Here is a 258,215-nt window from a genome sequence, read left to right as displayed (position 1 = left end):
ACTCACATAGAAACATCACAGCTGCCTTGTATTGTAGTCATTTATTTTATGTACTTAAAAAAATATCTTTCCTTTAATAAACACCTTAATGACTGAGTCTGTAACTTATCTTGTGTCTCCCCACAGTGCCCAGGACATAGTTTGCATAATTATTTAGAATTAGAATGTGTTTCACTGGCTTGGTTTCTATAAAGATTGAAATGGACCTTAATAATAATAAAAGGGGGGCAGTCCTTTTAAACCATTTGGCATTTTTCCTCAGTCCTGCCTCTGAACACATACTTTTTGGCAGCATGCAGAAGGATTTGGTGCTTCGTGATATATGAACGTAAGAGAGTCTTACTGGGCCTTCTCAGTGGTGATCACTTGCTGTCTCAACAACTTTTAATTCCGTTTTCTCACTCAGTATCAAAGTGTGATTTAAACGGAAAATATCTACTCTCCCTTCCTGCAGGTAGAATACACATCACCTTTATTATCGAAAAGCACATATTAAGCATCTATATTTGAGTGTAATGTTAGACACAAGAAATAGCAAGTTAAATCAATCAACGCTCTAGTCTTCTATAATTTTTCAAAGAAAATCCTGATGCAGAAAGTTTCTCAACTAACTCTATAAGCATCCAGAATTTAATTCAGACCTTAGAAACAGTCAGAACCAAAAAAACACTTTCAAAAACAACTTCCTTTCTCCCCTTCATCATGTGAGTGTCATTTGTTCTCACAGAGTCATTTGCTCCACATGACTCGACACATGACCACTAACAGTTGCTGAATTTGATTTAAGATGCCTGTCATTAGAGAATAATGGATTCTGCTTCTCAATTCCAGTTCTGAAAATCCCAGGAAGGGCTCTGGACCAACTAGGTTAGGGGCCCATCCTGGACCAGTGAAGTATGGCCACAGAGGCAGGGTCATATAAGAATATGAGAGCGCCTTCATTTGGAGGGATGAGGAAGCAGGGGGTAGGGAGCTCACAGGAGAAGGGAGAAAGCTCGAAGTACCACGAAGAAGTGAAACAGGGCAATGAATGGAAAGTGGGTCCGTGAGGAGATTCCTTAAATTGGGTGGATGGCCAAAGACGCTCTGAGATGAGGCTTCAGCTGAGATCTGAGTGATGAGAAGCAAAACCTGCTAAGGGGAGGGAGCAAAGTGGTCCAGGTGGATGGAGCAGAGGGACAGCAGGTGCAAAGGCCTTGAGCTGGGAGCCAGGGAGCAGAAAGAAGGCCTTGTGTGATAGGAGTGTCATGAGTGAGGGGGGAGGTTGTGTGACGTAAGGACAAAGAGGTGGGCAGGCGCAGGTTATAGAGCCTTCTAACCCACTTCCCCTCTCAGCAGTCAATCTCACCCTTCCTTACATTGCCTGGGAGGGCTCTCAAAGGGCAAAGGTAAAGCGTAAGGTCTCTTGAAGCCTGAGCTCTACAACTGACACAACGTCACTTCTGCCACATTCTGTTGGTGAAAGCAAGACTCAAGACCAGCCCAGATTCAAAGCGTGGGCAAGTAGACTCCACCTCTTGTTAGTAGGAAATGCAGAATATCACCCATGCCTTTCCGTCTCCCCAGGTGCAGATACACATGAATCTGTAGATGTGGTGCAATTAGTTCCCTTGCAGATGGCTTTGGTTTTCTCTCGAAGGTAAAAGAAAAGTTCACCTGCTGTGAATGAGCAGACGGGGTGGAAGGAGAGAAAGCAATGGTTTCATATCTGAAAAGGCTGTGGGTTGAAAACAATCTTTCGGCAGAATCAGAGAGATAGCTGGCAGATCATCGTAGGACTTTCTAGCCAATGTCAAGGGCCCGTTTGCAGGTGCAGCTATGCATTGTATCAATATCCATCTGCCTTGTTGTGAGATTTTCATCACCAGCACTCAACAGCCCAGGTGGAGACCGGGTAAAGACAGATGTGGGATTCATCCGGGGTTAAGGCCCTGCCAGCTGGGTATGATGAAAAGAAGATGAGGGGCGGGGAGTGAGGATTATTGGCAGCAGAGTAGTTAGAATAACAGACCATGACATTAAGCTGGGTAAGGAGGAAAATGAAGACAGGATTTCCCCTCTTACATCCTAATACTAGCTTGAAGTTTTTCATTTAATTTTTTGCAAAGTAATTTTAAAAATAAATACCTACCCTCATTCCTTGCTTCATTAATATCTGTATATGAGGCCAAAATCCTTCCATCAAATACATACTAAATAAAACAGTCAGCTGAAAATGTAATATAACAGGTTAAAAATGATTTCTCCTTTTCTTAGCTGAGGGATTCCCATTCCAGTGACCGGTAAGACCATCCCAAACTGAAAACCTCTCCCATTTGTTGATGATGAATTCTGCTCTCACATTCTATAAGTATCAAAGAAAGTTTACCTCTTTAAATTGATATTCAGTACTATAATCTTGTCCTTTTCTCCTTGAATAAGCATATGACTTTAATTTTCAGTTCAAAATATACTTTGCCACACAACAGCGTAGCAAGTCATCTCTAGAACACCATTTAGGTTTGTGTTCAGTTTTTCAAGGTGTAACATTACTCTGGATTCTCCTCTCATTCCAATATGTTTCACCTTCCAGGTAGCTGGACTATGTTACTCAGACCCAATCACGAGAAAAGCTGAGTCTTTTCTGGCTGGTTTCTGTGCAAAACTGGATCTCCTGTGAGCCACAGAGGTCTCTTTCTACCGAACATAAACACGCTTAGGTCATTTCTGCAACCACCTGATACTTGATACCTGGGGTTATTTGTTTCCGTGCAACTCCATGCCCAGAACCTCTGGGACTTTTTCACCCTTCGTAGCCTTTGCCCCTTACCAGCCAAGGTCAAGTTCCATCAGGTATTGTCCTTTGCTCTGAAACCATACATCCTGTTTAAATTTTAAAATGCTGTTTTATTTACATCATTACTCTGCTCAGAAATCTTCAAGGACCCTGTGTGACCTTTCATCACCTACAGCATAAAGTTCAAACCCCTTCCTCTAATATTCCAGCCTCTGTATTTACTTTAGCCTGACTTATGAAAATACCTTAAGGCAGCTTGCAATAGAAACGTTAGAATTAGATTAATCAGCTCCACATAGCTAAGTTTCCCACAATCTGAGCTCTTCTGTTATCTCTAGTAGGGTTCTAGCCAGTTTCCCCTGTGCTGCTTCCCATCAAATAAAACAGTGGTTCTTGACCTTGGGTGTCCACTGGAAACACCTGGTGAATCACCTTAGCAATTCTGGTGTAATTGACCTGGGCTACAGCTGGGTGTTGGTTTTTTTTTTTTTTTGCGGTACGCGGGCCTCTCACTGTTGTGGCCTCTCCCGTTGCGGAGCACAGGCTCCGGACGCGCAGGCTCAGCGGCCATGGCTCACGGGCCCAGCCGCTCCGCGGCATGTGGGATCTTCCCGGACCGGGGCACGAACCCGTGTTTCCTGCATCGGCAGGCGGACTCTCAACCACTGCACCACCAGGGAAGCCCCTAGTATTGGGATTTTTAAAGCTCCCTGGTGATCCTAATGAGCGTTCAAGGTTGAGAACCGCTACATTAGGACAAGTTTATTGATTCTCCCGGAAACATTCGTCATTCCCCTCCTTCCCTATCCACACTCTCCCTTTCTTCTTTACTTCTCTAAACCCTACCCCCTCTTTGATATCCAACTCAGGTACTGCTGGGATCTTAACTTATCACCCAATGCCAATACATTCCCATAGCAATACCATTTACACTTATTTGGCACTTTGCATATACTTCTTTTTGTGTGTTTATCCTGTCTCTTCAATGGGATTCTAAGGTGTAGAAGGACAGGGCCTGCATTTTATAGCTCTTTTTGTCCCCAGAACCTAACACAATGCCTTTCCAACTAGGTACCATTGTGTGATTTATGGGAGATGGTGATGGTGATGACGATAATGATGATGATGGTGATGATGGTGGTGGTGGTGATGATGATGATGGTGATGATGACAGTGATGGTGATGATGATGGTGATGATGGTGGTGGTGATGATGATGACAGTGATGGTGATGATGATGGAGATGGTGATGATGGTGGTGGTGATGATGATGATGGTGATGGTGGTGGTGACAATGATAATGGAGATGGAGATGGTGATGTTGGTGATGGTGATGATGATGGTGACGGTGGTGGTGACAATGATGATGGAGATGGAGATGGTGATGTTGGTGATGGTGATGGTGATGATGATGAGAGTGTTGATGGTGTAGCAGATGCCAAGTCAATGCTCTGACCATATCCGTTCAGATTTCTTTCTCTCTTTGTAGAGCTACCACCCTTAGGCTACTGGAACGCCTTTTCACACACAAAACTGAAGTTCTGGGAATTAAGCTCACCCCCACCTTAGTGACTGTGAGTGCAAGTATGAATACTCCAGCTCTCATGACCTCTGAGAGGTCACTGGGGTAACCTGCACTGTCTCCTGTGTCCCGCTGAATTTAGGTCCGAACTGGTATTAAAACCCTGACTTAGGCTTCTTTTTTCCCAATTCTACTCCCTCACTCCCTTACTGGTGTTTCCTGGGAACACTTCCTAAATCATTTTCACATGAATCCTTGTCTAAGGTTCTGCTTTTCTGGGGGTAGGAGGGAGCCAACCTAGGACAGATGATAATATAATAGTAATAGCAGCTAATATTTATAGAATATTTTCTACGTGCAAGGCATTAACTCATTTCATCCTCAGAATCAGGTAGGTGCTATGGTTATAGTCATTTTACGGATTAGGAAATTGAGGCATGCAGAGATTAAGTAATTTGCAAAAGGTCACACAGATAACCAAAGAAGGAACTGAAAAAAGAAAAGGATAAACCTACAGGTCAGGCACAGTAGGGGATCAAATAAAATGAAAAATGAATTTCAATCAATTACCACTTAAGCTTTATGGGCAACTTAGAAACTAAACCATCATGTATAATAGTATCAGTTATGGCCTTGGGACCAGCTGCAGCAGCAGGGACTGTAGGTTGGCCCATCACCCTCCTCTTATAAAATTTCCCAGATGTTGTGGCTAATAAGAATTCTGGAGAAACTGTGCTTAGATGGAGTACCTTTATGCAAAAAGCAAGCGATCTGAACATTGCAAAGGTGGAAGACAGCGCCCTGCCCAAACCCACTTATAAGCTAGTGCATCTGTACCCCAGCTGCTGTGAGCATTGGATAACCATTCCAGATGCCACCTTCTCTTGTCCTCCTGCATCGAAGACCTCATCCAGGGGTAATGGGGGTACAAAAAGCTGGCCTTCTTGGATAACACTTGCTGGTGAATTGTGTGGGATCAGCTGAGGCTCATTCTTATTTCCTTGCCTTCCTGGCCAATCCTGCTTCCTTCACTCGCCTTTTCCAGAGAGCACTCCCCTCAGAAAACCACTTGAACAAGAATCCTTGTTTCAGGCTCTGTTTCTAGAGAACCTGACCCATGACAGTCTCTGGCTGAACTGGATAGGTGAGATTGATGAGAATGACATTGGGTACTTTCAACCTCCTTGCTCAACCTCCATTCTTCCCTTCTTCTGGTATGCCATCTTGTATAAAGCCTGGAACACTAAAAATGACGTTACCCAGGCTTTCTTGCAACCACAGCTCTGGATGCAGATTAGGTTCTGCCAGTTAAAAGGGTTCAACAAGATGTGGAAAACTGAGCTGAAGGAGAAGCTGTATTTCTACCCGCTTTGGGCTGTTTTCCTGTTGGTAAGCAAGGCTCTGGAGTGTGAGGATTTTCTGCAGTAGTGATTCAGCGTGGTTACCAGCTTTGACGGTGTTAAGAGATAACCCATGGCTCTGGGAACAGGATTTCTGCTGTTGGCTTCCAGATCGCTGTATTACAGCAGCTGATGCCGGACATTCCTGAAGCCAGGACTCCAGTGGCAACCTCAGAGGTGGTAGCTCTCCTCTGAGGTCGGTCCTGAACGTATGTGGGAGTTGGTCTGAGGCTCAACCCACAGCCCACACTCCTCTGTCCATTGCAATGATTTTGTAGGTACCTAATTCCCTGTAATAAATACCTTTCTGCTTTAAAAATGTAAAGTGATTTTTGCATCCTGCCTTGAATCCTGGCTGATTCAGAGGAAGAATTTTTAGCTGCAAGAATCCCAGTAAAATAACCTAATTAAAGACAGAGAATGGGGCTTCCCTGGTGGCGCAGTGGTTGGGAGTCCGCATGCCGATGCAGGGGATGAGGGTTCGTGCCCCAGTCCAGGAGGATCCCACATGACGCGGAGCGGCTGGGCCCGTGAGCCATGGCCACTGAGCCTGTGCGTCCGGAGCCTGTGCTCCGCAGCGGGAGAGGCCACAGCAGTGAGAGGCCCGCGTACCGCAGAAAAAAAAAAAAAAAACAGAGGATGATGTAAAGGAATAGGAGAATCACACAGACCCATTTGTTGACAAAGTAACAGAGCCCCTAGGGAACTGGCAAGCTCTCTGTTCCTTTTCTAATTACTGTTTACATGCTCATGGCCGCCATCTGAGCGGTCTTAGCCTTTTCGTCTCTATGACCTTTCAGTTCTTTCACTCACAGTTAACCGACAAAATCTCCATGACAGAATTCCAAATTCCCAGAAAATCTGGAACATGTACCTTATCTCAAATAGCCATGGCCAGAGAGGTGGGGTCACATGGTCTAGAGTGGCTCCTTGCAAGCAGCTGGCAGGTTCTCTGAAAGGAAATGATGGACTTCTCTAGAACACAGGTTTAGGAGTTCGACTGCTCCATTTCCCTGGGCACATGCTTCTATCTGGAGGAGTTTCCGATAGAGTAAAACTCTAAGCTGTTGATGTAGGGGGTGCATTAGTTTGCTAGGGCTGCCATAACAAAACACCAAAGACTGAGCGGCTTAAACAACAGAAATTTATTTCTCACTGTTCCGGAGGTTGGAAGTCCAAGATCAAGCTGTCAGCAGGTTTCGTTTCTTCTGAGGCCTCTCTCCTAAGCTTACATATGGCTGCCTCCTTGCTGTGCCTGTACATGTCCTTTCCTCTGTGTACACACATCCCTGGTATCTTTTCACGTATCCAGATTTCCTCTTCGTATAAGGACACTGGTCAGATAGGATTAGAACTCACCCTAATAGCCTCATTTTAACTTAATTAACACTTTAAGGCCCTTTCTCCAAATGAAGTCACATTCTGAGATGGGGGCGGGGTGGGGGGGAGATTAGGGTTTCAGAATATGAGTGGAGGGGCACATTCAACCCATAACAGGGGGTGTCCTTGGAGGTGGTTTTCATATGCAGGAAAAGGCTATTAAGAAATTTCTCTTTAGGAATGGAGCACTGACCCAGGCTGCAATATGGATGGCCCTTTAAAACAGGGCTAAGTGAAAGAAGCCAGGTGTAAAAGGCTGCTCTCGGGCTTCCCTGGTGGCACAGTGGTTGAGAGTCCGCCTGCCGATGCAGGGGCACGGGTTCGTGCCCCGGTCCGGGAAGATCTCATATGCCGTGGAGTGGCTGGGCCCGTGAGCCGTGGCCACTGGGCCTGCGCGTCCAGAGCCTGTGCTCCGCAACGGGAGAGGCCACAACAGTGAGAGGCCCGCGTACCGCAAAAAAAAAAAAAAAAAAGGCTGCTCTTGCATGATTCCATCTATAGGAAATGTCCTATAAGCAAATGCACAGAGACAGAAAGTGTCTTAGTGATTACCAGGGGCTGGGAGTGGGGTGGGAAGGAATGGGATGACTGCTAATGGGTGTGAGATTTCTTTTAGGGGTGATGAAAATATTCCAAAATTAGACTGTGGTGATGACTGCACAACTCTGTGCATATAGTAAAAATCACTGAATTGTACACTTTAAATGGGTGAATTTTATGGTATGTAAATTATAGCTCAATAAAGCTCTTTTAAAAAAATATTTTAAGAGGAAATTAATAAAATACTCTTTGAAAAAATCTTTGCTTTAAACAGTTAATATTCAACTTATCAAATTCCAATTCAATGCCCTACTTAAACCTTAGGCTTTTAAATCTAGTTTATAGCTCTCATTATTCTAGTAATAAGTAAACTTTAACAGTCATTTGGAATTAGATTCTGACAAAATTTAGATCTCATTCACATACTTATTTAATTAATACTTATTTAATTAATCATCTTCAAACAAACATTTTAAACTGTTTATAAATGTAATATTTTTTCATTCATAAGTACTTCAAATGTTGGATTTAATGTCTTCCTGAATCCTTAAATAATAATCTTAAAATTAATCAGAAAACAATATGATGAGCCTAAATTTCTCTTAGCTGTTCTTATACTGTCCACAAACTTATTAAGATTTCAACTTAAGGGAATTCCCTGGTGGTCCAGTGGTTAGAACTCGTGGCTTTCACTGCCGTGGGCCAGGGTTCAATCCCTGGTGGGGGAATTAAGATCCTGCAAGCCAGGCGGCACGGCCAAAAAAAAAAAAAAAAAAAAGATTTAAACATAAAAGTCTAAATCAACATCTCAGTTTGGATTTTAAATTTTAATTACAGCTGTCATTCTAAGAAGCCAAAATCACTTAAACACTATAAGTACATAAAATAGCAAATATACAGAAAATCCTTTTAATGTTATGGTTTTCTTTTATACCTTTTTATTCTTCACTGTAAAAAGTCCTGGAGTTAAAGACGCCTACACACTAAAAAGGCCAGGTAGCATCCCAGTAAACGAGGTTAATTAGACCAAAGATTTTGGCAGGTTATGAGAGCTGGAAATACAGATATCCAGAATGATCCACCTCTCTGTCCCAATTATCATATGTAGAACCCTTTTATAGTCACTTTGTCTTGGGCTACAAAATTGAAGCAAGGTATTGGATTAAAGTTCCATACATTACCTGACTATCTATCCACAGAAATCTGCAGCCTGCCACCAGGTAAATCACTTGATGAGACTTTGTATATTTTGACTCTTAGGATATATACATGTCTTTTCGGTTTAACGTTTTAAAGTATTTGCACTTGATGGCGTATTACACTCATTACAACCCGTACAGGTATTTAAAATGATTTCTGCTTGAATTTTGGATATCTCACGTGTGATTTTCTCAGACGTGTACTCGGAATTCCTGAGGTCATTGTACTAACATGCATTAATCCTGTTTGTAACAAGTTTGCATGTTTCTCTGCTCATCCTTGCAGTTGGCTGAGGGGCATTTTGTGCCAGGTGCCATGCTGAGCTCTGGGACTCTAAAAATGAATAAATCCATTTGTTTGAACTGAAGGAGTTTGGACTCTTAGATGGGAGAGGACTATAATTGAACAGAAAATCATTGTAGGTACTCGTTCAGTGGCTGTCTTTTTCCATTCAAAAGGAGGGCACGGGCCTGGTTTGTCTTATCTTCTGCTGTTAGCATGAGCACCTAATTCCTAGTGGCACCCAGTAAATATTTGTTAAATGAGTAAGTGCTAAAATAATTATACAGAGGAAGCTAAGAGAGCCACCGTACTAGGGACATGGGCCTAGTTTTATGCGTGGCTGGACGATGGGGTTAGAGTGCCACTTCAGAGGTATCAGAAAAAAAATCCCTTGACCATGAGATATGAAATGAGTCCTGGGAGATAAAGGAAATTAGGTAAAAGTGGGGTTGGGGGTTGCTTAATTGAACTTCAAGTAGTTCCAGAATGCCAAGAAGCACCCAGTCTGTAGTGGTATACAGCAGAGATATCGTGATGGGCCTTGAAGACTGCATCGTTTATATATTTCCATTTTCGTATCTATAACAATATGCCGATTTAAAAAAAATCTTGTCCCTTCTACTCGTACTACACTGGTAGCTCATGGATGCTAAAGTTTGTTACCCAGGCGCTAAGCATGAGAGCCGGGATAGATTAGCTCCTCCAAAGTTAAGGCAGGAATGAATGAACGAATGAATGAATGAACGAACGAACGAATGAAGAATCACAGCACGGTGAGCACGGTGCAATGATTAAATCTTCTAGAGGGTAGGGAAGTCGGGGAGCCTATACCAGGCTGGGCAGGGACTCAGTCAAGGTCGTAACTAGTGGTGAGGCGAGTTTGGTAAGCGTCACATCTCAGAAATAAAACCAGAGACACGACTGTGGGGAGGGGTTGTGGGTTCAAAGTGCATTCCTAGCGGGAATTCACTTTTTTCACTGAAACCCGAGTAGAGGCACTCGAGAATTGATTAGGGTTTGTAACTTCCGATTGGCAATAAGGGAAAGCGCCTGGGTGGTGAGCTACGTGGTACCCAGGCAGTCAAGGGACAAGAACAGACCGCTGGGTTGCACTCCAGCCCAAGTCGTCCTTGGGCCGCCGCACTCCGGCTGGAGAGGCGTCCACGTGACATCAGCGCTGGCGCGAGCGCCGAAACCCGGAACGCGGCACGCGGCATCCGGGATCCCGCCGGACGCAGTTTCCACTCGTACAGGCTAGCGCCCGGCGGCGGCTGAGCGTCTCCTGTCGCGCAGGGGGCGGCCCGGCCGTAGGGAGAGACGGGTGGGGCCTGCCGTCCCTCTCCAGAGCCTCCGCTCCGGCTGGACCGTCCCGCTGCAGCAGGCTCCTCTTCAGCAGACGAGCAGAGGGCGCAGCGGCCTCCGGAGGCGCGGATGCGAGCTCCGCCCGCCGCCCGGTCACAGCCTCCGGGGCCGCACGCTTCTCTCCAGGTAGCGGGAAGACGGCCAGGTCCCCGGCGTAGTGAGCTCGGGGGAAGCTCCGGGCCCTCCGCGGCTTCCGGGAGACGCGGGGACCGCAGGCCCTCCCTGGGCCCCGCCTCTCCTGATTGGCTACCTGCGGTCTAGATGCCCTGCCCTGGCCGGTGATTGGCTCCGAGGCCCCGCTGTCACTGGCTTCCTTGTGGGAATCTAGGTCGCTAAGGGACGCGTTACTCCAGGACCGGTTGGGGAGAGGTTGGTTGGGCACGAGTCCAGTTTGTTTATTGTACTGGGGGCCCTACCCCGGCGCGAGCTTCTGTCGCAACTTCCAGGAAGAGAACCAGTATCGGGACGGAGGGCAGGGGTGGCGAGCGAGTGAAGGTTTAGAAGTAAGCTGGAGGCCCCTAAGCCTGGCAACCCCCGAGTGGGAGCGGGGTGGGAAGGAAGGCCTTGAGAGAGGAGTTGTCATCCCAAGAGGGGTGACGGTGGAGGAAAGAAAGGCCTAGTTTCTGTTGTGGCAGAAACGGGCCGTGCGGGAGATTTCCATGACCTAATTGTTTGGGGATCTCATTTTTTAGGTGAGTTTCTAACAGAATCCACTGGAGATTTTGCTTTAACTTTACAGTAGAGTTGGGAGACGACTAGCCGTTCCTAGCCTTCAAAGAGGCAACTTATTGAATAATTCGACTCTCTTTTATCGCTTCAGATGGGCAGCTGTCAAAAAAAGCACAAACAGTGGAAGGATGGATACCATTGCATATATTAGAAGTATGTGGAAAGGCAAGTAAGGTATTCACGTGGATTTAATTGTGGTTAATTGCACGAGAAAATTACCACTTAAGGAGAAGCTCTTAAAGTTTTGAATAATATTAAAGTAGCTTGACTTTATGATAGGTTTCAGATATTTAAACTGTTTAATACAAAAAGCTTATTACTGCTGTACCTACCAAATATGCTCTTTGCTAATGATGGTCTAGTCCTAATTATTCTGAAAATGGAAAGAAATCTGTAGTTTTTGATAATGTTAATTTGCATGTGACTGGATAGTGCTACTAGATCTTTCCTTAAAAAAATGACATAGGGATCACTGTGAAAAAATCCTTTGAAGTTGTAATTTAATGTCAGAATGTGCATGAGAGTGGTTAGTTGCTAACTCATACAATAATTTAGACTTGTAGGCTAATTTCACTCTGTTTTTAAAGTAGTTTGCTTATTAAACACTGAGTCCTAGTTACCGAAGTTGCTTCCCTGGTCACCTAGTCATTCGATCCTGCAGCCTTTATTAAGTCATGTGCTGTATTACACATACCCTTTAGTGACATACCAGAAATTGTCAAGGAATGGTTTATTTCAGCCACAGAACACCCAGATTAGCTCTTGAAGGTAGACCTGGGCCCTACCCTGGAAAATTCTGACCTAGGATTGGGGGTGAGCTCTGGGCATCTGTAGTTTAAAACATTTCCTCAAGGGTGTTTGATGTGCATTCCCAGTTGAGAACTGTAGCTTTAACGACTTAGTAAATAGATGTGTTTAAGAAATTCTAAGATATTTATGAAACAATTACTTTCCTCCCTTGATTTCCTTATGGTTTAAAAGTAAACTTCTCAGGAATGACATTTCAGTATAATCCAAAAGCAGTGTTTGCCTAGCGAGGTCAGGAAGTTTCACTGGCACTCAGAGACCTCCGGGACTAACCATTCCAGGCTTAGGAACAAGGTTTCCTGTGGGGAAACCCAAAAGCTCTTACGTGCTTTTACAATCCCCAGAGCTGTGCACAGAGTGTTGTTTCCTGTTGGCTGTAAGAGAAATCAACTCCAGGTCTGTTCAGCTAAGTTATTTTTACCTCAGCAAAGTGCAGGGGGGGTAATATTACATTTATGAACTTTTTGGGGGAAGAATACCCTTACTGGAAATAAATGTAAATGATACCCTCTTGATACCCAATAGTCCTTTGCTTATGAAGTAAAGAACGTGCATAATGCAAGCTTAGAATTTGTATGGTAATGTGAAATACCCGGATATTTGGAACATCAGTGGGGGCTTTTGGGCCAACAGGAGAGTCAAAGACATAGAAAATGAGATAATCACTTTGATTTTCAGCTATGAGAAATGTGTGGTGAAACCAAATCCAATCTGACTTAGAGGATGGCTTTAGGCAAAGAAGTAGGTCCAATTGTGTTCTATCACCTAGGAGCTGCTATTCATTTTATATGTAAGTTCTTCACTGCAAGATTTGGCATATGAAGTATTTGAGTAGCGGACAGAATTTTAAAATGAAAATGAAAAAACGAAGTTAAAATATGAAGCCATGTGTAGTCCACGGCTAATACCTTGAATTTTGTATATACTGTTTGAACAGAAAGCCAGGAATCTCAGCATGAATTGGTCTAGATCTAGACCAGATGGTGGTGGTGAAGAAACCTCATCTCAAGACCAGAATCATCATGAAAACGAGAGAAGGTGGCAACAAGAGCGTCTCCACAGAGAAGAAGCCTATTATCAGTTTATTAATGATCTCAATGATGAAGATTACCGGCTAATGAGAGACCATAATCTTTTAGGCACCCCTGGTAAGAGATGGGTAAAAGAGGAAGTACCTTTTTCAGCATTATTAGAAGTTTCAAAATAAGGAGGGGTTTTTACCCCATCTTCGCTCTCTCAAAATATAGTGTACTGTTTTTGTGACCTTAAGAGCACTGTAACATAACAACATAGAAAGTCACTGGCTTACTTCTGTATTTTATAGGTAGGTAAGAACATTGAACATATAGCACTGTTACACAAGTGTCAAACCAACAGGTTAACATACATGATAGTGTCAGATACTTATGAAGTCCTATGTCTCTTAAGTAATATTTGTACAAATAAAATATTATTCATTTAAAACCTAATTCTAACTCATTTGAGGTCTTATCATTTACTTATTTATTTAGCTGAATTAATGACTCCCAAAAAGTTCAATGTGCTCCATTAATTTTTTACAAATTAATTTCACAGATGAACTAATTGAAACTGTACGCTTGTATATATTTGTGTGTTGCATATTTGCATTCTGTATACATATATAATGAAGGGCATTCATTACCCATATAATGAACTAGGTAGAATTCAAGTAAATACAGATTTGAAATTTTCTCTAGAAGTACTCCCTTCTTAATTTCTTTTTAACTCTGACGAAAATCCACAGAATTATAGCTTATAGGTTCTAAGTATATCAACTAGGAGCACTTCATTAATGATTCAAATTAAATCTTAATTTAAATAAAACATTAATAAATGAAACAACGAAAATGATGTGTATTTGCATGAATAAACGTTTTTTGTTGTCTTCAATTTATAGAACATGAAAACAATAGAATGTCTTCTACAGATTGCTAAAGATTAGTCTTACCCTTCATGAGTTTTCATAAAACTTAGTAATTTAAAGATTTTAACTTTAGTGGGCACTTTTCCATTGTTTTAGGAGAAATAACATCAGAAGAATTACAGCAACGTTTAGACGGAGTCAAGGAACAGCTAGCATCTCAGCCTGACTTGAGAAATGGGACAAACACCAGAGGTATTGTAGATTCCTTTCCATAAGGAACAGGTTTGATTGGAGTAATTGCAGAAATGAACTTACAGGACCTTGTACAATGTTTGTTTTTAGTGTTTTCCAGATTAAATGTGATAATCATTCAGGTAGTATTTACATATTATATGCTGAGCAGTATAGTTAGGTAATACAGGACAGGGGTTGCATATAAAGATGTCTTACACACTCATTGCCTTCAGGGAGCTCATGTGTATGAAATAGTATACAATTAATTACCAGCAGAGTTCTTTTTAATCTTAGACTTTACACACTACTGTTTTTTTTTAAGTAATATAACTAAACTTACCTTCTAAAAATTTATACAGAACAATACAGAAAGACTGAGTCAGGAAAACCTATTTTTGTTGCTTTGTTTTATTGGTTTTGTGTTGTGTCATTTTACTGAACAGACACTAAGTCATAATATAAGAAATTCTTATAAAAAAACAAATCGGGGCTTCCCTGGTGGCGCAGTGGTTTGGAGTCCGTCTGCCGATGCAGGGGACACGGGTTCGTGCCCCAGTCCGGGAAGATCCCACATGCCGCGGAGCAGCTGGGCCTGTGATCCATGGCCGCTGAGCCTGCACGTCCGGAGCCTGTGCTCCGCGACGGGAGAGGCCACAGCGGTGAGAGGCCCGTGGACCGCAAAACAACAAAACAAAACAAAAAAAAACAAATTACTTGTAAAAAAACAAAATTCAAACTAAACAGAAGTGTATAGAGTTAAAAGTAAAGCCAACTTTAAGGTCCCTCTTACCAGTTCTACTTCCTTCTCCAGAGGTGTTCGTTAGTAGTGGTTTCACATATTACATCAGGATCATGGTATTGGTTAGGGTGAAGACTATTAAACACCCCAAACGCATCGGCTGATGAGATGGAAGTTTACTTCCGTTTTGTGCTCAGTCCAGGGCAGACACACGTCAATCCATAAAGCCTTCTGGGACCCACGCAGCCAGCACAGTGCTTCTACAACTGTGCTGTCCAGTGCGGTAGCTACCGGCCACATGGGCCTATTTAAATTTAATAAAATTGAAAATTCAGTTCCTCAGGCACATTAGCCACATTCAAGTGTTTAATAGTCCCCTGTGGCTAGTGGCTTCTGTACTGGACGGCACAGGTACAGAACATCTCCACTGTTGCAGAAAGGTTCACTGGGCACTGACTGCTGCTCCAGGTATGGTTTGCATGATCAAGCTAAGTCACAGCCACTTCTAGGTTCCAGCTGGCAGTTCCAGGTTCCAGGAGAAGGCCCAGGCCCCTGCCCGGAAATGAGCTCTCTCACTTCTACTCCCGTTCCATTGATGAGAACTTAGTCCCGTGGCCACACCCAGATGCCAGGTTGTTCACAGGACACTGCAGTGCATTTCCAGTGGAAGAATGGGGTGACGGATTTTGTGAGACATGAGTGACCTCTTTCACACACTGCCATCACTATATTCTAGTAATTAAAGAAAGAAGTGGCATCTGGAATGACTTCATGTTTACCTGCCCTTTACTTATATCTTTTTGCAAATTAAAATGGAAAGTGGATGTTAACCTTTTTCTTCTTTGTGTTTAGATATGCAAATTGTACTATATTGGTATAGCTGGTAATACTGGCCCTTTGAATATGTTTTGATGGAGAATGTACTCGTCACGTGTGCAGTAGCTTATACCTTTAGAATGTGGCTGCGGTTGCTGTCTTTATTGATGCCAGCAGCTGATTAACAGGTTTAACTTTAATATTTAAAAAAGTTTTTTATGAGAGATTGCAGTAATGAAATAAAATCAAAGCAGACTCATTTAACAACTGTTTTTGAGAAGAGCGAACTTGGTAAAGTCTGTGTAGTTAATGTGCATTAGAATGCTTTTCACTGAGTTTTGTACTTTATATAATCCACTGGTTAAAATGGAAAACTTAAAGCTTCCCACAGTAGCACTATCATACTCAAAGAAGTTTATTAGGGGCACATTTCTTTCTTTCTTTCTTTTTTTAAATGTGTATATGTTTTAAATTTTATTTTATTTTTGGCTGCGTTGGGTCTTCGTTGCTGTGTGTGGGCTTTCTCTGGTTGCAGTGAGCGGAGGCTGCTCTTCGTTGTGGTGCGCAGGCTTCTCATTGCGGTGGCTTCTCTTGTTGCGGAGCACGGGCTCTAGGTGCACGGGCTTCAGTAGTTGTGGCTCACAGGCTCAGTAGTTGTGGCTCGCGGGCTCTAGAGCGCAGGCTCAGTAGTTGTGGTGCACAGGCTTAACTGCTCCGCGGCATGTGGGATCTTCCTGGACCAGGGATCAGATCCGTGTCCCCTGCATTAGCAGGTGGATTCTTAACCAGTGCGCCACCAGGGAAGTCCCAGGGCACATTTATTTCTAAATCGATTCATTCAACAATATTAATTGAGAGTCTGATTTGTCCCAAATACTGTTGTAGAGGTTGGGGATTTAACAGTGAGTAAAATAAGGCAAAACTCATTGTCTTCATGCAGCTCATGTTCTAAATGAACAGAAAATGTATTTTATTGTATTATATATAATGGCTAACATTTATTGAGTGCCTCCTATGTGCCAGATATTATACTAATCATTTTATATACAGTGTCTTATTTTATCCTCATGATAATCCTTTGACATCTGTACTATTATTATCAAGTTTACAGATAAGGATTTAGCCAGAGAACTTAAGTAACATGCCTGAAGTCTCCTATCCTCACATGAAGATATGATGTGGTTCTAACATTTTACTCATGAAGCCATATTTCTTGACTTATACATTTTGGGCAGTTTCTGAGAAATAGGATAAAATTCTTAAGGTTGCCAAAAATACCTAATTGCAAAAAAGATTGAGTTACCTTTACCAAAGAATTCTAAAAATTCAAGATAAATTATACATAAGTTTTGCCACTGTATTTTATTGATACTGCCATATGAATAACGCAATTTTTAAAATTTTTATTTAGTTGCAGCGGGTCTTAGTTGTGGCAGGTGGGCTCCATAGTTGTGGCATGCGAACTCTTAGTTGCAGCATGCATGTGGGATCTAGTTCCCTGACCAGGGATCAAACCCAGGCCCCCAGCGTTGGGAGCGTGGAGTCTTATCCACTGTGCCACCAGGGAAGTCCCAATAAAGCAATTTAAATGTACAGTTTTGATACTGGATATATTTTTCATTTGCCTTAATATTTTGCCAATAACAGGCATATAGAAAGCAAGAGTGAGGATTTCTTCACACCTTTGCACAAATAGTATTTAAAATTTTATAATTTTGATACAGTGTGTATTATAGTATGCTTATAGTATACACCTTTCTTTTAGAAAGTTCAGCTTTTTGGCCATTTTTCATTCATTAAAATGCACAGATGTTCTTAATTATATTTTTAATTTAATAAAAACGTAGTTTATCTTACAAGCTTTCAATAAAGATCTAAAGATAGATTTTAGGAATTGATGTTAAGTTGATTTGGTTTGCTTTCCAGACTCAGGGGTCCCTCGAGAAAGTTCAAATGAAGAGTCTCTGCTGGAATGGCTCAACACCTTTCGTCGCACGGGAAACGCAACTCGAAGTGGACAGAATGGGAACCAGACTTGGAGAGCTGTGAGTCGAACAAACCCACACAGTGGAGAGTTCCAATTTTGTCTGGAAATCCACATAAATCACGAGAATAGAGGATTTGAAATGGACGGCGAAGATTATGTGGGCGTTCCACTTTCAGATGTTAGCCAAGGTCACACCACAGATGGGCCACAGAGATCAAGTAGCCCTGTGGCCAGGCGAACCAGGAGCCAAGCCGCAGGGGCTCTCAGTGGTAGTAGTGCCAGCGTTCCGAGAACTAGGCTTGGATCGAGGGGGCGGAGTTCAGTAGAAGGATCTTTGTCAGCATTGGGTAGATTAAGAAATGGAATTGGGGGGGCAGTTGGCACCCCTAGAACTGGTGCTGCACGCACTAATCCATCAGGTGGTAGTGAACTCAGGCAAAGGGAGGGGCAGCGATTTGGAGCAGCCCATGTTTGGGAAAATGGGGCTAGAACTAATGTCACAGTGAGGAATACAAACCAAAGATTAGAGCCAATAAGATTACGGTCTACTTTCAATAGCCGAAGCCGGTCACCGATTCAGAGGCAAAGTGGCACTGTTTATCACAGTTCACAAAGGGAAAGTAGACCTTTTCAGCAAACTAGTAGGCGGTCTGTTAGGAGGAGAGGTATAACTCGTGTCTTTCTAGAGCAAGGCCGAGAAGGCAGAGGTACCGCATATACTCCATTCTCTAACTCAAGACTTGTGTCAAGAATCACAGTAGAAGAAGAAGAGTCCAGCAGGTCCTCCACTGCTGCACGACGACACCCAACAATCACACTGGACCTTCAAGTGAGAAGGGTTCGTCCTGGAGAAAGCAGAGACTGGGACAGTATTGCAAATAGAACTCGATCCAGGGTGGGGCTGGCAGCAAACACAGTCACTATCGAAAGCAGTAGTGGGGGCTTTCGGCGCACCATCTCTCGTTTAGAGCGCTCAGGTATGCGAACCTACGTTAGTACCATAACTGTTCCTCTTCGTAGGATTTCTGAGAATGAGCTCGCTGAACAATCATCAGTGGCTCTTCGATCAGTTTTAAGGCAGATCATGACTGGATTTGGAGAACTGAGTTCTCTAATGGAGGCCGAATCGGAGTCAGAGGCGCAGAGAAGTGGTCAGCGTCGGCCAGAGACACACTCAGAAGTGAGTCTCCTCGGTGAGGCCGTCAGCCAGCACAGGGGAGGGTCCCCCCAAGGCAGGTGGACCCGAGAAGACAGCCCTGACACCCCGCCTCGTGCCCCACACAGAGGTGGCAGGCGGTCGCAAAATTCAAGTAACTTGGTGGAAACTGGCACCCTACCTATCCTTCGCCTCGCTCACTTCTTGCTTAATGAAGGGGAGGATGATGACCGCATGCGTGGTTTAACCAAAGAGCAGATTGACAATCTTTCCACCCGGAGCTATGAGCACAGCAGTATCGATAGCGAACGAGGGAAAATCTGTAGCGTTTGCATCAGCGACTACGTAACTGGAAACAAGCTCAGGCAGTTACCTTGCATGCATGAATTTCACATCCACTGTATCGACCGGTGGCTCTCAGAGAATTGCACGTGTCCTATCTGTCGGCAGCCTGTCTTAGGGTCCAGTACAGCAAACAACGGGTGACATGCTGGATCCAGTCAAATGTTGCATCTTAGTAGAGCTGAGTATTCAGGCGTTCTTTTGTTGAATTATTTGTGATGAGCTAACCAGGATGAAAAATAACAGATGATTATAGTTTGAACTATTTTTTTGTGTGCTTTTTTAACTTGTTAAAAAGAGAAAATTTATAGAAAATTTAAAATGCAAATGTTAAATTATCCTAAAGTACAGAATAGTTAATATTGCTAGAACCAAATAACTTTTAAAATGTTTTTATTTTGGTAATTTTGTCATGCTAAGCACTTTTGTATCTGCACAACTCAGTAGGTTACAAATCAATATTCTTTTTCTGAGAAGTCCAGCAGATTTTGCTTGGACTTTCAGGCTTCGTACCATGTCCAGACATTGGTGTCTAAATAAGCCTTTCTTTAACTTTTTATTCTAAGGACAGTATCTTTTCATGAAAGAATATTTGGCTGAATGTTTGCTAAATGCATTAAAGTTACTTGAAATATTAAATTTAATATGCAGCATATCACATGTGTATATATAGGTATATAATTTTAAGGTTAACGTATTCAGTCTAAAAACTACCAGTTTGGTTCTTATTTTAAACTGTTGGGCTATTACTGCATATGGCACAATGTTTAATACTTACAGGATCATCTCTGGGAGGAAGTAGATTAAGATATTTAAAAATAGACATAATTTATGAAGCGTCTCTGACAATCTGACTTATTAGACAGCAAGCAATATATGACACTGAACAAGTATTTCTTTTTTCAGAAATGGAACGTGGACATTTTAGAACATACAGGTTATTTAACTTGAGTTCTACCTTTTTGTGACCTTTTTGAAAGTGCAAACAATTTTTTGGATTACATTAAGTAAGATATACAATATGCATGGTTTTCAAATTTAGTTTAAAATCTAAAAACAAGGGTCTATAAAGAATCAAATGCATAGATAATATGTTAAGTTCAATTGGAGACCAAAAAACTCCAAATGAAACAATAACAACAACAGCAAAAAAAGTTAAGAGAATGTAGACTTTAAAACACAAAGTATGCATTGAAGATCTGTTTCTACCAATAAATATTAAAATGTGTCAACTGTTCTTCTCTATTGGTCCACCGTGGTTTATTCACTGAAAGAAGTAGTTATTTCGCACTAACTCGATGCCAGGCAGTGTTACTGGTGTAGAGGATTCAGTAGAGGACAAAGTCCCTGTCTTCATGGGAAAGACATACTTGCTCTTAGAAAATTGGAAATCAAGCAATACAATGAGTTATTGTTCTGACTTTGATGTTTGCTTATGAATAAATGACATAGTTTGCTATGGTGATACCACTTGGACAAAATCGCAAGAACAAATACCTCAAGGCCGATTCTGTGAAATTTAGGTATATCTCAAGGTTTAGTTTTTGTTTCCAATTAGTGATTATATGTAGTTCGTTCAGTAAGATGCATGCACAGGACTTGTTAGGGGGTGCATTTAGCCCGTGGAGTGAGAGGTTTTAGTAAAGGTGGTGACTTTGTTTGGAGTAAACGGTTTCTGTAGGTCACATATGGGACATAGGACTGGGGAGTTTGATTTGAAGGCTTAGATACCAGACTTACGGGAATTTTGCTCTACAGAGTCTAGATGGCTCTTGATAAATCGTATTGGCGAAGGGTAAGATCACTTTTCATGTTTCAGGAAGATTGGTGCGGTGCAGTGTGCAGAACGCGGTGGAGTGGAGAGAGATGGGAAGCAAGAAACCAATAAAGGAAATATTATGATCAATTTTTACTATCAATTATCATCATCATCAGTTATTATCTAACCTAGGTTGATGGAAGTGAAACTGGAAAGAAAGAAAAGGGCATAAAAATGTTGAAAAAAAGAAGACATTGTTTGGTTTCTAGTTCACTGTGAGGAGGTGGGAGAGTCATGTGTTCACAGGTGGAGAATCTCTGAGTGGAGGAGGGCGGACAAGTTACAAGCTCGGCCAGTGTAGACATTGACCTGAAATGGAGCCGTATTCATGTATCCATCACACTCACTTTTGTGGCACCATTTGTCCCCAATAGGACAAGAGACTAAATCCAGCAGTTACTGCTCATATGGAACCTTCCTCAGGAAGTTCTACCTCCCCTGGTTTGAGCAGTTCGGAAAATCAAGAGGAAAACAAAAGGGGAAATGAACAAAGTAAGGATAAAGAAGAGAAAAAAGCACGTTGATCCTCAGTCGTTTGCAAGACATGGGAGGACCAGCACGTGAAGGGATTCCCGAGTAGTCACTGGAAGTAGAATTGGATTGTGCACTGTATGGAAACGTCCCTGAAAGCAGCAGGAAAGCCTAATGAATTTGGTAGATGGGTACCCTAGTTGGGAACAAAGAAGTGTTTTCTTTAATATTTTCATTCATCTCCCAGTAAACAAGGCTGATGACAAACACAAAGGCTCATTGTCTATTTATAGCATCTACTCAGCAAGGATTGTACCCTTTGAGCTTCCAATAAAGAAAGGAACAAATCATTTAAATTCTTCATTTGGGGGCTTCCCTGGTGGCGCAGTGGTTAAGAATCTGCCTGCCATTGCAGAGCCCTGGTCCGGGAAGATCGCACATGCCACGGAGCAACTAAGCCCGTGCGCCACAACTACTGAGCCTGCGCTCTAGAGCCTGTGAGCCACAACCACTGAGCCCATGTGCCACAAGTACTGAAGCCCACACGCCTAGAGCCCATGCTCTGCAGCAAGAGAAGCCACTTTAATGAGAAGCCCACGCACCGCAACGAAGAGTAGCCCCCGTTCTCCACAGCTAGAGAAAGCCCGCGTGCAGTAACGGAGACCCAACGCAGCCAAAAATAAAATAAATTTATAAAAAAAAATTCTTCATTTGACTCTTTTCCATGACATGTCCTTAGAGCTTGTTCTATATAGTGTGGCTGTCTTGTGAACTTCTGTTTCTAAACTGTCAGCTTCCTAGCTGCCTTCCTACGTATTACATCCTTTTACCCTCTTTTTCTTGTATCTCAGAGTTTTATAATTTCGACTAGCATTGTTACGACTTGATTATCTTTCACTCTTAGGTTGTGTTTCTTTCAGTCTTTAACATGAATTCCTAGTTTAAATCTCCCATGCTCTCCTTGAAATATTATTGCCACTTAACATGGTAGGAGGCAGAGTTAGAGAGTCAGTCACAGGACCATTTGCCTCCAAAGCCTGTGCTCTTTCCACTACCCTGCATCCTGGAGAAGCTGAAATGCTTTGGGAAGTTTTCAGCCTAACTCCTTCCCAAAGATACTTGTCTAATTTTGTAACTTTGTTATATCATGTGTTTGTTTCCATGTGCAAATACACCTTTTCTTTCCCAAGAATGAAAAGAGAAGGACCACTCCTGAAAGATATCAAACAGAATCTATACTATGAGGATGAATCCAGCAAAGAGATGAATGAGGCATCTGAAGATGCTGTGTTAAGGTCAGAGTTAAGAAGCTGTCTGAGGCCTTTCCGTGAATATTTCTCCCAGACAAGAACTTACAGTGAACTTCTCATCTTCCTACATGTCTCCATTTGAATAACCTCTGGCCAGAGGAGGAAGAAATGGTGTAGAAATAGGAGCCCATGTGAAGTGGGTGGTTGTTACCTTTGCAGTGGCAGCCGACTCCTGTAGGGTCTCTCCCTCAACCTTGTATGACTCTGGCAATCAGAGACCTGGGATATCTCTCAGCACAGATGCACAGATTTCCCAGGAAGCCAGAGCCATCTCTCATCGAGGGGGCCAAATGTTCCATGTTCCAGAGGACATGACTGAGTGGCAGTGGTGCTCGTTTCCTTGATGTCGTCAGACAGGTTGGGGGTGCTTTTCAGTGACTGAGTGTATTAGGCCCCGATGTATCTGCCCTTGTGATAACTGGGGATCCATAAATACTTACAGCAAGTATGTTTGTTGTTTTATTTTGAGCATTACATCTCTGAAGACTCTTGAGTTGGCCCCTATAGTTTTCTTTCTCTTTTTTCATTTTTAAAAAAACAACAGTCACACTTCTGGAAACTCAACACTTTCAGACGTATTTTTCCTCTATTAATGTCTCATTTGAAGACAATTACATATTTAATCACAAAATGTTCCTACTTGACTATAATCCAACTGTCTTCTGTGCAGCTTCAGACATGTTCACATTCTTCCCGGTGGGAGACGGTCCAAGGTCACGTGTAGCTTCTGTAGTGTGAAGTGACACAATTTTGAGTTCAGGTTCTCTGGATGGTGTCCGTTCTTCCGTTAGCTTGGATTTGATAATAAGCGCTTTTTTTTAAATTTATTTATTTATTGTTGGCTGCGTTGGGTCTTCGTTGCTGCGCGCGGGCTTTCTCTAGTGCATTAGCTTGGATTTGATCAGGTTTAATTTCAACTCCTCACCATCCAGCTTATGGGATAAATGATCCATGTAGCTTGTATCTACCTGCTAGAGTGAAGTGGAATCAAGGTCAAACTAGAAAGGGGGAAGGACGTGTCCCTGAGCACATCGATTGCTGGTGCAGAATATACACCAGGCCTTGCTGAGCAAGCTTAGTAGGATGAATGACAGAAATGGTCTCATGGCATCTCTTTGCTGCCTCACTTAGCTGGACGTGTTTGGTCAGCCAATACGGCTGGTTCAGGTCCTGAGTCGGGGCCCCTTCAGAGAGGCCCCGAGGGAGGAGTTCCCTGTTGGCGCTGGTGGCGGCACCAGTGAAGGCAGGGGCGGGAGGGTTTGAGGGGTGCTGGTGAGCACGTTTGATATGCGTGCTTGGTTCGGGAACTGCTGCAATATTGAACAGTCATAACTCTGTGGAAGGGGCTGAGGCTTTTGTGACAGTGCAGCTTCCTTAAAACTTTAATTAGATCCTTAACAACTTCATTTGGGGTCTTGCATCCAATGCCAGAAATCTTGTCTTATCCTTGATTTGCTTGGGGGAATAGCCATGGCCGGAACACCTTAGGTTTTTGTTTGTTTGTTTTTCGAATTTTGTTAGGAGTATCCTTCTATGGCTCTAAATCTTAGTTAAATAAGGTATTGTTTCTGGCATAGCCGGGAGCCTTTCGTTAATCTTCCCTTGACCCTTTGCTGCATTTCAGACCAGTGTGCCTTACAATCGGAGGGCACCATCTTCATTTTCGTCTGCAGGATGAGGCAACGGGACCATTGCACTCTGACCAGCTGGGGTCAGGTCATGTGGCCGGTCCACTGCAACCATGTAGATTGTGAGGGGATCAATTCCATTCTAATTCCCAGCACTGAATTACCTGGTGTTCCTGACAACTCCCTGTGTTGGAGTTTCCTGAGACCACTTCCAGGTTAGTGGTTGGCTAGGACTCAGGACTCAGCATACGGTCGTGCTTACAGCTCAGATATATTACAGGGGAAGAAGGCAAAGCACAGTCAGCAAAGGGAAAAGGCACATAGGACAAAGTCTGGAGGAAGCCAGGCCAGCTTCCAAGACTCCTGTCCCCGTGGAGTCACACAGACGTACTTAGTTACTCCAGCATCGAATGTGACCATGTGGGAGAAATGTTGTCTCCCACAGAAGCTCATCACTGACTCAGTGGCCGAGATTTATTGAGGGCTGGGCGTGTAGGCATCCTCTGCCTGGCGCGTACTAAAATTCCAAGTTCCTGGAAGGGAAGCAGGTGTTCAGCATAAACCAGATGATTTGCACAGATAGTTCAGGACCATCGAGACATGCCTGTCAGGGAACAGTGGGGACACCCCCAAGTCAAGTTCCTGGATGCTAGCCAAGGGCCAACCTTGCACACAGGGCTTTCCGAGGACGTCTGAGGCTTCTACGTGAATTCTTCTCTGCACACTCCTGCATCACATCTCCATCTCTAGCTCAGAACATTCTCCTGTACTCCAGGACCGCATTTTGACAGCCTTGGTTAACGTCTGCTAGGCTGGCCCTTTGGAACCTGAGGGTTAGTATATTCAGAACTGAAATAATCTTCATCCAGAGTGTTACTCACTTTCTTTTTCTGAGCTCAATGCCTCTGCCATTCACCAGTTCAATGAAGGCAGGAACGTCTGATCCCCTTCCCCTGTGGGGAGGTCAGGTGGCACTGGCTTGCTGAGGATGGTTCCAAGGGGTCAGAATGAACCTCCGCCTCATGGCTGTGAGTGCAGAGTCAAAGTTCAAGTACAAAATTGTGATCAATACACTGATAAGCCTGATAAGAGGTGGAGAACTGGGTTTAAATAGGGTGTCAGAACAGGAGGGATTGGAGAGACGGTCAAAAACCAGGAGGAATTAGTCCAATCCGATGAATGGGAGAGTGATCAGGAAAAATCCCTCCGATGGTGGCTGTTCCCGTAGCTGGTTGGTTGCTTGCCTTGAGTTGGTGTATGTTTGACGGGGAGTCAAGCACTAAAGAAAGGGCTGAGAAGGGGATAAGAGGATTTATCCCCTCTTATGAGAGGGGATAAAGAGATTCCTGAGAAAGAGGATTCCTGCCTCTTTCCTCACATCCAGTTGAGCAGCCTGCGTCCTTTGGAATCCTCATCGTCTCCTTCCCATTGTGTCAGGTCAACGAGGGCCGTGCTCGTGTCCCACGTCACCCCGTACGTGGCGGCAACCCCCCTGCAGTCTCTCAGGGCAGTCCTTCCACAGGCTCATTCGGGTGCGTCCCATGTCCACGTCCCCAGCTGTCTCCCTTACGTCCTCACTGTTCTCACAATAACATATAAGATCTTTATATTTTTGGCCTCTGCCTACCTTTCGCAACTTCATTTTCTACCATTTAGGGTGCCTCTTGGGGTCCTCACCTTGCCCTTCGCACTTCCAAGTTTGTGGCCGTGCTGTTCTCTCTTCCTGTGATGGCCTTTCTGGTTAACTCCTGTTTATCCTTCGACTCTCACCTCCAGCATCGCTTCTGCAAATGCTCCTCTTGTCCTGTCTCCAGGGCACAGCAGACACGAGGTCTGGGACCCGCACTACTTCTTAGGGGCCCATGAAAATGTTTTAATTTCTTTTAAAATCATCAAAATATATACGTATATGTAACTATGATGTAACCTGTATCACATTTATCATTATACCAACACAGCAGTAGAATATAATTTTGACATTTTTTATGGAGGAAGGGGCCAAGGTAAAAGCGCCGAGAATCATGTCATCCCCCACGTAGGAGCTTCGGCTACACTCTGTCTTCCCCTGAGAACCGTGAGCTTCTTGAAGTCATCCTCAGCCCCTAGCATGAGGCCAGGTACACAACAGGTCACTCTATGTATTTAATAAGTAATGGATAAAAGTTTGGGTATGTAGGTAGACGCTGGCTTACAAATAGCTTGTATCAGTACATTAAAAGTTGTTGGTAAGATTTTCTTTTGGAAATTCAGAATACATTTACCATGGAAATAATACCACACGTTTGTACTTTGAGGCAAGAGGAAAAGGCTTCTGTTCCAGGCCAGCCCACAAAAATTTACATTACTCAGAGAAGTGTCTATTTAGGTCAAGAAAAATCTCAAATAAACCATCTAACCCTACACCGAGATCAACTAGAGAAAGAAGAACAAAGAAAACCCAAAGTCAGTAAAAGGGAAGAAATCATAAAGATCAAAGCAGAAATAAATGAAATAGAAACAAAGAAAACAATAGCAAAGATCAATAAAACTAAAAGCTGGTTCTCTGAGAAGATAAACAAAATTGATAAACACTTAGCCAGACTCATCAAGAATAAAAAGGGAGAGAACACAAATCAATAAACTTAGGAATGAAAAACGAGAAATCACAACTGACACCACAGAAATACAAAGGATTATAAGAGACTACTACAAACACTTATATGCCAGTAAAATGGACAACCACGAAGAAATGGACAAATTCTTGGAAAGGTACAATTTTCCAAGACTGAACCAGGAAGAATTAGGAAATATAAACAGATCTTTCACAAGTAATGAAATTGAAACCGTAATTAAAAATCTTGCAACAAACAAAAGTCCAGGACCAGACGGCTTCACAAGCGAATTCTATCAAACATTTAGAGAAGAGCTAACACCGATCCTTCTCAAACTCTTCCAAAACACTGCAGAGGGAGGAACACTCCCAAATTCATTCTACGAAACCACCATCACCCTGATACCAAAACCAGAAAAAGATATCACAAAAAAAGAAGAGCATTGACCAATATCACTGATGAACATAGAGGCAAAAATCCTGAACAAAATACTAGCAAACAGAATCCAACAACACATTAAAAGGGTCATACACCATGACCAAAGGGGATTTATCCCAGGGATGCAAGGATTCTTCAATATATGCAAATCAATCAATGGGATACACCACATTAACAAATTAAGGAATCAAAACCATATGATCATCTCAATTGATGCAGAAAATGCTTTTGACAATATCAACACCCATTTATGATAAAAACTTTCCAGAAAATGGGCATAGAGGGAAACTACCTCAACATAATATAGGCCATATGTGACAAACCTACAGCAAACATCATACTCAATGGTGAAAAACTGAAAGCATTTCCACTAAGATCAGGAAAAAGACAAGGATGTCTACTCTCGCCACTCTTATTCAACATAGTTTTGGAAGTCCTAGCCACAGCAATCAGAGAAGAAAAAGAAATAAAAGGAATACAAATTGGAAAAGAAGAAGTAAAACTATCACTGTTTGCAGATGACATGATACTATAAATAGAAAATGCTAAAGATGCCACATGAAAACTACTAGAACTAATCAATGAATTTGGTAAGGTTGCAGGATACAAAATTAATGCACAGGAATCTCTGGCATTCCTATACACCACCAACGAAAAATCAGAAAGAGAAATTAAGGAAACACTCCCACTTACCATTGCAACAAAAAGAATAAAATACCTAGGAATAAACCTGCCTTAGGAGGCTAAAGACTTGTACTCAGAAAGCTATAAAACACTGATGAGAGAAATCAAAGATGACATAAACAGATGGAGAAATACACCATCTGTTGGAAGAATCAATATTGTGAAAATGACTATACTACCCAAAGTAATCTACAGATTCAGTGCAATCCCTATCAAACTACCAATGGCATTCTTAACAGAATTAGAACAAAAAATTTTACAATTCGTATGGAAACACGAAAGACCCCAAATAGCCAAAGCAATCTTGAGAAAGAAAAACAGAGTTGGAGGAATCAGGCTCCCTGACTTCAAACTATATCACAAAGCTACAGTAGTCAAGACAGTATGGTACTGTCACAAAAACAGAAATATAGATCAATGGTACAGGATAGAATGCCCAGAGATAAACCCATGCACATATGGTCACCTAATTTATGACAAAGGAGGAAAGAGCATACAATGGAGAAAAGACAGCCTCTTCAATAAGTGGTGCTGGGAAAACTGGACAGCTACATGTAAAAGAATGAAATTAGAACACTACCTAACACCATACATAAAAATAAACTCCAGGTGGAATAAAGACCTAAATGTAAGACCAGACATTATAAAACTCTTAGAGGAAAACAGGAAAATCACTCTTTGACATAAACCACAGCAAGATCTTTTTTGACCCACCTCCTAGAGTAATGGAAATAAACACAAAAATAAACAAATGGGACCTAATTAAACGTCAAAGCTTTTGCACAGCAAAGGAACCATAAACAAGACAAAAAGACAATCCTCAGAATGGGAGAAAATATTTTCAAATGAAACAACAGACAAAGGATTCATCTCCAAAATATACAAACAGGGCTTCCCTGGTGGCGCAGTGGTTGAGAGTCCGCCTGCCGATGCAGGGAACATGGGTCCGGTCAGGAAGATCCCACGTGCCGCGGAGCGGCTGGGCCCGTGAGCCATGGCCGCGTCCGGAGCCTGTGCTCCGCAATGGGAGAGGCCACAGCAGTGAGAGGCCCACGTACCGCAAAAAAAAATAAATAAAATAAAATTGGGAGAAGACCTAAATAGACATTTCACCAAAGAAGACATACAGATGGCCAAGAGGCACATGAAAAGATGCTCAACATCACTAATTATTAGAGAAATGCAAGTCAAAACTACAATGAGGTATCACCTCACACCTGTCAGAATGGCCATTATCAAAAACATCTAGAAACAATAAATGCTGGAAAGGGTGTGGTGAAAGTGAACCCTCCTGCACTGTTGTTGGGAATGTAAATTGATACAAGCATGTGAAAACAGTATGGCGTTTCCTTAAAAAACTAAAAATAGATCTACCATATGACCCAGCAATCCCACTACTGGGCATATACCCTGAGAAAACCATAATTCAAATAGAGACAGGTACCACAGTGTTCATTGCAGCACTGTTTACAATAGCTAGGACATGGAACCAACCTAAATGTCCATCGACAGATGAATGGATAAAAAAGATGTGGCACATATATACAATGGAATATTACTCAGCCATAGAAAGAAACGAAATTGAGTTATTTGTAGTGAGGTGGATGGACCTAGAGTCTGTCATACAGAGTGAAGACAGAAAGAGAAAAACAAATACCATATGCTAACGCATATGTATGGAATCTTAAAAAAAAAAAAAAGGTACTGATGAACCTAGTGGCAGGGCAGGAATAAAGACGTAGACATAGAGAATGGACTTGAGGACATGGGGGGTGTGGGGGAAGCTGGGGCGAAGTGATAGTAGCATGGACATATATACACTACCGAATGTAAAATAGCTAGTGGGAAGCAGCAGCGTAGCACAGGGAGATCAGCTTGGTGCTTTGCGATGACCTAGAGGGGTGGGATAGGGAGGGTCGGAGGGAGGCTCAAGACGGAGGGGATATGGGGACATATGCATGCCTATGGCTGATTCACTTTGTTGTAAAGCAGAAGCTAACACAGTATTGTGAAGCAATTATACTCCAATAAAGATCTATTAAAAAAATATGTAGGGCTTGGTTTGCTCAAATTGTCTCAATCATGTTGTATCTTTTATGATCCAAACTCATGTACAAATAAGGAAATAAAGCAAGTTGTGGTCACCTGCCCCAGAAGGATTACACTTTGCCCTATGGGAATGGGAACCACTGATCTTTGCTAGTAGTCGTGCCCAAGTTCCCTGAGTTGATACAGGTAGTAAAAGAAGAGAGCCATCAGAGTTCTCCAGAACCTTATAGAGAACTGAAAGGATGATATCATTATCATTCCACTGTTTACACAGACAGCATTGTACCACCTTTTAGTTCTCATTTTAGACCCTGCCCCCTCTTATAATACAATTTCAAGTTTCAACTCAGCACACCCCCTTAGGGACCAAACAAAATTTAAAAATAAGAATCACTGAGAATGAAGTATCATCAAAGGATACAAATTTGTATCCAACCAAAACAATGCCAGAAACACTTCCAGCAGTCATTAAGAAGGTCTTGGGAAATATGGCTGAAGTTGATCTGCAGCCAAAGAAGTCAGAATTTGAGTCTTATTCTGAGTCTTAAAGGCAAACACGCCTAAAAGAAAATACACAAACTTCAAAGATCATTTTGCAACAAAGTATCCAAATAAGAAAGCCAAAGGGAAGGAGAGACCTCAAATGTTAATTACAAAATGTATCCATTTCCAAACAATGGAGAGGTGGAGTCAAGATAATTCACTCCACCAATGAACTTTCAACTTTACAGTAACAGCCGCAGAACCTCTAGAAGCTGGATTGAAAAAAGCAGATTTCCATTTTCTGTCAGAAATTTGAGTGAAAATTAGTTAGCTTTATTTACAGTATTTCAGTTCATCTATCTTTTGGAAGCAGCAGTACAGAACGTGAATGCGAATTACACAATCTCTTCCCAGCTCCCAGCATGCATACGGCAGGGCTGAATTTAGACCGTGGGAAAAGGGGGAGAATTTAAGTTAAGTGACTAAGAACAAACACCTCGATGATCTTCACCCACCGGAGCGTCCTCCTGATTTTATAGGTTGCCACCCCCTGGAGCTCTGCGGGAGACGCAGGTAAACTCAGTCACAGGAAGCTAGAGGCTGTTTAGCTCCAAGTTTTGTAGCCTGTAGAGATGCAGCCTCTTGTTTTACAGGAGCTTTACAGGTAGTGTGGGGAGATGCCAGAGCAGTGCTACCCCATTGCCACTGAATTCCTAGTCTTCTCAGTGCCTTTGAGAAGACCTCTATTTAAAACTAGAGTAAAACACCCAAAATATGCCCTACCCACAGCCGGACGCCCAAACTAAAAGGCTTATCTGCCCCAGTTCTCCTCTTATCTGGCTGCTGTCTCCCCTCTAGCCTTTATTTATCTAACTCTACTCATCTTGGAAGGATCGACTTTTTTCAGGAAGTCATCTTTGTTTACTCTAATTGAAACTTCTCTCTCACTCAAATTTTCTCTCCCCCAGGCCTAGAGTAAGATTTTCAGAGGACTGTGGGTGTGAGGTTTTGATGCTCACCCATTATACTTCAAAGCAAAAACAACCCTAAAATATACAATATGTGTACAAAGTTTCTAACTTCTTCCTATAATTGTTACTGTTTTTATAAAGTTTTTCATTTAAAAATAATAAATTTGTTTTTGGCTGCATTGGGTCTTCGTTGCTGTGCGCGGGCTTTCTCTAGTTGCGGCAAGCGGGGCTCTTCCTTGCGGTGCGCGGGCTTCTCATTGCGGTGGCTTCTCTTGTTGTGGAGCACGGGCTCTAGGCACGTGGGCTTTAGTAGTTGTGGCATACGGGCTCAGTCGTTGTGGCTCATGGGCTCTAGAGCACAGGCTCAGTAGTTGTGGCGCACGGCCTTAGTTGCTCTGCAGCATGTGGGATCGTCCTGGACCAGGGCTCGAACCCGTGTCCCCTGCATTGGCAGGCGGATTCTTAACCACTGCGCCACCAGGGAAGCCCTGTAATTGTTATTTAGATGATTTTTTTTTTAAAAAATCCAATTCTTTCAAACGCTGTTTTGGTACCCTTGATTTGATGGTACTCAGGGCAGTGCTAATGCTGTTTGTTGGATTAACCACCTGTTTCCTTCACCAGAAGGAATGCATTATAAGATTAGGGACTTTGGCTGGTTAATTACTGTATCTCTGAAGCCTAGAATAGCACGCACATATAATAGGTTCTCAGTATGTTCAACTCATGAGTAAAAGGGAAATCTTCTAGCTGTGTTCAAATATTTTAAGAACTTCATGTGGCAGGTGTGTAAGTGGGGATACCGGGTTGGGTTTTCTTCTGTGCTTCTGAAGGCAAAGAACTACGTATGGGAACTATTGGGACTGAACATACAAATTTTCTGATATTTAGAGCTGGTCTTTATTACCTCTAGATTAGAGTTAGAGTTGAACATTACCCTTGGCATCCTCATAAGGCAGTGACCTCTCCCCATCGGTGGAAGTACTCAGAGTCAGAGCAGCATCTGTCAGGGGATTCCTTCTTGCAGAAAGGAGTAGGCGAAATAATCCCCCCGCCCCTCCAGCTATCCATGTCCTAATTCCTAGAACCTGTGACTGTGACCTTACATGGCAAAAGGGACTTCCTGGATGTGATTAAGATAAGGACCTTAACATGGTGAGATGATCCTGGATTACTGGCAGGGGGTTAGAGGTGCTCAATCCAATCACATGTGTCCTTCAAATCAGAAAACCTTTCCCGGCTGAGGTCAGAGTCAGAGGATGATGTGAAGAAGGGTCAGAGAGATGCAACGTTGCTGGCTTTAAAGAAGGAGAAAGGGGGCCACAAAACAGGTAATGCAGTTAGCCTCTAAAAGGTCAGAAAGGCCAGTAAAGATCTCCCCAGCAGGAGCCTCCAGAAATGAACATAGCCCTGCCCTCACTCTGATTTTTTTGTGACATGTGTTGAAGTTTGGAATTCCATTGGAATTCTAAAGGTAAAGAACCGTAAGAAAATAAAGTCATGAGTTTTCATCCATCAGGTTTGTTGGAAAACGAATACAATGACCTTTAAGATTATTTTCCAGATCTGAGACTCCATAAGGCTAACCTGTCGGAGGAGGGATTGGATTAGAACCAGGAAAACAATTCCCAAAGTGAGAGTTATTAAACATGGCGGTGATTTATTAAGCAGACTGTGAAATCCCCATCTCTAAAGAGCTTAAAGATGAGAATGGATGAATGTGACCTTCTAGAACTCAGTCTACAGTTCCATCATCCAAGAGTCCAGGGGATGAGCGAGATGAATTCCTACTCTCTGGAGTCTATGAAAGGAGCCCAGTCTATGAAAAGAGGCAGGATTTCTGTAAGACTGGTGCAAATTGCCTTTAAATGGAAACAATTTCCCTTCTGAAAGCATTGGGGTATTAGGTGAAAATGTCCAAATTGAAGCAATTTAAAACCTCCATTTCCTATTTGGCATGAGTTATGAAATTTCATATGAACATATAGATACATAAACAATGTAGCCATTGATATTATGCCCAAACTGAGCCTGTCATTTGCTTTTGAGTGATGGAGCAAGACCGCATATTTCCATCCAGGGATCTGTTACAATAGGAACCGTTTTGATTATATCTTAAATTTTTTAAAAAACTCCCTCTTACCTTGGGGGAGTGCAGGCCTCTGAGTCTGCAAATCAGTTTGCATACAGCCAACACCCTCTTCGGGAATCTGTTCTGTCTTGCCCAACTAAGGTCCCCACAGAGAGGGAGAGAAGAGCTGCAGATTTCACTTAAAAGTTCCCCCAGTCTGCTCTTCTGGGTGCCTTAAGCAGTGACTGGAAGGTCCTGATCTCTTTTCTTTTTTTTTCTGATAGGAGGGAATTTTTCTTTTTCTTTTTTAAAAATTAATTAATATTTATTTTTGGCTGCGTTGGGTCTTCGTTGCTGCGCGCGCTTCCTCTAGTTGCGGCTAGCGGGGGCTGCTCTTCGTTGCGGTGCACGGGCTTCTTATTGCGGTGGCTTCTCTTGTTGCAGAGCGCCAGCTCTAGGCGCGCTTCCGTAGTTGCGGCTCGCGGGCTCAGTAGTTGTGGCTCAGTGGGACTGCTGATAATTCCAGGAATAGGTCCTCAGCTCTCTCTGAAAGTGATCAGTAGCGCTTTGACCATAGATTCGCTCCTCTAAGGAGTCCGCTTCTCTTCCCTAATTGTGCCGCACGACTAAGTTCTTGTCTATGTCTGTTTGAAGGGAGGGTGGGAGGGTGGCTGGGCTGCGGGGGGGCGGACTGATGTCATAACTGCCTCCCTTGCACCGTCAGCATTTCTCATCTGTCCTTGTCTACCGACCATTTATTCTTGTAGAATCTAGTTTCCCATCAGCAATGATGAGGACACCTCACCTTGGAGCTGCTGCGTCACCGTTAGTATGGGCTGGATGGTGGCCTGCAAACGACCTTACACTCCCTAGCATTTGTAGACCTTGGACATTAACCCCACTTCTCCCAGGGGAAACTGCAGTCTTGTTTTAGGTCACCTGGTGACTTCTAGTCCAGTGTGCTAATACTTCAGGGCACTGTGGTCCAAGCCAGCTTCAAATAGGGCTCAAGCTAAACATTTCAGAGAGGGATCTAGCATGACTCAACCAAGACTCTCTGGAGTCTAAGTAGTCTGGGTTTGAATCCTGAGGGCCACTTTTGGCAACGTGACCTTGGGTAAGTTACTTAACCATGAGTTTACCCACAAAGTCACTGCTTCCAGACTTTGGCTTAACCCCTGGGAAAGGGAACCCCAAGAATAAATGCGGTAATTTTAATTTTTTACGCAATCCATCAGATGGGGCAGGGAAGGGTGGGCTGCATGTAGCTCAGAGTGGTCAGAAATTAACTGAGATCCAGAAAGTTAAGAGGCGTGATATTTCCTGCACACCTGAGCGGACATTCGTACCGATACACCAGACACCTCGAGAACTTCCGTATCCCGCCATCCCCACGGCTATCAGCCTCGCCCGCCCACCAAACGGTCACCCCTTCTGGAGCCGGCTCAGTTTTCCAGGCCTTTCCCCTTCCTAGGCGTCTCCTGCGGGTTCCCAGTCAGAAGGCTGAACCCCCACGTCGCAGCCGTGGCCGGAGGCGCCCACGGCGGCGAGACTAGCGGTCCTCCGGCTCGTGGCCCGAGCACGGTCCGGCAGCGAACCTCGGACCACTAGAGGCCCTCGGGAAGCCCCCGCGCCAGGGTCGCGGATCGGCGCGTGGAAGGGCAAGGGGCCGGGGCGTGGGGGGTCAGTCCCGGCCACACCCCTCCCCGCCTCGCGCCGGCGCTCTGGCAACTGGGGCGGGGCTCGGGGGGGCAAAGGCGGGCCAGCACCGCCCTCGCACCGCCCCCGCACCGCCCCCGCACCGCCTACGTTGGGGGAGAGGGCGGTGCCGCGACAGGCGGGACGGCCGAGGGCGGACGGCGGCCGAGGAGTCCCAACCTCAAGCCCGGTGCGTGCGCGAGTGTGTGCGGGCGGGGCGGGGGCGCGCGCGCGTCCTGACAGGCTGGTGTCAGCGGCGGCGCGCCCCTCGGCGCGGCCGGAGCTCCAGCTCCAAGCCAGAGTCCGCGCTCCTCGTCTGGGGGGGTTTTAACTGTTCAAAGCTGCACACGCTCCGGCCGTTCAAATTTCCAGAAGTGTCTTGATTGCTTGCTTTCTTTTTTTCACTTTGTTTTGAAATCTTGACCTGCAGCGTGTTATGTCCTGGCTCTCGGACACGCTTTAGGCAACCAGGGCATGAAAAATGGAAATGGAAGCTTCCGTAAGTGAACTTGAATTTCTACCCCTGATGAAAACCTGTGACTGGCTCCCCCGTTGCATTTTTAGGTACAGTCTAAAACGCTTCCACGGTCTCCGGGTCCCCAGGGGCCCGGTCCAGCCCCACCCGGCGGGCCTCACTCCCTCCCCGCAAGCTCCGGGCACATGGACCTTGTACAGTTCTTCAGCGAAAAGAGATCTCCGCTCAGCTGACACTTTTGCCTTGTTTCCCACGACTGAGATTCCTCCTCTTCCTCTCTGCCTACCTCATTCTCGTCCTTTAGATTTCAGATCAAATACCACTCCCTCGGAAGGATTTCGCTGACCTCTCGAAACTTTATTTTCCTTGGCACTTAACAGTATATCATTAAAAAAAATGTTATCTTGTGTTTATTTGTTCAATGCTTATGTTTAGTAGACTGTAAAGTTCAGGAAGGGACGACCATGGCTCTTTTGCCTTTTACTGTACTTTCAGAACCTCGCAGGAGGTGGGACATAGTGGATATTCCCCAAATATGTATTGAAGGTACAAAAGAACTTTCCAAGCATGTGATTACAGACCTTTGATTCTGGGAACGTGCAAGGTTTGCAGTTTGCCCCGAGGAGACAAGTTTCGAATCATGGCCTCTAAACTTTTTCCACGGTACCTTACTTTCATTAACAATTTTTTTTTTCTTGCACTCCAAATATATGTATATTTATTTATTTACAAATTATAAAAGTGTAGTGCATGCTCATATATATTTATATATTATTATAAAGCACACACAACCAAACAGAAGCTTTTTAAAGCTAAGATAAAAATAATAGCTATAAATAAAAGTTCTACAATTTTTTTCCTGCACTATGCTTTGGAGCCCACTATGCAGATAATTTGTGAGAAGAGGGCTGCCCTCTCTTGGTAGAGGGCAGCTAAAGACACTTGCTTTGCATGGCCCGAATTCCTCAGGCTTTCACAGGGTTACCGTTTTGTGACCTCTCGTATACTCAGCATTCCTGGTCTACACTATTTTCATTCAAGGAAAATATAAAGCGAGGCATTGTTTTAAGCCAGCACATTCTTTAAAATGCAGAGGTACTCGTATTATGCACTTATATTGGACCAGGAAACAATGAGACATACGCATGTATAAATGTCTCAAAACTGAGTGTCCATCTTTATAACAGCATGGTCACTACGCTATAAACGGAAAAATAATTAATCTGTTCTCATGTTTCAAGGCTTACAGAATTTTCACCTTTGAAGGCAACTCAATTATATTATTTTAGGTTTCTTTCTTTTTTTTTTTTTTTGGCAGCGCTGTGCATCTTGTGGGATCTTAGTTCCCCAACCAGGGCCCACAGCAGTGAAAGCCCGGAGTCCTAACCACTGGGCCGCCAAGGAAGTCCCATATTATTGTAGTTTTGATGGTGGGATATTCCCTACTGACTTTTATATTATATATATAATCTATCTATACTATATTATACATTTATAATATAATTATGTCATATTATAAATGTTTATACATTTATATATAAATAAAGCCTTATATACGTTAAGCCTTAAGAACTTCTAGGGTAAAAGCATAACAGATTTCTATTATACAGCATGTCTTTTGGACTTAAATAGTTCAGTGTTTGAACAAATTCTGAAATGCGTTTATGTATGGGTGAAATGGGGGAGACCAATCATAACATCGTCCTAGGAAAATATTACAGATCTATGTATGAGAATTTCCAGCAAAGTCAGCTACACCTTCTGAGAGAGATAGGAGTGAAACATGTAACATAAGTCAAAACTGCAATTGTTCACTAATTGTTTACAATTTCCAGTTGTGTAGATAAATAATTCACTTAACCATTATTTATTTCTCCAGAGCTATTTTTTGCTACTTGATCAACATATTCAATTTTACCTTTTCATTTCTACTTCTGCAAAAACGATTATGTTTTAGAATCTGTCTAAACTGCCCCTATTTTCAAGTTGCAGTCTGTTAGGGATATAAGTAAAGAGACAATGATCACAAGCAAATAAGAGTCCTGAGCCCTCACCCTGTCTACCAAATAACAAACTCACCAGCAAATATACACAAATGCCCACAAATGCCTAGGCAAGGTAGGGAAAGGAGGGAAGAAAGCCAGAGTAGAATTGCTTTAGATGTTCCACTGATTTTGAGGTTCTCACCTCCCATAGAATCTTCCTTCACAATTCACTGTATTTCTCTACTTCATTCCCATGACACGTGTCAGGCAGGAATATTACGCAGGCAGTGCACAATCCAACCACAGTTCCCCAAGGGTACCAATCTCCCAGAATTGCTATGTCAAAGCCCACATCCTAATCCAACATTCCCATCCCTCTGCCTATTCCAGTCACCAAAGGAATTCTTTGGGGGTATGTTGTTTTACTCGGGCTCTACGGCATATCGAGTTGCATGTTACCAGAGTTTCTGAAAATAGCAGCTCACTTATTAATTACACACGGGAAAAGGTGCCATTACGATGGAGAGAATTAGAGGATACTGTTTTAATTAGAAGATCAGTGTATCATCACCAACAACTTGTGGAGCCCTAGCTGGGCCTCCTCCAGCCGCAGGCGGGCACCGCGACGGCTCTTCTCTCCCGGGGGCGTGGCCCACCCCGGGTGAAGGGACGGAACCGCGGTGGGTGCTGAGTGATGGTTCCGCGACCTGGTCCTGGGGCCTCCCTGGCTCGCTCCCCGGAGCTCCCGGCAGCCAACCGGTGACCCCACGCGCCGGCAGGAGGCGCGCCGCCGAGGCCCCAGCGCACCGACTGCGCAGGCGCAGAGCCGGGCGGACCCGCGGCGTAGGGGAGGCCGGCGGGGCTGCTGCTCGCTGGCCGCGGCCCGTCCCGAAGAGCCGGGGCGCCCGGGGAGGCTGCCGGAGCAGCGGCCGCAGACCCATGGAGGAGCGTGCTGGATGCACGGGGGAAGCCGCTTCGCACGGGCTCTGAGGAGAAGCCGAGCTCGGCCGTTCCCGGCCTGGGTTTCCTCCTTTGTGACCCTGCCTCGCGGGGGCTGTGAGGGAGCAGCGTCGGCCGCGTGGCCGGTGCGCTTGAAGAAGAAGGTGACGGGAAAAAGGCGCGGGCAGAGCGAGCGGCCGGCAGGCTGTGTCCTTGTGTCACCTCCCGTGGGAAAGCCGCCCGCGCCCAGGCGGCCGCTGCGCTGGGTGCTCGGGCGCCGGGTCCCTGCGGTCGTTGGTGGTGGGAGCCGGGCTGGGGACCCTGGGGACGGCCTTGCTTCCTTGCTCACACCGTTCACATGACATTTCATCGCAGCCTTCAGTGTCGACGTTGGACTTGAGTGAAAGTTCATCTCGTCCAAATATTTATTGAATGACTATTCGAGAATTATTTTAAAAATCTGAGTGCATAGGCGAGCGCCTGGCACCCAAAAGGGTCACATTCCTGGTTTAATACCGTAACCTCACAAGGCCCTTTTTCTTCATCCGTAAGAGTGACTCCACCGCCCAAGGTTGCCCAAGGTCACAGGCCAGGGAGCTGCAGTGCTTGCTGAGAGATTTTTTTTTTTTTTAAGATTTAAAAAAAAAAAAAAAGTACAGTTGATTTAGTGTTGTGTTAATTTCTGCTGTACAGCAAAGTGATTCAGTTATACATATACGTACATTCTTTTCTTCATATTCTTTTCCCTTATGGTTTATCACAGGATATTGAATAGAGTTCCCCCTTGAAGCAAGGCGTTTGGCCTCCAGGCTCTGTGCTCTTAGTCACAACAGTTAGTGACTAAGGAGCACGTTTTTAGATGCATTCTCCAGGCTCTTCTTCTATTTTATTTGTACTTCTGTTAAGTAGGAGATAAATCACTTTGCATGGAATCTGTGATCTATCAATCCTACATGGACCTTAAAAGTGCAGTGGATTGAGATTCCTGTGTTTTTCACCTCGTCTTAGGGCACAGTGTGGTTGCCTGAATTACTTCAGTGTAAATGATATCCACACTCAAAATACACATGGGCAACAGAAGGCAACTACAAAACTCACAGGACTCAAACTTTCTAGGACCCACTGGGTCATCGCTCATCTAAAGGAAATTGTAGCTGTAACTGCTGGTGAAACTGAAGGGGTACAGGTATTATCTCCCCTAGGAGGCTGGTTGGGCATCTCATAGAGGCTGTACTTCCAGAGGTCAGTCGTTTATGAGATTTGTTCTGTTCTTTGAAGCTACTCATTTCAAAAACACTTTTTCTGAAGGCTATGTATTCCTATAATGTATTCCTTTCACTGATTTCTGTGCTAGAGGAAATGAAGGTAATCAGTGGGGTGTATGTGAGAAGACTCTTCAGGGGAATGTTAAACAGTTGGCCAGAGGGCAGTTCACCAGACAGCTGGCATTGTTGCATGAAGAACGATGGGAGCAAATATTAGACTCTTGTTAGGGGTCACGGTTGGGTTTTCAGGCATTTCCTGTTAAATCATGGTAAAGAATGCACATTTGTGCATTCGAGGGGCCTATTTTACATGTTAGAAACAAGACCTTTTGTGGAGTACAGAGTTATGCTTTAGGAAGTGTGAGCCCATTGTGATAGGCTGAAAGTGCCCCAGGCCCCCGACCCCCCCCCCCCACCCCAGGATATACACAGCCTAATGCCTGGTTGAATGTTACCTTATTTGGAAAAGTCTTTGCAGATGTGATTGACTTAAGGATCTCGAGATGGGGAGGTTCTCCTGGATTACCTGGGGGTGCCCTAAATACAATCACAAGTGTCCTTAAATGAGAGAGAGGCAGAGGGGATTCGATACAGGAAAAAAGAGAAGGAGGCCATGTGAAGATGGAGGCATGGACTGGAGATATGGCCGCAAGCCAAGGAATGCTGGCAGTAATCAGAAGCTGGAAGAAGCAGGGAACAGATTCTTCCTTAGAGCCTCCAGCGGGAGCACAGACCCCCTGATACCTTGATTTTGGTTCACTAAAACTGATTGTGGATTTTGGCCTCCAGAACTGTGAGAGAATACATTTCTCTTAGGCCACCAAGCTTGTGACATTTGTTACTGCAGCCGCAGGAAATTAATGCTCGTGGTTAATTCAGGGAACTAATAGATCTCTGAATCTGTCTAACAAGGAATTCGTTGATACTAGTTTTGTCCCTTTGATACTATTTTCCCTTCTTGGAATGCTTGGCTTTGTAGTTGATGGTATAGAGACTGACTTGGTGACCCTGAGTCGTGTGGCTCCAGCCCGAACATTCAGGTGTTTTTGTTTGTTTGAGTGGTCAGGGATAGCAGTACAAATAAGACAATGTCCATATCCAGGCCATGAGGTCAGTATCTGCCTATCAAATATCAATATTGGCCTCAGAATATTAACGTTAAAATTAATTGCTCACCTTGGCTCACCACGCACTAGTGGGGTTGGATAAGCTTCACAATCTGACTGGGGTTATAAGGAGGACCAAGCCAAAAGAAAACAAACCCTTGGTTATATACATTTAGCACTGTGATATATTTATGTTATACTGGGTTTGTAAGTCACTACGTCTAAACATACGCATGAAGTCAAGATTGAGTCAGGAGCCCAGCGGGCCAATTCTGGCTCCTCTACTTTAGGCAACTTAGTTAAACTTTCTGGAGAGTGGAAATAGCATGAGATATAATAATAAATATTATTTAATAAACACGTATGTATCAGAAACTGGACTAAGTGCTGTACGTATATAATCTTATTTAATCCTTGTAACAACCCCTAGCAATAAGTGTTATCCTAATTATATGGATGAGATTGATGTTCAGAAAAAATTAAGAAAACGTGTCCAAATCTGCAAAATCAGTGGCTGAACTGGAATCTGGACACAGGATGTCTTATTTCCAAGTACATACTCTTTTTTTTTTTTCCAATATTTATTTATTTATTTATTTGGCCGCGCTGGGTCTTAGTTGCAGCACGCAGGATCTTCGTTGCTGCGTGTGGGATCTTACTTGCGGTGTGCGGGATCTTTGATTGCAGCATGCAGGGATCTTTACTTGCAGCATGTGAACTCTTAGTTGCGGCATGTGGGATCTATTTCCCTGACCAGGGATCGAACCCGGGCCCCCTGCATTGGGAGCATGGAGTCTCAGCCACTGGACCACCAGGGAAGTCCCTCTAACTACATACTTTTTTTAAAAAATAATTTTTTAATAGATCTTTATTGGAGTATAATAGTTTCACAATACTGTGTTAGTTTCCATCGTACAACAAAGTGAATCAGCCATATGCATACATATGTCCCCATATCCCCTCTCTCTTGAGTCTTCCTCCTATCCTCCCTATCCCACCCCTCTAGGTCATCGCAAAGCACCGAGCTGATCTCCCTGTGCTATGTTGCTGCTTCCCACTAGCCGACTATTTTACATTCGGTGGTGTATATATGTCGATGCTACTCTTACTGTGCCCCAGCTTCCCCCTCCCACCCTGTGTCCTCAAGACCATTTCCTATGTCTACATCTTTATTCCTGCCCTGCAACTAGGTTCATCAGTGCCATTTTTTTTTTAAGATGCCATATATATGCGTTAGCGTACGGTATTTGTTTTTCTCTTTCTGTCTTCACTCTGTATGACAGACTCTAGGTCCATCCACCTCACTACAAATAACTCAATTTCGTTTCTTCTCATGGCTGAGTAATATTCCATTGTATATATGTACCACATCTTCTTTATCCATTCATCTGTCAGTGGACATTTAGGTTGGTTCCATGTCCTGGCTATTGTAAATAGTGCTGCAATGAACACTGTGGTACCTGTCTCTTTTTGAATTATGGTTTTCTCAGGGTATATTCCCAGTAGTGGGATTGCTGGGTCATATGGAGTTCTATTTTTAGGTTTTTTTTTTTTTTTTTTTTTTGCGGTACGCGGGCCTCCCACTGTTCTGGCCTCTCCCCCGTTGCGTAGCACAGGCTCGGGACGCGCAGGCTCAGCCGCCATGGCTCACGGGCCCATCTGCTCTGCAGCATGTGGGATCTTACCGGACCGGGGCACGAACCCGTGTCCCCTGCATCGGCAGGTGGACTCTCAACCACTGCACCACCAGGGATGCCCCTATTTTTAGTTTTTTAAGGAACCTCCATACTGTTTTCCATAGTGGTTGTATCAATTAACATTCCCACCAACAGTGCAGGAGGGTTCCCTTTTCACCACACCCTTTCCAGTATTTATTGGTTCTAGATTTTTGGATAATAGCCGTTCTGACCGGCGTGAGGTGATACCTCATTGTAGTTCTGATTTGCATTTCTCTAATAATTAGTGATGTTGAGCATCTTTTCATGTGCCTCTTGGCCATCTGTATGTCTTCCTTTGTGAAATGTCTATTTAGGTCTTCTGCCCATTTTTAAATTGGATTGTTTGTTTTTTGGATATTGAGCTCCATGAACTGTTTGTATATTTTGGAGATGGATCCTTTGTCTGTTGTTTCATTTGCAAATATCTTCTCCCATTCTGAGGGTTGTCTTTTTGTCTTGTTTATGGTTTCCTTTGCTGTGCAAAAGCTTTGAAGTTTAATTAGGTCCCATTTGTTTATTTTTGTGTTTATTTCTATTACTCTAGGAGATGGGTCAAAAAAGATCTTGCTGTGGTTTATGTCAACGAGTGATTTTCCTATGTTTTCCTCTAAGAGTTTTATAATGTCTGGTCTTACATTTAGGTCTTTATTCCACCTGGAGTTTATTTTTGTGTATGGTGTTAGGTAGTGTTCTAATTTCATTCTTTTACATGTAGCTGTCCAGTTTTCCCAGCACCACTTATTGAAGAGGCTGTCTTTTCTCCATTGTATGCTCTTTCCTCCTTTATCCTAAATTACGTGACCATATGTGCATGGGTTTATCTCTGGGCATTCTATCCCGTACCACTGATCTATATTTCTGTTTTTGTGACAGTACCATACTGTCTTGATGACTGTAGCTTTGTGGTATAGTTTGAAGTCAGGGAGCCTGATTCCTCCAATTTTCTTTCTCAAGATTGCTTTGGGGTCTTTTGTGTTTCCATACGAATTGTAAAATTTTTTGCTCTAATTTTGTGAAGAATGCCATTGACAGTTTGATAGGGATTGCATTGAATCTGTAGATTACTTTGGGTAGTATAGTCATTTTCACCATATTGATTCTTCCAATCTAAGAACATGGTATATTTCTCCATCTGTTTATGTCATCTTTGATTTCTCTCATCAGTGTTTTATAGTTTTCTGAGTACAAGCCTTTCGCCTCCTTAGGCAGGTTTATTCCTAGGTATTTTATGCTTTTTGTTGAGATGGTGAATGGGAGTGTTTCCTTAATTTCTCTTTCTGATTTTTCGTTGGTGGTGTACAGGAATGCCAGATATTTCTGTGCATTAATTTTGTGTCCTGCAATCTTACCAAATTCATTGATTAGTTCTAGTAGTTTTCGGGTGGTATCCTTAGGATTTTCTATGTATAGTATCATGTCATCTGCAAAGAGTGGCAGTTTTACTTCTTCTTTTCCAGTTTGTATTCCTTTTATTTCTTTTTCTTCTCTGATTGCTGTGGCTAGGACTTCCAAAACTATGTTGAATAAGAGTGGTGAGAGTGGAGCTCCTTGTCTTGTTCCTTATCTTAGTGGAAATGCTCTCAGTTTTCACCACTGAGTATGATGCTTGCTGTGGGGTTGCCATATATGACCTTTATTATGTTGAGGAAGGTTCCCTCTATGCCCATTTTCTGGAGAGTTTCTATCATAAATGGGTGTTGATTTTGTCAAAAGCTTTTTCTGCATTTATTGATATAATCGTATGATTTTTATTCCTTAATTTGTTAATGTAGTGTATCCTATTGATTGATTTGCGTATATTGAAGAATCCTTGCATCCCTGGGATATATCCCAGTTGGTCATGGTATATGATCCTTTTAATGTGTTGTTGGATTCTGTTTGCTAGTATTTTGTTCAGGATTTTTACATTTATGTTCATCAGTGATATTGGTCTATAATTTTCTTTTTTTGTGACATCTTTTTCTGATTTTGGTGTCACAGTGATGGTGGCTTTGTAGAATGAATTTGGGAGTGTTCCTCCCTCTGCAATTTTTTGGAAGAGTTTGAGAAGGATTGTGTTAGCTCTTCTCTAAATGTTTGATAGAATTCACCTGTGAAGCCATCTGGTCCTGGACTTTTGTTTGTTGGAAGATTTTAAATTACAGTTTCAATTTCATTACTTGTGAAAGGTCTGTCTATATTTTCTAATTCTTCCTGGTTCAGTCTTGGAAAATTGTATCTTTCCAAGAATTTGTCCATTTCTTCATGGTTGTCCATTTTACTGGCATATAAGTGTTTGTAGTAGTCTCTTATAATCCTTTGTATTTCTGCAGTGTCAGTTGTGATTTCTCCTTTTTCATTTCTAATTTTATTGATTTGCGTCCTCTCCCTTTTTTTCTTGATGAGTCTGGCTAAGGGTTTATCAATTTTATTTATCTTCTCAAAGAACCAGCTTTTAGTTTTATTGATCTTTGCTATTGTTTTCTATGTTTCTATTTCATTTATTTCTGCTTTGATCTTTCAAATATTGATCTTTGATTTCTTTCCTTCTACTGACTTTTGGTTTTCTTCTTCTTTCTCTAGTTGTTTTAAGTGTAGGGTTAGATTGTTTATTGCTATTTTTCTTGTTTCTCAGGGTGAGATTGAATTGCTATAAACTTCCCTCTTAGAACTGCTTTTGCTGCGTCCCATAGGTTTTGGGTCGTCGTGTTTTTGGTCATTTGTTTCTATGTATTTTTTTATATCTTCTTTGATTTATTCAGTGATCTCTTGGTTATTTAGTAGCGCACTGTTTAGCCTCCATGTATTTGTGGTTTTTACAGTTTTTTTCCTGTAATTGATTTCCAATCTCACAGCACTGTGGTCAGAAAAGATGCTTGATACGATTTCAATTTTCTTAAATTTTCCGAGGCTTGATTTGTGACACAAGATGTGATCTATCGTGGAGAATGTTCCATGTGCACTTGAGAAGAAAGTGTATTCTGCCACTTTTGGGTGGAATGTTCTATAAATATCAATTAAATCTATCTGGTCTAATGTGTCATTTAAAGCTTGTGTTTCCTTATTTATTTTCTGTTTGGATGATCTGTCCATTGGTGTAAGTGGGGTGTTAAAGTCCCCTACTATTATTGTGTTACTGTCGATTTCCCCTTTCATGGTTGTTAGTATTTGCCTTATGTATTGAGGTGCTCCTATGTTGGGTGCATAAACATTTTTATTTGTTATACCTTCCATTCCATTAGACTTACAATAGATTTACAGAGCTTGGCAAGAATGACAGAAACAAAGCCATTCCAGAGTTCCTTCAAATTAAGAAAAAGATTTCTTAGGTGACAACCATGTGTTGACTGAAGTTAATACTTGGTAAGTTGTGACTGAACAAATATTCCAATTTGAATGTGGGGTTGTAACTTTTAGTTGTTTTTAAAAATATTTTTCTTTGAAATAAAATTCTTGCTGGATGTCACCTGAACATGATTCTCCCAATAGGTCAATGAACTACCATCATTTGGAAGAGAATATTATTTTAGCAACCACAAAATTAGACAAAGTCCTTTCAAATATTTGTATTCTCATTTGATTTTTGCAGTAGCTCTATGAGTAGTGCTGTGAGGTCCCTGTTACCGCTCCCATTTGATAGATGTAGTAACTGAGACGCACTCAAGGCCACACAGCGTGTCTGAGGCAGAGCCAGGATTTGAAAGCCACGTCTTCCGAATCACCTCGATGTTTGTTTCCACGTGGCTTTGCTTCTCCTGGATCGACTGCCAACCTATGTGAGAAACTAGCACATACGGGTCCAAAACCAAGTATTCTTGACTCTCCACTGTGAATTTTTTCTAAATGTCACGTACATTGGAAGATCAGGGGCAGTATAGATTTCCTGAAAAAATTTTGAGCCAAGTTCTGATTGTGTGGCTTGGCGATTTTGTTTGTTTCCTGCAGGATGAAGATATGCATTTTAAGGGAAATAATGTGTACGCCATGGCCAGAGCATCCAATCTTAATGAAGAGCTTGGGCAGATGAGGGCCTCTCCAGGGCTGAGCAGGGTGATGGGAGCTTCACAGAAGGTGGATTCAGGGAGAGCATGTGCAGAGTTCAAATGCTAAATGTCGCCATGGGCTATAGATAGTATGACACACACGTGGAGCTTCAGGAGTACAGTTTGTTCAGATATTAATAATATTGCATCATGGGTTGCAAGTAGAACAGACCAAATACAGGTTATTATGTGCTTATGAAAGAGTGGAAGAGCTGGAGGGATAGGTAGGAAAAGCTGTTGGGAGCTCCCAGGGTTTCACTTATCTCTGAGGGAGCCACAGGGACCCTGGAGCCTGGGAGGTGGCCGTGATTATGCCTCCCTAAGGCAGGTGACCCACAGGGAAGCATCCAGAAAGTGCTGCAAAATTCCATACCTGCCAAACCCATGCATCTGCCCACAGCTGCCAGAAGGGAAGCAGTAGAACTTCTGGCTCTTTACTGAAAATTCCTCTCAATGGTAGAAACTAACCTGCTGACAAGAGATTGGGAGAAAGGTAGCCTCGGGCCTCTAGACCCTCCCATTCTATAGCAAGAGGCAGGAATGATGCCAGGTTACCAACAGACAGATGTTGGTTACCTTTTAAATGACACTGGCATCTTTACAAGTTAAAATTCACCTTTAAGAACTGCCACGATTTTTTTGTCAATTATACTACAGTAAAGCTGAAAAAAAAAAAAAGGTACAACAACTTTCACAGTTGTATAGTATCTAAAAGGAGAAAGACTTGTAATTGTTAAGTTTTTCCTATCTATTTTTTGTTCTCAATATATTTTTTTTTACTAGATTATGATTTTCCTTCTTTCGATTAATTGGAGGCCACATATAAATTATGGTGAAAGGCAGAATTTTGGAGTTAAACTTCCTGAGTGTGAATCCTGGTTTCACCATTTACCAGCAGAGACAAGGACACCACAAGAAAAGAAAATTACAGGCCAATATCCCTGATAAACTTGGATGCCAAAATCCTCAACCAGATATTGGCAAATCAAATTCAACAATACATTGAAAGGATCCTACATCATGATGATTTATTCTAGGAGTGCAAGGCTGGTTCAACATCCACAAATCGAACAGTGTGATCCACCACATGAACAAAATGAGGGAGGGCTTCCCTGGTGGTGCAGTGGTTAAGAATCCACCTGCCAATGCAGGGGACACGGGTTCGAGCCCTGGTCCGGGAAGATCCCACATGCTACGGAGCAACTAAGCCCGTGTGCCACTGAGCCTGTGCTCTAGAGCCCGCGAGCCACAACTACTGAGCCCACGTGCCACAACTACTAAAGCCCACGTGCCTAGAGCCCGTGCTCTGCAACTAGAGAAGCCACCACAATGAGAAGCCCGTGCACCACAATGAAGAGTAGCCCCCACTTGCTGCAACTAGAGAAAACCCTGCATGCAGCAACAAAGACCTATTGCAGCCAAAAATAAATAAATTAAATAAATAAAATTTTTTAAAAATGATGGATAAGAATCATGTAATCATCTCAACAGATGCAGAAAAAGCATTTGACAAAATTCAACATCCATGTATGATAAAAATGTCAACAAAGTGGCTACAGAGGGAACATATTTCAACATAATAAAGGGTGTATATGACAAGCTCACAGTTGAAATTATACTCAATGAAAAATTGAAAGTTATTCCTCTAAAATCAGAAATAAAACAAGGATGCCTACTCTCACTACTTTTATTCAGCTTAGTATTGAAAGTCCTAGCCACAGTAATTAGGCAAGAAAAATAAATATAAGGCATCCAAATCAGAAAGGAAGAATCAAAGCTGTCTGTTTTGGCAGATGACATGATATGTATAGAAAATCCTAAAGACTCCACCAAAAACCTGTAAGCAATAATAAATCCAGCAAAGTTGCATGATACAAAATCAGTTGTTACTAAAAATAAAAACAAATGTTTTTGAAAGCTTACATGAAAGCTTCTGCCTTTTATTATCATTTCTGGTGACTTTATTTAACAAATAGTTAGTTGGTATCCATCTATTCTTTCTGAATAATACAAAGATCTTAAAACTGTTTAACTCCACATTGCTTTGCAGTATTTGTTGGACAGAAATAATCACCTATAGAATTTCCATTTGTCTTTAAAACGAGTATTATACTTGTGATCATGATTAAAATGGCTTTGGGTTTGGTTTTCTTTTTCATCTGAGATATATATATATATCAGTATATCAGTGTCTATCTACTTAGTGTTTTCTAGGTACTTTTAATGAGATTTCTTGTGGTAGGAAAATGAACTTGGACTTCTGAATTTCTTAGGTTTGATGACTTGAAGTTTACTTTGTGTATTACCATAGAATTTCACCTCCAGTGTACAACAAAGAGAAGAGTATGGCTTCTGAAAGAAATAAATATTACATATAGAATTCTTATAGACTGAACTTCTTGTTTTCTAAAAACTCACGTAATTTGAGGGTTTAAAGAGAAAGAACACCATCTTTGCTCTCTAAATACTTTTTTTTTTTTTTTTTTTTTTTTTTTGGGTTTTCGGGCCTCTCACAGTTGTGGCCTCTCCTGTTGCAGAGCACAGGCTCCGGACGCGCAGGCCCAGCGGCCATGGCTCACAGGCCCAGCCGCTCCGCGGCATGTGGGATCTTCCCGGACTGGGGCACGAACCCGTGTCCCCTGCATCGGCAGGCGGACTCTCAACCACTGCGCCACCAGGGAAGCCCCAATGCACTGTTTTTTTTCCTAGTAGTAATTCAATGGTTAGAGATGCTCACTGGACGTTGAGTCCTTGCTAGAATGGACTGATTAATTCATCTTTATATCACATAGATATGTATATAAATATCATACATCACATTTGAACTTCTGCAGTGGTGAAGCTGAGAGCTGGTAGATGCAGAGATAAATTGATCATGGTTACAGGAACTCAAGAGGCCATAACTGGAAAAATTTAGAAAAGAATGCATGTTTCATTGATATGTTTTTTAGCATGCTACCTCTTTTCATGTTTACCTCTTCAAGTTATCTAAGCATTAAGGATTTCATTTGATCCGTGCAATTTTATTAAAAGATTTATTTGTTCTCATTTCTCTCTGCTGATTTTCTCCCTTACTGCTTGTAACCTTACAACATGAGAGTGTTCATACAATGTTTCTAATCGCTCGGATTTTAGATGGAAGAGAGAAGAGGTGTTTCAGTCTTAAATTGCCACTGTCAGAAGCACTTTTGCTAATATTGCCTAGGTTGCAAACAATATTCTTACCAGAGGAGGGCACCATTATCTCATCGGACTTGCAGGAAGATTTATATTTTGAAAAAGATATGTATTTGGAGGGTAAAACTTGTTTGTGATTGGGAGAATGAGTTATTTTGTGAGATGAATACTTTTTTCCTCAGGTAAGAATATGTTGTCTTTATCTTCTTGTAGATGGGAGAAGAATTCACATTTGAAATTCTTATTGTCCTGGAATTTTCTAAGTAAGCTGCCTTTTCATTCTATTTGTGTATTTCCCAGGGCTCTTTCTGTGACTATTCAACTGATTTGGCAATGTAACTCAAAACCTTAATACAGAATCCTGAAATTCTAGTTAGCTTCTGCGCGCCCTTTCATCTCAGCTCAGTCTTCTCTTCTCTAGTAAAAATTCCCTTTTGTAGTTGGTGCAGGTTCTTGACCTCTCCTTTCTAGCACTTGTCATAGTCAGAGCTGCGATTTCAAATCTGGGTTACAACTTAATAACTGTGTCGCTAACTAGACTGTAAGTTCCAGGAGGGCAGAGTCACCTCCTGCAGGGGCTGGTATCCAGCAAATACTCAAAAAATATTTGGTGAATAGATTTTTGCCTTAAAAAGCAAAATTCAACTGAGTAGATTTTAAAGACCTTACTGGCTTTATTCAGTGATTCATGAGTTGGGCAGCATCCCATCGAGCAGATAAAGTAGCTCTCAGGAGTTGTACAAAGTGGAAGACTTTTATAGGCAGATGGGGCGGGACAAAGAGAATACGAGCATGAAGTAGATTGTTTGGGACAAGGTCATCTTCCTAACCCTGAGGTCTGTCACTCAGGTTACCTCACTAGTGCTGACCAGGTGATTCCACACTGACTGGTTAAGATTAGATTCCTGGGAGAGTCTGAAATTGCAGTTAGGTCAGGTATTGAGTCTCAGTTTGGGGTTGTGGGCTGAGCACACGACTCCATTTTGGGCCTATTGTCTCTTTTTTAACAAATGGATATTGAACATTATTTTCACAAATAAACCAAAAACTGTTTCTTTAAAAATAGACAGTGATTTGATTAATTTTTTCCCAAACGATGTGCATCCTTCTTTCCTCTTACACCCCAGCATCTGTGGCCTGATTCCCCAAAGCATGTTGTCAGGATATTGGTGATGGTTTTATTTCCATTGGATTTTCCTCCAGACTCATGAAGTCATAACTCTTGGACCATTTCACTATTTCTAATGTGAAATTTGAAAAATTAGAAAAGGAAATTAATAAGTAAATCATTCGTTCTTCCTTAAGTCAGATGATTTTTTTAATTGTATTTTTAAAGCCTTGTTTCCCAATGACATTAAAAAAAAAAAAAAACCCTTTAAACCTCAGAAAAGTTTTTGTTACCCCCTCTCTAGGAGATTTTTTTTTTTTTTTTTTTTTAGGCCATGCCAGGTGGCATGCAGGATCTTATTTCCCCAACCAGGGATTGAACCTGTGCCCGCTGCAGTGGAAGCATGGAGTCCTAACCACTGGACAGCCAAGGAAGTCCTAGGAAAGATTTTTCTAAGAACTTTGTTACAAGAAAATACATCTCAGTATTCATTCTAATTTTCTCCTTTCTTAATATTTGACTACTGCTACCACTAGAGCAGTCATTTCCTGTCATTAACACCTGCTCTCCTAGTTAGGTAACACTTAAATGATTCATTTGCTTTGAGTAGTGTTCTAACAGCTTTCTAAGTATTTAAAACAATTGCTAATCCTTTATCCCTGTTGGAAAGTCCCTTCTAGATGAAGCGTTCCACTGTAAGATTGGTCACCGGGACCATCCCTGGAGGGTGGGAGCTCTAGCTTAGACTGTTGGCAGGGAGGTGGGGACAGATGAAGCCTGTGTTTTCGGCAGACATGGCCATGGGGCTCCTGGGGGGTGGGAAACATCTTTTCTTACTGGCACTGTCTGCTTGGTGACCTGGCAGAGTTGCCGTCTCAGCGGCTCATTTTGCTCCTTGGTGGCTATATGGACAGAGGCCAGCGGACCAGAGAAGGAAGAAGGGGAGAAGGGAGATGACAAGCATGGGTGCATGTGGAGAGGAGGGTGAGAGGGTGAAAAAAGCTTGGGGGACAGAGGAGGGAAAAGGATCACTTGTGGTCGTAGTTGTGGTTCTGTTACTTACTAGCTCATGACCTTCCTGGCCACCTAACCTCTCTGTGCCACAGTTCCTTGATCTATAAAATGGGGCTAGCAATGGTGTCCGCCTCACAGGATTGTTGTGAAGGTTAAATCACAATGCCCGGCACACAGTAAAAACTGATAGAGCTCTTGGTATGAGTGCTTATTATTACTGTTATTTTAATTGGAACACTCTCCTCTGAGGCTTGTTCGGATTTCCCTAGGGTTTTCTTCTCCCTGAAGGAGATCTTCCTTCTCTCCTTCGGCAATCATTTCTATGAACCTCTTACTTCTCTTCCAAGCTTGAACGTCCTCTTCTTGATCAATCTTATTCCTGAAGACAAATAAAATTCTTTCTGTTGGAAGAGCTTGCAAATGTGGAGGAACTAATGACTGAAAGCCCAGCTGGTCTGCTGGACACACACAGAGCAGTCCTCCTAGGCCAATGGTGGTCACTGCACTTGAAAGACCGGCACCTGGGGCTCCATTTAAATGACCTTCCCAAAGTCGCTAAGCAAATAAGTGGCAGAATCAGGGTTCAAATCCAGGTCTATCTGGTTCCAAAGTCCTTGGTATTGTCAACCAATCTGTGCCTCCAGAGGTGAAAGAAAAGTTAAAGAATGTAAAAAAAGCAAACAAAACGTATTTTCGTCTTCATGGGGAGAATTGCAGTCTATGCAGCTACAAATATTTTTCTAGAATACTGTTCTAGGACTAGGGTGGACCACCTGTTTGTGGGGTCCCCTGCTTTAGTAAACAAAAAAGGTAATTCCCAGTCGTTAGGAGGGTGATAAAGAATATTGAAGAGTATCTGATTGAGACAGCAGTACCACTGGTGGTGGAGGTTTATCTCTGAGGGGCCTGGGAGCCTTTGTGGGGAGGTGGGACTTGGGCTGGTAATCGAACGATGACAGGAGGGTGAAGCGTGGGCGAATGAGATGGTGAGGAGGAATTTAACATCTCTGTGCAGCAAAGTGGGGGCAGGACGGCCTAGTTGCTAAAGATGGTGTGAGGACTGAATAATACACAGACCCAGGGCTGCTTTCCCCTTTCCTCGTCAAATTTTCATGATTATATTATATATATTACATGTATATAAAATTTATGTATTATATTATAAGTAATATTTGTACATATAAAACATAAGAAAGGTATATTACATTATAGATGTCATGTACTATGTTATAATAGTACATATTAATATAAAATATCATAATATATCTGTAATTATATTAATATAACATATCATAATAGAATCTATTACATACGTTTGTGTCAGTAAACTTCCATGGAAGAAAAGAACAGGAGAAGGTGGAGATTTAAAATTAGAATCACAGTTAAAGGAAGCAGGTAAAGAAGAAAGAAGAGGCTGGCAAGAAACATGCTGGCCTTTTCAGCAATGAGCAGCTGAGGACTCGATTAGAATTCTTTGGACTTTGAATTTTTTTGTGTGGGTATTAGTGTCATGTACTGAGGAAACTAGAAACTAATAATACACTCCATTGTTTTAGTACTAGAAAGAGGATGTCTGTAATTGTGCGAACTCCTACAAGACAGCTCCGGCTCTACTGCAAAGGGGATGTAAGTTCTGGGATTCGGTTTTTTGGGGGGTTTTTTGAACAGTTTTATTGAGGTTTAATTTCTACACCATGAAAACACTCATTTTAAGTGTACAAGTCGATGGTTTTTAGCACATTTACAGGGCTGTGCAATCATCAGAATCCGATTTTACGTCTCCATCACCCCGACAAGATCTCTCCTGCTCGTTTGCAGTAACTCCCTAGTCCTACTTCCGGCTCCCAACAGCCACGAATCTACTTTTTGTTTCTATAGATTTGTCTTTCTTGGACATTTCATATAAACACAGTGGGATTCATTATTCATGTAACTCCTTCCCTCTATGTTCCAACAACTTACAGGAAGCCTTTTACAACTTCACAATGTTTTATTTTATTATTTTATTTTTTAAAGCAAAGAATGGTTTATTGCAGGGCCAAGCAAGGAGAAAAGTGGCTCGTGCTCAACAAAACCCCCAAACTCCCACAATATTTTGAAACGTTGTTACTTTGTATGCACTGTTATCACTGGTTGTTAACAGCATTACCCAAGATTGAAAAGTCCATCTCAGGGCAACCGAGAGGGCTTCCCGCCCCCCGCCCAAGCTGAGCCCATTGAAATTTGTGGTGGCTCACACCATAATTTTACTAAACTTTTATGTCAGTGAAAACTTGCTGTCACTCAGTTGTTTTTTTGAGAACCAGTGATTAGATGGTTGACGCTAAGGGTTTGCAGCAGGAATGTTGATCCCAGTTCTAAGCCCAAAGTGCTTGGATTTGGTGTCTCAGGAATTCGCTTTACGTCTGTAAATCTCTTTTTATAAAGCACCTATGTATTTGTTCACTACCGTGTGTACCTTAAGAAACCCAGCTTTACTGAGGTAAACTTGACATAAAATAAATGGTACATATTTAAAATGTACATCTTGTTAAGTTTTTTTTTTTTTGCGGTACGCGGGCCTCTCACTGTCCTGGCCTCTCCCGCTGCGGAGCACAGGCTCCGGACGCGCAGGCTCAGCGGCCATGGCTCACGGGCCCAGCCGCTCCGCGGCATGTGGGATCTTCCCGGACCGGGGCACGAACCCGTGTCCCCTGCATCGGCAGGCGGACTCCCAACCACTGCGCCACCGGGGAAGCCCCATTTTGTTAAGTTTTGACGCTGATCTGCTTTCTGTCACTATAGATTCATTTCAATTACTAAAGTTTTATACAAAGTCATATAGTGTATATGACTTTTTGTCTGGCTTCTTTCACTCATAATTATTTTAAAATTCATTCATGTTGTAGCTTGTACCAGTAGTTCATTTCTTTGTATTGCCGAGTAGATTCCATTGAATGGATATACCAGCATTTGTTCATCTGTTCATGTGTTGCTGGACATTTTGTTTGCAGTTTGGGCTACTACAAAGAATGCTCCTATGAGCATTTGTTTGCAACTCTTTGTATGGACATATGGTCTTATCTCTATTTGATAAATAACTAGGAGTAAAGTTACTGGATCATGTGGTAGGCATATTTCAACTTCTTAGGAAACCACCAAATTGTAGTTACATTCCTACCAGCAGTTGTCACCAACACTTGGCCTGGTTAGTCTATTTAATTTTGCCATATTAATAGGTGTGTACCTCATTGTGAATGTAATTTACATTTCCATGCTGACTGATGATAGCAAACATCTTTTCATATGTTTATTTGCCATCTGTGATGGGGGTTCCCAAGACCACCCCTATGCTTTTAGTGAATCTCTAAAAGGATTCATGGGACTAGGCATATAGTTGTGCTCATGGCTAAGATTCATTACAGCAATGTAATAAAGATATACAGCTAGATCACAAAAGAAAAGACATGAGCAGTGTCTGGAGGAATCCCATGGGGGTCACACAGGGAAAGTTTGTATCAGTTTAGAGAATTGTTTACCAGCCAAATTTCTAGATGCCAGCCAAGGGCCAATTTTGTAAGTAGGTCTTTCTAAGGATAGCAGTCTCTGATCTGCCATGTCAACTCTTTTTTACACACCATCCACTTATTTTCCTTGTTAAAACGTGTTTAAATAGTTAACTTTTTTTTTAAGTAACTTTTTTTCTTATTGAGTTTTGAGAGTTCTTACTTATTTTGGAAACAAGTCCTTTATCAGATATATTACTTGCAAATATATATATATATATATTTACATCTTTATTGGAGTATAATTGCTTTACAATGGTGTGTTAGTTTCTGCTTTATAACAAAGTGAATCAGTTATACATATACATATGTTCCCATATCTCTTCCAGTCTGTGGCTTAACTTTTCGTTTCCTTAACTGTATCTTTTGAAGATCAGAAGTTAGTAACTTTGATCTAGGTCAATTTACCAATTTGTTCCTTCAGATTTCTTTTGATTAGTATTAGTATGGTATAGCTTTTTCTTTCCTTTAACCCATTTGTGTCTTTAAAGTGTGTTTCTTCTAGGGATCATGTAGTTGGTTCTAGTGTTAAATAACAAGAAAAACAATGTATATATACTCATGTGAATACCATTTTCAGTGCTCTTCAGACCCATGTTAACATTTGGTATAATGATTTTTATCTGAAGGGGTTCCTTTGCCATATCTTATACAGTAGATCTGGTGGTGATAAATTTTTTCAGCCTAAGTTGGAAAATAATCTTCATTTCATCTTCATTTTTTTCTAATCTTCATCTTGAAATCAATTTTTGCTGAGTATAGAATTCCAGGCTGACCATTTTTTCTTTCAGTGCTGTAAAGACTTTGCTCCGCTGGCTTCCCACTTGCATTGTCCCAATGAGAAATCTGCTGTGTTCCTTGTCTTTGTCCTTCTGTATGTAGCATATTTTTTCCTGGAATTGTGCGTTCACTGGGGCTGCTTCAGCTCCTTCACATCTATTGCTATAACAATAAAATTATAGAATAGTATTTATAATTTAGACTGTCATGCTTAAATGTTAATCACAGTGTGTGTATTTGTGTGTTTGTGTGTGTTTTCTATAGGATTCAGTGATTTATGAGAGACTTTCAGAAGATTCTCTCTTTGTGGAGGAGACTTTAGCCCATCTGGAATGTTTTGCCAAAGAAGGTAAGTGAAAATTGTTTAGAATCGACTTCCCTTTCGTAATGCTGTTCTCGACTGTTGAAACTGTAGCCTCAATGCATGTCACTGATGCTCAGGCCCACAGGTGGGCAAGGGGGAGCTTGTTGGTATGTGAGACCTTGTATGCCTTCTGTTTGCTTAAAAATAAATGGTTCCCCAAACAAACCCTGTCAAGACATTACTAGTATTTTCCCTTCCTCCCACTTCCAACGGTATTTTGTGCTTATGCACAAACAGTAAAATGTATGTTTTTACTATGTGGCTCTTCCTTTATTCCTAAGGCAACATCCTCAGTCTATTATCTGTTTCTATCTGCTAAGCATTACCTTTTATCAAGCTGTAGTAGGAACTCCGCCTATAGTTGGAGAAAAAGGGAGGTTTTTCCAGTTTGTTATGTATTTTGAAGTTAATTATTTTGTGCATATAACTCAGAACGCTGACATAGTTGATATTTTCCTGCCATTCTGTTATCCTTCTGATTTTGACTTATCATCCATCTCTTAAGGAAAGAAAATTCCTTGAGTGAGTTTTGAATAAGAACCACATCTACTGAAAGGTTTATAGAAGCTTTGCAAAGCAAGGTGTAATATCAAATAAGGGTAAAGCTAATAATACCTTGAAAGCTGCAGCCCACTTTCTCCTTTTAGTTTATAAGCTGCTGCTTCCTACAGACACGTGTGTCTTGTCTGAAAGTATGGATAGTTTGCAAGTTTGCATTTTGGGCCTTTTACTGCTATCTGAAAATATACCTGTGCTGTAAGCAGGTTACAATAGGTAGAAGCGTATGGGAACTATATTACAATTGAGCTCAAAGCAGAATAACAACCTCTATAGCTCTTCTGCAGAGCATTCGTTTCTAGGGAATCCTTGAGTATTTGAATGTTTTACAGGAGTTAGCCTAAAATACTACAGTCTGGTTTAAGGAAAAAATGTTTTTCAAACAAGTCCTCGCAAAATGGGATTTAAATTCATTTTCTGTTATTTTGGTGATTTTCTGGTGTACTAACTTGGAAACTGAAGCCTCATTGGTTCTTTCCTTCATTCAACAAATAGTTATTGAGCATCTGTTCAGTGCCATGCACTGTTCTCAGCTTCCAGGACAGAAGTGAAGAAGACATAGAGAGCTAATGCTCTGTGGGAATTTGCCAGTAATAGATGATGTCGTGGGGTGATGAGTGCTATGCAGAGGAAGTAAGCAGGATGAAGGGAACAGAGGGATGGGGTGCTCTCTGTATGGGGTGAGTTAGGCAGAGACTGCAGGAAGGGAGGGAGAACCACAGGCTCTCCAGGAGAAAGTGTTCCAGTAGAGGGAAAAGCAAGTCCGAGTGTCGGGGAAATAAGAGGACTGGCGGGGCGCCACAGTGAGCAAGGGGGAGGGGACGAAGGAGGATCAGTAGGGAGACCAGGGCAGGTCCGGCAGGGCCACGCGAAGGCCTTCTCTGTCCCACGGGCTCTGAAATGCTTTTGGATTTTGTTTTCAATTCCTCCTTCTCCCTGATCCCTGCAAGCCTGTCCAGGTTATCCCTCTCTCGCAGGTCTGAGAACTCTGTGTGTTGCCTACATAGATTTAGCTGAAAGTATCAGCAGTGCTTGGTGATGTATAAAGAAACCAGTACAGGGCTTCCCTGGTGGCGCTGTGGTTGAGAGTCCGCCTGCCGATGCAGGGGACGCGGGTTCGTGCCCCGGTCCGGGAGGATCCCACATGCCGCGGAGCGGCTGGGCCCGTGAGCCATGGCCGCTGAGCCTGCGCGTCCGGAGCCTGTGCTCCGCAGCGGGAGAGGCCACATTAGTGAGAGGCCACAGTAGTGAGAGGCCCGCGCACCGCAAAAAAAAAAAAAGAATGAAAGAACTTTGGAATTCAGTATTGAACATCCTTGCCCTTAAAAGTTAAATGGCTAGTTCTGTTAAATATTTTTTACTGTATCATTTTCTTAGACTCATTTTTAAAGAATTTTAAATAGATTTCATTTATTCCTTTTCTGACACTTCCTTTTAAAAAATGTAGGTCTGAGTTTCTGACATGATCATTCTTCTCTACGAAAAACTTTAAAAAATATTTCTTACAAGGCAGATCTGCTGGCGATGGATTTCCTCAGTTTTTGTTTGTCTGAGAAAGTTTTTATTTCTCTTTCACTTTGAAGGTTAATTTCACTGGATATAGAATTCGAGGTTGGGGTTTCTTGTTCTTTCAATACTTTAAATATTTTACTTTCTTCTTGACTGCAAGGTTTGTGATGAGAATTCTATCATTTCTTATCTTTATTCATCTACAGGTAAGGTGGATTTTTTCCCCGCTCTGGATTCTTGCAAGATTTCCTCTTTGTTTTTGGTTTTATGCACTTTGAATATGATATGCCTAGGTGTAGATTTTTGGCATTTATCCTGCTTGGTATTTTCTGAACTTCCTGGGTCTATGCTCTTGTGTCTGCAGTTAATTTTGGAAGCTTTTCAGTCATTAGGACTCAAACTTTTCCTTCTGTTCTCTATTTCTTCTCCTTCTAGTATTACAATTGCTTGTATGTTAGACCTTTTAAATTGTCCCGCAGTTCTTGAATATTCTGTTGTGGTTTTTTTTTTTTTCCTCTCTGAATTTCACTTTGGGAAGTTTCTGTTGACATATCTTTAAGCTTGTTAACTCTTTCCTCAGCTGTGTCCAGTCTACTGTTGAGCCCATGACATTCTTCCTTTCTGTTAGTGTTTTTACAGCCCTGTGGGTGTGGTGTTAGGGTATGTGGGAGGGGAAGTGTTCTGTAATCTTACGATTAAATCTCAGTCTTTAACTGAAACTGTGCCCCTTGTGTCTTCATAAGTGTTTCTTAGTGCTTTCTTTCTCCCCTTAGGTGAGACAGGGAGGCCCGAGGGGGCTGGAGTTGGGTAAATGCCTTTCCCTCCCGGTGGGATAAGGTTCTGGTAAAGTCTTTAACCTGGGAGACTAGGCTTTTGCAGTGGAGAATGCTCTGGGCATATTTCAAAACGGTTACTTTTCCCCTCCTTCTGCTGAGCCATGAGGGGAATTGCTTTAGCTTTTCACCATGAGAATCTCACTGTGAGGTTCTCAGAGGTAAACGCACAGAAGTGTGAGGGCCACCCGCTAAGATCACACTCACTTTCCTACTAGTCCACACTCAGCCTCCAACAATTCCTCAAAATTACCCTTTAAGTGTTCCTACTCGCTCATGGCTCCGGCTTCTGCTCCAGATAAACAGATCTCAGCTGTAATTCTCCGTGTCCACACGTCTGTCCAGATTCTGGGGTGGCAGTTAGTCCTGTAACCTCAGTTCTCTGACGGATGCAAGTGGAGTTGATATTCAGTACGTTCAGCTTTTTTGGTGTAAGAACGGCAGTGACATTCTTACCGAAACCTAGAATCGTAGAGGTTTATTTCCTACCCTCTGCTGAACTTTTATAGTTTTCCTATACACTCATTTAAATGTATTTATCTTAATACGTTAAATCCTCATAAGCCAATGGTATAATTTTTGCTTTAAACAGTTCAGTGTGTTTGAAAGAAATTAAGATAAAAATAGTCTTTTATACTTTACTCATAGATTTACATAACTTTAGATTTTCATGGGTTTTTTTTTCTGCTTTTTATGTTATATTCTATTTCACTAAGTGTATATTTTTAATCTAAACCATTTTTCCCCAGTTTCTTGATTTTTATGTATCAAATAATCACTTTTTATTAGAACTTTAAGTTTTCTTCTGAGTAAACACTTTTATTACATGTATAGCAGTCATGGTTCTTAACTGGAAGCAAGTGTGTGTGTGTATAAAGATTCATTGAGCTGTACGTTTAAGATTTGTGCATTTTCCTGTCTGCCTATTATACCTCAATAAAGTATTCAACATAATAGAAGAAAAGAAATCTCATCATGTTTAAGGAGTAGTCAATTCATGTCTTACCTCTTCATAGCATATCATAGTGATGGTATCTTTTCTATCATTTTTCTTTATTTCTCAATTTAGTTTGCATGTGTTTGGGGTTGTATATAGCTTTTGTACTATTAATAAGGCCTTTAAAAAAATTAATTCATTTTTGGCTCCGTTGGGTCTTCATTGTTGCACGTGGGTTTTCTCTAGTTGCAGCGAGCGGGGGCTACTCTTTGTTGCAGTGTGGGCTTCTCATTGCGGTGGCTTCTCTTACCGCGGAGCGTGGGCTCTAGGCGTACGGATTTCAGTAGTTGTGGCGTGTGGACTTACTAGTTGTGGTGCGTGGGCTCTAGAGCACAGGCTCAGTAGTTGTGGCACATGGGCTTAGTTGTTCTGCGGTATGTGGGATCTTCCCGGACGAGGGCTCGAACCCGTGTCCCCTGCATTGGCAGGCGGATTCTTAACCACTGCGCTACCAGGGAAGTCCCATTAATGACGGTTTTAAAAGTATAACATAGAGCAGCGTCTTCTTATGTTTTATAAAGCCCCTCCATTGTTAAATATTAGATGAAATCTGAAGTATAGTTTTTATTTCTCCAAATTATATACACCAAAGGAAACTGAGACATATGTTCAAATTTGTGTTTACAAAATTTGTGAACATTTTGGTCTCGATTACATAGGTAATTAGAATTATCCAGAAGCTAGTCTTAGTGTAGCCTACTTTGGAAGGCTTTATTTCACTTAAATATTGTGGTTTAAATAGTGATCCTGGTACTTTGTCTCTCTAAGCTTTTCTCATGTTTTAAGTTCCTGTAAACTTTAAAGTTATATCATTTTCAAAGCTCGTTATCCCTAAATAATCATTATGAAATTACTGATGTACTTGTTTTACATAATTGAAGCATATAAAGCACTTTTCCCGTATAATGTGCTGCCGGTTACCAAACTGTATTTTACGTCATTAATTTCAGAAAGTCAGTCACAAAATCACATTCTAGAATGAACTATGTCAGAATTGGCTTAACTCCTGTTGGTACTGGCAGCAGAAGCAGTGGAAAAGAGAGACAGATAAATAAATTAGGGACGAGAGAAAAAAATTAGACATTAAAACTGACAGTTTTAACTTGAAGCATTTAGTGTTCCTAAGCAATTGTAAAATTGAAAACAATATGGTAATTAGAAAAGCACCAAGTTTGGGGTTCAGTAATCAATGAAACGTGGGAAAAGTTATTAAAGTAGAGGCAGCCTTCAATTTTGTCAGATTCCATTTGGGGGAAAGAACAATTGCAGTCACTTGAGACCATTCACAGGACATTCAGTCAACTGTGTGGAAAGAGTAGAGGTGGAAATGTTTAATATGATGTATACGTTATATTACACTTAATAGTTCCTACACAGTGTGAAATCCAATTTCATGCTTTTGAATTCCATCCGTCGTTAGACCTTCAAATTTATCTAAAGGCCTCAGTAATTCAAGGATTATTAAATTACCTTTTAATTCAGGAAACACACACAGTTATTGCATTTGAGTAATAAGTAATGAAGCCCTTTTGAGAAAAAGAGACTTGAGGATTATTTTATTAAATCTTTTGGTGCTTGATACCTGTTGTGTTTTTTAAAATTTTTCCCCAAGTGGCACATTTTGTTAAAATTTCATTTATTAATATGTTAAGGAAAGTAGAGATCTTAAATCTCCTCTATCAATCATTGAATATAAGTGAAAATTATAGTTCAGAAAAATAATTAAATAATAAACTCTTAAATACGATTTACTACTTTATGGCATTCATTTTAGCGAGTCGTAGAAATAAAGCAGATACCTCAATAAATATTTGGTACACTCATCAGGTCCACCAGTCTTTCAATAAATGGTGATAACTGACATTTTCCAGTTTTTTTTTATTCTACTTGCATTTGACGAAGGAATTTTCTTTACCGTTAATCTATATCACTTAAAATTTTATTACATGTTTTGGTGGAAATACTCCACTACTTGAATTTTTGACTCTGTCACTGGCATGGGAGTCATCTGTGTAGAATTTTGAGCTTTCAACAGTTTATGTGAATTTTGAAGGAAAGAAAGGATGGGGTAAAAAAAAATAAGGTACAGGAGGTGACTCCTGCATCTTAAATCGAGTCTCTACAACAATCCTTCTCTCTACAACAGTCCTTCTCTCTTAGACACCTGATACCCAGTTTTACAGAGGTCGACCCCATTATCCTGTTCCCATCTTTTAAAGTTTTTCCAAAATTTCCCCAAACTTCCTCGTCTGCTATTAGCACCCTTCCATATTTTCCAACTAAGAATTCACTACTTACATACCTTTTCAAAAACAGCTTTATTGAGATATAATTCACATGGCATAAAATTAATCTGTTTAAGATAATTCAGTGGATTTAAATGCATTTACAGATATACGCAACCATCCGCAGAATCAATTTTAGAAACTTTTCATCATCTCTAAAACAAACTCCGTACCCTTTAGCTGTCATCTCCCTCACCCTCCTTCCCCTCACCCCTGAACAACACTCACCTACTTTCTGTTTCTATGGATTTGCCTCTGTGGACTTTTATATTAACCAAGTCATATAACAGGCAGTCTTTTGTGACTGGCTTCTTTAACTTACCATGTTTTCTAGGTTCATCCATGTTGTACCATGCATTAGTACTTCAAACCTTTTCTTGTAGCTAAAGAATACCTCATTCTATGGATAGACTGTGTTTTGTTTATCCATTCATCAGCTTGTTTCCACTCCTAGGTTAATTATGAATAATGCTGCTGCTTGTACATTAATATACAAATTTTTGTGCAGACATATGTTTTCATTTCTCTTGAGTGTATATACGCTAATGAGCGGAATTGCTGGGCCATTCAGTAATTCTACATTTAATTGTTTGAGGAACTGCTGGACTATTTTCCGAAGTTGCTGCACCATTTTACGTTCTGACCAGCAGTGTGTGATAGTTCTGATTTCTGTACATCCTCACCAACACTTGTTATTATCTGACTTTTTAACTTTAGTCATGCTAGTGGGTATGAAGTGGTATCTCATTGTGGTTTTGATTGGCATTTACCTGATGACTAATGATCTCAAACATCTTTTCATGTTATTTATTTACTTTTAAATTTCAATTCTGTGAGATTTTCACAGGGAAGAAGGAGCTAAACATACGCCTTAATCTATCATCTAGACTCAAAAGGTCTTTTCATTTATATTTAAAATGATAAAGATAACGTAATTTTCCCCTCTTTGTTTTAGGCAACACAACAAGTGATTAATCAGAACTGCCAAGATCTTGGAGCCTCGTTAGGTAAACAAAATGACCTGGCCCTAATCATTGATGATAAAACATTGGTGCATACCCTCCACTTTGAAGGTAAGAAGAGCTTCCTTAATTTGGCCCTCTCATGCAGCGTAGTATTATGTGGTAGGTAAGAATATATTCACTGTTGTGTTTTTTCCTGCTATATTTAATATTGTTTATGTGAAGAAAATATAGACATGGAAATATAAGTTTTTGTAGAGACAAAGTTCCTTCCTGGGAAAATATTTGCCCAAACTGAAATGAAAAGTCTGAATTTAATTCATATTGTCAGGTTTAAGATTTATTCAAAAGCAGTTTATAATTTTTCAGTGGTACATTGTTCATCGATGTAATGGCCAAATGAAAGAAGTCTTTCAGGTAGAACAAAGGCCCTCCGTTTATTTCCAGTGAGGGGCAAATTTAAAAACAATTCACTGACACCTAGAGGAAAATGAAGTTATGAATAGGAGTGCAAGCAAAAACATTGTTCTTTTAAAAAAGCAAATCATCTACAACCAAGATGCCTGGAACTGAGAAAATCATGAAACTATGTACAGAATAGTTGTTCCTTGCTCCTCGGTAAAAATAGTAAATGGACCAATTCTTAGAGCGTGTTAGGGCATTGGACTCGTCAATATATCACAGGCGTGCTCGTCAATCAGTGCGGTCCGCTATACGCTTCACACACCTCCCTTAAATGTCCTTCTGTGCTCACTGTCATTCAGCATCTACTAAAAATATGCAGCAACTTCTGTTCTTCACTCTGCTTTCCCCTCAGCTGTCTGTAGTTTATTTAGCCTTCAGGATTCTTTGTGACCTAGTCTTCTATCAGTTAGAGCTGACAGACATGATGGAAAGCTGAATTCAAATCCAGCTTAGGAGAAAAGGGAATTTATTAGGTCACATAGCTGAAAACTCTGCAGGTAGAACTGACCTCAAGAGAGAAGCAAGCAGGGCTTCCCTGGTGGTGCAGTGGTTGAGAGTCCGCCTGCCGATGCAGGGGACGCGGGTTTGTGCCCCGGTCCGGGAGGATCCCACATGCCGTGGAGCGGCTGGGCCCGTGAGCCATGGCCGCTGAGCCTGCGCGTCCGGAGCCTGTGCTCCGCAACGGGAGAGGCCACAACGGTGAGAGGCCCGCGTACTGCAAAAAAAAAAAAAAAAAAAAGAGAGAGAAGCAAGCGAACTCATCAGTAATCAGTTCGCCAAAATGGTTTCTTTCAACCGTTCAGATTTGATAAACCGGGTTTCCTTTTGCATCATAACAGTATTTTGAGGAATTCTCACTTTTTCTCTGCTCTCACTCCCTACCCATGCTGGTGGAAACTGGAAGGGACAATGAAAGGATGTACCAGAGAAGCAGAGAGGGGAAACACAGCAGCTGATTTTGCCGCTAAGGATGGATATTCCAGCAGTTGGCTTGCGTGGACTATTGGTGGTTTGTCCTAAATCTGGCTTCACTTAGGGTTTGATGTGGGCTCAAACAGTGTCTCCTGTGTGATTCATCTGGTGCAGGCTTTATCCCCAGGCTGGTTCCCATTTGGCAGTGGCAGACCCGAGCCTCACATCCTCATAGGTTTGTGTCCAGAGGAAGATTTGCATATGCTCTCTCCCAGAAATGGGGCATCATCTCTCATTGGCTCTGAAAGTAAACACTTGCTGTCAGGACCCTAAAATGAGAAGCAAAACGGAGGGATTATTTACATGCTGGTAACAGTGAAAGTGCTGCTGTAGCCCTAGGTCTAAAGGGATCAGAGGAGGTCGTGGTCACTGGGACCTGAAAGGAGAGCGTCCTGCAGAGTGGGCTGCCCTGAGAGGAGCAGTGAGCTGTGGCGGACAGACAACCAGATGGGGAGGACATTGCAGGGAGGAGCGCGGAATGACCAACCTGACCTCACTCTCTTTCCCTTCCAGCTTCTGCAGGGGTCACTCACCAGCCGGCACAACTATGACTCCAACTCTCAATTATCCAGGCTTATGTGATCCGGTGCCTTGGTTTCTCTGTGTCCTCACTCTTAAGTGTCCCCATCAGTTGAACGGTAAACATAAATGCACGTAAAAGTGAAGTCTGCTGACTGACCTGTACGCTGAGCTGGTGAAAACAACTGGGTATGGAATTGGCTGAAACTGTTACTTAAAAGAGGAGTGGAGGGCAGTAAAAAAGAAGAGAGGCTGCGTCTCCAACATCCTTCATGGCTTTAAAATTTTATGATTTAATTTTATTTTTCTACACATTCTGCTAAAATTTCATTAAGAATTTTTAGTCTATGCCCCTGAAGGATACTTCTTAGCGGTTTTATTTCCTTTCATGTCTTTGACTAGCATTGGTATCAGGACAATTCCAGCCTGATAAAATGAGTTGGGAAGTGTTCCTCTGTCCTCTGTTTTCTAAAACACTTTCTGTAGTATTAGTGTTATTTCTTCCTAAGATGTCTGATACATTTCACTGTTGACACAGTCTGGACCTAGACTTTCTTTTTGACAGATTTTGGTGAATAATTCAATTTCTTCAGCAGATATTTAGATATTTTCTACTTCTTCAGTTAGTTGCGGCAGTTTGTCTTTCAAGGAATTTGTCTGTTTATCTAGCTGTCAAATAGGTTGGCATAAAGTTCTTCACAGGGTTATTTTATTTTTTACTTTTGTGTAATTTGTGGTAGTATTCCTTCTTTCCTTCCTCATGTGGATAATTTGTGTTTACTCCTCTCTTTGTTTTTCCTTGATTAGTCTAGCTTGGGCTTCACCCATTTTGCTGATCTTTTCAAAGGGCCAACTCTATGGTTTGTCCAGTTTCTATTTGCATTCTGATATGTATAGCATATATAATGTGTACATATATATGATATATATAACATTAATATATATAATATAGTCATATAATGTATAATCATAATATATAATAATATAATATTCCAATATATAATACAACATATTCATATCTGTATTATTTTCTACTTTCACCTTACTTTAGATTTCATTTCTTTTTCTTTTTCTAGTTCTTTAAGGTAGAGGCTTTTATAGTTGATTTTAAGCTTTTCTACTATAAAGCATTTCAAGATATAAATATTTCTTAAGCAATGATTTAACTACAGCTGACACATTTTGATATGTTGTCATTTAGTTCAAGGTACAGTATTTTCTCATTTTCCTTGCAATTTCCTTTTTGACTCATGGGCTATTTAAATGTGTGTTGTTTAATTCCCACACATTTAGGTATTTCCTATCTTCCTTCTGTTATTGATTTCTAACTTAAATCTATCATCAGCGTAAATACTCGGTTGTTTTTTTCTCTCCATACTTTGAATTTGTCATTCTGTTGTCTCCTGGCTCCATTGTTCCTGACGAGAAGGTCATCTTATTGTTGTTGCCCTGTATGTGATGTATCATCTTCCTCTTGCTGCTTTCCATATTTTCTCCTTGTCATTGGGTTCCTGCAGTATGCCTATGTTGCCACTAAGTGTAGTTCTCACTGTGTTTATTCTACTTTGGATTCATTGTATCCCTAAATTAATGTGTTTTAACCAAATTGCAAAGTTTTCAACCATTATTTCTGCAAGTATTTTTCTGCTGCTTTTGTTTTCCTTTACCTTTACTTCAATTACATATATGATTGAATGCTCAATGTTGACGAGAGATCTGTGGCACTGTGCATTTTTCTTCAGTTTTCCTCCCTTTCTTCTTTGGAATAGATTTTTTTTTTTTACTGGTCTAACTTCAGATTAGTTGATTCTTTCTTTTCCCATCTCAGATCTGAAGTTCATATAGTATATTATTTCATCCCTAGAGTTTCCATTTTTTAATAGTTTACATTCTTCTTTGGGGATATCCTGTTTGTTGTTGATTTATAATTGTCATAAGTTTCTTTGATTTTTTTGGAACGTAATAATGTCTGTTCAGTTGAAAAGGGTAGGAATTAGCTGTTCAATGTCTATTTTGAATTCCTACTGTGTTTTAGGATTATGTTTTCTTATTGCATTATATAGCATATTGACTTTTTTTTTTTTTCTATCCCTAGTAGATTTCTCCCCCTTATTTCAGATATTGTGAAATAGAACACTTTGGAACTTCTGTGCTGTTTCAGCCAATAGAATGACAAGATGAACTTTTCCAGACATGACTGTAAAGACTCTCAATTGGGTATAATCAATTCCAGGATTAAGGAGATTTGGCTTAATGCCCACATATGGAAACATGACTTAAAATATTTTATTGATTGAAGCTCAACTAACAGATAGTTGTTAAAAGACTAATATTATTTTAGGCTGTATTTTCATATATGGGTGGGGAGCTCCAAAATCAGAATTGATAGTCCAGTGCTCTCCTTAACTGGTCAGAGCTGACTTGGAGCTTTGGTAAAGGGTGCAGAACTGCATGAAGAAGTGCTTGAAGGACTTGAGTGTGTGTGGCAGGGGGCAGAGAAGGCTTACTGGGCTGGTCCCTGATATTGGGAGAACTTGGTTGCCAAGAGGATGGAATTAAGATTTGAATTAAGACATGAAGAGCCAGACTTGAGATTAATCAAACTGAGTTAGTTTTTTTCCCTTTCACAAATATCACAGTCTAAATATGAAAGTGATCATCAGTCTAAATGGTGAAGTTATTTTCATTGCAAGTATTTCAGTAAAAGAACCAGTATCTCTTGATGGGAACTAGGCTTATAAATGGTTTCTAACATCTTCTACTTCAGAAACTTTTCATATTATACCTACAATGTAGTGATGGTAATGCATTATATTCTCTTCATTATGAAGCAAAAGTTTTTACCAATAGTGTTTCTACCTTAAAATTTGGAGTGTGTTCTAATCAACGAACCCTTCTCTCTCCTCAGTTTTTAATAATCTCACCTGAAGTTTGAAAAGGTTAAATTTAAATTAGTTTTTAGGAGCTGTTCTGTGGGAAGAGAATGATAATTGAGGCCATTTGCTTACTAGAATATAAAACCCTTGTGTGCCCTTATCATTTTTGATGAAGTGTGTGTCTAGCTTGCTGAGTGAATGAATAAATGAGTGATGAATAAGAGGTAAAGTTTTGCCCTCCTTCCTTGGCATATTTGTAAATATGTTATGGGTAGACAGGGTCTGCTATTCTGAAATTTTTTGGGAATATAAAATTTGCTTCTGTAGCTTGTCTCCGAAAAAAAAGGTATCAATGACGTACCCTAATCTGCAACGGACACATCACAGGAGAAAGAAACAAACTTTTGTTAAGTCACTTAGCTTTTGTTTGTTGCTGTTGTTTCCACAGCATGACCTTGACTCTCCCGACTGATAACCTTCTCGTTTTTATGTCTCCTTGTATTTTTCAAGTAGTTTGATTTTCAGAGGCTACTCTGTGTTCCAGTCTTTGGGTACATGCCTTCATACAGTTTCAGAAATAGTAGCCCTCCACATCTTCCTCTCAGGTATGTAGATAATGTAAATTAATATAGCAGGCCAGCGTGAGACAACAGGTAGTGGTGGGGAAAATGGCAAACTCCATGTAAACTGGGCCACTAATATTGTGTATTTCTTTGGGGATGTTAAAGCAGTGACTCTGTGTTTTTTTGGTTTTACTTTTTATTTTGCTTTTTGTTTTTGGTGGGGGTAGGTAGGAACTTTCTTATATCTGTAAAAAGCTTACTTAATGAATTGGGAAATTTACCAGTAACTGCCATTTGAATGTGGCTGTGTGTAGATTATTGCTGACTCCTTTGTAAAGCCTTTCAGAACAGGATGAAGTAAAATGAACCAAAACAGAACACTAAAACATGGTCGTTTGTCTTTTTTTTTTTTTTCCAGGTTATCTCCCCTCCAGAAGGCTGAGATAGTAGATATGGTTAAGAAACATGGAAAGGCCAGCACCGTGGCCATCGGGGACGGATGATCCAGACGGCCCACGTGGGTGTGGGAATCAGGGGGAACGAGGGCACGCAGGCCACCAACAACTCGGATTACACCATCGCACAGGCCAGTGGCGTGGGTGGTCAGGTGGGCGTGGAGAGGGTTGAAGACCTCGGATCCACCCCCCGAGATGTACCCCACCCTCTAAGCTCCTTTCTGTAAGAAACTACCAGCACTTTGTTACCGAGGCCAGGCTCATGCTGCTCGCCACATACAGGCCAATAAATGGAGAGACAAGGTGTTGGGACAAGGGATTGCAACTTTATTTGAAAAGCCAGCAGACCAAGAAGATGCTGGACTTGTGTCCCAAAGAACCACCTTGCCTGGGTTAGAATTCAGGCTTCTTTTATACTGAAAGGGGAGGGAGTGAAGTCAAACACTTCTGGGTTCTAGTCAGCCTCTGGAGGGGCTGTGTTAATTTCTCCCTCCTGCAGTCATTCACAGGTGGGCCTGGTCAGGATGTTCCCTGTGAGCCAAACAAGGGTGTTTTAGCTTAATGCTCTTTAGCTGGGGGGGCAGGGGCCCCAGAGATGGGCCATTATGTGTAATTTAAGCTTCTAGGCAACATCCCTTTAGTGATGAACTTGTAATAGAATACAAAGATTCTTTCCTATTACAACATTTGGGGTTCTCTTTAGTTTTGTCCTTATGCACTTTGCATAAATGAAATCTCCCCATTACCAGCTCTGGAGTTGGCAAAACTGCTGCCACTGAGAATCTGTAGCTCTACTAATATAACCTCCAAATCCCCAGTCTCTCCAGTCTGTACTGTGTGCTTTACTTTGTGGCGTCTCTTGGTAAAGACTTAAAATATCCCTATTTCCTTTTTTTTTTTTTTTTTGAAGGAGACACTGCCTCTTGGCAGGCATTTTTAAAAATTGTGGTTTTAGAGGAGTTTTAGCTTCACAGCAAAATGGAGCAGAAAGTACAGATATTTCCCATATATCCCTGTGCCCCCCTACCCAAAGCCTTCCCTATTATCAGCATCCTCCACCAGAGCAGTACGTGTGTTATAACTGATGAACCTACGCTGACAGGGCATTATCACCCAAGGTCCATAGTTTACATTAGGAGTTACTCCTGGTGCTGTACAGTCTGTGGGTCTGGACAAATGTACAGTGACACATGTCCACCATTACAGTGTCATAGAGTAGTTTCACTGCCCTCAAAATCCTCGGCACTTCACACATCCATGCCTCCCTTTGCCCTAAACCTTGGAAACCACTGATCTTTTTACTGTTTCCATAGTTTTGCCTTTTCCATAATGTCATATAGTTGGAATCACACAGAACGTAACCTTTTCAAATGGGCTCCTTTCACTTGGTTATATGCATTTAAAGTTCCTTCAGATCTTTTAAGCCTTGATAGCTCATTTCTTTTCAGTGCTGAATAATATTCCATTGTCTGGATGTATCACAGTTTGTTTATCCATTCACCTGCTGAAGGATGTCTTGGTTATTTACAAGTTTTGTCAGTTATGAATTAAGCTGCCATGAACATCAGCGTGCAGGTTTCTTTTTTTTTGGCCGTGTGGGGTCTTTGTTGCTGAGTGCGGGCTTTCTCTAGTTGTGGCGAGCGGGGGCTTCTCTTGTTGCGGAGCACGGGCTTTAGGCACGCGGGCTTCAGTAGTTGTGGCATGTGGGCTCTAGAGCACAGGCTCAGTAGTTGTGGCGCATGGGCTCAGTTGCTCCGTGGCATGTGGGATCTTCCTGGACCGGGGATCAAACCCATGTCCCCTGCATAGGCAGGCAGATTCTTAACCGCTGTGCCACCAGGGAAGTCCCAGTGTGCAGGTTTTTGTGTGGACAGAAGTTTTCAGTTCCTTTGGGTAAACATCAAACAGTGCAATTGCTGGGTTGTATGGTATGTATAAAAGTATGTTTAGTTTTGTAGGAAAATGCCAAACTGTCTTCCACAGTGGCTGTCGTATTTTTGGGAAGGTGTTTAAGAAGAGTGCATGGTCCTATGATTTAAACCTCCTGCATGTTTATGCACCATCCTTTGCTGTTAACAAGAACACCTCCTGTGTCTACATTTTAATATTTTTACTTTTGAAGAATATTTTAATGAACAATTAAGATATTTTTGGAACAGTGTTTTAATAATTTAATATTGGCTTTTAATAGATGTAATTTTTTTTATCATATTTGAGCAATGAGCAGTAACACTCTCATTCTTGCTGGTCTCAGGAGCCACATGTAATTCTTGAGCAGCTCCCTAGGAATAACCCTGGGCCTCTAGGTAGGCCATCCCTAGGGGGCTGTTCTTACGGTGGCTGTCCCTGAGAGGCTAGCTGATTTAGTAGTCTGTCCAAAGGTACGTGGATGCCTAAAACTAGGGTGGTAACAGCATGGATTATTAGGGCTTTGCCACATAGATGGAAAGCATACGGTCTCGATGTCTGAATCAGTTCTAGAATCTTCTCTTTACTCATGGATTAAGTGTCCTGGTTTTATAGATGGGAAAACCGGGGCTCCTATGTACGAGGGAGTTAAGGAAAGTGTCAGTGGATTACCATCAAAGCACTCCTGTCTGTAAACACAGGAGTGTTCGCACCACACTCACCTGTTTCCTTCACTGCTCAATGCCATTGGGATGCATGCTTCCTGTGAGCTCAGCAATTACATGTGCTGTAAACACTGACCTAGTAAACACCCCAGCTGCACACAGCTGGCCGGAATCAGGTGTCCTGGGCCCCCGGGGAATATCTGTTCACCATTTTCTCTAGGGAAGGCAATTCCAGAGTTCTCTTCTTATACCAAATATTAAAAGGGTTTAGAATTGCAGCTGCAGCTGTGATCAGGCAGATGGTATAGGATTCCAGGCTTTCTTTTCTTCCTTCCACCCGCCCTGAGTCGCCTCACCAAGCCAGTCACTAATGCGGGAGACTGATCTGACTCATGCTTTGACCCCTTTTTATTAAAATGCTATTTCAGGTTAATGAAAACACTTTGAGCTCCATCCGTTTTTCTTGTTGTTTGTTTTTCAATCTCGATTTTACCTGAGAGCAGCTCTTTGACCGGAGCTGGGCAGAAGGGTGTCCTCCACGGTGTGGGCTGTTTCATAGTCCCCCAGGATGAGTCTCGTTCCCAGGGCCGTAGTGGCCATTCTCCCATTTCCGCTCCATCTGCCCCCCCACCCCCACCCTGCCTCAGGTGGGCTGGAGCAGAGGGTCCAGCCGTCTTTCCTTTGCTGCCTCTTGCAATGCACGACTCTCCCTTCCTCAGAGGATCAGTGTAATATTCTGCTCACAACCTAGATCTTTTTCTTCTCAGAAAAGAGTAGAGTATTTGTTTTTTCCTCCCTAAACTTCTTAATATTTTAAAACCATCCCAGGAAATGCAACTTTGACTTCAAATGTCTTTTTCCCCCCTGCAAATAAATCAGTGCAAAGCTAAAAGTTGGGGCAATAGGAGTGTTGTCTATAATGATTGGTTTAATAGCAAGCTCTAGGCAAAAACTAAAGCTGGCCGCCTTCTTGAATTCACTTATTTCAGTGTAGCCGCACATTTCATGACTCAGCATCTCCCCCCCCCCCCCCCCCCCCCCGCCATCCTGACTCTCATATTCCAAATTCTTTTTTTTGGTACACGGGCCTTTCACTGCTGTGGCCTCTCCCGTTGCGGAGTACAGGCTCCGGACGCGCAGGCTCAGCGGCCATGGCTCACGGGCCCAGCCGCTCCACGGCATGTGGGATCTTCCTGGACCGGGGCACGAACCCACGTCCCCTGCATCGGCAGGCGGACTCTCAACCACTGCGCCACCAGGGAAGCCCCTCCAAACTCTTAAGCAGTCTTTTCTGAAAGGCTATTTATTTTTCCCCATATGTACCACCTTATGCCACTTGGAGGTATTTAATTTTCGTGGTCACAATTACTGAATTGTCTCATTTTGTGGAATAATTCTCCCAAATATTCATCCCCCAAAATGTTTATTGAGTGCTTCCCACATCTTAGGCATGAATCCTGGGTGTAAGCAGTGAGTGAGCAGTGAGCCCTGCTCACTTGTTGAAGGTGCAAAGTGCTGTGGAAAAGGAACACATAGATAAGGTAAGGCAGCTGAGGCGTGCTGCAGAGGTCACACGTTACCTTCTTTATAATTTTACTTTTTCTCTTTATGTACTTATTACAGGAAATGGGGGAAGTGATTCCCATAAGTCTTACGATTCCTATAAGACTTGATCAGACAGAAACATCCGTGACAGAGGTTCTTGTTTCCAGGTTCTTACTTCATTAAATAATCCTGACCCCCTTCTCACGATTAAGGTCCTAGATGTGGATCAGATTAAATTCAAAGCCTTGTAGGTGACAAGTGAAAATCCAAGCAGAATTTGCTGGGCAAAAAAGTGATGTTTATTCATTTATTTTAATGATAAAAGTTAATTTTATCAAGCTTTAACAAAATTCCTTTATAGTGAATAGTCATGTCAGGTTGTCTGGGAATAGGTTTCATTCTGCTTCTGTCCTCCAGAGTGGGAACTGCTGAGCTGGGAAAACAACACTTTGTGGAGTTTGTCTGTAAGTGGTAGGTTCCTTTGAACTCCATTGACCATTATTTCTGTCTTTTAGTTTAGCTACTTAGAGAAGCTTCTGTTGGTTCATGGAACTTGGCATTATTTTCGAGTGACCAAATGCATATTGTATCGTTTGTACAAGAATGTTGTGTTATACATCATTGAAGTAAGAAAGGAGATAACGCTTTCTTTACTTGAGGAGTTAGATCTTATCTTTGACATAGAGCTTGATAGTTTAGGTTTTTTTGTATTTATCTCACTTAAAATACTGTTACATAATCCTGCTTTAAGCTTTTGCTCACATAAAATCGATTTAACATTTTTGCTTAACATTTTTTGTTATGATATCATGATAACTTGTTGACATAATCTGTGCTTGAAAAAAAATATCCTGGGCTTCCCTGGTGGCGCAGTGGTTGGCAGTCCGCCTGCCGATGCGGGGGACACAGGTTCGTGCCCCGGTCCGGGAAGATCCCACATGCCGGGGAGCGGCTGTGCTCCGCAGCGGGAGAGGCCACAACAGTGAGAGGCCCGGGTACCGCAAAAAAAAAAAAAAAAAAAAATCCTGTTTGGAACTGAAGTGCATCTCTGCCGGCTCCAGACCCTCCTGGTGATTAAAGGCACCAGAAATCTCTGGGCTTCTGAGCTGTCTTCCTCCTGACACGGGAAATCTTGTCCCAAGGCTATTGTTGCCTTCCTGAAATCCCACTAAGGGACGGGAAGGGCCTTGTTCTCGCAGACGCACGCTCTTTCCTTTTGTGTCTCGGCTGCACTTATCACTGGTGGTTGAAGCAAGTGGAAAAAGAAAACTTTTCACTAGCATTGTCTCCACATGAACAAAATAACGTGAAAGAAACCCGTCCCCGCCCTCCTCTCCGTGTTGGGGGCAGCGGGGCCGTGGCTTCCACACTGCAGCCCGCCGTGCTGCCTCCGGGGGGCTGCCGTCCTTACAGCCACGCTGGCACAGCGCCGCAGCAGGGCCTCTGTTTTCCTGAAAATGGACCCAAGAAGAGATCCATAACTGCATTTTTCACGGGCTCTGAAAGTTTGCCATGCCTTTATTGCTTCTGAAAAAGCATGTTTTCTCTAGTGTGTAGTGCATAAGGGTTATGGGATATGGGAAGTGAATCTTCCTTTTTTTATTGAAGTATTGTTGATTTGCAATATTAGTTTCAGGTGTACGACATAGTGATTCAGTAGTTTTACAGATTATACTCCGTTTAAAGTTATTACAAAATAACTACTGTATTTCCTTGTGCTGTATAATATATTCTTGCTACTTTTAAAAAAATTATTATTTATGTATTGTTTTTTAAATTGAAGTATAGTTGATTTACAATACTATATTATTTTCATGTGTGCACAGGCTCCGGACACGCAGGCTCAGTGGCCATGGCTCACGGGCCCAGCCGCTCCACGGCATGCTGGATCTTCCCGGACCAGGGATTGAACCCGTGTCCCCTGCATTGGCAGGCGGATTCTTAACCACTGCACCACCGGGGAAGTCCCTTGGAGTCATTCTTAATTCTTCCTTTCCATTGCATTGGCTCTGCCATCTCATTATGTTCAGTCTGGTCACTTCCCACTCACCCACGCCACTGCTGGCACATGGTCTGAACCACTGTCGTATGTCTACACTGCTTCAAAAACCTCTTAAGGAGTTTCCTGCTTCTACCCTTGCCCCTCAGACAGCAACCAAAGTGATGCATTAAAATTATGTCAGCCCAAGCACATCGATTTTCTGCCCAAAACCCTGCAATGGCCATCCATCACGTTCAACGTAAAAGCCTGCCGGTGCCCCAGAAGACTGACTTATCTGGATGCCGTACTGTCCTGGTGTCGTCTCCTACTCTTCTCCCTCCTGCCTCATCCCACTCCAGCCTTTGTGCTCTCCTCACACTGTACCAGGAGTACTCCTGCCCCAGGGCCTTTGCACTGGCTGGCAGCTCTGCCTAGAAAGCGAATCCCTCATACATCTGTGGGGCCCCCTCCTTCACTTCCTTCAAGCCTTTGCCCAAATATCAACTTCTCAATGAAGCCTACCCTGACCGCTCTCTTGCTACACAGCCCTCACCCCTGATTCCAGTTTACTTTTTTATTTGTTCATAGCACACTCTTGGGTGCTATATTGTTCACTTTTTATTGCATTCTTATTTATTATCTGTCTTCGTGGCTAGACTGTAAACTCCATGAGAACAGGATTTTTTTTGTTTCACTGATTCATTCCAAGAATGCTATATCCAAAAACAGGAATATTTCCAGCATTATGGATTCTCTACCAAGTTTAATATTGTCTGTTGTCCCCCACCATGTTTTCAGCTTCATAAACTACCTTTCTGGGTTCTAGTTGTAAGTTTCAGTTTCAAGACTCAGACGTTTCTAGGGCCTCTCCTCTTGAATGGTGGTGGGAAAATGAAACGAGGGACCCCGGGCCACGGTTTCAGCTGCTCAGACAAGCCCCATATACAGGCATGAGCCACCCAGCCCCTCAGCCAGGCTGCATCCTCCAGGACACGTTTCTCATGTAGGGCCTGGCACTACATCAGAACCCCTGGGAGGACTTCAAAAAGCACACACCGGTGTCCAGCCACCCACAAATCAATTGTGGCCCCAGAAAGAAGGCTGTAGAAAAGGCTTCTTCAGTGGTTCTCATGCAGCCAGGTTTGCAAATTGCGCCATCACCAAGCCCTCCCCAGACTACCTGCCTCCGTCACTGGCCTGGCTGACATAGCCTCTGTATCCCAGTCCAGTGGGAGTTTTGATGTCTGTCACCAGAATGTTCACTTGGATGTGTTAGTCGTCTAACAGAGCCCCCTGTGCTTTGCTCTCTTAGGTGGGTACGGATTTTCTCAAGTAGAACATGCTGTGATTTCTCAGGAAGAACTAGTCCGTTCTTATGACGCTACCAAAAGCAAACCCCGGAGGACTTTTACTCCTGCCTTTTCCACGTCCATCACCGAGTAAGATCTGGGTCCCCGGGTCCCGCACTTATAGGTCCTTCCCTGAGATGGCTACAATGAGCCAGTACCCCTCAACACCCCTTTCTGTGACTGGCCAGTTTGTTATTTATGTATCGACTGAGTCACGATCCTTGGGTATAAATAATGGAGGAAACCTATTGGCTTTTTCTTAATTTACCTTCAGTGTTTTACCTCATTTATTTATTTTTCTGTGGCTGTGAGATAATTTGTCAGTTCGGTGTAAAGTATAAAATTAAAAGCACTATGTTTTACCAAAATTTAAACTTTGGTACAAGTTGTTTTGGGGAAAAAAGGTAAAGGATGTTATGTTGCATAATAAGCTTGTCTTGCTTAATTGGAAAGGGGTCAGACAGAAACTATCTTTTGAAAACTGACAGATTAAGGGTACAAGGCACCATATAAAACATCTTTCTAAGTAGAGTGTCCTGTCCTGTCCTGTTTGAGTTATATTTGATGTGTATAGAACGTGCACTGTAGTCTTGATTTCAGTGACCTCACATAATGAGTGTAGCATAGACTAATCTTGGGCCTCAAAATCAGGTGTGCAAGAATTACCATATCTCATTAATCTCCCTCTGGGCACCCCCACATTAGGGCTAGTAGAAAATTCAACCCCAATCACTCTTGTGGCTCTGCCTTAGGTGTGTACAAACTTCCCAGGGTTTCAGACACTGCAGAGCACTGGCTCCTCCATCCTTCTGTCATCTGCCCACACAGGTCACCAGTAAGACACACGGTTTCTTTTGGCCACTTGATGAGGGTTCTGTGCCTGGTATGGGGCATTGGAACCTTTGGGGAGGTTGAGATGCCCACGCCTGTGGTCTAACATTCCTGTCCTAGAGAACATCGTCTCCCCAGCGCACTTTGAGGGAACAAAGAGGTGTCTTTCAAATCCCTCCTCTAGTCCAGGGTAGAGCCCCCTTTCTCAAATCCTATTCTACTTAGTGAGTTTTTAGAGGTCAAGACCAAGAATTCTTGTAAACTACCTCTGTTTTCTGTGCTGCCAAGCGACCCTTCTGAGCATATGAACTAAAAAGCCTGACACCTGTTTGAATGGAAATAAGGCAACAAGGAAACACTGGGAGAAAAAGCCCAATAAACATCTCAAAAAAGTTATTCACAAATAGATAAACAAAATGTGGTCTAGCCATACAGTGGAATGTTATTCAGCCTTAATAAGAATGAACTACACACAACATGGATGAACCTGAAAAACATTATGCTAAGTAAAAAAGCCAGTCATAAGGGGCCACATACAACATGATTGCGTTCACAGGAAATTTATAAGCAAATCTATAGATGTAAAGTAGATTAGTGGTTGCCTAGGGCTGGGGGCGTGGGGTTGAATGGAATGTGGAGTGATTGCTAACGACCACAGTGCTTCTCTTGAAGATGATGAAAATGTTCTTCCTTTGGACGGTGGTGGTAGTTGCACAATTCTGTAATATTCTAAAGAGTATTGAATTATGCACTTAAGGGTGGATTTTATGGTATATGAATTATATCAATAAAGCTGTTAAGTTTTTTAATCACCTATTTAAAAAGTAATAAATAAATTCAGAAATTGTGAAGCTACAAGGTCCGTATAAAAATCAATTGCATTTTTATGTGTTACCAACAAACAACTGGAAAATGAAATTTCTTTTAAGATAACATTTATAATAGCATCAGAAGACAGGAAATAAGTATAGGTCTAAAGAACATATGTGCAAGATCTATATACTAAAACTACAAAACACTGATGGAAAAAAACTAGGCAGACGTAATAAATGAAGAGAGATACCATGTTTTTGGATCAGAAAGCTCATTATTGTGAAGATGTCAGTTCTCCCCAAACTGATCAACAGGGTCAACAAAATCATAAATAAAAATACTATTTACAGTAGGGATTTACATGTAGGAATACATTTAACAAAATAATACTGAACACCGTAAAACATTGCTGGGAGAAATGAGAGGTGACGTAAATAAATGGAGAGATAGGGACAAACACATCCTATAGATGAATGAGTGGAAAGAGTCCAATCCTTGGTAGAAACATATCAGCTCTGGTCAGGCTACCATAAGCCGCTAATTTGAGAGGAGCCGGCCTGGAGGCAAAGCCAGCCCTCAGAGGTTGGTGGATAAAGAAATGGAAAAAACCTGGGTCCTTTCAGTGATCTAGTTGAGCAGGTACCAGGGGATGGGGGTGGGAGGTGGAAGGCAATTGAGTTAGTATGAAGGAACTGTGAATAGACAGGGTGTCCTCGCTGACATGTGGGTCACATGAGTGGCTTTCAGGAATGCCAGACTCTTTCTACGATTCATCAACGCTTTTATGTGTTTGCAGTAAATATTTGTTATGTAGACAGTGCATACTGCACCTTTCGCTAGGGGTAACCGCAGGAAACAAGAAAAACACGTTGCCTGACATCATGCAGGTTACAGTCTGGTTAGGGAAAAAATATTACATACATACTTTCCTTTGACAGAGTCTTGCCTATTCCCTGAAAAATGTCCTTTCCCCAGCCAGTAAGGCTCACTGAGGAGAAGATTTCCTGACCCAAAAGTAACCCAACTATGGACCATCCTACGTAAATTATCTGGAGAAATTTCTTCTTCCAAAGCTCCCCGTTGAAGCCTTATTTCTGCTCAGGAAGCCTATTTTGGAGGTTTCCTGGTGGAAACGAACTTACTAAAGACCTGTGTGCAGTCTATTGCCAGCCTGTGTTTCCCAAGGCTGGGTGCTCAAACTTCCTGTCCGTTGCCGCTGTTTGGTTGGTTTTTAAGTAGTAGGACACTAGGTGGAACGGGTGGTCTGTCCATTTCCGGTCAATACAGGCCAGCCACAGGCCGCCTTTGGGTGCTTGGTCCACTACGGATCCCCAACCTAGTAGAATGAAATGCAACATTCACCAGGAAATGAATGATCTCACGGCAACTACAAGATCAGGTCTTCCCTGAATTCGAGTTTTTAACCCCTCAAGTTGGCATTTTTATCCAGTTATCTTAAAGTTTTTACATTTATGAATCGTGCCCAGAAAGACCAGCCACATTCCATACTTTGAAAACTAAAACAGAAATTGCTTAAGACACCCTGGGACAAGTCACCTCTGAAGAATCTTGTTTGTGCGGAACAAGGAGGCCATCCTTTGGAGTCCCTGGGAGCTTTAACATCTGGGAGCCCTCCTTTCCCTGCAGGGGGCTGGGGGACTTGGAGAGACCCAGGACGCTCCGGAAATCCAGGACCAACCGGGCGCGGCGCGGGGCGGGGTCGAGCGAAGAGGAGGGGCGCGGCCCGGGGGAGGGTGGTCGTCCGCGCCGGGTGCAGGCCCGGAGGTGAACGCCGCGCTGGCGCGTCCTCCCCGCTCGCCCGGTAGCAGGGCACCCGGAGGGCAGGAAGCGGGCCTCCCAAAGCGCCCCCAAGGCTCACGGCAGGTGGCGCCCCCGCCAGCCACACCCTGCCCCGGCTCTTGCTAAGCCGCCCAAGTTCGCGACACCCTCGTCTCGTTTTACCAACCCGGGGCCTCCTCCAGCCCCGCCAGGTGAGTGGGGTCACGCTGGGCCGGCGGGGAGGGGAGGGGCCGGACTCGGTGGGGCGGGGCTCGAGCTGATGGTGGGTCGGGGGCGGGGTCGGGGGCGGGGCGGGCCTTCCCTTCTCCGCGCCCCCCGGGCAGCCTCGGGTGGGCAACCTCGCTGCCCGCGGTTACCGGAGGAGGAGAGGGGCGCTGGTGTGTGCACAGGTGTGTGCGCCGCCTGCACGTGCACGTGAGTCCGCTAGAGGGGAAAAGCGCCCCGACACCCCACCGGGCGCCGTTTGTCCCCCGACCCCGGGTCGCCGAGCTCGGAGGCGAGGAAGCGGCGCCGGGCACGTTCACCAGCCACCCGGCCTCGGCCTCCTCCTCCGAGACCCAAGCCCGCGGCGGTTCTGCGCGGGGGCGGACAGCGCGGCGTCCTTGGGACTCGTTAGAGACGCGGGTTCGCTGCCCATCCCCAGGCCGCGGAGTCGGAAACTCGGCGCTTCCCGCACGCGTCCGTGTTCGCTGACCAGCTCCGCGGGGGTTCCCACGCGCAAGGGCGCCCCGCCCTCGGAGAGCCTCAGCCCGGGTGGGTTTGCACCGTCCATGCGGGGAGGGCGCGGGGCTTCGGACACACCCGCAAGCCGGTCGTTAGTTCACCGGCTCCTTAGGCGCCCAGGTCTGGCTGAGCTGCCTGAGGACAGCCACGTCCGACACGTTTTACATGCTTAGGGTTTCCCTGTCCGGGGTGGCCCTGCAGTCTGGCCAGGGCTCAGCCCCTGCTGTTGGAAGCCGCTGGGTGGCATTCACAGCGAGGAGCCCTGAACCCCCGGGCTTCGCTGGGCGCGGAGTAAGGCTTCAGGGAAACAAGCTTTTGGGTTTAGACAGTGGGGAGCATGCTGCCCTCCACTGACGATACAACTAAAATTGTTAGCTGTTAAGCCTTAGGAAGGTTTTGAGCAGACACACAAATTGTTCTCTGAAAAGCAGTGCCTTGTGACCTTATCTGGGTGTAGGGAAGCTGGAAAGGTGGAGGAAGTAGATGGAGACTGACCGGCAGGAATATGCTAGAGGGCTGGGTAGGTAAATCCCAGAAAAATCTACGCCAGCGTAGGAAGAGTCAGCTGCTCAAAATGGTCCAGGCTGCCGCAGATGGCATTATTTCGTGATGTAGCGGAGTGATCGCTATTTGTATGTGTGGGACCTCTTTAATGCCGCGTCATTTGCCTTGGTCAGTCCAAATTGTGCAAAAACGAACCTTTCCCGGGATCTCGCGTGCACCTGGCGTGGTGCTGGGGGGCTCAGGCCTCAGGCTTGAGCAGAGGGAGATTTGGCTTTGGACGCGGCAAGTAGGGAAATCGATTGTTTGAGCCCTGTGTTCTGTTTCCTCCTCCCACCAAAAATCACGTGCACGAAAAATACTTTCCCAAACTCTGCTGTCTGGCCTTTAATTTTGTTCGTGTTCTGTAGATATTTAAACTTTTTAAACATCAAATTTCTGAAGCTTCTAGTACAAGTGGTAACAGCAAATATAAACCATTCTCTTCATTCTTCTGATCACATTATTTTGATTATTTCTCTGAAATGAGATTTCTTTCCTTAATGACCTCTTTCTGTTGCTTTGTTTTGAGAGCTGCTTATTTGACTGTCTGTCTTAGATCTATACTAGGTTAGAGCAATATTCAAAATTACCAATTCTACACAGCCATCAGCAAACACCCGACCTCTTGTCGTACTTAAATAGATACTTGAATTATTATAATAATTAAAAAAACTATCTCATAAGTAAGGATGGGGAATTAAAATTCATTTGCTGCTCTAGGAATTGTTCTGAATTAGGGAAAAAGCCACAGGAATCTTTTCCCCTGAAATAATGATTCAGAAATTTTAGAATACTGCAAGGCAGACTGAAAGACACCAGGGGGCAGGAGAGACTTTTTTCCTTTGGTCAGCTCTTTCCCTAGTTTATGAAGAAAGAAGGCACCTCCAGTGTTACATCTGTAGCTTTTCCACCTATGAGATCTGCATTTGTTTTCTTCACAGTTTACATATTTTCCTGTTATGAACTGGCTTTTCCCCCTGCACTCGGTAAAAATCTAATTGGCTGTGTATTAACTGCAAATCAAACATCTGGCCCAACAGATGCATATTTGTTTCACATAATTAGCTCCCAAAGCAGCAGCTGAGGCCTGGAAGTGCGTTCTCTTCTGGTCAGGCCGCATCCTTCTTCTTCAGAATGTTAGGATGTGTTCAAAGGGGGCTTTAGGAAAAAAAATATGCATTGAGTAGGAAGTATTTCCTAGAAAATAGGAACTGGGAAAAAAACCCCACCGGTAGCCAAAACAAAATGTAAATAAATGGTAGGCATTATATGGTGTTCAATAAATATTCCTTACCTGGATGAATTTATAAAACGTGCTTTGGGAACAGTACTGTTCAACATTTTTAACCCCATATACCCAATGATTAAAAGTAATTTTCCTGTCCCTTCTTGTATGATATTGGGAAATTTCAGAAAAAATGGTTTGTTTCATCTTCCAAGTAGGCAGTGGTCTTAAAACAGTGAATTTTATGCCTGCCCCTTTCAGAGATTCTGAAGTGTCTGCCTGCTTTGGTTGGGGAAATAATCATCATGGTGGGAGCAACTAGGATGTGTTGTGTAACTAATGGGAGACAAATGTTGGTTTGCTTCTCTTGTGGTCCCTGATCAAGCTCCCTGCCCTCTTTAGCTCACCTGTCCAGGCCATCTTCAGACTCCCGGTAGAGTTATCAAACGATGACGTAACCTTGGCACCTCTGCTAGAGATGGTTGAACACCCCAGCACCACCTGCCTGCTGGACCTCTCCTCCCTGCCCTGGGCTGTAGCACCTCCGCACGTGCTTCTCCGGTCAGGACTCCCTACCGCCCATTTTCAGACCCATGTGTCTTTGCAGGGGCTCCCCTCCTGCCTGAGATGCCCTGTCCCCCTCCTTCACCCAGCCTAGAGATCTTCCTCCAGTCTCCTCTGAGCTCTGTTTCGACCAGTTTTTTGTTTTGTTTTGTTTTGGTTTTTTTTGGCGGTACGCGGGCCTCTCACTGCTGTGGCCTCTCCCGTTGCGGAGCACAGGTTCCGGACGTGCAGGCTCAGGGGCCATGGCTCACGGGCCCAGCCGCTCCGCGGCATGTGGGATCCTCCTGGACCGCGGCACGAACCCATGTCCCCTGCATCGGCAGGCGGACTCTCAACCACTGCGCCACCAGGGAAGCCCCCGACCAGTTGTTTTTAACATCACACGGTCTTGTCTCCATCCTGTAGACTAAGTGTCTGTTTACTCACATTACCAGCGCCTCACACATGTCTTCCCTATAGTAGATGCTCAGTAAATGCTTGCTGGGTAAATAGAGTTCTGGCCAGGTCCACGGCTGAACTTTTCTGCAGGTTTAGTTGACGTTCTCTGGCAATGAATGATCCATACGTTTTAACTGGACCTTTAAAACTCATTCTTATGGAAAGCACAGGGAAAAAAATTCCAGATCTGAGTAATCACTTGAACCCATCACGTTTATTGTATCAGGCACTTTTGATTGCCGTCCCGTATTTCGGGCAGAGTTCCTGAATGCAAGTAGACAGCTGGCCCTGGCCGAGCATTCAGCAAGGAGCCCACCCTCCCTCGAATCTGTACCAGCTGCTTCTCATCTTCTAATTCCACAATCTGTTAAATCCCCACCAGTTGAATTTCTTGATACTGATTTCGGAAGTAGCTTTATAACAATTAACTAAAAGTTAGGCTATTCCAACAAAAAACTCTAACGTAGGAAATAAAATTATGTCATGTTTCTTCTACTGGGCGTGCCGTTCCTTAACTTGGAGGGAGAAAAGGGTTTGTTGTTTTCTGTTTTTAATCTTCTCCGGTACATAATATACAATCCCCTCCCCCTCTCACATACTCTTCTGCAGTTTTAAAATAGCAACTACAGCTGCCAGTGGAGACTCCTCCGGGATTTTAAGTCCACTAATCAATTTCACAGCTGGGGGCAAAGCACTTTGCTGGGGAATAGTTTGCCGTGACATACCAGGTGCTTTCAGCTTGTCAGGGCGGCAGAGGGTTAGGGTTAACGAGTAGGGGGAGCTGCGGCCACGTGATGAGGCCAGCAGCGCCGACTCCTGCCCCCCCTTCCCTGCACTGTGCAGGAACCGGGCCGGGGGGACCCCAGCTCCTGCGGGAGCAGAGAGCTGGGACCAGGGGGACCCCAAGTCCTCCAGAAGCCTCCGGGAGCAGAGAGCTGGGACCAGGGGGACCCCAAGTCCTCCAGAAGCCTCCGGGAGCAGAGAGCTGGGACCGGGGGACCCCACCTCCCCCAGAAGCCTCCGGGAGCAGAGAGCTGGGAAGGTCAGAGCTGCCGGTTTCCTCTCTTGCTGAGCACAAGCCGCAGACTTGAAGTGTATGAAGAAGCGAAGTCTGCCTTGAAGGACGCCTCTTACCCGCTGTTCCTCACCCTCCACAGGCATCGGAGCTGCGGAAGTGTTCCCTGGAACACGGATTGCTGGGCCTCATTCCAGAGTGCTGACTCCATTGGTCTGGAGTCGGGCCCGAGAATCTGCATTTCTAACCCATTCCCAGGCTACGCCAGTGGCTTTGCTGGTCCTGAAACAAACCATCGTTGGAACTTCTTCTCTAGCCAATCAGTTTGCTTTCTTTCACTCAAATATTTACTCACAAGAGAGTTTGTTTCCCCCAAACAAACACGTAGATACAGAGAACAGAGTGGTGGCTTTACCAGAGGGGGGTTGAGGGGAGGGTGACATCGGTAAAGGGGGTCAACTGTATGGTGACCGATGGGAACTAAGTTTTTGGTGGTGAGCATATTGTAGGGTAGATAGAAGTGGAAATAAAATGTACACCTGAAACATATAAATCAATGCCATTTCAGTGATGTAACAGTTTGTTTCCTTGTGTCCCTTACAAACACTCTGCTTCACTCACCAACACTTCCCTCCAATGTTAGACTAAGATCCATATGGTCAGATAATTGCTCTTGCCTAATTTTAGACTAAGTGTGTCCGGAGAATAACAGGACTGTGTTAGAAAATCATCATTGTAACAAATTTCCTTTCTTTAAACATGTTTTTAAAGGTATCTTTGGTATGTAAGTTTCATGAACTCAAGGCACTTTAATTTTGCATCTGAGCCAGTGTGTGGTGGGATAGAACACTTTCTTCTATCCAGACTCCCTTTTCCCAGAAGCTCAAGTTAGTTTTAATAGCAAACGGAGGGGGTCTCTTTTTCTTTCTTTTTTTTTTTTTTTCGTGCACGGGCCTCTCACTTGTTGTGGCCTCTCCCGTTGCGGAGCACAGGCTCTGGAAGCGCAGGCTCAGCGACCATGGCTCACGGGCCCAGCCGCTCCGCGGCATGTGGGATCTTCCCAGACCAGGGCACGAACCCGTGTCCCCTGCATCGGCAGGCGGACTCTCAACCACTGCGCCACCAGGGAAGCCCCGGAGGGGCTCTCTTAATTTCCTACCAGGAATAAGCTGTCCGTCAGGTCATAGGGTGACTTATTGTAAAGTGAACTTCTCCATCCTCGCTGAGCTCATCCCAGAGGCTGTCAGAGAGAGAGAATGTAGCTTAGTCTTTAGAACTCAAGTTCTGGAGTCAGATTGACCTGACTTGGACCTGAGAAAGCTTCCAAACCCTCGTGGGCCTCAGGTGTGTGTGTGTGTGCGCGCGTGCGTGCGTGTGCGTGCATGGGCGTGCGCGTGTAATTCTAAATTGGAGACAGTAACTCTTACCCTATAGAGATGCACCACACACGTGCTTGGGCTGACTCCTAAACGGTCACATGGCAAAGTCAAATATCCAAAGCCAAAGCCAAGTATCGCCATCACGAAATGGATTTCTGGGATGAAAGAATAACCCTGGTATTGCTATTAGAAAGTAGTCATTAACTGTACCCGGTGTCTATGGCCACGATAATGCTATGTAACCAGTAACTACAAAGCTTGGGCGGCATACGATAATTAGCATTTACGGTTCACCGTTCTCTCGGTCCTCTGGGTGGTGGTGCTGATCTGGGCCAGCCCCGGGGCATCTCAGCTGGGCTCCTGTCTGCTCTCTCACAGGGCTTCTGTGACCTGGGGGCTGGCGGTCCAGGGTGGTGTCAGCTCCAGCATCACGACTCTGCTCTGTGTGGTCCCTCATCCTCAGGCAGACAGTTGAGCTTGTTCTCAGGGTGTGGTGGGGTTAAAGAGTGAGAACTGAAGCATGGCAGGCAGCAAGGCCTGTAGAGATCAGGCTCAGAACTGGCACATCCGTCACTTGTGCTGCATTCTGTTGGCTAATGTGAATCATAGAGCTGTCCAGGTTCAGCGTGCCGGGAAAATAGACTCCACCTCTCGAAGGGAAGGGCCTCAAAGTTGCATCACAAAGGCTATGACCACATGGAGGGGTAGAGAATTCGAGTTGCTTTTTCAGTCAACCTACGACATTAACATGCTTCTGTTATTAAAGTTTGATCAGTCAAATGTTATAAATTTGACATGATGGTGAAGAAACAATAATTTCTCCACCCTCAGCTGCTAGATTTCCTTTCTGGTAGCTACCTACCTATTTCCAACACTAGATAGAAGCCACTTTCACCTGTGATTGGTAAAGAAGCAAGGTATTTAACTCATTTTAAAATAAATATTCTACTTTAGTCTTTGTTATGTCTGGATCAGAGATAATTTATCACATAGGCATTGTCGTAGAATAATTTGGGAGTTTTTCCTTGTGAAATTTTAGGTGGCAGTGTTGCCACGCTGATTTTAAAGCACCCATACAAAATTGAAAGAATTTCCAAATAGTACTTTTTCTTAAAAGGATTATGACTTACGTAGAATTTTTTTAGAAAATTAAATACAGTTCCTTTTTTTTTGGGCTGCGTTGGCTCTTCGTTGCTGCACGTGGGCTTTCTGTAGGGCTTTTTGCGGCAAGCGGGGGCTACTCTTCATTGCGGTGCGCGGGCTTCTCATTGCAGTGGCTTCTCTTGTTGCGGAGCATGGGCTCTAGAGCGTGGGCTCAGTAGTTGTGGCTCACAGGCTCAGTCGTTTTGGCTTGCGGGCTCTAGAGCGCGGGCTTCAGTAGTTGCAGCATGCGGGCTCAGTAGTTGTGGCTCACAGGCTCAGTAGTTTTGGCTCGTGGGCTCTAGAGTGCAGGCTCAGTATTTGCGGCACATGGGCTTAGTTGCTCGGCATGTGGGATCTTCCTGGACCAGGGCTCACACCCGTGTCCCCTGCACTGGCAGGCGGATTCTTAACCACTGTGCCACCAGGGAAGCCCAATAAATGTAGTTCTTAAATACCACTTTATTTAATGTTAAGAATGCTAGTTTACCAAAACACTTGTACAAGGTCTAGAATTATGATTCAATCTATTAATCTTTATTTTTCTGCTACATATTATCATTTAAATTTGCATTTCGTTTGCAGACTCACAAAGGATATGTATCCTGAAGCCAACATGCTTTCTTTTACATAATCTTCACAGTTTTCACACTCGTTGTAGTCTTGTAATAACAAATATCGATTTATAATTCAACTGACTGGTAGAATTCCAACCTCTAAACACACAAAAGAGGCTTTCACCCCAGATTTCATTGTAGAATGCTTATCTATATTTGCAAGTAAATACTGTCTTTCAATCTTAACAACAAATCTAAATATCGCACCTTGTTTGTATCTCTGATGTCATTAACGTGATTAAATGTGGTGGTAACCTATGCACGCAGATGACCCTGGATCATACACAAGTTCAGGGAAATACCGTTGAAACAGCCTCTAATATTTTCAGTAGATTCCAGCTGCACAGCAAAGCCGAGACTGAGCTCCGGGTGTGACTTTACTGCCAAATGGGGTTTAGATTAAGTGAGGCAGTGTGTGTAGACAAGGTATGACACACAGTAGGTGTTCAGTTGATGCCAGGTACTATTTCCTACTATTTTAGCCTTTGGTCAGGATGAGTCATATTATGACATTGTATTTCGATGCCTAGTGAAACTTATCACCAAAGCTTCTGGAGTCAGAGCAGGCAGGAAGTTAAGATGGGGAACGTCTGTGCAAAAAAAGATCCCTTCCCTTGGAGTTTTAAATTGAATATTGTGTAGAAGGCTGTCTCCAAGGCTTGTTGCCTCTGTGAACCCAAATATCCATGTTTTACTCCGCTGTGACTATCACAGCATCATGACAATTATTTCACCTCTTTTAACGGTGTGCTGCAAATATGATTAAACACAGAACGGGCTCCCGACACGTATGGAATCTATAGATGGAATCTGTATAATTGTTTATGATGATGTTTCAAAACCAAATGGATAACTATTGGTTTTGGATGTAAAGTACATACTTATTATAGCCCATTCCAAGTCTACACTAGTAGGATTCTAAGTGGATCATGTGTTTCTGCAAATAGGTTGGATTTTAGGAGCAAATTTAAAATGTGACTAAATAGATCTATTGATATATGGTTTTGGCTACTGAAAAGCTATTAGTGGGACTTCCTGGTGGCGCAGTGGTTAGGAATCCGCCTGCCAATGCTGGGGACACAGGTTCGAGCCCTGGTCTGGGAAGATCCCACATGCTGCAGAGCAACTAAGCCCATGCGCCACGACTACTGAGCCTGCGCTCTAGAGCCCGCGTGCCACAACTACTGAGCCCGCATGCCGCAACTACTGAAGCCCGCACGCCTAGAGCCCGTGCTCTGCAACAAGAGGAGCCACCGCAATGAGAAGCCCGCGCACTGCAATGAAGAGTAGCCCCGCTCGCCGCAACTAGAGAAAGCCCACGTGCAGCAACGAAGACCCAACACACCCAAAAAATAAATAAATTAAAGCTATTAGTTACTAGATGTCTAGCTATTGTGTACTGTAATGATGTATTACTTTAGTATTTGTGTATTTCAGGTTCAAACTTTAGAAGCATATGCCTGCACATGTTAACCAAGGACAAATAAACTTATTTCTCATTCTTCACTCATTCAACAAGAAGCTGTACAGTCTATGGATGACGCAAAGGCAAATTGGACTGGGGTCTTGCCTTCAAGTAGCCTAGATCTAGGAGTTGTGACTTGGAGGAAGGTTGCTTAAGATTTAAAGTAAAATCATGGTGGGCTGCTGATTGCTCCCTATCACTGGTGCCCAGCGTTTACCCCCACGTCACCTTCCCCTTGGCCAACACCAGATTGACATTCCAGGTAAGCAGAGGGGTCATTTCAGCCTCCTAGTCATCTTCTTTCTGATCTTTCTTTTTTCCTGTGGTTTTAGTCCATTTTCACTAGCATAATGTCAGAGCCTCTTTTTTGTTTAAATCTCGTTCCCAGGATGCTTTATGTTACTTAATTGATTGTAACAATTGGTTACAATTTAACGGTCTCACATTCAACTTTTAGCCAGAAGGTGGCGCCCAAGAGCCAAAGACAGGAAATCTTGGAAAGTTTATGACTTTCGTATCTTTTTCTGTTTTTAAAGGTCTGGAATTATACTTTTCAATTTAGCACTTAGAGCGCAAAGTTCAGTAGCAGAATACGTGTGAAGTTAGCCAAGCTCTTAGGAATGGGTACTCAAATAATGTGTTTTAACAAGCATAAGATTTAAATTTAATAATTTGTTGACAATAGGGAAAAAGCGTAAATCGATCACCAGCATGAGAGAATGGGGTTTGGTTCTCTTCTAACAAGCAATGTACAGTTAGTAACGTTGGCGCTTTGGTGTACATGCCTGTGTGGCAGATCATCCCAAATCAGAAGGAGCAGGGTTCATCCATTTTTGTGAGTCACTGGCCATAAAACAGATTGCCCAAATGTTAACAGTCGTCGACCGTGGTAAAGGGGTATAGAGCAGAGTGCTTTAGCTGTTCTTATTTCTGCAGCTCCTTCTCCAAGTTTGAAATTATTTGCGAGTAAAAAGTAAAAGCAAACAAAAAACCAATTTTCCTAGTTTATAGAGTCGAGCAGACATGGCCTGATTTTATCCTTTGGTTAAAAGCAGCACTTACACTGCCCTTAGCTTACTTTGTAGGGAAAGACACTCAACTACTGGAGTTGGCTGAAATCTACAGATAATTGTGAATGATACATCATGAGCGTTCATTAGGGGAGTTTGAAGATTTGACATGTGTCAGTGATCTGAATCCCAAGTGTCGATGATCCAGGGAATCTCGCCGCCTCCAGTGAGCTGGAGCCGCGGCAGAGAGTGTCAGAATTCCTCCACGGAGGCGTGGGGAAAGGTGAGGCACTGATTCTTGGCTTTCTCTGTTTGTCTTTTAAAAAGCCTTCCAGCGTCGAGAGCTCACTCCTCATCCATGACTCAGCCACTGTAATTCCAGCATGTGTCAGAGCATCTGCTCCACACGCCAGAACCCACAGGTGGTTGTGCCTCCAGACCTGGAGCTCTGTTCCAACACTCGGACTTGAGAGTAAACCAGCCCTGACCTGTAGCTTCACCTCCAAGACGACCAAAGCGGGACCCACCATAATGAAGAAAGCAGCAGTTGAGGGCTCTGCTTGGAGGCGGTTACCCATTTTTTTTTTATTACTTGGAGTCTGTCTTAGTCTTTCTCTTCCTATCAGGCAACATATGGATTATATTTTCTCAAAACTCAGGCTGAGTTTGGCTGCCCCATACAGTTTCTGGAAATGTATAGATGAGTGCAGGAGGAAGCGGGTTTTTTTGTTTGTTTGTTTTGTTTCTGAGCACTTGGTATTCGTTCTCTACCAAGAGGATATCGGATATGCAAGTGCCTCTGCAGTAGTACCGTAGATGTTGGAAGTTCAATTTCAGCGGTGGAGTTTGCCCCTCCTGTGGTTTTAGCTCTCAGTGTCAGGACCGCTGTGTTCAATCCCGTTGGCACGACCGCTTCATGTGGAGTGAGAGACGGGTTTTTACCGCACTCTATAAATATGACCATTTATTGGCCCCAACATATTTATGTGCCCCTTCATTCAGTGCTCACTTAAACTGTCCAATTTGCTTGACCTGGTCTATAAGTGTAAATTGCCTAATTCTGAAACTCACTCTGGTTGCCTTCCGAATGTGCAGGAGTTGGATTCTCATTACCTCAGCGGACGGACAGAGACCAGGTCTCAAGGTAGCCCTTGAGCAGGGGGTCGCCTTCTCACTCTCTCTTCCCCTCAACACTCAAAAGTGCTAAAAATGCATATTATTCCCAAACTTTAATTAAAATATTACAGGGATGGGATACCAGATACATTTCTATAGGGGCAGCCATCTCATCTGGTTTTAAAATGTTTTCTTTGCTGAAGGATGTCAGGAAGTTTGATTGACGTCAAAGAACCAAGATGAACCGCGTTTGCTGTTTTCCTTATAAGCCTAACGCTTTGACATTGCCTAGTAAGATTCAAGGAATACTAGTAGGAATCTCAAGCATTTAACTAGTCCTGGCCCTGTCTAAGGCACGGCTATCCTAAGACACCCCTCGTCCTTCCGAGGCTGGAGTTTATTTAATAAGTTCTTAAGGAACTTAGGGGCTGGGGAATTTCATCCCCTCTTTTCATTCTCTTGTGTTACTGCTTCTGCATCTACACTGGTTAGAGAGTGTGCTTTAAATATCGCTTTCTGTGACCCGACTCCGCTTCCTCTGGTCTGCCTTCTCTGTGCTGGAGACTAAGGGCCCCCCTAAAATAATCCTTTGCGTGGTTAAGGGGAGTTTTGAAGCAAACTCCGTTACCTTTTTTTTCCTCAGCACCTGAAGTCTTTCTATAGTTTTCTGCTTTCTGTTTTTCTAATATTTTCTTCTGGACCTCGTGTCTCTAAAGCTAGTCAAGCTACTTCCAGAAATAAAAGAACTGAAAATATGTATACCTTACAAAGTCAAACTGCTGTGCACCAAAAAGGAAATTGGTAATAGAAATTAAGAATGCCAGTGATTGGCGTCTTTCTGCTAGGACATCTCATTTGTGTAACATTAGAAATCACTTCATTGACAATAAAGGCTGGGAAAGGAATCCTAATGTTACTTGTGTTAAGATTAATTGGATGACATTCTCCGTAGGCTGGAAATTCCTTTTTAACTTCTTTGGAAATTTTAGAAGAGTAGATGAATTTAAACCTTTTTTTTTTTTAGCTTACTAAATAACAAACTTATTAGGAGAGACACTGTAATGATAATCAAAGAAGTTAGCACAATGCCTGGCACATACCAGATGCTCAGTAGTCAAGGGTCCTTATTAGCTGACTGAGCTTCAGTCTTAGAGCTATTCAAGCATATTTTCGAACATAAAGACATTAAAAAAAAAAACAACCTTTCTTCTAATTAGGTAATGAAGGCTAGCAAGTTGGAGACTGTCCAGAGAACAGTTACATTATACGAGAACTTACACTATCAAGCAAGAAGTGTCCTCAGTGCTGTAAAGCTGCAAAGTGGTCTGAAATACTTAACAAGTCTTAAGGTGTAATTGGGACGCTAACATTTGTAGGACATGGAACTCATCAAACCCTTTTCTGCTCATTTGAATACTTGCACAATGCAGGGCGCTCTCCCTTTATTCTTTCAACAGAGACGTTTTGAGGAAACGCAGATGTGAGGCGCTATCCAAGGACTTTTAAACAAATATGAAGTTTAATTCAGTTGTTTCCTGAGAGGTTGACTTCTTGCAAAAGCCAAAGAAAATCTCTTACTAATCCAAAAGGTACCCCCCAAAAAAGGTTGATGCCATAAAATGGGGGGAGGGCTCGGTTTCAGAAAGTTAAAGTATTTGGACAGGGATAATTACGAGGGCTGTGAGGCTGCACTGTGAATCCCATCATTCTGTTTCTGCTCAAATAAGCAGCACAGTGGTCCTTTTATCTTTTTATGTTTTTACCAGGAGACTGGTGGGGCAGCTTTGATGAAGGAAATTCCTGTTTACGCCAAATCTGAACACCCAGGATGATTGGGATTTTTTTTACGATGACCCAGGCATATAAAAACAATGATCTTAAGGGTCAGAAATCCCAAGGAACCTATGACCCCAAAGTGCCTTTTGAATTATTTCCATTAAAAATATGCAATTCCAGGTCTGTGTAAAACAGCATCATTTCATGGGACGTAATATTAGACATTACTCCACCTTGTCTTGCTTTGCAGGGACCAGCCCTGCTGCACCCGGAAACTCCTCTTTGGTGTGGGAGTCCCCGCAGAGTGACCCTGTGCTTCTTAGACTCGCCTTTGTGGTATCCACGGAGGCTGGCAGCATCGTGGGCCAGCCCTGGCTCTCAGTGCTAACCAGAGCCTCGGTGACCTGGCTCGTGCCTGTGGAAGGCCTGGTGATGTCCACGGCCACCAACACTGCAAAGGAGGCAACCTGCTGCCACCGATTCTGTGGACGGCAAACGTTTCCATGTCACCAGGTGACACCCAGGAAACAGCTTGTTCCTTTCCTCATCTCCCTTCGTTGCAAACCACTCTCACCTTAAGCCTCAAAAGTATTCTGTGGGGCGGGGCCCTGGGAGGCTCCGACTAGAAATTCCCTCCCTCTGAACCCGCTGGCCAAGGATTTCATCCCCAGCGCCAGGTTTAGGACCCTAGTCTTACCAGATATTTTATCTCCAAATTGCTACACTCAGAATGGCTTTCGTAATTAGGTGCATTTTATTGAATTCAATTCCTTGAAAGTAACACTTCAGTATTTTTGTGCCTGGCGTATAGCACGTGCTTCATAAACCAAGCCTGCTCCAGGTCTACACTGTGGGACCCAAAGATGAACAGGATTTGATCTGTGCCTTCAAGGAGTTATTGTCTAGACAGCAAGACAAAAGGAATCGTAATCCCAGTTATATCAATAGAGACATGAATACACCGTTCCGGGGGAAATTGAACCTGGATCCGGGGTATCCAACCCCATTCTCCAGCCTATTTTTTTTTAATAGAAGTGTAGTTGACTTACAGTGTTGTGTAATTTCTGCTGTACGGCAAAGTGATTCAGTTATATATATATGCATTCTTTTTTTCATATTCTTTTCCATTATGGTTTATCACAGGATATTGAATATAGTTCCCTGTGCTATACAAGAGGACCTTGTTGTTTATCCATTCTATAGATAATAGTTTGCATCTGCTAATCCCAAACTCCCAATCCATCCCTCTCCCACCCCCTACCCCCTTGGCAACCACGAGTCCGTTCTCTATGTCTGTGAGTCTGTTTCTCTTTCATAGATATGTTCATTTGTGTGGTATTTTAGATTCCATATATAAGTGATATCATATGATATTTGTCTGTCTCTGTCTGATTTACTTCACTTAGTATGTGGAGCTCCAGGTCCAGCCATGTTGCTGCAAATGGCATGATTTCATTCTTTTTTATGGCTGAGTACTATTCCATTGTATATATTGATGTATACCACATCTTCTTTATCCATTCATTTGTTGATGGACGTTAGGTTGTTTATGGTTGTTGGCTGTTGTGAATAGTGCTGCAGTGAGCATTGGGGTACCTGTATCTTTTTGAATTAAAGTTTTGTCTGGACATATGCCCAGGAGTCGAATTGTCCAACCATTTTGAATCAGCATACATTTACCTTAAGTACCATATTCTAAATGAATATCTAGTTTCCTCAAACTGTTTCTAGCACATACTCCAGTCACTGCAGCTCCTCCCTCTGCGGTCCACAGGTATAGGGCTATGACCCAAGCTGCCTCACATTTTAGGAAGACCTCAGTTGTCTTATGCATTCCTGCCATCAGTAGGTTAGAAGGAGCAGGGAAGGAAGAATGTATTGGTCAGCTCAGGCTGCCATAACAAAGTACCACAGACTAGGGCGCTTAGACAACGGAAATTTATGTCCCACAGTTGTGGAGGCCGGAAGTTTGAGATCAAGGTGCCAGCAGGTTTGGTCTCTCCTGTGGCCTCTCTCCTTGGCTTGTAGACGGCCGTCTTCTCATTGTGTCCTTACTGCTCTTTCTTCTGTGCGTGCCCACCCCTGGCATCCCTTCCTCTTCTTGGAAGGACAGCAGTCCTATTGGCTTAGGGCCTTATGGCCTCATTTAGCCTTGATTATCTCCCTAGCACCTCCTGTATTTGCCTCTCCACATACAGTCACATCGGGGGTTAGGGCTTCAACCTATGAATTTGGGGGTGGGGTGGGGACATAATTTAAGTCCATAACGGAGGTTTTGCAACATTCATCTTAGAGGCTTGGAATTACATTCAGAAGTATCTGACTGTGACGCAGAACTTTTTAGCTGATCATCTTTCAGTGCCATTCATCATGAGGAGAATAGAGTTTTGAGACTGGATTAGTGAGCCTGCTTCAGGACCTTCATGTGACATCACAGGTAGATGGCCAGTTTCACAGCTGCAATCTTTTTTTTCTAGATTCTTCTTTATTGTGGTAAAATACACATGAGATCGATTTTACCATTAATGTGGTTTAGTAGATTCACAAGGTTGTGCGACTATCACCATTTCTAGTTGCAGGACATTTTCAGCCCAAAAGGAAAGCCTGTACCCATCAGGCCATCACTTCCCCTTCTGCCCTCCCTCCCCAGCCCCAGGCAACCACTGACCTTCTTTCTGTCACTATGGACATTTCATATAAATGGAATCATATATTATGTGCCTTTTTGTGTTTGCCTCTTTGATTTACCATAGCGTTTTCAAGGTTCATTCATGTTGTAGCGGGTGTCAGTATTTCATTCCTTTTCATGGCCAAATAATATTCCAGTTGTATGGATAGACCACATTTTGTTTATCTGTTCACTGGTAGATGGACATTGAGTTGTTTCTACTTTTTGGCAATTATAAATAGTGATGCTCTGTGTACAGTTTTTAAAATATTGTCCAATTATCTTTTATTTTTAAAATATATATTTATTTATTTTTATTTTGGCTGAGCCAGGCTGGACATATGTTTTCAACCCTTTTGGGTATGTATACGTAGGAGTGCAACTGCGGGGTCACATGGTAACTCTGTGTCCAACTTTTGAGGAACCGTCAAGCTGTTATGCACAGTGGTTTTATATTCCCAACTAGCAAAGTGCGGGTTCCAGTTTCTCAACATGCTCTCCAACACTTGTTATTTTCTGTTTATTATTATTACCGTCGCCATCTTAGTAGCTATGAAGTGTTATTGTGGTTCTGACTTGCGTTTCCCTAATGACTAATGATGTTGAGTATCTTTCCATATGCTTGCTGTGTGTCTTCTTTGGAGAGATGTCTATTCAAGTCCTTTGCCTGTTTTTTGATTGGGTTGTTTGTCTTTTTGTTGTTGAGTTGTATATATACTCTGGATACTAGACTCTCCTCAGCTATATGATTTGCGAAAACTTGCTGCAGGCTTTTGGACGTTATGTTGATTTTGTTTACGCCACCCTTTTAGATACTCTGGCGTTACTGGAAGAAGTCCTGGGTGGTTTTTAACTCCGTATTTTCAAAAAGAAAATATACCAATAGTAAACATCAAAATCAACATAAAAATGTTTCAGTAAAACTCTGGGGTTAGGGGCTCCCCTGGTGGCACAGTGGTTGAGAATCTGCCTGCCAATGCAGGAGACACGGGTTCGAGCCCTGGTCTGGGAAGATCCCACATGCCGCGGAGCGACTAGGCCTGTGTGCCACAACTACTGAGCCTGCGCGTCTGGAGCCTGTGCTCCGCAACGAGAGGCCGCGACAGTGAGAGGCTCGCGCACCGCGATGAAGAGTGGCCCCCGCTCGCCGCAACTAGAGAAAACCCTCGCACAGAAACGAAGACCCAACAGAGCCCAAAATAAAAAGCAAAACAAAACAAAACAAAAAACTCTGGGGTTAGGGGTGAGGATGGGGCAGGGAGAGCAGAGTATGTCAGATGTTTCACGTTAATAGTAGATGAGAAGAAAAAGAATTTTAAGTATGGAAATTACTTTTCTGAAAGTATATTAATTACAAGGAAAAAACAGGAGGATGAAAGATGAAAAACTTTTGAAGCAACAAGGCAGATTTTTTTTTTCAAAATTTTATGACCGTTTTTATTTTCAGATGAGGTTAAGTAAACCACAAGACAAAATTAAAAGAAATGTAAATTAACATATTTGTTTGGGTTTGCGGTCTCATTTGTTAACACAAACACTTTAACTTAAAAGAACTTCTGGTAAACCCAAATGTGAGTTTTCAGTACTACTCCTGTTTATAAAAGAGGAGGGAGAGAAGTGAATGAACCCAGGGAAAGCCATTTTTCTTAAACAGACTGCTGACTGGTGTGCAGATGGTAGGAACCTCTGCTCTTCCTGAAATACACAGAAAATCACTGTAGATCTTGCAGCTTTTAGAATTGCCAGCCAAAGGAAATATGATTACCTCCATACGATTTGCATCAACTCCAGTTAGCCGAGTTATAAGTAATCATTTCTTTAGTCCTATGACTTGGTACTTGTACTCTTAAAGATATGTCAGAAGTTTGTTTTTAAATCAGTTGTATTTTTTTTCCCTAGAGGTAAAATATAACATTCTGTTAGCTGTTACAATTGAAGTTAACAATGCACTAATATTGAGCAAATGATTTTCTATGTTTTAGAAGGATAAGTGTTTTACTTAGCTCCTCCGGCTGCTCTCTTTTATCAAGAAAGTATGTCATTTGCACATTCGAATTACGTAAATTCAACTACTGTGTAGGAGCTTGGTGGAAAAAGAATAATGAGAGGGAGAAATAACGATGTCAACAGTGTGTGTGATTTTGCCCTCATTCCACTCAAAAGACACACATATCACAGTGATTGTGAATCAAGCAACCTGAAGTGGTTTCCTCCCCCTCGTGCCTCTCGCAATCATGAGCCTCTTGCCGCACTGAGCCTGATTCAGGGATAAAGCTGACTACGTCGTTTTTTTCACCATATATGCTGATGCTACACATGAGTGCTTTAAAATGGGGTTGGTTGCAGCCCATGTCACAGCTAGGAATCCCATGTGAACAAGCAGAGTGAAAGGTACTAAGAAACATCTTAACAAACTGAAGAGGAAAACGTCCAAAGGCAAAACAGAGGTACCAAATAAGAATCAAGTTCAGTTCGAGCAATCAAAAACACGAAGGTCAAAGTCGGTAGATGGTGATAAAATGCATTTTATTCATATATATATATATATAGAGAGAGAGAGAGAGAGAGAGAGAGAGAGAGAGAGAGAGAGGGAGAGAGGCACAGACTGAAAGGCAAAATGAAAATATACTGAAAATATACTTCTGCAGGTAGTATCTACAGAATTCAACTTTTTAAGAGGGAGGAGGGCACTCCTTCATAGGTGTTTAAATCTACTTTGGCAGACTGCCTGACATTTAGTTTTGATTATAATAAATTATTACTACTACCTGTATGTTTTGATAACTAGTTACGGTTGCTCAGAAAAGACTAGTAAAATAGTTTAAGACTGTCAAGGATGGTGAGGGAATTCCTTATGGAAGGTACATCGCCACCTTAATATGACCCAGGGGCACCTCCCACAGAGATGCTCAGTAAGTACTTGACAACTTATGTTATAAAAAATTTCAATACAACGTACTAGATACACAAAGAAAAAGTAAAATCAAGTCAGAGGGAGGAACAGAGTGGTATAAAGTCTCTGAGCATTGATGACAAGCAACCACCACATTGAGTAACCACGAAACAGGCCTCTCCTTCACTTTTAGGGAATTAGGGAACACAGCAGTAAAAACAAGAGGATGAATTTGCTCAAAGCTCTGCACTTCCAAGTCTGCTGATTGTGGACTAACCATTCTAATGGTTCTGAACCATTTGGGAAAAACTTCTTGGGTTTAAGCTCTGGCATTACCAGGTCATAAATCAATTTCAGTATGAAAATGGCCAACAGTGCTTTCTTCATCAATAAACTGACAAATCATGGGTGCTTTGGAGAAGAGGATAAATGGATAGTGGAAGGAGGATGGCATAAGTACTGTCTGAAGAAATGGACAATTCCCTTGCATTAATTTTTTCTCCAAAGGCAAAAAAAAAAAAAGTAAAGTATTAACCCTCTGAACCCCACCCCAGTCATTTTCTGGTGCCGTAGGAAAATAATGATGCCTCGCCATCTGGTGATCGTGCAGAGTCAGCAGTTAATTCCGGGCTTTCTGTGGTGGAGACTGGTGACCAGCAGCGTGGTGGGCAGGCTTTGGAGTTCAGGCAGACTGTGGCTTTCTGTCTGTAAGGACTGGGCAAGTTATCCTCACCAGCAAAGTGAGGCGAGTAGTTACGTCTTCTTTGTAGGGTTGCTGTGAGGATTAAATGTGCACGTAAATCTCAGCACAGTGTCTGGCGTGGAGTAAGCCTTCAATACACGTTAGCTCGCAGTACCAATGTTTTCTAAGAAAAAGACTCAATCTGAAAAACTGAGTCTTCCCTTGGCTTCTTCTAGTCCAAGTGCTGTTGCTCTGATGATTTTTCTGATCCCGCTCGCCTCCAGGGATCCAGCACATAACCCCCAGGTTATGTGCTTAAACTGACCCTGTACATCACCGATCGTAGCTTTATAATACTTGTGTGCTATTTTTGCTTATTCAGTTCTTTGTCTCTCTGTCCAATTTCCAGAGACTTTCATCTCTGTTTGAAGGAAATGGCCACGACGTCTGGCTTCTTGGAGAACACCCCGGACCCAACACAGAACACGGTATACTGTAACCGCTTAGCTTGTAGTTGTGGAACGAATAATTCGATATTAAAATCTCGTTCATTTCCTAGGTTTAGAAAAGTTCGTGGCCGGTGCATTTAAAATACATAATTTTATGAAGCTAAAAATACCCCTCCCCCCGCCACAAAGTCTAATGAAATCAAGTGCAGTGCTTGGAGAGAGGTTTACTGAAAAGAGTAAGGTGTTTGCTTCCAGGGCGTAGGGTCGGTTTTTCCTTTTGATTCCGTGGGGCGGAGTGGCAGGGTAGCCAACCTGCCCCAGTCCGCGCGGTGACCCGGCCCGCCCAAGTGCCTGACCATGTCTGAACAGCGGCGTCTTTGCTGTGAATAAAATTGCTTTGTGTTCCATAGACACGGACTTGGGGGGGAACCTCAGTGGTCAGCACCTCTTATGCTCCACTTTAAAGATGAACAAACTGAAGCCAGAAAAGTGCAAGATTCTTTTTCTGGTCGGGCTGGGCCTAGATGTCAGGTCGCTGACTTCCAGACCGTGTCGGAAGGGTCACCAGATCCTTTAAAAATAATCACGGCGGCTTTAATAGCATCAGCACCTGTTGTTTCAGCTTCCGCAAGGCAGGAGCTATTAATCTCTCCTCCTCAAAGCCGCGTTGCTGGTCTGTCGGAGCCCTGTTTGCTGCTTCACGCAGCTGTCTACACCATCGGGGCCAAATGTGGAGCCGAGGCACCTTTCTGCTTAAATCCAATAAATCGCTCTGCCCAAATTTAGAAAGAAGAGCGACACAGATCATCCGGACAGCGGCCTAATCTGGCACGTCTCCACCCCACCTAGTATAAGCCCGAGCCCACCACGCAGCCCCAGGCCAGTGACCGGCCGTGGCCTGGACATCGGGCTGGGAACTGGAGGGACAGTGAGTCTAAGTGGCAACTTCAGCGTCTGTAAATGGAGCGCAGTTATCATCCTTCTTTGGGAAGTTGTGAGAATCCGAACTGTGAATGCCGCCTAAGACCTGCAATAAGCAAGTTGAGTTTGCCCTTATTGCCCTGTTGCTGTGTTAGCTCGAGCGCCGTTGTCTCCCGCGCCCTTTCTACCCGGCAGCCCACGGCCCGCGGCCGTTCCAGCCCGAAAGTGAAGGGCTCGCGGCCCCTGGGGCGGCGAGGGCGGGGCGGCCCCAGCGCGCATGCGCGCCCGCGGCGCCAGTCCCTCTTAAGAGCGCGGCGCGGCGGCGCGGCGGGCGAGTCGGGGTCGGGCGCGCGGGTGGGCGGGTGGCTGCTGCGATCGGGTAGTTCCGCAGCCCCGGGGGCCGAAACTTCCGTGGGAGGCGTCCAGCGGTGCGCACCTACCCAGGGCGCAGCGCCGGGGGGGGGAGGGGGAGCCAGACGGAGCGCGCCGAGGCCGGAGAGCAGAGGAGGGGAGCAGGGCGAGCCGCCCGCCTGGACCCGCGCCCAGCAGCAGCCGCGGCTGGCTCCCGGGATCCCGGCAGGGCGCGTCGGTTCTCGTCCGCGTCCCGGACGCTCGCGTGCGCCGGGAGGATCGACCGTCCGGCCCGCGGAGCGGAACGTGGTGGCTGCACCCAGGGGGCGGCCCGGGCGGCGCGGCAGGAGCCATGCGGACCGAGCTCGGAGCGCAGGAGGCTGAGCGCCGCCGGCCGCTGCACTTGCTGCCCGGAGCTCTGTGCCCGCTGCCCGCCGCCTTGGCCTCTTCAAGCCGCCCGAGGGGGGAATAAAGCCAGGAGACGCGCCACGACTAGCGCGCAGGACCCCGAGGCTTAAACTGTGCGGCAGCGCCCTGGCTCCGGGTCCGAAGCGGCGCGCCCAGCGGTCCTCCGGCCCGAGCGAGCGTCCTCTCGGGGATGCACGGGGAGGGTCCCGTCGCGGGTGAAGCCTCCGGGGGCTGTGGAACGGCAGCCCCGGGGGCCCTCTGAGTCGCACCCGGAGAGCTCCATCGGCGAGTGCCCACGAGTTACAGGCAGCTCCTGCTGGTGCCGGGCCGCCGGCCGAGGGAGGGCATGGCTTAGCTCCCGGACGTCGCGGCGGGGGGGCGGGGGCCCGCGCGGAAGGCGCCGCGGAAGGGACACTCAGCGCAGAGGTCCCGGCCTCAGCACCGCCGGGACCGGGGCGCCGGGCCGCCACCTCCCGGAGTCGGCCCTGCGCCCTCTGGAGACGCGCCGCCCGCGCCCAGGGTGGTGCCATGTGGGGCGGACGCCGCCCGGCCGCCTCCTCCCGGGACGCCGCTTCGCTCCTGCGGCTGCTGCTGGCCGCGCTGCTGGCGGCGGGGGCGCGGGCCAGCGGCGAGTACTGCCACGGCTGGATGGACGCGCAGGGCGTCTGGCGCATCGGCTTCCAGTGCCCCGAGCGCTTCGACGGCGGCGACGCCACCATCTGCTGCGGCAGCTGCGCGCTGCGCTACTGCTGCTCCAGCGCCGAGGCGCGCCTGGACCAGGGCGGCTGCGACAACGACCGCCAGCAGGGCGCCGGCGAGCCCGGCCGCGCGGACAAAGACGGCCCCGACGGTTCGGCAGGTAGGCGGGCCGGGCGAGCAGAGAGGGGAGGAAAGGGCTCTGCCTCGCCGGCGGGACCCGGCAGCCTGGAGAGGGGGAGGGAATTCGGAGCCTGCCATTTCAGGAAAGGGGCTTGGAGCGGGAGGCGATGCCTGCGTCCCGGCGCAGCCTTTACCTTGTGTGGAACGGGACAGCGGTTCAGCGCCCTGGGCCTCAGTTTCCCCATCTGTCAGCTAAAGAGCGGCTTGGCTTGGGTTTTCCGGAAAAAAACCCTAACATCCAAAGCATGGCGGGCCGCAGCCAGCCCCACGTGCCTCCTAACCAGGGGTCTCCGTGCCCCCTCCCGGGTCTCCTGTCTCTATGGGTCTAAGTCCGAGGACGGGGTCATGTTTTGGCGGCGCCTCCTAGCGAGAGGGCTGGCCGGGGAACCTGAGGGCTCCTCGGAGGGAAGGCCGCTCCTTGGGTCTTCCCGAGGGTGATGGGCTCTACCAGCCCCCGGGGGAGAGTCTACCCCTCCCTAAGATGCACCTCCCCCACCCTGGCCTCCTTACCACGTCGGACTCGGAAGGTGTGACATCAGAGCCGTGCCATCCCTGCTGTTTGTGGCCTTGATTCTTTAACTGTATTTTTTCAGATTGCCCAAGTTAGAGTTGGAGAAACAAATGCGTGAAAGCATTTTATAGGTTCTACTGCCTCCGCTTGTCACCAGTCTCCCAGACCCTTCTCTTGAGGGCCTATCCCATAATGTGTTTGGGAGGGAGGATGTGGTCCGGGTGGAGGTGGAAGGGCACACATGGCCCGGAGGGGCGTCTCCGCCCGTTATGAGAAGGAGAGGACTGTTACATTAATGCTGTCTCCCCCCCACCCCAGCCCAGCGTTCCAGCCGCCCGAGCCAGGGCCCCGCTGGTCCCTGTTCACAGAGCTGGCTGGGGCTGCTGAGAGGCGGCTCGTTTCCGTCCTTCCCTTTGCAGTCACGCATTTTATTAGCTACTCCTACTGGTCGGCTGCTGCCTTGACTCTGAAGAGGAGAAGGGAGGGGAATTCCAGAAGAGGAGTCGTCTTAGCGCAGCATAGCGGGGTGTGTGGCCTCCCGAATAAACCTGGGGGGACGAGCCATGGGCACACTGCTTGACTGCCTTCTCTGTGTGTGCCAAGTTGGGCTTTTGCCGGCCTCCTAGAAGTTGGGACGACTGTGGACAAATCAGTAGGCAGCCGACTCCTCAAGACGCCGTGGTATGTGGGGATGCTTTCTAAATTCCACTTTTGAATCTTTTTTCCTAAAAATTCTGCACTCAAGAAGGACAGCGCATGTCTAATTAACCAGAGCCGAGGGCTTCCAGGAACACTGCCTTCTCTGCCCTGAGTTATTTACTCTTCCAATTAAAATCCTGGAAAGAGAACAGTGACTTCTTCCCCAAACTCATCATATGGACTTAGACTGCTTTGGGGGTGTTTTTTTTGTTTTTTTTTTCTAACTGTTATTTGTTTATTTGATAACATATAAGGCTGGTATCTTTAATTTAGAAAATGAAGCCTTCAATCGTCAGCCTTTGGTTACATACTTGATAAGGTATGTTTACTTACAAGGCATCATTTCTCCATGGCTCCGTGTGGTACTATGTTCTAGAAACACTGACTGCAGGAATATCGGTTCTGTCCAAGGAGCGTGATTAGAACGGCTGCTGCCCTAGCGGACAGAGGGCGTTGCGCGTGTGTGACTTCAGGCGAGGGAGAGCTGAGCGTCTCCCTGGACCACGTGCTGGCACTGCCCTTTGCCAAGACCAGCGGGACCAATCTCTGTCCTCGCGGGGCGTCTAATCGAGTAGTCCAGGAGATGGTCAGGAACGCGTCGAAAGACATGGGTTCTTGGTCATCTAGGGTGGGATTCCACAGACCCCTCCCTCCTGATTCTCGGTCCCCATCAGCCAGTGTGTCCAGCTTCTGAAACTCGGTAGTGCTAGGCCCACGGCACCCCAAAAATCTTTTTAAGTAAAAGAATTGGTAACTGGAGTTTGCTACTGATTTTAGTAAAGTGTCTATTTTTATCTTGACAGTTTTATTTTTTGGAATAAACCTCCCTTGTTAAGTAGGATGCCCATTGCTTTTCGCTCTGCGGGCTTTTCCCTGTGGTTCTTCACACGGAATCCAGTGTCCTAACTGCAGACCTGACAGCTCCGCCCCAGCCACGTGGTCCTGCCTGGGGCCTCGGCTCACTGCGGGCTCTTTCTGGAACAGTTGTCAAGCCTTGTCCTCCTCGGTACCTTGTTTCATGCTGACCTGCTGCCTGGACAGCCTCCCCCCAGCCAGGCCCACATTCCAGGGACCAGCCTTCAGCTAAGTGTGTGTGGAGGGCTTTTTTTTTTTTTTTTTAAACCCGTCTTTGACCTCTGTATCTTACAGACTCTTTTCGGAAATGGCTGTGACTAGGGTCTGCCCGAATTTTTTGATTTATCTGCCTATGAAACAAGAAGCTGCGAAAAAAAGTTCAAAGAGGTTTACGAGAAATGTAAATAATTTTCTGGGGGGAGAAAAGACTTTGAAGTAATTTCAACTCGTTTCTGTGCAGACCCTACAAACTTAGGGTAGACTGAAATGTGGGCAGTTCCGTTACTCTAGGGATTTTAGAAGAGTCTTAAACCGGTAAACTCATATTTTTGCTAAATTGGGTATTTGCCTCCATGAGCGTTGCAGTTGGTGAGTCTAGCTGTCAGTGTTAACAGCTTTGCTTTGGGGGCTGATCCCCGCTGCCTGCCTGCAGTAGGCAGGCCCTACTGCGCCCCCCTCCCCATCCCTAAGCACTTGATAAAGGACGGTGCTTCCTGTGTGCGGCCGATAAGCACACACACCGGGCCTGGCCCAGGTTCCTGGCTTCTGGGTACCAGCGTTGTTCATTTATCCATCTCCGCTGCCCATCCCCGATTTTTACTGCATCCTTACAGGAAGTCATCACAGTATGTCTCTCTCCTTTTCTTCAGTCCCCATCTATGTGCCCTTCCTTATCGTCGGGTCGGTGTTTGTCGCCTTCATCATCTTGGGGTCCCTGGTGGCCGCCTGCTGCTGCAGATGCCTGCGGCCCAAGCAGGAGCCCCAGCAGAGCCGGGCCCCGGGGGGGCCCCGCATGGTGGAGACCATCCCCATGATCCCCAGCGCCAGCACCTCCCGAGGTTCCTCTTCCCGCCAGTCCAGCACAGCCGCCAGCTCCAGCTCCAGCGCCAACTCGGGGGCCCGGGGGCCCCCGACCAGGTCGCAGACCAACTGTTGTTTGCCCGAAGGCACCATGAACAATGTATACGTCAACATGCCCACAAACTTCTCCGTGCTCAACTGTCAGCAGGCCACCCAGATTGTGCCCCACCAGGGGCAGTACCTGCATCCCCCCTTCGTGGGGTACACGGTGCAGCACGACTCGGTGCCTATGACCCCGGTGCCGCCGTTCCTGGACGGGCTGCAGACGGGCTACAGGCAGATACAGGCCCCCTTCCCTCACACTAACAGCGAACAGAAGATGTACCCAGCCGTGACTGTGTAACGCAAGGTGAGGCCGGGGTCCGGTACCAGACAGAGGAAGGCAGAAGCCGTGGGCTTGGGAAGGGTTCTCAACGTGGAGGTCCCAGCGTATCGCTGGTGTTTGTGGTACAATTCTGTTGGATGGCTTGCTTTGCCCCCGAACTGTATGAAAACATCTTTCTCCAAATGAGCGTTTCTGGACATGTTTCATCCCAGTGCATGATTGATTTATGATGGAGAAGAGCGTCCCCTGGAGATGCCTGTGTGGTCGCCAGTGGTTGTGTGACACATGTGCGCCCTTAAGTGCCCTTGAGGTGTGGCTGTCAGAAGAATTTTGTAAACTGATTGTTTTTATTATTTCGTTACTGTTACTTCTTTTTTATTGTATTGGTACAAGATCAGAATAGTTGTTCCCTCCCTTTTACCTGGGCCAGTTTCTAATAAGCATCCCAAGTTTTAGGGGGGATGCGAAGAGCACAATTCTTATAAAAGGAAACCAATCTGGACTCTGAGGTTAGTCCTTGATCTCAGTATTTCCCAGACACACCTTAATTCATTGTAAAAAGATATATATATATTGTTTATTTTTGTGCTTTTTTGGGGACTATTTTGTGCTTTTTTACCTTGTGTAGAGATCTTATTACAAAGTGATTTCCTACATTAAAAAGAGGCTGAAAGAAATTGTATAGTTACTTAACTGATGACATTTCAGAACTCTGGGATTATTTTAATCTTGAAGTAGAGTGATGGTGTAGTAATAAAACATTCAGCCCCTTCTCGATTGTATCTTTTAAATTTCTGACTTTACATTGACATCTGAGAAGAGCAATAAAGTGTTTTCATATTGAAATCATAAACTATCACCTGCCCCTTCTGCAGATGACTCTTCATTTTGCTGTGTGGTGTGGTTTGGCGTTTCACTCTGGTGTTCAGACCTCCGTGTCCATATAGTACTGAGTGCCGGTAATTACTGTTGTTATAAATGAACGTCAGCCTTTCTGCCTAGATCTGATAAAACATTTTCTTGTCTTCCCTAGAAAAGCTCAAAGAAACGCTTGCAGAGAGAGAGAGACTTAATATCGCTCCTCAGCCCAAACCTGAGACTTGGGATGAAATTTAAACCGCAGATTCGATTTACTTCGCAAATCATAGGCTTTTTATACTGTCGTTATCAAAATGTCTTGTTTTTCAGGCAAGAGAGACTATCAAGTTGAGAAGAGCTTTTCAAAGAGATATTGCCTTTCTTCCCCACAAAGTTAGTTCTTGTTTTCCTCTCTCTTTTAGTCCTCAACAAGCACTGTATTCATTACCAGTCTTCTGAATTATGAAATTCAAGTGAATTTATTTGTGTATTGTTCCCTTACAAGAAGTAAGTTGAAGTTAATTTCCAACTGCTAGCAAAACCGAGATTTGTAATTAAATGGTTGTAAGGTATGGTCTTCTACACATATTTATATCTGTATCTATGGTCATCAGTCTGTCGTCTGTCTACCTTTTCTATCACCTGTCTGTATCTCTGTCTATCTCATGACTGAAAAACGTAAAACCATTGTTGGCAATTGGTATCAACAAAGATACCCCGTCAAATCTTTTAATAGCCAAAGGCAGGGGAAAATCATTTTACTTATTAATAAATGTTTTATGGCATGAATTCCTAGAGGAGTTGGGTTTTTTTCATTTTCATTCTACTTGGTAATTTTTCAGATGGTCTGTTAAACCTGTTAATAGGGGAAAATTGCTAAAAGTCATAAACATTGCCTTCTAGAACCGAGAGCCTACCTTTAAAAGTGATTGATATCTGTGAAGTCGATAGTATGTTCTGAGTCAGTGGGTATTTTATGTGCTCTATGGGAAACGCTGACAGCGCACAACAAACAGTTCTTTTGGGGTCATTATATTAGCAGGCTAACGTGTGTTCTATACATTATCTTTGATGGAGGAGTCCCGCTTATCTAAGGAAGTAAAGTGCTTAGGAATTTGGAGGTGAAAGTGGCCTTAGAGATCACCCAGCCTGGGATTGGCAAACTTTTTTTTTCAGTGAAGAGCCAGAGGGTAAATATTTTAGCCTTTGCACGTTGTGTCTGAAACGACTCAGCTCTGCCGCTACAGCACAGAAGCGGCCACAGAAGGTACATAAATGAGCCTGGCTGCATTCCAATAAAACCTGATGGATGGACACTGAAATTTGAATTTCATATAATTTTCACATGTCACAAAATATTCTACTTTTGATTTTTTTTTTTTCCCCAGCTATTTCAAAATGTAAAAACCATTCTAAGCTCTAGGGCTGTGCAAACCCAGCGTGCCAGATTTGGCCATCAGGCCGTGGTTCACCAGTCCCCATTCTAGTCCACTCTTTCCTGGTGCTAGAGTCTCCCCTGCGACGTTCTCAGCAGCCTTTTCTAAACACAGGGATGGAGAGTGCTCGCTTCTCCTTACAGAATTGTCTAAGCGTAACTTCTTTTCAATATCGTGATTCAAGCCAAAGTGCACTTTAATAAAAGAAATGAGTTTTTCACTTAGTGAATGCTATTTGGTCTTTCCAAAACATGTAACATCCCTAGGAGCAACCTCAGATCTCTTCAATTTTCCTCAGAACTGGAGACGTTTAGGTGACGAAGTAAGAACGTTCAGATACCTGGTTTCGGTATACCTTCCTTACTGTCAGGAAATCAGAGCCTGTAAGGTGTAACGTGCACCCCGTAGAAATATTGTAAACTGTTGGAAAAACGAAAGGAGCACGTGGAGATAGACAATGGTTTGCTGTTGCACGTCTTCTGTATGGGAGCCTTCAGTGTCGGTTGGTTCATGATGGTTCGGGGTGCGGGGGCATTTTGTATCCCTTGTGTAGGAAAGTCAGACCCTTTGATTGCAAGGAAGAATGAACCAGTTCTTTGTGTCCACCTAAGAGCCCGGAAACTCGGCATCTCCTATCACTTCTGCTGCCGCTGGGAAAGTTAAAATTTAACAAGAATATCAACATCCGAAGTGGCGAGAAGACCATTAAGACAAATAAATGCATTTTCCCGGCGTGTTTACTCTGCGATGCTCAGCTTCAAGCCAGCCTTCCTCTTCCGATTAGCCTCCTGGAGGAGAGACCGAGGACATATTCCATCTATTAAATTTACCTTGAGCTCGTTTTTTTTTCAAGATGGCACTGTTTTATTCCATGAATTCTGTGACTTGGATTTTCTCCGTGTTTTGTCACAAGTTAGGATTTAAGTTTCCTCCAGAAGCATTTCCTGAGGAACCCACGAAGGTGAGAACGGGGTTGGCGAGGCAGATCGGGCAGATGTTCACGAAGGGACTGCACGCGGGGAGAAAAGTTTAAATGGCGCTACAATTGGGGGTCAGAAGGTTTGAACACCCCGCTCTCTCCTTGGGTGGCCCCTACCTAGTAACAGCGATCACACTTCGTCCCCCCTTTTTCTCTCCCAGGCTTTTTCGGTGTTTCCTGCAGATTCGCAGCAGTCTTTTGCTTGCATAACGTCTTCCCAGCCCACATGCCCTCAGCTGTTCATGAACGTGGTGTAAGCTAACGCACGGCTGCTTGCTTTTAGTTGCGCGAGCTTCCTAAGCGCCTAAAAGGAACACGTTTGGTTCTCTTTAATGGACTTTTAACATTGTGACTTCCCAGGAACTTAGCCTGGCCCTCCTCTGCCCTGTCAGAACTGCGGCACTAACATGAGTCCTGGGTGTTTGAGCCCACTGTCCATCTACTCCCAGCCTGTGCCTGGGGTCAGCGGGGCCGACCTGGGAAGAGGGGTTTTGCAGACCCAGAAACCAGACCGACCCCGTCAGTCATCAGGACAGAAAGCAAGCATCCCGGGCACCTGCCCGCCCTGCTGGACTTGCTGAGTTGCTGCCTGGTGAACCAGGTGTTTCCTGCAGATGCACAGCAGTCTCTTGCTTACATAACATTTTTTTGGGAACTTTTTATTTTATATTGGCGTATAGTTGATTAACAATGTTGTGATACTTTCAGGTGTACAGCAGAGTGATTCAGTTATACGTATACATGTATCTATTCTTTTTCAAATTCCTTTCCCATTTAGGTTGTTACGTAATATTCAGCAGTGCTGAACCCTGTGCTCTACAGTAGGTCCTTGTAGAACCATCTCCACTTTAAATGTAGCAGCGTGTATCTGTCAATCCCAAACTCCCTAACTGTCCTCGCCTCTGCCACCAACACCCGTAACCTTAAGTTCCTTCTCTAAGTCTGGAAGTCTGTATACCACCCTGAACATGCCCGATCTCATCTGATCTCGAGAGCTAAGCGAGGTTGGGCCTGATTAGCGCTTGGATAGGAGCTTTTAAAATGTGATCACTTCCCTGTTTTGCTTATGTCCTCTGCCCCTTGAACAGGAGCAGAATCACAGCGCCCGAGGAAGCTGCATCATCTTGAGTGGAGGAATCTTCCAGACCCGGAGCGGGTGGCAGCAGGAGCTTTAACAACCCAGGGAAGGGTGCGGACGCCCTGGGACCTGCCTGCCCAGAGAAGGGCCTGGGAGCCCGGAAGTGGGTCGGAACCTGGCCGCTGGGGAGGGCACGCCCTTTGGGCTCCACTTTCAGAGCCCTTGCATTTTTAGAGGAGCAGCCTGAATACTGCAAGGAGGGAATGGATCGCGCATGCGAGTGAGAACCCCACTCATCATCAACCTTAATCCTCCTTTTCTTCCCCTTCTCAGATGGTAGAGCCCAGAGGACAGCTCCATCCTTCGCCTTCTCTCTTTTTTAAGAGCCAGAGAGGAGCTATTTTCATCAGCCCGTTCATTCCAAAATACTTACATAGAAAATTTCTTTGACTTCTGAAATTTTTTTCTTAATTCAAAACTCGGATGTTATTGTGATTCAAGGGCCTTGAAGGGGGTAAGTGAAAGACGACAGAGTTAACGCCCTTTCCTGCAAATCATGGCAATACACTGGGCAAATACGTGTCCCGCAGTGGTCTGCATTGGCTTCCCTTTATCCTCTGTATCCTCTGGGTAGAATCATTTATCAGTGAAAAACGGAAAAATAAAACCCTAGAAAAACAGTCCCTGCTGTCTAAAATGTTAGGTATTTTTGAATCTTAACTATAACCCACAGCACCACGACAGAATCACTTTGAGATAAAATTCCAAAGTTTTATGTAAGGCGTTGGTTGTGATGGTCATTCCACTTTTCGCAGTTGAATGTCTTCAACACTTATACCCCAGAATTGAAGGACATAGATTCAAATCAAGAACAAGAAATACAGAATTCGTGTTTAAAAAAAACCAAACTTTTAAACGAGAGAGGAAAAAAAGGGGTAAAAACTTTATGATGGCAGCCTTCAGATTGATTTTAAGCATAAAACCGGCATCTTAATTTCAACCATCTCGAAGTGCAGGTCTTTCCATTTAGAAAAATCATGGGTTACACAAGACATTATTTACTCAGTAGACGTAACAGCCATAGAAGACTGATCGCCATCTGTAACATGTATATAAGACTGCCACATGTGTGTACACATATGTGTCCAGAAGGCGCCCAGGGAAATTTGAAACAGGAATGATTATTACATGAGGCTATCATCCACGACTCCGCTCTCGGCCCTTGACTGGTATTTTGAAACTGGAGTTTGTTTGCAGTGCTCAGCTTTCCCTGTCGCAGATGTAACTGGTTCTGTCGAACCCCGCTGGAGACGGATGGACCCAAGTTCGAACCCATCGCTACCACCGGTGGTGTGGCCTTGGAGGAGGGCTCTCCAGGCTCGGAACCTCGGTGTGAATTCTGTAAAAGGGGATTAACACCCACCTCCTAGGGTTGGTGTGGGGACATAGGAAGTAGCATGGCACAGAGCTGGTGGCATCCAATAGGTTTTTATGATACACATATAACGTCAGATATTTTTAACCTCAATATAGAGAAATATATAATTTATATTGACAAAATATGTCAAATATATATGTGTATATATACATAGCTCCTTATAAGAGAACTAGCTTAGGAGAGTTCCCTTATTTTTGTTTCAACAACTAATGAATTTTACCTAGGTTAGTCTACATTTCTTGTGTCTTGGGGTCGCCCAGCAGACTTGTACGGAACTGGCTTTCTCCGACCCTGGAGATGGTCCCACTCTTTGTGCCCTGAGCGCCTCCCTTATTTCTGTGCCACTGTTGCTTTGTGAAATCCCAGGCTCTCTCTCCTCCCGTGTCTCTACTAGGCTTGGCGGTTCCTACCAGGCTTTCCTACTCTGCCACTTGCTATCGCTTTGAAGCAGTCAGGCTTCAGTCCGGAAGCTGGACTGAAACATTTTATTTATTTATTTATTTTTATTTATTTATTTTTTTTGCGGTACGCGGGCCTCTCACTGCTGTGGCCTCTCCCATTGCGGAGCACAGGCTCCGGACACGCAGGCTCAGCGGCCATGGCTCACGGACCCAGCCACTCCGCGGCATGTGGGATCCTCCCGGACCGGGGCACGAACCCGCGTCCCCTGCATCGGCAGGCGGACTCCCAACCACTGCGCCACCAGGGAAGCCCTATTTTTAATTTTTTACTGAATTATACCCTCCACACTGCAGAGCGCATGCATCTTAAACGTACATCACAGTGAACCATCCCCCAGATCAAGAGATAGAAAAAATCCACTTGATAGCGCCCTTGGAAGAAGAGTGCTCTGTCACCATAGAGTAGCTTTGCCTCGTGTTGAACTTTGTATGAATGGAATCACAGAGTATGTACCCTTTTGTGTCTCAATGTTATGACCAGTGTTGAATGGGGCTGTATTTTTCTTTTTCACTGCTGTGTAGTACTCAACCCTAGGAATGTACTGTAATTTTTTATTGACTCTACTATTGATGGACACTCGGGTTATTTTCAGTTTGCAGGTGTTAGAAATATGCAGTTAGGGACATTTTTAAACATGCCTTTTGGGAAACATAAGCACTCAGTTCCCTTGGGTGGGATTCCAGGAGTAGAATTGCTATGTCGTAAGATACATTTGTACATTTGCCTTAGTAGATATGGCCATTGTCACACCAGTTATTTTTAACAGAGAGAATTTGTGTGAATATTGGTTAAACAGGTGCGAGAGGCCTGGAACCGCAAAAGGGGACGCTGAGGTGACAGAGAGAGAGAGAGTGTCATTACCTGCCCGAAGCAGTTACTACCCCAGGGCCAAAACGCAGGGAAGAAGTTGGGGTGTTGGAATCTAGAAGCTTGAAGACCTGTCATGCTCAGAGAGGGGGCACCTGTGGACTGGTGCCTGGGGGGACACAAGGAGGCTGGTTCTAGGAATGCCCCCCAAACCTGGAGCTGGGTGCCAGCTGCTGCCAGGTGACGGCCGGGATGGTGGGCACTGACCGCAGCTGCCAGCCTGGCCTCGCCCCCTGCTCCCGGCCTTTCGGGTTCCCTCCAGTGCCCCCTATTGGCAGGGCCCAGTGTTGGCCCGAAAGCCCAGGGGAGGGGCTGTGCAGGCCCCCAGGCTCACGTGGCTGAGTTGGGAGGGAGGGGCCGGGGGCCAGGAACCGGCATCTCTGCCGCGGAGACGCTGCTTCGCGGCTCCAATGGCTGTTGAGATCTTCGTCAGCTTTCTGACGTGTGTGTTGCAAACGTGTCAATCTACTCGCTACGGTCGTGTCTGTCGCCGGTGATTGAATTTAAAGCAGCATGTCCGTCCCATCCTAATGCGGAAATGAGACTAAAGGCTCCGTCGGAGGCGAGTTCGGGGGCCTCCCCTGGCCGGGCCGGGGGGCGGGTGGTCTTCGCAGGCATCCCTTTCGGAACAGCTCTCGCACACTCCTTGGAAGGAAGAGCACTTCGGAGGCGGTGACAGTGGCATTCAGAGCCCTCTCCCGCCCCGGACCAGTGCGTGACGACTCCGGGGGCCCCTCTGAGCTCCAGCTGCTTAATGTGGGACACGGGTCCCCTCTCCCCACGGGGCAGCCGTGCCTGCACCCAGCTTCCTAACGCGAGTGGCTCCGGGGACTGCTTCACAGGGACTCTGATTGATGTAAGTGGCGGGGATTCGGGTTACGTTTGAAACCATCTTCAAGACCGCACCTGGCCGCGTTCTGCTGGGTTCCTTTGCTCCTCTGCTCTCGTCTTTTCCCATATTCCTTAGACATCGGGCCGCGGGGCCGGAAGGGCTGGAGGGCGGGGCGGGGACAGTGCTGTCCTCTGCCCCTCTTTCCCACGCTCGGTGTGAACCTCTTTGTTCTCCGTCCCCATAGCACTGGCTTGTACCCTTGTGTCATGCTGCCTGGGACCACATTCAGTGTGTGCGTGTCCCCTGGGGTGGTGAGTTCCTTGAGGAGAGAAATCAAGACCTCATCAATGAACAGCACCTCAGCGCCTAGTACAGGGCCCGCATACACTACACACGCCGTTATTAATTGCAGAGGTAGAAAGAAAGAAGTGGACAGAAAGATTTCACGTACTTCAAAAGGAATTTAATAGGAGGTATCTTTAGGCCAAGGCAATACCATTTATAAACTCGTATATACACACATATATATTTACAGACACTTACGTATGTGTATATACATTGTCTGATACAAGGAGGCGTTACGTGGACTCACACAGATTTTCCTTTGATCACAAAAATGTTCAATAGCTGCTCAGTTAACAATGCCTGAGAGAACAGGAACTTTCGTCCCATCCGCTTTATTCTTGGACCCTTCTTATGGGGAGCTTGGCGAGAAGGTTATCTCTTGCTCTGTCTAGATTTTAGTCACGGGTTGACTCCAAATATTTGGTCCAACACAACCAAGTGAGGCTGGCTGAAGTTTGCGATTGCCAGAGCCATCTCAAAACAGTTTCTCCTAATTATAAATTGGAAGGCTGTGATCTGGGATGGAATTTTCCTCGCTTTTATGATGAGTGAGAGTTTTCATTTTTTTCTTTTTTTAACCAGTACAGTGTTTCTCTATTAGTTTTAGTGTTAAGAAGTTTTATATCTAATGAAAGGTGTATTGGAACAAAGACACCCCTCGTTGAGTGTCTGAGGATCAATACTCGTTCAGCCATCGTTTATCGAGAAGTACCAAAACCTCATTTGACTCGGCACCTTGACTTTTTCACAGTGGGGTTATAAGAAAAAACCGTGCTTGACAAACGGTATTTGAACCCACATACGTTCGCTACTATACCCGGAGTGGGGTCCGGCTGCTCGCCGCTCAAAAGCCAATAAAGAGGCCAGGCTGGTGGAAAGGAAAGATTGCTTTATTTTGGAGGCCGGCAACCGGGGTGGAGTGGGGGAGGGTGAGCTCCTGTCCAAAGGCCGACTCCCCCCACTGACAACCAGCGGACAAGAGCTTTTATAGACGGAGGGAGGGGCTACCTGCAGAAAACAGCACAGTCGGCTCTGACGGTCATCTTGAAATTGGTCACTGGTGGTCTGATCAGCGTCATCTTGATTGTTTTAAGTAGTTCGTCTGCAGTTCCAGGGTCGGTTTGTGCCCATTTCCTTGAAGCCAGTTCTTGGAATTGTGGCAGCTTCTGTCATGGCTACCGTCTGGTCATCGTGTAGTCAACTTCTTCCATCTGGTGAGGGTTTCAGCATCTATAAGACAGCTCACAGGATATGGCTCAGAATATTATCTGTAGCCCTTTAAGGAGGAACTAAAGGCCCCTTGACTTTGCTTACTGCCTAAACTATTATTATTTTGTCCTATTTGACTACTTTCCTTTGTTTCTGCATTTTCTCACTTCTCTGATTAAACTTATTCATTGGCTAAAGTTTTTCCACAGACAAAAAAAAAAGGCTGAGGACATGGGGGGGCATAGATCATAGGGTCCTGCCCCGTTTCACTTCGATTAGCGGAAGATGAATTGGCCGTGATGGAAACTCATGACCACGACTCCCCTTGGAGTGCACTGCATATGGCGGCGGCGTACAGTGCCGCGTTGGTGGCCTCATGTGGGTTACAGAGCACTTGGTTCCTGAAGGGCACGCACATCTCTTCACGTGCGCGCTACACGTGTTCCTGCGTTAGCCGCGCACAGTCCCGTAATGACTTTAGGAGGGTGAGAGGTCTGTGATTGCATCGTATTAACTGGGAAGCAGCTGCAAAGCCTTAGTCTTAATGCAGCGTTTACTGTCATTGATCAGGCATCGGTGAAACAATTTCATGGTTTGTAAGATGTTCTCACATCCATTACTTCATCCTGGAGGAGATCATCTCCTTTCCCTGGCAAGTCTCCTGAATCCCCAGAGGAGCATCTTGTGTCCACAGTACTTCAGTACCTTGTACACACTTCACTTCCACCTTGTGCTGGAGTAAAAATGGGCACAAATTCTCCGAAACGCCTTCTTCCATGGAGAAGCGGCGGGGTGGGGGTGGGGGTGTCAGTCCCCTCCCCTGGTATCTGGGTGGGCTTTGTGGCTTCTGCATCGACAGCATTTTGGGAAGTGATGCCGTGCCCGTCTCCAGACCCGGGCCTTAGCGTAGCTTCTACTTCTTGTCTCTTGGACGCCTGAGCTGCCGCAGATGACCTTTGGCTATGATGAGAGTGAAACCGCGGGTAACCGTTAGTTAGATGCATTTCACCTGTAACCTGCCTTCACCAATCAAGGTCGTTTGAATTGTTACGAAGGACCGGCGTGTCCTCCATGCGGCACGGAGCCTAAACAAGATGTTTTCTAGGATCTTGGAGTCAGCTGCGTCTAATTCACGTGGAGCCTGTTAAGACTGGATAGGACCGCCGACCCTCCACGGGGGCGTGCATGAGGGTTACAGGCTCCGAGGCTCTTGGAAGTGAGAGGTCCCAAAGCCCCGCCCTGAGCTCGTGCCCCGAGGCCCGCAGTCTAGTTACGCCTGCGCAGAACGCGAAGACGCACCTTCTCCCAATCCCCTTTCCCCGCCCCCCACGCCCCCCGCGCCTGCGTCTTCGTCCCTCATCCCTTAAGTACCCCCGCCCCTCGCCTTCCCGTGAGCGGGTCTGTGGCTTGTGCCGCGGTTTCTGCGTTTGGCTGGCTTGCGGGTAAACCGCGTGTTTGCTGCAGACGTTGGCGTCCCACGTGTTGTGGCTCCTGACGCGGCGGGCAGATGGACCTGATTCAGTGACAAGGTGAGACCACGCGGAGGAGCCACCAAGGAAGCCCAGAGACAGGGTGAAGAGATGGAGGCGCCGGCCGGCCGCCATTGAAGTCGTCCCAGCTGAGGGCCCAGCGTCGCGGAGCAGAGGTGGGTCGTTCCTGCTGAGCTTTGCCCAAATGACAGATTTAAGCGCAAAAAAAACGATTGTTTTTCTTCTTCTTTTTTCTAAAATTGTGGTAAAATATACATACAGTTTGCCATTCTAACTCATTTTAAGTGTACAGTTCGGCGGCATTACGTAATTCACATTGTTTTAAACCTTCACCACCATCTATCTCTGGAAGTTTTTCATCTTCCCAAACTCACACTCTGTACCCTTAATACTCCCTGTACCCCTTTCACCCCGACCCTGACGACCACCATTCCACGTTTTTGGGGGAAGATTTTATTTCATAATTTTTTATCGAAGAATAGTTGATTGACTAATATTGATTACAATATTAGTTTCTGGTGACTCAGTATTTTTAGATTGTATTTCATTTAAAGTTATTACAGGGCTTCCCTGGTGGCGCAGTGGTTGAGAGTCCGCCTGCCGATGCAGGGGACGCGGGTTCGTGCCCCGGTCCGGGAAGATCCCACATGCCGCGGAGCGGCTGGGCCCGTGAGCCATGGCTGCTGAGCCTGCGCGTCCGGAGCCTGTGCTCCGCAACGGGAGAGGCCACGGCAGTGAGAGGCCCGCGTACCGCAAAAAAACAAAAAGTTATTACAAGATAATAGTTATAATTCCCTGTGCTATACAATATATTCTTGTTGCTTATCTAGCTTATACATGGTAGTCTGTAAATATCTCTTACTCCCCTCCCCCTGTTGTGCCCCTCTCCCCTCCCCACTGGGAACCACTGGTTCTCTCTGTGAGTCTGTTTCTGTTTTGCATATACATTCACTTGTATTATTTTTCAGATTCCACATGTGAGTGATACCATACAGTATTTGTGTTTTTCTGACTTGTTTTGCTAAGCATAATATTCTCTAGGTACATCTACATTGCTGCAAATGGCAATATTTCATTCTTTTTTATGGCTGAGTAATATTCCATTTGTGTGTGTGTGCGTGTGTGTGTGTGCCCGCGGGTGAATGGCACATGTTAATCCAGTCTTCTGTTGATGGGCACTTGGGTTGTTTTCATGTCTTGGCCACTGTATATAGTGCTGCCGTGAACACTGAGGGGCATGTATCTTTTCAAATTAGTGTTTTCATTTTTTTCCCCAAATATATACCCAGGAGTGGAATTGCTGGATCACATGGTAACTCTGTTTTTAGTTTTTCGAGGAACCTCCATACTGTTTGCCACAGTGGCTAGGCCAATTTACATCTCCACCAACAGTGTAGGAGGGTTCCCTTTTTTCATATCCTCTGCAGCGTTTGTTATCTGTAGACTTTTTGATGATCGCCATTCTGACTGATGTGAGGTGATATCTCGTTGTTGTTTTGACTTGCATTTCTCTAATAATTAGCGACGTTAAGCATCTTTTCCTGTGTCTGTGGGTCATCTGTATGTCTTCTTTGGAAAAATGTCTATTTAGGTCTTCCACCCGATTTTTTTTATCAGTTTTTTTTTTGATATTGAGTTGTATGAGCTGTTTGTATATTTTGAATATTAACCCCTTATCAGTCGTATTATGTACAGTATTTTCTCCCATTCTGTAGATTGTCTTTTCATTTTGTGCCTGGTTTCCTTTACTGTGCAAAATCTTTACTTAGGTCCTATTTGTTTATTTTTGCTTTTGTTTCCTTTGCCTTAGGTGTATTTTGATACACCCTTCTTTCTGTGTGAATTTGCCTATTCTAGGTACACCATATAAAGTCATTACAATGTTTGTCCTTTTGCATCTAGCTTGTTTCTTAGTGTAATGTCTTTGAGGCTTATCCATGTTGTAGCATGTGTCAAAATTTCCTCTCCTTTTAAGGATAACTAATATTACGTTGTATGGGTAGCTGATTTTGTTTATCCATTAATCCGTTGCTGGACATTGGTGTTGTTTCCACCTTTTGGCTATTGTGAATGATGCTGTGAACCTGGGTGTGTAAATATCGGCTTGAGTCCCAGCTTTCAGTGCTTTGGGATATATTCCCACAAGTGAAATTCCTGGGTCGTACTGTAAGTCTGTTTAAATTTTGAGAAACCTGTTGTTATTTTGGGCCACCGAGTTCTGAAGTGGTTTGTTCCCTAACAGATAGCCAAAACGCTCCTCGACTGCGTTCTGTTTATTGACGTGTCTGTCCCCTCCACTGGGCTGAGCTCTTTGGATGCTTTGTCTGTTTGCATCATTGCTCATAGCGGGTGTCGAACATGCTTCTGGACTGAGTGAGTGGAGTCTCACAACCAGATGTGATTTTAAGAATATTTATCAGTCTGATGGGCAGTAGTATGGACTTGTCATAAAGGACAAGTGCCTTGTAGGGTCAGGAACGCCCCACCCCCAGTGGGTATTACCTGTTAGTTGCTGGATGGTGGCAAGGTCCAGAGGTGGTGATGGTGTGGTACCCATCACGCTTTACCAACAGGGGACGTGGCTAGTTATCAACTGGGGTGGAAGTGTCTCGGCATCTCTACGGGCAGTCGAGTCGTCGCAGTGCTGGTGTAGCCCGCAGCGCTGTTCACCGTTGCCGGTGGGTCAGCAGGGAGCGTGGTCCCCATCCTGCTGGCAAGGAACTTGCGGTGCAGGGGGGGGTTAAGCGACTTGCGCGAGGTCACAGAGGCGGTAACTGGCCAGGCTTCTGGGGTCGGGGGAGTTCACGGTAGCCTTGGAGGGATGGGGCTCGGGTCTGTAATCCATCTCACTGCAGGGCGTGCGGGCCTCGGGGCCCGGGGCTGTGGGTACGGGCTGCGAGCACTGCTGTCTGGGACATGCCCCAGGGGTGGCTACGGGAACCGGCCCCTGAGGACCGGAGGCTCGTAGGCCTGGGGGTTGGGGGGAGGGGAAGGGCGCACAGGAAAGCCGGCTGGGCCTCGGGCCTGGGCGGTCAGAGGTCTGGATGGGGTGTTGATTCCCTGGCGAACAGAGGGACGGCCATCGGGTGGGGAAGGGACACTCTTGTCCCCTCTCTGGTCACTTGTTTGTACGGCCGATGGGGACGTCCAGTTACAGAAGGTTTCAGAGGTTGTCTGACAAGAGGAGGACAGTGGCGTTGGCTGAGCGAGACTAAACCATGTGCGGGGCGGCGGGACCTGGCCCAGGCGTGGTCGGCCACCCTCGGCTGGGACTGAGCACTGCGCTCCCCGTGGGATGTGTTCGGAGGTGGGCCGTGGGAGGTGATGGGGTCCTGAAGCCCTCGTGGCGGCGTTAGACCTTTTATCGGAGGGACCCTAGAGCTCCGCAGGCGCTGGTGCCCCGGAGGACGCTGCGACCTGACCAGACCCTCACCTGCATCTCAGCCAGCACAGCGTGGGAAAGGAAATGGGGCTGTTACAAGCCCGCGGAGCTGGGTGGTCTTGTCGGGGCAGCGTCTGTGCCGCGGGCCAAGGTGTCGGGTTCTACGTCCCTCGCCCCAGGTCTGTCACTCCCCCGGAAGATGAGCTCCGAGAGGAGAGGTGGGGACCTGGTCTGGGTCGCCACCTTCTCTCTGGGGTCGGGAAGATGGCTCCTGTTCCCAGGAGCAGCGAGGCAGGGTGCGTGACAGCCCCGCAGGCCGAAGGCCCTGGACGGCCGGGCGCGAGGTCATTAGCGGGCCTTGCTGCCCACGTGGACCGCGGGGTCCCGGCTCTCCCCCTGTGCTGCCGGCCGGGGCCGCTCCCCGCGCGCCGGCGCCTCCGCAGCCTCCTCCGAGAGGCCCCGGCTTCTCAGCCAGCTGTCTGGGCCAGCTGGGACCGCCGGGGCCCGGAGCCGTGTCCCCTGCGCGCGCAGTTGCCAGAAGCGGGGCTCCCGCGTCTCCAGAAGCGTCCAGTGGGTTCAGCCCTCGCGTGCCGTCGTGGCGCTGTCGGAGCTGCTTTGCCAGATTCTCGAGGTTAAGAGGTTTTGTTCTTTTGTGTTCGTGGACTATGTGTCACCTTCATTCCCTCCCTCAGAATCAGGCTGTGCGCGCGCTGTGTCCCCGCGATTCCAGAAGCGTCCAGTGCGCCTGTCCCGGGGACCCCTCACGCGCGGGGCAGGTAGTGGTGATGGGGCCACAGCGAGCCCACTGGGGCTGGTCACCAAATACCTTGGAAAGCGGGATTCCAATAAAACGTTTTCCAGCTAAAGTATTAAATAAATTTGCTTGGAGGTGTTTTCTTTTACTGATGCAGGAGGGTCTCCCGCGCCCGCCCCCCACCCAGTTTTAAACGGAATGTTGAAACAAATTCAAGGGCTTTTCCTGCAGCCGCCTTTGCAAGTCATTTGCCTGCAGTGGCTTCTCTTAAGAACACTGGGAAGGGAAAAAAGTGACTGTTTGCAGCTGAAGGGCTGGTCAGTTTCGGCTCATAACAGCCATTGGTACCCTCCGTTCAGGGCCGTTTGGGAAGTGGCGGGACAATCACCTGTCCCCTGGCCGTGGGCAAGATGTCAGGTCAGCAGAAGGGTTTTATATTAAATGAAATGTAATATATGCACAGTTGTTTTGCCGGAAGAAAATCAGGAGGAGCTTCTCAGCAATTAATTGTATTTCAAGTCAAAACATGTTCTTCAGGGGAGAGATTACAGGTAGCATTAAACTTCGTAAACAACTCTTAACAGCAATCCTGTAGAAACTGGGACAGACCAGTTCCGGGCTCCGGCCAAGGCTGTGGCTCTCAGGACAGCCCTGCACCCTTTCAGCATCCATCACTCTGCAGTCTGAGGTCAGGGACCCGTTCACTGCCAAGAGAGACAGCAGCTGAAGACGGTGCTCTGAGGCCAAGCCTCAGGAATTTCAAGTCCTTCTATTTGTGTGTGTGGCCTGCCTTAAATAAGCGAAGGCTTAGTGTTTAGGAGCTGGACTGTGTATTTGGTGCTTCTGGCTTCGGTAGGTGGAGGGTTTTTCTTCTCTCCTCCTCTGGGAAAAGATAAAGTCCCCGACCTCCACCTATATAGTCCCAGGCACATGAACTGCTTGGCTTTTCCACAATTGCTGGAAAATTCCCTTGAAAGAGTCCTACGCGGAAAAGAATGTAGGCAGAAGATACTAGAGGCTGGAGCAGGCTCCTGCCACGTGCCGTGTTCCTCTGACCACACTTCAACCCCGCGAGCTATGTATATTGTGCATAAACATTTAGAAGATACACAGCAGAATCTGAATGATTTTCCAAAGTATCCTGCGTCTCTTTCGGAGAGAGAACTGTCCTAGAGGACGTTGCCTTAGGCAGAAATGTAGGGTCTGCACACTGTCTTCAGCTGCCGTTGGCCTCAGTGGTTCAAGTTCATGCTGGTGAGCACAGTGGCAAAGGCAGATCTTGTAGACACGACCGAGAGATGGCAAAGGTTGGAATTTAACACTTCCCTGTTGATTGTATTCAATCGTTTTGTTTTGCGTGATGAAGCAAAAGGCGCGGGTTGCTGGGGGCGCAGGCCTATGTAGAGCAGAGGAAAAGCTGCAGAATTCTGCCTGGAAGTGTGGCTGGCCTCCTGTCCCTGATGTGCCTGGAGATGTGGCCACCAAGGTGGTGACGGCTACCCAAGTTCAGTTCTAATGGGACAAGGCCTGTTTGGGAGGATTTGATGCTGGCCAGGGTTGCTGGCCTTCCCCAGTCGATAGAAATTGATCAGAGGCCAGACAAGAAATTCAGGCAGGACTTTACGGGGGCCCCTGCTGCAGCTGGTGTGTGTGGCGGGGGAGTGAGAATAAGCAACAGGTGCCCTTGCTCACTCCCCGAGGGAGGGGCGAACTTCTTCCTTATATGGAGAGAAGGTAGGGGTGTGTCCAGGGGTTGGGCTGGAGGCGTGGCTTAGGTGGTCTGCCCGCCCCTTTGGTGGTGTTGAGTGCAGGGGGCACGCGCAGTACCCTGCTTTTGCGCTCGGCTTTTCAGAATTGACAGTTGGGTTTTTTGGTCTTTTTGTATTTTTTTGTCCGTAATTTGCCCCGACTGCACGTGCATGCAGTTATTTTTAGTCCCTTAGAGTTTCTTTATATTTTCCTGCTGGAGGAGAGGTGTGTCCAGGTGCCGGCCCTGCGGCCCTGCCTCTGCCCGGCTCCCAGCCTGTCTCAGAACCAGTCTGCTGAGGGAAATTGTAATAAATTTGAAGTGGGCAATTAAGAGGTTTTCTTGGATTTAAGCCTCTGCAGGGAGCTGTCTCCAGGCTCTCTTTCCTTCCTGTCTCCCACTCCCAGGAAGCGTAGAGCTGCCCAAAGCTAGGGCCTGAGGCCGGTTTCCAGTGAGGACCCCCCCTTCTCTACGCTTCCAGGGCCAACTTCTGGGCCCTCAGCTCCCCCTGAGCCCGGGTGCCCCAGGTTCCATGTGATCTCCGCGGTGTGAACTGTGCACCCCAGGGAGCCCCAAGGCTGTGGACTCTTGCCTGAATGCCACGTGTTGTGCCTGCAGGGAACCCAAGAGGTCTCTTCACACTCTTTTGAAATAAGGTCAGGGGAGGAAAACTTCCTTCTGCCCTCTCAGGTCTGCGGCTGGTCTAAGAGATTCACTGACATCAGACATAAACAGGAGAAAAGCATACACATTTACTTAATATTTTTAGGTGGACGTGGGAGTCTGCAGAAGGAAAATGAAGACCCCCCCAAAAGCCGTTAGACCCAGTAGCTTATCTACCTTTTTACACAAAGAGAGACTGTGGGATGTGACCCAGGGGGCTTGGGCTAAGTGGAAGCAAACTGCGGGGCAGTGGCAGGGAAGCTCGTGGAAGATCAGGGTTATTGCAGAAGGTGGTCTGTCTGGGTCCGTGCCCGTCTCTGGTAGTGAGAACGCCCTTCTCTTCCTGGTGCAGGGAGGGCCCCTTTCTCACGGGGATGCTAGGACCTGTGTTTAGGTGGAAAGGGGAGGGCAGAGCTACTTCTCAGGTGCCTTCAGCTCAAAATCATCATTATGCCAACGTGGCCTATCTGGGGGTGGCATGTTCTGACCCCCTTCGATGACAGTGTCATGACTTCACGCTGGCCAACGGAATCTGAACTTCCCACATCTCAGTTTGCAGGGAAACTGGATGAACCAAAGGGAATAAAGTAACTGAGGGAGAAGCCCTTCTGTGCACAGTTCTTCCCTTTTCCTGATCCATCAGACTCAGAGTGGCCCTCTGGCCCCCTTCTCAGAAAGGGCCCTGGGCTCAGAGCAGCCGAGCTCCTGTTCATCTGCCATTCAGATCCCCCTGCACTCCTGCCATTCACAGCGTTTCCAGGCTGTCAGCTTGGCGGGCAGAGCATGCATGTATGCAGGTACAGACCCAAAGTACCTGCTGACAAAGCCTCTGTGTCATAGTCCGGAGTCCCTGTGGCAGTAACCGCTTATTAGTGGGAAGGAAATTCACAAATAAAGCGGGGTCCGATCATTTACTTTAACAAAAGATTTATTTGAAACAGGTTTGTGCAGACATACACCAGTCAACGGACTGATTAAAGCCACGAATCACTACGTTTTCCAACCCCCCTAAAAACACCAGGAAAATGCCCTTCATCTGCATTCACTCCAGGAGGGAACCCAGCTCCACTGTTCTGTGCTGCTGTAATTTAACAACCAGAGGACGTTAATAGGATGTGAAAATGGTAACACTTCTAGAGGGAGGGAACAGAACCCCCAGACTCCATAAAAAAGCTCCCCCCCCCACCGCCCGCTCTGCTGGGAGCCAATTAAACGTGCCTCCACTGCCCCCTTCCCTCTGCATAGACAGATTAAAACCTCCCTGGCGCAAACAGTATTTCAGCGATGCGAGCACAGATGTGACAGCAGACAGGAGAGCACGTGGCTTTGCCTGCATGAGGAAGACACCACAAGCGTGGCATGCTCAGACAGCAGCCCAGGAAGGATGCAGCGCCCACTGAGGCTGCAGGCCCTGGGGGGAGGCTGGGGGGCAGTGGCCCAGCAGGCCTCCCAGTTCAGCGCCGCGGGAGAGGGAGGGCGGAGCAAGGCTGTCAGGACTTGGATTGAGTTTATTAATGAAAAGCCGAAATAGTGTTCCCCGGTGCAGGGATCTCGCTGGAAGGAGGGAGGCTGTATGACAGGGCAGATTTTTCCTTCTCAGTTCTGTACCTGGTGTCTACTGATCTCCCTGGAGCTGCACGCCCAGCTGTCTTCAGGAATACGACCGGCTCCAGTCCCCTCGGAAGTGGCTTCACATCCTGGTCTTCAGGCGTCCCTCCTCCTCCTGGCCCTTTCTCAACACTGTCGAGCTGGTCTGTGAAAGGCTCTCGATAAGCTCTCTTGACCCCTGGGTTTCCTGGGCAGGGTTATTTGGATAGCGCCATTCCTTCAACATTCTTCTTCCTCTTGCTGTTGTAAATCAAAGCCACCTGACACTTTGTTCCCGACTTTTAAAACGAACAGGTCTCCTTTCCGTAGCCAGGTCGGGAGAAATGCCGTCGGGCTAATCTTGGGAGCTTGTTTTCCTTGGTCTGATGCCTGGGAGTAGATATCTCTAAGGCAACTAGGGCAAGAGATTGTCACTTGAAAATGAGCCAGCCTGGGTGTAAGAAGAATGGCTCTCTTGTCTCCCCTGGGTCAGGGGAGCAGAGGTGCTCTGCAGGGTGACAGCTGCGGGTTATGCTTGGTGTGGGGAAACGGGGGAGCTTGCCCCTCTTCTCCAGTCCCATTGGTTTCTTAGCTCTGGCCCCTGAGAGCTGTGTGGGCTCAGAGACCTTTCTTCCCACTGAGAGGATTTCCCTTCACCCCTCACTCAGACCCACCAAACCAAGAGTGCTTTAAACAGCCCAAGTTGGAAGTCTGGCATTAAATGGAGCTCTTGTAAAACAGAAGGGAAGTGGGTAGTGGACAGTTGGGGATGCTGGAAAAAAAACTCAACGAGGAGTCCAACACGTCAAGTCGAGTCGGGTATCCCAGGTCTGCTCCTTTTGGGAAGAACACTTATTAATATGTCATTACAGAGGAACTTGGGTCCTGACCTCTGAGACCCACTGGAAAATCTTCTACCTGTTCTCGTAGCTCTTCAAGAGGGAAAGATGGCTAGTGTGAGGCGAAATAATCTCCCCCAAGGCTGACAGAGACCAAGAACTGCCTCGAGCCGGTGACGAACCAGCCTCAAAGCCAACCGCTGTATTGCTTCCCCCCTTTTTTTTGGAGGAGGTCTTTATTTTCACTCTCTCCATCACTATTACACTTTCTAACTTAAGCATTTGCATGAAGAAGTATTTAATGAATACCATGGGGGATGCCATCCTTTAACTTGACCTGGTAACTCATTTCTTTGCCATATTATTATTTCAGGCTCTGCTTAACCACAGTTTTTTTCCCCGTTCAAGGTTTTTATTTTATGGATCCCAGGAGATGAAGGCTACATTTCAAATGCTGGGCCTAAATCACTCCTTGAATTACTTTGGAACAATGACCCTGGGCAGTAATTCAAACCCTGGCTGAACCGTGTGTAGTTCTTTCACGTGTTCAAAACCAAGGACTACCTTATCCTACAGCGGAGTTTTGCAAACATTCTGTTCAACCTGTGGTCTAAGGCATAAATCTCCAGGGGCAGGAATATGATAGAATATTCTCTTCCTTATGGTTCAAAAGGATAAAGGGTCATTGTTTTCACGGTGAGATTATAGACTAGAGCTTTCTTTAAGAAAAAAAACATCCAACCGTAAAGTCCGTGATGTATGTCCGTATGCGTTTTCAGATATTAGTTACTTACACTTACTTTTTCATTATTCACTGTTTCTTGACAAGTGATTACAGATTCTCACTGCCAGCTCCCTACAGCAAGACCTAAAGCCTTGTCAGGTGAAGGAAAGGCCAGCAGAGCTCTCAGCTGTGAGCTGCAAGCCCAGGCTCCCGTGTTAGGGTATCACTCCAAGTGTTAAAGAAACGGCATCTCCTTCCTCCAAAGCACAGGGCAAGAAGAGAGAATGTAACACTGGTCAAGAAGCCTGGAATATTCTGCATAGAGACGGGCTAGACCACTGGCCCTGAGTGGAACCTGCCACTTCAGCCCAGTCCAGAGTCTGGCTCCGCAGTGCCGACCTGCCAGCCCGTGTGTCACTTTGTGTGTTGCAGAGTGACAAGTCCCAGGTGGCATCTCCACTGAGCTGACAGTGTGCAGCTTAAGTCCGGCCCACCCTGCTCCCCGGGGGAGCGCTTGTGTGTGACACTCTGACCTCAGTTTAAAGATAGGACAAGTGACACAGCCCCCGAGTCGGCCCGGCTGAACGTCATACATCACACGTAGTGACAGCTGTTCCTCCTAGAAACCCAATTTAGTCATCTGGCTACAAGGTGGCTTAATCACAGGGGAGAATAAATAGAAAGGCATCCCTCCAATGCTTGCTTCTGTGTGCATGTTTCATGACTGCAAAGACTGTTTAGTCTGCTTCTCAAGGGAACTGGAAAATACACTTAAAATACTCAAAAATCTGAACTGTATTTTAATGTAAAAAATAAAAACCAAAAAGCCCCAGATAAGCGCACACTGTAATTCACAAATCTGATTCGGAAGGCTTTAAGTTCAAGAACGAGCCAAGTGTTTGACCGAGAACTGAGTCTGAATTCTCTTTTCCAACTAGGCTTAGGTCCCAAATGAAACTGAATCGTCAGGGTGCCTCACAGGACTCCGTGAGAACGTTCGTGTCTCCTCTGCACTCGGGGCTTTAGCCCTGCGCCCACCTTGCTCCGCTGTGTCAATTACAGGCACATATTCTGCTGTGATTCCTGTATGACGGTCCTTCAGCCACTCAGCTTGCTGGGTGCCCAGCGTTTCAGTTGCCTTAGACCTTGGGGAGGAAGGAGTGGCAACTGGACCTGCCTGTTCGCTGCGTCGTTCTGCTTGCCCTGGAGCCCCCTCTGGGTCCCCGTCACCTCACGAGCGGGGGATTCGTCTTTGTGGTCCACGCAAATCATACTCTAGATTATCTCCATGCCCGGTGAGATGCGGGTGCTCCGAAATGATGGGGAGGAAGCAGGATGCCCTGTTGTTTCATTTCCTGACTTAGCCCAGCCCTCCCCAGGGGGGCCGTGCCGTTTTAAGCATTATCTCCATGCCCGGTGAGATGCGGGTGCTCTGAAATGATGGGGAGGAAGCAGGATGCCCTGTTGTTTCATTTCCTGACTTAGCCCAGCCCTCCCCAGGGGGGCCGTGCTGTTTTAAGCAGCAGCAGCTGCCCGGAAGTGGTGAAGTTAAGTCAAATCCCCAAATCTGGTTCGGCCACCAAAGCTGCGAGCGGAGGACGTGCCTCCAGACCGGGCGTTTACGAAGGGCTCCAGGTGCCGCTTTCCCGCCCCAGGGCATCCGGGTTCGGTCCACGTTCAGAACGTGGGACTCCGTGGTTCAAAGTCAGGGACTCGGCACTCCCCCTCCTCGGCTGAGATTCGGGGCCCCTCACGTGCAGAGAGCCGCCTGCGCCTAGCACTGGCTGGATAAGGAAGGAGAACCTGTCAGTGTAAGGAAGGCCGTTTCCTTGAAATGTTTGGAGTTCTGTTCACTTAAAACCCATGTCCATGGACACCTGAGGCTGATCGTGACAACTGTCTGGGCTTCAGGGCTTGGTTTCAGAAATTTCTACTGAGATTTGCAGGAAGAGTGTCTCCGTGCCCCTGCTTCCCTCCAACGGTCGTCTTCCTCAGCAGCCTCGGGGGCCCTCCCCCTCCCCACTGGGTTACTCATCGGCTCGGATTCCGGAGCGACAGGTGTGCGCCTTCGTCGGGGTGATGTGCTATAAATTCACTCAAAAGGCAAAATGTGCTCTGCGCTCCCAAGAGGACAAGCGTGGGTTCTAATTTAAGCAGGTGCCCAGGTCCAGGCGTCTGGAGGCCGGGAAATGAGTTCTGAGAGCCTGAGCAAGGCGGGCAGGGCCCCAGCGGCTCCACCACTGCCCTGACCTGCAGGCTCCCCTGTCGTCAGAAGGAGGCAGATAGAACAGACACTTAGAATCTACGCGAATCGCTACGTTTCTTTAGTTATAAGGAAGGGGTTTCTGGCATCCATATCTGAATCTGGGGAGAAGGAGGGAGGGCGGGGGTCTGGGCGGGTGCCCGCTGCCACCATGCACCAAGCGTGGGAACAGCCATGCAGCAGGTCTGAGTGTGGGGCGCCCGGGCAGCAAGGGTGCAGGGACCACGGGGACCCCGACGGGCCCGCCCTGCTGGGAATGTGACTGAGGTTCCAATAATCGTTCTCAGGTTTACCACCCAGATATCTATGTTGTGATTTCACTGCAATCAGGACGTTTATGCCAACTTCATACAAACAAAGGGGGGAATCAAAGCAAGCTTGGCAGCTTGCCTCCAGTGAGGTTTACAGGCTGACCACGGACCGAATCTGTGCGTTGACAACACAGGAAGTCGGCGTGCCCACCGCAGCCCCACCAGGTGGGTTTCTCATGCACCGTGAAACCCACTCTGTCTTCTCCCAGAACCGCCGGGACTGACGTTGAAATACTGGTGAAGCACAATGTTTTTAATTTCACACCTCACAGGGCACAGTTGAATGCTTCGGAACAGCGTAAACAAAAGTCAGGCCAAGCACTGCGGATGGACGAGTGGGAAGGGGGAAGGTGGCTTCCCCTGCGGCCCGTGTCCAGGTTTCTGAGGGCATCGAGAACTAACAAACGGGTGGGCTAAGGCCACGGGATGTGTTTCTGGTGTTCTGGCCACTGACACCCGTCTCTTCTGACAAGCACGTGTTAACGCTGGGTGCAGCTGACCATCTCTTTCGGAGGCTCCACCGGGAGACCACGTCTTACTTCTTCCTGGATTTCTGTTTGGTGGTGTCGTAGGCGCGGACTATTTCTTCCTGGGTCACGGCCCCGTGCTCCTCTTGTGAGAAGGCGTACCCATCTGGAAGAAGAGCACAGCGGGGCGGGTTAGGGGACCAGGAGAGGCTGCTTGGGGGCTGCAGCCGAGCGTCTGCACACTGGCCTCCGCGGCCTTGGATGGGGGTCCAGAGACCCGTGACCCCCTTGAAGGGGCGGGTGGCCAAGAGTGGGCAGAGGCCGGGTGGTTCTGTGCTGATGGGATGGGCAGGGCTCGGGGCTGGCCTCCCATTTCTGCCTGTGAAGCATCATCAGTGGGTCACGGGTCCACGGCTGCACTTTCCCACCACCAGTCGAGGGGAAAGGCAAAGTCATCCTGCGCCGGAAATGTCCCAATCTGCCCGAAGCTGCAGGCCGGTCGGTAATTTATGAAGCTGTAAACATGCCCGGTAGGTAAATAGGCACATGCTAACGGTAAAGGCTGGCAAAGTGCACACAGCGCTGGGAGCTTGCCTCACTGAAATCGCATGGATTTGGACCATAATACATTGCAGCGGGTTTACTTTTGGGTAAATAAAGAAAAAGATCACTAGATAAAGTCAAGAGGAATTTAATGATTGGCCCAGTGGGTACAGAAAGACTGGTTTTTACAGTCAGTTCCAGTAATGGTGCTGGTGACGATAGCAGACAGTTAGCGAATGCTCCGTGTCTCAGGCACGCACACATAGCTCAGTTCTTCCTCCCGACAGCCCTATGAGATGGGTGAGAGTTCTTCCCGTGTCACAGGTGGGGAAACTGAGGCACAAGGTGATGTCATGACTTGCCCAAGGGCCGGCGCTCTCCTGCAGCTCCGTCCTGAGGTTCTGAGACGGGGTTGGCATTCACAGCCCAAGGCAGGGCTGTCCCTCCTAACTGGCCCTTCCCACAGGAGGGACATTTGCAGGAGTCCCTCTCTGTTGGCCGACCCTTCTGGGTCAGGGGTACGGAAACGTCCCACAGCTGGATTAGACCTTCTGAGCAAAAGACGTCACAGGCAACAGCATGCCTTTTGTCTGTGCATATTTATGGCTGTTACTGGAGCTGTTAGTTCGTCATGTCCTTTAAAGGAGAAGAAAAGAGAAATCTTGCCCATGTATCGTCCTGGATTCCTCTTTTTAAAATTTTTAATTTTATTGATATATTGGAGTATAGCTGATTAACAATGTTGTGTTAATTTCAGGTGTACAGCAAAGTGATACAGTTATACATGTACCTATTCTTTTTCAAATTCCTTTCCCATGTAGGTTATTAGAGTATTGAGCAGAGTTCCCTGTGCTATGTCCTTGTTGGTTATCTGTTTTAAATATAGCAGTGTGTACATGCCAGTCCCTAACTCCTAATCTATCCCTACACCCCCTCACCCCCGGTTCCATAAGTTCACTCTCTAAATCTGTGATTCTGTTTTGTAAATAAGGTCATTTGTACCAGTTTTTGAGATCCTGCATATAAGTGATATCATGTGATATTTGTCTTTCTTTGGCTGACTTACTTCACTTAGTATGATAATCTCCAGGTCCATCCATGTTGCTGCAAATGGCATTATTTCATTCTTTTGAATGGCCTTGTAATATTCCATTGTGTATATGTACCACATTTTCTTTATCCGTTCATCTGTCAGTGGACATTTAGGTTACTTCCATGACCTGGCTATTGTAAACATCGCTGCAATGAACATTGGGGTGCATGGATCCTTTCAAACCATGTTTTTCTCCAGATATTATGCCCAGGAGTGGGATTGCTGGATCATAGGGTAGCTCTGTTTTTAGCTTCTTAAGGAACCTCCACACTGTTCTCCATAGTGGCTGCACCAACTTACATTCCCACTGACAGTGTACAAGGGTTCCCTTTTCTCCATAGCCTCTCCAGCATTTCTCGTTTGCAGACTTTTTTCATGATGGCCATTCTGACTGGTGTGAGGTGATATCTCATTGTAGTTTTGATTTGCATTTCTCTAATTAACGACGTTGAGCATTTTCTCATGTGCCTCTTGGAAATGTGTATGTCTTCTTTCAAGAAATGCCTATTTAGGTCTTCTACCCATTTTCTGATTGGGTTGTTTGTTTTTTTGATATTGAGCCATATGAGCTGTTTGTAAATTTTGGAGATTAATCCCTTGTCGGTTGCATCATTTGCAAGTATTTTCTCCCATTCTGATGGTTGTCTTTTCGTTTTGTTTGCGGTTTCCTTTGCTGTCAAAAGCTTTTGAGTTTAATTAGGTCCCGTTGGTTTATTTTCGTTTTTATTTCCATTACTCTAGGAGATGTATCAAAAAAGATATTGATGGGGCTTCCCTGGTGGCGCAGTGGTTGAGTGTCCGCCTGCCGATGCAGGGGACACGGGTTCGTGCCCCGGTCCGGGAAGATCCCACGTGCCGTGGAGCGGCTGGGCCCGTGAGCCGTGGCCGCTGAGCCTGCGCGTCCAGAGCCTGTGCTCTGCAACAGGAGAGGCCACAACAGTGAGAGGCCCGTGTACCGCAAAAAAAAAAAACCCCAAAAAACGTGATGCGATTTATATCAAAGAGTGTTCTGCCTATGTTTTCCTCTAAGAAGTTTATGGTATCTGGTCTTATATTTAGCTCTTTAATCCATTTTGAGTTTATTTTTGTGTATGGTGTTAAAAAATGTTCTAATTTTTTTTTTTTTGCATGTAGCTGTCCAGTTTTCCCAGTACCATTTATTGAAGAGACTGTTCTCTATTGTGTAGTCTTGCCTCCTTTGTCATAGATTAATTGACCGTAGATGCGTGGGTTTATTTCTGGGCTTTCTATCCTGTTCCATTGATCTATATTTCTATCTCTGTGCTAGTATCACACTCTTTTGATGATTGTAGCTTTGTAGTATAGTCTGAAGTCAGGGAGCCTGATCCCTCCACCTCTGTTTTTCTTTCTCAAGATTGCTTCGGCTATTTGGGGTCTTTTGTGTCTCCATAGAAATTTTAAGACTTTTTTGTTCTAGTTCTGTGCAAAATGCCACTGGTAATTTGATGGAGGTTGCACTGAATCTGTAAATTGCCTTGGGTAGTATAGTCGTTTTGACAATATTGATTCTCCCAATCCAAGAACATGGTATATCTTTCCATCTGTTTGTGTCATCTTCGATTTCTTTCTTCTTACAGTTTTTGGAGTACAGGTCTTTTGCCTCCTTAGGTAGGTTTACTTTTGGCATTTTATTCTTTTTGATGTGATGGTAAATGGGATTGTTTCTTTAATTTCTCTTGCAACTTTACTAAATTCATTGATGAACTCTAGTAATTTTCTGGTTGCATCTTTAGGATTTTCTATATGTATTGGGTTTGCCAAAAAATTTGTTTGGGTCTTTCCATAGAATGTTATTGAAAACACCTGAACGAAGTTTTTGGCCAACCCAATGGTATCATGTCATCTGCAAACAGTGACAGTTTTACTTCTTTTCCAATTTGGATTACCTTCATTTCCTTTTCTTCTCTGATTGCCATGGCTAGGACTTCCAAAACTATGTTGAATAAAAGTGGTGAGACTGGACATTCATGTCTTGTTCCTGATCTTAGAGGAAATGCTTTCACCTTTTCACCATTGAGTATGATGTTAGCTGTGGGTTTGTCGTATATGGCCTTTATTATGTTGAGGTAGGTTCCCTCTTTGCCCACTTTCTGGAGAGTTTTTATCATAAATGGGTGCTGAATTTTGTCAGAAGATTTTTCTGCATCTATTGAGATGATCGTATGGTTTTTATTCTTCAATTTATTGATGTGATGTATCACACTGATTGATTTGTGGGTAATGAAAAATCCTTGCATCCCTGGGATAAATCCCACTTGATCATGGTGTATGATCCTTTTAATGTGCTGTTGGATTCGGATTGCTAGTAGTTTGTTGAGGATCTTTGTGTATGTTCATCAATGATATTGGCCTGTAATTTTCTTGTTTTGTGGTATCTTTATCAGGTTTTGGTATCAGGGTGATGGTGGCCTCATAGAATGAGTTTGGGAGTTTTCATTCCTCTGCAATTTTGGAATAGTTTCAGAAGAATAGGTGACTCTTTTCTAAATGTTTGATAGGATTCACCTGTGAAGCCATTTGGTCCTCAACTTTTTTTGCTGGGAGTTTTTTTAATTACAGTTTCAATTTCAGTACTTGTGATTGGTCTGTTCATATTTTCTATTTCTTCCTGGTTCAGTCTCGGGAGATTGTACCTTTCCAAGAATTTGCCCGTTTCTTCCAGGTTGTCCATTTTATTGGCATACAGTTGCTTGTCGTAGTCTTATGATCCTTTGTATTTCTGTGGTGCCTGTTGTAACTTCTTTTTCCTTTCTGATTTTTATTGATTTGAGCCCTCTGCCTCTTCTTCTTGAATGGGTCTAAAGGTTTATCAATTTTATCTTTTCAAAGAACCAGCTTTTAGTTTCATTGATCTTTTCTATTGTTTTTTTTGTCTCCATTTTTTTTTTTTTTTTTTTTTTTGCGGTATGCGGGCCTCTCACTGCTGTGGCCTGTCCTGTTGCAGAGCATAGGCTCTGGACGCACAGGCTCAGCAGCCATGGCTCACGGGCCCAGCGTACCGTGGCATGCGGGATCTTCCCAGACTGGGGCACGAACCCGTGTCCCCTGCATCGGCAGGCAAACTCTCAATCACTGCGCCACCAGGGAAGCCCCTTGTCTCCATTTCATTTATTTCTGTTCTGATCTTTATAATTTTTTTCCTTCTGCTAACTTTGGGTTTTTGTTTGTTCTTTCTCTAGTTGCTTTAGGTATAAGGTTAGGTGGTTTATTTGAGATTTTTCTTGTTTCCTGAGGTAAGATTGTAATCGCACTAAACTTCCCACTTAGGACTGCCTTTGCCATGTCCCATAGGTTTTGGATCATTGTGCTTTCATTTTCATTTGTTTCTAGGTATTTTTTGATTTCCTCTTTTGTTTCTTCAGTGATCCATTGGTTGTTTAGTAGTATATTATTTAGCCTCCACGTGTTTGTGTTTTTTACAGTTTTTTTCCGTGTAGTTTATTTCTAATCTCATAGTGGTATGGTCGGAAAAGATGCTTGATATGATTTCAGTTTTCTTAAATTTACCGAGGCTTGCTTTGTGGCCCAGCATGTGATCAGTCCTGGAGAATGTTCCATGTGCACTTGAGAATAATGTGTATTCTGCTGCTTTTGGATGGAATGCTCTATAAATATTAAGTCCATCTGGTCTAATGTGTCATTTAAGGCCTGTGTTTCCTTTTTGATTTTCTGTCTGATCTGTCCATTGATGAACATGGGGTGCTAAAGTCCCCCGCTATTACTGTGTTACTGTTGATTTCTCCTTTTATGGCAGTATTTGCCTTGTATGTTGAGGTGACCCTATGTTGGGTGCACATATATTTACAATTGTTATATATTCTTCTTGGATAGATCCTTTGTCCTTCTTTGTCTCTTGTAATAGTCTTTATTTTAAAGTCTATTTTGTCTGATATGAGTGTTGCTCCTCCAGCTTTCTTTTGATTTCCACTTGCATGGAACGTCTTTTTCCATCCCCTCGCTTTCAGTCTGTATGTGTCCCTGGATCTGAAGTGGGTCTCTTGTAGACGGCATATGTATGGGTCTTGTTTTTGTATCCATTCACCCAGCCTGTGTCTTTTGGTTGGAGCGTTTAATCCATTTACCTTTAAGGTAATTATTGATATGTATGTTCTTACTGCCATTTTGTTAATTGTTTTGGATTTGTTTTTGTAGGTCTTTTTTCTTCCCTTCCTCTTTTGTTCTCTTGTGATTTGATGACTAACTTTAGTGTTGTGTTTGGATTCCTTTTCCTGTTTTGTGTGTGTATCTATTGTAGTTTTTTGGTTTGCAGTTACCATGAGGTTTTGATATAGCAGACTGTATATAAACAAGATTGTTTTAAATTGCTGGTCTTTAATTTCAAACGCATTTCCAATATCCTGCATTTGTGCTCTCCTCTTCTCATGACTGCTGGTTTTGATATCATATTTGTGTGCGGACAATTTCTTACCTCTACTGTATGTTTGCCTTTACTGGTGAGCTGTTCTGTTCATAATTTTCTTGTTTCTAGTTGTGGCCTTTTCTTTGCTGCCTAGAGAAGTTCCTTTAGCATTTGTTGCAAAGCTGGCCTGGTGGTGCTGCATTCTCTTAGCTTTTACTTGTCTGTAAAGCTTTTGATTTCTCTACCAAATCTGAATGAGAGCCCTGCTGGGTAGAGTATTTTTGGTTGTAGTTCTTGCCTTTGATCACTTTAGATACATCATGCTACTCCCTTCTGGCCTGCAGAGTTTCTGTTGAGACCAGCTTATAACCTTAGGGGAGGAGAGTTCCCTTGTACATTACTTGTTGCTTTTCTCTTACTGCTTTTTTTTTCTTTGTCTTTCTTTTTGTCAGTTTGTGTCTTGACATGTTCCTCCTAGGACTCTCTGTGCTTCCTGGACTTGGGTGACTGTTTCCTTTCCCATGTTAGGGAAGTTTTCAGCTATTTGCTCTTCAAATATTTTCTCAGGTTCAGCACTTTCACTCCTGTGGGAGAACTTGTGGTATAATTATTTTCCAGTTTGTGGGTTGCCTATCCGGCAGGTATGGTATTTGATTTTATCAAGATTGCTCCCCTCCTACTGTCTCGTTGTGGCGGCTTCCTTGCTTTTGGATGTAGGGTGTCTTTTTTGGTAGGTTGCAGCATTTTTTTTTGTTGATGTTGTCCAGCAGTTGGTTGTGATTTTGGTGTTTCTATAAGAAGAGGTGAGCTCATGTCCTCCTACTCTGCCATCTTGTTACCCTTCATCCTGGATTCTTACTTTACTCAGACATTTGGCTTAAAAAGGAAAGTTTCTGGACTATAAAGACATACAGTAGCACTGTCTAAAAAAGTCCTTGTGGGATGGAGGAGAGGAAGTGACTTCCTGCTCTGATCACACTGTAAACCAAGTCTCCATCCCCCCCAGGGCTGGCTGGCCAGCTCTTCCCGAGAGCATGCCTTTCAGCCTGAGAGGACCCCGGGGCTCAGGAGGGCCACCCTGGGAGGCAGGAGGTGTGGGCTGAGCTGCAGAGGTGGCCTGGGAGCCACTGAGGACACGGCTGGGCAGCAGGGAGCAGGTGGGAGTGAAAGAGTGAGAACACAGGTGCCCCCATGGGGCGTCGGTCGAGCTGCTCACCTGCATTTCTAACAAGACCAAACCCACAACCCAAAGGCCCCACCCTGGGACAGCAGCCCGAGGGCAGCGTGAGCCCCTGCAGCTGGTGCAGGCAGGCGGCTCATCCTGCCCTGGGTGGCCCTGGCGCTCCTGGGCTTCCTCCCGGCCCACTGCTTCCTACAAGGAGGCTGTGCTGGGTCTCCCAGCCTCAGGGGCTTCCTGGGATCTGAAGACGAAATGCCTCCTCTCACCTCTGAGCTGTGGGGCGGAGGTGACGGTGGACGAGGAAGCCTTCTGAAACCTGTGTGGCTGTGGGCACTGCAGCCCTGGTGCCCAGGCCCCAGCGTGCTCTTTGTGCTGTGGGCACTGCAGCCCTGGTGCCCAGGCCCCAGCATGCTCTTTGTGCTGTGTCTTGGCTGCCACGATGTACCAGACCAGCTGCCTCTCCCTGGGCCATTTCAGGGCAAATCGAGCAAATAGCACTGTCTCCTCCAGCAGTAAGGCTGGGCTCTGGACAGCATCCACCTTCCAGTCTCCTGAAGGGGATGTTTCTGGGCATGTCGGTTGTTTCCCGAGCTGGCCCCAGAGCTGTCCTCGGATCCCCCACGCTGCTGGGTGGTGGGCCTGCCAGCCAGGGGGACGCTTCCCTGCAGAAGGGGCCCTGACCCCGAGAGATGGGGACACCGTGTAGCTCTTCCCTCCCCAGGGGGGTAGGTGACTGTGGGGCTCTCTGTCCCTAGCTGGCCATCCCCCTGCCCTGCTTTCAAGGTAGAGCTGAGCCCAGGGCCGAGGCGCCAGTGAGAAGCGCTCATTCCAATCCTCGCTTGGCTGTGACTTGGACACAGAACCGGGGCCCTCCGTCTTCCTGGTTTACTTTTCTGTAAAATGAATGGGCTGGACTGGGCCAGGCCCAGGTCCTTCCAGCTCTTATCCACATGGGCGCCAGCATGGTTCCTTGGCTGGTGACGCCCAGGCCACAGAGCCCTCCTGTGGTTGGGACTAATTCTACACTTGGCGCCCGGAGAGGAGGCCTCTGCTCCAGGCCAGGGACGGAGGAGCCTATCTTGACAGTCAGCCCAAACAGAGCAATTACTACCTGCCCTTTAATGTGTTTTTTTGTGGGGGGGGGGGTGGGGGGCAGGGGAAGGAATGAAGGGGACTTGCTGAGATGTAAACATGAACATTGTTTGGGACTGTCCTTTTGGGAAAAGCATCTGGAATTGTCTACCCCTGTTCAAGTGGAAGGGGCAGCAGCCCTGTCTTTATTTATTCGTTGTTTTCCACTCAGATCCACCTGTACCTTCAGGAAGCCAGCTGCAGTGCTCTCCGCAGCTCCTGTTTGTGTCATGGGTACAAGGGCCGTCCAGTGGGATAACTAACTCAGCCCCTCTGGAGTGGGAAGGGTTTCTAGGCATCTGTCCTAAGGGACAGCAGAGGGAAGCTTCTGGTTCGATAGCAAATCTCTTCTCCCAGGGTCAGCAGGGTGCCCAGAGGTCACTACCAGAGGGCTTCTCCACCAGCTCCCCTGGGTGCATCCACCATCATGTTTCCAAAATGGGCACCAGGATGTTCTTAGTCTCTACTGAGCTTAAGTGGACTTTGAATTTAAGAAAGAAAGGAGGACTTCCCTGGTGGCGCAGTGGTTGAGAGTCCGCCTGCCAATGCAGGGGACACGGGTTCGTGCCCCGGTCCGGGAAGATCCCACATGCCGCAGAGCGGCTGGGCCCATGAGCCATGGCCACTGAGCCTGCGCATCCGGGAAAAAAAAAAAAAAAAAGAGAGTGGCCTGATAGGGTGGTCCTGGGAGCATGGGCGTCTCTGTGATTCAGATAAATATTTTCCTCTTAGAAACAAAGCCTGATAGGGGTTAGAGCAGGACAGCAGGGACCATAATCACCCAGCCAGCCTCCGCCTGCCCAGCCTGACAAAGAAACACCATCCCTTCACTAGCTCCTGCCTGATGGACGTGTAACTGCCATTATTTGCATCCAAACTCAGAGGGAGGCTCTCAGCATTTCCCACAGTCATTCATCTTCAGGAAGTCCTGACAGCCAGGAAGGAATGATGGGGGCCTGGAGAAAGCACTCAGTGGACCAGACCTTCCTAAGTGCTCAGCCATGGCCAGGGTCCGGGGATAGAATTCGGGTAGGTGGAAGGGCAGGTTTGTCTTCCTCTGGGAGAACACTTGGTGAAGTCCATAAAATCATGTCTTTTGTTTTTCATTATTTTGGAATAAAACTTCCCTGAAATGGCGTTTCTTTGAATCGGAGCTCTCATGACATCTTAATGAAAGTAGCTATTTCCTGTCTGGGAAAAGACTCCTAATAGCACTTGGAAAATTGGGAACACTGTGTGGGATGGTAAGGAAATTAGACCGTGTAGGAAACAATGAGCTCGGTTGCTAGTACTGTGTGCGGGTGGTCCATCAGAACAAGTGCTCCAAGACTAGGGCTTTTCCTTCCGGTTTCCTGGGAAGACTGAGTCCGGAGACAAGCAGAGGCCAGAAGCCCCTCCCGATGCTTGATGGCCTTCTCTGGTGGTCCGTGACTGAAACACCCTGGTATCCATTAGGGTCCTACTCCTAGTTGCTGAGTGCCTTTAACATGTGGTGTGATTTTAGCAGCTTGCCTATTTTTTGTATTTGTTGATCAGAATTTTGGTTTGGTCCTTCAAAATACTGAGAGTTCATAAAACGTTTTGTAGTCGTTTTAAGACCCTTTATGGCACTCCCACGAAAGCTCTCGTGCCGCCTTTGCTCTCAGTGTCTGTTCTTTCTCTGGTCGGACGCTGCATGGCACGAGCCCTGCGTTTAGGGAACCAGTACTCATGTTCTCTGTGCCCATCACCGTGAACCCTCACAGGCTGTGTAAGATGCAGATGATTCTGTTTTTCTCCTCAGAGGAGAAAACAGACATTTAGAGAAATACGTAAGTGGCCTAAAGTTATTCAATTTGTGGCAGAAAAAACAAGTAATACCTAACATTTGGACTCCACGCTGTCAGGCTCTGTTCCAGGCACTTTATGTGTACAATCTCAGTGAATCCTCCCAGTAACCCCAGGGAGGTTCTCACGTCACCTGTTCTACAGGTGTAGGAACAGAGCGGTTAACTTACCTAAGGTCACAAAGTGGCAGAGCTGGGACGGGACCGCAGGCAGCCCGGCTCTGAGGTGGAGCCCCGGACCTCGTGGCTGGGACCCCACCACCCAGCCTCCTCTGGACTCAACCTCTCTCGAGGATCAGAGGCTGTGGCTGGGGTCCGGGGCCCGGGCTCTGCGGGGCCACTTAGTGTGCCGACCTGAGGCTCTTGGCCAGGTGTCTTGGGGCAGAGAAGCCTCAGAGAATGCGGGGCATGTGGGCCCTGCTGGGAGCTACTGCAGCCCCTTCTCCCACGGGGATGTCCAGGCGGGGGCGGTCACCGATGGCCATGACGTCCCACCTGTTCCTTTCCTTCCCTCTGTTGAGAAAGTCTGCAAAGATGTGTTCACCGTGGGGGGATGGAGCTCAGCTGAGCCGGGCAGAGATCCTCCAGGCGGGGGCGGTCACCGACGGCCATGACGTCCCACCTGTTCCTTTCCTTCCCTCTGTTGAGAAAGTCTGCAAAGATGTGTTCACCGTGGGGGGATGGAGCTCAGCTGAGCCGGGCAGAGATCCTCCAGTACCTGTCCTAAGGGTGCAGGGAGGCTTCACTTTCTACCCCTTGTTTCCGGCTCAACTCAGGGAGAAAAAGGAGAGCAGAAGTGGGGCGTCAGTTGAAGAGATGGGAGTGCAGGCGGGGACGCGGCAGGATTCAGAGGCAGGAACCAGGGCCTCAGCTGGGGAAGGGAGGCTGCCTGCGCAGGGGCCCCTGCACTCGGCTGCAGCACCCTTGCCTGCCCGGCAGCCCAGGGGCTGGATTGCAGGTGAGCCCATCCCCTCCCCGGGCTCCATCTGGCGTTTCCCCGCCCCCCACCCCCACCCCGCTCCTCTGGGCTCTGACGCATCCCCACAGACCCTGCTTGGCAGAAACGGGGCCTGGCCTCCAGCTGCAGGGGCGGCGTGGGGCACAGCCTTCCTGGGAAGACCACAGAGACTTTTCCCATTGCCATTGTTGTGATTAATATGCCAGTAGCGTAGGGCTACTGTGGGGGGAACCATGTAAAAGGAGCATCACTTCAATCTTAGAAAGAATCTGATGGGGAGGCTGCCACAGGAGCTGCACCACATCAGATCTGAAGTTTACGGGTCGTGTCATTCAGACATTTGACTGGATCCCGGGGAATCGCCTACCCACCGGGTGTACCTGCCTGGAGCCAGATACACCATTTCCACCTCCGGGTGTAGAGCCTGGCAGTGGTCCGCACCACGTGCCGGCGGGCTACTCACGTGGCACTGACTGCTGGAGGGAACTGCCCCGGAAGTGGGTGGGCGGCGTCTTCCTGCCCAGCCTCTTGAGCAGCCGGTCTCGCTCGTTGGTCCTGGGGGCACATCACACACGGTCAGTCTCCGGCCACGCGGACACCTCTCGAAGGTGCTCAGAGAAAGAATGGCTTCAGCTCGTAACACGAAACAGACCGGGAAAAGGCTGCCCCACGTCAAGGAGAACGTCCCGTTTCGCCAACTGCCCCTCTATTTACAGCAGATGCTGCCTGGACGCCTCGAGAGCGGCTCCCTCCTCTGAAAACCCGCTCTGCGCGCACCCCGTCCCTACACGACCCTCAGAGCCCCGCCTGCCTCCTGACGGAAGGGGACCAGGGCCCCTGCCTCCGGGGCAAGGAGTGAGCTGTTGCTCCGGTGAACGGAAAGCTTCCATTCCACCTGCCCCCCAGGCCTGGAGCCTCGCCTGGGTGCCCCAGGACCCGGCCAGAGACAGTTGCCTCTGCAGAACCTGATGCTTATTTTGAACCACAATGATAACCAAGGTCAGTTTTCTTTGAAAACACAAGGTTAGGCGTGCTTCCTGCCTCTCCTGAAATGGTCCCTCCTCCAAGGCTGCCGCTGCTCTGGGGCAACACGGAGGTTCTCCCTAGAGTACAGTTGGGCTTTACTACCAACCAAAGGTGGGTGGTTGGGAAATGCTCGAGAGTGGCCCCGATTTCCTGCTGCCGGGGTGTTACCGGGCTTGCCCCCAACAGACTGCGGTGTACAGCGCTGGCCGGCACGCTCTGTAACGGCTGAACTGTACCCCTCCAGACTGCACCTGCAGGAGCCCTACCCATCCAGGGTCTCAGGATGGCGCTGCATTACGAGACGAGGCCTTTAAAGGTCACATGAGGTCATCGGGGTGGCCCTAATCCAAGCTAACTGGGGTCCTTATGAGGAGCGGGAATTAAGACACACACACTGAGGGACGGCCATGTGAGAACACAGGGAGAAGATGGCCTTCACCTGCAAGCAGAGGAGGGAGGTCTCGGAAGGAACCAGCCCTGGAACACCTTTGCTCTGGGACTTCTGACCTCCAGAACCGTGGGAAAATACACTTCTGTTGTTTCAACCACCTGCTGTGCAGCACTTTGCCACGGCAACGCGTACATCCCCAGTCTGCTGTCTGGGAACTTGAGGGTGCGGAAGTTGGAAGAACTGCAGTTGCTTGTGGTCCAAAACCCCTCCGCCCAGCCCATCCAGGCCTGAGCCCAGGGTCCACTTCATGCTCCCCCAAGGGCCTCTGCAGGGGGAGCAGGGCCCGGCTACTCTCAACAGTCCTATGAGCTGAAGTTCACTGTGCTCTTGGGTTTCTGCAAGAGAGCAGTTTCTGATCATCTTGGCTGAAAGAACAAGGTTTAATTCATCACCAGCTCAGGGCAAGCCCCAGCCTACCCCCATTGGGAAGATGTCTGATGGCTGATGGCTGATGAGCACACACACTTTTTCTGTCCCCTCACACTGCCTCTCCCTTCCCTCTCATCTTTCCTTCCAGGGGCCACCTTAACCGCCCTGGGCCACGGGGATGAGCAGATGCGCGGTCCTCGTCTGGCCGCCTGACGTCCGCAGCGCCCGTGCTGGCTGCTCTCAGCTGTGTGACCTCCCTGTATGACCCGCACTGGCCACGGTTCCTGCACAGAAGGCACTGCCAGGCAGCTCCGAGCCCAGCTGAGAAGGGCTCCCTGAGGCCCTCCCCGCTGGGACCCTGGAACTGAGGGACAGACTGGGCACTCCACCCCGCCTCTCCTGGACCCTCTGACGTTTCAGGTCCAGAAGGTCCTCCTAGCGCTGGGGCTCGTGAGAACCTCACAGAGCCACGGATGGGAAGGGCTCTCTGAAATCATGCATCCTGGTCTCTAGTTGGGCGGCTGAGGAAACAGCCAAAGACAAAAGGGCACAGGGCACTGTGTTGGGCAGACGTCTCTAATTTCCACGTGGGACGGCGTATGCTTTTCTCTCTCTTTTTTATAATGAAATATTCAAACACAGAAACTAGCGCAGAGAACATCCACCAACCCGCTCAGCTTTAGCCAACGACAGCACCACCCTTTGACCCTGCTGTGTCCTGCAGCCCTTCCTCCCATGTGGGGAGGGGGACATGGGGCCAAGGAGACATGTCCACCAAGAGCCCACACTTGCCCCCAGCCCAAGTACGTGAGACCTTAGAAGTCCCTGCCCAGTAACGCCCAAGCTGGCATCCAAGGCCAACCTGACCCCCTCGCTAGCTCCGTCTCCCTAGAAGTAGACCACACAGCCAGGGTCCATGCTCTGAGGCCTGGGGGGTGGCCAGAGGGTGGTTGTAGCGCGGGACGTGTGGACTGGGCTGTCCACACGCGAGTGCAGGTCCCCTGCCGGCACAGGACAGAGCTGGGGTGGGGGTGGGGTACACAGGGCAGCTACCTTTTCCCTGTGTTAATCACCGTCTCCAGAGAATCTGGGCATCACAAGGCACTGTGGTCTTCACCCACGTGCCTTAATCAAGGTACATGGCTATTACAACTTGCACACACTCAGACACAGCCTCCACTTGTACTCCTGTACCATGTCCTGCTAATGTTGGAAAAGTTGAAGCTAGAAAGGGGTATAACATTTACCATTTATAGCATTCTATTATCTATAGATGGTTTGAAAGCCATCTACTCACAAAGACATAGGAAAAAGTGAAGAAACACAATCAGCTATTTACTTTGGTTAATTCTGGTTAATGAGAAGAAAAAAGTACAGATTAGCACAGGGAAATGAGATTTGGGTTTATAAACAAGAGAACTCTTGACAAAATACTACAAACCGAATTCATTATAATGAAAGGATTACACAACCTTATGGGATTATGGGATTTATCCCAGTAACGCAAGGGTGATTCAACATACAAAAAGCAATTAATATAATACACCACACTAACAGAATGAAGGAAGAATATCAATGATCATCTAACTTAACGCAGAAAGATCATCTGACAAAATCCAACACCCTTTCATAATAAAAATACTCAGCAAACTAAGACGGGAAGGGAAGTTCCTCCACATAACAGCATTTATGAAAAACCCACAACTGACAACATACTCAATGGTGAACGACTGAAAACTCTATGATCAAGACAAGGATGCCTGCTTTTACCACTTCTACTCAAGGAATTTACTAGAAGTGCTAACTAAAGCAATTAGGCAAGATTCCAACAGTTTTTTTTTTTTTGCAGAAACAAATATTTATCCTATAATTCATAGGGAATTACAAGGGGCCCCAGATAGCCAAAACAATCCTGGAAAAGGAACACCACAGCTATAGGACTTATACTAACTTATTTCAAGAGTTAATATAAAACTACAGTAATGAAAATAGTGTGGTACTGGCATCAGGATACACATATAAATCACTGTAATGTAGTTAAGAGTCATATGTCTATGGTCAGCTGACTTTTGGCTAGGGTACCCAGACCATTCATAAGGAGAGGAAAGTCTGTTCAGCATATGGGTCTGGAGTAACTGGATTTCCACACTCAAAAGAATGAGGTTGACCCCTTACCTGCAATCACATACAAAAAGTAGCTCACAATGGATCAAAGACCCAAAATATAAGAGCTAAATGTTTACGACCTTGAATTTGGCAATGTTTCTTAGATATGACACTCAAAGCATAGGCAACAAAAGGAAAAAATAGATAAATCGGACTTCATCAAAAACCTTTGTGAATCAAGACATTATCAAGAAAGTGAACAAACAGCCTAATCAGAAAATGGGCAGTAAAGCAATTATACTCCAGTAAAGATGTTAAAAGAAAGACGGGCAGAACACCTAAACAGACATTTCTCCAAAGAAGACAGATGTCCAAAAAGCACATGAAAAGATGCTCAACATCGCTAATTATTAGGGAAATACAAATCAAAACCACAATGAGATTTCACCTCACACCGGTCAGAATGGCCCTCATCAAAATAGAAACAATACATGCTGGAGAGGGTGTGGAGAAAAGGGAACCCTCCTATACTGCCAGTAGGAGTGTAAATTTGTACAACCATTATGGAGGGCAGTATGGAGGTTCCTTAGAAAACTAAATATAGAACTACCACTTGATCTAGCAATCCCACTCCTGGGCATATATCTGAAGAAAACCATAATTCGAAAAGATACATACACACCAGTGTTCACTGCAGCAATGTTTACAGTAGCCAAGTCATGGAAGCAACCTAAGTGTCCATCGACAGAGGAAGGGATTATGATTGGTACATATACACAGTGGAATATACACAGCCATAAAAGAGGAACGAAATAATGCCATTTGCAGCAACACGGATGGACCTGGAGATTACCATGCTAAGTGAAGTAAGAGAAAGACAAATATCTCATGCTATCACTTATATGTGGAATCTAATAAAAATGATACAAATGAACTTATTTATAAAACAGAAACAGACTCACAGATCTCAAAATCAAACTTATGGTTACCAAGGGGAAACATGGGGGGAGGTGATAGGAGCTGGGGATTGACATATACACACTACTATATATAAAACAGGTAACTAACAAGGACTTATTGGTATGGCACAGGGAACTCTACTCGATATTCTGTAATAACCTATATGGGAAAAGTATCTGAAAACGAATGGATATGTATATATGTACAACTGATTCACTTTGCTGTACACCCGTAACTAACAACGCTGTAAATCAACTACACTCCAATAAGAATTTTTTAAAAAGGGAAAAGGCAACCATAAAATGAAAGTATTTACAAACCATATAGCTGGTAAGGGTCTAGAGTCCAGAACATATCAATAATCCCGACAACTCAACAGCATAAAGACGGACAAACCAAATCAAAAACAGGCAATTTTGGATTTGGATACGTTATCCGAAGAAGAAACACAACGGCCCACAAGCACATGAAAAGATGCTCAACATCATTAGTCATTAGGGAAATGCGGGTCAAAACCACAAAGAAATAGCACTTAACATCTACTAGGATGGCTATAAGTGAAACAAGAACAGATAATAACAGGTACTGGAGAGGATGTAGAGAAACTGGAACCCTAGCACATTACTGGTGGGTCTGTAAAATGGTGCAGCCATTGTTCTTCACTAACTTCAACATGGAATTACTGTCTCACCTAGCAATTCCACTCCTAGGTCACATTAGCCAAAAGAGCTGAAAATGGACTCAGACACTTGTACACCAATATCGAGAGCAGCATTATTCACAAAAGCCAAAAGATGAAAACAATCCAGACATCAACTGCTGAATGGATAAAGTGTGGTCTGTCCATACGATGGAAAATTATTCAGCCACAAAAAGGTACACAGTATGACACATGCACAACACGGAAAAACCTTGAGAACCTCACGGTGAGTCAAAGAAGCCAACGCCGTAGGCTGCGTCTTGCACGGTTCCATTCATATGAAATGTCTGGAACAGGCAAATCACAGAGAACGAGCATCGGTTCCCGGGGAGCGCAGGGCATCCGGGGGGTGCTCAAAGCATCCGAGGTTTCCTTTCGGGGAGACGAAAATGTTCTGGAACTAGACAGGGGTGACGATCGCACATCATCATGAAGGTACTAAACGCCACTGAACTGTACTCTTTAAAACGGTAAATCTTATACATAGGATGGATAAACAACAAGGTCCTACTCGAGCACAGGGAACTACATTCAGTATCCTGTGATAAACCATGATGGAAAAGACTGAAAAAGAATGTATATATATGTGTAACTGAATCACTTTGCCGTTCAGCAGAATTTAACACAACATTGTACATCAGCTATACTTCAATAAAATTAAAAAAAAATAAAAACCAGGAGAAGGAATGGGTCCTGAATTGGAGGTAAATTCCCTCCCATCACCTGAATGGTTGGTAACGATGTCATCTTCATGGTTTATTTCTCCGATGGTGGGGGTGGAGTTCAGTGCTTGCTTTGACCTTTTTCCATCCCAGCTTAGGCATGGGTGCTGCCTGAGATCTGTCCCCCCATATGGAAGGTGCAGGTAAACACCAGTGATAGTGGTGAAAGCCCATCTCACACAGCCCCTTAAGGCGGGCTCTGCTGAGAAGCCAGTGCCTCTCCAGGGAGGTGGTTGGTGCACTCCTGTCTCAAAGAACAAGCAGCGTCAGGAAGGAGCAGAGAGCTGGCAAGCGTTACTCGCGAGAATAATAAACTTTTACGTCCGCGTTTCTATCAGGAGGCTGTTCCTGCTAAAATCACACACGCGTAACTGGCACAGAGCAGAACGTGGAGAATAGAGCAAATAATTACAAATCTGTTTTTTGGTCTTGTCAACAGTTACAGCTGGTAGGAATCACAGCTGACACCACAAAGCAGCCAAAAACAAATAGGTATTTTTAGAAACTTACTGTTAAATGATGGCTGGATGGTCTTCAAAACATAAATCTGACAGGTTCCTCAAGATAAAAGCGAATCAAAGTCCCCGTTCCTTCAGGTAGGGCCAGACACCTACCAGGCTATCAGACTGCTGAAATTCTAACCCACGTTTTTTCTTTAATTATTTCTTTAATTTTATTTTTGGCTGCGTTGAGTCTTCATTGCTGCCTGTGGGCTTTCTCTAGTTGTGGGGAGCGGGGGCTACTCTTCGTTGCGGTGCACGGGCTTCTCATTGCGGTGGCTTCTCGTTGCAGAGCACGGGCTCTAGGCGCGTGGGCTTCAGTAGTTGTGGCACGTGGGCTCAGTAGTGGCTCTCGGGCTCTAGAGCACAGGCTCAGTAGTTGTGGCGCACGGGCTTAGTTGCTCCGTGGTATGCGGGGTCTTCCTGGACCACGGCTCGAACCCATGTCCCCTGCATTGGCAGGCGGATTCTCAACCACTGTGCCACCAGGGAAGCCCCTCTAACCCACTTTTAAAGATCCCTAGGGAATGAGACTTCATAGCCGCTGTTGGTAACTTACGTTACTCATTATAATCTGAGCATTAGGAAATGAGAAACTTTGGGCTCAATCATATTCCAGACCTGCCCAGGCCTCTGTAGGATGAGAAAAAAAAAACAAACCCTCACCTTAGTTATGTAATGAGGGAAAATAGCAAGAATAAAACAAATCAGAATAGGTTTTCCAGCCTAAGATTCCAATAAGATAGGTGTTCTACCCTGAAGGTAGGAGCCCTTCATAAATTCTATTCTATTAAATGGTAGTAAATTATTCTCCCCCTGAGTTACCTCTGAGGTATTGGGGGGGGGCATACGGGAGATGCCACCCTGGGCCCCTGAACCTTCAGGAACCGCAGAGAGCAGGCGGGGAGGGGTCCCTGTGAGCGGAGATTCCCGGAAACACCAACACAGCTGTGCGTGTCCCTCTGGAGGACTCGTCCTCAGACAGGGACCAGGTCTTACGCCTTCTCTGCGTTTTCACAGTGTCCGCCTGGCTGCGAACAGGGCACACGGTTACACGCACAAAACCGCACTTGTGCTCTGCACAGCTGGTTTGGACCGTGACTCACTATCTTATTCCTGTGTGACTCCATCAGTGGATCCTGCACCGCGTGTCTGTGTCTGTCCACACTGCCCAGCACTGAGCTCAGGACAGCAGTTTCCCAACAGTAGCTGAGAAAATTCCCCTTTACCAGAGAAATGCTTCTTTAAAAATGACAGAACAGGGCTTCCCTGGTGGCACAGTGGTTGAGAGTCCGCCTGCCAATGCAGGGGACACGGGTTCGTGCCCCGGTCCGGGAAGATCCCACGTGCCGTGGAGCGGCTGGGCCCGTGAGCCATGGCCGCTGAGCCTGCGTGTCCGGAGCCTGTGCTCCGCAACGGGAGAGGCCACAGCAGTGAGAGGCCCACGTACCACAAAAAAAAAAAAAAAAAAAAGACAGAACAGGGACATCATCCTCATTCTCTTCGAGAGGAGGGAAGCCCCCTCCAAATTCTGGACAACACTGTGAGCAAGAATTAAAACAGCTCCGTGGCCTTTACAGAGACAAGACGTTGTATTTAGTTAAGAAAAGAATTCAGATTGCATAGAACAGTTGGAGGACAGTCTGGCTGAGGACAGGACAGCATTCAAGGTTAGCTAATTTAATACAAATCTCACTCCCAAAGTAAAAAGGTAGATTCCTGTAGTCCTTCCTGGCCTCAAGTCTCCTCTGACTATCAAAACTGGGAACTGGAGGGAAGAAAGCCCTGTCTTAGCACAGTGATTTTCTTCTCTTCTAGACAAGGCTTTGGAAAGTGGGGTAAGGGGACCATTCTGGGCGTTGGAAGAAATCTCATTCTCGTACAGTGTGGACTGGGTGATTTCCTGCCAAAAAGAAGACCAAGGAGTGGTAGTACCAAACTAGGCAGTGACTCTGACAGGGGAAGCAGCAGATCTGCAGCCTCAGAAATAGGTGGGATCTGTCTGTTGACAACCATCCCTGGCTCAGAACAGAGGTGGTGTGTGTGAGGTAACTGCGCTGATTGATGGGACTGCCCAGGAGGACTTTAACAAAAAGAGGCAGGGGACACTGAAAAGATCCAAAAGCAAAGATAGGTACACGTAATCCTTTTCCGCTGTGCCTGCTAGTGATGTGGTAATGTAAGTAAACCAGTGAGCAGTGAGGTTAGGAGGAAAGTCCAAAAAAAATAGAAGGTAGTAGCCACCAACTACACTGTCCTTTCACCTGAAACAGCAACTTAGGTAAAACTGGCAAAATGGCTTCTCCTGAAAATTAGAACTGCATTACTATAATCTATATACTTTTAAAAGGTTAAAAAAAAAAACTTAAAAAAAAATTCCTGTCCGGAGAGACTTCTGCTTCCAAGATGGAGTTGATGTATTTTCTCTCTTCCTCCTGTTAAGTACAACTGACAACCCTGGACTCTACATGTAAAACAAACATAAAGGTGAAGATGGAGAACTGGAAAGGTGGAGATAGGAAGGAAGACCAGCTATGAACCTTGGAGCATGAGAAACCCGAGTTTCCTTTTGGCTCGTAGATTCCAGACTTGGAGCAGAAATGCCTGGCAACCCAGAAATGCCCGGAGGCACAGCCAAAAAAGCCCAGGAAGAAAGCCCTCTTCTCTTCAGCCAAAGGAGCAGGAAAGCGGCGGCCTCGTAAGACAAAAAAACTTTCAGACCATGATCACTCTACTCCAGCCGAACACCCCAGAAAAAAACTGTGGCTCCACTCCGGTCCAGCCAGCAGAGACCAAGTGGGGAGCCCAGATGTCCACCCTCACAAGGCTGCTACATGGTGCTCCAGAGCCCCTACTGAGGTGGTGACAGGGAGGCCAAATAGGAACCTGGGACTTTCATCCCTGCCAGCTGATAATGAGGCCTCTGGTACCCTGTGGCGTCAGCAGAGATGTCAGGAGATGCATGGGGAGAATGGACTTCTGTCCTTCCTCTCCTCACTGGAGCGGTATCAGAAGAGGCCTAAGGGAGAATCAGGACTTTCAGCCTTCCTCAGTAGTGACAAGGCCACACCCATACTTCTGACCCCTCCCCACCCCCTGCAGTGTCAGTGGAGACCACGTGAAGAGCAGGAATTCTCACCCCCTCTCTGCAGGCATCAGCACAGACCGAGTAGGGGATCTGGATGACCTCTACCTAGCAGGAGAGAGCCTGCCGTAAAATCCAGGGTCACATAACATGACACCCAAATGTCCAGGTTCTATGTGAAAGCTGTTATACCAAGAACCAAGAAGACCTAAAACTGAATGTAAAGAAAAATCAGTAGACGCCAATGTCAAGATAACAGATATGGTGGAATAATCTGGCCAAGACTTTAAAAACAGCCACGATAAAAATGCTTCCATGAGCAATTACGAACATGCTGAAAGCAAATGGAAAAAAAGAGGAAAGGCTCAGCAAAGAAACAGAAGGTATAAGAAGAACCACTTGTAAATTTTGGAACTCAAAAATACAATAATGGAAATTGAAAGCTTAGTGGATGGGCTATCTTGATGGCAGGGTAGAGGGGACAAAGGAAATAATCAGTAAACTGGAAGACAGAACAGTAGCAATGATCCAATCTGAGTAACAGAAAAAACAGCCTGAAGGAAAAATGAGCAGAGTCTCAGGGACCCGTGGGAATATAACAGGCAATATAACATTCACATCTTCAGAGTCCCAGAGGACAGGAGAAAGAGGATGGGGCTGGAAAAGCACTCCAAGTACTAAAGGGTGAAAACTTCCCAAATTTGGTGAGAGAGCTAATCCTACAGATTCAAGAAGCCACATGAATCCTAACTAGGATAAATCCAGGCCAAGACAGCTTGTAATTAAACGTCTGAAAACTAAAGACAAAGAAAAGGTCTTAAAAGCAGCCGAAGAGAAATGACCCTTTACCTATAGTGGAAAACCAGTTTGAATGACAATGGATTTCTCATCAGAAATCACCGAGGCCAGAAGTGGCATAATATTTGTCAAGGGCTGAAGGAAAACCGTCAACTCAGTGAAAAATATCTCTCAGGAATGAAGAAGACAGCAAGACACTCTCAGATGGAAAGAACAGAGAGAGTCTGTCACCATCAAAACCACCCCATAGGGCTTCCCTATAGGGAAGGTGGCGCAGTGGTTGAGAATCTGCCTGCCGATGCAGGGGACACGGGTTCGAGCCCTGGTCTGGGAAGATCCCACATGCCGCGGAGCAACTAGGCCCGTGAGCCACAACTACTGAGCCTGTGCCTCGCAACAAGAGAGGCCACGATAGTGAAAGGCCCACGCACCGCGATGAAGAGTGGCCCCCGCTTGCCGCAACCAGAGAAAACCCTCACACAAAACGAAGACCCAACACAGCCAAAAATAAATAAATATAAATAATCCTTAAAAAAAAAAAAACACTCTATAAGAATTTCTAAAGGAAGTTCTAAAAACAAAAAGGGAATAATAAAAGAAGGAGTTTTTGGAACATCAGGAAAGAAGAAAGAACATGGTAAGTGAAACTATGGGTAAATACAATGGGCTTTCCCTTTCCTCTTGAATTCTCCAAATTAAGTCTGACTAGTTAAAGCAAAAATTACATACTGTCTGATGTGGGTCTAAATATATGTAGAGAAAATATTTAAGAAAATTATAAATGTGGATGGGTTAAGAGCTATAACAGGAGGTAAGGTTTCTGTATTTCATTCAAATTGGTAATATGACAGCACCAGTACACTGTGATTAGTTATGTATATATAATATAACGCCTAGAACAACCAGTAAAAAAGCTATGTTATGAGACACACTAAAAAACACAACAGATAAGTAAAAACAGAATCCTAAAAACTGTGCACATAACACACGAAAAGGAAGAAAAAAGAAAACAGAGAAATGAAAAACAGAACAGAAAACAAAAGATAAAATGGTCAACTAAGCCCCAACATATTAATAATACATTAAATATAAATGCTTTACATATACCAATTAAAAGACACAGCCTGACAGAGTGGATCACAAAACGTGACCCAGCAATGTGATATGCTGTCTACAAGAAACTCACTTCAAATATATTGCTATAGGAAGACAGAAAATAAAAGGATGGAAAAAGATACATCACATGAACATTAACCAAAGGAAAGCAGGAGTAACTATATTAACATCAGATAAAGTAGACTTCAGAGCAAGGAAAAATTACCAGACAGTGAAAGACATTATGTAATAACAAAAAGGTCAGTCTACCCAGAACACACAGCAATCCTAAATGTCTATGCACCAAGCAACAGAGCTGCAAAATGTGTGAAGCCAAAACTGATAAAACTGAAAGAAATAAAGTCACAATTATAGGTGAATCAGTCAGTATTCCTCTCAACAGTTGATAGTACAGATAAGATAAGCAAGGAACAAAAATCACATGATCATATCAGTTGATACAAATTAAAACCACAGTGAGCTGTTATTACACAACTATCACAGTGGTTAACATAAAAAAAAATAGTGACAATACCAGATGCCTGCAAGGATCTGGAAAACTGGATCACTCAGACATTACTGGTGGAGAGGTAAAGTGGTCTGACCACTAACTAGTTCCTTAAAAACACCAAACATACCACATCCTTCTGAATATACTAAAACCACTGAATTTACACTTTAAAAGGTGAAGTTTATGTATTTGAATTGTATCTCCAAAAAATAAAAGATAAGCCTGGGCTAACGTGCAGCCCGAGTTGCCAGTGCACAGAATTGTGACCTAAATAAATGGTGGTTATTTTTTTTAACGGAAAAAAAAAACACCTAAATGTGCAACTACCATAAACCCAGCAATTGCACTCCTGAACATGTATCCCAGAGAAAAGACTTAACGTTCATGCAAAAACTGGTACACACATGCCTATAAGAGCTTTATTCATAATAGCCCCAAACTGGAAACCCAGATATCCTTCAACAGGTGAATGGTTTAACAAAGCTTGGTACACGACATACTACTCGACAACTAAGAGGAAGAAAGTACTGATACACGTAACAAGGCGAATCAACCTCTAGAGAACTATGCTGTGTGAACAGAGGTCACTACCAGAAGGTTACATACTGTATGATTCATTTACGTGACATTCTTGAGACAACATTATAGAACTAGAGAACAGATTAATGACAAAATTATAGAAATAAGAGAACAGATTAACAGTTGCCCAGAGCTAAGCAGAGGATGGACAGTAGATGCGGCTATAAAAAGACGACATGAGAAGCCTTGTGGCGACGGATATGTTCTGTACCCTGACTGCATCCATGTCTGTTTCCTGGTTGTGAAACCGTTCTCCAGTTTTGCAAGATGTTACTATTGGGGGAAACTAAAGAGTACATGGGATTTCTCTGTATTTCTTATAACTGCATGTGAAGTTGCAATTCTCTCCAAATAAAAAGTTTAAATGAAAACAAAAATCCTTCTCAGTTTTATGCATTCGCCTCTGTTTCGTGTTTGTCTGCAGTTATCCTTTGTAAAGAAGGATACGTCTCAGAGCGGCGTTAGAGTGGTGGGAGGCCTTCCTCCAGCCCCTGCTGGGACTGCCCCAGAGAGAGGCCGGCCACCTCCGCAGAGCCGTCTGACCTCATTAGCGAGCAGGCAAAGTCGACTTTGAATGACAGCCCCAGCACATATGGAAACCATTCCCGCATCCCAGGACTTGCAGTGAGGTAGGAGGCTCCTCTCGAACGGAGCTGAGCTCCGTGGCCCAGTCGGAGAGCCCATGGAGAGGTCAGGTCAGAGTCATGGGGCTGTTAGGAACAGATAAATTAGCAGGGGCACCTGGCTGACCCAGAGAGGCCTCGGGGAACGGCCGTGCGGGTGGGTTGAGAAGCCCCAGGTGTAATGGAACAAGTCGGGGATGGTCCGGGCTCAGCGCGTTTCCTGATGGGCCATCTGGGGAAAGGACAAGCCCGAACAGGACCACAGCGGTGAAGCGCCACGCTAATCAGGAAGATGCAGCTTTACGAGCAGAAAGTTCTGTTCAAGTTCTGTTTCCACCCATTGGACTGGCCTCTTACCTACTCAAAATCATACGCTAAAGGACCCAGGCTTCCTCTCAAACCCAGCTTCCCACCAGCCCTCCCCTCCCTCCCTCTGCTCCAGCTGCATGGCCTTCTGGCCAATCCTGGAACACACTTTCCTGGGGTGGATAGCTTCCCACCCCAGGGCCTTTGCACTGCTTTCTCTCTGCCTCCCAGGCGGCTCCCTCCCCCAGTTCACTCAGAGCAGCCCCTGCACCAGTCACAGGAGAATCCTCTCCTCTCTCTACACCGTTCCCTGCTTTATCTTCATCCCACTTTTCCCTAAGTTTAGGAATTGAAATCTCAGGACACGTGATCACGAACGGCCGACTGGGCTTGAAGCGACGGCCAGTCAACGTCTCCTTGCTTTGCTTGCCCTCCTCCGGGTACAAGTCTCTCCCCAGCTCCACTTCTGGTTCACTGCTGCCCGACTCGAATTGCTTTTTGCTCAAATAAACTCTTAAATTTTTAAAATATGCTTCAGTTTTCCCTTTTTGTAGGACAGTATGCGAATGTGATGAAGGAGGGAAGACAGGAGAGCTTGGGAGGCTGGAAAGAATGTTTATAAAAAGGCAGCAGTGGGCTTCCCTGGTGGCGCAGTGGTTGAGAGTCCGCCTGCCGATGCAGGGGACGCGGGTTCGTGCCCCGGTCCGGGAAGATCCCACATGCCGCGGAGCGGCTGGGCCCGTGAGCCATGGCCGCTGAGCCTGCGCTCCGCAACAGGAGAGGCCACAACAGTGAGAGGCCCGCGTACCGCCAAAAAAAAAAAAAAAAAGGCAGCAGTGATTCCTGAGGTGTTTGATGGTTACAGGTAACAACTGGAGGATGGACTGATGTAGCGCAGGGTGCTGGAGAGAAGCCCTGGGAAACTGAAGCCGCGTAGCAAGGGTGGATTCTGAACAGTGAAGCCTGTTGGGCTGGAGTCTTCATTTCCCGAGGGAATAGCTGGCGGCTGTGTCACGTAAAATACTGAAAATTAAACGTGCCTTGACAAAGCAGCCAATATATGAAGGTTAAGACGTGGGGATAAGGGCTTAACAGTATTTTTTAAATCAGTTAAATTCCTTGAATGTGAACTTGCCCTTAAATGAAAAATACCATTTGCCTATTAAAGCTTCAGAAGATCTGAAGCACGTTTGAAACCACTGGTGTCTCTCCTGACAGTTATTTTGTTTGAAAGTAGCAAACTTTCTAGTAGGCCCATGAAGCTGCAAATTAATTACAGTAGAATAACTGTCCCCTACCATTGCCCCTCTTTTCCTAGCATCCCCTCCAATATGCACAGGGTCTGGGTCTGGGCAATAAACACCTGACCTGACCAATTTCAAATCAGCGTCCAAACAAACAATAATTCAGAGCTGGCCAAGAGGTCCCCCGACTCAGTTCTTGAAGTAGTTAAAGAAAGATGAGCTTCTCTACCGGTTAACCTCCTGAACGCTAATTAAAGACAGTAAGGGTTGAGGTGCAGCCTGTCCTCTGTTCTCGGGCATCGCAGGCAGGTGCTCCGGGGAGGGAGGGCTCCCGGGAGGGCAAGGATGCAGTGGACGCAGGGCCACGGCCGCTGCCTCCCTGCTGATCTGTGGGAAGGGCAGTGAACCCTCCCGATACGAACGACCGAGGACGCCCTGCATTCGAAGCCTCAGGTGTGTGTCTACAGGACTTCAGGCCACGGGTGAGTCACTCCTTGTTCAGCCCAGCCCATGGAGAGAGCTGGAGGACCTCAAGAAATTGGCTTTTAAAGAACAACACTTGATTCATGGTCTTGAGGTGCCTAAAGCCCGTTCTGGAACCAGGTGGGGCATGGAAAGGAGCCGTCACGACGGGGGGATGCGCTCGTGGTCCTGAGTCCCCCGGACTCCAGCTGGGCCACCACCGGCACGTGAGAGAATCTCCTTGAGTCCTCCTTCACCGTACCCCCATGGAGGAGGGGACAGTGGCAACAAGTCCTGGGGAGACTCAGGAAGAGCCACGAGCTGCGCCCCCTTTCGGATGACTGTGTTCCACGTGGGACGCAGTGCAGGGCTGCAGCGACTGGGGACGCGGTGAGCGCGGGGTGAGCCCCAATCTGTTCCCAGCCCTGCGCAGGTGCTGGAGCCCAGCATCTCCACGCTCGGGGCACAGGTGGCATCCGAGCCGTGTGACCTGCGGGGACGGGCTGGCCCATGGGCTGAGGCTGCCGGCCCCGCTCCGGGTCTCGGCTGGGCCCCCCTCACTCACTACCGGGGGACAGGTCTCCACTACCCGGCGGAGCTGTTCTGGAGTTGGAGCTGACACTGCATTTTCCAGAATCCCCTCTGGGTACCTGCAACTTTGTTTCCTGTGGCCAAGCAGCTGGGCTAAATACCTAAAGCCTCTTGAAACACGTGTGCATCACCCAGAAAACACTGAACCCCGTCCTCCTCCGCAGAAGGTGGCTGTAAACAGTGGGTTCAACTCAGCCGCGAGAAGACGGCACGTGTGCGGTCGTGCTCAGCTGAGGCCACGCCTGCAGGGACTAAGATAAAGAATAACCACGTGGCACAGGCAGGAGCTAGTAGGAGGCACAGGGCCTCCTATTTGGGGGTCGGCTGTTGAGCGTTAAGGTAAACGGAAAGGGCAACTTCACCTGCAGCTCTCTTGTGCCATTTGAAGGCTGTCCAGATGGGGGCCCAGGCGACAGGAGGCGTGACTCCACCTCCACCTGGCGGGTGGCCCAGGTGCGACCAGGCAAAGCCTCAAGGCCACTCTGGGCCTCATCTTTAAAAAGTGTCTTCACGGTGCAGACGGGGTCGAGGCAGCCCCACACACGTGTCGCCGGGCCTTCATTCACTACTTTTAAAGCAGGGTTTTCTGGAAACCAATAAGCACACGGATAGGTGGCACCAAAGGGCACTCCCTGTGAGGCCCTGTCTTCCTCCAGCTAGGAGAGGTGCTAAGTCTAGCTGGGATTTCTGGCAAACCATAGCTTTCAAAATAAGATGATTGGGCTTCCCTGGTGGCACAGTGGTTGAAAGTCCGCCTGCCGATGCAGGGGAACGCGGGTTCGTGCCCCGGTCCGGGAAGATCCCACATGCCGCGGAGCGGCTGGGCCCGTGAGCCATGGCCGCTGGGCCTGCGCATCCGGAGCCTGTGCTCCGCAACGGGAGAGGCCACAACAGTGAGAGGCCCACGTACCGCAAAAAAAAAAAAAAAAAAAAATGACTATCTCCATCATCACTGACTCACGCTTTCCATTTTGAAGAAGAGCCCTCACTGAAAAGATTCACCTGGATCCCACAAGGTGCGACTGTCCTGACAGGTCTGGCTGGATTACCGTAGTCTTGGTACCCAGCAGTCTGTGGGAAGATTCATGGCAACTGATGTGGGGACAGCATGTGAAAGCTGTGGTGAAGAAGAAAAGTACACGGGGTGTGGGAGAGGGAAACATGTTTCCCTTTTCTTTCCCAATGGGAAGAAAACCCCTTTGGAGTATGAAGTTTTTAAAGAATGCATTGAAAGTTTGAAATTAATTCTTCATATATCATTACCTGGACTCTCTTTGGGTCATCCATAAAGATTATGAAATAGCAACTAAAAACCATGATCTATCTCCAGGGTTTGATCCCTGTACTTCCTGAGTGAATACACCATACAGGAGAATGCTGACATCTCAGGGTATGTGCATCTCTGCCTCTGGGAAGCGATGCTATTTTTCTAAGATAAGGAATAACACCCCTTGACAGATGAATGGACAAAGATGTGGTTCATATATATACAGTGGAATATTACTCAGCCATACAAAATGAAACGCTATTTGCAGCAACATGGATGGGCCTAGAGATGATCATACTCAGTGAAATAAGTCAGAACGAGAAAGACAAATACGATATATATCACATCACTTATATGTGGAATCTAAAACACGGACACAAATGAATGTATTCACAAAACGGAAGCAGATCCACAGACACAGAAAACAAACTTACGGTTACCAAAGGGGAAGGGTTGGGGGGAGGGATAAATGAGGAGTCTGGGATTAACAGATACACACTACTATATATAAAATAGATAACCAACAAGGACCTCCTGTAGAGCACAGGGAGCTTTACTCAATACTCTAAATGGGAAAAGAATCTGAAAAAGAATACATACATGTACACGTATAACTGGATCACTTTGTTGTACACCTGAAACTAACACAACATTGTAAATAAACTGTACTCCAGTATAAAATAAAAATTAAAAAAAAGAATAACAGCCTTCAGGGGGTTGTTGAATCCCCTAAAAATCTAATGCAGAACCGACAGGCAGGGGGACGGGGCGCGGCTTCCATCAGATTATTAGAGGCCTGAAGGAGACGTGCCATTGTTAGCCCGACACCCATTTCTTCCCTCCCGCACTGAGAGACACCCCAGCTTCCCACACGGATGGATCCTGCTGGTCCAGGACTAGCCACCGTCCACCACAGAATTTTCCTGAATGTAGGACTGGCTCAGGATGGTCCCATCAAGGAAAAGAGGAGCTTGTTAACTGGTTTTCTGGAAAAAGCTCTCCGTTCCCCATTGGTTGAGAACAAAGTTGCACATGGGGTCACGACAGGGTTCAGGGCAGAGTGAGTATAAAGCGTTGGTGCAAAGTGAAAGTGAGACAGGCTGGGACCTGGGACCCCTGGCTGCCGTGTTTGCACCTGGACACACCTCTCTGAGCAACAAAATACGAAGAAACCATATGGGACTAAAAATAACTGCATGCATGAGCAGTCGGGGCAAATTAAGGACAAGATACAAAAAGACCAAAAATCCCAACTGTCAATCCTGAAAAGCCGAGCGCAAAAGCAGGGTGCTGCGCGTGCCCCCTGCACTCAACACCACCAAAGGGGCGGGCAGACCACCTAAGCCACGCCTCCAGCCCGACCCCCTGGACACACCCCTACCTTCTCTCCATATAAGGAACAAGTTTGCCCCTCCCTCGGGGAGTGAGCAAGGGCACCTGTGCTTATTCTTGCTCCCTGCCCCCACGGCTGCAGCAGGGGCCCCCAGTAAAGCCCCGCCTGAATTTCTTGTCTGGCCTCTGATCAATTTCTGTCGATTGGGGAAGGCCAGGAACCCTGGCCGGTATCAAAAGGATGGAAAGAAACCGGGTCCTTGATGACATTCCTGGCTAGGGATCTACCACCCAGGGCTGCCCTGCAGCAGGACGGCACGTGAGGCGAGTCAGGGACTTTGCCCATCCTGACGGGGCCTCTGTTGTCTGCAAGTGAAGCAGCTCTACTGACATTAAGAGCTCTTGTTCCAAAATAGCTAAGAACCACTGGCCCAAGGACAGATTTAAGGAAGCAAGAGTGTCTGCTCAGGAGACAGCAGGGAGCGTGAACTGAAGGGACAGGGGTGACAGAGAGATGGAACTTGGCCTTTCATTCTTGACCTTGTGACGTACACCTAGTGGTTATTTTTTAAAGCACACTTTCGGACGTAATCTGTAATAGTAATCTGGGTTTTATCACCCTCTCCGTTCCTGTAAGCAGCATATATTATCTCTACTCGCTGAATAGACGCATTAGATCTTGCCTGAGGGGACCACGTTCCCCACAAGAGCGTGCCATGAACCCCCCAGGGCTGGAGGGCAGTTCACCGTCAGCCCAGAGGGCAGCGCTGTGAGTCTGCGCGGGAGGCTGCTTAGTGCTACTCTGCAAGGCCGTTACTAACCTACGATCTTCTTTTCTCCTCAAAAGTGGTGTGAGGCCACTATAAGAAAACCTTCGTGTATCGGAAGTTGTTCTAGGGTGGGGTTGAGGGGTGACCTTCAAACACTCGGGGGTGAATTGTGCATGTCCCGGGACAGCCCTGCTTAGGGGAGGAATCCTGGGGACATATAAACCTCGTGTCTGCACGAACACACTGCACAGGCCCGGAGGAAGGGAGGTCAGGAGTCTCTGACTCACAGGATCTCAGTCTACAGCTGTTTCTGGTAAGCGAGGCCTTCGATGGCTCCCTGTGGCCGCATCACAGGTCATGTGATTTGGCCCTTACCTACCGATCCAACCTAACTTCTCACCACCACGCTGGGCTCTCAGCCCTTCGTACTGAACTTTTCACTGTGCCCGGATAACGCGTTACATCTATTGAGTCGTTTCCCTGCAGCCAGAATCCCCTTGCCCCGCTTCACCCCCTGGTAACAAATTTTAGTTTGCACTGCATCTCCTGGCAGTCTCGCCATCGCTGTGTTAAAACACTTCTCCTCTGTATTCCCGTTCTCCGGCTACTCATCTGCCATCATTCCATTACACTTTCTATTTTTCAACTGTCCGGGATGATCTCTGGCAAAATGCAAGGACTCAGTATACGCTCTTGCCTGGATTAGTATCACCATGAAGGCGTCTCCGGGTGAGCAAACACATGAGCAACCCTGTGGGGAAAACTCTCAGAAGCTCTACTTTTATCCAAGCCGAGCCCTGGAGATTAGGAGGAAATCGCACCAAGGTTCCATCAGAGAAACCCCTTTTGATAATGTGATCTTGAACAACAGGACATATGCCCACTCACAGGCCTCTGAAAAATATCAGGATACTACTTGCTCAGCAGATGTTTTGTGCAAAACGTTTGTAAGAGTTTGCACATAAATGGTAATGGTTTATAGAAGAAAAAAAATTAAGGGAGTATTATGTACCTGCACTGCTCACAGACGGTTGACCCAAACTTTTGCGAGAACAAATTATAAACTTCACTGTAAACTCTAGGGTTGGTTTTTCTGCTGTTACTTCATTTTCTTTTGTTGTTCCTATAAATGGTAGAAAATAGATGTTCTGTTGCACAGCAAAGGAAACCATCGACAAAATGAAAAGACAACCTACTGAGTGGGAGAAAATATTTGCAAATGATATGAATGATAAGGAGTGAATATCCAAAATATATAAACAGCACACACAACTCAATATCAAACAACAAAGAACCCAATTACAAAATGGGCAGAAGACCTGAACAGACATTTTTTCCAAAGAAGGTATGCAGATGGCCAACAGACACAGGAAAAAATGCTCAACACTGTAATCATCAGGGAAATGCAAATCAAAACCACAGTGAGCTATCACCTCACCCCTGTTAGGATGACAGTCATTCATCAAAAGGACAATAAGTAACAAGTGCTGGTGAGGGTGTGGAGAAAAGGGAACACTCGTGCACTGTCGGTGGGAATGTAACTTGGTGCAGCCACTATGGAGAACAGTATGAAGGTTCCTGAAAAAATTAAAAATAGAACTACCATACGACCCAGCAATCCCACTATTGGGTATATATCCAAAGGAAATGAAAAGACTAATTAGAAAAGATAAATGCACCCCAATGTTCATAGAAGCATTATTTACAATAGCTAAGATATGGAAGCAACCTAAGTACCCACCAACAGATGAGTGGATTAAGAAGATGTGATGTATGTCCACACACACACACACACACACACACACACACACACACACACACAATGAAATACTACTCAGCCATAAAAAGAATGAAATTGTGTCATTTGAAGCAACATGCATGGACCTAAAGAATATTATGCTTAGTGAAATGAGTCAGAGAAAGACAGATACTGTATGATATCACTTATATGTGGAATCTAAAAAATAATACACATGAATGTATACAGCAAAACAGAAACAGACTCATAGATACAGAAGACAATCTAGTGGCTCCCGGTGGGGAGGGGGGGGAGGGGCAAGATAGGGGTAGGGGATTAAGAGACACAAACTACTATGTATAAAATAAATAAGCAACAAGGATATACTGTACAGCACAGGGAATTATAGCCATTATCTTGTAATAACTTTAAATGGAGGAGAGTCTATAAAAATATTGAATCACTCTGTTGTACACCTGAAACTAATATTATAAATCAACTATACTTCTTCAATAAAAAAATAGAAATCGACGATCTTTTGTTGTTCTTGTAAATGGTAGAGGTAGATGAGAAATGCCGGCTGAGTATACGTGTGTATGTGTGTGTACCTAATATGTATATCAATCTGTCGTTAGGTATGTGAAAGTATTTGCTGCTGACACGAACACGAAAGCAGCACAGAATGTCCAAAGGGATCAACGGCAGGTGCATCTCCAAGCCCACATGCTATGTCTACTGACGTCATAGGCTGGGCACGCTCCAGCAGGGCTATAAACGAACAAAACTCAGAAACCACGAGACCTCTGCAGAGTAGAAGCTGCCGCGTTCAAGAAAGAAACAAAGGCAGGGAACACAGCAGTGGCACAGCTATGAAGTAAAGCGGATGGAATGATGTGGTTTCGTCCTTTGAGAATATTACACAAAAAGGGAAAAGGAGAAAAAGTCGCCTGTACGGATCAAAGAAGAAAGGAGGAAAGGAGGACGTCTGCTGGGCTGAGCAGGCGAATTTCCTCAAGATGCTCAAGACAGTTCTTTATCTGGAATCAGATGGCGCACTTTGCCCGTAGACATTCTTTACAAAACGGCATAGATACAAATCAACTGTTTCTGAGGACGAGAGGGTGTTTTCATTGCCCAACACTGAAGAAGCTGAAGCAAAAAACCTTGAAGGACTGCAGACACGTGGTCCTCAGCCATTGGCCAGCACGATTTATAGATGCAAGAAGCAGAGGCCAGACAGAGTGAAATGTAGCTGCAGCATTTCCCTGGGTTATCAAATAAGAAGCTCGCTTGGATTTTACTTTAGAAAGTCGCTGGGTCTCAAAAGCTCCAGGACAAAGAATATCTGTGATGTCGGTCAAAGAATGCAGCATGGTGGCCACCGGGCCTGCACAGCCCAGCCAGACATCTCTGCTATCGAGTGCTTTTAGCATCTTTCATCTGCTGCAAGAAAGACTGAAAGATGCTGCCTGGATGGAACAGGCAGAGGGCTTGGTCTCCTGTGTCCTACATGTTTGCGATGGCGAAAAATGTACCTGGACTGGAGCCCAGAGTTGCACATGACAAAAGTGCTTCCAGCAAGTTCCTGTCCTGTGTGCTTTTTAAAAAAGCAAATGCTTTCTGAATAGGTAACACAGAGCCAGGAAGACAAAAGGTCTGGGTGAATGATCAATGCCTTAATGAACAAAACAACTATCATTCGAGAAATACCTTGAATACCTAAAATTCATGACTATTTCTGATGAACTGGCAAAAAGAAATATATAGAATTTGTATTTTTAAAATTTCATTAGTAATGAAAAGTTATATTTGTCAGTAAATTAAACGAGTGCATGTAAAACTCTTGCCTAAATGTTACTTTTTAATTTAAATACCAAAACTTCAAGTTATTCATTTTCTATTACTACATGAGATGTATAAGTAATATTGAAATAATTGTGTTTTACTCTCTCTAAAGCGTATATTCTTATAAACACTTTAAGTTTTTTGCAGAATATGTGCCTCTGGATTTGGTGACTGAATTGAAATACAAGGATAATATATGCTTATAAGGTTACTGTTTACTATTTTTTCAAACCATAGTCTAATTACAGTCCCTATACCTTAAATATTTTAAAAATATTTAACTAAAATAAGCACGTATAAATATTTCCTATAATCCATATTAAATCATTTTTATTTATTTATTATTTTATTTATTTAATTTTGGCTGCGCTGGGTCTTCCTTGCTGCATGCAGGCTTTCTCTAGCTGTGGCGAGTGGGGGCTACTCTCTGTCGCGGTGCGCGGGCTTCTCACTGCGGTGGCTTCTCTTGTTGCAGAGCACGGGCTCTAGGCACGCAGGCTTCAGTAGTTGTGGCACATGGGCTCAGTAGTTGTGGTGCATGGGCTCTAGAGCGCAGGCTCAGTAGTTGTGGCACACGGGCTCAGTTGCTCCGCGGCATGTGGGATCTTCCCGGACCAGGACTTAAACCTGTGTCCCCTGCATTGGCAGGCAGATTCTCAACCACTGCGCCACCAGGGAAGCCTCATATTAAATCTTAATATATCAGAAACCACAAATGTTTCAAGTTAACTTGCTTCCCAAAAGTTCTCACATTAAAGGTTCTTTTTTAAAATTTATTTATTTATATTTCTTTATTTTTGGCCGCGTTGGGTCTTCACTGCTGCATGCGGGCTTCCTCTAGTAGCGGCGAGCGGGGGCTACTCTTCGTTGCAGTGCGTGGGCTTCTCACTGCGGTGGCTTCTCTTGTTGCGAAGCACGGGCTCTAGGCACGCGGGCTTCAGTAGCTGTGGCTTGCGGGCTCTAGAGCGCAGGCTCAGTGGTTGTGGTGCACACGCTTAGTTGCTCTGCGGCATGTGGGATCTTCCCCGACCAGGACTTGGACCCATGTCCCCTGCATTGGCAGGTGGATTCTTAACCACTGCGCCACCAGGGAAGTCCTAAAGGTTCTTACAGTTGATCTTACAAATCGGTCACTTACTAGAAAGGTTGTAACTATATATCGCTATTTTAAAGAAAGCATTCTATGTGTCCATTCATGTAAAATAATAGTGACAACGAGCCTATTCAACTGAGTGCTTTGCTTGACCCTGTTCCTGTCTCCAGTCAATTCTGCAACAAGAGCAATCAGTTATTCAGGATGTATTTCAGAGAGTTTAGTGCTTACGGAAACTGTTGGTTGCTTCTTTATATGACTTGTACATTTTTGATAAGAAATTTAAGCGAATTTATATTATTTATATGTTATGTGTTCTTTATATTTATATATTATTTAATAATTATAAAATTATGTAATTGTTTAATATATATTAATCTTATTTTATATATTAATTTAAGCAAATGAATCATCATTATATGAAATATAATCAAGAAAAAAAAGAAAAACTGTCTGAGGTTACAAGGTGAACTGTGAAACCCTTAAACTTGGCAACTAAGTTCTGTACATCGAGGCTTTTCTAGGTACAACCCAAAAGAAAGTAGAGAAAAATTGGATATAGAGATAAGACATCTGTCCTCCCTAGGATATTAATTTCAGATTTTTGTCATTTTGAAAATCATCTGAGTGTCACCACCGACTGACTTTAAAACAAATACATGTGTTAATTTGAATTTTTATAATAAATTCGTACTAATAAATATCTTCCGTTTTATATTTTGGTATTTTGCTTAACTTTTATTTTCTTAACATCTTTATTGGAGTATAATTGCTTTACAATGGTGTGTTACTTTCTGCTTTATAACAAAGTGAATCAGTTATACATATACATATGTTCCCATATCTCTTCCCTCTTGTGTCTCCCTCCCTCCCAGCCTCCCTATCCCACCCCTCCAGGCGGTCACAAAGCACCGAGCTGATCTCCCTGTGCTATGCGGCTGCTTCCCACTAGCTAGCTATTTTACATTTGGTAGTGTATATATGTCCATGCCACTCTCTCACTTCGTCCCAGCTTACCCTTCTCCCTCCCCATATCCTCAAGTCCATTCTCTAGTAGGTCTGTGTCTTTATTTCCATCTTACCCCAGGTTCTTCATGACCTTTTTTTTTTTTTCCTTAGATTCCATATATATGTGTTAGCATACGGTATTTGTTTTTCTCTTTCTGACTTACTTCACTCTGTATGAGAGACTCACTACAAATAACTCAATTTCGTTTCTTTTTATGGCTGAGTAATATTCCATTGCATATATATGCCACATCTTCTTTATCCATTCATCTGTTGATGGACACTTCAGTTGCTTCCATGTCCGGGCTATTGTAAATAGAGCTGCAATGAACATTTTGGTACATGACTCTTTGAATTATGGTTTTCTCAGGGTATATGCCCAGTAGTGGGATTGCTGGGTCGTATGGTAATTCTATTTTTAGTTTTTTAAGGAACCTCCATACTGTTCTCCATAGTGGCTGTATCAATTTGCATTCCCACCAACAGTGCAAGAGGGTTCCCTTTTCTCCACACCCTCTCCAGCATTTATTGTTTGTAGATTTTTTGATGATGGCCATTCTGACCGGTGTGAGATGATATCTCATTGTAGTTTTGATTTGCATTTCTCTAATGATTAATGATGTTGAGCATTCTTTCATGTGTTTGTTGGCAATCTATAAACTCAAAATGGATTAAAGACCTAAATGTAAGGCCAGACACTATCAAACTCTTAGAGGAAAACATAGGCAGAACACTCTATGACATAAATCACAGCAAGACCCTTTTTGACCCACCTCCTAGAGAAATGGAGATAAACACAAAAATAAACAAATGGGACCTAATGAAACTGAAAAGCTTTTGCACAGCAAAGGAAACGATAAACAAGACGAAAAGACAACCCTCAGAATGGGAGAAAATATTTGCAAATGAAGCAACCGACAAAGGATTAATCTCCAAGATTTACAAGCAGCTCATGCAGCTCAATATCAAAAAAACAAACAACCCAATCCAAAAATGGGCAGAAGACCTAGAGACATTTCTCCAAAGAAGATATACTTAACTTTTTAGTTTAGGTATGGGATTCCATGGCTTTAAAACATCACGGGAATCACGTGTTCAAGAAAACCGGGTCCTGCGTTCTCCTTGCTTATACCCTTCCCATGGCTCTGGCGGCTGAAACCCTAGTCCCCTGGGCTGGCTCACAGACCCCCGAGGGACCGAGTGACGTGGGCCCTGCCGCCGCCTAGAAGACTCTGCCCGCACCTCGGAGGCACGGGCCAGACCAGGCGGGCCCCCTTGGCCTTCCCACCAGACCTCTCTGCAGCCAGCAGGGCTCCTTCCCCAGATCTCCATCTGGGTGGCCGTGTGTACTGTTTTTATTTGGGTCTCGGTAAGTGTCATCCTGGGAGGCTTTCCTGCCCACTCCAGCCCGGCCAGTCATGCCCCAGGACAGAGCTCTGCCTCACTTTCCTCATTTTCTCCTGTTCGTTCACGTGTTGTGTCTGTTACCTTCACGGGACCACGTGAGACCCGGCACAGTGGGAAACTGTCTCCCTTGCTCCGAGCTGCGCCCTGGCCTGGCCCGCCCTCGCTTCCGACGCGGCCCCGATTAAGACATCACTGGTTCTATTCGCTATGAAGCCAATGTGGTGACTCAGTTGCAAGTGTGAACTCCCAGTTACCACCACCGACCTCGCCCTGAACCGATCCTAGTTACTAGAGAGAGAATAAACCCTGAACATCCCTTTTTCCACTGCCTTGTTAGGAAGGCTTTGCTGGGCTCCCTGAGTGGCTGAAAACCGAGGCCACATGGTTAGCAGTCATTCCTGTGTCCTGTGTCCTGTGTCCTGGCCCAGGGAAAAATTTACTATCATGAGACACAAATAAATCTATCGCTAAATGCAGTGATGCCCGCTATGGTGACCATCTCCTAGCTGTAACTTTTACATGTTCTCCAAGTTCTTCTCAACCACAAGGCCAATGATGTCATATTCACCTGTGACCACATGGGCCTAGACTGGCCTTCCAAGTGCCAGCCAGCTACAGAGATGGGGGCCACCTCACCTGACACCACCGACCACACCTGGGACCCAGGCGATGTGTTCAGAGTAAGTGTCGGGGCAGAAGCAGACATCGACCGTGAATGCAAAATGTGCGGCAGCACGTCTCAACTTCTCCTTCCCTCCGACAGTCCAGTACGACCAGGGGAATCAGTAACTGTCGTGCACGCACTCCAAAAAGCACTCTGTACCCGTACTTTCAGGGTGTCGCAAAGTCTACACTTCTTTCCTCGGCCTCCCCAAACTGAGGAATGAAACAGACCAGAGGATCTGGTTCCTCCTGGAAGTTATCTCATTGTGACTCAGTTTCAAAGCAGGAGTTCCTGGTCACCCATTTTCGGCCAGCTGGGATGTTTCGCTCCCCTCCCAGCTGTAGCGAAGACAGGGGGGACAAACAACTCACCGATGATGAAAGAAAAGCAATTAGCCAAGATCTTCGAAGAATTTCCCAAAGAACTAATCCCTGCTTGGAATGTAAAACACCACTATTCAAATTATATGACCTATACAACAAAAACAAAAATTTCAAGTCTACCTCTGATTGTTTCTATTGTTGATCAAATAGCTTAAATAAAATCAACTTTCAAAAAAAAAAAAAAAAGGATTAAAATATTTCATGTTAGTTTAAAAGGGACGCAGTGAGCCATCAGCGCTAGTTACTTACTGACATTAACTTCATGTAAAAATGACTTTATCTGCCAACTTTTGGCAGAGAAAGTTGACACTGAGCTAACTTAAGTCATAATCCAAAAAATAAATGTATTCAAGTCATCCGAGAAATAGGATGAGGACTGTTGCCAGCAAACCACTGACCAACGCTGAACCTGTCACCTCCCTACACTGCAAGGAAACAGAGTTCCTTCCCGGCCCTCTCCAGGCGTCCTGTATAGAGGCTGTCATCGTTCATCAAGCCGTGGGCAGTGGCCGGGCTCTGGGCAGATTCTAGAACAGCTAACACACCACTCAAAGGTGGATGAGAAATCCTTTTCTTGTTTCAAAACAAATGACACATGGTATTCAGAAAAGTTGTTTTAATTATTAAACACCAGGCCCTAACAACCACAAAAAGGCCCTCAGGATAGAACACCTGTAAAATAACAGCCGATTATTTTTAGTCGATGCGGCAGCTTAGGTGTTCATTAATCAAATGCTAATTAGGCCTCTCGCCTCCTTAAGAGTTTATTCCCTCATCCTTTCCTTCCTGTGCCCAGGATGCAGACAGTCCCCAGAAATCCTCACTTGGGCAATCCCATCAGCCCTCCTGTCATTTCACTCTCTTTGTCCCACGAATGCATTTCCTCACCTGTCCTGAGATTTCCCTGGTCTCGCCTGGGAGTGTTGCTGACTCCCCAGGTGGTGGTTTTCCTGAGGAGGCTCCTTGGTCTCTAAACTAAAATATTTGCCGGACTTAGGCCTTGCCCAAGGTTCTTCCCCACGCGGGATTAAGCACACTCAGGTTTTTTTATAGATACGCTGGTCCCCAGTAAGGTGATGCTGGCTGGAAATCACTTTCTCAACAAGTCTGTTCCATGTTCTTTCTACATTTAGGGCCCTAAAGCCACCAGCACCACGACTCTCTGGCTCCTGCAGAGCTCTGCTCAAGACCCCATCAGGCTGGCCAACGGCAGGCCCCGGTCTGCAGCCTCTGATGGGGCTCCCGCCCCCGGGCGGGCACCCCTCCTGGCCTCCAGGGCTCCACTGCTTTCCAGGGACTCTAATGTAGGTCAGATTGGAAATGGAAGCACCTGGGTGATTGTCAGTATCCTGGCTTCTTGGAAAGAGGCCTGGACTTCAGAGATGGGGTCCAGCCCCTGTTTAGTTGGGCCACCTGGGCAGGTGAGTCCACCTCCCAAAGGCCAAGCTCCCCCCTCTGCACAGGAGGAGACTGTCATTCGCTGCCCACGGTGATGATGAGAAAAATCTAATTCTGTTAAGCCCATGGCATTAAAAACAAGCAAGGGGGCACTTCCAGAGATTAAAAGACTTAGAAACACAGCCCAGAACATTACGTGTGGACCTCGCCTAGATCCTAAAACAAATCTAATGAAACCCTAAAAAGACAGGGCTGAGATGATCCAGAAGGTCTCTTTACGGACTGAGTATCAGTCGATACAGAGGAACGATGGTTAATTATTAGATGTGATAACAGGCCCTGGAGTTACAGTGTTTCGATGTCACAACACAAGCAAGGATAAGATGTATTAGTTATAGACATGTTATAATGTAAGATATTTAGAGCTACATGTTGAAGTATGTAGGGGTGAAATGCTGTCACGTCTGGGATTTGCAAAGGAAAAATAGGGGTGAGGAATTCCCCAGTGGTCCAGTGGCTAACTAGGGCTCTGAGCTGCCATGGCAGGGGGCCCGGGTTCAATCGCTGGTCGGGGAGCTAAGGTCATCCTGCAAGCTACGAGCATGGCCCACCCCACCCCCCAAAAAATAGGGGCAAAAAGGGGCTAGATGAAGCAACTGTGGCAAAATCTTGGTAAGTGTTGAATCCGGGCAATGAGTACACAGCAATTCGTCGTCCTAGTCTCTCTACTCTCATGTATGTTGAATATTTGAATAATTTAGAAAACTTGAAAAATGAATGTACTGAGGGAAGCCCAGGCAGATGTCAGGATAGTGGGAGAAGTCAGAAACGAGGGGGCAGTGTCAGTGTGTCTGGAGAGGAAGCATTTGTCCTCAGGTCTGGGTCCCTCCAGGACAGGGATCTGACTCCTTTGTCCAAGTCCTCTGGGAAAACCGTTGTGTGTTCAAAGGGCCAGCGAAACTGAATTGATTCTGCTTCTAAGTTAGAGACAGAGGGGTGTTAACGCTTTCGGAAAGCCTACATATGCTACAGATTTAACATGTATTATTTCATTTAAACCTCAAATCAAATTGAGGATAAGACAACTAAAGTTCAGAGACGTTAGTAACTCAGCCAAGGTCACACAGCTCAGTGAGTGGCAGGGCTTGGAGCTCAATTCAGGTCTGTCTCTACAGTCTCTGCTCTGTCCTCAGCTTCATGACACATCGATGGAAAAAATGTACCTGGAAGTGAAATAAATCTTAAGCAGGTGTTGGAGGCAGACATTTGCCACCTGGCCTGGAGAGGTTTGCTAAACTGATGCCGTAGTTCCCTAAACTTTTAGCTAATAAAATGACTAATAGGTATTTTAGAGGAAAAAAGTGGGAGAAGGGGTGGGAGGGAAACAAAAGGAAGACAGAGCTCACACCCTATACTTTGAGAAAAAAAGTATTCTTCCTGAAATGACATAAGGCTTAGATTGGAGAAATGTATCTCCTGTTTTGAGCCTTGCTTATACTCATCTTTGACTCAGCAGTTGTACCAATTTTGACTTGGAGATATGGTGATACCAACAGTATTTTAAACATCAAAGGATTTCTGTTTAAAGACCAAAGCGTAATGGATTTTTTTTTTTTTTTTTTTTGCGGTACGCAGGCCTCTCACTGCTGTGGCCTCTCCCGTTGCGGAGCACAGGCTCTGGACGCGCAGGCTCAGCGGCCATGGCTCACGGGCCCAGCCGCTCCGCGGCGTGTGGGATCCTCCCGGACCGGGGCACGAACCCGCGTCCCCTGCATCGGCAGGCGGACTCTCAACCGCTGCGCCACCGGGGAAGCCCCCAAGACCAAAGCATAATGGATATTTTTTAGTTGAGTACACACTCAAAATGTATTGGGAAGTTTTTGTGTTTTCTTTTTTTCTTTAATTTATTTTTGGCTGTGGTGGGTCTTCGTTGCTGCGTGCAGGCTTCTCTCTAGTTGAGGCGAGCAGGGGCTACTCTTCATTGTGGTGCGAGGGCGTCTCATTGCGGTGGCTTCTCTTGTTGCGGAGCACGGGCTCAAGGCGCGCGGGCCCCAGTGATTGTGGCACGCAGGCTCAGTAGTTGTGGCTCGCGGGCTCAGTAGTTGTGGTGCATGGGCTTAGTTGCTCCACGGCATGTGACCTCTTCCCGGACGAGGGCTCGAACCTGTGTCCCCTGCATTGGCGGGCTGATTCTTAACCACTGAGCCACCAGGGAAGCCCTGTGTTTTCTTTTTAATGTAATTGGTTTCAAAAGAGCCTGGGAGAGTACGGCCTGGTCGGGGGGAGTGGACAAGCTTTCCTTTGTCTGAAAATCTTGCTGATGTGTTTCAGGCTCTGACTCTGGTTGTTGGCAGATAACACTCCATGAGGAGGCCCGGATCGTCAGTGAGGACGGCACCCTGGCTGTGCGGAGTAGCCTTGATGGAATGGAAGCTGGGTGGACACGGGCCGTGGCCCAGACGGAGGAGCGGATCAGATTCCTCTGGAATTCCCGAGAGGTGGGTGGCCGTCTAGATTTCCCCGTGAGCGCTGGCTCAGGCCGGGGGGCAGGAAGCCTGTGCATCAATGTTCACAAAGGACAGAAAACCACACGGGGGATGCAGTGATGGCTCGCGGCCCGGGGAGGACCAGCCGCACGGCTTCCTTTGCCCAGGGCTCAGCATAAGCTGTACTCGGGGAAAGCACTTAAGCGAAAGGGAATCCCACTGCCTCGCTGGCCCAAGGCAGGGGCAGCAACCAGAACTCTTGACCTTGAAACTGGAGAAAATCAGCGCAGGGCCCACCCCACTCCCCTCCCACCAACGATGATGAGCAGAAGGAAGGTCTAGAACAAGACAAGGGTCTCCTTGCTGTTTATCCAGACTAAGCATAACTGGGAAACTAGGTGTTTCCATCAAATACATTCAACCTTTTTTCTCGCTTTGATGAAACACCTAAAAGACCAGGACACCCCCTACCACACACCAAGGAAGAAAAGAAGTTTAAGGGGAAAAAATTAGTTTGTCATTTACATGACATTTTAGGCATTTGTGTGAATTATGTTTGTAAAGTAAGTGAGCATCGGTAGATTTTCTTCCAGCAGGAAAAAAAAAAAAAAAAAGAATGAGCTACACGTTGGGCATAAAGAGGGATGAACAACAAGGTCCTACTGTATAGCACAGGGAACTATAGTCAATATCCTGAGAGAGACCATAATGGAAAATATAAAAAAGAATGGATGTATATGTATAACTGAGTCACTTTGCTGTACAGCAGAAATTAACATGACGCTGTAAATGAACTGTGCTTCAATTAAAAACAAAAAAAATGCAGTAAAGAGGGAAAAAATATTACCAAATATTGAAACAAGGAATTCTTCCGCTTACCTCCTCATTTTTCAGATGGTACAAAGTGATGGTGTGCATGACAGACTCTGCTCCACAGACGGAACAGTAGGGCTGTCTCTTGGGAAAGATCACTGGGAAGATGGTTTGGGGAAAGGTATTCTCAACGATCTAAATATCACTAAGTTTCTAGCATCTCTAAGCTACACACACTCCACAGCAAGAAAAGTGTTCCACCCGGAAAAACCAAACTAAAAATCAAAAAGACCCATTTTTGTTCATTCCCTTGGTATTTCTTACTTGATGATATTTTCTAGATATCGAATTCCCCTTCTCATTATCAGCTTGTTTTCTCTAAGTCGTGAGAACAGGCTGATTTATGCCCAAATGACACAGGTTACTGGAAGCCGATTTACTCATGAGAAAGGGCAGAAGCCGGTTTGTGAGATTTTAAGGGTTATCAAAATCGTGAAAAAGTTTGGGGGCTTAGATAAGATCACTACAATGTTCAAGTATTTTACTGAATGAATGAAGGGCACATAGGGACACTTAAGCATCTCCAGCTACCATTTCAAAATGGTCATTGGGCACAAGGGGGTTTTAGGATTCATGCATAAAGATTTTGGTTCTATTTCTTGTGAGTACGTTCCTGAGGAAAACGCCGGACTATTTGCCAGCCACCTGGATCGGGGTTTTAAGACTTGGCAGGCTGTCCTCGAGGGGCCCTCGGGAAGGGCGTCAGAGCTGAGCTGAGGAACAGCGATGGTCAGGGAGGCAGGATGCCAGGTACTGGGGCAGTGGGAGTTGGGAGGACCAGCTCCAGGCCTGTGCATCTCTGCACAGATAGGACCACCTCCCCATCTGTGCTTCCACGTGAGCTCTACTCTCAAGCCACGAGATGAAGGGCCCTGTCACTAGAGGCCAAGCGATGGCCTGTATCCCCCTGTGGCCACTTTCAACAGGAGCAAATGCCCCGGGGCACCAGGTGCACGGATGCTGCAGGTTCACCTTCCTCTCTTCACTGGACTTTGGCGTTTTCCGCTCAGTCAACAGATATTTACAGAGCTTCCCCTACGTGCCAGACTGACAGTGGGAGAGAGATGCACGGATGAACCCAAATATCTGACGGGGTGGGGAATCGGGCACGGGGAGCTGAGAGAAGAGACAGAACACTCAGGGTCTCTCAAAGAGGGAGTCAGTGCCTGAATCTCCGGAAGGAAGGACAGCGCTGCGGAAATCTCTGCCCGCGCTCCTGCGCTGGCCACCCCTCCCCCAGCCCGCAGCAGCTCCGGAGCAGCTCAGGAATCCAAGCAGGTGATGAAGGAACAATTGTGAGGGCAGAGTCTTCTCCCAAAGAGAGCAGCTGCCTCCCCAGGCTGCACATGGACCACCCAGGAGATCTGGGGGACGTTAGGAGGGAGAAGGCAGACGTGCGTGTGGGGAGGTGGCACTGAGGATGGTGGGAGGCCTGGGGCCCCTGAACTATCTTCCTAGGAGCACAAAAGTGAGGCCAGATCCTGGGACAGAGAGAAAGGAGGCCGTGACCCCTCGAGGACCTCCTGCATCCAGCCGCTCACAGACACTCCCATCGACTACCACCGTCGCAGGTGTACAGAGCGCCCACAGAAGAGATCCCAGAACGTAGAAGGCAGGAGACCACGTTTAAACTCTAGCTGTCTTCTGATCCATCTGAACATGTAAAAGGGAATTTTGAACAGGATAAGGGCATTTAGACATTACATTCTTTTTGAATCTGCAAAAGAACGTGTGTGTATATATATATACACAGGTAGGTATAACTGAATCACTCTGCTGTACACCTGAAACTAACACACATTGTAAATCAACGACACCTCAATAAAAAAATAAATATTTTTTAAAAATTACATTTTTTTAAATCAACCGCAAGCTCTCTCAAGGCTGACAGCCCACGACACCCTTCAGCGTCACGACCCTTCTTCCAGACTGAAGCCCGGCCCCCGACGTTGTGCTGGTCTTCACGGGTCAACGTGCCGTCACACGCCTTGTTCCATTAAAACCCTAACACAACATGCCCCCCACCAGCCGGCCATTCACCTTCTTCTAGAACAGATGAGGACAGTCTCGTTATAGGAAATCTCTCACCCAAGGCCGTGTGGGTCATCAGGACCAGAATTCAAACGCGGGCTCTGAGCTCTGTGGACGCACGCGGTCCTTCCCTCCACACGTCCGACTCAAGCCTTTGCCCAGGCGTCTGCCGCAAACACGCCCTCATCCTTTCTGTCCGTTACCATCTGCCCGTCCTCAAAGCCCATCCTGTCATCGAGAAAGGCTTCCCGATGTCTAATGGGGAGAAGAGCCCTGCTCACCCTTAGCCTGTGTGGCCCGTGTAACCGTTACACACAGACCCCCTTAAAGCCCGGCCCCGCCCGCCCCAGTCCTGACTTCAAGCTTCAGGCGGTGACCCTGTCCCGTTGATAGATAACTACTCACAACAACAAGCACAGCTGCCATACAGTGTATACTAATGGACTCAGTAAAATTAAGTCATAAGCACACATAGGAGCCACAACTTCAACTCCATACTCTTCAACCCCTTTCCTAAAATATCTAGTCATTTGAGATAATATTCCAAATACTTCTCAAAATGTTTGGATTGTCTTTCCTAAAAGCAAAATAGAACAAACAAAATGCTTTGTTTTCACTGCTTTGAAAGATGTACAACAGAACAGAAACAAAACAGAACATAAATACAACAGAAGTATTCAACCTCTAGACTTTTGTTTCTTGAGCAGTTGGCTACAGGGTTCCTTCTAAGCACGGAGAGGAGAGTTGTGCTCATAATTTCCCAGACATTCATGTCCCTAAGGCAGCAAGAGTCTCCTTACTACCCTGCAAATTCTCCTTGGGCCCAGGTCAATTTTCTTCGGTAAATTTTAACCGAATGCAATCTGATAACATTTTAACATATGCGATTAAACAAAACCTACTCACGTGCCCAGCAGTTAGGTGTGGGGGGAGGAAGCTGAGGCTCTATGAGAAAGAAGGGGGGTCGGGAGCCCTTGCGTCCCTGGACCAGCCAGTAGGTCACGTGAGGCTTTCTCAGCCCCAGCAGCAAAAAAAAAATTCATTAAAAACAAAACAAACCCCGGGTATACCCGAAATGAACTGTAACCAAATCTACACGAGTAACACGCATTCTTCAGCCAGCAAACCTTCAGGGCAGATACACTTTAGTGTCAGAATTGGGCCTGGTATCAAAAGGCCTGGTTTTTAAACACTCTGCTAATGCTGCCAACACAGAACTTCCCCTGAGATCACAACGCTACTATTTCTATCTTCCATGCGTGGGTTGTTTTCCCATGTCCAGACCCCACATAAACCCCCATCTCACCCAGGGGCAGACCCAGGGACCCAAAAGTCAGATTTCACGTTGCCCCTGAGAGGGCGAGATCTACACCTCACGCAGCCCATCTCACGCTGCACACCAAGAAGCGGGAAGGAAACCCGGGAACGAAAGGCGGGAGAAAGGAGAGGGGATCCTCAGGGCATCGGCCCGGGGCTGCCCACCTCTTTCCGTTACTGTCCCGGAGCATCGCTCTTCCCATCACTCTGGACTTCCTTTCCAGCTCCTGCACCTCCTCCAGAAGTGTTTTCTTGCAGGTGTGCTTGGCCCTGTGTCACAAGGAAGAGACAAGAAGGACATGACACGTGAACTTTACACAGCCTTGAAGATGAGCTGCTCCCTTCGTGGGCCACATCTCATGCCCGCTGACCCGGGCCCAGGCCTGGGGACATGGAACATTCACTGTCCCCGTGCATGGCAAGGGCTCCACCTCCGCAACCTGGGAAGCACCCCAAGTCCTTGCAGAACAGACTCGGGCCGTGAGGGTCAGAAGCTGCCCCCCTAAAGAGCATCGCCTGTCACTGCAGAGCTGGCTGAGGCCCCCTGCGTCCAGACAGAAGCCCGGGGTACCTGGAGAGTCGTGGGTCAATCTCTAAAGCTTTTCACTGCAGGACCAAAAGACCCAGAAGATGCTTTAATCCTCGCCCTAGTGGATGCATGTGGGTCCCTCGGGCTGTGCCCTGACAGTGAGATCAGGAGCCTGGGGGGGCGGGCACGGGCAGGGGTGGGGTAACAGTCTTCTCTCTCCTTTTAGGGTGAAAAGAGCCACTGTTGCAGCAGGACTGGGAATTATGATGCCAGAGTTCACAGTCATCGTGCTGAACCCTTGACCTGAAATTTGGGTCAACACAAATATCTGGACACAGATCTCCTTTCTTCCCTTGCAGAGACTTACCATCAGGGCCCATGTCTGCAGGCCTCGGCGGCGTGAAACAAGGGATGGGGTAACAAAACGGTCTGGCCTTTCCAGCCGTGTAAACTGCAGACGGGCCCCACTTCCTGACCCGCAGGAAGAGTTACCTGCACCCTTTCCTGATTAAACTAAGAAATACCTTAACAATGTTCCAATAAGTGTCCGATTGCAAAGGTCTTCCTAAAATTGAGCTTAAACAGAGAGCAGCTGGTTGGAAACTATACAGGGGAAGAAAGGGCATTTAAGGAGACACAGGTTAGAAATGGGAAAAGAAAAACTATAAAAAGCAAGAGGGCCCTAACGGAGCAGCCCAGGGCAGCGTTCCTTCTTCTGAAAAGCTCGTTCATTTCCGTACAAATGCATGTGGGGAGCCCACCAAGTAGCCGGACTCAGAGACAGAATCAGAACAAAACTGAGCGCATCTTCAAGGACGTGGGACAGTGAGATGGAACACTCTGGAGACGTGGGCTGTTCCACGGAAACACGTACTGCCGTCTGCCCTCCACCTTCAAGGAAAGGAAGTCTGTGAAGACAGCGCCCGGTCATCTGCTGACACCCCAAGTTCATCTCCGAGGGAGAATCGGGGCTGAGACTCTGTATATGGTCAGTCATTAATTTCCCCGGAGGAAACAAGAGAAATGAACCACACAGGTTTTCACACATAATTCCTTAACCACACCAAGCAATGTCCTGAGACTCCGGGGTGTAAAATACTGCAGTTCAAAGCGGAGATGGCGGCATTTTCATTGAAACAAGAAATGAGAAAACGTTTAACTTTTTGCTGGAAAGGAGACAGTCAAAAAGAATGTGACAGTTGATACCGTTCAATATGAATGAATACGCTGGGCCCAAACTTTACCTTTGAACTCACGGGTTTCTGGGGCTGTGTGGATAAAAGCCAGCTGTGTAAACAGCCAGCCCCACTCCACGGGTTCACGCCAGATACGTGGGTCCCGTGGAGCATGTCGGGTTCGTCCTAGAGAATGAGCTTTCTCGCTTACTGTTTCAGGACTGTCCTCACTCCATCATCCTCCCTTGCCCTGCACCCTCCTGCCCACAGAGCAAGCAGGGTTCACTAACCCCTAGACCAGCCCCCAGTGTTCTCCTCTGGGCTGGGGGCTAGGGGGAAGGGTGACACAAAGAAGTAGGCTTGGAACAGGAAGCCTGGACCACAGGGCGCAGAGCACACTGGAAATGTCCAGCCTGGGCCAAGAGCAAAGAGAGCCTTGACCCACTGTGCTGGAGCTGCCGGTTTCCACTCATTCACAAAACTGCCTGAGAGGGAAATAATTTCAGTATCTTGATGCTCCTGGGCGTTGTTCACGTTCCCAGTGGATGAAAATGCACCCATATCCAAGATGGATACCACCCAATTTTATAGTGTCAATATTTCCACTAGGCTAGTTCCCGTGAGCCAGGCTGGGAGCTTAACCAGTGTGAGAACACAGTTAGTCCTTCTGCATGAAGCACTGCTGTACATACAGGTGACGCTAGCAATTTAAAACCATTTTCTCGGGCTTCCCCGGTGGCGCAGAGGTGGACACGGGTTCGAGCCCTGGTCCGGGAAGATCCCACATGCCGCGGAGCAACTGAGCCCGTGCACCACAACTACGGAAGCCCATGCGCCTACAGCCCGTGCTCCACAACAAGAGAGGCCACCGCAGTGAGAAGCCCGCGCACCGCAACTTAGAGCAGCCCCCCGCTCACCGCAACTAGAGAAAGCCACACGCAGCAACGAAGACCCAACGCAGCCAAAAATAAATAATAAATTAATTAAAAAAAAATAAAATGGAATAAAACCATTTTCTCAAGGACCTTTACCCAATAAGGCCTTACTTAAAGAAATGATTCTAAGACCTCCCCTGTCAAAGTCTGCGTATGAATGGACTAAAATCTAATACTTATAGGTTTCAAAGGCCAGGCTCTAAGCGTTAGCCACTGGCATGGAAACTGGATCTCTCCCATTACCTGTGGACAGCTGGTTCCCAGGGGTCCAGGACTGCTCACCCAACCCCACGTCAGGAGGCCAGGTGATCACGGAAGGCTCAGGTAGGGGCACTTAGCCCCTGTAAGGGAGTGTGGTGACCCACAGCGAGGCTTCAGATAGAACAGGAGTATCTCCAGGTTATTGGGGATTTTTGAAATAAATAAGTCGGCTTAGAATCTTGCACTCTTCATCTCCTTGTTTCTGAAACTTTTTTCCTGGACTCTTTCTTTCTTTTCTTACGGAAGGAAAGCAAGTCGGAAGGAAATGGTAAATTCTAAGTGGGGATGAAAATATAAATGCAATGTGCTTCAAAGAAATCAGTCCAGTTAGAAAGTATTAAAAAAAAATCAAGGCCCCCCTTGTACACAGGAATTTCTTATTACCTTTTATTTCCATTGAACTGCCTATCTGGGATTATAATAAGGAAATGAAGTCATTCTGGACTTGCTGAATGCATCGTGTGCTGACTGGTAAGGTACCAGAGATACAGCTAGACAAGAGGAGATGGGTTCCTAAGTTCCGTGGCCTTGAGCTTTGTATTATTTTTATAAAGCAACATAAATGAATTTCTCCTCAATGAGCGTAAGTGCATGGCAGCTTACCTAAAAATGCTGTCATAGGTAAACATTTTGGAAGCACGTAAGCTAAAGGATATTAAAATAGTTCTGGGCAATTTAAACTTCATGCGTGTAATAAAAATATTCATTAGCCAGGTATCACATACAATCAATCAGTTATTTTAATAAAAGATGTGTTAGTTTGGTCCCTCATGAAAATTCTGGTTAACAGGATAACAGAGGAGGTATTATACGGTGTCCAAATCTGACTTCAGATAGACTAATAATGGATCTTCATTCAGAAACTCGATAGACTTCATGGAAAAAATGACCGAGTTACCTCATGCTGTTTTTTTTTTTCTTTACTGTTAACAATGCAGGTCCTGAAATGGGAGAGAGACTGGACAAGGAAAAGGGAAAATGCAGGAAGACAGAGCAAACCAGAGCATACAGAAATATATGTGAAAGGGCAGGCCTGCCTTGCGCTGGAATTTAAAAGCTCTTTCCAAATAGAGTTAGCCACCAAAATTCAAAACAAAACCAAAAAGCCTTAAGACTGGTTCAAGGTGGACTTCCCTGGCGGTCCAGTGGTTAAGACTCTGCGCTCCAAACGCAGGGGACCCGGGTTCTGATCCCTGGTCGGGGAACCAGACCCCGCATGCTGCAACTGAAGAGCCTGCACGTGGCAATGAAGATCCCGCGTGCCGCATCTAAGACCCGGAGCAACTGAATAAATAAATATTTAAAAAAAAAAAGAGATCGGTCCAAGGTGAGATGAAAGAACCATCGCAAACCTACAGAAGGTTCCGGATGCTGCCCCAAGCTGACTCACCACAGCCACGTTGTCCAGCTACTCCCCGACTCCCCACCACGTAACTCAAACTCTTCTCTCAAGTCCAAGGTGCGGCCTAGCACATCGTGTGTCAAGAAACATTCCAAAATTTGCACCAGATAACGGGCGATTTTCTGGAAAACCAGGATGAATATTTGTGTTCAGTGTGCCAGAAGGAAAAATGGGACACATTTTATAAAGCTGAAGAAGGAGAAATGACAGTCGAGTAGCGTGGTCTCATCAGAGGTAAGCAACTCATAGTACGCTTTCCTTCTTGGGAGAAGCCTCTGATTTTCCTTGACTCAACAAGAAATATTTCAGGCTGGTAGTATGACAGGAAGTAAAACATGGGCCCCGTGATCAGAGGGAACATGTCCAAAGAAACGGGCCCAATTCCTGTTTTTGAGGAGAGGGCTAAGTATAGTGTAGACGTTAACTGTATGTTATAAATTGGGCATATACTTTGGGCAGACACTGCAGGTGCGATGAGACAATATACCCTGCTCCTACCTGGCTGGCGAGCTCCTTGGAAAGGAAATGACTTTTACTCTTTCCAGATGGTGGAGCTGGAAGCGGTGTCATTTGATGTATCCTTGCTAAAATGTAAACAGCACTAATTTTACAGTGCCAGGAAAAACCAAAAACAAATCCTGTTGGAGGGAATAGATAATTTGCTTCATGGCGACTGGGAACGTCTACTTGGAATGTACTGGAAAAGATCCAGAAAGCAGAGGAAGAGGCAGAGACACACTCTCTGCAATGGTAGGAAGATACTTCTGCCGGCATCTCCCTTGGCAATTATCTCGATCTCAACCAAAGATGTTTTTCAGGACATTAATTTAACAGTTGAATTAAATGAGATTGATTTCTAATCAAATCACTGTGCTCAACCCCTGTACACTGAAAAGTGATCTGACGTAACCAACACCACGTTCTATTTACCTGAAACTAACCTGATGATCTTGCAAAATTGAAGAAATTTGGCAAAGGTAACTATACTGTGCCGCAACTGGGCTATGTGACGAGAGCAAATCCTAGAACTAACATTTTCTTCCAGTTCATTTATGAGATTAAGAAAACATCTTTCCTGGGCATTGTAACTTCATTTCCAAGGATTCTGATCCTGCTACTTCAAGGACACAGTTTTAGCAGATACCATGGAAGCAGTGGTAAATCAAGGCATTTAAGAAATTAGAGTTATTTAATGTTCACTAACAGTTGTCAAACTTAGTGAAGAGAAGAAAAAAAAAAAACACCTAAAACACGTGCTATAAAATTCTCTCTGTCCCCTTCCCTCTCCGCATTAGGTATCATCGGTTGTCAAGATAATGCCAAGATGAAGATTTTTTCCAAGAACATCCTTAACTGTCAGGCAAGAACAATTCTCACTGAGTATGGGAGGAAGGGAGAGAGAGAAATGAAATCTGATGTCTTTTCCTGGAAGGTTTGGAATGAAGTCTCAACTCTCTACCTCAGGGGCCCCAAATAATTATGCTTTGCCCAAAGTAAAGCCAGTCCAGGAGTTGCAATTTTCAGGGAAGTTGGCAACTGTAGGAGGTATCATCAGGCCTACCCCAAATAAAAATCGATATGACCTCATTTTGGAGTATTCCATCTTTTCCTCGCAGATGAAATACAATTTACATTATCTTGGAACTCAGTAGCTTTTTTTTTTTTACATTGTACATAAGATACTTAGGAGATGATATATTTTGAAACGTATAAACGAAAATCGAGCATGAATTATTTTCTATCGAACCTATGTTATAATTTCATCCTTGTGATTAATCTTCTCATAGACTTGTAAATGGACACTTCAGAAGAATGATATTTGAAGGATTCCTACTGGGAATTATTTGGAGAAATGAAGAACACTTGATTCCAGTATTTGGTGATTTGAAATGACTTCCATAAACATACAATTTCCCTTAAAGCATGGGGTTTAAAGCCAGGTTCTATCTGTGATCACAGAGCACTGATTTTTAGATAGAAGGAGAAATGAATTTTGAGTTATGTTCCTTAAACCTGATGGAATTTCTAAACTTAGACATTCTCCCCTATAATCGTGTACAAGCAACATCTCTCCTGACCTTCACACAGCCTGACTCCTTTTTGACTATATTCTCATATTAAGGTGAAGCACAGGTTAAAAGAAAAAAAAAAAAAAAGACACAACCCCAAATCCTTTATATCCGTTTCTGGCAGGTGGCAGGAGACGTGTTTCTTCAGAAGTCCCACAGCATCTAATAGCCTACGCTGGGGCCCACTGAGGACTAACTGGAGCGCATCGGACAAGACCTGGGGTACCACTTCATCTTTCACTTACGCTTTCCACACCACATCTTCCATCAGACACGCGGTAGGAACCAGAAATAATCCCAGCCAGAAGTGCGCAGAGCTCAGGACCATGGCTGCCTGCAAGAGACAGAAGTGACATGTGTATTAATGCTCTTTCAAAAAAAGAAAGAGAGAGAGAGAGAGAGAGAATTTAATCAGTGAAACACGCCCCAACACACAAAAGCAATAGAACGTATTAAACTAGTGAAAGCTGAAATATACACCCAGGAAAAACGGGAAGGGGACCGGCAGGGTGAGCGCCTTGCCGCGATGTTCATCAGCTCTTGTCTCCATCCTGATATTTTGACGAGTGTTGTCGCCTTTTCTAAAGCGCTTCGAACCCCCACTCTGGTCAGAATATGCTGTCCTAAACCCCTCCTCTGGAGAAATGCTGGAGCCGCCAGACTCCACAGAAATAAACTTCACTCCATAGGCGCCTTGCAACCACCCACGTATCCATCAGTTCCTGGTGCTTCACTGCTCTCCTTCACTGATGTAACCACACCTGGGTGCAAGGCAGAGCGGTTCTCAGCACCCAGAGGAGGAAGGTGAACAGGTTACAGTCCTTGTCTTCAAGGAACTTAAAATGGGGTGGTGTCTCCTACATCACACGTGGAATGGATGTGTCATGCTCATATGCTCTGGGGGTGAGAGGAAGGCTAGAAGCCTGGGAAGACTTCTTAGCGACAGAGGATGTGATGCGAAGAGAAGCAGGATTTCAACAGCTACAGGGACAGAGGGAAGGCGATGACAGGGGGAGACACAGCCTCCGATGATGAGACTCCCAGTTCCCAGGATGCAGGGTCACAGAGAATTTGGGAGGAAGCGGGAGAGGGTCTTAAGGAAGAGTTACAGGGACAGCTGTCAGTTAGGTGAGGACCTGAAAAGAGGGCTCAGGGCCAAGGCAGGGGGAGGGAAGGAGGCAAGGAGGGAGGGGAGGGAGGGGGAGGGGAGGGAGGAAGGGCGAGGGGGAGAGTTGATTTTGCTCTGAACAGAATCGGAGCCAGGAAGGCAGAGTCCTTAAACTTTGTTTTGAGTGAGCGAGGCCCGAGGGTGGAGCTGGTAACAGTGGCCAACTACTCGGACAGGGACCGAAGTTAAGTGTGACAGAAGCCTTCACATTCACTGGTTTCTCTTTTCTAAGTGCTCACCACTGGATTCTACCACAATCGATGTGTTCTGCTCCAGCCCACACCTAACCACGTCAGTCTTGCCACTGAACCCCAGCGTGTAGCCCTGTCTGTGGTGTCGGAACTTTATGACAGCAAAACTGAGAAGCAGTGAGATCTGGGGTAAAGTTGAACACCGACCCTGGCCCTGGAGCCCTTGCTTCCCTTTTCTAAAAACAAGACTGCCAGCTTTCTGGAAGAGCAATTTAACACCTTAAAAATACGTGAGTACGTTTTGCCCCGTCTATTACCCATCTCAGAATACATCCTACGGACACAGGTAAGAACTTGAGTAAAGAAGCAAGTACAAGAGTATTCACGTAGTGCCGTACCATCAAAGGAAGTAAGAAATAAGTGTCCCAGAAGAGGGCTTACTAACTATACTGTGCTTCCTACACCCAGTGGACTTCTGTGTAGCAATTAAAGGGATGCAGAATTGTAATGCTGACATAGAGAGGTGTGATGCGATATTGCTAATAAAACGGATGGGTTCTGAGCGTCTGAAGGGGACCTCCCCCGGCAACAAGGGTAGGGGTGGGAAAGGATGCAGGATTGGCCCACGTCTCAGAATTAAACCTGAGATGTGATCTCCTGATGCTGCCCACCCAAAAGTTACGCTGCATCTTTAAGTGTTAAGCACTGTATATATGTCAGTGTACATCAATACATATAATAGTTTTCGTAAGTTCTGTTTTGGAATTTCCTCACCTTAAAAAAAACCCACACACATTCCGGGGCCTCAAATGCAGTTCAGTGGTCCAGACCTTGATCCACTGAGACTGTGCAGACCACCAACCTGTGTGCCCCCTCTGTGCTTCCACGTCAGGAAAAAGGCACAAAATGGTCTATCGAGGGAGTGCGTTGCAGTTTTCTTTTCATATCTCTTTGGCTAGCTCTAGTTCCCATTTCTCATACAGAAAACGTATTACTTACACATACAAAAAATTTAACTCATCGCCCTCCCCGCCCCACGCCAGTGGCCCAAGCGGACCACAGGAAGGAGCTGGATTATCCAGGTCCTTTCTTTCTGCAAGTCCCACCTTCCCCCTCTAATCCATCCTTGGCTGACCCAGCGACGGGAGGCGGCCTTGTTTAAGATACACTTGTGGGCTACATCCTAGATCATCGGCTGGTGTATTTTGCAAAGAATACAGTCATTTAAGAATACGATTTTATAGAAATGATAGTTACTGTGATGGGATGGAGGTGTTAGCTAATGCTATGATGACAATCATTTTCCAAGATATAAGTGGATCAAATCAACATGTTGTACACCTTAAACATACAATATTATATGTCACTTCTATCTCAATAAAGCTGGAAAATATTTTTTTGAGAAAAAAATAAAAATAACATGTTCCAACAATGTGTACTATTTAAAATAGTTTATGAAACTCCATAAGAATTCTCATTGCTGACGGAAAATAGGAAAATGACCTTTGAACTGCCCCGCTGAAAATAGGGAGCGTCTCCCCAGTTGACAAAGGTTCCATGGAAATTTGGAAGCACTGTTGTTTTGTCACTGGTTTTTAAAACTTGGAGCTGTTTTAAAACACATAATGGACGTAACTCATTTTAAAGGTGTGTCTCCAGAGAGGTTTCTACTATCCCGATTTTCACAGATTGACTGAGCTTTGAGGTGCTGAAATCTTTGCTAAGGCCACAGCTTTTGGTATCGAAATGTAGTCAGATTGCTCTTGTTCTCTCAGAATAATAATAAAAAAGTGCTTACGGAGCTGGGCTAGGTGACACATGACACTTCATTACTCCCCCCTCCCCTCTCACCTGTACTACTGAGTGAGGTTTTAAAAGTACCCTTTTGATGTGCTAACAGCCCCACTGGAAGAAGGGCATCCTCAGTTAACGCACCTCTAGCTACAATGACTGTTAACCACTTAGGTGCCAAATGCACCCACTGGATCTCTTGGGGTGCTTCTCAGTCTGCTTTCAGAACGGATACAGAATGGACAAGAAGGATTCTCCGTGGGGACAGGGCCGCTGTGCTTCTTCTCCTCCCCCTAAGTCACAGTGAGCACGTGCTGGGGAGCAGAGTTCCTGCCCCGCAGGCAGCGGCCTCGGGCTACTCTTTTTTTTTGTTTTTTTTTTGCGGTACGCGGGCCTCTCACTGCTGTGGCCTCTCCCGTTGCGGAGCACAGGCTCCAGACGCGCAGGCTCGGCGGCCATGGCTCACGGGCCCAGCCGCTCCGCGGCATGTGGGATCTTCCCGGACCAGGGCACGAACCCGCGTCCCCTGCATCGGCAGGCGGACTCTCAACCACTGCGCCCCCAGGGAAGCCCTCGGGCTACTAACTCTTGCTGCTCTGGGGGATTTTCAGCATCTGAGCAGGTAGAGCAGAGCGAGGACTTTGGGTTCAGACGGACCTGGGACGGAACTGTGCCTCTCAGCTTTAGACTGTGACACTTGCACGGGGTAACTGCCCTCTGCGTTCCTCAGTCTCCCCCGCCCCGCGCCGTTAAGATCAGGACAGCAGAAGCACCTCCCTCGCGGGGCTGTGGTACCCAGCACCCTGTTAGCTGTGCTCACAGACATCCATCTCCCCAAACACCCAGGAGCCCTGGACCAAACCTTCCAAAATAAACACACGCTTCTTCCTTCCTTGAAGTCTACCTGGCTCCCCCAACCCCCAAACATCTGTACAGGGCCCTGTGATGCTCTGGAAACAGCTCCGCCTGTAAAATGACTCCGAGGCAGTGAGTGCGCTCGGGGGCTGGCGCATGGCACCCGGCATCTGAGCCCCAGCCAGCTGGCTGCGCTCCATCCCTCAGCTGCCTTTCCGGAGCAGAGCAGTCCGGGGACCCCTCGATGAGACATTTTCTCCACTGTTTTCTTTAACTCTGACAACTGCAACTGAAATTGAGCAGCAGCCCGCGGCCCCCCAGGGATTCCTTCTGCATTTCTCTCTCTCTCTCACTCTTGCCGTTACTTTTTAAGGCTCCTCTAACCAACGTTCAGATTGCATTTTTTTTTTAAACAGAAAAAAAATGTTCTTGGGGAGAAAAGACTTGACTTCATAAAGAATTTATGATAACCAAATGAGGATGGCCAACGACCCATCCCAAGGACCAAACTGAGCAATTAAGGTGTATGCTTCTACTTTTAAAATGGATCGATTCTTTCACGAAACTAGAAACTTCACAGCAACAGTCCATCTGCATTCCCTCCTCCAGTGGTTTGGAGCCCTCGTTACGTGCCAGCCTCACGGTCCCTTGGAGAGACCTACAGATGGAGACTGTACAGCCCTTCAAGGCTTCATCTCCACCCGCTCACAGAACGTAGGGCGTGTTGTTAAGGTACCTTTTCTTCGTCTCCAGGGATACGTTGCAGGATGCACATAAGAATCCACTAGCACACCCTGCAACAGCTCCAAAGTCCCCACGAGGGTTTCCCAAATAATAGACCTGTGTATTAGTAGCCGAAAACCAACCCTCCCCTCTTCCAACCCCTCCCCTAGCATTTCCTACTTGAATTAAGCGACACCGCTGGCCTCAGGCACAAGTAAGAGGTGGGTTTTGGTTTCTGCTTCTCCTCTCTTCTATTAAACCTCTCTTCCTGGGCGTTCCCGCGTACATGATTTCTAAGCCCCACAAAAACCCCTGCAAGAGAGACACTAACTGTTCCCATTTTACAGATGAGGCAATGAAGGCTCGGGGGTTACGTGGCCAATTCAAGGTCACCTGGTAAGGGGCTGAGTCAGGATGTGAACCCAGGTCTCTCCGAGTCTAGAGCCAGGGCCTGTCCTGTGGTCTGAGATCCATGTTCTTAACAGACAGTGGCTTTAATGTCTACTCATAATTCACTAGCATTTTTTTTCTTTTTACTGTATTTGCCAGTGTTTCAATAACTTCTATTTTAATAAATTACAAGCCTTTAGATGTATATAATCCAGCTTCCATTTTTATCCCAGGAGTCCTACGCTGACTTCTCCAAACATAAATTAACTCTGCTGCAACACTTCTGACCCTTGTCTTCTTCTATTCTGCTTAAAATGTAACATTTTTAAATGATGAATTTAAAAACTGGGCTCTTTCATGGTAATGTCCTTGTTCCAGAGCACGATGCCACGTGCTGACTCAGCGAGCAGGTGTGCCTCATTATTCAGTGAAGCACAGACTCCCACGTCTTGGGGCCCAGTGAACAGACAACACAGCACACGTCCGTTAACCGACGGCTCAGAATCGGGACAGCCTGTGGGTCTGAGTGGGTCTTGAGGTCCTCACTATTCCTCGGTAGGACAAGTCTTATTAAGGTTGGTACCTATGAAGCAAAACCAACATCTTAGTCTTCAAAGCATCCTGGCCGGCATTGACAGGACAGGTGAAAAGCAAAACCTTAACACCCGTAGAAGAAAAGGTGGGAGAGTATCTTTCTGACCCCCATTAGCTTTTAGAAAATTTGATACAAAACAGTAGAAACATTGCAGGAAAAGAGAGGAGTTCGCATTAAAAGGGAAAACTTTTGCTCTAAGGGACACCAGAAACAATGTTTAAAGAAAAGCCACAGATTGAGAGATTTCCAGTGCACATTCCAATCCCGGTTACACGTATGCTCTGGGGAGACTCATACGTGTCCACAAGCAGACATGTGCAGGAACGGTCGCTGCAGCATTTCTGGTGACTGACCTCCACCAGAAGTCAAAAACCTAAATGTTTATCAATAGGAGAAGAAATACATTTTGGCATATTTATAGAACCAAAAACAGCATTAAAATGAGCCAGCTACACTTACATCACTCTAGATAAACTTCAAAACCCAGTTCCGAAAAAAACCAAAGCACTCCAGTGTCGAGGGGGAGGGTGTATATGATACGACCTATATAAAGTTTCAAAACCCTGCAAAAATCAACATTGCCTACTGTTTATATTTTCTACAGGTTTATACCTACATAATACATGCATGAAAATAGTAACATGAAAGTAATGAGAGTATTTCTAGCTCAAGGAGGATGAGACGGGGAGGGCTACTAAGGGCACTCAGCAGCTTGGCTAACATTTTTTTTTTTTTTCTTTTCGAAAAGATATGAGGCAAGGAGCATGTCAACATTGGACTAGGCTGGGGATATAATTCCACATCCTTTGTCTCTACGTGTGAAGTCTGTCGCCATGTTGAAAAATTCCACCAAAAGGGGGGTCTCTAAAATAGCCAGGGGGACAAAGGTGAGCCTTGATTGGTCAGAGGGCAATGGGCAGGGGGCACGGAGCCCAGTGCAGAAGCAGGAGCCAGCAAGGAAGGGGAAGGTGGAAGCACAGGTTCTGAAGCTGAACGAGGCCAACTTTCAGAAAGTTCTGGTTGTGGAGAGAGCCTGCAGCTCACAATGATGACCGCCCTGGGGCGATAGATGAGCTCGGCCATGACAACAAGGAGAGGGCCATAGATACCTGTGCCTGCCGTGTGCTCAGCCCTTTTCCCCAACGAGCTGGCTCCCTCCTCCCCGTAAGCCTGTGAGGTGGGTGCTGTATGGTCACGCCCAGCTTACAGATGAGGTCAGTCAGGCAAGAAGGGTCTAGGGTTCGAACCTGAAATGGGGGAGAACCTTTGTATTCTATTACAAGTTCATCACCAAAGGGATGTTGCCTAGAAGCTTAAATTACACATAATGGCCCGTCTCTGGGTCCCCTGCCCCCCCCCACCCCCAGGTAATGAGCATTAAGCCAAAACACCTTTGTTTAGCTCCCAGGAAACATCCTGACCTGGCCCACGTGCGAATGACCTCAGGAAGGAAGAAATTAACACATCCCCTCTGGAGGCCGAACCAGGACTTTACTCCCTCCCCTTTTAGTACAAAAGAAGGCTGAATTCTGACTCAGGGAAGATGGTTCTTTGGGACATGAGTCCAGCATCTTCTTAGCCTGCTGGCTTTCCGGAGAAAGTCACTATTCCTTGTCCCAACACCCTGTCTCTTGATTTATTGGCCTGTGTGCGGAGAGCAGTACAAGCTTGGACTTGGTAACAAACCCAGCCGTCTGACCCCGGGGCCCACACCTTCTCACAAGACAGGTGGGCTAGCCCTATTTATTCGGGGGTCATTTGTACACAGTGACGGGTGAACCTGTGGAGGTAAATGAGATCACAAAGAAAGGGAATACCGGGTGAGGAAAGGCTTGAGATCAGCGTCCGGGTGATTCCTATACTAGGAGGTGGGGAGAAGGAAAAGGAGCCGGGACTTGGTGAAATCTCAGGGGGAGGGAGTCCAGGATGCAGCTGTGTTCTGAAGGTGAGGAGATTTTAGGGATGACGAGGGGGAGGGTGCTGAGGACAGGCGTGCAGCCATACCATGAGGAAATGGGGGAGGGAGGAGGGCCGGATGGGGCTTGTCCAGGACCTGAGACGGCAGTGCGGGTGGGACAGGAGGAGAAAGAGCCTTGAAAGGTAAGAAGTCAGGAGGGGAGGGTGGAGAGTGGTCCCGGGGGGACTGCAGAGAGGGGATGACCTGGAACGTGTGGCTTTGGAAATTCAAGCACCAATGTTAACTCAGAGGTGCTGTGGACGGCCTTCCACGACCCCGGGACACACAAGGCCGCTTCACAATCGTTAAGGAACCATGATCCCAGCTCTTCCGGTGAACAACTGACTTGGAACAAAAGTTTCTCTCCTTCTCGCTCTTTCCTTGGGCTCCCAGGCTCCTGGGTGACTCGGGAAAGGAGCAGGGGACCCACTGCGCATCCTGGTTGCACCTTTGTTCCTGTAATTACAACCGTAATTCAGACGAAAGACACACGTGCACGCATGTTTAGGCGTGAAAGTTAACATCACAACCCGGAATATGAAATACTACCTGTGTGCGATGGGGCTAATTTACATTTACTGCGGGATCCGTACCTGTGTAATTTCCTGGTTTTGGTCTGTATAGTTTTTCAGACTCAACATTTTATTAACTTTTCCTTTAAACCAGCTATCTGTCTTCGGCTAGGATTCCCCATCGTACTCACATGCATATTTCCAAGCTGAATATCCTGTTTTAAAAGTCTGTCCATTTCCTCTCATCTCCCTCAGTCCATCTGTATTTTTTACATCGAACCTCCTGGGTCCTCACCTTTTTTGACTCTGTAAATTTAATTAATGTACTTTTGACTTTCTTTACCAGGTCACTGTTGAAAATTTACATAAAACAGATCCAATTTTTTTTCATCACGCTCTAATAGAAACACATCAGCTACATTTCCCTTTCCCATATATTTCAATTCCTCTTTTCCATACAGCTTCCCAAGTTTAAAAATTCTTAGATACAATGGCACGTGAACGCTTTTGACTGATTCTTCTATAGAGAGCCTACTACATTTCAGCATCCTCCCATGTTAGAATTGGGTTATCATGTAAATAACATCTGATACCATTTGCTCTTCATAAAATCATCTAGACCTTCTTTTTTTTTTTTTAAGAGTTCAGCACAAAGATTTTACTTTATTTTTCAGTTATACATATATATATATATATATTCTTTTTCATATTCTTTTCTATCATGGTTTATCACAGGATATTGAATACAGTTCCCTGTGCTCTACAGTAGGACCTTGTTGTTTATCCATTCTATAGATAATAGTTTGCATCTGCTAATCCCAACCTCCCACTCCTTCCCTCCCCTCCCCCTCAGCAACCATAAGTCTGTTCTCTGTGTCTGTGAGTCTGTTTCTGTTTCATAGATAAGTTCATTTGTGTTGTATTTTAGATTCCACATATAAGTGATATCATATGGCATTTTAGACCTTCTTTTCTTATGTCTTTGTTCCCCTCAATATTGTTGAAGGCTCTGAGGGATTTCTTGTGCTTTTTTAGAACTGTCTTCTTATATTTCTATTAATTTTGGAGAAATGAAGATGTTCTCAGAGGAGAAACGAATACGATAATTAGCCTTCTTTCCCATTATTTCAAAAACAAAGCCAATGAGGTTACTTTGAGTCTCTGTTAAAAAAGGAAATTCCTAGCTGACGGCATGAACGAAGTCTACTAATGCATTTGAGATTTTGAATAATACAATTATTATTTCAAGGATTATTATTATTATTATTTCAAGGATTATTATTTCAAGGATCCACTTTGTTTTTCCTCATAGTTTTACTTATTTACTCACCATGGCATTTAATGCCAATGATATATAATTTTGTGTTTCTTTTATCTCTTTGTTTCTTTAAAAACATTTATTAGTAAGCCATCGTCATTCCTTTGTTCTCCATATTAACAACCTGCTTTCTCCCTAGCACAAACATTTATATGTAGCCCCCGAGAAAGCAAAAACAAAAAATTCAGACCAACTCTAAGGCGGGAATAGCTGAACGTACACCTTTGCCTGTAATTCCTTCTACTGAAATCCTTAACAGGCTATAAACAAGTTGGCAATGAAACCAATGGAAGAGAAAAATCTGAAAAAAAAACATGTTTCCTGAGTTCTGTTCCTCTTAGAATCCCTATTTAAACACTTTGCCTTATTTCTAAATTTTTCTTCGATGACCCTCACTGGTTGAGATGATTCTAATCAGAGCATCCCTTTCTTTGTGGCTGTTTAAATAACTTTATTGTTTTAAACCAATAACACATTGAAATGTACTGACCAATGCAATTGAATTGTATGAGAAAGCTCAAACTGAAGTTCATTAAACCCACGGCATCACCTGGGAGCACTCCAGGTAACTGCCTTCTGGTTAGCTTTCCACAGAGCAGCGCTCAGGAAGCGCTGAGGTTCACAGGTGGTCTACTGGCAGATACTAAAACTGTCACCTACAGCACTGTGCGCTTTGGACCTCTAACTCACAGTGTCTTGGGAAGCGGGCTGAGGGTTTAGACAATAATAAAAATACCGCTGGTGGAGCAGGGGGACAAAGGAACTTCAGGATGGCAAGAAACGGGCAGGGAGGAACGGCTCTGTGTTACATTGGGGTAAATCAAGGCCAGCCTTAGAGGAACGTTCCTGGAAGCTGGGTGAGGGAGGGACGGCCAACCTTCCAGGGCTCTGCCAACTGTTTCCCAGTGACTCACATGGAATCAATCAGAGGAAGCGACTCTGATGCTTCCATGTCACGGTCCCGCTAATTAATTCACAGATTAGAGTTTAAATGAACATCTGTGGGACTAGGGTTTCTTCCCTTCTCGCTTCATATGGACTTGAAGATGATGATTTACGAGTTTTCTTTCAATTCAAGGACACCAGGAGAACATTTGTTTGGAGTCCGGATCCGCAGGCCCACAGAGGCTTTTTCCTAGAACTTCTCACTGCAGGTCCAGCAGGGCCTGTCCACGTCCCCACAACGAATTACTTCCGCAGACACCGGGCCCACGGCCTCCCCGAATCCTCCCCTGTAATCCCCAACATCTGTTCTGTGTCCAGCGCTGACCAGCGGGGGAATTGGCAAGTCCTGGCCGTCAGCATCGCACAGCTGAGCCGACAGGCTCACTCGGCAACAGCCCTGTGATCCCAGCTGAGCACACCGGACGCGGCGAGGCTCTCGGCTAAGCCCTTGGCGGCGCAGCGGAAACACCTGTTCAGAACTTGTTCAGAATAAATGCGTGGTGAGCACTTCGAGGGGTCAGTGGACAGCAGCCGCGAGGATGACGGAGCTCGGGGTCCTTGGGTGCGTTACACACCCCGGTTCCTAGGGTCGATGCGCGCCTGTCCTTCTCCACGTTTTAACTGAAGATGCTCTATCTGAGGCCAGCACTTCGAGGGGTCAGTGGACAGCAGCCGCGAGGATTACGGAGCTCGGGGTCCTTGGGTGCGTTACACACCCCGGTTCCTAGGGTCGATGCGCGCCTGTCCTTCTCCACGTTTTAACTGAAGATGCTCTATCTGAGGCCAGCACTTCGAGGGGTCAGTGGACAGCAGCCGTGAGGATTACGGAGCTCGGGGTCCTTGGGTGCGTTACACACCCCAGTTCCTAGGGTCGATGCGCGCCTGTCCTTCTCCACGTTTTAACTGAAGATGCTCTATCTGAGGTGGGCCTGGGGCTTACTCCTCTCTGGGTGACACGCAGAACTTCATGAAATCCACAGCTTCAATCTCAACCAAACGTCCCATATTGCCTGATCTGGGGCTCAAGCCTAATACCTATTGTGCTGTTTTTAACAGGATGTTTGATTAATCTGGAAAGAATATGACGCAAAGTAAACATGAGTCTCTGCATCAGTGCAACACCTCTGACAGGGAAGCACAGCCCCGCTTCATCCGGTAGGCGGTCCGGCTGGGGAAGGTGGCCCAACACCTCTAAGCCTCATCATCAGTGGAGACGGCGCGTTCTATTTCGTTATGGTACCGTTTGGTTCCAAATGCATCCAAGGGGGAACGAGTAAATATGAAAGAGAAAAGAAGGCAGCACAATTGAACACGAACTATCGAGAGAGACAACATGTCCTTCAGCTGGGCAGCCTGCCTGATTCCCCAAAGTCAACACGGCGAGCTGAATGCTGACGTGACAAGCTCCCTGAGGCCACGTGCACGCGTCTGTAAACTGGGGCCATCTTATCCTTGCGGGCTGCTTGTCGGGCACTGAGCACCATATATAAAGAGCCTAGTACGGTGCCCGGCACTGGGCTTCTTTAGTACATTGCAGAAGTTGGCAAAATCGAACTGTCTACAAGGGTATCTGAGGCCATTTGTGGCTTTTCATTCAAGACCCCGCCCTTGGCTTTCCATCCCCTGCCCCGCGCTCTCTGGCCACATTCAACTGTCTACGTCTCTTCAAATCCTCAAGGTTCTGTTTTGTTCTTCCTTGGCCTTTGCCCATCTCGTTCTTGGTTCAGCCGGCAGTGCCCGCCTCTGCCGCTGTTCTGACTGTGAGAACTCCTCTTTCCCCCTCCAAGATCCAGTTCGTGGGTTCTCCAGGCAGAATGGCACGCATCCCTCCCCTGCATCCCTCTATAATGGTGACAATTCTATTGCTGCCATTGTCCACATGACTACTGTCTGCCAGGCGCCGTACTGGCCACTCGCCGTCCCGTAAGTTAATACACACGGATGGTCCTACAACGAGAGCCATAGCCTCTATTTCATAGATGTGGAAAGTCTGGTCCAAAGAGGCCACATAATCTTCCTCTGGAGCCAGAGGTAAGAACCACCATCTGATCCGGGTCTGCAGACCCCAGAGTGCACCCCCCTTTCCACTGTGTCTTGTGATTCTGCTTTTTTTTTTTTTTTTTTTGCGGTACGCGGGCCTCTCACTGTTGTGGCCTCTCCCGTTGCGGAGCACAGGCTCCGGACGCGCAGGCTCAGCGGCCATGGCTCACGGGCCCAGCCACTCTGCGGCCTGTGGGATCTTCCCAGACCGGGGCACGAACCCGTGTCCCCTGCATCGGCAGGCGGACTCTCGACCACTGCGCCACCAGGGAAGCCCTGTGATTCTGCTTCATGCTCAAGGATGCTGCCCTGTTTCCTCAACTTCTTCCTTAGACTGAAAGCCTCCTGATGGTAGAGATGTGTTCTCTACACCCCTGTGTCCTCAGCAGCTGATGTCAGAGGCGGCCACTTATTAACAGGTTCACTGGAGACAGTGAAGGGGAACCCACTTTGACAGAGGCCAGCCATATACACTACAGGTTCTACACTGCCGGCTTGGTTAGAGTATAAACATCTGGAAAGGAAGTTAAGGCTCGGCACACAAGTACCAACCAGGTGCCACCTGTTCCTAAATCTTTAGCAACTGACACTAAGTATTTTCATCCAGACTCTTAAGGATTCTTCTGCTGGCATTAGGCATACCTCCCCACTTGGGTGGCTTTCCAGCAATTAGATCAAGTTAGTCCGTAGCCTGTGGGTCCCTTTTGAGCCAGTGACTGAGGAGTGACCCTCTCTGAGGGGCTGGCATTGTGCTCTCAGGCCAGACCATCCCAGCCCTGGCAGACACGGCTGCTGGCCTGTAGGTACCGCCGGGACGGTGATCCTGGCACTAGTTCCCCCTGGAAACCTGACTCTTTGAGTGCTGTCTTCAGAGTGAGAGCCCCGTCACATAACAACCAACTGGCCCCAGCAGCTGAATTTCTGCAGCTGCCCTGGTCACTGAGGAGGCCTGCTGGGAAGGCCGGTCACGTGGACACGCTCCACTGGCCTCAGCCTGCGTGTGCCCACACGTGGAGCCTCTCCTGCGACCTCGAGGCCCTCTTATGTTGGGTGAGCTCAGAGCTCTGAAGCTTTGAGGGGACCCAGGTGCACAGCCCTTCCTGGCTCCACTGGCTGCAGCAATGGGGGTGTGCCTGCCTGTGTCCCGGGATAATCACAATAACCGCTGCCGCCTACTGAACACACGTCCCGAGCCAGGCATCCTGCTAAGCCCCTGGACACGAATTCCTTACTGAATTAACACAGCAAACCCTATGATGTTGGCACAGTTTCCACTACCGCGACCCCCCTCTGGCAGATGACACAGCAAAGCATAGAGAGATGGTGACTCGTCTAAGGTCACACAGACAAGAAGTGGTCCAGCTGGGAGACCCCGTGCTCTGAACCGTGGACTACAGTGTCTCTTAGGCAACCCCGTGTCTTATTGAAGCAAAGGCCATCAGGGAAAAGTAGGAAAGAAATCCGATATCATGACTGCCAAACCAGGCAGAAAAACTGGGCTGGCCCTGTCGTGTAATCCGGCATCAGCAGAAGGAAAGCTGAGTAAACAAGTCAGAGTAAAAGTTCATCGACGGCTCACAATAACGCACTGGGAGTGGGGAAACCTAACCGGGAGGATGAAAAGTGAAATTTGGGGGGCATGAAATATGGTTCCTTTCAGCTCTAAAGCCCGTGACTGACTTCCCCAGCAGGCTTCGGGCAATGCAAACACCCAAGACAAATCCTAGAAGCATATCTAATGGAATAAGCCAGATTCTGTTTGCTTGCGTTTCTGAGGCATCAAAACGGTTCCTCTCTGTGCTGACTTTGGCTCCCCTGCAGTTTTAATTAAGCCTCCCAAGGCTCACAAGCATATTAAAATTAGGCAGAAAGAAAACCTGTGGCCTTTGATGCCAAGGGCTGCTAAGTGCTGGCCTTCCAGTTTGATCTCTGCTCGGGCAGTTTCAGCAGATGCTCAGAGTCGACCTAAAGGAAGAATTTTCCATTTATTTTGCTTTGTGGGGAGGGGCCGTGATTACTCAAGTGATGAAAAAGTTTCTTTCTTGGGGGAAGCTGCGACAAAACAGGTACCGGGAATCCCTAAGTGGGCTGGCATTTCTCATTCGAACCATCCCAGAAGGAGGGATGATGGCAGGCCTCCTCCCTCGTGTTGCTCTCTGAAATCCACCTTCTGCACAGCATCCGCCCACCATTGGTCCCACTCTTTTTCTGCTGGAGGGGAGGGAGTCACGTCACGCCACCGGCCATCGCTGCGTCGTCATTTCGGCTCTCATCCTGTGCGGTCCAGAAACGGTGACTGGTTTCCTCTCCTGCACTATAATGTGAGATTCTGGAGGAGACTGTGTCTCGTTGGTCTCCCTTGGTAGGTGCGCTGGATACACCCCTCCCTCGCCCGGCCTTTAAAGAAGCTTTGCTGAAACACTTTAGGGAGTTTGGGGTTTTTTTGAGCATGAGCCGCCCGTTCTCCTTGCTCAGCCCTGCAATAAACCTTTCTCTGCTCCAAACTCCGATGTTTCAGTTTCTTTCGCCTCACTGTGTATCGGGCACGGGAACTTGCGTTGGGTAACGTGGGCTACTCTCTCAACAAGCCTGGGGGTGAAGAAGGGCACAGAGTAACTTACGGGGTGGAGACTTAGGACAAGTAAGATGCTTGGGGAGCTCATGTTAGCGAGAAAGCCAATCAAGACAGACAAATTAAAAACGTACAGGAGGTCCCAGGATTAGGCATGGTTCTTATACTTGTTTTGTTTTGGGGACAGGGAGTATCAGGTTGTGTTTGTGTGTAACTAAAAATTCAACCAACAGTGGCTCAAACAACAAACAGTGGCCGATTTTGCTTTTTCTCCCCAGATATTTCTGGAAGAAGGTATTTGCTCCTCCATGCTCTGGAGCACCCAGGCTTTCCCCGTCCTTTGGTAGCACCACCCTCATTGTTGGCTTTCATCTTTCCTCTCGCCTGTGGCCTCGTGGCCCCAAGAGGGCGGCAGTAGCACGAGACACTCCATCTGCCTTCCGGGAGGAAAGCGGAGGTAGCCCACCCAGCTCCCGTCATGCAGGAAGGCCCTGGCCCACTTCCTTAGTGCCCACTGGCTACGTGTGGCTCACAGGGCCACTTCCAGCTACCAGGGAGGCTGGCCACCCACATATGTGTCCTCCTAGCATCCTTAGCAGGAAGTGGTGGGAACCCAAGAGGTTGTTACTGGCGCTTGAGTCAGCCATGGGGATGCAGATGGTGACCTAGGGAAGAGTCTTAGCATATGGAGCGATCACACAGCTCCTAAGAAATAAGGTGAAAACACATGATACGGAGGAGTTCTGAGAAAGAGAAACACAAAACTGAAGGTGGTGACGGCTCAGTCACCAGTGTGGGGCATGGGACTGTCCTCTGATAAAGCATGAGGGAGAGAGGGAGGGAGAGAAGTGGTGACCTCGGGAATGTCCCACTGGGCAACACGGTAGAGCGTCTGCACAAGGAGTGACCCACCAGGCTTGACGCTAGCACAGGAAACCTAGGACTATGTTCCATTATTGAAACACCTCTTCTGATATCAATTTCCTTTTAACTATTTAGAATAATCATTTCAGTTTTCTTAATAGGTTGGCTTTCAAATTTGTGGGAAATTCTTCCTCTTTATCCCTTGCAATATTTAAGGGATTGGTTGAGCTAATTTTGGGGTGTAAATATCAATGGAGGCTTAAAGTAAAGAAAGGAGAGAGGACTGAGAAAGATTGTCAACAATTTCCATGTGAACACAGAGAAGTAAACGGAATAAATAATTCTTCTACCTTCTTCAATTACATAATCATTGAAAGGATTCTGGTATCTATTATTCCAAAGGGAGTCTCCTTAAATACGTCTTCTGTCTCCTTGCCTCTTCCTTAATAAGGCCCCCTCGCCATCTGCTTTGGGAAGCCCAGAAGTGTCAGGGAAGTTGTTCCTTCTGCTAAGCTGGAGCTCCCTTCCAACTTTCAGGGAGAAAATGTGGGTTTGTAGAACTTCCCAATTGTTTTCTCTGGGGTTTGAAACCATAACATTTCCATTCAGAGGAAATAGTCTTAGGATGTTTATTTTTTCAGACTTCATGAATATTAAAAGCACTGTGATTGAAGCCAAAACATAAGAAAAATGAAGGCAGTGATACCAAATGCGGCTGTTCTGCTTTCAGAGCCGTCTTCATCCGTGTAAAATGTTTGAAGCAAAAGAAGAGCAATGGTAATAAACATAAAGCAAAATCAAACGCAGTTCTAGAGACACGGTGATCACAGTTCTATCTGGGCTTTGGACGCAGCTGGACAGTGGCGTGGGGAAGGACGGCAGTGCTCTGTGAGCAGACACACTTCAGAGAAGGAACAGAAAACTGAGTTTTCAGCTGAAAACTCAATGTGCCAATTCTTTTTTAAAGGTTCACACGTATTCAGCCCGGATATATCATGAACCTCTGAGGATTTACATATCTCAATGTGAAGAACTAATAACCAGTGAGTGGCTTAGGTAAGACCTTATGAATACTCAGACCCTTTAAATCTTCAGGTTCCAAGATGCATTTCCCAACGTGAACCCATTTACTCCAGTGAGCATCAGACTACTTCTTTTCTAGCCCTGCTGGCCCAAGAGCAGCCCCATGGGTGGAGAAACACTAACTGGCATTTCAACAACAAAAGTTCAGAACGCTGACATAGACAGCTACCTGCCCATTTTGGGACTAAGTATGATTCAGGGACCCCCATACATCAAACCTGGTCTATTTTTTATGAGAAAAACCAAACGCTTCTGAAATGAAGAAGCCGTTAAATTTTGTCCGGTGAAAGTGATAAAATACTGAATCTTAACTTTTTCTGGTGTGTTGAGTAGCATGGGAGGGAGGTGAAAAATACCATGACAGTGGGGTTCCCAAGCACAGGGACCAGACATGTGGTGAAGCAGGGGAGCCCAGTACTGAACTAGCATCGATGTGCTCGTCTTAGAACATACTTTGAACCAGAGACACCAGGAAGGAAGGAAGGAAGGTGAAAGGATGGAGAGTGGGCAGGAGGAACAGGAAACACAAAATCAGCAGAGAAGAGGGAAGTCCAGGAGAATCTGGGAACGCACATTGCCTGCTGTCCCCGTGGTCCTCCAGGGCTTTCTGGAGTCAAGGAAAGTTACTACCAAGCCATTTTTCAGTTCATTAGTTCATTCTTCCGAACATTTCTGTTAACTAAATAAAACTATGTTAGCTCTGCAGTAATTTAAAATTTAACTTTTTGTTACTGCTAATAATTTTTATTTTCAAACTTTAAGCTTATTTTTTGAGACATGATCCATCAATTCATGTGTTTCTCGTTCATTCATTTAGCAAAACCTCCAATGAACACCCATCATCTGCCAGACACAGTCTCACATGCTAGAGATACTATGTGCTCAGCGGGGACACAGGTCACGCCCTCCGGAGCCTCCACTCTGTTGGAGAAGAAGGATGTTAAGTGAATGATAAGGGCCTTGAAAGTGACAGAGTGGGCAACAGGGCATCTGGAGTGGATGGCAGTTGAGGGAAGGAGAGGGGAAGAATCAGGAAAGACTCTCCTGAATGAGCCATTTCTCCGCAGAAACTTGAAGCAGGAGTGCAAGTTGATCAGGTAACACGGGAGGCGGGCAAAGCTTCAGAGCCTGGAGAGAGCCTGCAATGTTCCAGGAACTAATACAGCAGAGCAGAGAGCGAGGGAGGGCTGGCACAGAGAGGAGCTAGATCGGGGAGGATCTTTACATCTCGTTTAGAATCTGGACCATATCAAAACGTCAGGATGAAGCTGTGACAGACACACTCATACTGACGTTGAAGAAAGATGATTTAACCGTGGAAGATGTCCTAAAACAATTGAGAACCTTAGCCTGAAATCTTCAAAGCTAAATCTTCTTTATACTTATCAGTGTACCTACAATCACACCCACAAGAATTGCATTTTCATCTTAGACGATAAGGCATTTCTCCTCTCGTCCAAAGCTACCTTCTCGTCCTGAACTGATCCCACTTCTTCCCCTCCTGTGTGGATTTGTTATCCTTGCCCCTCCCCCCTCTGCCCTCTCTCCCATCCCTCTGGTCCTAGAACCTCTTCTCTCCTACTGCAGTGCTGTCCTGCCCCTGAAATCCTGGGGAAAAGCTCTATTTCCCTCAGGAGCTGGCTGAGGGGAGTCACTATTACACTTAAGAAGTTCCCATAGTTTCCTGGACTCTGCCCCAAAGTTGACTCTGTTCTTTTGTAGTTTGAGGTAATTTGTTCCATGTATATATTTCATGCACTACATAGAACATATTTACTATATGCTGTTTCTTTCTCTAAGTCTTTAAGGGCAATGGCCAAGCATTTCATCTTTATATTCTCAGCACATAGCTCAATGCCTGACAGAAAGGAGACCCACCAAATAATTTTTTTTTACCTGAATTCCGTAAAAACAGCAAACATTTTAAAGTCCTTGTGATTCCCCAAAACTACCTGAGAGAAGACGCTTCTGTGAAACAGAAGTACTACACCGTTTGCAAAAAACAAAAACACAATCCAGTCTTTTACCTGGTTAGCTCTTTTTTTTCGTTTTTTGCAGTATGTGGGCCTCTCCCGTTGCGGAGCACAGGCTCCGGACGCACAGGCTCAGCGGCCATGGCTCATGGGCCCAGCCACTCCGCGGCATGTGGGATCTTCCCAGACCGGGGCACGAACCCGCGTCCCCTGCACCGGTAGGCGGACTCCCAACCACTGCGCCACCAGGGAAGCCCCTGGTTAGTTCTTAATGAGAATTATATACAGTATGAACCAAAAATATCTCAATGAAAGTCAATTTAAGATACTGTTATAGGTTGAACTGCATCCCTCTCAAATTCTCATGTTGAAGTCCTAACCCGCAGTATCTCAGAATGTGACCTCATTTGGAAATAGGGTCATTGCAGATATAATTAGTTAAGAAGAGGTCATTAAAATGGGACCTTAATCCAATATGACTGGCATCCTTATAAAAAAGGTGAGGGCTTCCCTGGTGGCACAGTGGTTGAGAGTCCGCCTGCCGATGCAGGGGACGCAGGTTCATGCCCCGGTCCGGGAAGGTCCCACATGCCGCGGAGTGGCTGGGCCCGTGAGCCATGGCCGCTGAGCCCGCGCGTCCAGAGCCTGTGCTCCGCAACGGGAGAGGCCACAACGGTGAGAGGCCCGTGTACCGCAAAAAAAAAAAAAAAAAAAGGTTAAGTGTGGACATAGACATGAACACAGGGAGAAAGCCATGTGAACATGAAGGCAGGAATTGGAGTGATGCCTCTCGAAGCCAAGGAATGCCAGAAATCACCGGCAAACCACCAGAAGGTAGGACACAGAGGCCTGGCACAGATCCTCCCTTATAGCCTCAGAAGAAACCAACCCTGCCAACATCTTGATCTCAGACTTGCGGCCTCCAGAACTGTGAGACAATACATTTCTGTTATTTAAGGCGCCCAGTGTGTTGTACTTTCTTACAGCATCCCTAGCAAATGAACGTGGATGTTAACAGGTCGTCTTCTGTTTGTAGTTCAGTTGCTCTTGTCAAACCTTCTGTTACTCTCCTGTGGGTCGGGGAGAGGCACGGGAGGAAACTGGGAAGGGGTAGGGCGTGTCTGATGGGATGTAAACCATAGACATGACCAACCCATTTGATTCTTGCAAAGACACGGGAAGGTGAGTTGAAGGGCTGCTGACCGGGTAAAAGTCGTTTCCCTACCCATGCCAGCTATCTGGAAAAGAAGAACCCTTTGATAATGATACGAACTCACCAATTAAAAAGCCAGACACTGTAACTATATTATCATTTTCTGGAATGTCTTATGCAGCCAGAGAATAACTTCACAGAAAATGCTAGAATCACACAATCCTATCTAGATGATATTCTTAGAAAAAATAATGCCAGAAAGGAATTAAATGGTTTAACCCCTCTGTCTACAGAAAGATGAAGACCAAAGCCATCATCAAGTACTCCTTCTTTGGATGTGGGCAGCATTTTTAATACTCACAGCACCTCCAATCCCTTGTTTTGATAACTTCCAGGTACCAGGGGACTTACCATCATCCCCATTTTACAGAAGACAAATGGAGGCCAGCAGTCAAGTTACCCCCAGGCTACAATGTAAGTAGATGGTAGGTAGATGTAAGTAGATGGTAGGCTGGAATCTGAACTGGATAACTGGAAGCAGTCCCATGATCCATCAGTGCAATTTCAGTCTCAATCATTTTTCTGAAATAAATGGTGCCTGGATGGCATCAACATTGAGAGGGTAACTTCTTAACTTGAGAGAAGGTAACGGTAAACAGCAAAAGAAGATTTCACACCCTGTGCATCTCATGCTTTTCAGCGCCTAGACCAGCCCGCGGCGGCGGAGGCCACGGCTTCGCCTACCGTCTGCGGTGCCCAGCAGAGTGCTGGCTGGTGGAAGGCAAACAGTCAACGTTCACTGAACGTGAAATAAAAGACTTTAAAAAAAAGGCTCTTCTAGGCGATTCCATGAACTGGCAAGTGGATTGCTGCTGCTCTTGGCAGGGCGATGCCGGCGAATCTGGTTATGGGAAAACTTCACTGCATTGTTCGGCCAAATATGATAACTGCCAACCTTTTCTGATGTGAGGAGGGGCGCTCTCTTTTACACCATGTTCCTCCCAAGACATGTGTTTCTAGGTCGTTCTTGACTTTGTAAACAGGGTAGCCGAGTCTGGATCTGTTTAACCCCACCTGTTCTTTCCCCTTCACGTTGATAACACAAAGAAGAGACTCGACCTTCAGATCTGGACCGACACAGCACAGAGTCCAAGACGGCCCCTAGAAAAGAAGGCGCTCCCTGGGTTTCTAACAGGTGAGGCTCTGGGTCCAGTTATGGGGCTGAGGCTACACGGATTAGAATGAGCACATGTCCCTGGCTGGCAGCTGCCTGATGGCGACAGATGAGCAACAAACGTGTAGCAGACCAACCCCCCCCTTCGGTTTGGGAAGTGCGGGATCTCTGGACACACACAGGCGTATGCGCCGTGGCGTCGGATTCTAACAGCAGGCCAGAGAAAGAATGCCAGGAGTCACTCACCCTTCTGCGTGGTCTCTGAAGGCGTTCCAGTAATTGCTTATTTATAACCTCTGAGCACTTGGTGGCCGTCCCGGCAAGGAGCGAGCAGCTGCCTGCAGGAAACCCGCGGCCCTGCCCACTGACTGCAAACACATGTTCCTTTCTGTCATCTCGAGGAAGAGTTGCAATTCCGTAATGGGATAGTCGTCAACTGATTTCCTTCTCTTTGTGGTTCACTGCAACGTCAGGATCTAAAGGTCTCATCATCCTGTCACCAGCCACTATTCATACCTCAAACGATGTTACAACAATAAGACCAACCATTCCTGTAAAATCATCCTTTCATCCTAAACTATACATTCGCATGGGGCCCCACTCAGAAAGCAGCACTCAGATAGCCAAATTCTGAATGCTGGAATAAAATTCTGAATGTTTAGAATAAAAATTCTTAACAAGCAATAGTGAGCTGGCCAGAGAGATTTTTTTTCAAAATTGCACGTTACTGGTTAAGATGACAGACTCTTTCGTATTATTTTAGAGTTGAAGAACGCGTCCATTCCGAGGTATAGTTTCACCTCCTTATGTTACAGATAAGATCCGGGCAACCACCCCGCCAGGATTTTCCTGTTCGATTCTGAAACTCTGAAACTGCAGCTAATTCTCACCCTCCAAACTTCACACAACAAGGGTGTCACTGTTTTTACATTTCAGAAGTTGAAGAAATAAACCAGAGAAGGAAAATATTCACTACCTCAAGAAGTTATTTAACTTATTTCTGGGTTAGAAATCTAGTACAATATACGTTTCACTTTTATACACATCTGATCAAATAAACACCAAGAACTACACTTCAAACTATAAAATATGGAACTGTGCCACAATGTCCCATATCCCAACAAAATAGCATATCTTGGCCTTTAAGTCTTTCATGCAAGCACGAGATTTACAGGTAAATTAATTAAACACAACACACAGATATGAATTACTTTCAGTTCAGTTTTTCTAATATCTGATCATCACTTATACATTTTAAAGGGGAAAAAAGATTCAACAATATGTTCGCCTTGAAATTTGCTTACGCTAGCTTATTCTGTTGGAAGCAAAGTCTTGTAGCCTTGCTGTTGAAATCTGTTAATCTTATTCATGAGTCGTTGCTCTTATTGTGTGTGTAGGAGTGGGGAACACAGGACAGTGCTGCTTCTTGGAACGTCAGGAGAAAGACAGAGTTTCTACCCTCTGAATCCTCACTGCTTTTCCCCTGGTACGTAAAGAAAAGTGAAATAAGAAAATGTTGGGAACATTCGGGAAAAGGAGTCTGTTAAAGGCCAAGGAAGGGCTGGGAACTTGAGATGCTGGGGTCAACTGCAAAACTGCGGGATGGGGACCCCTGTGGCCACCTTGGCCAGAAACAGTGCGATTCTGCTGAGCCAGGCAGCTAGCATGCAGGGAGACCTGCCAGTGTTTCGGATGCAGAATCCCCAGGCTCAGTGATGACTACCCTGGTGCCAGGGAGGACAGTGGCTCCTGGCCATGTGGGCTGGCAGGTGTGGGTGTGCCGGGGAAGGTGAGGACTCTCTCCCGCACGCTGGGCTCGGGGTGTGTGTGCGTCATCCGGGCTGGGAAGTCGGGAAGACACTGGATCACTGAGTCCGGCACTTAGAGATCTAACGTTTCGGAGAATCGACCTGGATTCCATCAGCACATAAGCAGCAGTGGCATCCACGGGAGCAGGTGAGACGAGGCAGGAAGAACAAGCTAGCAGCTGAAGACGGAACCCCGGGGAGGGAGGCTTCGCAGCGAAGCGATTGAAGAGGACGAGGGGCCAGGATGGAGCATGAGAAGGGCTGGCTGGAGAATGGACAGCATCCCGGGCAAGACGGCTTCGAAGGAGCAGAGGAAGGTGTGAGTTTAAACAAACCAACAAACTACAGAGACGTCTGTAAGATGGAAAATATTCTTTGGAATTGGAATTAGGAGCTGGTTGCAGACTTGGGTGACACTAGTTTCAAAGACATCATGGGGGCAGCTGCCCGCGCTGGCAGGTAAGGGTGAACTGCAAGTAGGAAAGGGGGTTGAGGGATATCCCTGGTGGTCCAGTGGTTAGGACTCCGCACTTCCACCGCAGGAGGCGCGGGCTGGATCCATGGTCGGGGAACTAAGATCCCACAGGCAGCGCGGTGCAGCCGGGAAAAAAAAGGGCGGGGGGCGTTGAAAAAGTAAGGGTAAACCTTCCTTAAGGATGTCACTCCGGAGTTTCTCTGGACTGCAGCTGAGGGGAGCAGAGGCTCCCCACCCCTCCCAGCGCCTCCCGCTAACTCAGAGCTCAGAGAATGAGCCTCTCCGCTGGCCCAGTCTCCTCAGTGCTCAAACACATTCAATTCTTTTACATCCTAAGAACAAAACCAGAACCCGGATACTCACAATCTCTTGCCTACAGTGTCTGAATACAGCTCATAAGGAGACCGTACACTCAGCTAAGAATCCCCCTAATCCTAAGGTTAAAAGGTGTTAACCCTGGCCCGTGGTTTTAGTGTTATTTTTATAATATGTAATAGAATACGTAACATACATATACAAATGATAACAAGGATACTTCAGTATGTGAAAGAAAAATATTTTAAAAATAACATTCAAAATATAGTAAAAAGGTTATAATCAAGGAAAAAGTCATAAAGATAACCAAATAAAGTTTTATATTTAAAAATTAATTCCTGGGGGCTTCCCTGGTGGCACAGTGGTTAAGAATCCGCCCACCAGGACAGGAATAAAGATGCAGACGTAGAGAATGGATTTGAGGACATGGGGAGAGGGAAGGGTAAGCTGGGACGAAGTGAGAGAGTGGCATGGACATATATACACTACCAAATGTAAAACAGATACCTAGTGGGAAGCAGCCGCATAGCACAGGGAGATCAGCTCGGTGCTTTGTGACCACCTAGAGGGGTGGGATAGGGAGGGTGGGAGGGAGGGAGACGCAAGAGGGAGGGGATATGGGGATAAATGTATGTGTATAGCTGATTCACTTTGTTATACAGCAGAAACTAACACACCATTGTAAAGCAATTCTACTCCAAGAAAGATGTTAAAAAAAAAAAAAAAGAATCCGCCTGCCAATGCAGGGGACACGGGTTCGAGCCCTGGTCCGGGAAGATCCCACATGCCGCGGAGCAACTAAGCCCGTGTGCCACAACTACTGAGCCTGCACTCTAGAGTCCACGAGCCACAACTACTGAAGCCCACGCGCCTAGAGCCTGTGCTCCACAAGAGAAGCCACTGCAATGAGAAGCCGGCGCACCGCAAGGAAGAGTAGCCCCCGCTCACCGCAACTAGAGAAAGTCCACGCGCGGCAACGAAGACTCAACGCAGCCAAAGATAAATAAATAAATAAATAAATTTATAAAATAATCAATTCCTGGTCACTTAAACTGTAAGTGTGAATAATAAGCACAGAGGACAGAGCATTGGAAATGGTGTATATGAAATAAACGCTCATTGAAGGAAAACCACTGTAACTGTGGCCAAGGCTCTGAGCCCTCAAGCGATGTCTATTGTCCAGCCAGCAGGAGGTCCTGGGGGCAGGAAGCCCGGCCCGTGGGAATGACCACCCTTTACCGATATAAGTAAATGCTATTAATAGTCCCAGGAAATGGACTAGTTTGCCTCTATTTTACTAAAACGTGTACGTGTGTATGCAGATAGCATTCATCAGATATTACTTGTAAAATATCTAGAAAGAGCCAGAAGTCCTGATGTGTGAATAGTCTCACATCCCCGTTTACTCCTGAAGAAGTATTCACAAGCCCTTCTGTCCCCCCTTTAGCTCAAAGATCACACGTAAGGAATCAAGACCTGTTGGGTGTTTTCCCCCAGATGAACACGTGTAGTTTTTCTCTACATCTAAGTCTTGATCTTTACTATAAGCTCACTTGAACCCTTCCAGTAAAAAGCACAATGTAAAATTTTGGAGAATATATTAAAAACATGGATGGCCTCATATCTAGAAAAATACATCACTCTTTTCGATGTGAATTTCATTGACTTTCAAGGAAGCATTTAGCTCAAGTTCAAAAAGCAAATTCATCATCTTGGTTGGCTCCATCCTCTAACTCGTCAACTTACAAGATCTCAAGCAACACAGGTGCTCACGCTGACTTTTAAGAAAACAAGTATCAATAGCCCTGCCTAAGAGGAATAGTATTCGTGGGGTTTTTGTTTGTTTTTTTGCGGTACGCGGGCCTCTCACTGTTGTGGCCTCTGCCGTTGCAGAGCACAGGCTCCGGACGCGCAGGCTCAGCGGCCACGGCTCACGGGCCCAGCCGCTCCGCGGCATGTGGGATCTTCCCGGACCGGGGCACGAACCCATGTCCCCTGCATCGGCAGGTGGACTCTCAACCACTGTGCCGCCAGGGGAGCCTGAGGAATAGTATTTGAAACCTCTTTTTCCTACTGCTTAACCTCCATTCTAGTACTAAACCCGAGGTAGCAATTTGCTCTCTTTAATAATTCTTTTATGAAGAATACGTGGGAAATTAATTTAAAATAATCACCATATTGAGTATGGTAATCCCCTAACACACACCATGGTACAGGAGGGGTCCAAAATGAAGTGAAATGGCCAGGACAGGTGCGGGGAGGTGGGGACGGATGGGCATCAGTCAAGTACCAATCGTGATACTGGAAATCACACTCTCATTGGTTTCACTGCATCCAAGTCTCCCGTGTACTGATTAATGAATTTCAGCGGGGAGCCTAAAACTTTCACAAATTAGAGCAAATCTTCCATAAAATAAGCCACTGTAATATTTATCATGTACACTTCTGTTCATTCCCTTCAGCTTGAAAATGGGCTCTTCTCAGGGCTTCCCTGGTGGCGCAGTGTTTGAGAGTCTGCCTGCCGATGCAGGGGACGCGGGTTCGTGCCCCGGTCTGGGAAGATCCCACATGCCGCGGAGCGGCTGGGCCCGTGAGCCATGGCCGCTGAGCCTGCGCGTCCGGAGCCTGTGCTCCGCAACGGGAGAGGCCACAACAGTGAGAGGCCCGCGTAACGCAACACAAACAAACAAAAAAAGGGATCTTCTTTCCAGGTTTCCCTTTGGTGCCACAGGTAATGGACCCCATTTTCACACCACGGAATGGTCCATACTACATTGGTCCTTTTCTTGTTATTAACCAGGGAGCCGGCTCTTTCTGCAACCATGTGGTCACCACCAAAAAGTAACCTTGAACATCACATGGTTGGAAGCTGACACAGTCCCATGAACACATGTAACATTTTGGCTTCCTCATTTCCTGTTACAAATTTCCCTCCCTCCTATTTTAGTAATTGATGTTCTCCCCAGGATAACCTCCTATCCATCCCTCATGCCTCTCTAGCATCTTGAAGTATTTTCTTTTTACCGGAAGGCTTTGGGAAACCTCCCCTAACGGGCTGCACCACTGCCCTCTCATTTCTAAAACACTCCTTATCTGGCAATCAGTTCATGTCTGTTTATGTGGTTTGGCCAGGATTTCCACTTCATAAAAGATGAATTCACTGACTCTAAAAACATATGTACCTCTACAGATAATTATCCTCTGCAAATACCCGCCTTCTCTTATTTTCTCCCTTCTTTCTTCATGGTCAACAGTCTTCTGAGGCCTCTGATACTCAAAGCACAAAAATATATTTTCTGATATTTAAGAAATTTTAGAGTTAAATAAGGCATCTTATTCAATTGCAGTCCTGTGCTATGATACAATTAACATTTAAAAACAATGCATCCCATACAATAGAATAGTACTCAGACATCAAAAAGAATGAAATAGGGCTTCCCTGGTGGCGCAGTGGTTGAGAGTCCGCCTGACGATGCAGGGGACACAGGTTCGTGCCCCGGTCCGGGAAGATCCCACATGCCGCCGAGCGGCTGGGCCCGTGAGCCATGGTCGCTGAGCCTGTGCGTCCGGAGCCTGTGCTCCACAACGGGAGAGGCCACAACAGTGAGAGGCCCGCGTACCGCAAAAAAAAAAAAAAAAAAAAAGAATGAAATAATGCCATTTGCAGCTACATGGACGCAACTAGAGATTATCATATGAAGCAAAGTCAGAAAGAGAAAGACAAATACCATGTGATATCACTTATATGTGGAAACTAAAATATGACACAAATGAACATATCTACGAAACAGAAACAGACTCAGAGAAGAGACTTGTGGTTGCTGGGGGGATGGGTTGGGAGTTTGGGATTAGCAGATGCAAATTATTACATATAGAATGGATAAACAACAAGGTCCTACTGTATAGCACAGGGAAGTATATTCAATATCCTATGATAAACCATAATGGAAAACAATATGAAAAAGAATATATACGTATAACTGAGTCACTTTGCAAAAAAAAAAAAAAAATGTGTTCCATTATGGAGAGAAATTGTTTTTATATTTACCGGGGGGAGTGGGGGAAGACATGTCTTTCTTTAAATATATACCAGCACAGTGAAAGCCATGTTAGTTTTAAACCTCACCAAGACAGAACTTTCTAGTAAATTATTTGTCAAAATTAATTAGTGATCATTCCTGAAATTATAGTTTATATGAATTCTAATTAGCCTGGCCACCCACTGATCGTATAATGGTAAAATGCCGTATAGTGAGTTACACGGTGCCGTGAGCTGGTCCCAACCAGTCAGACCCGGGACGGGACGGAACCCAGCTTTGCACCTGAACAGCTCTGTGAGGCCAGGCAAGTTCCTCAGTCTCTCTATTGCCCAAGTTCTTCATCAAGTGCAGACGATAAAACTGGTGCTTCAGGGTCACCGTAAGGAACGGATACACTCAATGTAAAACAACTGGTAGAGTATCTGGCTCGAATTAGACGCCTACTAATCTAACCTGCAGAAGCAGAGTTCAAATTGGTTCTCTGCAGATTTAGAAAGTCTTTAAATGGGGAAATAAGAAAGGAAGAGAAGGGAAGAAAAGGGAAGGAAGAAAAATAAGGAGAATATAATGTCACTGTGCTCAACATTTGGGGTCGTCTTCGAGGAGCTGTATTCATAATCAATGTCCAAAGCAGAGGAGACCTGCTCGGGCCAGGAAGCGAGTTGGATGACGATTTTCCTTGCTTCTCAAAGACCCGGAAACTCTATCTACATGAGAGGTGCTCCCAGGGCTGGGTGCCTAGACCCTATCCTTTGGAGCTGAGTACCATCTGTTCACGCACTAACGAGTCAGAGTGAGTGTGAGACTTAAGGACCTAGGAGTGAGAGCAAGTGACTCGAGGGAAGGACGCAGGTGTTGGAAAAGCCAGGAAACGAACCTGGGACATTGTCTAGAGGTCAGCAAGTGCTGAATATACAACCTCTGAGTCCAGACCCAACCTGAGCTAATAAAAGAGGTAGAGAGAAAAAAAATAATTCAAATAATTAGGAATAAGAGGAGACAGATAGGAAAAGGAAAAGCCAATGCATTCACGAATAAGGACAATGATAAGGACAGCCCACTGCAATATGCTACTCACAGTGAAGGTTTAAGACCACCCCTGGAACTTGCACAACAAGGGGCTCAGAATGACCCAAGTCAAATTCTAGGTCAGGTGCAGTGCCGTCCGGACACCTGCCAGGACTGTCACTCGTGTCCAGGCTTCGATTTCCTCATGGAAACAAAGGGCTGGGATGTTCTCTAAAAGTTCCTGCAACTTTGCTCAGCCACACGCTTCAAAGAGTAGATCCTATGGTGCATTTTTAAAAATTGGGTACCGCTGACTTACAAGGTTGTGCTTGTTAGTTTCAGGTGTACAGCAAAGTGATTCAGTTGTATATACATATATTTTTTTTCAGATTCTTTTACACTATAGGTTATTATAAGATATTGAACATAGTTCCCTGGGCTACCCAGTACGTCCTTGTCGTTTATCTATTTCATCCGTGGCCCATTTTAAGTTGAACCCTGTGTCTGACGGACTCAATCTATAGGATGGGCAGTGGCCAGGTGACATCAGGAGGGTAAGGCTGATTCATAAGCAAGAGGGTGATCTCTGAATGCCAGGGCCATGGGCACTGCCCTGGGGATACCTTTCTTCTTTGGAATGTCTCCTCTGACGGAACAGGACCAGCGAGGGAGGCAGGCAGCTTGGCTACACAGCTTCTGCCCCATACCTGCTGTGCCCTGCCCACGATGGGCCTGTTCTCTCTGGAAGGTCGGCTCTGAGTGGCCCAGGGGAGCCTGGCAGCAGCCTGGGAAGAAGCCAGTTCAAAGGCATATTTAGGATGAGTTATGTGAAAATTGCCCACAACATCATGTTTTTCTTCTTCTCTCACATTGTCAGCATTTATGAAACCCACGTCTCCATTCCCCTTCCTTTATTTTCATCGGACTCACAGTTGGTGGAGAATGTTTTCAGAACCAAACCTGGAGCTGATAAATAGCATCGGTTTAATGGTAATAAAGGAACAGAGTCGAGATGGAATGAAAGCCTGGGCTTAAGTAAAAAATGACACAAAACCCTATGATTTTGTAAAGAGAAATTTCATGGAAATGTTTCATGTTTTTGTTTCAACATGATGATAAATGGAAGCAAAGCATGGGTAGAGAAAGGATCATTTTAGTCCTGGAAGGAAACTTGAGAATTCAGTTCACTAAATATTTATTAAACCCTACTTGGGGCTAGGGGTTGTGGTTACAAAAGCCAGTAGGATGAGGTCCCTGTTTTTTTTTAAAAAAATTATTTATTTATCTTATGTTTTGGTTGCATTGGGTCTTCGTTGCTGCACACGGGCTTTCTCTAGTTGAGGTGAGCAGGGGCTACTCTTCGTTGCTGTGTGTGGGCTTCTCATTGCGGTAGCTTCTCTTGTTGAGGAGCACGGGCTCTAGGCTCGTGGGCTCAGTAGTTGTGGCACGTGGGCTCAGTAGCTGTGGCACGTGGGCTCAGTAGTTGTGGCACGTGGGCTCAGTAGTTGTGGTGTGTGGGCTCAGTAGTTGTGGCACGTGGGCTCAGTGGGAGCCCACCAGAAGTGGGATCTTCCCGGACCAGGGCTCAAACCCGTGTCCCCTGCATTGGCAGGCGGATCCTTAACCACTGCACCACCAGGGAAGTCCTGAGGTCCTGGTTTTTCAACAGCTCAAAACATATTAGGGAGACAGATACAGCCTCTGCCTGTGCTTGGTCTCTTCTGCCTCAAGTCCCTTCTGCATTGCCCCTGCTCTGCTGCATGGAGCTGACGCCTGAAGACTGCAGGTTCCAGTAGCTCCAACTGGGTCCTGCCAAGTGGGAGGTTCTGGTAAGAGACGAGCGGGTGGGACGCAAGGAGAAGCCAGGATTTCTCCCTCTGCCTGCAGGTCTCCAGAGTGGCTCTGTGTCCCCTGCACCCTTGCTCTTCCTGGACACGCCCGCGAGGACTGCTGCTCCGGGGAGTGGTCCAGCCCCTTCCCTCCACTCTCCAGCCTGGGGTGGGGGGGGATTTTCTGTTGTGGTTCACCTCTGGCTACCCTCTGAGCCCTCGTATTACTTGCACAACCAATTATTTGAATTAAAACAAAACACTATCAGGGACTTCTCTGGCGGTCCAGTGGTTAAGACTTCGCCTTTCAGTGCAGGGGGTGCGGGGTTGATTCCTGGTCGGGGGGAGCTAAGATCCCACATGCCTCGCGGCCCAAACCCAAAACATATAAAAGCAGAAGCAATATTGTAACGAATTCAGTAGAGACTTTAAAAATGGTCCCCGTCTTAAAAACAAAACAAACAAACAAAAAACGCTGTTTAAAATAATTAGCCTGGCTTCTGTATTCCTGGTTAGACCCTGACTAAGGTACAACAAATTAATGATGAGACAGTGGAATAGATGTTCTTCTAGCAGTTTGAACGCTTCAGAGCTATGGGTGGGCACGGAGAGAAAGATTAATTTTGCTCAGAAGACGGGAGAAGACCCAACCAGGTAGTAACACCCCTCATGGTGAAACCCTGACAAGTGATGAGCGTTTGGTCCTTGACAGGTGAGCCAAGTCTTAAGAGCTGAGGAAGAAGGATGGGGGGGTGTTTCCCCAGGGAGACGAGCGTAACCAGGAGCTTGGAAACAAACAGCAAGTTTCCAGCAAAGGGTGTAGTGAAAGAAGATGCTGGGTAAGGAGGTGGTAGGGCTCCACTGGGGGGATTCTGAAAGCCCTTCCAAGGAGCTTGGGATTTGCTCTTTATGTCACTGTGACCCTTAGTGCGTTTCTAAGCAGGGACAGGATTGCAATACAGAGTAAGGCACAGTGCGAAGGAGGCTATGACACGAAGACCATACAGAGTAATTGTTCCAGTTGAGTGAAAGCTGACGACGGCCACCACTGTCACGGTAGCAGTTGAGACCATGGAGAAGAGTGGATTTACAGGACATATTGGTGATGGAAAGGATGGAGCTGGAAAAAGACAGATGTGTAGGCCAGGGATTAGTAGTAAGAATATAAGAAAAGTTCCACGTTCCACGTCGGAGCCTGGAGATGAACACTGATGCTCACAGGCCCACAGGTGGCAGTCAATGAGTTTGATTTCTGAGGAGCTGACTCCGCGGTGACCATATAAACACACAGGTAAAAAGCGTGAGAGGGTCTTACAGATGCGAGTCTGGTCCTCACAGAAAAGGGGGTGGCTGGAGATTTATATCGGCAACGTCAGCACTTCTATTTAGTTGAAACATGGGAACTGAAGAGATGACCAGAAGAAGAGCTACGAAACCCACGAAGGACTGAACTCAACTCTGACAAACACGGCACTCAAAGGCCAGAATGGAAGAGAAGAACCAGCAAGTGAGATGGAAAGAGATGCATAGAAGGGAATTAGGCAAGAGAGATGATTTGGGTGTCAAGAGAAGAGCCCTCAGGTATTGAGAGCCACGAAGGCAGTCACTTTTTATATTTATCCACAATCACCTAAGAGAACTTAATTCTTCAAGACAACTTTCCCACCAGATCAAAAATCCAGACAAACACAAACAAGAACTCTGATGGAGACGTTTGAAGCCGAAAAGATTCTTGACACCAAGTTCAGGCATTAACACGCACCCTGCAACCTAGCTTGTAAACGGTGGCTTTTCCCAGTGGGAAACAAATAGCGACCTTGAGAACAATCAATGTTTTGCTTAAATGTTCTCCTTCACCCGATAGAAACCTGCCAGAAATAAGTAAATCCTAGTTTTAGGAAAGGAAAAGAATTTCCTGACCAAAAAGATCAGAATACTACTTATGAATTTGCAGTCATGTTTCATTGACATTTTTTCTCATCTGCTGTTTTAAAAGATGGAAATAAGCTTTCCTATTTTATTTTTCAACATTTTTGAAGTGTGTTCATATTTTCCCTGAAACTCTAGTGATGAGTTGACAGTGAGGCATACTGGGAAAGCACAGCGTTTAAGAGTCAAACAGGAGTTGGTGCAAATTTATCTCCGTTGCTTCCTGGCTCTGCAGTTTCGGGGCGATAAGCGTAACAGATGGCCTACCTGTGCTATTTACCTGGTGCCGAGTTGAATGAAATAAAAGATGAGCTCATTTCATTTATCTCTGCCATTACTTTAGGAAGTAGGCGTTTTTACCCCTTTACCCCTTTCTCAAGGCTGAAACTTAAGCTCAGACATTTTAGTACCTTGCTTAAGGGCATACAGGCCGAATGTGGCTAAATTGGGAGGGGGACCCGGCTCTGTCCCACCTCAAGGGCCACACCTCATCCAATGCACTACAGCGTTTTTGTGGTCTCACAAACACCTCCCACCCGGATTCGGTTGTTAGAATCACTAAATAAACGCTCCATCTGAAATGTGAACACCAGGTAGCCCCTAATCGATATTACGATGCGGGAGGAATGCTAGTTTGAAATACTAACCTTGCTGAGAACTAGAATGTAAACTGACCAGTAGGACTTTACTAGGTAGGGCAGCCCAGCCCAGCCCAGCCCATCCCAACGTAGTTAATTTTTCAAAACAAATCTCCAAGAACCTCAATACTGTACACAATTATTTATAAGTTATCTAATGATTTGTGATAATAAGGAATGAGGTCACACTAGGTCTGGGGGACGCATGTAACCTGACATCTTAAATTTAAATGTCCCTTTTTACAAAAGGGGGAACCGAGGTGTAGGCTGGACATGAACCTTGGGTTTTCCCGCGGAGAAGCAAACGCTTTGGAATGTCCCTACCTGTGCTGGAGCCTTTGACCCACACCCTATCACTGACCACATGGGTCCCGGACTGCCAAGCTACTAACTCTTTCCTTTATGACTCTAAGGATAAATTCTAATGGCTCTCAGCACATTTCTTCATGGTGAAGCCCAAATGAGTCCCCTCTCCTGGACTCCCACTGTGCTGCCTTGGTACATCACAGGACACTGGCTGAGAAAATCTCTTTTGAGTCCCTGCCAATCACCCTAGTACCCGTGACTCTGCTGAAGCCTGTGCCATTATTTATTCCAGCATAAGCCCTAGCTGTTGAGGGTCAATTATTCCATTGACCAGGCATTACAATAATTCCTGGTAATTAAAAGAGGTACTTATGTGAATCTGGGTGCATATTGAAAGAAACATTAGTCCTTTTGTCAACTTGGCAAGTCTATTGTTCTGAGACAGGCCCAACCAATTAACATCTTTTGCCAATCCCTGTCAGCTGCGGCTTGAAAGAAAGGAGAGAAAGGGGGTCACTCAGATGCTAATTTAGATACAATTGTGTCAGAGCTGTCTGGAGGGGGCTGGCTTTAAAGAAACCACCGGGGGGTTTAATGAAGCAAACAGCTTGGGTCCCAGTGACCCTGCAGGGGTAATTTTAAAAAGACCCTTCTGTATTCCTTTGCCAAATAGAAGAGGGGCATCACAAGAAGCCCTTCCTTAAAAAAAAAAAAAAAATTAAGAGAGGGATAATCATCTATTTAATCTGCTCATTAAACAAATCTCTCAGGCGGACTTAACATGAATTAGCACTTCTCTAAAAAGGCAAAATGTGACATACAGCAGACAGCTCAGGTCATTTGAAAGGTCACAGTTCTTTGTCCTAAGCTCAACTGTTAATGTGTTAATATTCGATGATATGGAGCAAAGACCACCACCTTCATTCAACCCTGGGAGAAGAACAGTATACGTTTTCCTAACTGGAAAACACAAACACTTTCTTCAGGTCCCGACACAGATCAACGCATAGCTAAATATAGAAGATGGCCTCCATTGCGTGCTTTTCAAACATAGGAATTAGGAGAGAGGAGAGCAAGCCACAGCCGAATCAGCTGGCTCCCGGCACTGCTTTCCACCTGACACTGCTGGGCTCACACGTGTGGTAGGAGCTTGAACAAGACTGCCCTTCTGCAGGGACCCTCAGGACCTGGGGGCCACTTGGTCTGAGGACCACAGCCTGGAAACAAGGACTCCAGTGGCTGAGGCTCCAGGGAGGTTCACACTGACAATATCTGGAAGGCAAACTTCCTGGAAAACAGTGGAATCTATTGTTCACCAGTGAAACATCACACTGACACCTACACCTTTCAAAGACCTCAGCTGCCTCTAAAGGGGGATAACTATATTAGGGGAAACACGGACTGAAACTGCCTGCCCTGGCCAGGCAAAGGCAGCAACAATTTGCACGAGTTATTTTATGACAGGAGATCCTGGTAAGGAACAGGGAACTAACAAGCCACCACCCACCAGAAGAATTCGGGAAAGGTCAAAAGGAGAGAGGAGATGCCAGTCCACACGTCCTACCAACCTCCCAGAATCCTCCTTGCTGGAATCCATCTTGGCCGAGCGATGTGCACGTGCCACCAGGAAGGACCCTGAGTCAGAACGAGTGGCCAGAGGCAACCCGGAAACTAACCCCATCACCATAACACCCAAGACTGTGAGCCACGTGGCAGGGCAGTCCTCCCGGGTTCCCTTACCCTCCTGCTCTCCGCCCGGGCGCCCCTTCCCAGTAAAGCCTTTTGTTTTGTCAGCACGTGTGTCTCCTTGAACAGTTCATTTCCGAGTGTTAGACAAGAGCCCGCCCTCGGGCCCTGGAAGGGGTCCCCCTTCCTGCAACAATGAGTCTTCCCTCCATATTTACTAATCATTTGTAGCTGCTGTGAATGGGGTGGCTATCATGTAGAGAAGGTGTCTACAAGGAGGTGTGAAGACTTACACAATCCTTGAACCAGTCAACCTAGACCTTCACACAGGACGCTTATACCAGTGGAAGAATTGTTGCACGGGAAAAGAGCAAAAAGGACAATCCTGGACCACTTTTGGAAGAGATAGGAAATACTTTTTGACAAGAAACGTTAACTATCATAAGAAAAAGAGAGTGAGTGAGGCCCATGTCAAGAGAAACCAACACTCAAACAGAAACTTGCACACCCATGTCCATGGCAGCATTATTCACAATAGCCAAAAGGTGGAAATAACACACATGTCCATCAACAGATAATGGATAAACAAAACGTGGTCTGTACTCATGGGGTTCAGGACACGCTATCCCCAAATACGGCACCTTGGCAGAACGAATAGTTTAAGTTGAAGGAGTTTGAGAAAATGGCAGAAGCAGGAAGGTGTCTCTGACCTTCTCCTGCCCAGCACCCCTGAAACGGGTTAAGGACCTTCACGTGAGAGGACCCTCCACACCCAGAGTGAAGAGCGTGGACACAGAGGGGATCCCCGCAGACAGGCCTCGCTGAGCCCCCCCCCCCCCCCAGTTCACCACCCTGAGCTCACACTCTTTGCTCAGCACGTCCTTCCACAACTTTCCACTCTTTACCAAACTTAGCATAAAAACATTCAGATTTAACCATTTCTTTGGGTCTTCATTTCCTTATGAAGGTTCCTGAGTCACATAAAACTTATATGAATAAATCTGTGTGCTTTTCTCCTGCTAATCTGTCTTCTTCAGTTTAATTTTCAGACCCAGCTAGGGACTCTAAGAGGGTGAAGGAAAACTGTTTTCCTCCTCTACGAAGCATTTAATGGAATCATGTTATTTGCCCTTAGAAAGGAATGAAATTCTGATGCGTACTATGACAGAGAGGAGCCTTGAACACATCATGCTAACTGAAATAAGCTAGACACAAAGGACAAATATTGTACAATTCTACTTACACGAGGTACCTAGACTAGGCAAATAGAGAAAGACAGAGAGGGGCTGGGGGTGAGGGTGAGTGAGGAGTTAATGGGTACAGATTTTCTGTTTGGGAAGATGAAAAAATTCTGGAAGTGAATAGTGGGAATACTTGATGCCACTGAACTGTACACTTAAAAGTGGCTAACATGATTAAACATTAATATAAAACAGAATATGACGTGGACAGCGCATCATAGCTACCTGACGTTACCAGCTACATTATTCTAGAAACTCAGGTTACAAAGCTTGTGAAACTATTCCCTCGGAATGATTTCATTATAGTAACATAAATGTGTACTCAGGATTTCCTTTTGTAGGAAAGTAAATAAATAATTACAAGATAAATCAATCAGCAACTCCAATGTCTATTTGCAAAGCTTTCCTACTCAGCTTAAACATATCAGGTTGAAATAAAGATTTAATATACGGACATTACTGATAAATAAGAATCCTCAAAGTTCAAGGTATACTTTACATAATCTAAAAATTTAACACCATAAGTTCAGTTTAACGCCACGTGTATTTACTTTTATTAATACTCCTTAACACTGTTTGTTCCTCTTATTTCCCAACGAATATGTTCTACTTTATTGGCTTGTTAAATAAAAGTTAAGTATCACACACTAAAATTATTCAAAATCACTGAGTCAACTGTCCCCACTATAAAAGGGCCATGAAACAAAAATGCTGCCCAAGTCCGCGGAGCCAGGATCACGATGGCCTGAGAGCTGCTCCTCTGAGGTCAACTGCTTCTGACGAGAGCAGCAGTCAGTTGGTATTTGAACTGTCTTCCCTCTTTGGAACTTGTTGTCTGAGCAGTCAGTCATGTCAGCTTTGGTTCAGCCCCCTTGAGGCTTAAACCAAGTGAAGCCTGAATTCACCATTTAGTGCTGCAGCAGCCGTGGGGCGTCTGGAATTTGTCGAGCGCAGTGAGCCTTACAATGGCACAGCTGCTGTGGAATGCTGTTACAAGACACCCACGGGGCTGGGGCCTCATGGACACCCTGTTTATTCGGAACAGGGAGGCCAATCACTGCTTCATTACCTTCTCACCAGACAAGAAGTTGCAAGCAGGAAAGTATCCAAGAGCGGTCTAAGGACCAATGGGGAAATCCTCAGCTCCTCTGCAGCCCTAACTGGATAAGACAACTCAATGGGTGAAACTCCATTCAGCTCGCCTATGTCACTGTGACCACAGACCAGAGTGCCCAGAATACAGCTGCCCGGCTGTGAGCACACAGGATTGGTGACTCATAGAAACTATCCGTTGTCTATATGTACCACGTCTTCTTTATCCACTCATCTGTCGATGGACACTTAGGTTGCTTCCATGTCCTGGCTATTGTAAACAGTGCTGCTATGAACATAGGGGTGCGTGTTATCTCTTCGAATTATGGTATATTTATACAATGGAATACTACCCAGCCATAAAAAGAATGAAATAATGCCCTTTGCAGCAACATGGATGGACCTAAAGATTATCATACTAAGTGAAGTAAGTCAGACAGAGAAAGACAGATATCGTATGATATTTGTATGTGGAATATATTTTAAAAAATGATACAAATGAACTTATATACAAAACAGAAATAGACCCACAGACATAGGAAACAAACTCATGCTTACCAAAAGGGAAAGGTGGGGAGAGAGAAATGAGGAGTTTGGAATTAACAGATACACACTACTATATATAAAATAGAAAAACAATAGGACCTACTTAGAGCACAGGGAACTATACTTAATATTTTGTAATAACCTATAAGGGAAAAGAATCTGAAAAAAAATAGATACCTATGTATGTATAACTGAATCACTTTGCTGTACACCTGAAACAACACAACATTGTAAATGAATTATACTTCAGTTAAAAAGAAAAGAAACTATCAACACGGGTGCATGAAAGACCTGCTCTACAGATGCAGGAGCAAAGAGAGTATATCTCAATAGGAAGCCATGAGGCATGGAGACGCCAGCTCCCACGGAGATTTCTAAGGTTTATGTCAAATCATGGTAGTTATATAAATTATTTCAATTTTGCTAGTCTGGTGTGGGGGCGGGGGGGGACACGAGACCATAGAGTTGATTTGTTATCGGAGAACCATTATCCGAAAAACACCTATCAAGGATACAGAGATAAGTAAAGTCTTAAAATGACACAGCAATGCAAAAGGACAGCTTAACTCCTGAAAAGAACCTGTGCGACCCCACTTCTGCTCACAGCCAGCTTCACCAGGTCACACTTCGGTCCATCACAGAACTCTGAGAAAATCTCTTTTTACTCTATAATCTACTGCATTTATTTAAGAATGTAGTATGATATCTGATAGCCAAAGACACAGGGGCCAAACCTTGGATGGGAAATAAAGGTAGGACAAGAGAAAAAAAAAGGGGGGGGGATTGGGGGTGGGAAGAGGGCATGTGGAAAGCTTGTAATGGCAAAAAGGGAATAATAAAAATCTGTCAGAGGCCTGATGATCAAGTAAGGTTTGCATCTGACTGTCTTCAGAAAATGTCATTGATTGCTATTTACCGTTGAAAGCAGCCTTAGAGATCTGCATGTCCCTATCGTATGTATTCACGAAATGACTGTTGAATGGCTGGGTCAACAGACCCTTTTATTGTATAAATGAGTCAAGCAAGAGATGTTAAAGAAATCTCAGACTTCTGTTGCAGAGAAACCCACCAAGGAGGCCAAGATTCCAAACAAGTGTTAGTATAAATGGTGAACAAAACGGGGGGGTTGATTTTAATTTAGTCCCCTTTCCAAGTTATCATGTGATGGGATGTGACAATATACCAGTTTTTTGAATGTTTTCGACCCTGTTTTAACTGCTCGACAACCCGTATTGATTAAGGAGCTGTGCTCCAAGCCCGATGTGCTCACCAGGCAGAAACAAGGATGCAAGGTCCAGCCGGGGGCCACCATGTCACAGAAGCCAGGATCTCCTATCCAAAGGCTCTCGTTTTGTCATCTCCATAATTAAGTAGGAAAAGCAACAGGAAAGCAAAGATTTGGGTAGGATGTATTCACAAAAGGACAAGAACAGGAAGAAAGGGCAGGGTGTCTGGGTGGAGAAAGATGGAGACCATTTCATACAGAAACACAGCGGAATTCACGGAAAGGCAGAGCAGAAAGGAGGGAGGGGACCCTGATGCTGGGCAGGGGGTGCCGAGGGGTGCGTGCAGTGGGATGGGCTGTGGGGAGCCTGGGACACGGGGGAGGTGAGTGCAAGGGGAATAAGGGAATCACCGCAGATTCTGGACAGAGGGACATAATGAAAACGGGCTTTCAGAAAAGTCAAGGTTGTAGCTGTGCGTGTCCCAAGAGAAGAGACTGGAGCTTCCTGCCCCGCAGGAAGCAATAAAGGACACGAAAGTTTACACTCAGGCGGGAAGAGACTCGACAGGATGCAGGCAGATTGGCTGTGAAGGCAAATCACGGCAGAGAACAGAGATGATCAGAGACTTGGGACACGAGTCGGAGGATGAACAACAACAACAGAGAAATTAAGGGGGCGTCTGTTTCAAAAGGGAGTGAAGAAGAGAAAAGATAAGTTTCAGACAATAAAGTTTAAGGGCAGGGCAGAACCCATGAGGGGCACGGCTGGCAGGTGCCCCTGGGATGGAATAAAGAGGGAGCGGGGACCACGGGCACCCTGGGAGAGAGGATTTCTTGACGATCAGCAAAGAACTAAGGGGAAAGGAGAGTGAGAAGCGGCACGTGCTGAACGCGGATGTGCCCACGGGCTTTCTTGTAAGTTCTCGTTTGTGCACAGCAGCCCCACAGGGTGAGGAGGGAAGATCCTGGAAGATGCAGGATGGGGACCCAGGAAAGTGCAGCTCACAGGGGCCTGGCAGCGTCCTGCAGGGAAGCAGCCGACAAGGGGGCTGAAGCTGGTCAGCGGGCAGAGGGCGACCAGCTGGGGGACTGCAGAGTCCGGACTTCAGCTGGTGACAGTGACCTCTGCTTAAGAACTGAGCAACAGAGGCTCCAGGCTCCCCAAGTAGACAGGAGTGGAGAGGAGCAAGCAGCAAAGGGGGTCAGCCAGGTTTTTTTTTTTTTTTTTTTAAAACGTTCTTCTGTTTTAAATAAGAATAGAGACCAGAATATTAAAAGACACGAGGGAGCGGGGAGGGGAAGGGCATAGGAATAGGGGTGAAAACAGAATCAAGGTCCATTACAAAGTGATAGATGGTAGGATCAGAGAACTGGAAGAAAAGTCTTATTTGTTTAGAAGTGAATACACAAGAGGTGTCCCTTAGAAAGTCTTCCTTAAAAATATTTTTCATGTAAAAGTACCTCCTGAGGTCATCTGCTGAAAAAGAGAACAGCAGAGCTTAAATTTAGGAAAAGGAGAAGGCAGGCAATGGACAGTAAGGGAACAGCGGGTAACCTGAGCTCTCCCTTCAGGACCAAGGAGTCAGCGCTGGACACACACACTTCTCCTTAGAGATGTGTGTGTGTGAGCGCGTATGCACGTGTATCCAACCACCAAACACTCCAGAAAACCCAATAAAGGTATCTCATATCATCAAGATAAGTGTTCTTCCGGTGCACTACTTAAAGAACTGTATTTAACAATGTGCTGGATGTCGAGGATAAAGCGATGGGATGCTCCCATAATCTTTTAGGCATTTAGAGTCCGACGGGCAGCGGTCTAACTGTAATGGAATGAGACAAGGATAGGCCAGACCAGCTGCTCTAAAAGTAACCAGTGATTACTGGGTTCGTTGTGGAGAAAAGAGGGCATAAGGGAAAATGACACTTAACCACGGACATCTGAATCAAAACTTGAACCATGCAGAGAGTAGGGGAGAAAGCGCTGGGGCAGAGACAAAGCACCTGGACAGGAAGCCACGTGACATGCCGGGAAGACACGATGTTTCTGTAGGTGGCAGGCAGGCAAGCAGCAGGACTGACTCGGGGTCCCCAGGGGTCCCATCTGCACAGGGTCTTGGCTGTCACCTTAAGAACTCTGGGCAGTGACTCCGGGGAAAACGGGGAGCTGCTGCTGGTTTTCACCAGGGGACACCTGCGGTTTAAGATCTCTCTCTCTGGCAGTGATGGTTTTCCACCTGGGCTGGGGCCTGGATCACCTGGGGACCCTGTAAAAATATCAACTTCTGGTCCCCAATCCCTGAGGTTCTGATTCAACAGGTCTGAGGTACAATCTACACAACAGTGTTTTGGAGGGGGGGTATACGCGCCTCTCACTGCTGTGGCCCCTCCCGCCGCGGAGCACAGGTTCCGGACGTGCAGGCTCAGCGGCCATGGCTCACGGGCCCAGCCGCTCCGCGGCATGTGGGATCTTCCCGGACCGGGGCACGAACCCGTGTCCCCTGCATCGGCAGGCGGACTCTCAACCACTGCGCCACCAGGGAAGCCCCCGGCATTTGTTTTTAAATCATCTATTGAGTTCCTGTTTTCCGCTGAGAACTCAACAGTAAATAAAATAGATAAAAATCGCAGCGTCAGAGAGCTGATGTGGGTGGGAAAGCAAATCAAAGACAAAAGGAAGCTACACGGAATATCAGAAGGGGAGCAACATCGGGGATGAAAATTCAGCGAGGGTGGTGGGGTGACGCGCACACGTCACCATGGCTGTGGAGGGAGGCGATGCTGATGACCCGGAGGGCGACAGCGCCAGGACAGCGACCTCTGAGCAAAGGACGACTAGTCGGTTTACGAGCTGAGGACGGAACTTACCTCAGGTGGTGGAATGGTGAGAGCAGTGGGCAGAGAAGAGTGTGTAAGGCAGGCAGTGGCAGAGGACGGTCACGAGTGGTCTCCTGGACCATCGCAGGGACTCGCTCTGAGTGAGGCGGGCAGTGATGGAGGTTTCCGAGCAGAGGAGGGACAGGAGTGACCCAGGCTCCAAACCATCCTCTGGGCGCTGTGTTGACAACGGACTTAGAGGGACCAGGACGGAGGTAGGGAGATCAGGTGGGCGGCAGCGGGGCTGGAGAGAGCGGTGGGACCCCGATGCGCGCTGTAGGGAGGGCTGAGATGAAGGGAAGAAGGACAGAAGTGGCAGCCAGACCCTATGAAGGTGAGGAAACTGGACAGCAAGGTCAGGGTCACGCTGCCCACCTCGGGACGCGTGCATGTGCGGAGCGAGGGAGGGGAGAAGCCAGGGATGGGTCCCTGGTTTGGGTTACGTGAAAGCAAGACGGGGTTCACAGCAGGAGAGGCAAGTGTTGTTCTGCTTTGTCCCCTCATCTCTGTTGCACGCGTGCGTGTGTGTCTGTGTGCGTGTGTGCAGGGGCTGTAAAAGTTAGTTACTATTTTGCCATGTTGATTTTGAGACGCCTAGAGACCAAGAGTCATTCAGGAGGAAGTGACCAGTTGAAAAAGCTGGAAATTCACGCAATCAGCGTGGGCCTGAGGCTCAGGACGAGGTCTGGGCTGGACACAGACTTGGGGTCATGGTCCAAAAGCAGTGGTTGACGTTGCAGCTATGATGCGACCGAGCATTTCCAACGAATGAATATAATCGACTGTTTGAAATAATCATGGTCCAAAATGTAAATACAGACACGTAGCATCTAGACTCATCTTTGCCCACCAGATATGGGGATTCTATGGATAGAAGCTGGATTTCCTATTCCAAAAATGCCCAACATTTGGACAAATAACCCAATCGGCTTGTGCAGAAAAATGTCCAACCTCCCCCAAGGCTTTGGGGAGGCGGGTAAAGAGATATTACTGAAGCTTCAATGTGTAAGTAAAAACGAAGACCAGATAGACCATTATCACATCACTCTGCAGTCAGAGAATGCCTTCTGGCAGGAACTGAATTTGCCTTTTGAAAGGCCAAGATGGTGGCGGGAGAGATGGGTTCCCACAGGTCTGCTGAGGAATCTCCCTTTCCTGCTCAACGTTTTCATTGTTCTTTTTCAAACTCCATGTTTTTGTTCCATTTGTTTGCCAAGAATTTTTAATCTTGTTGTCTTTTGCTATAAATACTAGGCTACCTACTTAAGGGGTCCCCAATCTAGGTCAATATAACCAAATTATTTGGAATTATCTTTAGTTAGTCATCTTCCAATTTGGTAGATCACCTAGTATTTTATACGCCTGCACATATGACATTTTCATTCACACCATGTTTATGGGTTTAAAAGCCGTCCCTCTGAGTGCCCAGGGATGAGCTATTGTCAGAACCAGCAATGATCATTTACAAATAAACACCACATCCTGTTTGGAGAGAGTTTCCCAGCCAACAGGCTAGAAGAGGCCTCTCTGGAGTGGAATCTAATCTGACTTTGAAATCTCAGCCACCCACAGCAGTTTCTTTGTTATCAACGGCAGTTTAAAGCCTGGCTGTTTACGCCTCTCAGAAAGGGACCTGTGAAATGACGGTTCCTGCTTCTAAGATCTGTATATGAAAATAATGGGAAAACGAGTAATTAAAATTTTTATTTTATCCTATCTAGTTGACTTAGTTTCTTCTACAAATCATACTTTAAATTATATGTATCTAAAACAGCCATGATTAGTTTCTTCTACAAATCATACTTTAAATTATATGTATCTAAAACAGCCATGAATACAAATTCATGGCTATGATGAATTTTTGCATAAAAATGTACATCTCCCGAGTATAAAATATAATTCATTTAAAGGTACACGCACGCATAGAAAACTTCTCAACTCCAAGTACTACGCGTGACTTTTTTTTCCCCCCTTGGACACGAACACAGATGCTGCTGGAGCTCCTTACTTAACGAAAGTTCTCCAATCCCTCAAAATTCCCAAAGCCCCTTCGGCTCGGTCCATTTCTCTCTTTCCTGCTCTTCAAACTAACGCTCAGCTTCCGTGTGCTACTTCCGAAATCCCTTGGTCCAACGCTCGTATCACCCACTTCCAGTACCACCCAGGCTGGCAGAAGCCTCCAGAGATGCTTCCTCCTCCAGGTGAAGCCTGGCACCTTCAGCAAATCTCATCAGCCTCATTTAGTCGCCATCCCTGTCTTTCTTCGCCCCCTAAGCTTCTCCCCTTCCTCCTTAGACCAATGGAGAGTCATTCCCTGGGGCCCACCTCTGAGCACAGCACTAATTATACTGCCGTTTGCTTCCAGGACTGTTCTCTCACCTAGACCCAAACTCCACGAAGATGCTCTCTGATTTTCTTGCTTCTTCCACGTAACCCCACGGAACGAACACGGCCAGAACAGAGGGGTTGACTCCCCCGCAAACCCACACCATTCCCAGTGTTTGCCGCCTTGCTAAGCGGCACACACCATCTCCCCACTTGCTCAGACCAGCCAACACCCGGAAGGTGTCTGGGATTCTTCTCCTTCCCCAAGCCCCTAATCCAATCCTTGTGCAAGCTCCGTGTATCCTGGACACATTTCCCTCACCTCCACCCACCACTCACTCCAAGTCATCGTTGCCTAACCTGATTGGCCGAGGTTGGGCCATCCTGGGGCGCCTTCCCGCCTCCACTCCTCCCAGGGTACCATCTCTCTCCCACACAGCGGCAGGTTCATCTTTTAAGATGTATATAACAGATCGTTTAGTATTCCTGTTGAAAACTCTTCAAAGCCTTTCCATCGCACTGAGAATAAAACTCAAGTTTCTTACTTTGTCCTTTACGAAGGCCTCCATGGTCTGGCCACTGCTCACCCCTCTGCATCCCTTTCCCGCCACCGTCCTCTGCACGCACTCCAGCCCCACCAACCGCTGCTCTGACTAGGAACATGCCACGCCCCATACCCTCTACTCCCTCCTTCACCTCCGGCTTGAGCTCCCTGGGCTCCCTGAGGCCATGGAGACCCCAGCCAAGGCGGGAGGGAGTCACTTGCTGTTGTAATTCTCTGCACAGTAACGCTAACAATAGTTTCTCCTGCTTATATGCCTATTCATGTGTGGCTGCCTGATGTCACTAGGAGAGAAGCTCCAGGAGAAAAGGGGCCCGGCCTCCATCCTGGCTGAATCCCAGGTCCTAGGACAGTACCTGGGACATCGTAGCCATGGATTAACTTGTACTGAACGGACTACACACAGAGTTTTTGACAGAAAAGACTCCCAAACTATTTCAGATAGGCTGACACTGTGAAGTGAGAAAAATCCTATAATAAGTGTCATTTACCAAGTAACTATCATAGGAGTTTCCCAACACCTGTGTTTTCTCACAAAACCCTTAATAAATTGGATCCTAAATCCTCCACCTGCCAGACATGCTTGAGAGGGTAACCAGGCTGTGGCGAGTCACGTGGCAAGGGGCAGAGACGCTGACGCTGGGCAATCCCAGGGTGTCCTGGGCCTTCTGGGGTGTCCTGGGCCTTCTGGGGTGTCCTGGCTCTGTGAGCTCCAGCAATCGTACCGGAACCAGGGAAAGCCTGCATCCATGCTTGTCAGAAACAACCCTCCCCAGACCTACATTAAGACACGATCTGCTTGAAATGTCCAATACGCTTGATGGGAACAGTCCAAAACCCGACCTATCTGATACTAACCACCTCGTAACACATTGTGCTGGCGTGAAAGGCTTTCAGACCCGGGTAGTGTTTGAAGAATATTTTCAATCAGGAGTCATTTAACGACCCAGTCCTCATGGGCATGCAAAAACCCACCGAGCACACAAAACAACACCTCTGCGCTTCACACAAAGAAAACCTAGCCTGGGACCCCATACAAGTCACATGTGCTTGTGACAAGGCCACTGCAGAGGAGGGGAGGAGACGCAGGAGAAGCCTCCAGCCGTAAAGGGGAGATAGCCCTGCACTCTATGTGCACAGACCTTCCCCAAGCATCTCAGTGACACAGGTGGAAGGGACAAGAAAAGTCACTAAGGAGAGTGAAAAGAAAGTTTCCATGGCTTTTCACTTACTTTCTACAGGCATCAGGAAACTTCCTCTCCTCGAGCCCAAATAAATCTCTTATAACCAAAGAGATGCCACACCACGTCCAGAGAGGCCCGACATGGTAAGTTCCCAAACTGACATGACCTCCTGACAAAAATGAGAAGACATTCAAGGTCACACATTTTCTAAAAGGACACGAAGCCTCAAAATCAAGCAAACGACAAAAAAACACCAGTCCAATCAATCTGTTAGACACGTTACCTTGGGATTTCTTCTCAACGTGTCAGACAAAAGAAGACCATCATTGGTCTTTCTGTTTTTTGTCCTTTTCCCAGCGTGGGACACTTTGGTCCTTCCTGGAGAAACGCTCAGACACCTGAGCGCAGAGGCAGAGACGGCAGTGTCCCTCCAGAGTTAGTCCCCTGATGTCGAGAGGTTTTTTTTTTTTAATTTATTTTATTGGAGTATCGTTGATTTACAATGTTGCGTTAGTCTCAGGTGTACAGCAAAGTGATTCACTTATACGCACATATATATAGATATAGTCATTCTTTTTCATATTCTTTCCTGTGACGGTTTATCACAGGATATTGAATATATTTCCCTGTGCTGTACAGTAGGACCTTGTTGTTTATCCATGATAGACAGATTTTAATTCACAGGGACGAAGGTGGGTGGTGGCAGGATCAAATGGTTCAGATCTAAGAAGCAGCCCCATTTCTATTCCATTCCGGATTCTGTGGGCTTTTTAACATGATCATTTTTGAGTGGCATAACTTTTCCCTAAAGAAACAGCAAATACACATTCAAGAAAACCCATTGGTTTTCTTCAGTGAGAGCCAAGTACAGTGTCTATTAAAACACATTTTTCATTAGACAAAAGTCAATCTCGGGCTTCCCTGGTGGCGCAGTGGTTGAGAGTCCGCCTGCTGATGCAGGGGACACGGGTTCGTGCCCTGGTCCGGGAAGATCCCACGTGCCGCAGAGCGGCTGGGCCCGTGAGCCATGGCCGCTGAGCCTGCACGTCCGGAGCCCGTGCTCCGCAGCGGGAGAGGCCACGACAGTGAGAGGCCCGCGTACCGCAAAAAAAAAAAGTAAATCTCAAAGACAAGGGAGTTTGCTCGACTCAGGAAGAGAAGCACGATGCTGCTCTCAGACGTGAGGCTCCCCTTCCCTCCCCTCCCCGCCTGTGGCCACTGCACACCCTCAGCCCTGAGCTCTGCCGAACCGTCAGAATGCGTTCCACGTTATAACTTGGCAAACATGACTTAACCTGAGAGAAATGCTTTACAACAAATTTTCATTACATCTGCCACGTTCTTTCTAAGCAATACCTTCTGTTTCCACAGGACTTAAACACAGCTTTGTTTTTAAAAGCTAAATTTCATAGGTCTTTCTTCAGCTCTATGGGAGATTCACTTCTGGCCATAAAAGGCTCCCCGCTAGGAAAAAAAGGTTCCCAAATGTTTTAGCATTTCTGCACCACGGACTTAAGTTCAAAATCAGTCAGTCCCACAAGAATCAAGGAAAAGGAACATTCTGCAAGGTGTCAGCCTGATCCCCAAAGAGGCACTTCTACAGGGAGTCTGATAGGTGGGACCTTAGGTAAAAAGGTACCAATGGTGAGCGTGGCATCAGGACAGAAGTGTAACTAGGTACCAGGGAAAGGAAACAGCCTTCTTTATCTTCCAACACGCCATTATTCGGGGAATACTTCATTAGAATAAGATCGTTGAATTGAACATAGAAGTTAAAAACCTTCTACCAACGTGGGCACGTTTGTCATCCATCTGATATTTATTGCGTACCAGGTATTCTGTTAGGTATTGAAAGAGATGCAAAAGGTGAAAAAGACCTGTTTCCATTTTCAAAGTAAATCCAGCTGTAGGCAACTATCAAGTGTTGGCTGAAAGATATATAGTTGGGAGCTGTTATTGAAGACTCTGGTATATATACTGTAACCTAAGAGAAACTAAAAATAAAATAAAATGAGAAGAGAATCCTTCAGACCAATTATACTTAAGGGATGTTCCTTAAGGGGGTAGGAAATAGTGGTAAAGAAACAGTTAAGAGAAATAGGCGAGAATTACGTTTCAGAAGCAAAAGACAGAATTTCTAGAAGCCTCAGGGTCAAGTCCTGCCAGGAGATCAACCACCACGAAGGCGAAGAAGAGGCTATTGCCTCAGGGAGGGAGGGGGCGGAAACGGTATTGATAATATCCAACAGGAAAAGAGCTAAGGTTTGCATAAAAAACCCAAACTGAGCCTAAAATAATAGTCCTTCCTCAAGAGCGCTTTCTTCATCTGCCACGGAGCCTCAAGCAAGTGTGAACAGAGCTGTGATCAGACTACATCTCAGAAACTTTCTCAAAAGAAATGAATCCATGTCTTCAAGAGTCCTCCAGCCAAGAAACAGAGAGAGGAAACGGTGATTGCAACAAAAGTTATTCATACAGTGCTCTGCCCCGGGCAATTTCAACTTCCTGAAATCATGAAACCTTTCATTATCTTTAAAAATCATTTCAATGATATATTTGACAAATGAGAAAGCAAATTTAAGAGCAATAAAGAGACACGGGTCTCTGTCGGAAATGGGAAAGAAGATTAGGACAGCAACAAGAAGACAGTAAAAGAAATGATGGTCTGAAATGGTCTTCGAATAACACTTAATTACTCCTTTGCAGAAAGAAGTCCCCCTTATGGACGGAGCTTAAAAAGCTTGCTTCTTGGCACAGCCCTTGTGCAGTCATAGAGGAAAAAAATGCCATTTTAAGGGGAAAAAGAGAAAGGGAAGCTTCAGAAATAGTATTTTTTCATAAACTTAACATATGGGGAAAGTTGATCTATTCCAATAAACCTTCCATCTCTGAGAACGGCCCCCCGAACCCACACAGGCTGACACATCAGCTGGTTCAACAACGCAGCTCCTGCCCTTGTGTTGCCTGAACCTACTCAGCACGTCGACCCTCTAGAGTGGCAGCTTCCCGTGGCCTCTGTATTTGGCTGCTTTCCTTTTGTTTTTTAGCTTTTTCTGCACTCCCTCTTTAGGAAAAAAAAGAAGAAATTCTCCTTATCGTCCAGTTTCAGAAAATGTACACAAAGTATTTTAAAGTTCTTTACGGAAGTAAACTGTAGGGCTGCTAAACTCTCAGTCGGGGTATTGTTCTCAAATTTCAGATAAAGGATCTCACGGTAAAAAGCCATTTCACTTATTTTATTTTTTTATTGAAGTATAGTTGATTTACAATGTTGTGTTAGTTTCAGGTATACAGCAAAGTGATTCAGTTATACATACATATTTTTTTTCCGGATTCTTTTCCCCTATAGGTTATTACAAAATACTGAGTACAGTGCCCTATGCTACACAGTAGGTCCTTCTTGGTTATCTCTTTTATATATAGTAGTGTGTATATGTTGATCCTAAATTCCTCATTTATCCCTCCTGCACTGTTGGTGGGAATGTAGACTGGTGCAGCCACTATGGAGAACAGTATGGAGGTTCCTTAAAAAACTAAAAATAGAGCTACCCTAGGACCCAGCAGTCCCACTCCTGGGCATATACCTGGGGAAAACTCTAATTCAAAAAGAAACATGCACCCCAGTGTTCATAGCAGCACTATTTACAACATCCAAGACATGGAAGCAACCTAAGTGTCCACTGACAGACGAATGGATAAAGAAGACGTGGCACATACATACAATGGAATATTACTCAGCCATTAAAAAAGAATGAAATAATGCCATTTGCAGCAACATGGATGGACCTAGAGATTATCAAACTAAGCAAAGTAAGCCAAAGACAAATATGATATGATTTCGCTTGTATGTGGAATCTAAAAAGAAAAATGATACAAATGAACTTATATACAAAACAGAAATAGACCCACAGACATAGGAAACAAACTTACGGTTACCAAAGGGGAAGGGGGAGGGGCAGCAGATCTAAACAGACATTTCTACAAAGAAGACATACAGATGGCCAAAAGGCACATGAAAAGATGCTCAACAAAGCCATTTCATTTTTATAAAGAGAAAAGGGGACTGAATTATTCAACCCACCTTCCTAGAGGCATCACTGTACCTAGCTAACGTGTGCTACCTTTGGTGAGCGGAAGGCCATTTAAGGCACCTTGTAAATGTTGTGTTCCCTGGGGGCCGTTCTCTTCGTCTCTCTGCCTACTCACGATGGGCAACGCCACCCCCTCCCATGACCATCACCCACATGGTGGTAATTTCCAAGCCAGCGTATTGAAAGGAACGTTTAAGGGTATTCACTGCAGAAGCAGCAACAGAAGCATTTACTCAAAAGCATTCTACTGAGATCAAAAAACATATTGATATGCTTATCATTAAAAGAAAAACCAAGCCATAAAACCAACCTGGCACCCTCAAAAGCCAACCCAAAGCTTAACAGGAAGAGTAATTAGAAGCTCCACAGCCCGCAGGTTCCCACCTCCGGTGCTAAAGGAAATATCTATTGTACTTAAATTTGCAGCCTCCTCTCGTCTGAATTTATTATTAATGCAAGTTGGATTGAGGAAAGAACTTTTTCCTTATGCTCTCATGTCATATTTTTAAATATAAACTTTTTTTTTTTTTTGGCGGTACGCGGGCCTCTCACTGTCGCGGCCTCTCCCGTTGCGGAGCACAGGCTCCGGACGCGCAGGCTCAGCGGCCATGGCTCACGGGCCCAGCCGCTCCGCGGCATGTGGGATCCTCCCGGACCGGGGCCCGAACCCGCGTCCCCTGCATCGGCAGGCGGACTCTCAACCACTGCGCCACCAGGGAAGCCCTAAATGTAAACTTTTAATCGAAGTGAAATATGTACACGACCAAGTGCACGGATGACGTGTGTACATCGCAAATTAGTTTTCAGTTTTGCAAAATGAATTCTGTGGACACAGCATTCAGATGAAACGCCCCAGGAACTCAGCAGAAAACTCCTCAGGCCTCTCCCATGTCTCCCTCCCCCTCCACCCAGGCATAACCCCTGCCCTGAGCTCTAACACCATAAATCAGTCTGGCCAGTTTCTGAACTTTCTACGAATGTGATCCCACAGCATGGATGTTTAGAGAGACCCCTCGGACGTTATGGAGAGTCAACTGGTCCACGGAAAAGTGTTCTGTCTGCTTGTGGACCGGGTGTTGTTCACGGCCTAAGCGGATGCCCCTCTCTTTGCAAATTCTGTAATGAATAACCAGTAATGGCGCGTCCGTAAAGCCTACGGAACGCTAATAAGGACCCGGCAAATGGAAGCCTCATCGTGCTTTCCTCATCGTCTTCCACTTTCATGGCAGTAAATCTCTGACGGTCCCTCCGGAGAAGGCCCTGAGTTCTCAGGACGTTTTTCCTACACGCCGCTCAGTGGCCACCAGATGGTACAGAGATGCTCCGGGCTGCTGCTTGGCACGGAGCCCTCACATGCCCGGGAGGCGCTCTGCCCACCAGGTCAAGCCCTCAGGGCCTCCCCTCCCCCGCTGTCGGCACCCAGCGCGCGAGGAGCGCGTAAGGCCACGCGTGGCACCAGCGGCGCGTCACACCCTCGTGTGGATTTAGTGACTTGTTCACAAAAGGCAGGCTGTGCTCGCAGACGTGACCAAAGATAGGGAGGCCAAAGGGCGGGCAACACACGACAGACCCTGGATGGAAAGTAGGGGCGCAGAATGCCCTTCTGTTAGAAAAAACACACCAAGCACATGTACCAAATCCAGCAAGCGCCCAAAGCCACCGCGTCTGCTTTGAGGGTCTCCCAGAAGGAGAGCTAACTGAGATTTACGACCTCATCCCAGCAGCAGTTTAATCCACCGTCATCACCCTGACAGTCCAACTTCTTTGGGGTGTGGGACAGCGGTCCTTTTAGGTAATGTGGAAAACTTAACATTGTTGATTCATACAGGTCTATAAACACACAACCTAATCTAAGAGACGATATTCCATTACTTGTCAGTTTCAGAACTAGCTACTGGAATAGTCTTAGTGAAAAAACTTCCTTCAGATCAAATGCAACTTTAAAACAATGGAGTATCCGTAGAGATCCAGTAACGTGCTGCTCTGGGAGATTGCTTTTTTTTTTTAATTTAATGTAATTAAAAAAATTTTATTGAAGGTAGAGTTGATTTACAGAGTTGTGTTAATTTGGAGATCGCTCTCTTAATTCAGACTTTCCCACGTGCTCTTTGGTAGGGTTTTATTCACTTTCTCTCTGGAATTTTGAACCTTCAATTCCCTTTGCTTTTCTTGAACAGAAATCCTTTCCTTCAATAGGAATCCTGGTTATTACAAGTGAATACTGGATTACTCAGGACAAGAGAGAGTTCTGTGAGTCTAGGTAAATAAACACACCATCAAGGAGCAGCGCATGGAAACAATCCCTGTGGCTGGGTAAGAGGCCAATTTTAAAAGAGGAAAAACGCCTCAACTCTGTAAACACCCTGATCAAATTCCCCTCCTATCAGGTTATGACGTTTTTTAATTCTAGGGGAAACAAGACTATAGAATTAATAAGAAGAAACTAGCATAGTCAGAATCAGGGGGCAGTAAGAATTCTCTGGGTTAGGATTGGTCTACTGAGGCCCTTGGTGACTCTCAGACCAGCTGCCTCTATTCTGACCATGAGCTGGAAAGGCACAGCGACATCCCTGGGGACGATGACCAGACCTGACCGTCAGCCTTGACATTCCCCTCCTTAAGGAACAGGCCTCATCCAGGTGGAAGGATGCAAGGTGAGAGGGACAGGGTCGGGGAAACGCTACCATGTCCACTTTGAGAATCTTCCAGAACGAGAGCTAACTGAGATTTATGACCTCATCCCAGCAACAGACTCAAGGGAGGCCAGCGGGTGACAGCAGCCATGGCCGCAGGGAGACACAATTCCCCGAGGCTCCGACTCAGCCCGTTCATCCCACACGTCTGACTTTTCAGAGCGAGCAGGACCTTCTCAGGCCACAGTGACAGCAAAGACGAGGAAGGGAAAGTGGCAAACATCCACAGAGGGCTCGCCGTGGACCCAGCTCAGCCCATCAGGGCACAGGATCCCCGCGTCCCAGAGGAAGCCAGCCTGAAGCTCAGGCTGGAGCCAATGTTCTTCCTTCCTCCTGAGGGCAGAAGCAGGGGACTGTACTGGCCACAAGTCAACCAGTCCCTGGATGTAGGGGAGGAGGTGATGAGCGAGAGAACCAAACCCTGCAATGATTTCCTTCCTGACACTGTGCACCCGCCATCCTAACCCCTAAGGACAGAGATGCATTTGCTGAGTCCCTGAGCCGTGATGTGGAAGGGAGGGGAGACCCCTCCCCTTCAACCTGCCCTGGTCTGCGGGAGCCCCCGGGCACGACCCCCCAGAGACGGTGGCCCCAGGAGGCAGAGCAGACACCACTGCCCCTCGGCTAACCAATCGCCCACCAGCCACAATGCTGTGGGAGGTAAAAGAGACTGACATTGGGCCTGATGCATGAGCCTGGAGAACTGATCTCCTGCCCTTCTGGGCCCCTGGAAATCCCTTTCCCCTGGCAGGAAAGGCCGTGTGTGCAAAAGGGATAAAGTAACCAGAAGCGAAGGCTCCTTGGTCCAGTGGAGACAAGGGCCATTTTGAGCTGGGAAACAGAGGTCTCTTTAGAACGCACAACATTGAACGAGGTCCTACACGCGACAGCACGAGAACCACCTTGTGCTGGGTTGGCCAAAAGTTCGTTCGAGTGTTCCCGTAGATGGTGATGTTACGGAAGAACCCAAACGAACTTTCTGGCCAACCCAATAACACGCAGGCAAGCGTCTTGCCCACCGTGTCACTCGGGGTTTAACAAATAGGACTCGGCGATGATCGCTCGGCCCCCAAAACAGTTCATGAACATCAAGTGTCAAAAACCAACCCTGGAAGCGTTTGATAGGTTTATGGTACCAAGGATGCTCTCACCCTGCTCAACTCAATTTTTCCCCTTCCTGTTTCTCAGGGACTCAGTTTTGTAAGGTAAGAGGGGCTGTGAAACAGGTTATTTATTTGGACACGCCGACAGGCTGTGTGGGACAGGCCACTGTGCTACTCAACTGAACCCCTGGAAATCCAATCTGTACTGATTTAAAAGAAGAGGAGGGGGCAGTCCAGGGACCTTCATCTTTTCAAATCGTTAAGATTTGATCTCCGCCGGCAAAGTCTCTCCAGTTCCACTTGGTTTGGCACTTGACGCTGTATTGAGAGCCTCCCTCCCACGAGAAGCGTAAGACCATCTTCTCCGTCATTATCTCATGGTTGCAGGACCATCGGACTGATCCCCAGTCAGGTTTTTGCGGCTCGGGCCCCTGCATTCCTGCCTGAGCCCTGCAGGAAACGGAGCCTCTGCAGCTGCCAGTGTTTATTTACACACATTCCTGCCTCAAATTGAATTAATGAGCATAATTTAACTCAGCCAATGCCCTCCCCGCACTCCTTCCTTCTCTGCCCCACACGTTCCCAGGAGATCTTACTGGGATGTACTCTGGTGGCCGGGACCTAACTGAGGGCTTCTTTCCCTTTTGTGTCCCATGAACTCCGAGGCTCTGGTTAAAATGCAGATTCTAGTCCAGCAGTTCCTGGCTGGGGCCTGAGAATCTGTATTTCTGACAAGACCGCTCTCCCTCCGGTGATGCTCAGGCTGCTGGCTGGGGGCTGCAGGGGTTACTGAAAAACTCACCTGTGTTGCATATAATACGAGATGTCCTCAATGAGTCACCGAAGGCAAACGGGACCCTGTGATCCGTCTAACAAATCCGATATAACGTTAGGTTTCTCAGAAGCACGTCCACAGGGGATCTGTTTCCCTCCTCTACCTTCTCCGTGTGTGCATAAATAACACAGAATGAGTCCTATTAAACCGCAAGGCGTTTTAACCCCTAAACAGTCATATGCCAATTCCAAAGCGTAGGAGTTAAAGAAGCTGGAGTAGGAATGCTGGGACCCTTAACTTTTACACAAAAAGCAAAAGGAACCCCGCATAAGAAACTTCAGCGTGGATGCGGTTAGATGCAGGAGGTCTGTTTATTGCACTGGGCAGACCTAGGAGGACTTTCCTGCATGCCATGTCACAGTCAGAGTGCAAGGAACTTTCTCTGAAGTCTGCAATGAAACCAGCAGATCTCCTGTGTAATTCACACACTGTCTACCTTTGCTCCTTACCCCTGGCAAAAATCCTTCCAAATTCTACCAAGTGTGGCAAAGGATTAAAACAGGGAGCGGGGAGAAAAACATTCCCCCTAAGACAAAAGAAAGTAAATTAATATATTTGAAAACCACTGTCAACATGTTGGATTTTGTGCTTCCTGGATACAAATACATGTAATACCTCCAGCAATAAATATCGTTAACGTTGGACCCAAAACTGTTTGCCCAGATCCGCACGAACTCCGTATTTGGCTGCTTCGATAGAGAAAGGCTTTCAAGTCGAATTTTGCACAGAAAAGTAGAGTTGGGGAATTTTCTTTTGGAGGAAAGATTGAATTTATCATGAAACATATTGCATCGAGAAACTGGTAAAATGAACCACCTTTTTCCCCAAACCACAAAGACTGCAAATTCCTTTGCTGGAAAAGTTGGCTGCTCTGTTGAAAAGATTAACTTATCCTGAATAGCTTTTGAGGGGCACGCGTGGGTAGATGAGATTGCATCTTCCATTAGGGGCACAGAACTTGTAACGATACTTAGTAACTCTTGGGAGAGAAAAATGGAAAAGATTCTTCCGGAAAATTTACATGAATTGATCTAAAGGTATTCTAGAAAGGTCCTCACGATGCCTAAATTCTGCTGCAAAGCCGAAATTCATCTCAAACCTTTCATTCCCACTTAAGGTCTCACTGTAAGGATTAAGAATAGGGGAGCAACTTCCCTTGGTTTTAGTAACTGAGTTGCTCAAGTTGAAACTACTACAGTGTTTTAATTAATAGGATGAAATAATGTGAATCGTATGTTTTCCCTTCTCTTTTTCTTTTTTTTGTTGCTCCTGACTTGACAGTATCCTGAAAAAACAGAGAGATTACAGTTTTTAATCCGGTGGAACGTTTAGCTACTTCACACGGAGCAAGTTTGCCGAGAGGCAACCCTCCACAGATTAGCTGCTGGCTTTCCTTGAAGCAAAAGGAAAAGGAAATTTGTTCTTTGGACACTGACAGGTTATAGATAATTATATGTCTATACGTCGTTAACTTCTGATTTTACGATTACGTCCTTCTAGGGTCCTTAATGAGCAAGGCTACTTCCCAAGCAATGTCTGAGGGACCAAGGGGCTTACAGAATGGCTTCAGAATTCATGGCGACAGAGAATTTGGGTAGGAGACACCTTGGCAAAACTGTGATCTATAAACTAAAATTTAAACTTAGGCCACTACAGCAGTGTAGAGAAGTTCAGAAAGGCACCTGCTCTAAGAATCGTGAGAGGAGACATCCCACAGAAACTACTGCTGACTGGGACCCAGAGTCAGACGGAAGAACACGGGGCGACCATGGCCGGACTTCAAAGGGAAAATCAAGAACTGGCCTGAAAGAAGGCGAGATGTTTATAAAACTAATGAATAGAAACAACTTTCTGTGAAACAAAGTAAAATGACAGAGAATTCACAAACAATGCAGCTTCAAACACATCACTTTATGAGATGTTCACTGCTTACAGTTTTGAGTTTCGGAAGCTCATTCCACCCTATTGGAAGCTTAGGGTATAAAGAGGGGTCCTCTGTGCCCCACCTGCCCCCAAACTGCAACTTTCTAAAATGCCAACTCCCAATCTTGGTAGTTACATAAATGATGCTGAGGACTAATTACTTTTCTTAAAAAAAAAAAAAAAAGTTTTTAGGAGAGAAAGTGGCCTGAAATGGCATCTAGTAGATGGCAACCCCTCACTAAGACCTACTCGCCAGAAGAAGGTTTTAAAAGGCTTGGATAGAATTCTCGTTCACGCCTTGTAAGAGAACACTACCTTCGTTAAATTATTCCACTAAAACTGAACCACTGTAAAAAGAAAGGATCAGTTTTTCTTTTAACAAAATGAACAAAATGAACAAATCGCCAAGTAGACAGCTTTGTTAACTTTAACTTTGTTAAACTTTGTTAACTTTAACTTTGTTAAAGTCGCTTCTTCATTTTACGTTTCCGGTTCAAAACAAACTATTCCGGCATAATAAGCTCTTTTCCAAAATCGTGATCGTCTCAGATTGTTAAAATCTCATTTAGAATCAATAAGTTTATATTGTAGAACATTATACTGTTTATATTATAGAACATTATATTGTTTATATTAGAGAACATTATAATGTTCTAATGCAATATTTAATTATTTTTGAACGGTGGAAGGAGGGTTCCTTTTTTCTTTATAGCCTAGACAAGGCCCACTTTTTAATTCATTTAAAACGATTCGGTCATCAGAAAGTTAACAAAAAATAAAACTCCTATGCTATTTCCTTTTGTTTCTAAGAATTAATTTTCCCACATCGATCGTAAGAAGGTAAAATTCTGACTTATTACATTACAGGACCTTTATTTATGGTCAACCTCATTCTTTCCTGATGCCATGTCTCGGAAAATTTCTCAACAGCCCTGTAATTTCCTTCGGTGAAAATTTAAAACCCTCTCCTTCCAGTTTCATTGCCCCACCTGGCCTTCTCCATCACACTAAGACTTTTCATGTCCTTCCTGTATCAATCACTTTTCCCTCCGTCCTTCTCTTTTTCCCACCTCTGCTTCCTCTGGTTTTACTGGACACAGAATCACTTTACTTACCGGTTTTCTTGCCTTTCATGAAGATGCTGTACTGGGGACAAATTTCAAATCTTAAACTTTTTCTTTTCTTGTAATATCACTTTACTTGACACCAAAATTCTACGTCCCAACGAGGCTCTTGGTGTCAGATCCACTCCTGCTTTAAGTCACGAGCCTGGACTGCTTCCCCATCTAATTGAGTAAGGCACAAACCCCCAGAGAAGGTCTGTTTCTCCCATGAAATCATCTCAGATTTATCACAGGCCAGCTGCTAACGAAACTTTACCTAAGCTTGACATTTTCTTGACCAAAACCTCCTCTCCAACTATGTGCTTGTACTTTTTACTCCAAAAATACCAACCCCTTCAACATAATACTGAAAATGCTGTCCAATGATGTATTAGTCCAGGGAACTTACGTCTCTGCTAAAACTATCTGTGATCCACTAACTTCATCAGTTTTATCTCCCTTAATAAAACTGTTGGAAAATGATTAGCTTAGTACTTCCTTAAACTAGGTACTCAAAAATCCATCTCGATCTCACATTTGTCTTTTCTATAATATCACTTCCAAAACAATCATTTCCATTAGGTAATTAAACCTTATTATTAACCCTTTACAAATACCAACATCAACAGACAGTATACCGCATATATCACCCATGCAGCTAAAATAGTTCAACTAGGATTTTTAACTGGAAATGTTCTTAAATATTTTTTAACTGAAAATCCTTCTTCGGGTGGGAAGAACGCATGGTTCGTGCTACTGGTGTTTTGAGCACAGTTCAGAAAATGCTAAACTCATGAATTAATCAATCACTTCCACGTGCACATCCTGCGCTAGGCTATTCCCAAATGTTTGAGTATTTGTCATCTGCTTTTGTTAACAATTCAGCAAACAGATTTGAAGCACCTGTTACACCAAGCCAGCTCCGTTCTCCAATTCTACAGGAGAGGTGTTTAATTTTACTTTAGTAATTCATTCATTTAAATATTTACTGAGTGCCAGAAAAGAGGAGAGGCAGGTACCGAGGATATACTGAAGAGCATTTACTTTCCTCATAAACTTACAATTTAGAGGAAGAAACTGATATTAGTTATGAAATCACATAAATATAAATTTTTGACGATTGTGATAAAAACCCAGAACATAAAATTTACCATCTTAAACCATTTAAGTTCAGCGTAAGCTATCTTTACGTTGCTGTGCAACAGATCTCTAAAATGTGTTCATCTTGCAAAACTGAAACTCTGTATCTGTTAAACACGAGCGGCTCGTTTCCCCTCCCCCCCAGCCCCTGCCGACCACCGTTCTATTTTCTGTTTCTGTGATTTTGACGACTCTCGGTACCATACAGGGGAAACCATATGGCATTTGTCTTTTTGTGACTGCCTTCTTTCACTGAGCATAATGTCCTCAAGATTCATCCATACTGTAGCGTGTGACAAGATCGCTTTCTTTTTAGAGCCCGCATAACGTTCCATCGCCTGCATGGATCACGTTTTGTTTATCTGATCATCTGTCGACAGACAATTTGTTGTTTCGACCTCTTGGCTACTGTGAATCATGAAGCTATGAACAAAGGTGTACAAATAGCTCTTTGAGATCCTGCTTTCAGTTCTTTCGGGAATAAGAAGTGGAACTGCTCCATCCTATGGTATTTCTGCGTTTAATTTTTTGAGGAACCTCCATACTGTTTTCTGCAGCGTCCGCACCACTTTACATGCCCACCAACCGTGCACAAGGGTTCCGTTTTTCCACATTTTTGCCAACACTTGCTATTTTTGAGGTTTTTTTAATAGTGGCCATCCTAATATGTGTAAGGTATTATTCTCATACACAAATTTTTAATTGTGGTAAATACAAGGGAGGAGAGGTAAACTGTCTTAAAAGAACACGCACTGTGAGGGTTTCACCTTGTCAGGGACACAAGGAAAGGTACCTGTAGGAAGTAATGACTCGCCTGAGGTCTGGAAACCAGGCGAGGCCTAGCTACGTAGAAGGCGGAGACCAGGGCATGCAGGAAGTGAGGGGAGCAGCTGCAAACGCATTGTGGGAGCCCAAGCAAGGCCTGCCGGGAAGTGAGGGAAGGCCAGCGCAGGTAGGGCAGGAGCAGGCTGAGGGCTGCACAGGGCTAGGGGCTTGGCAAGTGGCCTGGACCTTTACCCTGCGGGCAACGAGAAGCCAGGGGAACAACTCCATCAGACTTACGTTTTGAAATACTTTGGCTGCAGTAGAACGATGGGTCCAGACAGACTGCACGCTAAGAAACTAGTCACGAGGCTACTGCAATAGTCCAGGCAAGAAATGCCATCGCACGCAACTAACTGGGCAGGACCAGAACTGGATGGAAGGAGACACAGGTAGGAGAAGGACAGGGTGTGGATTCAGCATAATGATGGGGGAAGGGGCCTGAAACTCCAGAAGGAGAAAAAGGGTGAAGTGTTCGCACAATCTTAGGAATTAAGAAATCCGACTTAGAAATCGCCACCTGTTGAACAAATTAACTACCTGTTCGACACAGACCTAGTTTACTTTTGGCGGCACATGTTACAACTGCTCAGCTGGTTGCAGCAGGTCGGAAAAGAAACCAGAGGCCCATGTCCTGACCTCTTCCCTCCCACATTCAGGAGGATGTGGCTGGGGAATTAGCCAATACTTTGGAAAAACTACCTGAAGTCAGACCCACGCTTCGTAAATCTTGCTTTATAAACTCTGCTTAAAGCAATTAATAAGCAGAGGTGAACAGCTCAGGGGTGCCCAGATTTTATTCTTTAGGGGAAAGCCTTGTGGAAGAGCCGAGACCCTTTTCACTGTAGGTGATGGAAATCAAAGTCAGCAACTCACACCCTGGTGCAGGGGAAGGTCCTGAGGCCAGGCTTCTCCCAAGCCCCAATCTTATCTGAGCCTGCGTTTCCCACCTCTTCATCTTGCCTGCACTAATTTTAGCTTTGGAGAATGAATCTGCTGGTGAAGAGCGGGGCTGTCCAATGCATTAGCCACTGTCTGTCCAGATGTGGCTATTGAGTGCTTGAAATTGATCAGGTCTGCCTTGGGATGTGCTGCAAATCCGATATACACACTGGATTGCAAAGATATAGTGCAACGATGTCAATTATCTCAGTAATTTCTTTTAATGTGGATTATATGTTGAAGTGATACTATTTTGGAAATGTTGGGCTAACTACATTAATAAAACTAACTTAACCTGTTTCATTTTCCTTTTTTTAATGCGGCCACTAGAAAATTCAAAATTATGATGCATCTCCCATTATACGTCTGCTGCACAGTGCTACTCAGGACCATGTGACTCTGAGCCATGTTGAATTCTTGGCTGCAGAGAGAAAGAAGGCCCTCTTAGAAAAACTTCTATTTCCCTCCATCTCTGTTTTGAACAATCAGTTCTACCCAAACATGTCTTCTTTTTCCTGGGGGGGTGGGGGCCGGCAGGGGAGGGGCATAGGAAGGCCACAAAAGGAGGTAAAACCCCTTGGTAGCCTGACTTTCCGACCTGGAAGATGCACAGTAGGGAAAGTTCACCAGCTGCTTTTCTGCAACATAACCAATTTTCCAGAAGGGATAGGAGAGCTCTCACTACCTTAACTTGACCCAGCTGATTCTACCTCTTGTATCTGTAACTTAATGATTTCTTCATTCATTAGGACTCTTTTCAGAAGTAACAGAAATCCAACTTGAACTGTCTTCTACAAAAAAGGGAGTATACTGACTTAGTGTATCTGAAAGTTCAGAGACAGCTCCAGCTTCAGGCAGAGCTGGATCCAGGCACATACTCAATGCCATCATCTCTCAGTTCAGCTTTCCTCTGTGCTCGATTCATCCCCAGCCAGGCACTCTCTTGGTGGTGGCCCCTTGCAGCTCCAGGCTGATGACATCCCTGATATATAACAAACCCAGCGGCAAGAGAGCTTTCCCCTTCCTCTATTAGTTTCTATTAAAAAAATCCTTGAATTGTCTCTAAGTGGCCTTGGTGGGTCATCATGCTGTCCCTGAAGCAACGGCCATGGTCCATGAGATGAAGCTGGTAGTTGACTAGTCCTGGGTGTCCGGTCCAGACCCAGAGGTAGAGCAGAGGTAGAACCAGCACTGTTTGAATGCACGTTCTGAAAAAGGGGACGGGACTGGGGGGCTGTGACCAGAAAAGGGGGAATTGGATGTAGGGCAGGTGATAGACAAGGAGATACCACTGCACCCACGTTGCTGCTGCTGGGCTGAGTAGGTGGGGTTGCCTTCACAGCACCCTGGGAAGGACGTGCACATCTAAATATGCCCTTCTTTCTGTTTCTATCCTTTATCAAAACTGGGGAACCCTCCTACACTGTTGGTGGAAATGTAAATTGGTGCAGCCACTATGGAAAACAGTATGGAGGTTCCTTAAGAAACAAAAATAGAGCTACTGCAATCCCACTCCTAGGCATATATCCAGAGAAAGCCATGATTTGTAAAAATACATGCACCCCATGTTCATAGCAGCACTATTCACAATAGCCAGGACATGGAAGCAACCTAAATGTCCACTGACAGATGAATGGATAAAGAAGATGTGGTACATATATACAGTGGAATACTACTCAGCCATAAAAAAGAACAAAACAATGCCATTTGCAGCAACATGGATGGACCTAGAGATTATTATACTAAGTGAAGTAAGTCAGACAGAGAAAGACAAATATTATATGATATCGCTTATATATGGAATCTAAAAAAGGATACAAATGAACTTATTTACGAAACAGAGATAGATTCACAGACATAGAAAACAAACTTATGGTTACCAAAGGGGGGTAGGGATAAATTAGGAAAAATAAATTTAAAAAATGTATATTAGATTTTTTTTTTTTTTTTTGCAGTACACGGGCCTCTCACCGCCGCGGCCTCTCCCGCTGCGGAGCACAGGCTCTGGACACGCAGGCTCAGCGGCCATGACTCATGGGCCCAGCCGCTCCGCGGCATGTGGGATCCTCCCGGACCGGGGCACGAACCCGCGTCCCCTGCATCGGCAGGCGGACTCTCAACCACTGCGCCACCAGGGAAGCCCTGTATATTAGATTTTTAAAAAAGAACAAGGTTGGAGACAAAGGAGAACGGGGTGCCGGATTAAGGACGGATCTGCCTTTCTATCAAGTAAGACTCTGAAATCAATGGCCATCTCCTTATAAGAGACGCATTGTCCTGCACTAATGATTTGTGTTTACTTTTGTGTACATCTAAAATTTTCCATAATAAAATGTCTTAAAAATTTTTTAAAAAATAGGTTGCAATAATTTTAAAAATCTGTGAATGAATTCGCTGGTGGCCCAGTGGTTAAGACTCGGCGCTTTCACTGCTAGGGGCCCAGGGTTCGATCCCTGGTCGGGGAACTAAGATCCTGCAAGCCTCATGGTGTCGCCAAAAAAAATTGAACAACAGAAAACAAACTTGTGAATGGAAGTGCACTATAGTTGCAGACACAGGTAACCTAGATTTCTCTTTTCCTGCCTTTAGCCAAAGCAATGCCAAAGACTTACGACAGCTGCTTAATCCGGTTCAAAAAGCATACGATTTCCTCACTGAACATTTGATATCTTGCAGTGCCAAAGGCAATGACAATACCTGAAGCTCTCACTTCCTTTAAGTCCTTCCACTATTCTGATGCTCCGGATGCTGTCGACAAGAGCTTTGCATCCTCATTTACACGAAATGGGGAAACCTGGGCACACGCTCCCTAGCGTGCTATGATTCTATTTTCTCCCTTCTTAGTCTAACCTACCCTGTTATCGTTTCCTGCACGAATCCTTTATCTAGTGGCCTTTATCGGACACCTCTCTATCTCTTACATAGAACAAAAATCAAGAACACGCATGTTTTTGGCGGAGTGTGAGGTGGGGCAAACTACAGCTCTGGTCACCAGACGAGGCATCTCCCTCCGCAGATGTCTGAGAAGTAAATCCCTGCAGAGAACCTCAACCCCAGGCCCCCCATGCACAATTCCACATGTTTGGAGAAAGGAAAAGTTCAAAACCACATCAAACATACTCTGCGACCACGGCGTATAAATGTTCCAAACAAACAAAATCAGCGTGTAACGTGTACTTCAATTTGCTGACAGATATTTAAAAAATTAACATCAGAATGAATGGCAAACACCAACACCACCACAAGACCTTTAACCCCAGAGAAAAATAACTCACAATCAAAGCCGCCTTGGCCTCGAATTAGCGCACAGCATCCTTGAAACGAGAGGCCAAGATAAAACAAACCGCCAAAATGGAGAGAACGGTGCAGAGGGTCGGAGGCAGAGCTAAGAAAATGAGGGCTTTCCGTAAAGCACTGAAAAAGAGGAACTCTACATTTATATTTGAAAAATTCTATTACACTGCAGGGCAAGTCACTTCAGATACAATTTAATAAAAGCAAAATTTTAAGAAGGAGTGACTGACATCTCTTTGACCCCTGGTTTGCACCAACCATCACCCTAGGTGCTGGCCATCATGACAAGGTGTGCGGGTTGGTAGTCTAGGGGACTTGGGAAGTCCCAGCTACTCCTCTCCCCAGCCTGACCGAGGTACTGGTTCTTTCTTTCGAAGCCCTCGTTTGCTCATACGGTTGTAGCGTCGATTGTCAGATGAGCTAATGCTTAACTCATTATATACGTAATTTCACAGGCAGAACATACGTATATGAACATATATTTTGTCTGGGACATAGTACTTTCTCAATAGACATCACCTACTATTACTTACATGCCTTATTTTCTTTCATGTCCTTATTAACTCCAAAGATAGATATTATCTACTACTTACACCTGACGAAACTAAGGTTCAGAAATAACACGATTATGGCTATTATGAACAACAGACTTAACTTGATAAATTTCTTAGGCACTAGGTTAATCTAGTTCAAATCCCACTTTCACCGTTAGGATTTGCAGTGAATAGGAAAGAAGTTTGAGTCGGGCCACGTTCACCCAGATCTGATTGATCCTGCGGACCTGCAGGAAGCAACCAGGAACCAGCGGCTGCCGGTCCCATCCCTGCCTGTAGGGAGAATCTGGAATCACTCTGAGGGGCGAACGATTTCATAGAACACACTTTCTTCCTTGTTTGGTAATCAGGAAGAGAAAAAAAGAAACAGCTTGGCATGACATGTAGCGACTACAAAAGCCACTTTCGGATGGAACTCTTGCCAGATACCTGAATTTTCTGATTTTCAGAGCCCAGATATCTATAGGCCTATATTTATATTGAGAACTCCACTGGATAGCCCTGATCATATGAATGTTTCTGATTTTTCTTTTCATTATCAATGAAGAACTTTTTGTTGTAGTTGTAATTTTTTTCTAGGGCTTAGTGTGGGGAGGCTTCAAGGGGGCAAAACGCATATGAATGCAGGGGCCCTGGATGTGGGCAAACGCATATGAATGCAGGGACCCTGGATGTGGGCAAACGCACATGAACGTAGGGGCCCTGGATGTGGGCAAACGCGTATGAACGCAGGGACCCTGGATGTGGGTGACAAGAGGTACAGACACGGAGAAACCCGGAAGTCCCTACCTTCTTAATTTTGTTCATATCGCTATTTTTTCAGATAATAATGTCATCCAGAAACACAGCATGTTCCTTTTTGTAAGTCAGTCTTATTATCACACACAATGCACAAGTTGAAAACCAAAATGCAAACTGGACTTCAGCCAGTAATCTGGCCACGATCCGCACACAAGAAAGTTATTTCAAACCAAGAGGCAAGTCTCGAGTGGTAGGACCTCCTACCTTACCAGGCTGGCCGCTTCTCACCCTAGCCGGGCCCCATGCTCCTGAAATACGTTCTTTGAGGAAAATAGGACCAACTCTATCCAATATTGCTGTATTAAAGATAATTCCAATGAATTTACGATATTCACATTAGGTGTTTCTGGGATGTTATCATCTAAAACACTCATAATTGCAACACTTGAGTAATTTGTTACCAAATCCTTAAATAAATCTACAAGCACCTAACTCTGAGTATAATATAACAGGCGATATTAAAGACTTAGGCCTGTTTTTTAAAAATCACCTATTTCCTTCGTTGCCCTTATACTTGTGAACGTAAGAGAAACATCCCCACATCCACAGGAGGCTGGAGAGTGTTTCCTGACACCTGCTTCTCACTGAGGCTAGGCCGCCCTGGCAGGACGCTCCTGGGAAGGCCCTCTCGGGGGGTAGCCTTCGAGGCCGGTGGCATCCGCTATCTGGACAACTGTGTAAGAGACTTTGCCTGTTTTTGCTGTTTCTATCAGTTCTTTCGTAGCGGCAGTCGGATTCTGGAGCTAGTGTCCCTCGTTGTGGTGAACGACAACCCCAGGCAACTTTACCCGCTGCGCATGACAGGTCACGTCTCTGATGGGTTTCTTTCAGGAGCGAACATGCTTCTTTGCCAGAAACCCCCAGCGAATGTCTCCTCGCGTCTCCTTCAGGGTTTTGAACCACCCATGACAGCATGGGGCTGGGATCAAGCTCCCTGCTGCACTTAGGGGTGGAAAGGGCTCCCTGAGCAGTTGGGTGCTTGCACAGGAGCTGGAATGGGGTACAAACTGGGCCCCTCACCAAAGGGGGAAGCAGGATGGGTACTGGGGACAAATGACCATGTCCCACGCCACGAAAGTTAATCTGAGGACAGGTCCTCTCCTGGCCCTCCGGCTGGCCTCTGGCCAACACAGATGTTCTGGAATGTTCCGAGCAGAGATGGCCCTTACCCCTGCTTCTCGGCTTACTTCCTAGAGTACATGCAACCTGGAAACAAAAACGCTCTTTTTATATTTATATGGAAAATACCCAGGCCTGAGATTTTGCTCAGCTGCAAAGCCCAGGAGAAAGCCAGCACGTAGGGAAGATGAGTAATTAATCTCTTTGATCCAAGGGCGGCACCGTGACAACCAGCCCTCGTCCTGCCCACTTTTAGTCCATCGGGATTTGCACTATGTATACAAAGTGTGTATATAAAACTCAAAAGTAAACTCAGTCCTGGATTTAGGATTAAAAAAAAAAAGGCTGCCCTATGTCAGAAGCTGGCTGGAGCCTGGAGCGTGGCACTGCAGACAGAGTTAGCAGTCTGTAGGCTTTGAAGTGAAAGGTTTTCCCCCTCTTTTACTAGCCATGAAAAGAACTTTAAAAGAAAAGCATCGGAGTGGGTGAGGAGTATTTTTCCATGGCGAACGATGTAACGCCCTCGGGTATAATCCTCTATTTAGAAAGCCGGGGCCTTACAGCTGACACCACACCACCTGCCGGCCCTCACAGACCCACTGCTCAGAGGAACAGGGCCCTGGTGGACATTTAGAGATGCTGTCTTCTCCTGGAACCCCCAGCACTGGCTTGAACATTGTCAGGGGGTCATATTTTAGGTGTTGTGAGCAGGGGCTCTCTAACTTTAAATGGAAGAATAGTCAGAAGACTTATCAAAATTCAGAGGCTGGGGCTCCAGGTGCAGGGATTCTGACTGTGTGTGTGTGTGAGTGTGTGTGTCTGTGTGTGTTTCAAGTACATTTTTTTTTTTTGGTGGGGAAGCAGGTTGTCATTTTAAGAATCAGCCCAGGTGATTCAGAGGTAGGTGGTCAGTGGACCCTACTAAGAAACTTCACATCAAGAACCTGTAAAATGTTAAAAATAAAACAAACAACAACAACAAAACAAAATCAAAAAGAACCTATAAAATGTTGAAATTCTTTAGCCAAAAGAAATGGGAGTTTAAGTCCCAATATTCCTATTTACAAAGTCTCAAGAAAATAATTAATCACTGCAAGATAAAGAAGAACAGACATGTCTTACTATTCCCACAGGTACTCCTATTATATCTCCACCATAGTCCTCTGAGGTAATTAGGTCGGGTAACAGTATTCTGACTTTGCTGATAAGGAAATTAAAGCAGGTTAAGTGATTACCACAGGCTCCAAAGCTAGTTGGGGCAAGTCTCTTGACTTTTAAACAAAGGTCAAATAAGAGGCACACCCTCAGAGACCCCCAGAGTAGTAAGCCTTGAGAACTACATGAAGAAAATAAAAGCCCGTTTCCTGATCCAGGTGTAGATCAAGTTTTCTTACCTCTCTAATTCAAAACCCGACTTCAGCAGGCAACTCTGCGCTAAAGAACGTTGATAGTTTTCCACCCACCGGCCTTGGCTACGGGGACCCATCATGGAGAAGCTTACATAACCCATGGTGATGATACTGGCAGAAAGGAAAACACACGGTCCCGTACGGAAAAACCTCATCACATATTTCTCCCCAGCTGAGGGCTGTGGCATCACCCAGGACAGACACAACCAGAGTTTCTAAGTTTCTAATTCACTTTAGGTGAATTCACTGTGGGCCTAGAAAAATAGAAAAACAGGGTGCCCCATGAAGGTCCCACAAATGCTGACTGTTCTCAGGAGAGGAAGGATACAGAGGACTCTTTTATTTTATTTTTTAAATTAATTAATTAATTTGTCTTTATTTTTGGCTGTGTTGGGTCTTCGTTGCTGCCCGTGGGCTTCTCATTGCGGTGGCTTCTCTTGTTGTGGAGCACGGGCTCTAGGCATGCGGGCTTCAGTAGTTGTGGCTCGCGGGCTCAGTACTTGTGGCTCTCGGGCTCTAGAGCGCAGGCTCAGTAGTTGTGGCGCACGCGCTTAGTTGCTCCATGGCATGTGGGATCTTCCCGGACCAGGGCTCGAACCCATGTCCCCTGCATTGGCAGGTGGATTCTTAACCACTGTACCACCAGGGAAGCCCCAGAGGACTCTTGATTTGAGAAATTTCCACTGAGACTTCCTGACTCACTGGTTGGCTTTCACGGACCACACTGTGAGGTGCTTCAGGGAAGATGAAGATGCTTTGATGGTGGAAAATCCCCCCCACACTACAGCCCTCCCTCCCTTTGCACTCAGGGCAAAACCTGCCTTTTCCTCATGAGAAAAACTCCACATATCGTGGACAAGACAAAGAAATAGTCAATTGAATTGGTTTAGGAAACCCCAGCAGAAATGATGTATCTTTTCAACAGTTTAGGATGCTACGAAGAGACAGAACATTTTGTGTGAGGTCTATCTCCGGCTCCTAAGTGAGAAATGCCGTTTGCCACCAGACACTAGTTTAATTCCACAGCTCAAAAGAATCATGTTCCTTTGCCAAAACCCTACTGCTTCATGAACGACAAGAAAATGGTTTATAAAAGTCACTAGAAACATTCTTATAATAATAACAACACTAAGTTTTTAAAAGCAGCCTTTTTCCAGAATACCATCACTCCTAAGCATACACCAACCGTCGTCGTCAGCTTGGGCTGCTGAAACAGCATACCACAAAGTGGGTGGCTTTATCAACAGCAGAAATTTATTTCTCCCAGTTTTGGAGGCTGGATGTCTGAGATCAGGGTGCCAGCCTGCCTGGGTTCTGGTGAAGACCCTCTTCTGGGTTGCAGACGAGTAACTTCTTGCATCTTTTTTTTTTTTTTCCTGCTGTTTCTGTCAAGCGTTTTTTAAAACTTGAAGCCTAGCTGCATTACAATACCGTGTTATTTTCAGGTGTACAGCAAAGTGATTCAGTTACAGGTATGCGCACGTACATATATTTTCAGATTCTTGTATCTTCACGCCGCAGAGAACGAGTGAACTGGCTCTCGGGCCTCTTCTCCTCAGATCACTAATCCCTCCCAAAGGCCCTACCTCCATGTTGGAGGCTGAGGTCAGGGCTTCAACATGAAGTCGAGGGGAACACAGGCATTTAGTCCACAGCACCAGCCTGGAACGAAAGGGATGTACGTGGCTCGGCCATATTTTCAACTTCCCCCAAAGGAGCTGCCTCCTGTCACTGACGGCCCCTCTTTCTTTATGACAGTACATCACCCCTCTGGAGACAGCAGAAAGCCTGTCTGAGACTTCAGGCTTGTTTAGCCACTCTCCACCCAAGTGATTCTTCATAAGTGTTAAAAAAAAAAAAAAAAAAAGACTTCCCTACCACTTTTCAGAGAATGATGGCGGCAGACACCGGGTGAAGGAGCATTAAAGTTGGCCTTGACATTGTTTTCTGACACCCTGTCTCCACTGAGAGCTCCATCCTGGAGCAAGATGAGAGAAAAGAAAGAGCTCTTTCAACACCGACAGCGGATTACCCATCCGGCCGCCCCGGAATGCGAAAATTACAGTAATATCTCCTTCCATGTCTAATGAGAACCTCGGTCTCAGCCAGCGATGGCTGATTTCAAAACGACATCATCTGCCTCATGGAAACAGACCAACCAACCAAAACGCTGAAACGACGTGGTTTATGTTAAAAAAAAAAAAATTTTATACCCAAGTGAAATGTGATTTAATATTACAACTTCTTTGCTGTTGGATGGTAGGAACAGCTCATTCGGTTTTTTCGGGAAGTCCCCAGCTGTGGAAATTTCACCATTTATGCTGAGCCTTCAAACCACAAGGCATGCAACCCGGACACTGAAAACGTGGCGTGTCAGTGACTACATGGTAAATGGTCCCTTCATACTTCAAAAGTCAACCTCCTGATGGGCTGGTGACCATCGTAATGTCTGAACTGGAGTCCCTGGTGCCGGCGTACACAGAGGGGTCACTAGAGCATCCCTCCGTGGACGGCACTGGGAGGGGCTGTCAAAGGAGTGGGCTTTGTCGCCAGTCACCTGTCAGCTGACTCCAGCCTATCGGCTGTCACTCTTCTCTAATTTCGGAAACTGTCCACAGCAGTCGGTGCCTTTCATTGTCCTGCACCACAAAATCCCCCAAATGAAATATTCATCGGGCCACATCCATCCTTCACCAAAAGGAAAGACCATGAAGCAGGTATTCTAGGCACCAAACCTTACCAAGTGATCATGACTGTGCATACCTTTCTTGCTTTAAAACAGAACCGATTCAAGTGAACCAAGTATCTTTGCTGGGAAATGCTTGTTTTGCCACAAAACGATCTTCTTGATTCATTCAGGGCTCTGTAATTTCCTCCATTGCTTGTATTTGGAAAGGAATTGAAAAGTGTGTTATGTGTTTGTCCTCGTGCCTTAGAGAAGGCAACGATGCATTTGGGGACACACGAGCCACCCCTGTAGGACACATCTGTCTGCTCAGCACCCACACTCAGGGGAGATCCCAGACACCCTGGGGTACATCGGCGGATTCACCAAGTAAAAAAGGCAAACAGCCCACCCAGTATGGCCTCACGTGGAACAGCTGCTGGGCACGTATCTAGACTTGGGGAGGCCCAGAGTTTGGGCTCATTTCTGCAGAGTAAGTGAGGCAAAGATGGTGGCCTGATGTACCATGCACAGGCCTGCCCCTAAACTATGTAGTCCTGGGGCAGGAACCAGCAGAAGCCCCCAACCCACAGTCCTTCTCTTCCCACGCTTGGTTCTGACTCACGGTACAAGCGTCCTCATGCAAACGTGGGTGGGTGTCCCAGAGCAATCCTCCAGTGGACCCAGCACACATCACCCCCCTACAAAGTAAGCTGTCCTTGGGCCCAAGGGTGCGCTCCGGGCCTGGATCCGGGGAGAGGACCAGGCAGGCCTGGCGAGTAGGCTTCTGGCCATTTGGAAGACTCGGGGTCCTGGGAACCCGGGGAATGCACTAGAGTCGGGACGCTGCCCTCGCCCCACGACCGCCTGCCCTGTGAAAAGGGACACGCCCAGCCAGGGACCGCCAGCGCAGAGATCTCCAAAGGAGTTCAAATGTAAAGAAAAAAGAAAATGCAACGTCTTCATAAACATTCTGTGTCTTACTACCAATCACACATTCTTTTGTAAACCCTGAAAAATTTCCCTGTAAAACAAAATTTACAGCTTCATTTGTAAACTGAGGGCATTTGAAACCCAGGGCTTTCAAGGTCCTCTTCAGACCCGATCCTGTGGGATCCTAAGACCCAGGGTGTCAGTGGTGATGGCTCCATCTCAAACACTGGACAAAGATAATATAAAAGACGAAAAAAATAAAATCTAAAGGATTTTAGATTTTAGCGTAAAGGTCTTCAATCTCAGCCTCTCCAGTTAAGAGATGAACAGTGAGATATTCTGCTTAATTAATGATCTGGTTGTAGAGTGGTTAGATCTATCCTTCACAGGTGACTAATTATCACCTAATCGAAGTATAATAACACCCAACATCGAAACTACAATCAGCATAATCATGGGGTTATGAATGACCCAAAACATCTCCTGTTTTCCAAGTCCGTGAACTGTACACATGAGACCTGTAATTAACACGCAATTCATTAAGGAAATGGGGACACGGTAGGTCATTAAGTCCACAGTTTATGTAACAGTTATAATTTCCAAGGCTGTTTCTGTGGCCTGGACAACCTCTTCCAGGAGCTTTGATTTGGTTTGTTTCCCACCTGATACATTTTGACGGAAGCTGGCAACACCAACCTGTCCAGAGACACGGAAAGCCCACAGTTAATAGCACTGACCTGCCCTTTCATATCTGGAGCGATGGGAATGGTGGGCCAGATGGTTGAGTAGATGCCAAAAAACACCAACCAGATGAGCATGCTTCCCCAGACGGCCAGGTGACTGAACTACAGGAGAAAACAGACACTCAGGCAGGGTTCTCTGCTGAGCCAGTAGCCACCTGCACCAGCCGCGGCAGCAGCCCTGGGTCCACGCCACCTTTCTTTATGGAAAGATTTCTACTAGACACCGGTTGAGAGTTTAAGTGACTAGTGGCCCCAAACTATCCTGAAGAGGAACGTGCTTTTTCCACCACAGCTGACCATCCTGTAGACCCATCCTACAGTGCTACCAGGCTCCTTTCTGTCCCTCGCCAGTGTTCACTCCACTTTGGAGCGAAATAAATAAGGTATCATTGCTCTGGTAAGAGGGCGTGGGACAGACAAAACGAACAAGATGGGTTTATTTATTATTTTGAGACACTGACTGTTCATTTTCCAAAGAACTTTTAAAAAATGTGGAATGGATATATCCCTTAGCGATAACACTCTAAGCATCTACTGAGTTGCGAATTTCTTCTCTGTCCTCTTGCTAGGTCGATCCTTGACTTCTTTTCAGCCACACTCCATGATCTAATCCAGCAGGAGCCTCTGCCAGCTGCCAGCTGCTCGCCACCTCCTCACGTCCCAGGCTAAGCCACTAGCCCCTCTCACCTGGATTCATTGCCTCTGTCTCTCAACGAATTCTCTGCTTCCACATTCACCTCCCACCCCACCCCCAATTAATGAGCACAGAATCAGAAGCCTATTTAAACAGCAGAGACGAACGTGAAACATTGGCCATAATCCTCAAGAGTTGGAAATCACCAAAATGTCCAAAACTGGGGACTGATTCAATAAGGGATGGGATATTGATAAAACTCAATACTCTTTAACCATGAACTATGACCTTGTAGAAGTACATATATATATATATATATATATATATATATATATATATATCTGTATATTTTTTTTTTTTTAAATTTATTTATTTTTGGCTGCGTTGGGTCTTTGTTCCTGCGTGCAGGCTTTCTCTAGTTGCGGCGAGCAGGGGCTACTCTTCATTGTGGTGCGGTGGCTTCTCTTGTGGAGCACGGGCTCTAGGCGTGTGGGCTTCAGTAGTTACGGCGCACGGGCTCAGTAGTTGTGGCGCATGGGCTTAGTTGCTCCGCAGCATGTGGGATCCTCCCAGACTAGGGATCGAACCTATGTTCCCTGCACTGGCAGGCAGATTCTTAACCACTGCGCCAAAAGGGAAGCCCAGACTCTGTGTTTTGTAATACGTTGTCTTATTAAAAATATACACAGAGAACAAAGTCTGGAAGGTTGTACAGGAAATATTAACAGTAACTATATCTTGGTGGTAAAATTATGGAAATTAAAAATTCCTCTTTCTGTCCTTCTGTATTTTCTTTGTGTGATTTTTTTTTTTTTAATACAATGCACATATACACTGGAAAGGAGCTGACTGTTAACAGCTTAGAACTGTATTAAGTGCTCAGCAAACGAATCATCAGGGAAGTCTGGATGGCAACTGTGCCCTGATAAAGATCAAACCACAATTTTTACATGCAAAATTTAAAATAAGGCAGGTAGATATTGTTTACTGTTTTCCTGGGGCTTAAAAAGATACTACACCATAAAAAAATATCTATAGTGGATAGAGAAATAATTCTAGAGAAAACTTACTTTTGTCCAAGCTGTAGTCTCCAAACCGGCTTTCAGGCAAACAGTAACGACCACATACTGTGAAAGCAAGAGGAATTTGGGAAATGCGTTATCCTCACTTATTTTCACTTCCCAGTAGAAATCCCAAATCCTCCCCAGAGGCAGTTTCTCCGTGGCGTCTGGACTTTGAAAGTGCTATCTTGGTAGCTAATTCTCTGGGGGTCAGTTTTAGGAAAATTACAGGCACGTTCTTATAAGAAAAGCCCTCATTTTAGTGATTGACTTCTCACAAGTAATAGTTACTTTGCCCTTTTCTTAGCTTGGAAGATTTGGGAGAAATCGCCTTCCCTTGGTGTTGGTTTTGTTTCCCCCCCCCCACCCCCCCGCCAAGTACATGTGAAACGGTCATCTGAAGAATGGGGGAATCTGCTGATCACCTGTGCAGAAATCTTAACTCTGCATAATCTTCACTCAAATACGAGGTAAGCATTTCACAAGCACTCTGAGCTCTACGTGTTGCCAAATCTTGGCTC

At 45.8% G+C, this 258,215-nt stretch overlaps 4 protein-coding genes across 30 annotated transcripts; 3 read left to right on the top strand and 1 right to left on the bottom strand.

Moving 5' to 3' along the window:
* Positions 1 to 10,327: 10,327 nt before the first annotated feature.
* Positions 10,328 to 29,044, top strand: RNF6 (ring finger protein 6). Of its 20 annotated transcripts, XM_019936857.3 has the most exons (7): positions 10,335 to 10,587; positions 11,282 to 11,355; positions 12,935 to 13,145; positions 14,039 to 14,134; positions 17,598 to 17,716; positions 21,350 to 21,467; positions 22,637 to 29,044. In XM_019936857.3, exons 3-7 carry the CDS (start codon positions 12,953 to 12,955, stop codon positions 22,639 to 22,641), a joined length of 531 nt encoding a protein of 176 aa, XP_019792416.1. In that variant the 5' UTR covers positions 10,335 to 10,587; positions 11,282 to 11,355; positions 12,935 to 12,952; the 3' UTR covers positions 22,642 to 29,044. The 20 variants fall into 20 exon arrangements, with proteins under 20 accessions (XP_019792409.2, XP_073651081.1, XP_019792404.2 ...); XM_019936856.3 differs by lacking the exon at positions 22,637 to 29,044 and having other exon boundaries at positions 21,350 to 22,149; XM_019936859.3 differs by lacking the exon at positions 22,637 to 29,044 and having other exon boundaries at positions 10,337 to 10,587; positions 20,976 to 21,492.
* A 9,619-nt stretch (positions 29,045 to 38,663) lies between these two features.
* Positions 38,664 to 77,677, top strand: LOC109550262 (phospholipid-transporting ATPase IB-like). 8 transcript variants are annotated; one of them, XM_073794979.1, is made up of 7 exons: positions 38,944 to 46,199; positions 50,270 to 50,319; positions 53,735 to 53,804; positions 56,768 to 56,852; positions 64,005 to 69,448; positions 69,825 to 74,605; positions 75,806 to 77,677. In XM_073794979.1, the coding sequence occupies exons 2-5, from the start codon at positions 50,270 to 50,272 to the stop codon at positions 64,022 to 64,024; spliced, it is 225 nt and encodes a 74-aa protein (XP_073651080.1). In that variant the 5' UTR covers positions 38,944 to 46,199; the 3' UTR covers positions 64,025 to 69,448; positions 69,825 to 74,605; positions 75,806 to 77,677. The 8 variants fall into 8 exon arrangements, 2 of the variants coding, with proteins under 2 accessions (XP_073651080.1, XP_073651079.1); XR_012327520.1 differs by lacking the exon at positions 38,944 to 46,199 and having other exon boundaries at positions 49,366 to 50,319; positions 69,825 to 69,992; positions 73,883 to 74,605; XR_012327524.1 differs by lacking the exon at positions 38,944 to 46,199 and having other exon boundaries at positions 49,366 to 50,319; positions 69,825 to 73,975; positions 74,495 to 74,605.
* Positions 77,678 to 101,815: 24,138 nt separating this feature from the next.
* On the top strand, positions 101,816 to 108,216 carry SHISA2 (shisa family member 2). Its single transcript, XM_019936873.3, has 2 exons — positions 101,816 to 102,995; positions 105,950 to 108,216. Exons 1-2 carry the CDS (start codon positions 102,665 to 102,667, stop codon positions 106,501 to 106,503), a joined length of 885 nt encoding a protein of 294 aa, XP_019792432.1. The 5' UTR covers positions 101,816 to 102,664; the 3' UTR covers positions 106,504 to 108,216.
* Positions 108,217 to 129,574: 21,358 nt separating this feature from the next.
* LOC141277004 (phospholipid-transporting ATPase IB-like) lies at positions 129,575 to 257,755 on the bottom strand. The gene is made up of 6 exons (XM_073794977.1): positions 257,704 to 257,755; positions 255,994 to 256,101; positions 183,685 to 183,773; positions 177,234 to 177,338; positions 141,792 to 141,883; positions 129,575 to 130,382 (listed from the first exon to the last, which is right to left on the bottom strand). The coding sequence occupies exons 2-6, from the start codon at positions 256,072 to 256,074 to the stop codon at positions 130,285 to 130,287; spliced, it is 465 nt and encodes a 154-aa protein (XP_073651078.1). The 5' UTR covers positions 256,075 to 256,101; positions 257,704 to 257,755; the 3' UTR covers positions 129,575 to 130,284.
* Positions 257,756 to 258,215: the final 460 nt, after the last annotated feature.

This window comes from Tursiops truncatus, chromosome 18 (assembly GCF_011762595.2).
Source record: "Tursiops truncatus isolate mTurTru1 chromosome 18, mTurTru1.mat.Y, whole genome shotgun sequence".
NCBI lineage: Eukaryota > Metazoa > Chordata > Mammalia > Artiodactyla > Delphinidae > Tursiops > Tursiops truncatus.
The sequence above is the reverse complement of the archived record's forward strand: the minus strand, read 5'-3'. Positions and strand labels throughout refer to the sequence as shown.

Excerpts from the sequence above, each read along its gene's own strand:
- SHISA2 (XM_019936873.3), top strand. The coding sequence starts at position 102,665 with ATGTGGGGCGGACGCCGCCCGGCCGCCTCCTCCCGGGACGCCGCTTCG. Across the intron at positions 102,996-105,949 it reads CGGCCCCGACGGTTCGGCAG|TCCCCATCTATGTGCCCTTC; the intron begins GTAGGCGGGCCG and ends CCTTTTCTTCAG.
- LOC109550262 (XM_073794979.1), top strand. The coding sequence starts at position 50,270 with ATGGGAGAAGAATTCACATTTGAAATTCTTATTGTCCTGGAATTTTCT. Across the intron at positions 50,320-53,734 it reads ATTGTCCTGGAATTTTCTAA|TACTAGAAAGAGGATGTCTG; the intron begins GTAAGCTGCCTT and ends CCATTGTTTTAG. Across the intron at positions 56,853-64,004 it reads GGAATGTTTTGCCAAAGAAG|GCAACACAACAAGTGATTAA; the intron begins GTAAGTGAAAAT and ends TCTTTGTTTTAG.
- RNF6 (XM_019936850.3), top strand. The coding sequence starts at position 12,953 with ATGAATTGGTCTAGATCTAGACCAGATGGTGGTGGTGAAGAAACCTCA. Across the intron at positions 13,146-14,038 it reads TAATCTTTTAGGCACCCCTG|GAGAAATAACATCAGAAGAA; the intron begins GTAAGAGATGGG and ends CCATTGTTTTAG. Across the intron at positions 14,135-17,597 it reads AAATGGGACAAACACCAGAG|ACTCAGGGGTCCCTCGAGAA; the intron begins GTATTGTAGATT and ends TTTGCTTTCCAG.
- LOC141277004 (XM_073794977.1), bottom strand. The coding sequence starts at position 256,074 with ATGCTCATCTGGTTGGTGTTTTTTGGCATCTACTCAACCATCTGGCCC. Across the intron at positions 177,339-183,684 it reads GAAGATGTGGTGTGGAAAGC|GGCCAAGCACACCTGCAAGA; the intron begins GTAAGTGAAAGA and ends CTTGTGACACAG. Across the intron at positions 141,884-177,233 it reads CGGGACAGTAACGGAAAGAG|GACCAACGAGCGAGACCGGC; the intron begins GTGGGCAGCCCC and ends ATGTGCCCCCAG.